This window comes from Panulirus ornatus, chromosome 4, assembly GCF_036320965.1.
Source record: "Panulirus ornatus isolate Po-2019 chromosome 4, ASM3632096v1, whole genome shotgun sequence".
Taxonomy (NCBI): Eukaryota; Metazoa; Arthropoda; class Malacostraca; order Decapoda; family Palinuridae; genus Panulirus; species Panulirus ornatus.
In genome coordinates, this window is record NC_092227.1 from 131,421 (window position 1) to 393,920 (window position 262,500).

General features: G+C 40.5%; 1 protein-coding gene across 1 annotated transcript; it reads left to right on the forward strand.

Moving 5' to 3' along the window:
* The first annotated feature begins 9,119 nt into the window (after positions 1 to 9,119).
* Positions 9,120 to 137,488, forward strand: LOC139764928 (zwei Ig domain protein zig-8-like). Its single transcript, XM_071692009.1, has 8 exons — positions 9,120 to 9,477; positions 92,070 to 92,141; positions 103,462 to 103,631; positions 110,341 to 110,442; positions 119,810 to 119,918; positions 120,141 to 120,295; positions 130,120 to 130,249; positions 134,917 to 137,488. The coding sequence occupies exons 1-8, from the start codon at positions 9,414 to 9,416 to the stop codon at positions 135,015 to 135,017; spliced, it is 903 nt and encodes a 300-aa protein (XP_071548110.1). The 5' UTR covers positions 9,120 to 9,413; the 3' UTR covers positions 135,018 to 137,488.
* Positions 137,489 to 262,500: the final 125,012 nt, after the last annotated feature.

Genomic DNA, 262,500 nt, shown 5'->3' on the forward strand with positions numbered 1-262,500 from the left:
CATGGGTTATTCAGCGTTATAAATGGAAATGGTGAAGAGCTTTTATAGTTATATACTGAAAAAGAGACTGGCGATTGGGAATACTTGGTTGACAGTCTCGGATATACACAAGTATACGTATGCAGCAGGAGAGATGGTGAACAGGCATTGATAGAATATATATTAAATGTACAGTAGTGTAAAAGAAAGATTTTTTATGTAAATGCAGTGGAAGGGGCAGCTGGTGGGGTGTCTGATTACTATCTTGTGGAAACGAGGGTGAAGATTTGTCGAGGCTTTCGAAAAAAAGGAAACATTGTCGGGGAGAAGAGAGTGGTGAAAGCAAGTGAGCTCAAGCGAGCTTAGAGAGCAGACCTTTATGAAGAAATACCAGGAGTAATTTAGTGTAGAATGGCAAAAGGTTAGAGTAAATGAAGTAAGGGGAATAGGTTAGAAATGGGAGGTATTTAGGGAAGTAGTGATGGCATGTGCATAGGATGAATGTGGTATGTGAAAGGTGGGAGGTGGGTAGATTAGAAAGGGTTGTGAGTGATGGGATGGAGAAGTAGAGTTACTAGCGAAAGAGAAAAGAGAAGCGTTTGGATGGTACTAACAGGGAAGGAGTACATATGATTGGGAGATGTGTAAGGGAAAGCGGTAGGAGGTCAAGAGGAAGGTGTAACGTTTGAAAAAGAGGATATATATGAGATAGGGGATAGGGGACAAAGAATACTTCCCACGTATTCCCTGCGTGTCGTAAAAGGCGACTAAAAGGGGAGGGAGCGGGGGGCTGGAAATCCTCCCCTCTCGTTTTTTTTTTTTTTAATTTTCCAAAAGAAGGAACAGAGAATTGGGCCAGGTAAGGGTATTCCCTCAAAGGCCCAGTCCTCTGTTCTTAACGCTACCTCGCTAATGCGGGAAATGGCGAACAGTTTGAAAGAAAAGGGTGAGAGAGTATCATTAAACTTTTGGGAGAACATAAAGATGTTTTGAAAGGAGGTAAATGAACAGTACCTACACCTCATCTATGGCCAGTACTTACTCCTTATATATGACCAGTACATACACCTTATATATAGCCAGTACCTACACCTCATCTATGGCCAGTACCTACACCTCATCTATGGCCAGTACCTACACCTCATCTATGGCCAGTACCTACACCTCATCTATGGCCAGTACCTACACCTCATCTATGGCCAGTACCTACACCTCATCTATGGCCAGTACCTACACCTCATCTATGGCCAGTACCTACACCTCATCTATGGCCAGTACCTACACCTCATCTATGGCCAGTACCTACACCTCATCTATGGCCAGTACCTACACCTCATCTATGGCCAGTACCTACACCTCATCTATGGCCAGTACCTACACCTCATCTATGGCCAGTACCTACACCTCATCTATGGCCAGTACCTACACCTCATCTATGGCCAGTACCTACACCTCATCTATGGCCAGTACCTACACCTCATCTATGGCCAGTACCTACACCTCATCTATGGCCAGTACCTACACCTCATCTATGGCCAGTACCTACACCTCATCTATGGCCAGTACCTACACCTTATCTATGGTGAGTACCTACACCTCATCTATGGCCAGTACCTACACCTCATCTATGGCCAGTACCTACACCTTATCTATGTCCCGTACCTACAGGGCCAGTACCTAAACCTCATCTATGGCCTGTAACCTACACCTCATCTATGGCCTGTAACCTACACCTCATCTATGGCCAGTACCTACACCTCATCTATGGCCAGTACCTACACCTCATCTATGGCCAGTACCTACACCTCATCTATGGCCAGTACCTACACCTCATCTATGGCCAGTACCTACACCTCATCTATGGCCAGTACCTACACCTCATCTATGGCCAGTACCTACACCTCATCTATGGCCAGTACCTACACCTCATCTATGGCCAGTACCTACACCTCATCTATGGCCAGTACCTACACCTCATCTATGGCCAGTACCTACACCTCATCTATGGCCAGTACCTACACCTCATCTATGGCCAGTACCTACACCTCATCTATGGCCAGTACCTACACCTCATCTATGGCCAGTACCTACACCTCATCTATGGCCAGTACCTACACCTCATCTATGGCCAGTACCTACACCTCATCTATGGCCAGTACCTACACCTCATCTATGGCCAGTACCTACACCTCATCTATGGCCAGTACCTACACCTCATCTATGGCCAGTACCTACACCTCATCTATGGCCAGTACCTACACCTCATCTATGGCCAGTACCTACACCTCATCTATGGCCAGTACCTACACCTCATCTATGGCCAGTACCTACACCTCATCTATGGCCAGTACCTACACCTCATCTATGGCCAGTACCTACACCTCATCTATGGCCAGTACCTACACCTCATCTATGGCCAGTACCTACACCTCATCTATGGCCAGTACCTACACCTCATCTATGGCCAGTACCTACACCTCATCTATGGCCAGTACCTACACCTCATCTATGGCCAGTACCTACACCTCATCTATGGCCAGTACCTACACCTCATCTATGGCCAGTACCTACACCTCATCTATGGCCAGTACCTACACCTCATCTATGGCCAGTACCTACACCTCATCTATGGCCAGTACCTACACCTCATCTATGGCCAGTACCTACACCTCATCTATGGCCAGTACCTACACCTCATCTATGGCCAGTACCTACACCTCATCTATGGCCAGTACCTACACCTCATCTATGGCCAGTACCTACACCTCATCTATGGCCAGTACCTACACCTCATCTATGGCCAGTACCTACACCTCATCTATGGCCAGTACCTACACCTCATCTATGGCCAGTACCTACACCTCATCTATGGCCAGTACCTACACCTCATCTATGGCCAGTACCTACACCTCATCTATGGCCAGTACCTACACCTCATCTATGGCCAGTACCTACACCTCATCTATGGCCAGTACCTACACCTCATCTATGGCCAGTACCTACACCTCATCTATGGCCAGTACCTACACCTCATCTATGGCCAGTACCTACACCTCATCTATGGCCAGTACCTACACCTCATCTATGGCCAGTACCTACACCTCATCTATGGCCAGTACCTACACCTCATCTATGGCCAGTACCTACACCTCATCTATGGCCAGTACCTACACCTCATCTATGGCCAGTACCTACACCTCATCTATGGCCAGTACCTACACCTCATCTATGGCCAGTACCTACACCTCATCTATGGCCAGTACCTACACCTCATCTATGGCCAGTACCTACACCTCATCTATGGCCAGTACCTACACCTCATCTATGGCCAGTACCTACACCTCATCTATGGCCAGTACCTACACCTCATCTATGGCCAGTACCTACACCTCATCTATGGCCAGTACCTACACCTCATCTATGGCCAGTACCTACACCTCATCTATGGCCAGTACCTACACCTCATCTATGGCCAGTACCTACACCTCATCTATGGCCAGTACCTACACCTCATCTATGGCCAGTACCTACACCTCATCTATGGCCAGTACCTACACCTCATCTATGGCCAGTACCTACACCTCATCTATGGCCAGTACCTACACCTCATCTATGGCCAGTACCTACACCTCATCTATGGCCAGTACCTACACCTCATCTATGGCCAGTACCTACACCTCATCTATGGCCAGTACCTACACCTCATCTATGGCCAGTACCTACACCTCATCTATGGCCTGTAACTACACCTCATCTATGGCCAGTACCTACACCTCATCTATGGCCAGTACCTACACCTCATCTATGGCCAGTACCTACACCTCATCTATGGCCAGTACCTACACCTCATCTATGGCCAGTACCTACACCTCATCTATGGCCAGTACCTACACCTCATCTATGGCCAGTACCTACACCTCATCTATGGCCAGTACCTACACCTCATCTATGGCCAGTACCTACACCTCATCTATGGCCAGTACCTACACCTCATCTATGGCCAGTACCTACACCTCATCTATGGCCAGTACCTACACCTCATCTATGGCCAGTACCTACACCTCATCTATGGCCAGTACCTACACCTCATCTATGGCCAGTACCTACACCTCATCTATGGCCAGTACCTACACCTCATCTATGGCCAGTACCTACACCTCATCTATGGCCAGTACCTACACCTCATCTATGGCCAGTACCTACACCTCATCTATGGCCAGTACCTACACCTCATCTATGGCCAGTACCTACACCTCATCTATGGCCAGTACCTACACCTCATCTATGGCCAGTACCTACACCTCATCTATGGCCAGTACCTACACCTCATCTATGGCCAGTACCTACACCTCATCTATGGCCAGTACCTACACCTCATCTATGGCCTGTAACCTACACCTCATCTATGGCCCGTAACCTACACCTCATCTATGGCCAGTACCTACACCTCATCTATGGCCAGTACCTACACCTCATCTATGGCCAGTACCTACACCTCATCTATGGCCAGTACCTACACCTCATCTATGGCCAGTACCTACACCTCATCTATGGCCAGTACCTACACCTCATCTATGGCCAGTACCTACACCTCATCTATGGCCAGTACCTACACCTCATCTATGGCCAGTACCTACACCTCATCTATGGCCAGTACCTACACCTCATCTATGGCCAGTACCTACACCTCATCTATGGCCAGTACCTACACCTCATCTATGGCCAGTACCTACACCTCATCTATGGCCAGTACCTACACCTCATCTATGGCCAGTACCTACACCTCATCTATGGCCAGTACCTACACCTCATCTATGGCCAGTACCTACACCTCATCTATGGCCAGTACCTACACCTCATCTATGGCCAGTACCTACACCTCATCTATGGCCAGTACCTACACCTCATCTATGGCCAGTACCTACACCTCATCTATGGCCAGTACCTACACCTCATCTATGGCCAGTACCTACACCTCATCTATGGCCAGTACCTACACCTCATCTATGGCCAGTACCTACACCTCATCTATGGCCAGTACCTACACCTCATCTATGGCCAGTACCTACACCTCATCTATGGCCAGTACCTACACCTCATCTATGGCCAGTACCTACACCTCATCTATGGCCAGTACCTACACCTCATCTATGGCCAGTACCTACACCTCATCTATGGCCAGTACCTACACCTCATCTATGGCCAGTACCTACACCTCATCTATGGCCAGTACCTACACCTCATCTATGGCCAGTACCTACACCTCATCTATGGCCAGTACCTACACCTCATCTATGGCCAGTACCTACACCTCATCTATGGCCAGTACCTACACCTCATCTATGGCCAGTACCTACACCTCATCTATGGCCAGTACCTACACCTCATCTATGGCCAGTACCTACACCTCATCTATGGCCAGTACCTACACCTCATCTATGGCCAGTACCTACACCTCATCTATGGCCAGTACCTACACCTCATCTATGGCCAGTACCTACACCTCATCTATGGCCAGTACCTACACCTCATCTATGGCCAGTACCTACACCTCATCTATGGCCAGTACCTACACCTCATCTATGGCCAGTACCTACACCTCATCTATGGCCAGTACCTACACCTCATCTATGGCCAGTACCTACACCTCATCTATGGCCAGTACCTACACCTCATCTATGGCCAGTACCTACACCTCATCTATGGCCAGTACCTACACCTCATCTATGGCCAGTACCTACACCTCATCTATGGCCAGTACCTACACCTCATCTATGGCCAGTACCTACACCTCATCTATGGCCAGTACCTACACCTCATCTATGGCCAGTACCTACACCTCATCTATGGCCAGTACCTACACCTCATCTATGGCCAGTACCTACACCTCATCTATGGCCAGTACCTACACCTCATCTATGGCCAGTACCTACACCTCATCTATGGCCAGTACCTACACCTCATCTATGGCCAGTACCTACACCTCATCTATGGCCAGTACCTACACCTCATCTATGGCCAGTACCTACACCTCATCTATGGCCAGTACCTACACCTCATCTATGGCCAGTACCTACACCTCATCTATGGCCAGTACCTACACCTCATCTATGGCCAGTACCTACACCTCATCTATGGCCAGTACCTACACCTCATCTATGGCCAGTACCTACACCTCATCTATGGCCAGTACCTACACCTCATCTATGGCCAGTACCTACACCTCATCTATGGCCAGTACCTACACCTCATCTATGGCCAGTACCTACACCTCATCTATGGCCAGTACCTACACCTCATCTATGGCCAGTACCTACACCTCATCTATGGCCAGTACCTACACCTCATCTATGGCCAGTACCTACACCTCATCTATGGCCAGTACCTACACCTCATCTATGGCCAGTACCTACACCTCATCTATGGCCAATACCTACAGGGCCAGTACCTACACCTTATCTATGGTGAGTACCTACACCTCATCTATGGCCAGTACCTACACCTCATCTATGGCCAGTACCTACACCTCATCTATGGCCAGTACCTACACCTCATCTATGGCCAGTACCTACACCTCATCTATGGCCAGTACCTACACCTCATCTATGGCCAGTACCTACACCTCATCTATGGCCAGTACCTACACCTCATCTATGGCCAGTACCTACACCTCATCTATGGCCAGTACCTACACCTCATCTATGGCCAGTACCTACACCTCATCTATGGCCAGTACCTACACCTCATCTATGGCCAGTACCTACACCTCATCTATGGCCAGTACCTACACCTCATCTATGGCCAGTACCTACACCTTATCTATGGCCAGTACCTACACCTCATCTATGGCCAGTAACCTACACCTCATCTATGGCCTGTAACCTACACCTCATCTATGGCCCGTAACCTACACCTCATCTATGGCCCGTAACCTTCACCTCATCTATGGCCAGTACTACACCTCATCTGTGCCTACACGTCATCTATGACCAGTACTTACTCCTTATATATGACCAGTACCTACACCTTATATATAGCCAGTACCTACACCTCATCTATGGCCAGTACCTACACCTTATCTATGGCCAGTAGCTACACCTTATCAATGACCAGTATCTGCACCTCATCTATGGCCAGTACTTACACCTTATCTATGGTGAGTACCTACACCTCATCTATGCCTATACCTAATCTATGGCTAGTACCTACACCTCATCTATGACCAGCACCTGCACCTCATCTATGGCCAGCACCTACACCTCATATATGCCTACACCTCATCTATGACCAATTCATACACCTTCTCTATGGTCAGTACCTACACATCATCAATGGCCAGTACCTACAACTCATCTATAGCCAGCTCCTACATCTCAGCTATAGCCAGTAGCTGTACCTCAGTTATGACCAGTACCTATGCCTCAGCTATGACTAATACTTACACCTTAGCTATGGTCATTATCTGTACATCAGCTATAGCCAGTAACTACACGTCAGCTATATTCAATACCTACAACTCAGCTTTGACCACTACGTACACTTCGTCTATAGCCAGCACCTACACCTCAACTATATGACCAGTAGCTACACCTCAGAAATAACCAATATCTACACATCATAATTTTCAATGGAGCTATCTGTTTTAGGTTCATATATCTATGAACAGAAGATTATTGAAACGTAGTTTCAAGGCATCCAGGCAGCCACTACTGCTGCCTGTAATTGTAGTGTATGCATTATGATGAATATTAAACAGCTTGTTGATGTCTGTTCTAGTGTACGAACGCCTCTTTGAAAACACAAAAACAGAAAGAAGTGGATACAGACAATGATGTTGCTTGAGTTTGGCTACTTGAAGTATAAGACACCGATAAACACTTTCGGATTTTAAGATATCTGTATTCACTCTAGGGAAGTGTCTAGTGCTGGATAAGTATGGATGTTTGTAAAGCCTAAACGACAAATATATTGAGTCATCTATATTATTGTAAAAGGGTAATTATTTTGTCAAAAGTCCAAAAAGTAAGGTTAATAGCAGTTTGCCAGGTTAAACCATCGTGCTCTATCTAAAAGATACTTTCTTGAACTACAGGGCAGTACAGCGTATGTGAGGAGTCATTAAATGAATGTAGAAAGATAATACAAACAACAGATAACTTTAGATGAGCATCTTAGGGATTTTCATGCAATACATGATGTCACAGTGATTGATACGGTGACACAATATACTGATTATATAGGAACACTATTGGCCATGCTTCATGCAGTCAGATCTAAAATTCGATATCATCCTGGTATTTCTAATGTTGCGGGGTACGATGTTCCAGAACAGAAGGGCTTGGTTTGCTGTGGACCATTGCAAGTAAGAGGTTTTCATATTTGTTTTATGAAGTGTTTCCCAGTTAGAATTTGAGTAATCTAGCAAGTAGTTTACTGTCGTGGATATAAAGAAGTGGTGATGCAGGCCGTTGTCATGTGTAGTGTCTCACCTGTGAAATAAGGTAATGGCAGATGATTACATTTTGGAATGTCTTATCCTTTAGCGGGTAACATGTACAAGGTAGTCATCTGGAGTGCCTCATCGGGGACGGTACATGTGGTAATCATTTGGAGTACCTTACCTGTTGTGAAGTAAGAGGTAATCATCTGGAATAAAACACCTGTGATGTAAAGTCGTGCCGTATTTGTAAAGTAGTGTCAATGGACGAAATGTTAATATACTATAACTTGAATGTAAGAAAGTTGCTTTACCTCTAAAGTATGGAGGTGCAGACGAGACACCCTCACTCCCTAATATCTGAGAGAGGAGCGGAGGTGCAGCACCTTTCTACCTCACCTGTGGGATAGGACAAGAGGTGAGTCACCGTTAGTGCTAATTGCGCTTCATTTCTTATTCGGTTATTCTTCTTCACGATGATGCGGATGAATGACCTTTACTGTCTTATCTGTGAGGTCGAGAGGCAGGGGTGAGTCGACATTTTTACCTCAACTTCGACATATGATCTAGAGGTTGAGTCAACATTTGGGCCTCACCTGTGGGTGATGACCTGGTCGGTGCGCCTGCCTGCTCACTGAGACCCGCCAGCCTCAAGCTCCCGGCCTGGAAGTGAGCGCTCCGCCAGTGTCAGTCCAGACGTCACTGGGGTAGGATGTGGCCGGCCCGCTCACAGAACCAACCTCTCCAGTAGCACCGAGTGGAATAGCAGTGTTTCGCCTCTAGCCTCATTCTTTGTACCCAACTAAAAGATGTTTTATGAATCAAAGATAATAGCTGAGTTTCATGTGAAGCTTTAAGAGAAAAATGATGTGGAAATAGAATTGTACGTTTACTCTTTGCAGTGAGCTTGAGTTTCAGTGTGGTAGCAAAGAGTATGTAGCTCAGGCAAAGACGTAGTGTTCATCATTATAGGCAACAGTTGCTGTTCAAGCCGAAGATGAAATCCCTAACCGTGATTCTTGTCGACGCCATTCTTGTGGCTTCCTTCATCGAGGACTCAGGTAGGTGCCGGTGCCTGTGGTTGCCTTTTTGCCTCTTTCAATATATATTTGCTTGAGCGAGGTTATCGAGATGACTGGAATATCTCTTGAGCTCTTCGAGGACACTGAAAATCGGTGATCCACCGGAAAAAGTTTATTTACAAGTTACAGAGAAAGGTAAGCAGATCGACACACCCATCATCTTCAACATAAAGGATCAAGTATAGAGACGCTTCGTACCACACAAACCAACGTATAGATTGACGGGGGTGTATGCTGGGTATGCCTGACAGCGATTCTATTAGAATTAACGTAAACCTTATTGGTACAATGTAATGCCAGTAGTGTCCCATTTTGACTTAACGCCAACATGGCCTCTACGCACTAACTTCTGTCATAGTCTCTTCATGAGTAGTAAAAAGATGAGGGTTCCTGGAGCCAATCCGTACTGTATATTTCTTTAGGATCATAGTCATGAACAAAATCAGCGGATACATCACACCACATCACCTGAAATTTCTATCAGCAATTCGCAAAATATTTCCATAGTTTGTTTGACTGCATTGGATCCTGAGTTAAAGTACACATACGGAGAGCTTTCTTATAAGTCGGTGCTTTAATGAGACTTTAGCTAAACTAGGAAAAAAGAAATCAGTTACAAGGTTAAAAGCCTCACCAATTTCACAGCGTCTGTTGGTCTTTTAGAGTGTCCAGCACTACAAATTTCCCATCCATGATACTGAAGATGCTGATGTATCAATAATAGCCATACTCTTGAGATCAAGTCCACCTCTCCTGCTAATTGCCTTTTCTTCCACACTACAGTCAGGACTTAGTTCCAGGGTAAGAAATTCAAACAAGAGAGAGTAAACAGCTTGTTCAAAGTCTAGAATCAGTACTGTACATTGTTAATGGATCGAACCAACTTCTATTGACTTGATTAAATCTTAAAATTATTTACATCTCGACATGACAACAAAGTACCGTCCGGCGTCTACCAAACTAGACAACACTCACTGTGTTGTTAGTGTGCTAGACGCCAGACGGTATTTTGTTGTGATGTTGAGATGTAAATAACTTTATTAAGTATTGGCACCTGATGAGGTGGATTGTCTCCACGAAACATGTCGTGCCACATGTATAGAAAAAAATTACATGTTAAATAAGATTATATAAACTCCTACTGAATTGCGATTTCACCTTAATATCTTTCATCACTGACTAGTCCGTGTGTGTGCATGTGTGTGTGTATGTGTGTGTGTGTGTGTGTGTGTGTGTGTGTGTGTGTGTGTGTGTGTGTGTGTGTGTGTGTGTGTGAATGAATTTGTTTTTGCAGGTTTCAGTTACGGAGGAGTCCTAATCAAGGCCAAACATTAAGAGGAAAGTACAAAAGGAGAGGGAATATCTAAGAGTTTATGGGGAGCGGGATAATGTGCCGATATCATCAAAATGACAGGTTGTAGATGTTAGAAAATACTTGTGACTTACGGAAACAAACAAGAGAGTAAGAACGAGAGTGTATTAGAGGAGTGGTAGGTAGCTAGGAGTAGTGTACCCTGCTTCAAAAGAGATTTAAGACTAGCCTGGAGGCTTAGTTTTAAAGAGAAAGTAAAACCGCCATATCCGACACGTAGGTTGTACCATAGCAGTCCTTTAACATTCTTAACTCAGGATGTTTGTATTGCTCTGCGGTTATTCATTCAACACATTTCCCACGATTGTCATTTTAGAACTCTCAATTCGGGAAGATTGATCATACCTTGGAAATATTCTACCTCTGTTTTAATCTCACTCCATGGTAAATATAATGTTAACAAGGACTTTAAGTTCTGTATGTCATTGCGTTTCTTAAGTTATTCTTTCTTGGCAAGACATTAGTGACCTCACATGTTCGAAAGTCTTGAAGTTTCGTAGCACATGTTTCCTTCCCATAATGATACTGTATGATATATCTAGAGAAAACAGCCTTAGCCCAGTGATTGCCAGTGGGTCTGGAGGAAACACCCGTAGTTCAGTGGTTGTAGGTGAGTCTGGATGAAACAGCTGTAGTTCAGTGGTTGTAGGTGAGTCTGGATGAAACAGCCATAGTTCAGTGGTTGTAGGTGGGTCTGGAGGAAACAGCCATAGTTCAGCGGTTGTAGGTGGGTCTAGTGGAAACAGCTGTGGTTCACTTACAACCACTACAGTGTCGTCGCACACTCATTCCAATATTGCTCTGGGTTATTGAATGTGGTCTGATGATCATAGGTTGTGGTAGTGTTATCTTTTTGGAGGTGGTCGCTGCTAGGGTAGGTCGTTACGGATAATAATAATGATAATAGTAATAATGATAATGATAATAATAGAAAATTAATGATAATGATGAAAATAACAATAATAATGATAATGATAATAATGATAATGATAATAATAATGATAATGATAATAATGATAATAATTATAATAATTGTAATAATGATAATAATAACAATAATAATATTTTTTTCCTTTTTTTTTCCAAAAGAAGGGACAGAGAAGGGGGCCAGGTGAGGATATTCCCTCAAAGGCCCAGTCCTCTATTCTTAACGCTACCTCGCTAATGCGGGAAATGGCGAATAATCTGAAAGAAAAAAAGAATAGTAATGATAATAAATCATTATTATTCTTATTGTAATTATCGTTATCATCATTATCATTACTATCATTATCATTATTATCATTATTATTATTATCTTTATTATTATTATTATTATTATTATGATTACCGATGTTTTTATTATCAATATCATCATTATCATTATAATATCATTATCATTATTGTTATCATTATTATTATTATCATTATCATTATTATTATTGTTATTATTATTATTATTATTATTATTATTATTATTATTATTATTATTATTATTATTATTACTATTATTGTTATTATTATCATCATTATTATTATTATTATTATTATTATTATTATTATTATTATTATTATTATTATTATTATTATTTCTATTATTATTATTATTATTATTATTATTATTATTATTATTATTATTATTATTATTATGATTATGATGAATATTATTATTATCATTATCATTATCATTATTATTATTATTGTTATAATTTTGATTATCATTAATATTCTTATCACTACCATTATTACATTCAACTTTTAATTAGCTATATCCAAAGGCTGAAAATGTGAGGGAAAACTGCATACAACTACACACAGGGATGGGGCTATAGAAAGGTGGTGAGTTAAGGTCTTCAAAGATGCAGAGATGGAAATAGATGTACAAGTTGCTCATGATGACAATGTTTGGGATGGACTTTTCTTAGCCTGTACCAGCCCGGATATACTAGTGTGAGGCAGAACTACAAGTCGGGAATGGACAGTCTTTGGTGACAGCAGGAGACTGTGGCGGAACACTGCAATAGATTCCTTCCAAACTGTCAGATGAAGTCCAAGTGATGGTTGGAGAGATTTGGGATGACCAGTATGTTTAGCATTTCTTGCTTAATAGGTTATATATGGGATAGAAGATGATTCTAGTGTGTCGGTGTCTGTAACGAATGGTTCTTGTTGTCTGGTTCCCACGGAGGAACACCAGGCGGGGGAAGTATATGCAAGTTTGGGAAGAATGTAAGTTGGAAAGAAGAGATGTTCGTCAGTTCAGGTGCAAGGTGGTCGTGCCCGAATGGTGGCTCATTGGTGGTAGTCTTTGCTGGAATTCACTGTAGGCAGTGTAGTAGTAAAGGATGGTCGTAGTTGTGTCGTGCTTGTAGTCGTCGTGATCACAGTTTGATTGATCGGCCGGTGACTTGCCAGCCCTTGTGAAGCTCGCTGGTCATGTCGCTTGTGTTTGCCTCATCCTTTTGATCAGTAATGGCATATCGTTGTTGATTCTGATCCTTATCAGTTGTTTCGCAGGAGGGAAGTATTAGAAGGAGGACGGTGAGTATAGGTCATCATATCTGAAGGCTTGATGTCAGCTTTTCGAGTCAACCATCAAGCTTGATACAATTTACGACTTTGGTTTGAGATCCATTATTCATCGTTCCCACGTTTAGATTATGAATCTTGTTAGCTATATTGCAAGAATTTCAATGATTTCTAAATTTTCATTACATATTCATTTTTAAGGTTAAGACATATGGGGTCTATATTGATAGCATATCAAAAAAATCAAAAAGTTGTGAATAGATCAGGCAACTGTGTTGCTTTTATGAGCACTTTTACGTTTGCTGAATTTTACTTCTCGGTAGATTAATGTATCTCGCTGAGCTCAATATCATGCTAAACTTGGCGTCTTACTTACTATCTTCCTGGCAAAAACGGGAACTTGCGACCTGACAAATACATTAAGTGATATATTGCATTTGCCTACAGCCACTGCACTTGAAGCACTGCGTTGAATATTTGAAAAATTTATTTAGAAATAATCTTAATTTCAGATTTTAGTTAAATTGTAACAGTTTTCTTTAGTGAATTAAGTGACAGAATACCGTTTACAATCAAAAGAAAACGTACATAGAAGTAAAGAAAAGAAACCATTACTCCTGAAATAGCAGACGAAGCAGGTGAGATTTGATTTTATTGTTTCTAACGCACGCGTCACCAATTTTCTACACAGTTTAACATGAAAAGCGGTTCCATGTTAAGGATCCTATGTCTTGATTAGCACTTCAGACACCGAAACGTGGTGTTGAATGTTTAATTTGCTGGAGGCAGATGTGGCAGAATTACATACAATATAGGTTCTCAAATTGACAAGAACTTACACGTATGTGGCACATCTGCGTGGATGGCAACCTACTGTATAGCCAAGTCAAGCAGACACCTCACACCATAATATTCCCTTCCTAGGTCCGAAGAAGGGGCGATGTGAGCGCGATTAGAAGTTTGATCATTGACACGGTACGAAGGAAAGTGGCAAGTGATGTGACACTGGACACTTAACAGTGAAAGCGGAGGGGTAACAAAACACTGCTTATGACAATGGACTGAGGAACTAGATGTGACAGTGATATGGGTAAACTGTGAGATGTATGTATGTTGATATAAAAAGAAACCACGCTCAGAAAAATACACGAAAATATGGTTTTGAGTGGATGCTTATTAACTGACTTGAAAGTGACTGTTACTACTAGAACCTACTTGATGGGTGCGGTTGACTGGGTATGAGAACATGTAATAAGAAAGCGTGAGAAACAGGAACAGGAAACGCTGTTCAAGAAACTAGAAAGTCCATAGTGTGTAACTGTGAAGACTTAGAACTTGCAACGGTGTGCTCGAGGCGACCTGAATTCACATACCATCACAGCAAGAAATTAGAACTCACACATCAGTGACTGCAGATGGTCATGTAACGGTAATCACAGAGGTTAATGGGACAGGAGACTGAAATGAGATTTTTATGTGGCCAATGCTTTCAGAAACGCCATGAAAATTATATGAGAGAAAATATCTATCATGAAGGTAAGATGATATATATTTGTCATAAAGGCAAGCTGAAATACCTGTTATAAAAGTAAACTGTTGTGCATTTGTGATAAGGCTAACTTAGGTATTTATCATGAATGTAAACTGGTGTATATTTGTCGTGAAGGAAAGCTGAGGTATCCGTCATATAGGTAACCTGATGTAACGGTTGTACTGCATGTATGTTAAATCATGATATACCTGGGAGTTATCTGTGTACATGTTCTTGACCTGTTCAAGTCTGCATAGTAAAAAAGAAATGGAATAAAATGTAAGAACGAAAGTGAATATCTGTGTTGGTAGAGTATCTTGACTATGCGTGCCATACCACACGTTACCAATGGTTCCTGTGTGGTAGGTAAATGAGCTTTGCAGAGGACAGAAGACATTAGACTCTAATGTCCCTTGCGATTAAGAGTACATTCTTCTGAAACACTTCGTGGCTTGTTTCTTTTCAAACGTCCATCTCAAGTTACAATTTCTGATATCCCGTTAAGTGATATTCCTCAGATCTTTTCATTAACCAGGGTTTCTTTTTTCTTATAACAGACGCATTGGATGTTTAGCTAAGGTCACAGGTGATTTCGAAAAAGAAAAAAAAATGATAATTGTGGATTTTGAACTTTTCAAGACTTTATAATAAACCTTCCTAATCTGCTCTGGGAATCATTTCGCATTTCTGATGCAGTTTGTGTGACCTCCGTCATAAGAAAACATTCTAGAGAATCTCCCGAGCCGCTTGCGGACGCGTCCATAACGGCACCATCTTTTGCGTATACGTCCAGGATTCTCCCCTCTAACTGTAAATATGGCCGTGATTCTCTTCGCTATCTGTGGATGCCTCATGAATCTCTCTGCTGTTTGTTGATGTGGCCATGAATCTGTTGTCTGTGGATGTGACCAAAACTCTTCCCGTCTTCTGAAGGTATAGTCATGATTCTTCCTGCTTACTGTGGATACTAGCATGACTTTCCCCACCAGTCTACGGAAACAACCATGATTCTCCCCATCAACTGCGCATACAGCCATGATTACCACGTTACCTTCGGATACGACCATCTGACACAGCTGTCGCTTATCCTAGCCTCTCCTTCCCTTTCTCACTACACACCCACTTCTCTCCCTTGCCATGTCGTCACCACTAACATCTGACACCAGAGAAATAATGTTTCATCATAGAGTTTTTGATTGCAACGGCAAAGCGCACTGCCCACACGATGAAAATCACCTGTTTTAACCAGCTCTTAAATCTTCCTGCTAGATGCACTTATGTCTTACCTGTTTTCCACCTAAAGAGTTGGATGGAGAGTCTGCACAGCGGTACCGACTTCCTTGTCTTTTGGCAACCTGACTGAGTGCTGGTGGCGGTTGGAACCCGTAGAAAGTAGCCGCAAACTTTGGGTTCTAAGGATTGGACGAGTGAAAAAGGAACGTTTTGTGGACGTATCTAACGGGTAGCCATTGATCAGTGTACCCAGACAACTACAAGTGACAGGAAGTGTCCACAGATAGACAAGCCAAGAGTGCCCACCTGCACCTTCTGAACCATGTGTCAAGGTCGTCCCACGGACTTTCTTGGTGTATTAGATGTGACACACGTCTCTTAAGAGAGAGCGAGCTTTAGTATTCATAAATCACAAGAAATAATAAGTGAAAATTAATTGCCTGTTTTTCCGGCAGGTGCTATTTCCTCATTATCATAGTAAACATTTTCCTTACTCTTGTCTGTTTCCTCTGCTTATTCACACTCGGCTGGCTTGCTTCTGTATATTTCATGCTTATATATCTTGATGATGATCTCTTTGTCCGTCTCTCTTTCTTTGTTCTGTCCGTCTGTCTCTAAGTTCATATGTGTGTGTGTGTGTGTGTGTGTGTGTGTGTGTGTGTGTGTGTGTGTGTGTGTTTCTTTGTTTGTTTGTTATCAGGTATATGTTTGTGTGTCTGTCAGTTTTTCTGTTTTTATCCTTATCATTGGTAATTTGTTTGCCAGTCTGGTTGTGCATATTTTTCTGTCTGTATGTTTCCGTCTTTCCATATATTTAAATAGAGACTACTTTGATTCTTACTAGGAAAAGTACGAAAAACTGTTTATCAACACATTACTGAAGATGCATGAATCTTTCATGCAAGGAAAGAGAATCAATACTACAGTTCTCGATTTAACTGACACAATTGACGAAGCAAACTACATGTTACCAGGAAAAGTAACGAAACAAACATCACAGGTAAGATAGGATGACGGATTCACTAAATAACAGAAAAGACAAGTACCAAAGAAACAATGTCAGATGGAAATGTTACATATCATGTGTGCTAAAAGGAAAGGTAGGAGCCATAAGCCTTCTTTATTGTGATACAGACATTGACAGGTGTAAACAGCGCTGCGTTGATGACGCCTGCAGTCATCAAAATAATACATTTGATGATGAAAAAGTGACAAAAAAAAAGAAAAAATGCAATTATCTAATAACGGGCAAAAGTGATCCTGATTGGACTTAATGAAGGTTTGTTTGAGCAGACAAGTAATGGAAGAAAACAATACATTGTGACGTCATATGAATTTTCAAAACGGAAAATGACAGAAAGTGAAATTATGTCCAGTGACATAGTCATCATGAACAAGAAACAAAAATTTAAAGAACATGTTGAGAAGATTGCATTATCGAGTAAGGAAAGTAATGAGTGGCATGGAATATGTCACACCAAGAGCACATCAAAAGATAATATCAAGGGTCCTGCAAAAAAAAGAAACTATTCTGTGTATTACCGAACTACCATGAAGAATAAGAAGCATGCATAAGCAAATCCTCAGATACTTCACCATGATCCATACACCGACATACACCATACACCGACCAATCAACAACACAGTCTTCCCCTTTCTTAATAAATTCAACTGCAATAGCATCGACTCACGCCGCCTTGCCGCATTTCATCTTCCGCAAAGTTTTCATCACCTCTTCTCTCCACATCAAACTAATCCCCATGACTTTCACACCCCGACCAAAACACCCAACAACTCCCACTCTATCATCAAAAACATTTGATAATTCTTCAAAATATTCACTCCATCTGCTCATTTCATCACTACCTGCGACCACTTCCCCTTTTGCCTTTTCTACATTATTTACTTCCTTCTATAACATCTTTTTACTTTCTCTAAAGTCTAATGGTACTTTCTCATCCCAATTATCATCTGCTCTCTTTTCACCCTTATATCTTCCTCTTGGTCTCCTGCCACTTTCTCTTATGCATCTTTCAATCATTTGCACTCCTTCCTGTAAACACCACCCGAACACCTCTCTTTTTTCTTTTATTAGCAGCTTCACTTCTTCATTCCACAACTCACTACCCTTTCTGCTCTGTTCACCTCCCACCTTTCGCATGTCACCTGCATCTCTTTCACATGCCATCACTGCTTCCCTAAATACCTCCCATACCTCATTCACTCCCCTCACTTCATTTGCTCTCACCAACACTCAACCTCTGCTGGTATTTCTTCACACAAGTCTCGGTTCGAAGCTCACTTTAATCTCACCGCTTTCTTCTCCCCGATTTTGTTTCCTCTTTTTCAAAAACCTTTACAAATCTTCACCCCCGCCTTTGCAAAATAGTGGTCAGACATCTCACCAGCTGCCCCTTTCAGCACATTTACAACTAAAAGTCTCATCTGAGCGCCAAAGCAAATGAAGACGATGAACCAATCAGAAAACAAAGAAGAGACGATAAAACACAAACAATAAAGGCAACAAACACCTATGGAACATTGGTTAAAGCAATTCTATTCTTGCTTCTAGCAGTGATGATGAAGCGGAAGAGACACATGCAGCAAGGTAGAGTGCAATGGAAGATAGTGAGAAGCATCACAAAGACAAGAGATGCCGATATCCTTGGTGTCCCCCAAGCAGTATCCCTAGTGAGCAGCTAGTCATTGGTGCTGGGTTTATCTATGAGGCAAAACGTAAGCGACTTTTAGAAGAAAAGGCAGAGACGCTTTTGTTTTGGAAGAAAAACTTGCTTATCTTGAACTTTAGACATTGAATGACTAAGTGATGAAAGAATAGCCGTAAATAGATAAGCAGTTAACCACTTTCAGAAGGGTAGAGTAGGTTGGGGAAAGTGGTTACTGTGATGCACGACGAGTTAGATCCCCGTCCCACATGCTGGTAACACAAAACTTGTATAGCTAAAACTCGTCATAACTAAGAAACTGCAATCACACAGAACTTTGTAACGAAAGTAGCTGCCATTTGGAAACGATTTATGTAATATAACGAATGAATAATTCTTAATCTATCAAAACACAGCAGAATATCCTAAAACATTCGCGTCCACATCCGCCAGGATGTCATGGTCTGAAATTTGCATCCGCATCCGCAAAATACATAAGCATGATATCCGCATACGTATCCGCGTCCACGGATATCTGAATTCAGACATCCGATACATCTCTAGTCTGGAGGAAGCTCTGGCTCGGAGAACGTCGATGTAAGCCTTCCAATCAGCCTGGAAACAGATATCTATGTTTTTCTTACTTTGCTAAAGGAGTATGTTGAGAGGCTCTGGAAACGCTTTCAGGAATGTTGGCAGTAGTAAGTGTGCTCGATACTCAGGCAGTCTTTTGAAGAGTGCCGTAAAACTGAGCTCTAGATATCATTGCATATCAATAGTAACTATTTACTCAGCAAGAGGGATGGAATGGTAACTCCTCCAGGGCCGACGCATGGGAAGGGGAGTTACCCCTTTATGTAAAGGTACCGGAAGGACATTTAATAATCAGGTTCCTCTCCTGGCTGCCATTTCTTTTGCGTTAATAAAACTTTGTGCTCTATATTTCTTCGGCCGTCTGGCAGGTTTCACTAGCTTTCCTGTATCGAGGGTGCTTTAGAGCAGTCAACTCGTACTTCCCAGCCTTGGGTGTTGGTTTATTTCTTAACAAAGGTTCATCAAAATGCATCTAGTGTGTGTGTGTGTGTGTGTGTGTGTGAGAGAGAGAGAGAGAGAGAGAGAGAGAGAGAGAGAGAGAGAGAGAGAGAGAGAGAGAGAGAGAGAGAGAGAGAGAGAGAGAGAGAGAGAGAGAGGCATAGGTATATTCAGATACATATGAATAAGATGACAATATATCAATAACGCTGACAAATTACATGGTAAAATTGTTTACAGATGGCATGACTTCTCCCTTCCTTATATTTCTTTCACATAGCTGGAAATCATACCCTAATGAAGCGCTTGTTTGTACATTTGTCTCGGTTCTCATCCGCGTATGGGAAGGCAGATCAAGACGAAACATTAATTATGTCATGTACAAAGGTTAAGAAGGAGAATAGCGAAAAGAAGATATCTTTTTCTGATGGAGCTGGCGTGTATATACTTCAGTATGTATCTATGTATTAATATAAAGAAAACAGCTCGGGTGGGATGTGGGTGGTGTGGTGTAGTGCTGGTGGTTGAGAGAGGATTTTTTTTTTCTTTTTTTTAAGGGAAGGGGTGGAGGGTGGTGGGCAGGGGAGTATTCAGTTTGATGGGATGAGGCGAGGACGGCCTGGGTGTCCACGGCCTACAACTTGTAGTTTTAATTGGTGAAACAAATTTCTTTGAGGGGTATAGAGGTCTAATTCCATTCTGTTGTAAGAACATACCTTGTGTAAATGGTTGTCAAGGATTTGAAAATGATATGTGTCGTCATCCCTACATATATTGACATACCCTAATTCATAAGAAATCTTGACAGTAGAAGAAATCAGGAATGCCAGTGAACCAGCAATGCACTGAACATTAACCCAGATTTGCTCAAACAAAAGAATAAATCACCAGATTTCCTTCATATACATGGATGGCTATGATCACTTCAAAACTTGGTCAGAGATTATTTGTATCATGTCACCATAAAATAAAAGATATGGACAGAATCTAACTGCACGTTCTGAAGATCTGTTTTAGTTGTAATTGTAAACATTTCTAGTGACAAGCCAGATGAACATCGAACATCCAAATATGATAAAGGATTCTGAAGGGCAAACTGAAAACGATCAAAATGTGTCCCAGTTTTTCTTTTGAAATGTAAATAAACTTGACACATGATTTCTTATTTTTTAGACGTTCTCCATCACAACCCCCACAATTCTATAACTGACTCTTTAGGTGTCGCGGGCCATCACTTGTTCTAACGGTAGTCATAACACTGTATAGGGCTTATATAGCGATTAGAATACATACAATATTCATACCACCACTAGTAGCTCAAACATTGCTCATAGACTACCAATAATTACTTATACATACTGACAATACCACCACTGGCTTATAAAGCTCTCAAAAGTTTGGAAAGGTTCATACAATGTTTTACAAACGTGCTTTATGCAGTGTCCACAATGTAAGTGATTCAAAAGACGTTGAAAACAACAACTATGGATCAACTAATTCTCACACCACCACCAATGGCTCACAAAGTTCTCAAAAACCATTACTAACTTTCACTGCTTTAACATCACAGCTCATATGGCGCTAGGTACATTACTATCGCCTCATACTTTCCTCAAAAAAATACTTCAGTCTCAAGCAATACTCATAAAACCACCAAATACTCAAACATATTCTTGTTATATTGCCTTATCTAATACAAGGCCCATAGACCTCTAGTATTCCATGAAAGCATACAACTCAACAAGATTTGCACACGGCTCTCAATAGTATATTTCAGCAGCTTTTACAGTCGTCGTAGCATCATTACTAACTCAAACATTATTCCTAGCGCCACTAGTCCGTACAATGGTTAAGGCTTATGGTTTATGGTGTAGCGGTTAACGTTCGTAACCGTAGCTAATTCACAGGCTCCACAGTGCTGGGCGCACAGGTTCCGGCATGTGGTCCACAATCAACCCAGCGGTTCATCCACCCCTAGGGAATGGTCGATAGGATGGGTACCTGGCTCAGGCATTACCCCAACTCTTTCATGGAAGTTGGGGAGTGGTGAGGGCTGTGAACCTTCCTTTAACGAGCCCTTCTTATCAAACTGTCATCCCACAAAATTTGGTTGGGTAAAGATATGTATCATAATCATATTGCCCTGTAAGATGTTCTTAATGTTTGAAGAGACTGAAACACATAGAACTGTCACCGTGCAATAAAAGTATATGAGGACTGTTGCGCCAACAATTATAGGGCACGGAGCTGGTCGAGGAGTTCAGAGGGATCCAGACACTCCCAGTTGGCAGCTGGTCTTCGCTTCTATTTCTCTTGTTTCTAGTGAGGTTTTTATCTACTGCGTCACCATCTGTATGTCTACTGCAGGCGACTTGATATAGATATATATGCATGTGAATATTTACATACATTTGATCTTTATGAACATTCTAGACTTACAGGATATGAATATTCATGCAAAGATGTATTTCACAAGAGAGCACGGACGATCTATGCAGGGTTAGTTTGTCCCATGTCAACTCGCTTACTTCACATATAATCAGACTAATGGGGAACATGAGCATAGCACAGGACTGCCTGATGCAAGCTGGCCCGTACATAGATAAGAGGATTAGAGTCTCGCAAACGACTGTATTTCAATGAAGAAAATCCTTAAGTAAACGGGGAGGGATATTTCGTACTTACAGCAGACTTAGCAGGCGGTCTGGGAGAAATGAAGCGCTTTTTCAGGTCAACTTAGACGGCTGTTCACGTTACAGGTCACTCGGGACAGTTACTCTTCGTTACACATCATTATAAATGGACAGTCTCCATTACAGGCTGCCCGCAAGGAGGGTTACTAGCCGTCTGGGAGTTATAAACCCCATTCTAGGCCGACTGATGCAATAAAGCCTATTCTCAGCCACCTGACTGTTATTCACGAGGATAGGCTGGACACCTTCAGGAAAATATTCCCCCTCATGACTAAGGCGCTGGAGTCATTTAGTGTGCTAACTGTTCCTTCTTTTACGTGCGATTTATTGTTTGAATTTCTATGATATGCAAGACATTCAGCATAGAGGAAGTTCTACTTGATGACTTCATTTGTCATTTGTATTTGGATATGGGGTCATTTTTCCTTTTATACACACATCAGGGGAAATGTCAGGATAGGTTCTCATCAAAAACGTCGCTACATATAATCCCTAAAATATACAAATATTTGGATGGTATTGCAGTGGAATTTATTAAAAAAGGGGGTGATTGTATCGTTGACTGGTTGATAAGGTTATCTAATTTATATATGATTCATGGTGAGGTGCCTGAGGATTGGCGAAATGCGTGCATAGTGCCATTGTACAAAGGCAAAGGGGTTAAGAGTGAGTGCTCAAATTACAGAGGTATAAGTTTGCTGAGTATTCCTGGTAAATTATATGGGAGGGTATTGACTGAGAGGGTGAAGGCATGTACAGAGCATCAGATTGGGGAAGAGCAGTGTGGTTTCAGAAGTGGTAGAGGATGTGTGGATCAGGTGTTTGCTTTGAAGAATGTATGTGAGAAATACTTAGAAAAGCAAATGGATTTGTATGTAGCATTTATGGATCTGGAGAAGGCATATGATAGAGTTGATAGGGATGCTCTGTGGAAGGTATTAAGAATATATGGTGTGGGAGGCAAGTTGTTAGAAGCAGTGAAAAGTTTTTATCGAGTATGTAAGGCATGTGTAGGAAGAGAGGAAAGTGATTGGTTCTCAGTGAATGTAGGTTTGCGGCAGGGGTGTGTGATGTCTCCATGGTTGTTTAATTTGTTTATGGATGGGGTTGTTAGGGAGTTGAATGCAAGAGTTTTGAAAAGAGGGGCAAGTATGAAGTCTGTTGTGTATGAGAGAGCTTGGGAAGTGAGTCAGTTGTTGTTCGCTGATGATACAGCGCTGGTGGCTGATTCATGTGAGAAACTGCAGAAGCTGGTGACTGAGTTTGGTAAAGTGTGTGAAAGAAGAAAGTTAAGAGTAAATGTGAATAAGAGCAAGGTAATTACGTACAGTAGGGTTGAGGGTCAAGTCAATTGGGAGGTAAGTTTGAATGGAGAAAAACTGGAGGAAGTAAAGTGTTTTAGATATCTGGTAGTGGATCTGTCAGCGGATGGAACCATGGAAGCGGAAGTGGATCATAGGGTGGGGGAGGGGGCGAAAATCCTGGGAGCCTTGAAGAATGTTTGGAAGTCGAGAACATTATCTCGGAAAGCAAAAATGGGTATGTTTGAAGGAATAGTGGTTCCAACAATGTTGTATGGTTGCGAGGCGTGGACTATGGATAGAGTTGTGCGCAGGAGGATGGATGTGCTGGAAATGAGATGTTTGAGGACAATGTGTGGTGTGAGGTGGTTTGATCGAGTAAGTAACGTAAGGGTAAGAGAGATGTGTGGAAATAAAAAGAGCGTAGTTGAGAGAGCAGAAGAGGGTGTTTTGAAATGATTTGGGCACATGGAGAGAATGAGTGAGGAAAGATTGACCAAGAGGATATATGTGTCGGAGGTGGAGGGAACGAGGAGAAGTGGGAGACCAAATTGGAGGTGGAAAGATGGAGTAAAAAAGATTTTGTGTGATCGGGGCCTGAGCATGCAGGAGGGTGAAAGGAGGGCAAGGAATAGAGTGAATTGGATCGATGTGGTATACCGGGGTTGACGTGCTGTCAGTGGATTGAATCAGAGCATGTGAAGCGTCTGGGGTAAAGCATGGAAAGCTGTGTGGGTATGTATATTTGCGTGTGTGGACGTATGTATATACATGTGTATGGGGGTGGGTTGGGCCACTTCTTTCGTCTGTTTCCTTCCGCTACCTCGCAAACGCGGGAGACAGCGACAAAGCAAAAAAAAAAAATATACATATATATATATATATATATATATATATATATATATATACATATATATATATATATATATATATATATATATATATATATATATATATATATATATATATATATATATATATATATATATATATATATATATATATATATATAGACATATATATATACTTCTTTTTTCTTTCTTTCAAACTTTTCGCCATTTCCCGCGCAAGCGAGGTAGCGTTAAGAACAGAGGACTGGGCCCTTGAGGAAATGTCCTCACCGGGCCCCCTTCTCTGTTCCTGTGTCAGCTTCTCCTCACTATCGTCTCCGTATGTCCAAACCGTGTGAACACGACCTTCTCAGTTCACATGATCACACCTCTCCCTTATCAAGTAATTTCTCATTCGATGAACTCTACACCAAGGAAGCCCAAAAGCTAATCAATCATCTGAAGTATTGAATTGAGAAGAACATGATACACATTCATGGTAAAAAAATGTTCTCTTAACAAAGGAAAAAAGTACCATTTTGATGCCGAATCATCTACAAAAAATTACTCAAGAAAAATAGGAAAGACATAAATGATTATGAAATATTTCCTGGACACTGATGCATGAAATTGCTGTGTACTGGGGATGTGATACTGGCAAAGTACATATTTCCTGTGCACCATTATGAACCTTGCACAGTGGCTTTCTTTGGACATGCAGCCATTAGCGAGAGAGAGAGAGAGAGAGAGAGAGAGAGAGAGAGAGAGAGAGAGAGAGAGAGAGAGAGAGAGAGAGAGAGAGAGAGATGAGGGGCAGATGTATGGTGGTTTTCCTTTTTGCATGTGGGTGATTTTCTGTAAACTTGTCTTTGGTGCCTTGTTTATATACCCCCTTCAGAAAACGGGGGGAGGGGGGGAGCTCTGCATGTATTTTTGCTGTATATTTTGTTTTTTGAAGAATGCTCACTAAGCTAAGCTAAACCTCGTTTATTGTGTACATTGATGGATGATTAAAGCCTCCCTGAGTGTTTTGACTCGAGGGCACGAAGGGTGTTTTTTTTTCGTTCTATAATCGAGACCTCTGAGTTTTCTGTAGTGTAGTTAGTATCAGCTGTCTTTCTCTGCCTTACTCTCTTGCCTACTTCTCTTAGGAATGAGTCTACTGGTTTCATCTTTAATCTTTCGTGCTGTTTTACGGCATTTTCATTGAAGGGGTATTTTTCTTTTGTGACGAATCGTAGGGCCTCTGTAACTTCAGCATGCGTGATCTGGAGGCGAGGAACTTTGGCATAGGTGAGTAGGTTAGGACAGGTATTCTCAGCCCTAAGTAGGTTACATTTTTTGGATTTTTGCAAAGTGCTAGAATCCTTAAAGACTATCAGGCCGTTTTTCTTGTGCGGATCTCATGTTGTTATGATCTATTACGTCACGAAACCCCTTGATGTTAGTGTGTGATGCAAGACCCTGCAACTCCTCTGGCGTACTATATGTAGCTACATCGTTGGGTTTTATTTTGCCTAGCACCCCTATTAAAAAGAAATGCCTATTCTTATCTTCCTGTCGTTTCGAATTTGGTCTGTCTGCTTTTTGGAGTAAGTTGTTTGAGATTACAAATTGAGTGGCTTCACTGGCACAGATGTCTATGCTCATGGTTCCAGTAGGTGGGGAAATGTTAGCTATGTAATTTATGTAGCGTTAGTGACTAAGAACTGCCCTGGGGAATCCCGAGTACTCAGGTATGCCTGATTGTAAAAGTTTATATTGTAGGCGTTTGTCTACACTTGTCAAAGGCTTTGCTTATATCTGTTTCTATCACAGTAAAATGTATCCTTGTCCTTTGGAAATAGCTTGATTTTTCTGCTGCAATCGCGAATACTGAGGTGGTGATTTTTGCCTCTCCGGAAGCAGTATTGATTAAGGATATAGAGGTTGTTGTTTTCAGGTTGTCTTCTTAAACAAAGGTTCATACGGCTTTTAAAATATCAAATACGAAACCATATTCCATTCAGTATTAAAGCTTTGTTTTTTTGCCATGACAAAAATTTTGATTATGTTGCTTTACTTACATTCTGATTATTTTGGGTACAAAAATACCATCGTTTGGCCCAAAAGTCAACCAACTGATTAGCTCCAGATATTATTCTTCATTATAGTGGTTTATAGAATATTACAAGACAGGATCATATCGGACATTATACACACGCAAGAGCAGTAAAGTTAGTAAGTCAGGCGAGCAACCTTGCGACCTCCATCTCTCCTTCTTGCTGCTCTACCAAGCTGCTTCTCCCTCACCTAGAACCATAATAGCTTCCCTCCTGAGGTGCAGTTCCTTTACTCTGAGCCACACAAGCCTTTCTTTTGAGGTGCAAGCTCCTTCCACCCGAGCCACACCAGTTTTCCTCCTGAGTCTTTGATCCTTCACTCCAGGCCACATCTTTCCCACCTTCCCCTGAGGAGTTGCGTCTTTCCGCCAGGATACGCATACTTGTCTGCCTTAGTCACAGTTCTGTACTACGTGGTCACAGTTAACTTGCTTCTTGATAACACCTTCCATCCTCCAAGGCCATGCTTCCCTCGCTCATGCTTTACACCTCGCTCCCATATTTGCCACAATATTCTTTTCTTTTTTTGTGTTTTCCTAACAATGCCATCCAACTTCCTTGAACACCTTTTCTTCTGCTATGCCACACTTTCCCTGTTCTGTGCCACACTTTCTCCTTTCCAGAAACGCACCTTATTTTCTCATGTGCCACGCCTTCCTCTCTTCCTTGACTAATTTTCCTCCATCTTAGATTACATCTATTCTCATCCTTTGTCATACTTCTTTCTTTTACAATCCTTTTACCCAGAATCCTGTGCCACACCTTATCTCCTATTCATCCACATCTTTCTGAAGATTATGTAAAACCTGTCAGCCTGCTCAACTAAACTCCCATTTTCTTCGTACACACCCTCTTCTGTCTTCGGTACACAAAATCCTTACTCCACACACTTTTCTTAGCTTTCGACATACTTACCTTCTCCTTGAGAAAGATGATTATTCTTCAGATAACAAACCTGCTTTTCGACAGTACATACCTTCCGTCACGACCACCTCCTTCCCCTTTGTGCTATACTCCTCTTGATCGCTTTGTCCATCCGTCATGAGCCACAGCTTCCCTCTGAGTCCACACCTCCCTCTCTTGTGTGCCACACTGTCTCCATCAGGAGTCACGCCACTCATCACCATAGTATCTGCCTGGCTGGACACTGGGGATCCAAAATTATGAAGAGCTTCTCCGGTCGCTTGTCTGGGCATCGTCAGTTCATCTCCGGCTCGCTGTACCAGGCGACGTCTGGGGTGCTCATCATCACCATAAAGCTGGACAATAGCCGTGGAACAGAAGATTATAGCAATCTCCTGTCTCGCGTTCATCCTGATGACTCGAGTGTGTATAACACCAAAAACATTAAAAACGATTGTGTAAACTTCTATTCCGTACTGAGAGGTGATTTCCATGGCAGAAACAAGCGTGTGATTTGCAAATAACGGCACTCTCTTTTAGTACATTTTAGTACATGGTAATGATAATCCCCACCCCCAGGCGGAGGTATGAGGTTATGGAATGATATAGGCCACTGCAAGTGCACTGTTTGGGGCAAGGAAGTGTGAGACGAGGGACACACGTCACTCACCCTCGAGGGTCGGTATGAAGGTAAACATTAGCAATGCTCGTTATCGATGTATAATATGAGACTAATGAGTAACAACACTCAATCTGAGTAGATGGCGTGGGGCTACGGGGTGACAACACTCGTTTTAATGAGGGCTAGGGAGGGATAACTTTTGTTTTTATTGTATGATTTGAGGGGACGATGTAAGGCTAGGGAGTGACGACTCTCGTTCTAACGGGATAGTGTACAGACAAGTAGTGACAGCGGTCGTCTCATGAGGGTAAGTGTAATACAGGAGTGAATTCACTTGTTCTAGGAGGGTGGTGTTTGGCTTAGGAAGAAAAATACTTGTTCGTAGACGAATTACATGAAGATAACTGCTTCATCAGTAGTAGTGCTTTCATTCAGTGTGCAGTGGCGCTCAAGACATTATGTTTGTAAACAATGATTAAGAACTACATCTAAGATAATTACTTGAAGAAATTCCTTCCTGTACATGTTATCAATACAATGAGCACGACTTGTCCCAGAGTAGTAGGAGTATTAATACCTTTTCGTTATATCTCCAATTTGCAAGTTTGTACAAAGAGCGATCATTGCATGGTTAGGCATGTGTCACTTGTTTCACAGTCAGCCTTGTGCTGTCGGGCCAATGAAAGTCCTGAATTAGTTACGGTCAAGCGTGGTCATGGTTTCTCTGGTCAAATATATTGTATTGTATCGAGCCTGTTGATCATCGCTTCGAGTCAGCCTGCGTACTTGATAGTGAACACAATCTGTGTGTGATGCTAAAGCTGAAGGAGAGTGTTGGAGGTCCTGTTAGTGGAGATGTTCCCACCGAGATCATTCATCAAGCAGATCCAGGGATACTAATTTGATTACAATAACACCAGCATCTATCTCTGTCACTTTCCGTATCATATTTTTTTTATAGATGGACAGATTTAAATGGAATCATGAATTTCCAAGATTTGACGAAAACTTTCAACAGCTGGCATCAAGATGTGACCCGGTGCCCCCTAAATGTGAAGGGAAGTGTCTCCTGCGCCAGTCTTGCTATATGTTTATTACAAAAATGTCTAATTTCAATTTGCGGTGTAGGTGCAATAAACATGACGAAGATGACCCTTTCATATCCTTAGTTACAAAGGATGATTATCATTTTATCATTCTGTAGAGAACATGGAACTACGTGTAGCAGCAAATGACCAGGTAGAATGTCACTGGGAATGATATACAAAGCAGGTAAGATTAAATTTAACACAAACTCGCAGTTTTGTGTGTCCCACGTGGTACTGATTTTAAACATTGACACGAAAAGCGATTTGTCTCGACGAAATCTTGTTATTCTTTGTACTTGGGATACAGCAACGCTGCTTTGCATAATTAATGCCTCTGTCGAAGGTGTTGCAAAATTATATGCAAATACCACAGAGACATGTTAATTGACAAATATGGCAAGCACATTGCATCGTCAGGAAGTAATGTAACTCAGAATATATCAGAGACGGTAAAGATGCCTTCAACCACAGTGACAGCAGTCTGCTTGGTGCAGGTGAAAGGAGGGCTGGTGATACTCTGGGCAGACTGGGTGAGGGGCTGCGTGGATGACTGAGTGACGTGAGCGTTGTGAGGGGCTGTGTGGATGACTGAGTGACGTGAGCGTTGTGGCTGTGTGGATGACTGAATGACGTGAGCGTTGTGAGGGGGTTCGAATGACTGGGTGATGTGCTCGTTGTGAGGAGCTGTGTGGATGACTGGATGATGTGAGCACTGTGAGGGGCTGTGTGGATGAATTGTCGACGTGCTCGTTGTGAGGGGTTGTGTGAAGGACTGGGTAATGTGAGCGTTTTGAGAGACTGTGTGGATGACTGGGTGATGTGAGCGTTGCAAGGGGCTGTGTGGAAGACTGGGTGAAGTGATAGTTTTGAGGAGCTGTGTGCATGACTGGTTGATTTGAGCTTCGTGAGGGGCTGTTTGGATGACCGGGTAATCTGAGCGCCGCGAAGGGTTACGTGGATGACTGATGGATGTTAGCGTCGTGAGGGGCTATGCGGATGACTGGATGATGAGAATATCGTGAAGAGCTGCTTGGATGACTGGGTACTATGAGTGTCGGGAGTGGCTGTGTGGATGACCGGGGTGATGCACAAGTCGTGATGGGGTTATGTGGATGACTAGGTGATGGGTGATAAGAGAGTCACGAATGGTTGTGTGGATGACTGGGTGCTGTGAACCTTGTGAGGATGTTGCATGGCTGAATAGGTAAGGTGCGTTTTGTAAAGGTTTCTTTATGAATAAGACTTTGATGGATAAGTTATGATGATCCGTGAATGATGACTGACAATGAATAAAAAAAAATGCGTATACCAAGATTGATTAAGGAAAAATAGGGTGCGGGGATGAAGGTGGGGAGCCATTAAGAGGCATCACGGAACCGTGGTATCTGGTGACTCATCAATACTTGTCGGACAAAACAGTGAATCAAATTACTGGAAGGTGAATGAGGGCGAATCATGTGATTATTCTCAGTCTTTGACCGTTGCTAATCCCCTGAGGCCAATACAGACGTATGTACGTAATGAGAAAATATGGCTGGAAATACAACGGCTTTACACCTCACTTATATGCGTTGAAATGATCGGACTTCATTCTAGACGGACTAAATCTGAACAGCCGGGATCTGACATGTTTTTATATGTATGATTCTTGGATCATCCTTTTTAGTCCAGGGTGATTGATGGCCTTACTTCTGCAGGGAGAAAGAAGCTAGAATGACAGAGACTTAGACATTGGGCCTCCCCTGTTTGGTTGTGTGTGAATTTCAATCTGATATAGCGTCAGATCCTGCGATTAGAGAAAATTTAAAGCCATGCATACAATGCCTGGGAAATGTAACCTGTGTACGGCTGAACTGTGTCGGATGTCATCAGACGTCATGTGTGCCTGACGCTCGTCAAGCGCCACCAGCAGCGTTTGTGTAGCTGATGTGCGTCAGATGCCACAAGTGGAAAGAGAATGGTAAAGAACAAGCTCCTTTATTCATAGCCTATATACTTAATGTTTTCGTCTTAAGAAACAAAATCAAAGGATGACAAGAAGCTTGCGCAAAAGATGCTTGTGGCATGAAAAGCGTGGGAGGTGGGCAGATTAGAAAGGGTAGTGAGTAGTAGGATGAAGAAATAAGAGTATTAGTGAAAGAGAAGAGAAGGCATTTGGACGATCTTTGCAGGGAAATAATGCAAATGAGTGGGAGATGTATGAAAGAAAGAGGCAGGAGGTCAAGAGAAAGGTGCAAGAGGTGAAAAAGAGGGCAAATGAGAGTTGGGGTGAGAGAGTATCATTAAATTTTAGGGAGAATAAAAAGATGTTTTGGAAGGAGGTAAATAAAGTGCGTAAGACAAGGGAACAAATGAGAACTTCAGTGAAGGGGGCTAATGGGGAGGTGATAACAAGTAGTAGTGACGTGAGAAGGAGATGGAGTGAGTACTTTGAAGGTTTGTTGGATGTGTTTGATGATAGAGAGGCAGATACAGGGTGTTTTGGTTGAGGTGGTGTTCAGAGTGAGAGGGTTAGGGAAAATGATTTAGTAAACAGAAAAGAGGTAGTAAAAGCTTTGCGGAAGATGAAAGCCGGCAAGGCAGCAGGTTTGGATGGTATTGCAGTGGAATTTATTAAAAAAAGGGGTGACTGTATTGTTGACTGGTTGGTAAGGTTATTTAATGTATGTATGACTCATGGTGAGGTGCCTGAGGATTGGCGGAATGCTTGCATAGTGCCATTGTACAAAGGCAAAGGGGATAAAAGTGAGTGCTCAAATTACAGAGGTATAAGTTTGTTGAGTATTCCTCGGAAATTGTATGGGAGGGTATTGATTGAGAGGGTGAAGGCATGTACAGAGTATCAGATTGGGGAAGAGCAGTGTGGTTTCAGAAGTGGTAGAGGATGTGTGGATCAGGTATTTGCTTTGAAGAATGTATGTGAGAAATACTCAGAAAAACAAATGGGTTTGTATGTAACATTTATGGATCTGGAGAAGGCATATGATAGAGTTGATAGAGGTGCTCTGTGGAAAGTATTAAGAATATATGGTGTGGGAGGCAAGTTGTTAGAAGCAGTGAAAAGTTTTTACCGAGGATTTAAGGCGTGTGTACGTGTAGGAAGAGAGGAAAGTGATTGGTTCTCAGTGAATGTACGTTTGCGGCAGGGGTGTGTGATGTCTCCGTAGTTGTTTAATCTGTTTATGGATGGGGTTGTTAGGGAGGTGAATGCAAGAGTTTTGGAAAGAGGGGCAAGTATGCAGTCTGTTGTGGATGACAGAGCTTGGGAAGTGAGTCAGTTGTTGTTCGCTGATGATACAGCGCTGGTGGCTGATTCGTATGAGAAACTGCAGAAGCTGGTGACTGAGTTTGGTAGAGTGTGTGAAAGAAGAAAGCTGAGAGTAAATGTGAATAAGAGCAAGGTTATTACGTACAGTAGGGTTGAGGGACAAGTCAATTGGGAGGTAAGTTTGAATAGAGAAAAACTAGAGGAAGTGAAGTGTTTTAGATATCTGGGAGTGGATCTGGCAGCGGATGGAACCATGGAAGCGGAAGTGAATCATAGGGTGGGGGAGGGGGCGAAAGTTTTGGGAGCGTTGAAGAATATGTGGAAGTGGAGAACATTATCTCGGAAAGCAAAAATGGGTATGTTTGAAGGAATAGGGGTTCCAACAATGTTATATGGTTGTGAGGCGTGGGCTATGGATAGAGTTGTGCGGAGGAGGGTGGATGTGCTGGAAATGAGATGTTTGAGGACAATATGTGGTGTGAGGTGGTTTGATCGAGTAAGTAATGTAAGAGTAAGAGAGAAGTGTGGTAATAAAATGAGTTGGTTGAGAGAGCAGAAGAGGGTGTTTCGAAATGGTTTGGTCACATGGAGAGAATGAGTGAGAAAAGACTGACCAAGAGGATATATGTGTCAGAGGTGGAGGGAACGAGGAGAAGTGGGAGACCAAATTGGAGGCGGAAAGATGGAGTGAAAAAGATTTTGAGTGATCGGGGCCTGAACATGCAGGAGGGTGAAAGGCGTGCAAGGAATAGAGTGATTTGGAACAATGTGATATACCGGGGTCGACGTGCTGTCAATGGATTGAACCAGGGCGTGTGAAGCGTCTGGGGTAAACCATGGAAAGTTCTGTGGGGCGTGGATGTAGAAAGGGAGCTGTGGTTTCGGTGCATTATACATTACAGCTAGAGACTGAATGTGAACGAATGTGGCCCTTTTGTCTTTTCCTAGCGCTACCTTGTGCACATGCGGGGGGGAGGGGGTTGTTATTTCGTTTGTGGCGAGGTGTCGAGGGGAGTGAGTAAAGGTAGACAGTATGAATTATGTACATGTGTATATATGTATATGTCTGTGTGTGTACATATATATATATATATATATATATATATATATATATATATATATATATATATATATATATATATATATATATATATATATATATATATATATATATATATATATATATATATATATATATATATATATATGTATACGTTGAGATATATAGGTGTGTATATTTGCGTGTGGAGACGTGTATGTATATGCATGTGTATGTGGGTGGGTTGGGCCATTCTTTCGTCTGTTTGCTTGCGCTACCTCGCTAACACGGGAGACAGCGAAAAAGTAAAATAGATAAATAAAATCAATAAATGATATATATCTGTTTGTGTGTGTGTGTGTGTGTGTGTGTGTGTGTGTGTGTGTGTGTGTGTGTGTGTGTGTGTGTGTTTGTGTGTGCGTGTGTGAGTGTGTGAGTGTGTGTTAAGTAGAATAAAGTATAAATACAGTTTATTTAATTCAAGCAGCCATTCTGCTGAAAATGCACTTTTGAAGAATTATATAACGTGGTGGTTCTGATAGAAACTAGTTGATTAATCTCATAAGAGCTTAAGATCAAGGTGGAGCTGGACATTTCTATGTCTTGGGTAAGCACATGAGCGAAGTCTATCTCTACAGTACAGAAAAGTTTATAGGGGAAAGTGTAGGGTTTATACATTATACATTATGTGGTCGTTCGTTGAACATATAACGTGATATAAAGTTAAATGTTGGTTGCATTGCAGTAGTATTGTGTTGATATCTAGTATGTATTGGTACACATTGAGTTATGTAAAGTTACATATTGGTTGAACTGCAGTATTACTGTGTTGACGTATATTATATATTTGATGATGAACATTTAAGTTATGTAAAGTTACCTGCTTGTTGAACTGCCGTGCTACTGCGTTGACATTTACTATGTATGTAATGGTGGACATCAAGCGATGAATATTTTCGCATCGGTTGCGTTGATATACATAAAGTAACTATGGGAAAAAAATCTATTTCTTGCTTAGTTGGTACTTGTTCTTGAATTGTTTATGACACAGTTATGGGTATAGGATATTTCATGTAACTGTTAGAGCTTGCTGGTACAAGGTGACTGTGGTGACAGCCGTCTGTCAGGCGATCGCCGCCCCTCCACCCCTCGAGGTGATTAATGGAGTGTCTCTGGTCAGCTGGGTGGGTCACAACTCCAATGGCCTGGGACCTGGCCCTTTGTTTACAATGAAGTGACCGCAGCTCCGACACAGGCCTCTCGAGTGAGTTATCGGTTCACTAGTTCACTGGTAAAGGTATCAAATTCTTATATCTCTTTCACAATCAAATTCATTGGAGACGGACACTTGTGTGAAGATAGTAGTATTTGTGGCACATTCACTTCCTAATTCAGCATCATCTGTGACTTTTGATATCTTACAATAAATTTAGCCCATTATCAGCACCAGTGATATCTTTGGGGTAAACCACGAGTCCCCGATCCTTGTGTCATACCATTTGTTAAGTCTAACCTTTCTGAGATCTGATCATTACTCTCTATTATTTGTATACCGAATACGATAACTTACAATCATATTCAGGTATATGTTTATGTTTGTTGGGCCGGAATGAAAAAACTAAAGGGAAAGGCAAGGATTAAATTATGGGGATCAAAAATGCAACCAAACCAAACCTTAGGTGCATGTTTAAGAGCAAGTTTTACCAATCCTAGCAATTACTCTGTCATCATGACCGGTTTGTTGGGTAGGACGCATTTACAGAGGGATATATAGTCAGGATTAACAAATGTAAGAAAGTTTGCAACTTAATGAGGTATCGCTTGACGGTCTCAAAACAAAACAAAAAACAAAGAATATGTGACGCTCACGCCACTAGCGTACCTAAGGAGGGTAAGTTTCAAGTGTAACGTTTAGATCAACGTTCTCACTCTCGAATCGAACGCTGCACACCGCCACCCACAAGAGTCAATGTCGTCAATTGCAAATTTGATACCATCCCCTGAGAGGTGATGATGTCTTTTCTTTGTCATACGCCATCCATTCCGTACTAGTGAGTGTTCTTACTCCTAAGCCGCATACCATATCCACGAGAACCTCCTCTCTCCAACAAGTATATACAGATATAACTTATGCTTGTCATGTTCTCTATAATTGAAATATCAGGACTAAGGCAAGTAAGAACACCTTCCCTTGGAACTACAGACACAACATAAGGAGGAAACCTTTGCGGTAGCAGCTATTTGATGGGCGAGTTAGGGGGTTAGGGGTAGGGGGGATGAACTGTTTCATGGCTGTTGTCCAGCTTTATGGTGATGATGAGCACCCCAGACGTCGCCTGGTACCGCGAGCCGGAGATGAATTGACGATGCCCAGACAAGCGACCGGAGGAGCTCTTCATAGCGATGGATCCCCAGTTTCCAGCCAGGCGGATATTATGGTGATGAGTGGCATAGCTTGTGATGGAGATAGTCTGCCAGATGGTGCAGGAAGGTGTGGCAGAAGACGGGAGACGGTGTGGTACAGGGTGAAGGAAGATGTGACACAGGAGAGAGCAAAGGAATGGTACAAAACAAATAATGGATTGGCACAGGATGGAGGAAGGTGTGACGCTGGCCGTAGGGAAGGCGTGGTAAAGGAAAAGAGGTGTAAAATAGGATATAAGAAGGTGTGGCAGAGGTGTGTCATAATACGGAGGAACAGACAAGCAGTGTCTGAATAGGAAGAATGCTTGGGCCTGATGGAGGGAGGTGTAGGCTTGAATCTAGTAACTTTCAGTTGTAATATATTTATATATGATAAATTCATATATAATTTATATATAATAAATAAATGAATAAAATGGTTTGGGCACATGGAGAGAATGAGTGAGGAAAGATTGACCAAGAGGATATATGTGTCAGAGGTGGAAGGAACGAGGAGAAGGGGGAGACCAAATTGGAGGTGGAAAGATGGAGTGAAAAAGGTTTTGAGTGATCGGGGCTTGAACATGCAGGAGGGTGAGAGGCGTGCAAAGAATCGAGTGAATTGGATCGATGTGGTATACCGGGGTCGACGTGCTGTCAATGGATTGAATGAGGGCATGTGAAGCGTGTGGGGTAAACCTTGGAAAGTTCTGTGGGGCCTGGATGTGGAAAGAGAGCTGTGGTTTCAGGCATTATTACATGACAGCTAGAGACTGAGTGTGAACGTATGGGGCCTTTGTTGTCTTTTCCTAGCGTTACCTCGCACACATAAGGGGGAGGGGGATGTTATTCCATGTGTGGCGAGGTTCCGATGGGAATAAATAAGGGCAGACAGTATTATTATGTACATGTGTATATATGTATATGTCTGTGTGTGTATATATAGGTGTATATTGAGATTTATAGGTATGTATATTTGCGTGTGTGGACGTGTATGTATATACATGTGTATGGAGGTGGGTTGGGCCACTTCTTTCGTCTGTTTCCTTGCGCTACCTCGCAAACGTGGGAGACAGCGACAAAGCAAAATAAATATAAATAAATAAATAAATAAATAAATATATATATATATGTTGGGGTGAAGAGGGTGGTGAGAGTAAGTGAGCTTGGGAAGGAGACTTGTGTGAGGAAGTACCAGGAGAGACTGAGTACAGAATGGAAAAAGGTGAGAACAATGGAAGTAAGGGGAGTGGGGGAGGAATGGGATGTATTTAGGGAATCAGTAATGGATTGCGCAAAAGATGCTTGTGGCATGAGAAGAGTGGGAGGTGGGTTGATTAGAAAGGGTAGTGAGTGGTGGGATGAAGAAGTAAGAGTATTAGTGAAAGAGAAGAGAGAGGCATTTGGACGATTTTTGCAGGGAAAAAATGAAATTGAGTGGGAGACGTATAAAAGAAAGAGACAGGAGGTCAAGAGAAAGGTGAAAGAGGTGAAAAAAAGGGCAAATGAGAGTTGGGGTGAGAGAGTATCATTAAATTTTAGGGAGAATAAAAAGATGTTCTGGAAGGAGGTAAATAAAGTGCGTAAGACAAGGGAGCAAATGGGAACTTCAGTGAAGGGCGCAAATGGGGAGGTGATAACAAGTAGTGGTGATGTGAGAAGGAGATGGAGTGAGTATTTTGAAGGTTTGTTGAATGTGTTTGATGATAGAGTGGCAGATATAGGGTGTTTTGGTCGAGGTGGTGTGCAAAGTGCGAGGGTTAGGGAAAATGAGTTGGTAAACAGAGAAGAGGTAGTAAAAGCTTTGCGGAAGATGAAAGCCGGCAAGGCAGCAGGTTTGGATGGTATTGCAGTGGAATTTATTAAAAAAGGGGGTGACTGTATTGTTGACTGGTTGGTAAGGTTATTTAATGTATGTATGACTCATGGTGAGGTGCCTGAGGATTGGCGGAATGCGTGCATAGTGCCATTGTACAAAGGCAAAGGGGATAAGAGTGAGTGCTCAAATTACAGAGGTATAAGTTTGTTGAGTATTCCTGGCAAATTATATGGGAGGGTATTGATTGAGAGGGTGAAGGCATGTACAGAGCATCAGATTGGGGAAGAGCAGTGCGGTTTCAGAAGTGGTAGAGGATGTGTGGATCAGGTGTTTGCTTTGAAGAATGTATGTGAGAAATACTTAGAATCGCAAATGGATTTGTATGTAGCATTTATGGATCTGGAGAAGGCATATGATAGAGTTGATAGAGATGCTCTGTGGAAGGTATTAAGAATATATGGTGTGGGAGGCAAGTTGTTAGAAGCAGTGAAAAGTTTTTATCGAGGATGTAAGGCATGTGTACGTGTAGGAAGAGAGGAAAGTGATTGGTTCTCAGTGAATGTAGGTTTGCGGCAGGGGTGTGTGATGTCTCCATGGTTGTTTAATTTGTTTATGGATGGGGTTGTTAGGGAGGTGAATGCAAGAGTTTTGAAAAGAGGGGCAAGTATGAAGTCTGTTGGGGATGAGAGAGCTTGGGAAGTGAGTCAGTTGTTGTTCGCTGATGATACTGCGCTGGTGGCTGATTCATGTGAGAAACTGCAGAAGCTGGTGACTGAGTTTGGTAAAGTGTGTGAAAGAAGAAAGTTAAGAGTAAATGTGAATAAGAGCAAGGTTATTAGGTACAGTAGGGTTGAGGGTCAAGTCAATTGCGAGGTGAGTTTGAATGGAGAAAAACTGGAGGAAGTGAAGTGTTTTAGATATCTGGGAGTGGATCTGTCAGCGGATGGAACCATGGAAGCGGAAGTGGATCATAGGGTGGGGGAGGGGGCGAAAATTCTGGGAGCCTTGAAGAATGTTTGGAAGTCGAGAACATTATCTCGGAAAGCAAAAATGGGTATGTTTGAAGGAATAGTGGTTCCAACAATGTTGTATGGTTGCGAGGCGTGGACTATGGATAGAGTTGTGCGCAGGAGGATGGATGTGCTGGAAATGAGATGTCTGAGGACAATGTGTGGTGTGAGGTGGTTTGATCGAGTAAGTAACGTAAGGGTAAGAGAGATGTGTGGAAATAAAAAGAGCGTGGTTGAGAGAGCAGAAGAGGGTGTTTTGAAATGGTTTGGTCACATGGAGAGAATGAGTGAGGAAAGATTGACCAAGATGATATATGTGTCGGAGGTGGAGGGAACGAGGAGAAGAGGGAGACCAAATTGGAGGTGGAAAGATGGAGTGAAAAAGATTTTGTGTGATCGGGGCCTGAACATGCAGGAGGGTGAAAGGAGGGCAAAGAATAGAGTGAATTGGAGCGATATGGTATACCGGGGTTGACGTGCTGTCAGTGGATTGAATCAAGGCATGTGTATGGAGGTGGGTTGGGCCATTTCTTTCGTCTGTTTCCTTGCGCTACCTCGCAAACGCGGGAGACAGCGACAAAGCAAAAAAAAAAAAAAAAAAATATATATATATATATATATATATATATATATATATATATATATATATATATATATATATATATATATATTCATTCATTTATTTATTATACTTTGTCGCTGTCTCCCGCGTTAGTGAGTTAGCGCAAGGAAACAGACGAAAGCATTAATGGCCCAACCCACCCATATACACATGTATATACATGCACGTCCACATACGCGCATATACATACCTATACATTTCAACGTATTCATATATATACATATAGAAACATATACATATATAAACATGCACATGATTCATACATGCTGCCTTTATTCATTCCCGTCCCCACCCCGCCACACATGAAATAGCATCCTCCCTTCCTCCGCAAGGAAGCGCTAGGAAAGGACAAAGGCCAAAGTCTCTAGCTGTCATGTGTAATGCACCGAAACCACAGCTCCCTTTCCACAGCCAGGCCCCATAAAACTTTCCATGGTTTACCCCAAACGCTTCACTTGCCCTGGTTCAATCCATTGACAGCACGTCGACCCCGTTATACCAAATCGTTCCAATTCACTCCATTCCTTGCGCGCCATTCACCCTCCTGTATGTTCAGGCCCCCATCTCTCAAAATCTTTTTCACTCCATCTTTCCACCTCCAATTTGGTCTCCCACTTCTTCTCGTTTCCTCCACCTCTGACACATATATCCTTTGTCAATCTTTCCTCACTCACTTATTCCATGTGACGAAACCATTTCAATACAACCTCTTCTGCTCTCTCAACCACACTATTTTTATTACCACACATCACTCTCACAAAGAATACTTCCCACGTATTCCCTGCGTGTCGTAAAAGGCGACTAAAAGGGGAGGGAGCGGGGGGCTGGAAATCCTCCCCTCTCTTTTTTTTTTTTTTTTTTTTTCCAAAAGAAGGAACAGAGAATTGGGCCAGGTGAGGGTATTCCCTCAAAGGCCCAGTCCTCTGTTCTTAACGCTACCTCGCTAATGCGGGAAATGGCGAACAGTTTGAAAGAAAAGAAAATATATATATATATATATATATATATATATATATATATATATATATATATATATATATATATATATATATATATATATTATTTTTTATATTTTTTATTATACTTTGTCGCTGTCTCCCGCGTTTGCGAGGTAGCGCAAGGAAACAGACGAAAGAAATGGCCCAACCCCCCCCCCCATACATATGTATATACATACGTCCACACACGCAAATATACATACCTACACAGCTTTCCATGGTTTACCCCAGACGCTTCACATGCCTTGCTTCAATCCACTGACAGCACGTCAACCCCGGTATACCACATCGCTCCAATTCACTCTATTCCTTGCCCTCCTTTCACCCTCCTGCATGTTCAGGCCCCGATCACACAAAATCTTTTTCACTCCATCTTTCCACCTCCAATTTGGTCTCCCTCTTCTCCTTGTTTCCTCCACCTCCGACACATATATCCTCTTGGTCAATCTTTCCTCACTCATCCTCTCCATGTGCCCAAACCACTTCAAAACACCCTCTTCTGCTCTCTCAACCACGCTCTTTTTATTTCCACACATCTCTCTTACCCTTACGTTACTCACTCGATCAAACCACCTCACACCACACATTGTCCTCAAACATCTCATTTCCAGCACATCCATCCTCCTGCGCACAACTCTATCCATAGCCCACGCCTCGCAACAATACAACATTGTTGGAACCACTATTCCTTCAAACATACCCATTTTTGCTTTCCGAGATAATGTTCTCGACTTCCACACATTCTTCAAGGCCCCCAGGATTTTCGCCCCCTCCCCCACCCTATGATCCACTTCCGCTTCCATGGTTCCATCCGCTGCCAGATCCACTCCCAGATATCTAAAACACTTCACTTCCTCCAGTTTTTCTCCATTCAAACTCACCTCCCAATTGACTTGACCCTCAACCCTACTGTACCTAATAACCTTGCTCTTATTTACATTTACTCTTAACTTTCTTCTTCCACACACTTTTCCAAACTCAGTCACCAGCTTCTGCAGTTTCTCACATGAATCAGCCACCAGCGCTGTATCATCAGCGAACAACAACTGACTCACTTCCCAAGCTCTCTCATCCCCAACAGACTTCATACTTGCCCCTCTTTCCAAAACTCTTGCATTCACCTCCCTAACAACCCCATCCATAAACAAATTAAACAACCATGGAGACATCACACACCCCTGCCGTAAACCTACATTCACTGAGAACCAATCATTTTCCTCTCTTCCTACACGTACACATGCCTTACATCCTCGATAAAAACTTTATATATATATATATATTTATATTCATTTATTTTGCTTTGTCGCTGTCTCCCGCGTTAGCGAGGTAGCGCAAGGAAACAGACGAAAGAATGGCCCAACCCGCCCAAATACACATGTATATAAATACATGTCCACACACGCACAATATACATACCTATACATTTCAATGTACACATATATATACACACACAGACATATACATATATACACATGGACACAATTCATACTGTCTGCCTTTATTTGTTCCCATCGCCACCTCGCCACACATGGAATACCAACCCCCTCCCCCCTCATGTGTGCGAGGTAGCGCTAGGAAAAACACCAAAGGCCCCATTCGTTCACACTCAGTCTCTAGCTGTCATGTAATAATGCACCGAAACCACAGCTCCCTTTCCACATCCAGGCCCCACACACTTTGCATGGTTTACCCCAGACGCTTCACATGCCCTGGTTCAATCCATTGACAGCACGTCGACCCCGGTATACCACATCGTTCCAATTCACTCTATTCCTTGCACGCCTTTCACCCTCCTGCATGTTCAGGCCCCGATCACTCAAAATCTTTTTCACTCCATCTTTCCACCTCCAATTTGGTCTCCCACTTCTCCTCGTTCCCTCCACCTCCGACACATATATCCTCTTGGTCAATCTTTCCTCACTCATTCTCTCCATGTGACCAAACCATTTCAAAACACCCTCTTCTGCTCTCTCAACCACACTCTTTTTATTTCTACACATCTCTCTCACCCTTACATTACTTACTCGATCAAACCACCGCACACCACATATTGTCCTCAAACATCTCATTTCCAGCACATCCACCCTCCTGCGCACAACTCTATCCATAGCCCACGCCTCGCAACCATACAACATTGTTGGAACCACTATTCCTTCAAACATACCCATTTTTGCTTTCCGAGATAATGTTCTCGACTTCCAAACATTCTTCAAGACTCCCAGAATTTTCGCCCCCTTCCCCACCCTATGATTCACTTCCGTTTCCATGGTTCCGTCCGCTGCCAGATCCACTCCCAGATATCTAAAACACTTCACTTCCTCCAGCTTTTCTCCATTCAAACTTACCTCCCAATTGACTTGACCCTCAACCCTACTGTACCTAATAACCTTGCTCTTATTCTCATTTACTCTTAACTTTCTTCTTTCACACACTTTACCAAACTCAGTCACCAGCTTCTGCAGTTTCTTACATGAATCAGCCACCAGCGCTGTATCATCAGCGAACAACAACTGACTCACTTCCCAAGCTCTCTCATCCACAACATACTGCATACTTGCCCCTCTTTCCAAAACTCTTACATTCACCTCCCTAACAACCCCATCCATAAACAAATTAAACAACCATGGAGACATCACACACCCCTGCAGCAAACCTACATTCACTGAGAACCAATCACTTTCCTCTCTTCCTATTATATATATATATATATATATATATATATATATATATATATATATATATATATATATATATATATATATATATATATATATATATATATATATATATATATATATATATATATATATATATATATATATATATATATATATATATATATATATATATATATATATATATATATATATATATATATATATATATATATATATATATATATATATATATATATATATATATATATATATATATATATATATATATATATATATATATATATATATATATATATATATATATATATATATATATATATATATATATATATATATATATATATATATAATATTTATATTCATTTATTTTGCTTTGTCCCTGTCTCCCGCTTTAGCGAGGTAGCGCAAGGAAACAGACGAAAGAAATGGCCAAACCCACCCACATACACATGTATATACATACGCGTTCACACACGCAAATATACATACCTATGCATCTTAACGTTTTTTTTTTTTTTTTTTTTGACTTTGTCGCTGTCTCCCGCGTTTGCGAGGTAGCGCAAGGAAACATACGAAAGAAATGGCCCAACCCCCCCCCCCCCCATACACATGTACATACACACGTCCACACACGCAAATATACATACCTACACAGCTTTCCATGGTTTACCCCAGACGCTTCACATGCCTTGATTCACTCCACTGACAGCACGTCAACCCCTGTATACCACATCGCTCCAATTCACTCTATTCCTTGCCCTCCTTTCACCCTCCTGCATGTTCAGGCCCCGATCACACAAAATCTTTTTCACTCCATCTTTCCACCTCCAATTTGGTCTCCCTCTTCTCCTCGTTCCCTCCACCTCCGACACATATATCCTCTTGGTCAATCTTTCCTCACTCATTCTCTCCATGTGCCCAAACCATTTCAAAACACCCTCTTCTGCTCTCTCAACCACGCTCTTTTTATTTCCACACATCTCTCTTACCCTTACGTTACTTACTCGATCAAACCACCTCACACCACACATTGTCCTCAAACATCTCATTTCCAGCACATCCATCCTCCTGCGCACAACTCTATCCATAGCCCACGCCTCGCAACCATACAACATTGTTGGAACCACTATTCCTTCAAACATACCCATTTTTGCTTTCCGAGATAATGTTCTCGACTTCCACACATTTTTCAAGGCTCCCAAAATTTTCGCCCCCTCCCCCACCCTATGATCCACTTCCGCTTCCATGGTTCCATCCGCTGACAGATCCACTCCCAGATATCTAAAACACTTCACTTCCTCCAGTTTTTCTCCATTCAAACTCACCTCCCAATTGACTTGACCCTCAACCCTACTGTACCTAATAACCTTGCTCTTATTCACATTTACTCTTAACTTTCTTCTTCCACACACTTTACCAAACTCAGTCACCAGCTTCTGCAGTTTCTCACATGAATCAGCCACCAGCGCTGTATCATCAGCGAACAACAACTGACTCACTTCCCAAGCTCTCTCATCCCCAACAGACTTCATACTTGCCCCTCTTTCCAGGACTCTTGCATTTACCTCCCTAACAACCCCATCCATAAACAAATTAAACAACCATGGAGACATCACACACCCCTGCCGCAAACCTACATTCACTGAGAACCAATCACTTTCCTCTCTTCCTACACGTACACATGCCTTACATCCTCGATAAAAACTTTTCACTGCTTCTAACAACTTGCCTCCCACACCATATATTCTTAATACCTTCCACAGAGCATCTCTATCAACTCTATCATATGCCTTCTCCAGATCCATAAATGCTACATACAAATCCATTTGCTTTTCTAAGTATTTCTCACATACATTCTTCAAAGCAAACACCTGATCCACACATCCTCTACCACTTCTGAAACCGCACTGCTCTTCCCCAATCTGATGCTCTGTACATGCCTTCACCCTCTCAATCAATACCCTCCCATATAATTTACCAGGAATACTCAACAAACTTATACCTCTGTAATTTGAGCACTCACTCTTATCCCCTTTGCCTTTGTACAATGGCACTATGCACGCATTCCGCCAATCCTCAGGCACCTCACCATGAGTCATTTTTTTTTTTTTTTTTTTTTATACTTTGTCGCTGTCTCCCGCGTTTGCGAGGTAGCGCAAGGAAACAGACGAAAGAAATGGCCCAACCCCCCCCCCCATACACATGTACATACACACGTCCACACACGCAAATATACATACCTACACAGCCTTCCATGGTTTACCCCAGACGCTTCACATGCCTTGCTTCAATCCACTGACAGCACGTCAACCCCTGTATACCACATGACTCCAATTCACTCTATTTCTTGCCCTCCTTTCACCCTCCTGCATGTTCAGGCCCCGATCACACAAAATCCTTTTCACTCCATCTTTCCACCTCCAATTTGGTCTCCCTCTTCTCCTCGTTCCCTCCACCTCCGACACATATATCCTCTTGGTCAATCTCTCCTCACTCATTCTCTCCATGTGCCCAAACCATTTCAAAACACCCTCTTCTGCTCTCTCAACCACGCTCTTTTTATTTCCACACATCTCTCTTACCCTTACGTTACTTACTCGATCAAACCACCTCACACCACACATTGTCCTCAAACATCTCATTTCCAGCACATCCATCCTCCTGCGCACATCTCTATCCATAGCCCACGCCTCGCAACCATACAACATTGTTGGAACCACTATTCCCTCAAACATACCCATTTTTGCTTTCCGAGATAATGTTCTCGACTTCCACACATTTTTCAAGGCTCCCAAAATTTTCGCCCCCTCCCCCACCCTATGATCCACTTCCGCTTCCATGGTTCCATCCGCTGACAGATCCACTCCCAGATATCTAAAACACTTCACTTCCTCCAGTTTTTCTCCATTCAAACTCACCTCCCAATTGACTTGACCCTCACCCCTACTGTACCTAATAACCTTGCTCTTATTCACATTTACTCTCAACTTTCTTCTTCCACACACTTTACCAAACTCAGTCACCAGCTTCTGCAGTTTCTCACATGAATCAGCCACCAGCGCTGTATCATCAGCGAACAACAACTGACTCACTTCCCAAGCTCTCTCATCCCCAACAGACTTCATACTTGCCCCTCTTTCCAGGACTCTTGCATTTACCTCCCTTACAACCCCATCCATAAACAAATTAAACAACCATGGAGACATCACACACCCCTGCCGCAAACCTACATTCACTGAGAACCAATCACTTTCCTCTCTTCCTACACGTACACATGCCTTACATGGTACACATGTAAGGCATGTGTACCATGAGTCATACATACATTAAATAACCTTACCAACCAGTCAACAATACAGTCACCCCTTTTTTAATAAATTCCACTGCAATACCATCAAACCTGCTGCCTTGCCGGCTTTCATCTTCCGCAAAGCTTTTACTACTCTTCTCTGTTTACCAAATCATTTTCCCTAACCCTCTCACTTTGCACACCACCTTCGACCAAAACACCCTATACTGCCACTCTGTCATCAGGACACATTCAACAAACCTTCAAAATACTCATTCCATCTCCTTCTCACATCACCACTACTTGTTATCACCTCCCCATTTACGCCCTTCACTGAAGTTCCCATTGTGCTACCTGCTTACGCACCCTATTTATTCCTTCCAGAACATCTTTTTTATTCTACCTAAAATTTACTGATAGTCTCTCACCCCAACTCTCATTTGCCCTTTTTTTCACCTCTTGCACCTTTTCTCTTGGACCTCCTGTCTCTTTCTTTTATACTTCTCCACTCAATTTCATTTTTTCCTGCAAAAATCGTCGAATGCCTCTCTCTTCTCTTTCACTAATACTCTTTACTTCTTCATCCCACCACTCACTTACCCTTTCTAAACAGCCCACCTCCCACTCTTCTCATGCCACAAGCATCTTTTGCGCAATCCATTACTGATTCCCTAAAATACATCCCATTCTCCCCCACCCCCTTACTTCCATTGTTCTCACCTTTTTCCATTCTGTACACCAGTCTCTCCTGGTACTTACCCACACAGGTCTCCTTCCCAAGCTCATTACTCTCACCACCTTCTTCACCCCAACATTCACTCCTCTTTTCTGAAAACCCATACTAATCTTCACCTTAGCCTCACACAAGATAATGATCAGACATCCCTCCAGTTGCACCTCTCAGCACATTAACATCCAAATAGTCTCTCTTTCGCAAGCTGTCATTACACGTAATCCAATAACGCTCTCTGGCCATCTCTCCTACTTACAATAAGTATACTTATGTATATCTCGCTTTTTAAAACCAGGTATTCCCAATCATCAGTTCCTTTTTCAGCACATAAATCTACAAGCTCTTCACATTTCCATTTGCAACACTGAACACCCCATGCATACCAATTATTCCCTCAATGCCACATTTACTCACCTTTGCATTCAAATCACCCATCACTATAACCCGGTCTCGTGCATCAAAACCGCTAACACACTATTCAGCTGCTCCCAAAACACTTGCCTCTCATGATCTTTTCTCTCATGCCCAGGTGCATTATGCACCAATAATCACCCACTCTCTCCATCAACTTTCAATTTTACCCATATTAATCGAGAATTTACTTTCTTACATTCTATCCATACTCCCACCAACTCTTAACGTATACATATATATACACACACCGACATATACATACATCACATGTAATACTTTCATACTGTCTGCTTATTAATTCCATCGTCACCCCACCACACATGAAATAACAACCTCCTCTCCCCCTCATGTTTACCAAATGGCGTCTTTGCTACGTCTCTTCGTTGTGTATCAGCTGACTTATTTTCATTTTTTTTGTATCTCCCCCTGATCATGTGATTATTACACGAAAATGCTCTTGGGAACTTATCATATTTCATTTCCACGTGTACCCATAGGAATATACTTGATCACGCGCTAAATTGTGAACCATGGAAGCGGAAGTGGATCATAAGGTGGGGGGGGGGGCGAAAATTCTGGGAGCCTTGAAGAATGTGTGGAAGTCGAGAACATTATCTCGGAAAGCAAAAATGGGTATGTTTGAAGGAATAGTGGTTCCAACAATGTTTATGGTTGCGAGGCGTGGGCTATGGATAGAGTTGTGCGCAGGAGGATGGATGTGCTGGAAATGAGATGTTTGAGGACAATGTGTGGTGTGAGGTGGTAAGAGAGGGTAAGAGAGAGTGTGAAATAAAAAGAGCGTGGTTGAGAGAGCAGAAGAGGTTGTTTTGAAATGGTTTGTCACAGGAGAGAATGAGTGAGGCAAGATGACCAAGATGAATATATGTGTCGGAGGTGGAGGGAACGAAGAAGAGGGAGACCAAATTGGAGTGGAAAGATGGAGTGAAAAAGATTTTGTGTGATCGGGCCTGAACCATGCCGAGGGTGAAAGGAGGGCAAAAGAAAGAGTGCATTGGACGATATGGTATACCCGGGTTGCTGCTTGTCAGTGGACTGAATCGAAGGCATGTGTAAGGAGGTGGTTGGGCCATACTTTCGTCCTGTTTCCTGCGCACCTCGCAACGCGGGAACAGCGACAAAGCAAAAAAAAAACAAAAAAAATATATATAAATAAATAAATATATATATAGTATATATATAGTTATATAATTAATATATATATATTATAAATTCATTCAGTTATTTATTATACTTTTGTCCCTGTCTCCCGCGTCAGTGAGTTTAAGCGCAAGGAAACAGACGAAAGCATTAATGGCCCAACCCCCCCCCATATCACACATGTTATATACATGCACTCCACATACGCGCATATACATACCTATACATTTCAACGTAATTCATAATATACATATAAAACATATACATATATTTTAAAAACATGTACAAGAATCATACATGCTGGCCTTTTATTCATTCCCGTCCCCACCCCGCCCAACATGAAATAGCATCCTCGCCCTTCCCCGCAAGAGCGCTAGGAAGGACCAAAGGCAAAGCTCTAGCTGTCATGTGTAATGCTCCCGAAACACAGCTCCCTTCCACAGCCGGCCCCATAAAACACTTCCATGTTTACTACCCAAACTCTTCACTGCCCTGGTTCAATCCATTGACAGCACGTCGACCCCGTATATAATAAACCAAATCGTCCAATTCACTCCCTTCCCTTGCGCGCCATACACCCTCCTGTAAGTTCAGAGCCCCCATCTCATCAAATCTTTTTCACTCCATCTTTCCACCTCCAATTTGGTCTCCCACTTCTTCTCGTTTCCTCCACCTCTGACACATATACCTTTGTCAATCTTTCCTCACTCACTTATTCCATGTGACGAACCCATATACAATACACCTCTTCTGCCCTCTCAATCCACACTATTTTATATTACCACACAACCACTCTCACAAAGAATACTTCCCACGTATTCCCTGCGTTCGTAAAAAGGCGACTAAAAGGTAGGGAGCGGGGGCTGGAAATCCCTCCCCTCTCTTTTTTTTTTTTTTTTTTTTTTTCCAAAAGAATGAACAGAGAATTGGCCAGGTGAGTGGTATTCCCCTCAAAGCCAGTCCTCTGTTCTTAACGCTACCTCGCTAATGCGGGAAATGGCGACAGTTTGAAAGAAAAGAAAATATAAATATATATACAATAATATATATATAATATATATAATATAATATTATATATATATATATATATATATATATAGTAATATATATATTTATTTTTTTATATTTTTTTTATAAGACTTTGTCGCTGTCTCCCGCCGTTTTTGCGAGGTAGCGAAAGTGAAACAGACGAAAGAAATGGCCCAACACCCCCCTCCCAAAACATATGTATATACATACGTCCACACAACGCAAATATACATACCTACACAGCTTCATGGTTTACCTCCAGACGCTTCACATCCTTGCTTCAATCCACTGACAGCACGTCCAAACCCCGGTATAGCACATCGCTCCATTTCAACTCTATTCCTTGCCTCCTTTCACCCTCCTGCAGTTTCAGCCGCCCCGATCACAACAAAATCTTTTTCACTCCATCTTTCACCTCCAATTTGGGTCCTCCCTCTTCTCCTTTTTCCATCCCCGTCCTACACATATATCCTCTTGGTCAATCTTTCCTCACTCATCCTCTCCATGTGCCCAAACCACTTCAAAACACCCTCTTCTGCTCTCTCAACCACGCTCTTTTTATTTCCACACATCCTCTTACCCTTACGTTACTCACTCGATCAAACCACCTCACACCACACATTGTCCTCAAACATCTCATTTCCAGCACATCCATCCTCCTGCGCACAACTCTATCCATAGCCCACGCCTCGCAACAATACAACATTGTTGGAACCACTATTCCTTCAAACATACCCATTTTTGCTTTCCGAGATAATGTTTCTCGACTTCCACACATTCTTCAAGGCCCCCAGGATTTTCGCCCCCTCCCCACCCTATGATCCACTTCCGCTTCCATGGTTCCATCCGCTGCCAGATCCACTCCCAGATATCTAAAACACTTCACTTCCTCCAGTTTTTCTCCATTCAAACTCACCTCCCAATTGACTTGACCCTCAACCCTACTGTACCTAATAACCTTGCTCTTATTTACATTTACTCTTAACTTTCTTCTTCCACACACTTTTCCAAACTCAGTCACCAGCTTCTGCAGTTTCTCACATGAATCAGCCACCAGCGCTGTATCATCAGCGAACAACAACTGACTCACTTCCCAAGCTCTCTCATCCCCAACAGACTTCATACTTGCCCCTCTTTCCAAAACTCTTGCATTCACCTCCCTAACAACCCCATCCATAAACAAATTAAACAACCATGGAGACATCACACACCCCTGCCGAAACCTACATTCACTGAGAACCAATCTTTTTTCCTCTCTTCCTACACTACACATGCCTTACATCCTCGATAAAAACTTTATATAATATATATATATTTATATTCATTTATTTTGCTTTGTCGCTGTCTCCCGCGTTAGCGAGGTACGCGCAAGGAAACAGACGAAAGAAGGCCCAACCCCGCCCAAATACACATGTATATAAATACATGTCCCACACACGCACAATATACATACCTATACATTTCAATGTACACATATATATACACACACAGACATATACATATATACACATGGACACAAATTCATACTGTCTGCCTTTATTTGTTCCCATCGCCACCTCGCCACACATGGAATACCAACCCCCTCCCCCCTCATGTGTGCGAGGTAGCGCTAGGAAAAACACCAAAGGCCCCATTCGTTCACACTCAGTCTCTAGCTGTCATGTAATAATGCACCGAAACCACAGCTCCCTTTCCACATCCAGGCCCCACACACTTTGCATGGTTTACCCCAGACGCTTCACATGCCCTGGTTCAATCCATTGACAGCACGTCGACCCCGTATACCACATCGTTCCAATTCACTCTATTCCTTGCACGCCTTTCCACCCTCCTGCATGTTCAGGCCCCGATCACACAAAATCTTTTTCACTCCATCTTTCCACCTCCAATTTGGTCTCCCTCTTCTCCTCGTTCCCTCCACCTCCGACACATATATCCTCTTGGTCAATCTTTCCTCACTCATTCTCTCCATGTGCCCAAACCATTTCAAAACACCCTCTTCTGCTCTCTCAACCACGCTCTTTTTATTTCCACACATCTCTCTTACCCTTACGTTACTTACTCGATCAAACCACCTCACACCACACATTGTCCTCAAACATCTCATTTCCAGCACATCCATCCTCCTGCGCACAACTCTATCCATAGCCCACGCCTCGCAACCATACAACATTGTTGGAACCACTATTCCTTCAAACATACCCATTTTTGCTTTCCGAGATAATGTTCTCGACTTCCACACATTTTTCAAGGCTCCCAAAATTTTCGCCCCCTCCCCCACCCTATGATCCACTTCCGCTTCCATGGTTCCATCCGCTGACAGATCCACTCCCAGATATCTAAAACACTTCACTTCCTCCAGTTTTTCTCCATTCAAACTCACCTCCCAATTGACTTGACCCTCAACCCTACTGCACCTAATAACCTTGCTCTTATTCACATTTACTCTTAACTTTCTTCTTCCACACACTTTACCAAACTCAGTCACCAGCTTCTGCAGTTTCTCACATGAATCAGCCACCAGCGCTGTATCATCAGCGAACAACAACTGACTCACTTCCCAAGCTCTCTCATCCCCAACAGACTTCATACTTGCCCCTCTTTCCAGGACTCTTGCATTTACCTCCCTAACAACCCCATCCATAAACAAATTAAACAACCATGGAGACATCACACACCCCTGCCGCAAACCTACATTCACTGAGAACCAATCACTTTCCTCTCTTCCTACACGTACACATGCCTTACATCCTCGATAAAAACTTTTCACTGCTTCTAACAACTTGCCTCCCACACCATATATTCTTAATATCTTCCACAGAGCATCTCTATCAACTCTATCATATGCCTTCTCCAGATCCATAAATGCTACATACAAATCCATTTGCTTTTCTAAGTATTTCTCACATACATTCTTCAAAGCAAACACCTGATCCACACATCCTCTACCACTTCTGAAACCGCACTGCTCTTCCCCAATCTGATGCTCTGTACATGCCTTCACCCTCTCAATCAATACCCTCCCATATAATTTACCAGGAATACTCAACAAACTTATACCTCTGTAATTTGAGCACTCACTCTTATCCCCTTTGCCTTTGTACAATGGCACTATGCACGCATTCCGCCAATCCTCAGGCACCTCACCATGAGTCATACATACATTAAATAACCTTACCAACCAGTCAACAATACAGTCACCCCCTTTTTTAATAAATTCCACTGCAATACCATCCAAACCTGCTGCCTTGCCGGCTTTCATCTTCCGCAAAGCTTTTACTACCTCTTCTCTGTTTACCAAATCATTTTCCCTAACCCTCTCACTTTGCACACCACCTCGACCAAAACACCCTATATCTGCCACTCTGTCATCAGACACATTCAACAAACCTTCAAAATACTCATTCCATCTCCTTCTCACATCACCACTACTTGTTATCACCTCCCCATTTACGCCCTTCACTGAAGTTCCCATTTGCTCCCTTGTCTTACGCACCCTATTTATCTCCTTCCAGAACATCTTTTTATTCTACCTAAAATTTACTGATAGTCTCTCACCCCAACTCTCATTTGCCCTTTTTTTCACCTCTTGCACCTTTCTCTTGACCTCCTGTCTCTTTCTTTTATACTTCTCCCACTCAATTTCATTTTTTCCCTGCAAAAATCGTCGAAATGCCTCTCTCTTCTCTTTCACTAATACTCTTACTTCTTCATCCCACCACTCACTACCCTTTCTAAACAGCCCACCTCCCACTCTTCTCATGCCACAAGCATCTTTTGCGCAATCCATTACTGATTCCCTAAATACATCCCATTCCTCCCCCACTCCCCTTACTTCCATTGTTCTCACCTTTTTCCATTCTGTACACAGTCTCTCCTGGTACTTCCCCACACAGGTCTCCTTCCCAAGCTCACTTACTCTCACCACCTTCTTCACCCCAACATTCACTCCTCTTTTCTGAAAACCCATACTAATCTTCACCTTAGCCTCCACAAGATAATGATCAGACATCCCTCCAGTTGCACCTCTCAGCACATTAACATCCAAAAGTCTCTCTTTCGCACGCCTGTCAATTAACACGTAATCCAATAACGCTCTCTGGCCATCTCTCCTACTTACATAAGTATACTTATGTATATCTCGCTTTTTAAACCAGGTATTCCCAATCATCAGTCCTTTTTCAGCACATAAATCTACAAGCTCTTCACCATTTCCATTTACAACACTGAACACCCCATGCATACCAATTATTCCCTCAACTGCCACATTACTCACCTTTGCATTCAAATCACCCATCACTATAACCCGGTCTCGTGCATCAAAACCGCTAACACACTCATTCAGCTGCTCCCAAAACACTTGCCTCTCATGATCTTTCTTCTCATGCCCAGGTGCATATGCACCAATAATCACCCACCTCTCTCCATCAACTTTCAATTTTACCCATATTAATCGAGAATTTACTTTCTTACATTCTATCACATACTCCCACAACTCTTAACGTATACATATATATACACACACCGACATATACATACATACACATGTACATACTTCATACTGTCTGCCTTTATTAATTCCCATCGTCACCCCACCACACATGAAATAACAACCTCCTCCCCCCTCATGTTTACCAAATGGCGTCCTTGCTACGTCTCTTCGTTGTGTATCAGCTGACTTATTTTCATTTTTTTGTATCTCCCCTGATCATGTGATTATTACACGAAAATGCTCTTGGGAACTTATCATATTTCATTTCCACGTGTACCCATAGGAATATACTTGATCACGCGCTAAATTGTGAACCATGGAAGCGGAAGTGGATCATAAGGTGGGGGAGGGGGCGAAAATTCTGGGAGCCTTGAAGAATGTGTGGAAGTCGAGAACATTATCTCGGAAAGCAAAAATGGGTATGTTTGAAGGAATAGTGGTTCCAACAATGTTGTATGGTTGCGAGGCGTGGGCTATGGATAGAGTTGTGCGCAGGAGGATGGATGTGCTGGAAATGAGATGTTTGAGGACAATGTGTGGTGTGAGGTGGTAAGAGAGGGTAAGAGAGACGTGTGGAAATAAAAAGAGCGTGGTTGAGAGAGCAGAAGAGGGTGTTTTGAAATGGTTTGGGCACAAGGAGAGAATGAGTGAGGAAAGATTGACCAAGAGGATATATGTGTCGGAGTTGGAGGGAACGAGGAGAAGAGGGAGACCAAATTGGAGGTGGAAAGATGGAGTGAAAAAGATTTCGTGTGATCGGGGCCTGAACATGCAGGAGGGTGTAAGGAGGGCAAGGAATAGAGTGAATTGGAGCGATGTGGTATACCGGGGTTGACGTGCTGTCAGTGGATTGAATCAAGGCATGTGAAGCGTCTGGGGTAAACCATGGAAAGCTGTGTAGGTATGTATATTTGCGTGTGTAGACGTATGTATATACATGTGTATGGGGGTGGGTTGGGCCATTTCTTTCGTCTGTTTCCTTGCGCTACCTCGCAAACGCGGGAGACAGCGGCAAAAAAAAAAAAAGATATATATATATATATATATATATATATATATATATATATATATATATATATATATTCATGTATTGATATTCATGATACTTATTCGCCGTCTCCCGGGTTAGCGAGGTTCTGCAAGGAAGCAGACGAGGAATGACCCAACCCACCCACATACACATGTATATACATAAACGCTCAAACACGCACATATACATACCTATACATTTTAACGTATACATACACATAGATACACAGACATACATATATACACAAGTACATATTCATACTTGCTGCCTTCATCCATTCTCGTCGCCACTCCGCCACACGTGAAATAGCATCCCCCCCACGAGGTTGCGCTAGGAAAAGACAAAAAAGGCCAAATTCTTTCACACTCAGTCTCTAGTTGTCATGTGTAATGCACCGAAACTGCAGCTCCCTTTCCCCATCCAGGCCCCACAGAACTTTCCATGGTTTACCTCAGACGCTTCACATGCCCTGGTTCAATCCAACTATCGACCTGGACTACTCCCATCTCAGTAGGATACTTGGATTACGTCTAAATTGACGTACCATCTTCACACAAGATTGTCTACTTCCAGTGAATCTAACTGTGAAAAATACATGTATTAGAAAACTGTATCAGTGACTCAGTGAACTAACGACTCAGTGACTCAGTGAACTAACGACTCAGTACGAGTCTCTTAAGATGCCTGTGTTGGAGCTGCAGTCGCTTTATGACACTGATAGGACCTCCGGCGTTAAGACCAGTGAAGTAGTGAACCAGCGACTCAGATTCTCAGATTCTCATCGAAGCTTCATCATGATAGTGACATCATCATGCTATCCTTGTTACCAAAACTAACCTCCACTAATGATGTTTATCCTCACAATCACCTTGTACCAACCGGAGTTCGTTGAGATAGATTGATACAAGTACAGCCCTATACCTACTACTGTAAACTTCATTAACAATTCATGCAAAAGTGTACAGCTAAGAGAGGAAATAGCTTGGTTTTCCCATAGTTATGTGTATGTCAACTATTGTATTACTGTAAAACAGCATACGTAAAAATATTCTACACAATGTTCACTATCAGATATATAATGTCACCAAATTATTACTGCAGTTCATTCAATATGTAACATCATGTGACTTAATTTTCAACTAACCATCACATATTAAAAATATATAAAACATATAATTCCTTGTGAAAGTTCTACTACTCATGTGCTTATGCAAACGTTGAAGTAGCCAGCTCCACCTTGGCCTTTAGGTCTAATGTGACTGACTTACTAGTTACTATCATAACTCTCAGTTCCGATATTTCTCACCAGTAAAATTTTAGCCATATGGTTGCCATCATTCATCCACTGTGTTAAATCATGTTGCAGACATGTACGCACACATAGCGACTAAAACAAACTTTAAAACGTTACAACATGTAGATGAGATCAATAAATTAAGCTACAAAAAATAGAAATATTAGAACATGTCAACAAATTACTGAGTGCAATGAAAAAATCAAATAAAATTTCCACCAATTTTCATTCACTCTCCATTAAAGTTCTGAAGGATAAATAGCAATAGATTAATAGAAGTACACAATCTACCAGGAGATATTTTGACTTAAGAAAAGATTTTCACAACCCTATATTTCCATTTCTACGCGTCATCATGGTACCTTAATGCACTGTGCCATGCAAGTATACAATGAAAAGCAATTCTGATACAAAATAATCTCGCATCTCTACATAAATGACAAAGGAAAGTACTAGTATGGAATCTCAGGTTGCAAATATCGAAAGCCATAATTTTCGTCAAAGAAAATTCGCCAGAGATCATCATCATGTCTCATTTCTAACTATCTTTAGCAGAACTGGTCTTAAAACACCTCCGATATTTCACATTTTCCTATCAAGCAGATCTCGGGGGCTAGCCAGCTAATTCACACGGCCTTGTGAAGTTCGTTCTCCCGTGCTCTTATCAGTCAGGCGGAAGGTCAACAGTCGAGGCTAAAAATTGCCCTCCTCTCTTGACTTAGATATTCTCTGAGTGTATCAGAAAATGCAAAGATTATATATATATATATATATATATATATATATATATATATATGTATATATATATATATCTTTTCTTTCATACTGTTCGCCATTTCCCGCGTTAGCGAGGTAGCGTTAAGAACAGAGGACTGGGCCTTTGAGGGAATATCCTCACCTGGCCCCCTTCTCTGTTCCTTCTTTTCGAAAATTAAAAAACAAAAAACGAGAGGGGAGGATTTCCAGCCACCCGCTCCCTCCCCTTTTAGTCTCCTTCTACGACACGCAGGGAATACGTGGGAAGTATTCTTTCTCCCCTATTCCCAGGGATAATATATATATATATATATATATATATATATATATATATATATATATATATATATATATATATATATATATATATATATATATATTCTTTTTCTTTTTCTTTTAAACTATTCGCCATTTCCCGCGTTAGCGAGGTAGCGTTAAGAACAGAGGACTGGGCCTTTTTTGGAATATCCTCACCTGGCCCCCTTCTCTGTTCCTTCTTTTGGAAAATTAACAAAAAAAAACGAGAGGGGAGGATTTCCAGCCCCCCGCTCCCTCCCCTTTTAGTCGCCTTCTACGACACGCAGAGAATGCGTGGGAAGTATTCTTAATCCCCTATCCCCAGGGATAATATATATATATATATATATATATATATATATATATATATATATATATATATATATTTATTTTTTTTCTGCTTTGTCGCTGTCTCCCGCGTTTGCGAGGTAGCGCAAGGAAACAGACGAAAGAAATGGCCCAACCCACCCCAATACACATGTATATACATACGTCCACACACGCAAATATACATACCTACACAGCTTTCCATGGTTTACCCCAGACGCTTCACATGCCTTGATTCAATCCACTGACAGCACGTCAACCCCGGTATACCACATCGCTCCAGTTCACTCTATTCCTTGCCCTCCTTTCACCCTCCTGCATGTTCAGGCCCCAATCACACAAAATCTTTTTCACCCCATCTTTCCACCTCCAATTTGGTCTCCCTCTTCTCCTCGTTCCCTCCACCTCCGACACATATATCCTCTTGGTCAATCTTTCCTCACTCATTCTCTCCATGTGCCCAAACCATTTCAAAACACCCTCTTCTGCTCTCTCAACCACGCTCTTTTTATTTCCACACATCTCTCTTACCCTTACGTTACTTACTCGATCAAACCACCTCACACCACACATTGTCCTCAAACATCTCATTTCCAGCACATCCATCCTCCTGCGCACAACTCTATCCATAGCCCACGCCTCGCAACCATACAACATTGTTGGAACCACTATTCCTTCAAACATACCCATTTTTGCTTTCCGAGATAATGTTCTCGACTTCCACACATTCTTCAAGGCTCCCAGAATTATCGCCCCCTCCCCCACCCTATGGTCCACTTCCGCTTCCATGTTTCCATCCGCTGCCAGATCCACTCCCAGATATCTAAAACACTTCACTTCCTCCAGTTTTTCTCCATTCAAACTCACCTCCCAATTGACTTGACCCTCAACCCTACTGTACCTAATAACCTTGCTCTTATTCACATTTACTCTTAACTTTCTTCCTTCACACACTTTACCAAACTCAGTCACCAGCTTCTGCAGTTTCTCACATGAATCAGCCACCAGCGCTGCATCATCAGCGAACAACTGACTCACTTCCCAAGCTCTCTCATCCCCAACAGACTTCATACTTGCCCCTCTTTCCAAAACTCTTGCATTCACCTCCCTAACAACCCCATCCATAAACAAATTAAACAACCATGGAGACATCACACACCCCTGCCGCAAACCTACATTCAGTGAGAACCAATCACTTTCCTCTCTTCCTACACGTACACATGCCTTACATCCTCGATAAAAACTTTTCACTGCTTCTAACAACTTGCCTCCCACACCATATATATATATATATATATATATATATATATATATATATATATATATATATATATATATATATATATATATATATATATATATATATATATATATATATATATATATATATATATAATATAATATAATACATATTCCTATGAGTCCAAGGGGAAAATGAAACACGGTAAGTTCCCAAGTGCACTTTCGTGTAATAATTACATCATCAGGGGAGACACAAGAGAGAAATATAACAGTCAGTTGTCATACAACAACGTGCGTGTGTGTGTGTGTGTGTGTGTGTGTGTGTGTGTGTGTGTGTGTTTAACTTGGTACTTTTCCCGCTGCTGTGCTTGTGGCAGTAGTAACCTGCTTGCTCGCAGCTGTTGACGACCTGTTTGTAGTGTCCTGCTGATGTTTGTGACAAACTCTATACTGACCAGTAAGTGTTAGTAGAGACCTCTTTCTTCTTCCTTCTTTACGTTGCTGACGACCCTTTAGCATTGGCCTGGGAGAATAAGTGGAGAGCTCTATCTATCTGCCTCCTTGTGTTACTATCAACCTGTCGCTACTTGCCATTGAATGTTAGTGGCGAACTGTGTTTACAATAATCTCTCTTTGTTAGTGGCGACCCATCCATCTGCTTTCTCGTATGTGTTATCAGCGACCAGTCTGTACTTGTCCGTGTATCTCACTTATTTGTTGACCTGTCTGTATCTCTGATTGTTTATCCGTCTGTGATCACCTGTATCTTAAAGTTCATCCGCCCGTACTGATCTGCGTCTCTTAGTGTTGATCCGTCTGTAATGACCTGTGTCTTTGGTGCTGATCCATCTGTACTGACCTGTGTTTCTTAGTGTTGGCCCGTCTAAGCTGGCCTGTCTTTAAGTGATGATCCGACTGCGCTGACATATGTCTTTCAATGTTGGCCCGTCTGTCCCTGCCTATCTATGTGAGCGTAGAACCGTCTTGTGCTAATTTGTCTGTTCGTGTTAACCCGTCAGTACTTGCTTCTATTTGTGTCAGTGGCAACGCGCATGACCAGTAAGGGTAACTAGTGAATAATCAGTACTAACTAACCTGTGTTTATCACTCGCGACCCGTCACCACTAACCTTTATGGTAATTTGTATGGCATATGTTGTGGCAGTGGTGACCCATCTCTACAGACCTGTGTTGTGGCATTGGTGACCCCTCTTTACTGACCTGTGTTGTGACACTGATGACCCGTCTCTGCTCTCACTTGTGTTGCAGCACTGTTGACCTGTCTTTACTGAACTGTGTTGTGGCACGGGTGACCTGTCTCTGCTCGCTTGTGTTGTGGCACTGGTAACTTGTCTTTGTTGGTATATGCACGGTAGTTACTGTTCGTGACAACTGGCCTGTGTGTGCTGCTGGTGAGTGCTCGTCATGGACTGTGAATGCGAGCGGCAATCAGCCTTTACTGGCTTCTAGAGTCACGAAATCCTGGAACAGTCTATCCACGTCCTTTGTTTTCGATATTGAGGGTAAGTTTGTTGTCGGACTTTCATTATCTCATACTTTTTAATTGTATATTTCCACATTCATATATCCAGTTTTATCAAACTTCCAGCGACATCATGAATCCTGTGTGTAAGATACAGGGTTCTGCTTAAGATCACCATTGTGTCTTTACCACATCCTCATCACCATTGTCTCATCGTTCGAACAACGAGGGCACCATAACTGTACTGATACCGTCATCTAATCACTACAGTGACAATTGCTGCAGTGACTTGTCTGATCAGCAAGATTACTAAGTCTGTGTTTAAATATGCACCAGTGAAGAGTGATCTGTTAAACATGAGATATGCTCCGGGAACATGACACTTTTTAGACAACACATGATAAAATCATAATGCACTAGGCAACATACACCAGGCAGAGCAACACACAGTACAACACGCAACACGCCAGTAGAATGATCGCGTGAGTGGCTCCCTGACACCCACCAGAATACCAACACAAACACAGCTTTAGTTATTCTCAGGGAACTATTTCCTGTCCAGGAAATGTTCAACTTCCTTGTCGGTCCGGATCACCCTCTGCTGGTCTGTGACACTTCCTTTTGATTTCTGACATTCCTTGTCGGTCTGTGAATCTCCTTGTTGGTATATGATGAATCTCGTTGGTCTGTGACTCTCGTTGTTGGTCTGTGGTACCCTTTCTTGGCCTGTGACTCTTCTTGTTTTCCTCTGGTGAATCTCGTTGGTCTGTGAATCTCTTAGTCGGTCTGTGGTGCCCTCGTTTCTCTGTAACTTTCCTTGTTGATCTGTGCTTCCCCTCGTTGGTCTATGAATCTCCTTATTGGTCTGCGGTTCTCATCGTTGATCTATTATTCTCCTAGTTAATCTGTGCTGCTCCTCGTTGATTCTCCGTGTTGGTCTGCGACTCTGTTACCTTGTGGTGCCTTTTGTTGGTCTGTGACATTCTTTGCTTATCCCTTGTTGGTCTGTGAGTTTCCTTGTATGTCTACAGTGCTCCTCGACATAGCTTCCTCAATAAACTCAATCTGGGACAGGATATCTCCGTGGGATACACAAAATCTTGTTAAGTTTAATGCCTCCAAGACCCAATGTCTTTCCATCTCTCTATCGAAAACTCACAACTTTCGTCTCTTCTTTGAAGGTTCTGTAATTCCACCTCTTGACTCAGTGAATATACTTGGTATGTAACATCCACTCTTTCTTGGAAACCCCACATTACGGGAATATTTATGTCTACCTCTAAAAACTGGATGTCCTGTTAAGATGATACTTCTCCTCTGAACAGTTGCTCCGTTTATACAAGGGATTGATTCGTCCTTGTATCGAGTACTGCTCTCACATTTGGGTTGGTTCTAACTCTGCATCCATACTTGTTAGACTTGAGTCGAAAGCGATCCGACTTATAGACTCTCCTTGGGCAACTTCCAAACTTGACCCCTTCGCCCCACGACACAAGCTGGTTCTCTTTCACTCTTCCATGGGCATTACTTTGGTTTTTGCTCCAGAGAGCTGAGTGCTTTTGTGACCCTACCACTAGCTAAACCATGCAATACTCGGCAAGCTGCTGCGTCACATGATTATTGTGTGGCCATCGGCGACTCAAGGGTGGACTGTTTTGATACCTGCTTCTTTTCCTATAAGTCAAAGCTTTGGAACTCTCTACCTTCTACCTTTTCATGTCTTTCTCAATAACTATGGCCTGGCGCATTTCAAAAGGCAGGTCTCTCAATTCCTCATAAATTTGTAAATTATATTTTTTTTTTATTATACTTTGTCGCTGTTTCCCGCGTTTGCGAGGTAGCGCAAGGAAACAGACGAAAGAAATGGCCCACCCCCCCCCCCCCCATACACATGTATATACATACGTCCACACACGCAAATATACATACCTACACAGCTTTCCATGGTTTACCCCAGACGCTTCACATGCCTTGATTCAATCCACTGACAGCACGTCAACCCCGGTATACCACATCGCTCCAATTCACTCTATTCCTTGCCCTCCTTTCACCCTCCTGCATGTTCAGGCCCCGACCACACAAAATCTTTTTCACTCCATCTCTCCACCTCCAATTTGGTCTCCCTCTTCTCCTCGTTCCCTCCACCTCCGACACATATATCCTCTTGGTCAATCTTTCCTCACTCATTCTCTCCATGTGCCCATACCATTTCAAAACACCCTCTTCTGCTCTCTCAACCACGCTCTTTTTATTTCCACACATCTCTCTTACCCTTACGTTACTTACTCGATCAAACCACCTCACACCACACATTGTCCTCAAACATCTCATTTCCAGCACATCCATCCTCCTGCGCACAACTCTATCCATAGCCCACGCCTCGCAACCATACAACATTGTTGGGACCACTATTCCTTCAAACATACCCATTTTTGCTTTCCGAGATAATGTTCTCGACTTCCACACATTCTTCAAGGCTCCCAGAATTTTCGCCCCCTCCCCCACCCTATGATCCACTTCCGCTTCCATGGTTCCATCCGCTGCCAGATCCACTCCCAGATATCTAAAACACTTCACTTCCTCCAGTTTTTCTCCATTCAAACTCACCTCCCAATTGACTTGACCCTCAACCCTACTGTACCTAATAACCTTGCTCTTATTCACATTTACTCTTAACTTTCTTCTTTCACACACTTTACCAAACTTAGTCACCAGCTTCTGCAGTTTCTCACATGAATCAGCCACCAGCGCTGTATCATCAGCGAACAACAACTGACTCACTTCCCAAGCTCTCTCATCCCCAACAGACTTCATACTTGCCCCTCTTTCCAAAACTCTTGCTTTCACCTCCCTAACAACCCCATCCATAAACAAATTAAACAACCATGGAGACATCACACACCCCTGCCGCAAACCCACATTCACTGAGAACCAATCACTTTCCTCTCTTCCTACACGTACACATGCCTTACATCCTCGATAAAAACTTTTCACTGCTTCTAACAACTTGCCTCCCACACCATATATTCTTAATACCTTCCACAGAGCATCTCTATCAACTCTATCATATGCCTTCTCCAGATCCATAAATGATACATACAAATCCATTTGCTTTTCTAAGTATTTCTCACACACATTCTTCAAAGCAAACACCTGATCCACACATCCTCTACCACTTCTGAAACCACACTGCTCTTCCCCAATCTGATGCTCTGTACATGCCTTCACCCTCTCAATCAATACCCTCCATATAATTTACCAGGAATACTCAACAAACTTATACCTCTGTAATTTGAGCACTCACTCTTATCCCCTTTGCCTTTGTACAATGGAACTATGCACGCATTCCGCCAATCCTCAGGCACCTCACCATGAGTCATACATACATTAAATAACCTTACCAACCAGTCACTAATACAGTCACCCCCTTTTTTTAATAAATTCCACTGCAATACCATCCAAACCTGCTGCCTTGCCGGCTTTCATCTTCCGCAAAGCTTTTACTACCTCTTCTCTGTTTACCAAATCATTTTCCCTAACCCTCTCACTTTGCACACCACCTCGACCAAAACACCCTATATCTGCCACTCTATCATCAAACACATTCAACAAACCTTCAAAATACTCACTCCATCTCCTTCTCACATCACCACTACTTGTTATCACCTCCCCATTTGCACCCTTAACTGAAGTTCCCATTTGCTCCCTTGTCTTACGCACTTTATTTACCTCCTTCCAGAACATCTTTTTATTCTACCTAAAATTTAATGATACTCTCTCACCCCAACTCTCATTTGCCCTTTTTTTCACCTCTTGCACCTTTCTCTTGACCTCCTGTCTCTTTCTTTTATACATCTCCCACTCAATTGCATTTTTTCCCTGCAAATATCGTCCAAATGCCTCTCTCTTCTCTTTCACTAATACTCTTACTTCTTCATCCCACCACTCACTACCCTTTCTAATCAACCCACCTCCCACTCTTCTCATGCCACAAGCATCTTTTGCGCAATCCATCACTGATTCCCTAAATACATCCCATTCCTCCCCCACTCCCCTTACTTCCATTGTTCTCACCTTTTTCCATTCTGTACTCAGTCTCTCCTGATACTTCCTCACACAAGTCTCCTTCCCAAGCTCACTTATTCTCACCACCCTCTTCACCCCAACATTCACTCTTCTTTTCTGAAAACCCATACAAATCTTCACCTTAGCCTCCACAAGATAATGATCAGACATCCCTCCAGTTGCACCTCTCAGCACATTAACATCCAAAAGTCTCTCTTTCGCGCGCCTGACAATTAACACGTAATCCAATAACGCTCTCTGGCCATCTCTCCTACTTACATAAGTATACTTATGTATATCTCGCTTTTTAAACCAGGTATTCCCAATCATCAGTCCTTTTTCAGCACATAATTCTACAAGCTCTTCACCATTTCCATTTACAACACTGAACACCCCATGTATACCAATTATTCCCTCAACTGCCACATTACTCACCTTTGCATTCAAATCACCCATCACTATAACCCGGTCTCGTGCATCAAAACCACTAACACACTCATTCAGCTGCTCCCAAAACACTTGCCTCTCATGATCTTTCTTCTCATGCCCAGGTGCATATGCACCAATAATCACCCATCTCTCTCCATCAACTTTCAGTTTTACCCATATCAATCGAGAATTTACTTTCTTACATTCTATCACATACTCCCACAACTCCTGTTTCAGGAGTATTGCTACTCCTTCCCTTGCTCTTGTCCTCTCATTAACCCCTGACTTTACTCCCAAGACATTCCCAAACCACTCTTCCCCTTTACCCTTGAGCTTCGTTTCACTCAGAGCCAAAACATCCAGGTTCCTTTCCTCAAACATACTACCTATCTCTCCTTTTTTCACATCTTGGTTACATCCACACACATTTAGGCACCCCAATCTGAGCCTTCGAGGAGGATGAGCACTCCCCGCGTGACTCCTTCTTCTGTTTCCCATTTTAGAAAGTTAAAAAAATACAAGGAGGGGAGGATTTCTGGCCCCCCGCTCCCGTCCCCTCTAGTCGCTTTCTACGACACGCGAGGAATGCGTGGGAAGTATTCTTTCACCCCTATCCCCAGGGATAATATATATATATATATATATATATATATATATATATATATATATATATATATATATATATATATATATATATATATATATATATATATACACACACACATACACACACACATACATATATATACATATGAAAAATGTAAGAAACAATTTAGAAAACTGAAACTTCTAGCTTGAAATGAAATGAAAAAATGAATGTCACATAATGGTTCAACCTCTGGCTATGGAAAAAGGAAATGTATAATTTATTTACACAAACGTCAATAGTAGTCAATATATATATATATATATATATATATATATATATATATATATATATATATATATATATATATATATATATATATATATATATATATATATATATATATATATATGGACTGATAGGTAAATAGGTAGACAAATAGATAGGACGGGAAGTAAGTTACTATACTGCGCAGCAAAATCATTTCAGTCTTGTTTCTATACAGATGATGATTAGGATGTGCATCTCGAAGACTTCTGATCAGCTTTCTCTCCGCATGCTAAATGCACGACTCCTGCAAAATGAAAACTTATCACCCTCATCGTTATCGTTATTTGTGTTAGCTATGTTTTGATGCTGAGCCTTAGAAGACCTTCTCAAACTGCTGCTCCGATATTCATTCATTACGTAACTTTTACTTTCCAGCGACTCAAGGTTTACGGTACCTATTGTCTAGGTCATGAGTTCCTTCACCGTGTTAGACCTCAGTCCAGACAGTTGCTATAGCATTCGATTAGAACACAACTCGTGGAATGTTCTCGTTTGGTCAATATTGTTCATTCCAGACGAGGCTGACAGACCAGTCAATAGTGCCCGGAGTGAGGTGGAGGCGGAGGAAGAACCCTTGTAATTCTTGGCGGGAATCGCGTTTAGTCTGTATGGGATATCAAGTGTAAAAGAAATTGAAGCTTAAAGTAGGGAGAGAGACTTGTGACCGGCCAACTGGTGAACACCTGCTGCAGGCGGACCGGGTGGCAGGCAAGTGTACGATTAATGGTTTCGTACGAAATTAATTAAGGGAAAGGAGTGTGCCACCGTAGATCTGAAATAGACAAATTATGGTCCATTAATTCTGCGAGAGAAGAGAACGACAATATGAAGCAGTGTCAGATGGCTCCAGAATCATACAAATGTAAGTAGAGTGAAGCAAAGTGACTCCAATGATTTTTTTATGAAGCCCTAAGAAAAAGACTTCATATACGACTCTTCCCCATTCTATTATTCGCATCTCATTTTCATTTTTGAAATAGACGCCTGCGCCTAGAAAAATATATATGCAAGATACACTAGTTTAGAAACCAGAGAAGGTATTGTAGTTTGAGATTTATTTCCTAATAAAAATTACTCCGCTAACAAAAGTGAAAATGGAAAATGAAAATATCAGAATTCAAAATAATCATCAGATTTTCTGCTGGCAAGTCATGGGGTTGTGCTAGTCTTCTCTCCCTCTCCCCAGGTACATTGTACCACACACCTCCACATCTCACCTCCAGTGAACTGCACACAGCACCCTAAATCTCCTAGATATGCATGGTATTGTTGCAACAGGCAAACAACCTACATGCATAACGGTGAGGCAAAGGAAATGTGAGCACATCGATCTCTGACTGTCGCGAGGCCACACACAGTGGTTTACTAGCATTTCACAAATACATAGCTCGAGATAAATGTCTTTTGTTGTCTGAAGATTGGTACAAGTAATACGTCCCTAATGCCGGATTCACAAGAAAAAGTAAATATGAGTTTGGTACTTTCTGCCATGAAAGTTTAAATATCTTTTTAACCTAAGGGAAACGCAATCTCTCCTTTGATACTTAATTTTCGCCACATTATTTCAATGACCTTAGAATTTTACATTATTGGCTAAACAAATGGTGTAAAACAAAGTCTAAATCAGACACCAAATACAGAAATATCAGGCACTAGTATTACACTAATCAAAAGTAAAGTTTATATCTTGGTGGGAGAATGACGTCAGATCATGAAATTGTGAAAATTTTTTGTCATGCCATTGTGTTTCTTCATCAACATTGATCCAGAATGGACAGATCTAGATATATATCAGAATCATCTTCCAGCCAGAGTGTGTGTAAAGGTATTAAATCTCAGCTTGGTTAATGCTCACAGTACATTCACGGGACTAAAAGCTTAACTAGTGTATGGTTAGATCTATTGTTATGTAAACATAATAACCTCTTTTATCATACATACATTTCATAAAGGTTGCTTTCACCGCCACTCCTTGAAGTAACCATGTCTTCAAGTTGATTTGATCTTCCCATTCTTTAGTAAACATTGCATGTATGTTATCTTCCCATCTTTCCTTGGTCTACCCATCCATCAATCTTGCTCCATCCGGTGTCCAGTCGAGCGCCATGCCTGGTATTTGATCCGTTTGCATTGTGTCTGTATAAGTCTGCTTCCTCATTTTAGTTTATGTAGCAGTGGCGTAATGCTCAGTTTCTTCCTCACGTTGTCATGACGAGTTCTCTCTTTACATCGTTTGCCTGGTATCAACTGGATCCGGCTATAACGGCTACATCCGGCCTGCTTTCATGTTTCACAGCTAGAATTTAGGACTCAGCGCTACTAGTGTAATCATAAATGAGATATGGAATTGAAATAATACTTTAACTTCTACAGGAACAAGTCTATCTTGCAGTACAAATCTGACTGGCTGCTACCTGCTAAATGTTTGTTTTATCTATTTGTTCTTCATGTACACTCTTTGTTAACGAAATCTTGGGTGTTCAGTAATTCCTGCCGTATGGTTAAATGTTCGTACATTCTACTCTGTCATTAATGTTTGGTGGTATTCATGCAATCTTTTCATTATCACTTCAGTATCTTTCCACATTTTTGTCGGTATTATTTGATTCACCCTCATGTTATCATTACAGTATCTTTATCATTTGTCTGTTAGCAACCATGTATTCTACACTGTACCATTTATGCAGATTTTTTTCTATTCATATAACGGCTACCTGGCTCCTAAAAAGTTTCTTCCATCTTGATACTGCACATCGTAGGTCATAGTCTTGACAGTTCCCTCTGCCATGAATGGTCATGATAAACTAACAGTTTCACAGACTTCTGTTTGTACTTTCTATTCCTATGTGTTATACTTATTTTCCTTAGACTTGGGCTGTAGGTGCTTAGGTACATTCTACAACGCATTTTATTAACTACCTTCTCGGCATTAAATTGAACACCTTTTTAGATAGAAAAAAGCTATATCTATATAAGGTTGGTGGACTTCGACAGGTTCTCTAGTGTTTGATGCAAAACAAAAACCTTTCATCCTCCATTACTTCTCTGTAATACCACGTCACACATTCATCCAGCTGAGGCTGTATGTGTAATGGCTCTTCCTCCACGTATCTTTTTACTAATTATAATTTGGTCTTATGGTTACCGAGTTATACTATTATGCAGTTTTTACCTATTTTTAACATTCATACCCTTAACTATGATTTTCTTTATTTCTATTCTATTTCACAGAGCTTTACTTTCATAGGTATCTAGGAAATTAAAGAAAATTAATATCATGCTATAGTGAGAATGTATAAAGATGTATCTTATTACTGATGATAGGATCAGTTTTTCAACATCTTTATCAGTTCTATTATGTCATCAAGTTCACCCACACTCATCTCCTTTTCTAAGAAATTTGCCAATTTTCACTCTATTGGCCATGTCATTATCATCATCATTATCATCATCATCATCATCGTTGTGGAGCAAAACAGGATTTCTTGTGGTTCCTCTATACCAAGTTCATCAATTTAGGTCTACTACTAATGCCCATGGCTAAGAAAGATGTTAACTATTCCCTCTGACTTTCTATTGTGTTTTCCTAATTTGTAGGGAGAATCATTATTCCACTGTCGCTATCCCACTGATGCCTGAAACTGCTATAACAGTACAAAAATAAGAAGAAATATATGTTCATATCATAATCATAATACATCATACTATATATATATATATATATATATATATATATATATATATATATATATATATATATATATATATATATATATATATATATATATATATATAAATATATATATATATATATATATATATATATTTATATATATATATATATTTTTTATTTTTTTTATTTTTGCTTTGTCGCTGTCTCCCGCGTTTGCGAGGTAGCGCAAGGAAACAGACGAAAGAAATGGCCCAACCCACCCCAATACACATGTATATACATACCTCCACACACGCAAATATACATACCTACACAGCTTTCCATGGTTTACCCCAGACGCTTCACATGCCTTGATTCAATCCACTGACAGCACGTCAACCCCGGTATACCACATCGATCCAATTCACTCTGTTCCTTGCCCTCCTTTCACCCTCCTGCATGTTCAGGCCCCGATCACACAAAATCTTTTTCACTCCATCTTTCCACCTCCAATTTGGTCTCCCACTTCTCCTCGTTCCTTCCACCTTCGACACATATATCCTCTTGGTCAATCTTTCCTCACTCATTCTCTCCATGTGCCCAAACCATTTCAAAACACCCTCTTCTGCTCTCTAAACCACGTTCTTTTTATTTCCACACATCTCTCTTACCCTTACGTTACTTACTCGATCAAACCACCTCACACCACACATTGTCCTCAAACATCTCGTTTCCAGCACATCCATCCTCCTGCGCACAACTCTATCCATAGCCCACGCCTCGCAACCATACAACATTGTTGGAACCACTATTCCTTCAAACATACCCATTTTTGCTTTCCGAGATAATGTTCTCGACTTCCACACATTCTTCAAGGCTCCCAGAATTTTCGTCCCCTCCCCCACCCTATGATCCACTTCTGCTTCCATGGTTCCATCCGCTGCCAGATCCACTCCCAGATATCTAAAACACTTCACTTCCTCCAGTTTTTCTCCATTCAAACTCACCTCCCAATTGACTTGACCCTCAACCCTACTGTACCTAATAACCTTGCTCTTATTCACATTTACTCTTAACTTTCTTCTTTCACACACTTTACCAAACTCAGTCACCAGCTTCTGCAGTTTCTCACATGAATCAGCCACCAGCGCTGTATCATCAGCGAACAACAACTGACTCACTTCCCAAGCTCTCTCATCCCCAACAGACTTCATACTTGCCCCTCTTTCCAAAACTCTTGCATTCACCTCCCTAACAACCCCATCCATAAACAAATTAAACAACCATGGAGACATCACACACCCCTGCCGCAAACCTACATTCACTGAGAACCAATCACTTTCCTCTCTTCCTACACGTACACATGCCTTACATCCTCGATATAAGCTTTTCACTGCTTCTAACAACTTGCCTCCCACACCATTTATTCTTAATACCTTCCACAGAGCATCTCTATCAACTCTATCATATGCCTTCTCCAGATCCATAAATGCTCCATACAAATCCATTTGCTTTTCTAAGTATTTCTCACACACATTCTTCAAAGCAAACACCTGATCCACACATCCTCTACCACTTCTGAAACCACACTGCTCTTCCCCAATCTGATGCTCTGTACATGCCTTCACCCTCTCAATCAATATCCTCCCATATAATTTACCAGGAATACTCAACAAACTTATACCTCTGTAATTTGAGCACTCACTCTTATCCCCTTTGCCTTTGTACAATGGCACTATGCACGCATTCCGCCAATCCTCAGGCACCTCACCATGAGTCATACATACATTAAATAACCTTACCAACCAGTCAACAATACAGTCACCCCCTTTTTTAATAAATTCCACTGCAATACCATCCAAACCTGCTGCCTTGCCGGCTTTCATCTTCCGCAAAGCTTTTACTACCTCTTCTCTGTTTACCAAATCATTTTCCCCAACCCTCTCACTTTGCACACCACCTCGACCAAAACACCCTATATCTGCCACTCTATCATCAAACACATTCAACAAACCTTCAAAATACTCACTCCATCTCCTTCTCACATCACCACTACTTGTTATCACCTCCCCATTTGCGCCCTTCACTGAAGTTCCCATTTGCTCCCTTGTCTTACGCACTTTATTTACCTCCTTCCAGAACATCTTTTTATTCTCCCTAAAATTTAATGATACTCTCTCACCGCAACTCTCATTTGCCCTTTTTTTCACCTCTTGCACCTTTCTCTTGACCTCCTGTCTCTTTCTTTTATATATCTCTCACTCAATTTCATTTTTTCCCTGCAAAAATCGTCAAAATGCCTCTCTCTTCTCTTTCACTAATACTCTTACTTTTTCATCCCACCACTCACTACCCTTTCTAATCAACCCACCTCCCACTCTTCTCATGCCACAAGCATCTTTTGCGCAATCCATCACTGATTCCCTAAATACATCCCATTCCTCCCCCACTCCCCTTACTTCCATTGTTCTCACCTTTTTCCATTCTGTACTCAGTCTCTCCTGGTACTTCCTCACACAAGTCTCCTTCCCAAGCTCACTTACTCTCACCACCCTCTTCACCCCAACATATATATATGTATATATATATATATATTTTATTTTCATACTATTCGCCATTTCCCGCGTTAGCGAGGTGGCGTTAAGAACAGAGGACTGGGCCTTTGAGGGAATAAATATGTATATATATATATATATATGTTGATAGAGTATGGATTATGTACATGTGTATATATATATATATATATATATATATATATATATATATATATATATATATATATATATATATATATATATATATATATATATATATATATATATATATATATATATATGTTTGTGTGTGTATTTATATATGTGTACATTGAGATGTATAGGTATGTATATTTGCGTGTGTGGACGTGTATGTATATACATGTGTATGGGGGTGGGTTGGGCCATTTCTGTCGTCTGTTTCCTTGCGCTACCTCGCAAATGGGAGAGACAGCGACAAAGCAAAATGAATATAGATAAATAAATTGATATATATATATATATATATATATATATATATATATATATATATATATATATATATATATATATATATATATATATGTATATACATAGTATTCCTGGAAAATTATATGGGAGGGTATTGAGTGAGAGGGTCAAGGTATGTGCAGACAATCAGATTGGGGAAGAGCAGTGTGGTTTCAGAAGTTGTAGAGGATGTGTGGCTCAGATGTTTGCTTTAAAGAATGTATGTAAGAAATACTTAGACAAACAAATGGATTTTTATGTAGCATGCATAGATCTGTAGAAGGCATATGATAGAGTTGATAGAGATGCTTTGTGGAAGGTATTAAAAGTATATGGTGTAGGACGTAAGTTGCTAGAAGCAGTGAAAAGCTTTTATCGAGGATATAAGGCATGTGTACGAGTGCGAAGAGAGGAAAGTGGCTGGTTCCCAGTGAATGTCGGTTTACAGGAGGGGCGTGTGATGTCTCCATGGTTGTTTAATTTGTTTATGGATGGGGTTGTTAGAGAAGTGAATACAAGGGTTTTGGAAAGAGGGGCAAGCATGCAGTCTGTTGTGGATGAGAAAGCTTGGGAAGTGAGTCAGTTGTTGTTCGCTGATGAGACAGCGTTGGTGGCTGATTCATGTGAGAAACTGCAGAAGGTGGTTACTGAGTTTGGTAAAGTGTGTGAAAGAAGAAAGTTGAGAGTAAATGTGAATAAGAGCAAGGTTATTAGGTACAGTAGGGTTGAGGGTCAAGTCAACTGGGAGGTAAGTTTGAATGGAGAAAAACTGGAGGAAGTGAAGTGTTTTAGATATCTAGGAGTGGATTTGGCAGCGGATGGAACCATGGAAGCGGAAGTGAATCATAGGATTGGGGAAGGGGCGAAAGTTCTGGTAGCGTTGAAGAATGTGTGGAAGTCGAGAACATTATCGCGGAAAACAAAAATGGGTATGTTTGAAGGAATAGTGGTTCCAACAATGTTATATGTTTGCGAGGCGTGAGCTATGGATAGAGTTGTGCGCAGGAGGGTGGATGTGCTGGAAATGAGATGTTTGAGGACAATATGTGGTGTGAGGTGGTTTGGTCGAGTAAGTAATGTAAGGGTAAGAGAGATGTGTGGTAATAAAAAGAGTGTGGTTGAGAGAGCAGAAGAGGGTGTTTTGAAATGGTTTGGTCACATGGAGAGAATGAGTGAGGAAAGATTGACAAAGAGGATATATGTATCAGATATGGAGGGAACGAGGAGAAGTGGGAGACCAAATTGGAGGTGGAAAGATAGAGTGAAAAAGATTTTGAGTGATCGGGGCCTGAACATGCAGAAGGGTGAAAGGCGTGCAAGGAATAGAGTGAACTGGATCGATGTGTCATACCGGGGTCGACGTGCTGTCAATGGATTGAACCAGGGCATGTGAAGCGTCTGAGGTAAACCATGGAAAGTTCTGTGGGGCCTGGATGGGGAAAGGGAGCTGTGGTTTCGGTGCATTATTACATGACAGCTAGAGACTGAGTATGAACGAATGTGGCCTTTGTTGTCTTTTCCTAGCACCACCTCGCGCACATGCGGGGGGAGGGGGTTGTTATTTCATGTGTGGCGGGGTGGCGATGGGAATGAATAAAGGCAGACACTATGAATTATGTACATGTGTATATATGTATATGTCTGTGTGTGTATATATATGTATACGTTGAGATTTATAGGTATGTATATGTGCGTGGGTGGACGTGTATGTATATACATGTGTATGTGGGTGGGTTGAGCCATTCTTTCGTCTGTTTCCTTGCGCTACCTCGCTAGCGCGGGAGACAGTGACAAAGCAAAATAATAAATAAAAATAGATAAATATATATATATATATATATATATATATATATATATATATATATATATATATATATATATATATATGCATAAATATATATATATATATATATATATATATATATATATATATATATATATATATATATATATATATATATATATATTTATATATATATATATATATATATATATATATATATATATATATATATATTTATCTATTTTTATTTGGATTTGTATGTAGCATTTATGGATCTGGAGAAGGCATATGATAGAGTTGATAGAGATGCTCTGTGGAAGGTATTAAGAATATATGGTGTGGGAGGCAAGTTGTTAGAAGCAGTGAAAAGTTTTTATCGAGGATGTAAGGCATGTGTACGTGTAGGAAGAGAGGAAAGTGATTGGTTCTCAGTGAATGTAGGTTTGCGGCAGGGGTGTGTGATGTCTCCATGGTTGTTTAATTTGTTTATGGATGGGGTTGTTAGGGAGGTAAATGCAAGAGTCCTGGAAAGAGGGGCAAGTATGAAGTCTGTTGGGGATGAGAGAGCTTGGGAAGTGAGTCAGTTGTTGTTCGCTGATGATACAGCGCTGGTGGCTGATTCATGTGAGAAACTGCAGAAGCTGGTGACTGAGTTTGGTAAAGTGTGTGGAAGAAGAAAGTTAAGAGTAAATGTGAATAAGAGCAAGGTTATTAGGTACAGTAGGGTTGAGGGTCAAGTCAATTGGGAGGTGAGTTTGAATGGAGAAAAACTGGAGGAAGTGAAGTGTTTTAGATATCTGGGAGTGGATCTGTCAGCGGATGGAACCATGGAAGCGGAAGTGGATCATAGGGTGGGGGAGGGGGCGAAAATTTTGGGAGCCTTGAAAAATGTGTGGAAGTCGAGAACATTATCTCTGAAAGCAAAAATGGGTATGTTTGAAGGAATAGTGGTTCCAACAATGTTGTATGGTTGCGAGGCGTGGGCTATGGATAGAGTTGTGCGCAGGAGGATGGATGTGCTGGAAATGACATGTTTGAGGACAATGTGTGGTGTGAGGTGGTTTGATCGAGTAAGTAACGTAAGGGTAAGAGAGATGTGTGGAAATAAAAAGAGCGTGGTTGAGAGAGCAGAAGAGGGTGTTTTGAAATGGTTTGGGCACATGGAGAGAATGAGTGAGGAAAGATTGACCAAGAGGATATATATGTCGGAGGTGGAGGGAACGAGGAGAAGAGGGAGACCAAATTGGAGGTGGAAAGATGGAGTGAAAAAGATTTTGTGTGATCGGGGCCTGAACATGCAGGAGGGTGTAAGGAGGGCAAGGAATAGAGTGAATTGGAGCGATGTGGTATACAGGGGTTGACGTGCTGTCAGTGGAGTGAATCAAGGCATGTGAAGCGTCTGGGGTAAACCATGGAAAGCTGTGTAGGTATGTATATTTGCGTGTGTGGACGTGTGTATGTACATGTGTATGGGGGGGGGGGGTTGGGCCATTTCTTTCGTCTGTTTCCTTGCGCTACCTCGCAAACGCGGGAGACAGCGACAAAGTATAAAAAAAAAAAAAAAAAAAAAATATATATATATATATATATATATATATTTATATATATATATATATATATATATATATATATATATATATATATATATATATATATATATATATATATATATATATATATATATGAGAGAGAGAGAGAGAGAGAGAGAGAGAGAGAGAGAGAGAGAGAGAGAGAGAGAGAGAGAGAGAGAGAGAGAGAGAGAGAGAGAGAGAGAGAGAGAGAGAAAGAGAGAGAGAGATGCTGTACAGACTATTTCAGAGCTCTAAACTTAATTTAGAGTATCACTCACAACCGGAAATTCTAGTGCATAATTGCACTACCATCAATGATGCTGCAGTTTCTGATTATTAACAAACACTGATGGAAGAAGCGGCACAACAGGGACCTGTGGCTGTACTGGCAAGAACAGCTAACAGAAAGTGGGATTAGGGAAAATTCATGGAAAATTAATAGAAGGTCTTGGCTTGAGGGAAGTAAAGGTTGATGGGGTGTGGGGAAAAAAGGAAATTGTTAGTCAAGGACACACAAAATGTAGTGGGCTAAAGCAAGCAAAGAGTGGTGGATTAAGGTGAGCAACGAGTGGTGGTCTAATGCAAACAAAGGGGTAGGATTAAGCAAACAAAAGCTGGTAGTCTCAGCCAAACAAAAGAGGGGTAGCTAAGACAAGTGAAGGGTGATACGCTAATGAAGATAAACATGAAGGGCTGACTCAAACTGTCAGTGGGATTAGGTAAAAAAAGGGTAATGGGTTAAGATAAACACGTAAACAAGTGTGCTGGGTTTACAGAGTGTGGTGGAGCAGGGTAAACACAAGGTAGTGTAATGAAGGAAGTAAAGCAATAGAGTTGTACAAATAAAAAAAAATCAAATATTCTTTTATAAAGATTATCTTGAGGAGGAAATGGAAAGAGCAAATCGCACAAAAGCGTCAGGGGTGGCACATGTTTCATAGTTCGATAAGATGATAAGTTGAGTAATAATGGAAGGAGAGAAGAATATGATTTTTTGTGTTAGGCTTATTCGATATGATTTTCAAATTCATAAACAAGAAATGATATTACTCAGGTTTTTCATGACGCTTATTTTTCAACGTTTGCATTTTCATTTCTGATATGCGGTGCGAATGCATTATGAGCGAATTACAGAGGCATCATCAACAGCTGTAGTAATGGCTCTTATGCGACTCGAAAACACTAAGACATTTGGACAGTAGACACCATTAGTTTGATTATTAGAACTTTAAATGATCTAATGGGTTTGTTATACCATGACATCCAGGCAGGTTTCTCTTTTTAACTATCAATCATACCAACATATTTGTTAGTATGATAGATTCTCTAGCGAAAATCATCTCTTTATCATCCCTCACCTGTCTCTTTTTGAAGGCAAGTGTTCAGCTACATCGAAACCTGATTTTTTCTCTGTTTCTCCTCTTTCATTTCTTCGATCACTCTCCAGCTGACCACTACGCTAACCTTCACTGGCTGACCACTCTCTCGCCTGGCCATTGGTATCTCAAGCTCCAAGCAACTAAAGAAACTGATCCATGGTATAATGAGCTAATTGGTGAAGAAAAGACCTTCACTGATATAAAGATGGAGGTAATAAAGAGGAGAAGAAAATGGCAATCTTTGGTTTGTCATTAGAGCGAGTGTCCAGCCATGTTTTTGGATTTGGTGGGTAGAGAAACGGCCGTGAATGAATGTTCGGTACCAGTCATAGCTCTCACTTCCGTCCACACTGACACTTTTTGCGTCTATATTAGAGTGTTCTGGCCTCCTATACACATGGAATGTTTTGGTCTTCCTCACATACAGAGTTTCCTAGCCATCCGTACACACGGTGTACTCTGGCCAACATTACGTAGTGAGTGCACTGACTACCCTACGTACGGAATGGTCTGGCTATCCCTACACCTGGAGCGTTCCGTTCTTGAGCGATTGAAGTATCCCTCCGCATCATTACTTACTATCATGCTCGCTATGGAGGGAGAGACTGCCAGGTACGTTTTCATTACGCCCCTGATAAACCTAAGTGCATTCAAACTTATGAAATGTATCTTCACTTTAAACTTAATCAATGTTTCTTCCTTTTACCTTTGACAAAAACATCTTCACTACACCGTCAACACCATTGGTGTCTGACTTGAACTTTGCGCTCTAGTCATATATTAGGATTAGGGTGAAAATTGTTGGAAAAATATAAGACTAGAAACGCTAATATTTGCTGGCAAACAAACATATTTTCCTTAGCACTATCACTCAGCACCATGTTCACTATGAAGGGAGATACTGTCAAATGCCTCTTCCATAAACCCTCAATAAGCCTAGATTCTTTTAATCCAGTACAAAGCCATCTTCCTTTTACTCGCGACAATCACATCTTCACTACGTCCGCAATGCTCTTTACGGCATGAAGCAACATCGCTACACACTCGACATCATCGGCTTTTCATCTGACCCATGAGGGTCAGGTCTAAGGCCATCTCACCACACCCTCATCTTCACTCTGACCTTGATACCCCTGTCCAACCCAACCTCGATAAAAACTTTTCACTGCTTCTAACAACTTGCCTCCCGCACCATATATTCTTAATACCTTCCACAGAGCATCTCTATCAACTCTATCATATGCCTTTTCCAGATTCATAAATGCTACATACAAATCCATTTGCTTTTCTAAGTATTTCTCACATACATTTTTCAAAGCAAACACCTGATTCACCTGATCCTCTACCACTTCTGAAACAACACTGCTCTTCCCCAATCTGATGCTCTGTACATGCCTTCACCCTCTCAATCAATACCCTCCATATAATTTACCAGGAATACTCAACAAACTTATACCTCTGTAATTTGAGCACTCACCTTTGTCCCCTTTGCCTTTGTACAATGGCACTATGCAAGCATTCCGCCAATCCTCAGGCACCTCACCATGAATCATACATTCATGAAATAACCTTACCAACCAGTCAACTATGCAGTCACCCCCTTTTTTTACTAGATTCCACTGCAATGCCATCCTAACCCGCTGCCTTGACGGCTTTCATCTTCCGCAAAGCTTTTACTACCTCTTCTCTGTTTACCAAATCAACCACCCTAAACCTCTCGCTTTGCACACCATCTCGACCAAAACACCCTATATATGCCACTCTATCAGCAAACACATTCAACAAACCTTCAAAAGACTCACTCCATCTCCTCACATCACCACTACTTGTCATCACCTCCCCATTAGCTCCCTTCACTGAAGTTCCCATTTGTTCTCTTGTCTTACGCACTTTATTTACCTCCTTCCAAAACTTCTTTTTATTCTACCTTAAATTTAATGGTACTCTCTCACCCCAACTCTCATTTGCCCTCTTTTTCACCTCTTGCACCCTCCTCTTGACCTACTGCCTCTTTCTTTTACACATCTCCTAGTCATTTGAATTATTTCCCTGCAAAAAATCGTCGAAATGCCTCTCTCTTCTCTTTCAGTAATGATCTTACTTCTTCATCCCACCACTCATTACCCTTTCTAATCTGCCCACCTCCTACACTTCTCATGCCACAACCATCTTTTGCGCAAGGCATCACTGCTTCCTTAAATACTTCCCATTCCTCCCCCACTCCCCTTACCTCCTTTGTTCTCACCTTTTTCCATTCTGTACTCAGTCTCTCCTGGTACTTCCTCACACAAGTCTCCTTCCCAAGTTCACTCTCACCACTCTCTTCACCCCAACAATGCTCTCTTCTTTTCTGAAAACCTCTACAAATCTTCACCTTCGCCTCCACAAGATAATGATCAGACATCCCTCCAGTTGCACCTCTCAGCACATTAACATCCAAAAGTCTCTCTTTCGAGCGCTTATCAATTAACACGTAATCCAATAACGCTCTCTGGCCATCTCTCCTACTTACATACGTATAGTTATGTATATCTCACTTTTTAAACCAGGTATTCCCGATCATAAATCTACACGCTCTTCACCATTTCTATTTACAACACTGAACACTCGATGTGTACCAATTAATCCCTCAACTGCCACATTACTCACCTTTGCATTCAAATCACCCATCACTATAACCCGGTCTCGTGCATCAAAACCACTAACACACTCATTCAGCTGCTCCCAAAACACTTGCCTCTCATGATTTCTTCTCATGCCCAAGTGCATATGCACCAATAATCACCCATCTCTCTCCATCCACTTTCAGTTTTACCCATATGAATCTAGAGTTTACTTTCTTACACTCTATCACATACTCCCACCACTCCTGTTTCAGGGGTAGTGCTACTCCTTCCCTTGCTCTTGTCCTCTCACTAACCCCTGACTTTACTCCCAAGACATTCCCAAACCACTCTTCCCCTTTACCCTTGAGCTTCGTTTAACTCAAAGCCAAAACATCCAGGTTCCTTTCCTCAAACATACTACCTATCTCTCCTTTTTTCTCATCTTGGTTACATCCACACACATTTAGACACCCCAATCTGAGCCTTCGAGGAGGATGAGCACTCCCCGCGTGACTCCTTCTTCTGTTTCCCCTTTTAGAAAGTTTTACTACCTCTTCTCTGTTTACCAAATCATTTTCCCTAACCTTCTCACTTTGCACACCACCTCGACCAAAACACCCAATATCTGCCACTCTGTCATCAAACACATTCAACAAACCTTCAAAATATTCACTCCATCTCCTTCTCACATCACCACTACTTGTTATCTCCTCCCCATTAGCCCCCTTCACTGAAGTTCCCATTTGTTCCCTTGTCTTACGCACTTTATTTACCTCCTTCCAAAACATCTTTTTATTCTCCCTTAGATTTAATGATACTCTCTCACCCCAACTCTCATTTGCCCTCTTTTTCACCTCTTGCACCTTTCTCTTGACCTCCTGCCGCTTTCTTTTATACATCTCCCACTCATTTGCAGAGAGAGAGAGAGAGAGAGAGAGAGAGAGAGAGAGAGAGAGAGAGAGAGAGAGAGAGAGAGAGAGAGAGAGAGAGAAGAATTCCACAGAGGTACATAGATAGTCAGAATACACCCACTTAGGGCCCAAAGAAGGTGATCTGGCTTTAACACGAAAAAATTAGGAATGGAGTCCCCTTAAAAGCAGTAGAAAGAAAGGACTGCAAAGCAAAGGCTCTGTCCTCACCTTCCACTCCCTGCGGTAGAAACCAGACGGAAAACAAGTAGAAAAGATATCTTGCAGGATCGAATTGCCTCAAGGAAATATTGATGAGTCATAAGTTAGAATGAGCATGAATATGTCATGCGTTCTATCTCCAACGACTTGTATTCCTTCACTTTTTGTTATAATGGCAATAGGAAGGATAAACTAGTGCTGCAGCCTCTCGACTGACCATGCCTATATCATTCCTGATGTTGAAGAATGACACAATGATTCTCATTAAGTCTCTCAAAGCAGGTGACAAGGGATACTCATTGTTGGTATATTACCGCAGCAGTACCTGGGAAATATCAGTAGTTGAGAGGGTAACATGATATACCGTTACGTTATAATGACACTAAATGAATCATTCAGCACCGTAGAGTGACAAGTGATGATCATACCTAAATTTGAAGATATTAAGGGTGTTGATCTGAACAACATTTTCTAGGAGCTTATTCCATGCATCAATAATGTCGTGGGTAAAGCGATATTTCGTACAGTCAGTCCATTTCTCTGGTCGATAATGCTGGCGCTACTGTAAATGAAAACTATTGATTTGCCCCAGAAGTGCCTCTTGCTTAGGGAGTCAAATTTAATCCTTGCAGTCTCTCCTCATATGGTGTGTTACACAAGGAAGGTATCAATTTAGTTGATCGTCGCTACACTGCTCCCAATCTAAGAATATCCTTGCTTAAGTGGGAGCCCAAAACTGCACTGCATATTCTATGTGTGGTCTAACTAGACTTATTATAGTGGCAATATGATATCTTTGCTTTTGCACATAAATTTTCTGTTAATAATCCTAACATCCTATTTGCTTTCTTGGCAGCTTTATTGCAGTGCTCTGAGAATTTGAAGGTACTGGATACAGTGACTCTTGGATCTCTCACTCTAAGAGTGTCCTTTATAGTGTTGCCCATCAGTTCATGATTGATTTTTTTGTTAAAGTTTCCTACTTGTAACAACTGACTGACGTTAAATGGCATTTGCCATATACTAGATCATTCAGCGATCTTATGTCGATCCTCTTATATCTTAGCCTATCTTCAATTTGTATGGCATTGCGGATCTTTGTGTCATTTGCAATATTGCACTAGGTTATTCAGCCCTACATCTGTATCGTTAATCCATATGATGAAAGGTATAGGCCAATTATCGGGTGACCACGGTGATGATTCACCTTCACTACGACTCTACATCTCATCACGTAACCAGGTGTCTATCCAATTTCCTATGCAACTAGTAATCCCCAGGGCTCAGACTTTCTGCATCAAAATAACATGGGGAACTTTATCAAATGGTTTCTGGAAGTCCAGAAATATTATATCTATTGCTTTTGTCTTGTCGTGGGTATTGAAAAAATTATGATGAAATTCAAGGAGGCTTGTAAGTCATGATCTGCGTGTTCTAAAACCATGTTGTGTATTATTGATCAGGCTGTGTTGTTCCAGATAGGCTACGAGAGAGAGAGAGAGAGAGAGAGAGAGAGAGAGAGAGAGAGAGAGAGAGAGAGAGAGAGAGAGAGAGAGAGAGAGAGAGAGAGAGAGAGGAGAGAGAGAGAGAGCAAACAAGCTGTTGACGAGAAGCTTGGAAACTCAAGCTACACAGGGAAATATAATTCCTCGTAGAAAGAGTGATGTGATATGAAGAAAACTGAGAAGAGATGTCACAGATGTAACAGGAGAAGACAGAGGCGAGGAATAAAACAGAGATAAAGTTGTGTTACAGTAGCAAGGATCTGAGCGGTCAGTGTTGGGGCATGACAGGGACGTTGTCTGCGTGCTCAGCACTTGGTTGGTGAGAAAGGGTTATTCATGGGAGCACAGAGGAATTTGTGTGATATGGGAAGATTGAGGAACGGAAGCAGATATCATAGTATTGTCAGTATTGAAATAATGATTGGGAATTGCAAACATTTTTCCAGCCAGGATCAGAGGTTATGGAATTTCAATCGTGTTAAACTGAAAATATTAATCATGTGTACCTTTCATTGATTTTAGAGTCTGGGCTCTGAACGCAAGACTCGTTTTTGGGTACAAGTAACGAACATCATACAATTCTCCGACTGATCTGGTCGTTTGGAGCCACAGCCTTAAACCTATGTATGCAGTACAACCAGTGTGATCAGGTACATTTGTAGATGTTCTTCCATTAGTTGGTAGTGACGAAGAATTTTGAGAAATCGTAGTTTCTGTTGTTTTCTCCAATGTATTCGTTACATATTTTCCATTTTAGTTCTATTGTATCATAAGGTCTTCAATTACTGCCATGCCAATATAATATATTCAGAGTACAGTTTGGGGAGATGTCTTGCAAGATATGACATTCACTCATTCATCAATCTGTGCTCCAGATAGAATGAGTTACAGTTGTTTGCATTAGTTCTGGATTTAGACAGTTTCTTTGGGTTCTGGGTGATCTCAACTTTTCTTACTGAAAAACCTTGCACACCTTGAAAACTGAAGGTAATACAAGAATATTCTCGACGGGAGAGTTTCGCCTACCTCGTATTGAAGGTTCATATAGTCCTTCTGAACACATTTGAGGTGACAAATTTTGTTTTGTTTTGCTCAGCTAAAGTATGGCCATCAGAATCATGTACCGTCATGTCTCTTGCTTTCCTACTACACAAAGCATTCATCTTTTTTCATTTATCTCTATATTTGCAAGTAATGTTCTGTACGAGTTTTCTGTTTCTTCCTTTTCTCTAAAAGGTTAGAGTTGTGGATTACCTTCATTAACTAGTACGTTCTCACTGTTTATGAGCAAACTGTATCAATGTAAAGAGTAGAAAAAAAGGTTGTTTTTAGTGAATATGACCGCATGTTTCGCGTTGTGCCTGTGAGAGAGAAGGGAATGGGTGTGTTAGTGAGAGGAAAATAAAGGAGTATGCTAGTGAGAGGAGGTAAGGAATATACTAAATAAAGACGTGAGAATATGCTGATTAAAGAGTTAGAAAGGAATATCCTGTTAAAAGACAGATAATGAAGTATGTTGGTGGGAGTGAGGGATTATGATGATTAAGGAGGCTTGACGGGGTATGCTAGAGAGGTAGGTATGATCAAGTATGCTTGTGAGTTTCGGGGGGGGGGGGGTGAAGGGGTGACGGGGTATGCTAGTGAGAGGTTTTGCACATTACCCTTAGTGTGTACTAAGTGGTAACATGCACATACTTTACCCCCAGTGTGTACTAGGGTGGTAATAAATGGTAACGTGTTCATTATCCTTAGTCTATAGTAGTGGTAACGTGTACGTACATTACCCTCAGTGTATACTAAGAGGTAACGTGTACATTACCCTCACTGTATACTAAATATACAACTCCTGTTTCAGGAGTAGTGCTACTCCTTCCTTTGCTCTTGTCCTCTCACTAACCCCTGACTCTCCTCCCAAGACATTCCCAAACCACTCTTCCCCTTTACCCTTATGCTTCCTTTCACTCAGAGCCAAAACATCCAGGTTCCTTTCCTCAAACATACTGCATATCTCTCCTTTTTTCTCATCTTGGTTATATACTAAGTGGTAATGTGTATGTACATTATCTTCAGTGTATACTAAGTGGTAACGTGTATGTGCATTATCTTCAGTGTATACTAAGTGGTAACGTGTACGTGCATTATCTTCAATGTATACTAAGTGGTAACGTGTACGTGCATTATTCTCAGTGTATATTAAGTGGTAACGTGCAGGCTATCCACAGTGTATACTAAGTAGTAAATGAAACCTTTTAATTTTTGTAAATCTGATTTATGGATCTTAGGACGTCTTAGCTGGCAAAAGCAGAAAAATGAACATTTAATTAAAAGTTTCAAAAAGTATGTTCCCTCCACCGCTGTGGTTTATGGTCTGGTGCTGCATCGCGAGAGTTAAAGTTGTGAGGCGATCGAGAGCTTCAGTTCAGGTCACTCAGGACATACGCGAGGTCATTCGAAAGTCACTGAGTGGTAAAGGTGTTATAGCATTTCACTGTGATGATAGGCAGCATCTTAATGAGTGATACTAACCCTTTAGCCAGTTTTGATGATAATGTCCAGAGAACTTTAACGCAGCTGGAGATCTCAAATATCCCCATCATCTGTGCAACGTCAACAACCGTGCCAAACTAACATATGCACCTGTGGACCGTCGGCATATGAGAATGTACTTAAACCTGAACATTTTATCCCTCACATTCTCGTCACCTTTCTGTGTAGCGCATATGTGTATGTTTTGGTTTCTAATCTCCTGTCTGTGGCAAAACTGAAAAGAATTTGTAATATTCCACAGACACATTTTTTGCAATATACTTTCAGATGGTCATCAATGACTAGCATATATAAAGCGATATTGTTCCATAGGTGGGCTGGTGATCTATATCCAGTACAGATACTTTAGTTCAGAAATTTCATCAAAACTTCCGCCTATATGTTGCTAGCATTGAAAAACACCCATACACTGTTTTGTCAAATTTGAATTCTTGTACAGATACGCTCAGCATGTGGGTGAGCAAGTACCAGCTTCTTTAGTGATGATAATCATTGTCGGATGGAAGATTGTCACCTTTCATAACTTGTTCCATCTCTCGTTATCTCCTCTACGTAAGAGCTTGGTAACTTAGAGGTATGAATTCTCCATTGACGATCAGACATTGCAATTAAATGCTTTTTCATCTTATCATTTAAACGGTATGTACTAATTAATGACAGGATAGTCCAGAGGAAATCACTTAGAGTTAAAGGAGCTAATCTTATGCAGCCAAAATGATGTTAGGAGTCAGTTACATTTTTATGGTTAAGCCGGCGGAGGGTAGAAGCTCCTTTTATCACCCGGGCCCAGCTGGCGGCGGCACCAGACATCGTTTCCAATGCTTCAGTATTATTGCTCGGTCACTTATCGATTTCTTTTTGTCATTTTTCTTTGCGTGGCTCAGACGTGTGTCCACTTCCTTATCCACTAGGTATTGATTCAGCAGATATCAGAAAACAGCTTCGAGACAAAATATTGTATAGGAAATTATTGAGGGAAAGCATACCTTTTGGTTATTCAAAAGTATCCCAGACAGTTTCAAAGAATTATCTTCAACCAGTTTCAAAATATTAGGCAAAGCTAATGCTCGGTATCTTGACGTGACTAACAGTTATCAACTCTTGACTTGTCTTGACAAGGTGAAGTCGTCATGGTGCAACCAATTCACGTTTGCTGCCGCTTTTCAGTGATTCGGGTTCTGTTACTCACTTTTGCATATATTACTTGCTACTAAGTACAACAGCGACATCGCCTGCTGACTGCCCTTAAGTTTGGACGAATTACCATCCTAAGAAATGATGACACTTCAAGGGCTCCTCGAGACGATATACGATGCTGTGGATGACACTTCCAGCAGGTTGCTGTCTTTCCCGTGGTCTCTCTAGATACGTTACTTTTTAAGGGTTGATGTCTCTCTTAGGACTTTTCAAGATACATATTCACTTCGGAGTTGACGCCCCTCCTGGGATTCCACAAGATACATGACCATCTTCAGGTTCACGTCTCTCCCAGCTCTCCTCAAGATACATTACCCTTCTGAAGACAACACCTTTTCCAGGACTCCTAAAAAGGTTTAACCTTTCTCAAGTTCTGGCTTATCTCGAATCCTTCGAGACAGTTAACTATCCTTTTGAAGGGGACTCTCCTAGAATCCTTCCAACTTACGAGGGAAATACGAAGAAATACAAAGGTGTTCGAACAGCAGCAGACAACTGTGTTCTTTCGAGGTTGTTTGTAATAGAAGGTATCAAAAATTCACGGGTTAATGTAGTAAGATTAGAAAACGTACTGATACTTCAAAGAGGATAACCTTCAAATTGTCACTGTGACTATGGAGCGCAAATAATGAAAGTCGGAGACATGAAGCAAAGTATTTATAAAGTCTATTTTCAAATATGTTCATTGTACTGTTTTTAATCACTCTACTTGACAGATCGTTTGCCCACGAGTGTGTATCCATTCCTACGAATATAATCAGACGAATCAAGTCTCAAGTAACTTGATAGATCGTGATTGGCAAAATCTTTCATAATCTAAAATACTAGTAGTAGATCAACTCTAAACCTTGTTTTCTAAGATAGATATCCAAGTTATCTAATCTGATCGCGTAGAATTTGTTTCTCAATCCTGGAATCTAATTCCTAGCTCAATGCTGTACTCTCTCCATTCTGTCTAAAAGAAAAATATTCAAGATGTGGACGAACCAATGAATTGTAAAGTGTAAGGATGATTTCCATGGTCTTAAATTGGAAGGCCCGACCCATGAATCCAAGAATTTTGTTCGCTCTTTTCACTGCTTCTGTGCGCTGCTTACTTGGCTTTAGGTAGCCAGAGATTTTTACACCCAAGTCTTTTTCCTTATTTTCCTTTTGCAGTTCAACAAAATTTATACTGTAGCTTGCCTTTTCGTTTTTACTACTGATATGTAAACCTTTGCACTTACTGATATTTTGATACTAAGATTTATTGCCACTTATGAGCCAAGTTTATCATTTTGTCTATGTCAGTTTGAAGCTGAAGACAACCAAGCTCATTTGCAGATTTATTTCGCAGCTTTGTATCATCATTGAGTTATATCTTGCAATGCAACCCATTATCAGTATCATTAAAATGCAAGAAAAAGAGAACCGGTCCCAAGACTTGTCCTTGTGGCACCCCACTTACTACGTCTAACCATTCTGAGGACTGACCGTTAATCACTCCCTTTGTTTATTGCCAGTCAACCAATTTCCTCTCCACTGAAGCACAACCCCATTAATGCCATGAGACAATTTTTTTAGTAACTTTTGATGCGGAATCTCATCCAAAGCTTTTTTAAAAATCTAGATAAATAACAGCAACTGCTTTCCTTTCATCATACATGTTTGATATATCATAGAAGAAATCAAACATATTTGTCAGATATGAGCGATTTCGTCGAAAACCATGCAGAGAATCATTTATCAAACGTCGCCATCTAAATGATTTACAAATCTCTCTTGAATGATGGTTTCATGAGTTTTCCAGCTACACTCGTTAAGCTAATGTCTCGATGTTACATTGGTAGACATCTATTCACCTGGAACTTTCCTCTAGGAAGTAATTTATTGAAAATAGCAGTCAAGGGTTTAACTTTCTCATTTTTTTTTGTCTCATGTTCTCGGATAAAACTGAAGGTATGTCTTCGGCTTTTATGTAAATTTTTTGAAGGACGTTCCCTTCCCCTATTAACGAAATTGGATTCGAAACATTGGTTGTATCTTCGATCATAAATATTTTTGCTATGGCTTCGTTGTCTTTAAGCAAATTCCCCTTTCCGTAACTAATTGATCTATTGACTGAGTAACGATTTTCTTGCTTCTAACATAACTGTAAAACTGTGAAATTCCTTAGGGTTTATTTACACATCACAATACTTTGTTGTATGATTTTCTTAATTTCTCTACGCAGATTTTCATAACTTCTTCCTTCATTGTTGTTATGAATTCTCTGAGATTCTTATGAGTTTCTCTCTTAGACAACAGGTACTTTATTATTTCGCCGTTCTACCACATTGGCTTCGTTTTAAAAATAGACCTTTCCACTACTCATTGGCTCGTGTGTTGGTTGTTCTGAAGCTTTTCCAAGCTACGTTTATGTAATTTTCATTGACCATATCATGCCAGATTTGCCTAGCAAAAGCAATGCAAAGAGCATTAAGATTTGCACGTTCAAAATCGGGTAAATTTCGCAATTGTCATAGTGACGAGCATTTAATGTAGTGTTGAAAGCTACCTTAAAAGTAATTTGTCGGTGGTCACTTATACCAAACTTTTCTCCTCTAACTTCAGCATTATTAAGGAGATACTCATTTCTAGGTAAAAGACCCTCATTCATAGTAATGATAACCAAATTAACATTTAGTGTCACGAGAACTGAAAGGTCTGACACTGTGACCTGGATGGCTGTTATTCGGTAGTCATGCTCTACATTTACCTTCAGCCGTCTCGACATCTGTAGTCAGAAGCATTACTAGTCTGACGGGCTAAGTAATACTGCTACTAAGGTAAATATTGAATCGGAGAGTTTTGATATGATATTAGATCAGATACTTATCTACAAACACTTTCATTCAGAGGAACTGTCGTCCAGTTGGTACTGTCAACTTACGAGAGCGTTGCTTGTCAGTCTTCTTTGTGTCAAGTAGTGTAGGTACAATCCCCTCTCCTCACCTACAGACTTGTCTTTATGATCAAAACAACCTTGTGATGGGAAGTGTCACTGTGCCCCACAGGTTTACAAGTAACTAAGTAACCAGGCTGGCCAGTCAATGCTACATTCCCTGTAAGTGAGTTGCTGGCTAAAGGTATTGATATCACTATGATAACTGTTCTGGTGGAGAAGCAGAGAGATTGCATTTCCTCAATGCATCCAGGACTTTACCCCTCCCCCTCACCTATCTTTCATCTCCCATAGTTTTGTTGGCTCCCATATCAACTCCCAGGTATCTGAAATATTCAACTTCCTTCAAGTTCTCTCCATACAAACTCACACCCAAATCGAACTGTTTCTCATCCCTGCTAAGCTGCACTTGATTCACCTACTACGCCCCCTTATCCTCAACAGACTTCAAACCCACATCTCTCTAACAAAATATAATCGCATTTGCCTCTCTCATCATCCCATCTATAAACAGATTAAACAGCCATTGTGACATCATGGATCCTTATACAGACCCAGCTTCACCTGGAACACCTTGCTCCTTTCCCTCCTTACCCGCACACAGACTTGTGTGCTTGTGTGCCCCCACTACTAGCTGAACCAAGAAATACCCGGAAGCTGCTGTGTCACATCATTACTGTGTGGCCGTAGGCAACTCAAAGGGGATCGTTTGGATAACTGTTTCTTTCCCTACATGTCGAAGCTTTGGAACTCGCTACCTTCTTATGTCTTTCCCAATAACTATGACCTGCCGCACATTTTCAGAGAGGTTTTCCACTTTCTTCAAATTCGTAAATATCTTCCTTTGTCTGTTCTTATTCCCTTTCATAATCCTCTCTATATTCTAATTAAGGCCAAACCTTGATGTGGACTTTTGTCAGTAACTGGATCCTTCAACGTAAAAAGCAAATCTTAGAAACTCCTCACCGCTTTCAGTAGCTTTCCTCCTATACCATATACCCTTATCGTATTCGAGATAGCGTCTCTGTCAACACTATCATTTGCTTTCTCTGGATCCATTAATCTGATATGTTCAACCTTCTCTTTTTCTTAATATTTCTCAAAGAAATTCTTTAAGATAACCCTTGAATCACACATCCTTTGCCGCTCTTGTCTGATGCTCTCTGCATGATGCCAACTTTTCCATCACCGTTTTCCCTTGCAACATACCAGACACATTCATCACCATACAGATATTGTAACTCATGACTAACCAATCAACGACACTGTGACCCTTTATTTTGAGAAATTCAACCGCTATCCTATACACTCTAGCCACTTTGCCATACTTTAACTTTCATTACCTATGACTTTCTCTACATTTTTCTCTTCTCACCAAACTATTTGCCATGACTCTCGCTCTGCTAACCTCCGTGTCCCAAACAACCCAATTTTGCCACCTGTCATCTAACACGTTCGTCTGAACGTCGAAAAAATCTTTTTCTTTTCACCTCTTCCTCATTTGTTACTAATCTCTTGCTTGTTCTTCTCACTGATGCTCCCATTTGTTCTTTTGTCTTCCACATATCATTCACCTCCGGAAATATTTCTTTATTTTCCCTGAACTTTGCTTATACACTCTTAAACATCTCCCATTTCCCTCCCAAACAATGATAATAGCAATACTAATACTAGTACTAGTAATGATAATGATGACAACAATGATGATAATAATATTAATGATAATATCAATGATAATGATATTAATAATAATAATAATAATAATGATAATAATAATGATAATAATGATAATAATGATAATGATAATAGTAATAATAATCATTAATGATAATGATAATGATGATAATGATGATAATAATAATAATAATGATAATAATAATAATAATAATAATAATAATAATAATAATAATAATAATAATTATGATAAAAATGATAATAATGATAGTAATGATAACAATAATAGCAATAATAATGATAATGATAATAGTAATAATGATAACGATATTAATGATACAATAAAGAACTGTAATAGCATTGATAATAATGATATGTTTATGTTCACTGCTGCCATAGGATGAAAAGAATTACCAAGTTAAACATGGGCTGCCTAGAAAGGAATGTTAACAGTCTTTGAATAAACAGAGGTGGAGGCTTTTCATACAGTCTGGTGATGGGTATTGATACTCTCTCTCTCTCTCTCTCTCTCTCTCTCTCTCTCTCTCTCTCTCTCTCTCTCTCTCTCTCTCTCTCTCTCTCTCTCTCTCTCTCTCTCTCTCTCTCTCTCTCTCTCTCTCTCTCTCTCTCTCTCTCTATTACACACACACACACACTACAGACGAAGATATAGATGATGTGGAAGTTGTTTGATCGCTTCGCCTTACATCGCATATCAGCCCATCTACCAACATTCTGTCTACACTCGCTCTCCCCAGCCCTTCCGCCGGAAACCATTCTCCCAGGTCCTTACATTGACGGTCATTCTCCCTGGCCCTTATGCCGACAATCACTCTCCTTGGACCTGTTTCCCGTCATCCCACACCATTCATTCCTTCCTCTTCTAACATATCTAATATTCTCCCCACAGTGACGGCTGGGAAACGAGCTGACTGGCCTCGGAAGGTGAAAGGGCCCTTGGAAACACACAGGTTCAACACAGGTCAGTCAATATAATGTCATTTGTTGTTCTGATTATCAATAATACATTGTACCAAATTATCAAAGGTGTATATGTTAATTTCGATATTTATGCAGGTACCGCAATATATACGCTCATGTCTCCCATACACCTCTACGAACTTCCAGGATGATGAGATCAGTACTGCGAAAGAGTTTTCATTTTTTTCTTTTGTGCATCTGGTACCCAGAGAGTTCACTTGAAGACAAAATAAAAGTTGCATAGTGTTTGTGTGGGGAAAAATGGGACCCTTGAACGTGAGTTGAGGGTTGGAACGAGAGGCAGAAATCTGTCTCAGTCTGTCAGCAATATATAAGACAGAAAAAAAATCTACTTTTTAGATTGGTTTATGGATTGTGAGGGTCCTGGATGGCCAGTGTTGGGAGGGTTAAAGTTGAGTAATATTTTGTGAGAGTAGTCTGGATGTGATAGGTCTGCGTAAGACAAAATGGAAAGGGAAGGATGAAAAGGAAAGATGTAATATCTGAACGGTGTGGTCTTTCACATAGTAAAGGAGAACAGATTGGGTGAAAAAGATTTGACTGTGTCTTTGTGAAGAGTAAATGGAAACTCTGGAAAGATTCATTTTTATTTCCAGGAAACTATGGGTTATGTTTATGACAGGGACGATAAGAATAACCCAGATTATGACATATGTGCCAAGAGTGATCAGTGATCAGTGTAGCTCAGTGATGGTGGGAAAATCAACTCTCTAGAAGGTACGACTAAGGCAAGACCGAGGAGGAATAATATTGATAGGTTTTGCTGTGATATCTGATTTACGAGGAAAATATGATAGTGGAGAGAAGCGACATAGTTTGTCTACAGAAAACAATCTATGGACATTATGCAGCACATCACTATCCAGAAATATATTAATGCAAATGTAAGAGCACTGTAGTGCAGACAATAGATGATAGGTGGTCCCTGGATATTTCTTTTATAGAAAGTATAGTGAAAGAAAAGAGATACATCGTAAGGGATTGAAAGAAATGGGGAAAACTATGGTGAGGTCGCAAATGGAAGTAACACAAGAGAATAACAGATAAAAACATTTAGGCGACAGACTTGAATATATGTGATGGAGATTATAGCACGTTCAACAGTAAGTAGGAAAAATTCACGGACGTTATTGAACGTATACCAGTCTATATCTGTAGGATGCGAAGAAAAAAGATCTATATGAGGAAAGTGGGAGGAGCGGAGTAGGATGAGATGAAAATGGAATTAGACTGCATACTAGATGATGATACAACAGGCAAGTATTAAGTAAAAACTCAGAATTTTACGAGATCACACCCACACACACACACACACACACACACACACACACACACACACACACACACATATATATATATATATACATATATATATATATATATATATATATATATATATATATATATATATATATATATATATATATATATATATATATATATATTGTTTTATTTATCTATTATACTTTGTCGCTGTCTCCCGCGTTAGCGAGGTAGCGCAAGGAAACAGACGAAAGAATGGCCAAACCCATCCACATACACAAGTATATACATACACATCCACTCACGCACATATACATTCCTATACATCTCAACGTATACATATATATATACACACAGACATATACATATATACAAATGTACATAATTCATACTGTCTGCCTTTATCCATTCTCGTCGCCACCCCGCCACACATGAAATGAAAACCCCCTCCCCCCGCCTGTGAGCGAGGTATCGCTAGGAAAAGACAACAAAGGCCACATTCGTTCACACTCAGTCTCTAGCTGTCTTGTATAATGCACTGAAACCACAGCTCCCTTTCCATATCCAGGTCCCACAAAACTTTCCATGGTTTACCCCAGACGCTTGACATGCCCTGGTTCAATCCATTGACAGCACGTCGACCCCGGTATACCACATCGTTCCAATTCACTCTATTTCTTGCACGCCTTTCACCCTCCTGCATGCACAGGCCCCGATCACTCAAAATCTTTTTCACTCTATCTTTTCACCTCCAATTTGGTCTCCCACTTCTCCTCGTTCCCTCCACCTCTGACGCATATATCCTCTTTGTCAATCTTTCCTCACTCATTCTCTCTATGTGACCAAACCATTTCAAAACACCCTCTTCTGCTCTCTCAACCACACTCTTTCTATTACCACACATCTCTCTTACCCTTTCATTACTTACTCGATCAAAACACCTCACACCACCAATTATCCTCAAACATCTCATTTCCAGCACATCCACCCTCCTGCGCACAACTCTATCTATAGCCCACGCCTCGCACCCATACAACATTGTTGGAACCACTATTCCTTCAAACATACCCATTTTTGCTTTCCAAGATAACGTTCTCGACTTCCACACATTTTTCAACGCTCCCAGAACTTTCGCCCCTTCCCACCCTATGATTCACTTCCGCTTCCATGGTTCCATCCGCTGCCAATATCCACTCCCAGATATCTAAAACACTTCACTTCCTCCAGTGTTTCTCCATTCAAACTTACCTCCCAGTTGACTTGTCCCTCAACCCTACGGTACCTAATAACCTTGCTTTTATTCACATTTACTCTCAAATTTCTTCTTTCACACACTTTACCAAACTCGGTCAACAGCTTCTGCAGTTTCTCACCCGAATGAGCCACCAGAGCTGTACCATCAGCGAACAACAACTGACTCACTTCCCAAGCTCTTTCATCCACAACAGACTGCATACTTGCCCCTCTTTCCAAAACTCTTGCATTCACCTCCCTAACAACCCCATCCACAAACAGATTAAACAACCATGGAGACATCACGCACCCCCTACCGCAAACCTATATACATACATATATATATATATATATATATATATATATATATATATATATATATATATATATATATATATATATATATATATATATCATACAAACCTCCAAAAGTCAGGATCGAACCCGGGACCCCTGTGCAAGAGGCAGGAATGCTAACCGCTAGGCTATGGGCCTGGCTAATAGGAAACAACTATTCGAATACTAAGTACTCGAATACCTTCGTCTTACATACATATATATATATATATATATATATATATATATATATATATATATATGTATATGATCATACTTATCCGTGATGATAGCATGAAGGTGAAATCGCACTTCAGTAGTAGTTCATACAATTTTATTTATCATGTAATTTTTCTATACATGTGGCACATGTTTCGTGGAAACAGTCCACCTCATTTGTTGTCAATACTTAACAAAGTAATTTAGATCCCAATATCATACTTGATTCCCGCCGTCGAACACCAGTCTTTCTAGGTCAAGCACTGTTTACTTATCTGGTTGTAACCCTTGTAAGGGAGAGTGATTAAGGAGGGTCAGATGGCGGGGGTTGACCTTTGTAGCTGTCATGAACAACATTTTTATGTTTTCGTGTTTTGTCAATTCTATCATAACATTATGGGTTATACTAGAGTAGGCTTTAGAATTACATGGGGACAAATTAAAGTTCTTAGTATTAGCGTTTATGTGGATGACATCGTTGTATGAGTGACACAGAGGAGGAACTGCAGGATAATGCGTGAGAAACTAGAAGGACGTATGAGAACGGACGGAGTAGTGACAATGACTCAAAAAACTAAGGGTGCCGCTGTTGATAATAGAGATCCTGATATGAGGCGCGATTCAGAGGTGAGTGGTTTGGAGAGAGTTAGAGACTGCAAATATTTGGAGATTATGTGTACAAAAATGACAAAATGAATGAAGATATATCAGTAAATGTGCTGAGAGGTAAGCAAGCGGCGAATGTTTCGTGCTAAATCATATGTAAGAATGTGAATTTTCTAGAGAGAATAAGCTTTTAGAATGAACACTTCAATCTCCACTGATCTGTGAGAAGGACACATTGATGTAGGGAAATATTTTCTCTGACTTGCAATAAATATAAGACGCTAACGCGAGTTAGAGATGAGGATTTTAGAATAATATGGAACAGGTAGAGGAGTGGCTGTTAAGATCATTAAAGATGGTGTCTTGAAAGGTATGGTAAAGTGGAAAGCTTAGGTTTTGAATGGATAGTGTGGACGTTGTGTATGAAAAAGATAAGGGGGATGAGGCTGAGCAAGGGTAAGGTGGAAAGATGAGAGTAAGGAAGCATGCAGATAAAAGATTTGTTTACGTGCATGAGATCGTGGAGATGGGAAAGTCTTCTTTGAGTCTATGTCTATTTGCTGGGAACGATACTGTAGGTATGAACAAGGAAGTTAATGAATGATGTCCTTATGTTTACTTGCAACCTGAACAATAAGGATAATAAGCAGAGCGTTTCAATCCTAAAGTTTGAATCCTTTAAAGGATACATGAACGAGATTTTCCTTCAAATATACTAATCTTTCTTCCATTACGTTCACTGAGCATTTTTCCCCTGGCTACTGATGGAATTTTTTCACTTTCACTGATTACCCAGTGATCGTAACGAGCCTTGACCTCGTAAGTTCCCTAATGACCGTAGAAGCAGGTACTTAAACACTTTTGAGGAGGAATTACTTGCAAGGGATGAAGCGTTACTACTGAGTGTTACCGGTTATGGGACATCACAACTGAGAGCCATCTTCATATATGGTGACTGTAATCATTCCTCGATAATGATACACTACAAACTACTATAACTGCTTTATAGCTGGTGGCGATGAGCAGGAGGAGACATAGAGGGTAAATGAGAGTTATGGTGTGCGAGTATCGGTAAACCAGGAAGAATAAGATATTTTGGAAGGAGGTTGTCAGTTTGCGAGAAAAAAGAGAGCAAATGAGAACATCGATAAAGGGACAAATGAGGAAACGGTAACAGGCTATGATGAAGCGAGGAAGAAATGGAGTGAGTATTTTGAAGGATTGTTGAATGCGTTTTATATTGGGTATCAGTTGTAGGTGGCACGTAAAGTGAGACAGTTGTGGAGAGTAGTCTGGTGAAAAGGGAACAGGTAGTGAAAGCCTTGTGTGAGATAAAATGCGGCAAGGCGGCTGGAGTGGATCGTGCTGGAGTTGAATTTCATAAGAAAGGGATGATAGTGTTGTTGATAGGTTTGATACGATTTTTATTGTGTGTATGGATCAAGGTGAATTGTCTAATGATTGATGGAAAGCCTGTATAATGCCATTATATAGAGGTATAAGTTCCTTGAGTGCACCTAGTAAGTTGTATGGGGAAGTGGTAACTAAAAGGGTGAAGATATTTACAGAGCATCAGATTGGGGAGGGACAGCGTGGTTTCAGAAGTGGTTCAGAATGTATGTATCAGGTGATTGCTTAAGAGGATGTGTGCGAGAAATACTCAGAGAAAGAGAAGAGTTTGTATGTGGCATTTACGAATCTATAGAAAGCATATGATAAGACGGATAGAGATACCTTGTGGAAGGTCTTAGGAATATAGGGTGAGGGAGGAAAGCTGCTAGAAACAGTGAGAAGTTTTTATCAAAGGTGTACGAGTGTGAAGAGAGGAGAGTGAATAGTTAGAAGTTGTGGTTGGTCTGCGGCAGTGGGGTGTGTTGTCACCATGGTAGTTTAATTCGTTTATGGATGAGGTAGAGAGGAAGGTAAATGCATGAGCCTTGGAGAGAGGGACAATTAAGCAGTGTGTGGAGGATGATTGTGCCTGGGAAGTGAGTCAGTTGTTGTTTGCTGATGACACAGCAACAGTGACAAATTTGAGTGAGAAACTGCAGAGTTGGTGGATCAGTTTGGAAGGGTGTGTGAAATGAGGAAGTTGAAAGTAAATTTGAATAAAAGCAAAGTTATTAGGTTTAGCAGGGTAGAGGGACAGGTAACTCAGGATGCTAGTTTGAATTGAAAAAGTTTGAAAGAAGAGAAATGTTTTAGAAGTATCATGGCAGCAAATAGAACTATGAAATTGGAAGGAGTCATAGGATGACTGAGGGGGCGAAGATTCAAAGAACACTGAAGTATGTGTAGGGAAAAAGGTCGTTATCAGTCTGGGCGAATATGAGTGCATATGCTTGAAGGTATGGTCGCAACAATGTTTTATGAATGCGAGGCATGGGATATAGATGACGAAATGAGAAAGAGGGTGGATGTGTTGGAAATGAAATGTTTGAAAATGATATATGGTTTGACGTGATTCTATCGAGTAAGTAATAAAAGTGTAAGAGAGATGTGGGGTAATAAAAAGAGTGTGGTTGAGAGATCGGAAGAGGGTGTGTTGAAATGGTTTGAACATATGAAGAGAATAAGTGAGCAGAGGTTGACTATAAGGATATACGTCTGAAGCAGAAGGGAAAAGGAGAAGGTGGAGACCAAATTCGAGATGGAAGAATGGAGTAAATAATAACTCAAATGATCGAAGCTTGATCATGCAGGGGGATGAATAGCGCGCATAGGATGGAGCGGCTTTGATCGATGTGGTATACAGGGGGTAGAGTGCTGTCAATGAACTAAACCAGGACATGCGCAGCAGTCGCAGCAAATCATGGAAAGCTGTATGTGGCCTGGTTATGGATATGGGACTGTGATTTCGGTGTATTGCACGTGACAGCTAGAGAATGGGAATTGAGCGAATGCGGCCTTTTTTGTGTTTCTGGCACTACCTCACTATCTAGGAAAAAGACTGACAAGTATATATATATATATATATATATATATATATATATATATATATTATCCCTGGGGATGGGGGAGAAAAAATACTTCCCACGTATTCCCTGCGTGTCGTAGAAGGCGACTAAAAGGGGAGGGAGCGGGGGGCTGGAAATCCTCCCCTCTCAATTTTTTTTTAATTTTCCAAAAGAAGGAACAGAGAAGGGGGCCAGGTGAGGATATTGCCTCAATGGCCCAGTCCTCCGTTCTTAACGCTACCTCGCTAACGCGGGAAATGGCGAATAGTTTGAAATATATATATATATATATATATATATATATATATATATATATATATATATATATATATATATTTTTTTTTTTGTCGCTGTCTCCCATGTTTTCGAGGTAGCGCAAGGAAACAGACGAAAGAAATGGCCCAACCCACCCCCATATACATGTATATACATACGTCCACACACGCAAATATACATACCTACACAGCTTTCCATGGTTTACCCCAGACGCTTCACATGCCTTGATTCAATCCACTGACAGCACGTCAACCCCGGTATACCACATCACTCCAATTCACTCTATTCCTTGCCCTCCTTTCACCCTCCTGCATGTTCAGGCCCCGATCACACAAAATCTTTTTCACTCCATCTTTCCCCTCCAATTTGGTCTCCCTCTTCTCCTCGTTCCCTCCACCTCCGACACATATATCCTCTTGGTCAATCTTTCTTCACTCATTCTCTCCATGTGCCCAAACCATTTCAAAACACCCTCTTCTGCTCTCTCAACCACGCTCTTTTTATTTCCACACATCTCTCTTACCCTTACGTTACTTACTCAATCAAACCACCTCACACCACACATTGTCCTCAAACATCTCATTTCCAGCACATCCATCCTCCTGCGCACAACTCTATCCATAGCCCACGCCTCGCAACCATACAACATTGTTGGAACCACTATTCCTTCAAACATACCCATTTTTGCTTTCCGAGATAATGTTCTCGACTTCCACACATTCTTCAAGGCTCCCAGAATTTTCGCCCCCTCCCCCACCCTATGATCCACTTCCGCTTCCATGGTTCCATCCGCTGCCAGATCCACTCCCAGATATCTAAAACACTTCACTTCCTCCAGTTTTTCTCCATACAAACTCACCTCCCAATTGACTTGACCCTCAACCCTACTGTACCTAATAACCTTGCTCTTATTCACATTTACTCTTAACTTTCTTCTTCCACACACTTTACCAAACTCAGTCACCAGCTTCTGCAGTTTCTCACATGAATCAGCCACCAGCGCTGTATCATCAGCGAACAACAACTGACTCACTTCCCAAGCTCTCTCATCCCCAACAGACTTCATACTTGCCCCTCTTTCCAAAACTCTTGCATTCACCTCCCTAACAACCCCATCCATAAACAAATTAAACAACCATGGAGACATCACACACCCCTGCCGCAAACCTACATTCACTGAGAACCAATCACTTTCCTTTCTTCCTACACGTACACATGCCATTTCCCGCGTTAGCGAGGTAGCGTTAAGAACGGAGGACTGGGCCTTTGAGGGAATATCCTCACCTGGCCCCTTCTATTTCATTTAATCGCCGAGGTACTTAATCAGCGAGGTAGCGCAAGGAAATAGACGAGGAATGGCCCATCCCATCCGCGTACACATGTATATACATAAACGCCCATACACGCATATATATACATACATATACATTTCAACGTATACATACATATATATACACAGACATACATATATACGCATGTACATATTCATACTTGCTGCCTTCATCCATATACGTCGCCACCCTACACACACGTTTTCCTTTTCCAAACTTCACGGAAATTAATGAAATCTGTATTCAGAAAAAACGGAAAGTACACATTAGTTTTGTACTTTCTTTTTATAGGAGAATCACATGAGCGTAAGTTACAAAAAATTTAACAAATTATCTTCTGTAGGGAGCCTCGTTAGGGATTAACAACAGGGAACAATAATGAGGGGAAAGATTAGGGAGAAACAAACACTAAGGGTTGCCCACTAATGGGATGTAACTCCTACCTCATTCATTGGGCGACCCAGGTGTTCGTTCCCCAGAATAGCAATTCAGGTTCTTATGTGAAGTTAGAGAAAAATAAACAGCTACGACGCACTGCACTAACGCAGAGAAATATAGTTCAATGATTTTGGAGCGAGAGCATCACCCAAACGGGTTTGGTGATAGATAATACTGTAACTGGAAATCAATCATTTGACGAAAGTTATGTTGCAAATGAAGTTAATGAGGACCTGCTGGCGTGTCGTGCCCAGCTGTGACAATGTGGATATTTTGATGTTCTTTGCGCAACATTGAACAAATTAAGACCTTCTGACGTGTCCAGCCCCAATGTGGACTTAGAGTTGTAGACAACTACCCGAATGCGACAGGATCAATAAGAGAGTTCCCTGTGGTCACATCCGATCAACTCTGTCACCTCATATCCAGACTTGAACTTTCCTCAGGTTATTGTAATACGAGCGACAACGTTTAAGATTAAGGAAAAAGGGGAAGAATATGACGAACTATGGGCAAAAACAATAAAAAAGAAGGAAAATGAGATAAAATGGAGGAGTAAGCCTGCCCATGGGAAGTGGACGTCCGGCATCTCTCGCCCTGCAGGACTGAGGGCTGAGGACACCACCGCCGCTGCAAAGGTTTATTTCGACTAAAGGTATTTGTGGCTTTGTACGTTGGCAACCTGCTTGCAGCAGCTAACGTTCTGTGTTCACTGGAATGTTAAAAGAAATATGAAAGAAATGTAGATGAACAAAGGAATACAAAGGAATTCAAACAGCAACAGACCATTGGGTCCTTTTGAGTCTGTTTGTGATAGTGGACGATATCAGAAAATGACAGATTAGTGAGGTAAAAGTTCGAAGGTATACAGATAATTCAGAGAGAATAACCTGCAAATTATCATTGTGTCTATGGAAGCACGAATAATGAAAGTCGGGGACATGATTCGAAGTATTTATGAAATGCATTCTTAAACGTATCTACAGTACTGCTTTCAATCACTCTATTTGGCAAATCGCTCCATATATTAACAATCCTGTTGAAGTGAAAGTACTTCACTTCATTCGAGGTAAATCTTTTGCCCATGAGTTTGTATCCATTGCTACAAATAGATACAGACGAATCAAGTCTTAGGTAACTTGATAGATCAAGATTATCAAAGCCTTTGATCATTTTGAATACTTGTATTAGATCACCTCCTAAGGCAAGGATGTTAGAAATAGGGTGATGAATTATTTTTTTCGCAAATAAGAAAATAGTATATATGCCTGTGGGTAATGTAGATCAAGAAAAAGTACAAAGTTAGATAGATTCAAGTCGTATAATCTCATCCCACAGGATTTGTTTCTCAGCTTGGGAATCATCTTTGCAGCTTGACGTTGTACTGTCTCCATTCTACTTTTTTTTTTTAAGGTAGAGTGACCAAAACTGAACACAATATGGAAGATGTGGACAAACCGAAGAATTAGAAATAGTAAGAATTATGCCCCTGGACTTAGATTTGAAGATTCTATCTATGAAACTAAGAGTTTTGCTCGCTCTCTTTACTGTTTCTGTGCACTGCTTACTTGGTTTTAGGTCACCAAAAATTATTACCAATTTTTTTCCTTATTTACCGTTTCCGTTCAACAGAATTCATAACGTAGCTTGCCTTTTAGTTTGCATTTCTCGATATCAAAATTCATTTGCCACTGTTCAGCCCAGTTTACTCATTTTTTCTGTCACTTTTTAAGTTGTAGACGTTCACGTTCCATTGCAGATTTATTTCTCAGCTTTATATAATCAACGAATTTTGATATCATGCAATGCAGCCCATCATGAATGTCATTAATATATAAGTGAAAGAGAGCCAGTCCTAAGACTGATCCTTGTGCTACTAGTATTGCTACGTCTAACCATTCCGAGGTTGACCATTAATCACTGCTTTTTGTTTACGGCCAATTAACCAATTTCCTATCCACTGAACTACACCTCAATCAATGATAATCCTTCCCACCGGTGTTCACTTTTGTGGCAAATGAATAATTACTACTTTATGCTTTGTCGTCAGGGATATCGTGCAGTTGCTCCTACTTGCTTGGTAAATTCATGGATATGAAAAGCAAAGAGCCATTTACAGGGTTTACAGGGCAGCATATATTGATACAAGAAAATCACATTCTCTGGCGGAAATGCTCGTATATCAAAAGAGTATGACTGTGTTATTCTCAGCAGTAAATTTAGAACCGTTATTTTTGCACATATCTATTTCATTACGCATATAAGCGTGTGAGTTCTTGAGCTTCTATCCACGTCATCTGTATATCCTTACAAACTCGTTTTCTTCACAACAAACCCATGTTCTAAACCACAGACATCATCGTAACATCCCGAACGAAATCTCTTTTTCTTCTCCCTTGCACCAGCTCACACTCTGTCACCCTTTTCATATCTCCCCTGTACCATCCCACATGCCACCTCCTCTTCTATATTTCCCCTGAACCATCTTACTGTGTGCCTTTCCTTCCAAATCTCGCCTGCGCCATCTCATATTCTACCTCTCCTTTTATATCTCCCCTGCACCTTCCCACATCAAACTTCCTCTTCCATCTCAACCCTACAGCATACGACACTAAAGCCTGGCTCTCATCCTTACCTGCAGGGACGTGGACGCCAGACCCGAACCTCCTGCTTGGTGAGTATGAGGAGGAGACCCCCGTCCGTGACACCAACGCCTACTTCATGACCTCTAATAACACCGTCATCACTGTGCAGGTCGGCACTACTGCCGCCCTCCGCTGCCAGGTTTTCGACGTAGCCGAGCACGAGACAGTAAGTTGCCTGCAACTCTAGAAAACAAATCAGTCAGTGTTTTTGACATTATGTTATAGATTTGCTTTTCTGCTTGATTTTAGCAGACTCTATCAGTGCACGTAAGGCCAGTTTGTTACTCTGTTATTCACGTCTTTTTCTCCCCTCTGGGACTTTTAGGACGTAATCAATTAGTATTTTTGTCCATCATTACGAGAAAAGATATGTCCCTGATAATTGTCACTTTGCAATAAGAGCAGCGATCCCCTCATTATCGCAACAGTAGGTGTTCATCCAACACTGTAAACAGAAAATCTACTTGTCAGATAGATTATAGGCGTAAGGTTTTTCTCATTACTTGCTTGACGTTACTAGTAATAGCATGACCTGGAGACATGTTTATAACAGATTTTATAAAGGAAAAAGTTCTGCCGGTTATGTCTGAGCGTTACTGAATATAAAGAATGAAAAGTTCTTACGAATGATGAGGGAATACAGCCCCTTGACATCTGGAAGAACAGATGGTAATAGCCCCTAAGTGTATCAGTTAACAACTGCAAAAAATCGGAAATGTTGAAGACTATTTTGGCGACTCTTGCTTAATTCCTACCCATGTTCACGACACAGAAAAAACTTTCCTCTTTGGACACTGGCTAAATAAGAAATACATCAGTAAGTAGTCCAAGACGCATCAGTGTTCAATCATATTAGCAAGAAATATTGATAATTTTAAATGTAAAAACAAATGATAAGATAAAAAACAATAAGTGACCCTAATGTTGCCTGTAGCACAATGGATGGGAGACCTATTATGACAACGTTGTACATCGACCGAGCTATTAAAAGCTCTGATGAGGCGGTACAATTAGAGTAATTTCTCAAAGTCATCTCAATACTTAGGAACATCGAGCGTTTGCCCTATTAAAGATAAAGCTCTTGTGAAGATATTGGAGCAAATGTAGTCTCAGTTACCTTGAAGTCTTTTTAAATAAACATGGAATTTGATTCTGTGTGCTGGGTCAGACTTCTTCCATGGTCGTAATGTGTCACTTTGGAAAACATCTTATTTCAATCAGGGCATTCTGCCTCTCCATGAACCGGTTACAGCTTGCGGATTAGAAAGAAATATGTATGTGAGACTAATTTATGACGTTGTCACTGTGATTAACGAAATATAGAAAACACTCTGTAGACAGCGAGGTATAAGGTTCTAATTATTCATGTGATCAGCTTTGAAAAGTGAGCATTAGTCAGTGATGTTCTCATTGTAGCCCTCCAGGACGACCGGGAGGACGAGAGACCTGTGATAGTCACCTGGGAGGCTGGTGCCAGTGAGGCAGGTTGTCTGGGAAGAGGAGTGGTGTGTCCAGTGGTAGTCACCTGGGATACTGAGCCAGGGTGTCTGGGAGGAGGAATGTCTAGTGGACAATAGTCACCTGGGATACTGAGCCAAGGTGGGTAGTTTTACCCTTCGGGGCAACACAAAAAATGTCAAGGCAAAATAATTAATCACTGCTCCTGAGTCTAGGGTGAGCAGATGAAGTCGTCGGTGGATCGTTATTCGTCATTTGGTGAGAAGCCTTATTATCAACCGGAAACAAAGAAATATGCAGTTTTTTTCGTCCCTCGGTTGTTTTCAGTGATTTTTTTGGTCTGTGTCTCGAACTATTGATATTTGATCCATGATCAGCGTCATGCGAGTGATTGATGAAAATATTCAGATATTTTTGCAATCATAGTTTTAGAAAATGAGATATATTAGTAAGTATTCTCTGAGGAATAGTTACTTACAGGTCAGTACATTCTTTTCGTTTATCAAAATTGGACTTATAAAGTGAAAATGTAACACTGATATTTCTTTATGATAGCCAAGATGTGCTGTTGACTATCAGAAACTCAGATGTAAGAGTGTCAGTCTTTGGCGGTAGGTCATCTACCATATACATTGCCTTGTGTTATGATCACGGTGACCTTGTGTTATGATCACAGCGGCCTCGTGTTATAATGATTGTAACCCGTGGCAAGAAACAGCCCAAATATTCCTACCAATCTACTGAACTATTCCACCGCGATGTCTTAGAATAGTATGCCTGCCCGTGTGTGTTAGCCTAGCTGTCTCTGGCCAGTTGAAGCCGTTTTGAAAAACTCATACGTGAATATGTTAGAGGGACGATACAGGATATTCACCTCCCCGCCCTCTCCTCCTTGAGCCGCCTCTTACGACAAGCATGAGGTATGTGAGTAAAATTATTTCTTCCCCACCTTCAGGAATATCCTCGGTCGTTGTGGTTGTGTTAGCACAGACTGAATCAGTAGCCGAGGGAAGATTGTCTTCTAAGTGAGATGACGCATATCACAAGATGACTGAGTACTTTGCAGGAGAAAGATATCTCCCACCACCCCTGCGTGTTTAGGTGTAGCTTAATCTGTTATGCAACTGCTCGATATTATCATTACTAACTATCCTCTGTGCTAGTGAATATGTGAGTGTCATCGTTGTCATCAAGTCAAGAGGAAATCATCAAAGTCGCTAACAAGCATCAGATTAGCTATTCTATCTCATGAACCTTCTGAATATCACTTGGAGGATGGAGAACATTGATTCAGTCAGTGTCGCAGTCCCTCCTCTCTTCATTCCCAAATGGTCTCACACCCTGAACGATTTCTAATACGACACTCTTCATAGTACAGTCTACTCTAGACGATCCTCCGTAGAGTTTCTACTCTTGCGGCTTCACAGAGTCTAAAAGTGAGGTACTACCTTGGTCAGGATTATTCGCTGGATAGGAAAACTAGGGAGCAGAAACTGGTAACCATTTTTCTTTAACACAAATCAAGAGGGGGAGGCCATTCAGCCCTTCCTTTCATTGTTCATAAGGAGGCAAAAAAGAAGAGCTGCAGAATAGGTATGTTTGGTTTCATTTTAGGTGATGTTCGTCCTGGCCAGAGGATCCCTTTACTTAGGGCCGGGATTTTCAGCCAGGCATAAGGGGGCAGACCAGAGAGGGAACGAACCCAGCCATTCAATCATTTCACAAAATGCGAGTGGAGGCACCGCTTGTAGCACCGGTGAGGAGACCACCTCATTTTTATCTTACATCTGCATCGTACCCACCGCCTCTAGCACACGTCAATGACTCAGCAGTCGTCGGCGCATCAACTGGTCATTGCTGACTTATCGATGTTGGCCCACTAACCTCTCTTTGAGGAGTGCATCACCAACCAGGCAGGAAGTAGATTCCCTGAGAGTTTCAACACTACCCTGCACATCCTCAGTACATTTCCCCTTAGATTTGTTCCTTTATTGTAGATAAACAAATCACTGTTTTTATCAAACCCTCACCATGCTCTTCATAACTCTCTTCCGGAGTCGTCGATCTCCTCAGTACCTGTGATATATTTAGTTCTTTAAATAGATTTATTGGGCTCTTGGCCACACGACGTGCGTACTTTAGACATCTTTAGATTACGACGTATCCCGAATCTCAGCTTCGTCATACCCTGTCTCCATTTGGGTGATGGATCAATCCACTATTGGAGCAGGAGAGCACTCTTGCTTAGCCAGCAGTTACCGGACTTTGGAAGGTCGCTTTGTGCTAACAGCATGTACGTGTTTTCGTGAAGTCCATAGTAATGTTCGAGAGATAGCTTCTGGTGTAGCCTTCATGTGGTGTCTTCCTCTTCACCACCTTTTGAATTGGTTAAATGATAATGATCGTTTATTAGAGTACCCCCATCTCAACGTATATAGTAAGATGACGAAGGACTGACTCTAATCCAAAACTAACATTTTTCTGGACTTAAAGAGAAACTTTAATGAATCATAAGACTATAAAAAGTGATACTTTATATAACTTATCTGAGACACAGCGGGACGCGAACACTCCCCGCAGCACACTGGTGTCCTTTCAGTGAAAACACTCATACTAAGCAAGACACACAGCAACCTGAGCCACACAACGCTACTGTACAATACAACCTTTGCAACTGCATCAGCTGATGAATAATATATACATGAGCAGTGTTACTATAACTTTTGATAAGTGCGACACAGTTACTCATGACATACAACGGCAAGACAACGTAATCGCCAGACGTGGTACTGTGGAGTATACGTCCACATGCCATTAATAAACTGGGAACAGAGTTGAAGTTGTAAGCAGTTGTCATAGATAACTAACTGAAACTAGCCAAGACTGTGACGCCTCGAGTACCATGTGGTCGACCATCCCCCATCGCTATCGCAGACGACCCCACCTCCTTCCTCACCTCGACCATTCATGTGTCTTGGTTGTTAAAACTGATGCCTACTTCCTTCCGGTCAGTTATCCTGTTCACCAGGTAATGTGAAGAAATTAAGGAACTGCCATGTATGAGTTTAGTATAAAGAGCGCTTCTGGCTGGTTGTACTATGTGTGAATTTTTTATCGTCAAGGTTTCTGATAACTGGGAAGTCTAGGGCTTCCAAAGCAAAGCAAAGTTTATTCAAGACAAATTTGAAAATCGTAGTTGAAAGATATCAGCAATGCTAGTTGCAGACAGAAGTAATGATGCAAAAAAATTCTCTGGTAAAAGCAATCTTGCATAAGATGATCGTAGAAGTGACTGACTCAGACAGCCAGGGGCAACAAAATTAAGTTTATTGCGATGCCGGAGGGTCCATCGAAAATCGGCAACAGTGCCAATATACGAAGATCAGTCGAAATCTGGCAGCAGTGTTCGTAGGTAATCACTTACATCCCGCATGATAATGTCAACACATTTCCGCCCCCCACCGACTACATCACGCTAGGAGGATCTCTTCAAATATCGTCCTCAGAATATTATTTTAAGTTTTACTCACTTCACCGCTGGATATGCTATTTGCCATGACCGCAGGAAGTTGAAAGGAAATGTTCATCCATGAAGATCTTCGCTCAAGTTCTGCTGAAATTCAGTGATAGCAGAGGAAAGCACAAAACGGTACCAGAAAATAAACATTTCTTATTGATTAACAATGGTCGTGCGGCAGTTCTAATTGCCTGAGGTGGATGTTAGTTTGGTGGTCGAAGGGACGTTCTCTCACTCTCGCTATCCTCCAGGCCCAATACCGCCGGGATCACTTTCCAGTTGTACCTAGTCCCATTCCATTCCCTTGGAAGATGTCTGTGAAAATGTGCTGGTCACTTCAGAATTCGGCATACTAAGCATTTACAAAACGGCTGCAATGACTCCATGGATATGGAGGACCATCAATCCGAGGCAGACGTCGTCTTCCTCAGGAGGATGACGGACACGATCAGCAACAAGATCCGGTGGATATCACCACCAGTCGCCAGCTTGACTGCCTGTGTCAGCCACTCACGTCGCATGAGGTACACTGTTTGGCATCGCTACTGTGAGCACTTATGCCCAAGTGCAGACATACGTTTCATCCTTTATATAACCTAAATGACTTCAATTTCTTACATTTATAAAAAGGGAAATCTTAACAGTAGTCAGAGTGAAACTTTTTCTTTTATACATCTTGCTGTTTAGTTTCACTGTAATAAGAATGACAGAATATGACCCTAGCGATGTTTAGAAAATTCCACTAGTGTTCTTGTTGGACAAGAATCAAACACTGTTAATGCATATGCAAGATTTCGGCCCCCTACGAAATGAAACAACGCTCAGGAAATTGTATATCGTCATTCAACTAAAGATAGAAATATCATTGTCAAGCATTATTCACTCAGCTTTCATAATTTCCACATCAGTCTAGGCATGTACAAATCAGCTCCTAAAAAAAAGAATACAACTGTCAACATTACAAGTTTCCGAGGTAATCCATCCTAACCTGACACTTGCTTTTGATCACCCAACCATTGTCTCTAGTCACCCAACGCCCCCTTGATGATCACATTTATTACTTAACCTCACCAACTGAGGCGTGCAAGGAATAAAGTGAATTGGAACGATGTGGTATACCGGGGTCGACATGCTGTCAGTGGACTGAACTAGGGCATGTGAGATGTATGGGGTAAACCATGGAAAGGTCTATGGAGCCTGAATGTGGATGGGGAGTTGTAGTTTCGGTGCATTACACATGACAGCTGGAGTCTATGTGAACGAATATGGCCATTTTTGTTTTTTTTCCTGGCGATACCTCGCTGAAGCAAGGGGTGGCGATTCTGTTTCCTGTGGGGCATGGTGGTGCCGGGAATGGATGAAGGTATATATATATGTATATGGCTGTGTATAAGTATGTATATGTATGTATATGTGTATATGTATATGCATATGTATGTATATGTACGTGTATGTGCGTGTATGTATATATGTGTGTATGTGAGTGGATGGGTCTTTCTTCCTCCTCAAGATCTAGCGTTTTCCTGTTCCTTCCGGAGCCAGTGGACCAGGCAGCCAGCCAAGCATCATTCAGCCAGGAAGGTAGCCAGCCAGCCAAGACCTCCACCTGACCTGCTACCAAGAGTCATGTCCTTCTTGCTTCCTCCTCCATTTTCTCAGGTCTTCCCCTTCCACTCCGACATATCGGGAGACCATACTTATATGATATGATGCGATTATAGTGCCTTGTTAGACAATACTGAGTGTTTAGTCATAAAAGGCAATGATCCTGTATTACGTGTTGTGTTATATCTATCGCTAGGCGTCTTGTTTCACTTAGTGTATGTGTTGGCAGGTGTAACGTTTCATTTGTAGCATGTGTTGCCAGGTGTTATGTTTCATGTGCTGCATGTGTCGGCAGGTGTCTTGGATCAGGCGGCGTGACCACCACCTCATCACGGTCGGAGCCAACACCTACTCCAACGACGAACGCTTCCAGGTCACCTACTCTGAGAAGACTCAAGTACGTCGCCCCATCAGCCGTGTCCTCTTAGTTACTCTACCTACATTTGAGATTACTGAAGTTTGTGTATACAGTATAATGGAGGTCATACAATGTAATAGAACACACTTCTTTGTAGCTCGAAGCTCTCTGATGAGACTATATTGTTCATCAACTGACGTACATCTGGCCTCGTTACTCACTCATGGTATAACCTTATGCACACGGAACGTCACCTGTAGCCAGCCTGTAATTTTGTCGGTTGACGAAACAGAGAACAGTGTCGTTAAAGAACTCACTTCCAAGGAACCCATACTGTCCCTGCTACTGTCTGCAGCGGGGCCTTGAAGTTGCAAGAGTGCATGGATGAATGAAATCCTGTAGTTACGTATTGAAACAATATAAACCTCTCTCTCTCTCTCTCTCTCTCTCTCTCTCTCTCTCTCTCTCTCTCTCTCTCTCTCTCTCTCTCTCTATATATATATATATATATATATATATATATATATATATATATATATTCCCTGCGTGTCGTAGAAGGCGACTAAAAGGGAAGGGAGCGGGGGGCTGGAAATCCTCTCCTCTCTTTTTTTTTTTTTTTTTTCCAAAAGAAGGAACAGAGAAGGGGGTCAGGTGAGGATATTCCCTCAAAGACCCAGTCCTCTGTTCTTAACGCTACCTCGCTATCGCGGGAAATGGCGTATAGTATGAAAGAAAGATATATATATATATACATATATATATATATATATATATATATATATATATATATATATATATATATATATATATATATATATATATATATATATATATATATATATATATTTGTATATATATTTGTATATATATATATATATATATATATATATATATATATATATATATATATATATATATATATATATATATATATATATATATATATATATATTGCTTTGTCGCTGTATCCCGCGTTTGCGAGGCAGCGCAAGGAAACAGACGAAAGAAATAGCCCAACACACCCCCATACACATGTATATACATACACGTCCACACACAGCACATATACATACCTATACATCTCAATGTATACATATATATACACACACAGACATATACATATATACCCATGTACATAATTCATACTGTTGGACTTTATTCATTCCCATCGCCGCTCCGCGACACATGAAATAACAAAACCCTCCCCACTCATGTATGCGAGGTAGCGCTAGGAAAAGACAACAAAGGCCACATTCGTTCACACTCAGTCTCTGGCTGTCATGTAATAATGCACCGAAAACACAGCTCCCTTTCCACATCCAGGCCCCACAGAACTTTCCATCGTTTACCCCAGACGCTTCACATGCCCTGGTTCAATCCATTGACAGCACGTCGACCCCGGTATACCACATCGTTCCAATTCACTCTATTCATTGCACGCCTTTCACCCTCCTGCATGTTCAAGCCCCGATCACTCAAAATCTTTTTCACTCCATCTTTCCACCTCCAATTTGGTCTCCCACTTCTCGTTCCCTCCACCTCTGACACATATATCCTCTTGGTCAATCTTTCCTCACTCATTCTCTCCATGCGACTAAACCATTTGAAAGCACCGTCTTCTGCTCTCTCAACCACACTCTTTTTATTACCACACATCTCTCTTACCCTATAATAACTTACTCAATCAACCACCTCACACCACATATTGTCCTCAAACATCTCATTTCCAGCACATCCACCCTCCTGCGCACAACTCTATCCATAGCCCACGCCTCGCAACCATACAACATTGTTGGAACCACTATTCCTTCAAACTTACCCATTTTTGCTCTCCGAGATAATGTTCTCCACTTCCACACATTCTTCAAGGCTCCCAGAATTTTCGCCCCCTTCCCCACCCTATGATTCGCTTCCGCTTCTATGGTTCCATCCGCTGTGAAATCCACTCCCAGATATCTAAAACACTTCACTTCCTCCAGTTTTTCTCCATTCAAACTTACCTCCCAATTGACTTGACCCTCAACCCTACTGTACCTAATAACCTTACTCTTCTTCACATTTACTCTCAACTTTCTTCTTTCACACACTTTACCAAACTCAGTCACTAGCTTCTGCAGTTTCTCACATGAATCAGCCACCAGCGCTGTATCATCAGCGAACAACAACTGACTCACCTCCCAAGTTCTCTCATCCACAACAGACTGCATACTTGCCCCTCTTTCCAAAACTCTTGCATTCACCTCCCTAACAACCTCAACCATAAACAAATTAAACAACCATGGAGACATCACACACCCTTGCCGCAAACCTACATTAACTGAGAACCAATCACTTTCTTCTCTTCCTACACGTAAACATGCCTTACATCCTCGATAAAAACTTTTCACTGCTTCTAACAACTTGCCTCCCACACCATATATTCTTAATACCTTCCACAGAACATCTCTATCAACTCTATCATATGCCTTCTCCAGATCCATAAATGATACATATAAATCCATTTGCTTTTCTAAGTATTTCTCACACACATTCTTCAAAGCAAACACCTGATCCACACATCCTCTACCACTTCTGAAACCACACTGCTCTTCCCCAATCTGATGCTCTGTACATGCCTTCACCCTCTCAATCAATACCCTCCCATATGATTTCCCAGGAATACTCAACAAACTTATACCTCTGTAATTTGAGCACTCACTCTTATCCACTTTGCCTTTGTAAAATGGCACTATGCACGCATTCCGCCAATCCTCAGGCACCTCACGATGAATCATACGTACATTAAATAACCTTACCAACCAGTCAACAATACAATCACCCCCTTTTTTAATAAATTCCACTGCAATACCACCCAAACCCGCTGCCTTGCCGGCTTTCATCCTCCGCAAAGCTTTTACTACCTCCTCTCTGTTTACCAAATCATTTTCCCTAACCCTTTCACTTTGCACACCACCTCGACCAAAACACCCTATATCTACCACTCTATCATCAAACACATTCAACAAACCTTCAAAATACTCACTCCATCTCCTTCTCACATCACCACTCCTTGTTATCACCTCCCCATTAGCCCCCTTCACTGAAGTTCCCATTTGTTCCCTTGTCTTACGCACTTTATTTACCTCCTTCCAAAACATCTTTTTATTCTCCCTAAAATTTAATGATACTCTCTCACCCCAACTCTCATTTGCCCTCTTTTTCACCTCTTGCACCTTTCTCTTGACCTCCTGCCTCTTTCTTTTATACATCTCCCACTCATTTGCATTATTTTCCTGCAAATATCGTCTAAATGCCTCTTTCTTCTCTTTCACCAACAATCCCACTTCTTCATCCCACCACTCACTACCCTTTCCAATCTGCCCACCTCCCACGCTTCTCATTCCACAAGCATCTTTTGCGCAAGCCATCGCTGCTTCCCTAAATACATCCCATTCCTCTCCCACTCCCCTTACGTCCTTTGTTCTCACCTTTTTCCACTCTGCCCTCAGTCCCTCCTGGTACTTCCTCACACAAGTCTCCTTCCAAGCTCACTTACTCTCACCACTCTCTTCACCCCAACATTCTCTCTTCTTTTCTGAAAACCTCTACAAATCTTCACCTTCGCCTCCACAGAATAATGATCGGACATCAATCCAGTTGCACCTCTCAGCGCATTAACATCCAAAAGTCTCTCTTTCGCGCGCCTATCAATTAACACGTAATCCAATAACGCTCTCTGGCCATCTCTCCTACTTACATACGTATACTTATGTATATCTCTCTTTTTAAACCAGGTATTCCCAATCACCAGTCCTTTTTTAGCACATAAATCTACAAGCTCTACACCATTTCCATTTACAACACTGAACACCTCATGTATACCAATTATTCCCTCAACTGCCACATTACTCACCTTTGCATTCAAATCACCCATCACTATAACCCGGTCGCGTGCATCAAAACCACTAACACACTCATTCAGCTGCTCCCAAAACACTTGTCCCTCATGATTTTTCTTCTCATGCCCAGGTGCATATGCACCAGTAATCACCCATCTCTCTCCATCAACTTTCAATTTTACCCATATGAATCTAGAAATTACTTTCTTACACTCTATCACATACTCCCACCACTCCTGTTTCAGGAGTAGTTCTACTCCTTCCCTTGCTCTTGTCCTTTCACTAACCCCTGACTTACTCCCAAGACATTACCAAACCACTCTTCCCCTTTACCCTTGAGTTCGTTTCACTCAGAGCCAAAACATCCAGTTCCTTTCCTCAAACATACTACCTATCTCTCCTTTTTTCTCATCTTGGTTACATCTACACACATTTAGACACCCCAATCTGAGCCTTCGCGGAGGATGAGCACTCCCCGCGTGACTCCTTCTGTTTCCCTTTTAGAAAGTTAAAAAGATATATGCCCAAGGAGGTGTGGAAGATTTTCTAGCCATCCAACAGGTCATACTCCCACATTTATCCACTTCTACGACACTGAGTAATGATAGAAGTATTACTATTACCCCCTATCCAGATAATATATTATATATATAATATATATATATATATATAATATTATATATATAATATTATAATAATATATTTATTTATTTTTTATTATACTTTGTCGCTGTCTCCCGCGTTTGCGAGGTAGCGCAAGGAAACAGACGAACGAAATGGCCCAACCCCCCCCATACACATGTATATACATACGTCCACACACGCAAATATACATACCTACACAGCTTTCCATCGTTTACCCCAGACGCTTCACATGCCCTGGTTCAATCCATTGACAGCACGTCGACCCCGGTATACCACATCGTTCCAATTCACTCTATTCATTGCACGCCTTTCACCCTCCTGCATGTTCAAGCCCCGATCACTCAAAATCTTTTTCACTCCATCTTTCCACCTCCAATTTGGTCTCCCACTTCTCGTTCCCTCCACCTCTGACACATATATCCTCTTGGTCAATCTTTCCTCACTCATTCTCTCCATGCGACTAAACCATTTGAAAGCACCGTCTTCTGCTCTCTCAACCACACTCTTTTTATTACCACACATCTCTCTTACCCTATAATACCTTACTCAATCAACCACCTCACACCACATATTGTCCTCAAACATCTCATTTCCAGCACATCCACCCTCCTGCGCACAACTCTATCCATAGCCCACGCCTCGCAACCATACAACATTGTTGGAACCACTATTCCTTCAAACATACCCATTTTTGCTCTCCGAGATAATGTTCTCCACTTCCACACATTCTTCAAGGCTCCCAGAATTTTCGCCCCCTTCCCCACCCTATGATTCGCTTCCGCTTCTATGGTTCCATCCGCTGTGAAATCCACTCCCAGATATCTAAAACACTTCACTTCCTCCAGTTTTTCTCCATTCAAACTTACCTCCCAATTGACTTGACCCTCAACCCTACTGTACCTAATAACCTTACTCTTCTTCACATTTACTCTCAACTTTCTTCTTTCACACACTTTACCAAACTCAGTCACTAGCTTCTGCAGTTTCTCACATGAATCAGCCACCAGCGCTGTATCATCAGCGAACAACAACTGACTCACCTCCCAAGTTCTCTCATCCACAACAGACTGCATACTTGCCCCTCTTTCCAAAACTCTTGCATTCACCTCCCTAACAACCTCAACCATAAACAAATTAAACAACCATGGAGACATCACACACCCTTGCCGCAAACCTACATTAACTGAGAACCAATCACTTTCTTCTCTTCCTACACGTAAACATGCCTTACATCCTCGATAAAAACTTTTCACTGCTTCTAACAACTTGCCTCCCACACCATATATTCTTAATACCTTCCACAGAACATCTCTATCAACTCTATCATATGCCTCTCCAGATCCATAAATGATACATATAAATCCATTTGCTTTTCTAAGTATTTCTCACACACATTCTTCAAAGCAAACACCTGATCCACACATCCTCTACCACTTCTGAAACCACACTGCTCTTCCCCAATCTGATGCTCTGTACATGCCTTCACCCTCTCAATCAATACCCTCCCATATGATTTCCCAGGAATACTCAACAAACTTATACCTCTGTAATTTGAGCACTCACTCTTATCCACTTTGCCTTTGTAAAATGGCACTATGCACGCATTCCGCCAATCCTCAGGCACCTCACGATGAATCATACGTACATTAAATAACCTTACCAACCAGTCAACAATACAATCACCCCCTTTTTTAATAAATTCCACTGCAATACCACCCAAACCCGCTGCCTTGCCGGCTTTCATCCTCCGCAAAGCTTTTACTACCTCCTCTCTGTTTACCAAATCATTTTCCCTAACCCTTTCACTTTGCACACCACCTCGACCAAAACACCCTATATCTACCACTCTATCATCAAACACATTCAACAAACCTTCAAAATACTCACTCCATCTCCTTCTCACATCACCACTCCTTGTTATCACCTCCCCATTAGCCCCCTTCACTGAAGTTCCCATTTGTTCCCTTGTCTTACGCACTTTATTTACCTCCTTCCAAAACATCTTTTTATTCTCCCTAAAATTTAATGATACTCTCTCACCCCAACTCTCATTTGCCCTCTTTTTCACCTCTTGCACCTTTCTCTTGACCTCCTGCCTCTTTCTTTTATACATCTCCCACTCATTTGCATTATTTTCCTGCAAATATCGTCTAAATGCCTCTTTCTTCTCTTTCACCAACAATCCCACTTCTTCATCCCACCACTCACTACCCTTTCCAATCTGCCCACCTCCCACGCTTCTCATTCCACAAGCATCTTTTGCGCAAGCCATCGCTGCTTCCCTAAATACATCCCATTCCTCTCCCACTCCCCTTACGTCCTTTGTTCTCACCTTTTTCCACTCTGCCCTCAGTCCCTCCTGGTACTTCCTCACACAAGTCTCCTTCCCAAGCTCACTTACTCTCACCACTCTCTTCACCCCAACATTCTCTCTTCTTTTCTGAAAACCTCTACAAATCTTCACCTTCGCCTCCACAGAATAATGATCGGACATCAATCCAGTTGCACCTCTCAGCGCATTAACATCCAAAAGTCTCTCTTTCGCGCGCCTATCAATTAACACGTAATCCAATAACGCTCTCTGGCCATCTCTCCTACTTACATACGTATACTTATGTATATCTCTCTTTTTAAACCAGGTATTCCCAATCACCAGTCCTTTTTTAGCACATAAATCTACAAGCTCTACACCATTTCCATTTACAACACTGAACACCTCATGTATACCAATTATTCCCTCAACTGCCACATTACTCACCTTTGCATTCAAATCACCCATCACTATAACCCGGTCGCGTGCATCAAAACCACTAACACACTCATTCAGCTGCTCCCAAAACACTTGTCCCTCATGATTTTTCTTCTCATGCCCAGGTGCATATGCACCAGTAATCACCCATCTCTCTCCATCAACTTTCAATTTTACCCATATGAATCTAGAAATTACTTTCTTACACTCTATCACATACTCCCACCACTCCTGTTTCAGGAGTAGTTCTACTCCTTCCCTTGCTCTTGTCCTTTCACTAACCCCTGACTTACTCCCAAGACATTACCAAACCACTCTTCCCCTTTACCCTTGAGTTTCGTTTCACTCAGAGCCAAAACATCCAGGTTCCTTTCCTCAAACATACTACCTATCTCTCCTTTTTTCTCATCTTGGTTACATCTACACACATTTAGACACCCCAATCTGAGCCTTCGCGGAGGATGAGCACTCCCCGCGTGACTCCTTCTGTTTCCCTTTTAGAAAGTTAAAATACAAGGAGGGGAGGGTTTCTAGCCCCCCGGTCTCGTCCCCTTTAGTCGCCTTCTACGACACGTGAGGAATGCGTAGGAAGTATTCTTTCTCCCCTATCCCCAGGGATAATATATATATATATATATATATATATATATATATATATATATATATATATATATATATATATATATATATATATATATATATATATATATATATATATATATTTTATATTTTTATTATACTTTGTCGCTGTCTCCCGCGTTTGCGAGGTAGCGCAAGGAAACAGACGAACGAAATGGCCCAACCCCCCCCATACACATGTATATACATACGTCCACACACGCAAATATACATACCTACACAGCTTTCCATGGCTTACCCCAGACGCTTCACATGCCTTGATTCAATCCACTGACAGCACGTCAACCCCGGTATACCACATCGCTCCAATTCACTCTATTCCTTGCCCTCCTTTCACCCTCCTGCATGTTCAGGCCCCGATCACACAAAATCTTTTTCACTCCATCTTTCCACCTCCAATTTGGTCTCCCTCTTCTCCTTGTTCCCTCCACCTCCGACACATATATCCTCTTGGTCAATCTTTCCTCACTCATCCTCTCCATGTGCCCAAACCACTTCAAAACACCCTCTTCTGCTCTCTCAACCACGCTCTTTTTATTTCCACACATCTCTCTTACCCTTACGTTACTCACTCGATCAAACCACCTCACACCACACATTGTCCTCAAACATCTCATTTCCAGCACATCCATCCTCCTGCGCACAACTCTATCCATAGCCCACGCCTCGCAACCATACAACATTTTTGGAACCACTATTCCTTCAAACATACCCATTTTTGCTTTCCGAGATAATGTTCTCGACTTCCACACATTCTTCAAGGCCCCCAGAATTTTCGCCCCCTCCCCCACCCTATGATCCACTTCCGCTTCCATGGTTCCATCCGCTGCCAGATCCACTCCCAGATATCTAAAACACTTCACTTCCTCCAGTTTTTCTCCATTCAAACTCACCTCCCAATTGACTTGACCCTCAACCCTACTGTACCTAATAACCTTGCTCTTATTCACATTTACTCTTAACTTTCTTCTTCCACACACTTTACCAAACTCAGTCACCAGCTTCTGCAGTTTCTCACATATATATATATATATATATATATATATATATATATATATATATATATATATATATATATATATATATATATTTACTACTCTGTACTACAGAGAGAGTTTCAGACTCGTGTTGCCTCGTCCTTTAACCTTGCATGTATACCATGTATCAACACTTATTGTACACACATAGATATACACCAGCTTGTAACAAGGAGACATTCACAGGCCCCAAAGAAGAGGAGGGACAACTGTTGTGGTTGTGAACTGGCTGCCTTGTCCGGGAATAGAACCTGAGCTGTAGTGACGTAGCTCGCAAAGTTTGACACTGGACTGTGGAGGCTCGTAATGCGTGTGTTCGTATGGCTGTATGGATGACGGATGGGAAGTGTGGGAATCTTTTACCAGAATCCTCAGGCTTCCTTCTTTGTAACATTCTTATTGTAATATACATACCATGTCCTTTGTTACTGCCGTTCGTTCACGGTTACTGCCCCCAGGACTGGACGCTGCACGTACGGTATGCCCAGCCGCACGACGCTGGGGTGTATGAGTGCCAGCTGTCGGCCCACCCGCCCATAGGCGTCATCACCACGCTCAAGGTCATCGGTTAGTGCGAGAGAGACGGGAGGCTGGAAGTGATTATTTCCTAACTTTGTTATACTTATAAGTAGCCTTAAACGTTGATAGCTAAGTGACTGTCATATTTACGGTTACATTGTGTGTGTGTGTGTGTGTGTGTGTGTGTGTGTGTGTGTGTGTGTGTGTGTGTGTATGCGTCAGTTTGTGTGTGTGTCTTACTAACAGTCGGTGTGCTTGTCCATCTTTTAGAGGCGGTAGCGGAGATCGCCGGCGGACCCGAGCGATACGTCCAGATCGGCAGCTCCGTCCAGCTCACCTGCACCATCAAGCACTTCACGGAGCCACCCACATACGTCTTCTGGTACCACGCAGAACGCATGGTCAACTACGACTTCAACTCTCGGGTAAGTTGCCAACCAACCGTGAGGGTTCCTCCTCAGGCTGCCACAGAAGCCATGGATATCCTGGGCCATGATAATAGTCATGACTGTGCCTTGAGCTGGTTGCTTCTCGGAACATGATTGTTCCCTGGGCTGTCACAGTGGTCTTGGTTGTTCCTTTAAGTGTTATGGTAGTCATGGTTGTTCCATGTTGTTCCAACAGTTGCAGTACAGTTAAGGAAGCAAGCTTCCCTTAGATTGCTACTGGATCTTCTGGATGTTTCTCACGCAAAAGCACTTACCTGGTTTTCTAAAAAGCTTAGATAAGTTAATTCAGCAGAATGCTCACTTTAGTAACCAGGGTATGGGCTGTCGAGCCCCCCTGGGAAGTCACTTCCGCCTTTGGACACGATGGTACAACCCTTGAGAAAAATGATACTTCTTTCAGAAATGATGTCATTGTTTTTGTCCTGACCCTGAAGGATATGGTAAAGGTCGAATCATTCAAGAGACGCGATGTCGTGCTTATAAATCGTACCGTTTTGCCTAGGGTGAAGCAATGGAGTTCCAGCCTCAAATATGGCCTCTGAGGTTGCTTAACATATACCTGCTCTGGCAACATAATTGCTCGGTAACGCTAATACAGTCTCAAACTATCCATAGCTGTCAGTTGGCGATGACTGCCATACTCTAGCTCACATATCATTGTACAAACCCTTACATATAATACCATCGCCTCCAATCTCAGACTACTAGACTCTCACATATCAGACTACCAGAACTTCACATATCTTGCCACCAACCCCTTACATATCAGACTATCATCGCCTCAAATCTCAGACAACTAAACCCTAAATATACTACCAGGCCTTTACATATCAGAGTACCAGACACTTACATATCAGATTACCAACTCTTCACATATCAAAGTACCAGCCTCTCACGTATCATATTACCAGCCTCTCACATGGCATAATACCAGCCCTTCATATATCAGACTACAAGACAATAAGATATCATACTACCAGCTCCCCATGTATCATATAACCAGTCCCACACATGCCATTCTGTTAACCCCTCGTATATCAGAGTCCAAGACCCTTACATATCATGGTACCAATCCCTTATATATCGTGCTTCCAGCCCAACAAATCTGATACCGCCTCTCCTTCGCATATCATACTAACAATCTCTCACATGTGGTACTACTATCTCCTCACGTATACTAGCAACCTCTCACATATCATATGCCATACTAATAACTTCTCACGTACACCTGACAACAGTAATTATCATTTACGAGGTGTGGGTGACGGTCTTTCCCCCAACAATAATAACTAGGCCAGAAATTTCGGACCGTGGTGACGCTTCTCCTGCAACCCATATTTGTTCTCCTTCTCAGGACCCAGACAATGGACTCGACCAGATCATATCTCAAAGTCGCTCCAATGGGGTCGTACGTTCCAGCCGAGGATGTCCTTCTTCCCTTTGTTCTCAGTTTCTTGAGCTTTCCATTGTTGGTGTTATGTCTTCTCTGAACCCCTTGTTATGTCCATGTCCATCGTGGATATTCTCTTCATGAAGCAGATCAGTGATATGGGTGACAATTGTTGAACAGTCTCTCTCATTTTCTTTCTTTAGGGGAACATAGTATGCTATTAACACTTTTTCTTCTGCAACTAGTCTTTCTATGTAATAACATATCCTCCGGTTCACATTAGCTTTTCATTTTTATCTCTGGTGTTCTGTTGTGCTCTGTATGGGGTTATTAGGGAGGATTGCAGAGGAATCTTTCTGTTTTATAAGCATGTTTCTCTTGAGCGATGATACTCACGTGGAGCTTCTGGGTCCTGTCTTCTAAGCACAATATTAATGACTGGAAGACCACCTCGGCCCCTGGTCTTGGACCAAGCTAGCAACCCCATACACTTCATACTGTTGTTGATGTTGGTTTGATGGTGGTAGTGGTGGTGGTTGCTTTTGCTTTGGCCTTTCGTAAAACAGTAAAAGTAAAAGATGAGTGTGAGTAGGAAGGATTTAATATTAACTTAGCATGTGTACCTACGTTACACAAGGGACCAGTTTATATTTCAACTGTACGCATATGAGTGTAAATAACATTCTAGTTCAGATCATTCTTAGCGTAATATCTTGAGTGATATATCGTAAAGGCTGAACCAGTAACAGCGCATAAAGAACTTCAGGAATCAAACTAGTTACTGACTCGATCAAAAAATTAGTAAAATAGAATATAATTTTCATCTTACATCTGTTCATAGGTACCTCAGTGAGAGTGCTTCAGACTGTGGTGTTTTAAGTGTTGTCTTAGGTGGCGTACTTCGTAGATGACCAATCCTTAATGTGCTGGATATATAAGAGCATTGGATTTACATGGTGCGGGAAACGCTACAAACTCACTCATGCCATAGACTGGGCCTTTATACGTTATAAAAATTTCCCCTCTCAACACCTTGTGTTACGAATATGTCGAGAACCATTGAATTCTAGTCCCTTAGGTTATGAAATATCTGGCAATAAAAGAGATTTCAAGATGCAAAGGAAGGAGCGTATATCTACTCTGACTTAATGTTAGGTGTTCCATCAGTGAGGAAGTACTTGTGTCGTGCTTACTGATGTATAAGACGACTGTCCCTTGTCTGTGTTCCACACAGACTCCAGCTATTGGTAGTCCTGGAGCACCCTGGTCTTATCTCGTTATTTGATTAATGCTTAACTTGCCGCAGAACATAGTGGAAAGTTAGTCTGATGACTTCTACTTTCTTTTTCCTCTCTCCAGCGCTTTAAGCTTGTGTTTATTGACTGGAAAGGCATGTTCACGGAGCACAGCCAGAAGCTCTTACTACAACTGGCCTATGACACTCCTACTTTAGCTGTTGTCGATGATTTGTCTGTGACGCATACGCAGGTGTACCATTGTCACTCTGAACTCTGTATCTTCACTTGGGGTTTTGTATTGGTTAATCTTGCGCCAGTACTGACCACAAATTTGATGTAACTGTGATTCATCTGTTGTCTCGGAGTCATCAGCATGTAAGACTCACTAAAGAATTCTGAGACAGAGGACTACTCCAATGAAGCAATGGTTAAATGAACTTAAGTTGATGGATTTTTCTTGTTCTTTATCCATTAAGTTTGGAAAGTGAAATCTCATTCACGATATTTACGTATACGGAACGTAGCACCAGTGGCAGCATATATAATTACTCAGTGAACACATTCTATATTTTGTTATCGTCTTTGACAAAAATTCTACTTACATGTATTAATAATAAAGCATACATTTCTGTTTCATTTCCTCCATTACCTCACTAAGCATCTTTTACCTTGAACATTAACGCGTATGGAAAAAAAATCGAACCTGTTAAGTTAGAGGTGGTATCCAAGACCCCATTATTTCCAGAATCACGTTTTCCTGTCTGCATGTTTTGTCAATTCTTTCTTACAAAATCCTTAGAAAAAATGAATATTCAACATCTTATTGTAGCTATTGTAACATAAACAAACATAAGCACACACACACACACACACACACACACACACACACACACACACACATAGTTGATTTGGTAGCGGATGGAACCATGAAAACAGAAGTGAGTCACAGGATGGGGGAAGGGGCTTAAGTTCTGGGAGCGTTGAAAAATGTGTGGTAGGCGAGAACATTATCTCCGAAAGCAAAAATGGGTATTTTTGAAGGAATAGTGGTTCCAACAATGTTGCATAGTTGCGAGGCGTAGAGTATAGATATGGTTGTGCGGAGGAGGGTGGATGTGTTGGAAATGAGATGTTTGAGGACAATATGTGGTGTGAGGTGGTTTGATCAAGTAATGAAAGGGTAAGAGAGATGTGTGGTAATAAAGAGAGTGTAGTTGAGAGAGCAGAAGAGGGTGTATCGAAATGGTTTGGTCATATGGAGAGAATGAGTGAGGAAAGATTGACAAAGAGGATATATGTGTCAGAGGCGTAGGGAACGAGGAGAAGTGGGAGACCACATTGGAGGTGGAAGGATGGAGGGAAAAAGATTTTGAACGATCGACGCCTAAGCATGCAGGAGGGTGAAAGGCGTGCAAGGTATAGAAAGAATTGAAACGATGTAGTATACCAAGGTAGACTTGCTGGTAATGGATTGAACCAGGACATGTGAAGCGTCTGGGGAAAACCATGGAAAGTTTTGTGGGGCCTGGATGTGGAAAGGGAGCTGTGGTTTTGGTATATTATACATGACAGCTAGAGACTGAGTGTGAACGAATGTGGCCATCGTTGTCTTTTCCTAGCGTTACCTCGCGCACATGCTTGGGGAGGGGGTTGTTATTTCATGTGTGGAGGGGTGACGATGGAAATGAATAAAGGCAGACAGTATGAATTATGTACATATGTATATATGCATATGTCTCTGTGTGTATATATATGTATACGTTGAGATGTATAAGTATGTATATTTGAGTCTGTGGACGTGTATGTATATACATGTGTATGTGGGTGGGTTGGGCCATTCTCACGTCTGATTCCTTGCGCTACCTCGCTAACGCGAGGTTGTTTAATTTGTTTATGGATGGGGTTGTTAGGGAGGTAAATGCAAGAGTTTTGGAAAGAGGGGCAAGTATGAAGTCTGTTGGGGATGAGAGAGCTTGGGAAGTGAGTCAGTTGTTGTTCGCTGATGATACAGCGCTGGTGGCTGATTCATGTGAGAAACTGCAGAAGCTGGTGACTGAGTTTGGTAAAGTGTGTGGAAGAAGAAAGTTAAGAGTAAATGTGAATAAGAGCAAGGTTATTAGGTGCAGTAGGGTTGAGGGTCAAGTCAATTGGGAGGTGAGTTTGAATGGAGAAAAACTGGAGGAAGTGAAGTGTTTTAGATATCTGGGAGTGGATCTGGCAGCGGATGGAACCATGGAAGCGGAAGTGGATCATAGGGTGGGGGAGGGGGCGAAAATTCTGGGGGCCTTGAAGAATGTGTGGAAGTCGAGAACATTATCTCGGAAAGCAAAAATGGGTATGTTTGAAGGAATAGTGGTTCCAACAATGTTGTATGGTTGCGAGGCGTGGGCTATGGATAGAGTTGTGCGCAGGAGGATGGATGTGCTGGAAATGAGATGTTTGAGGACAATGTGTGGTGTGAGGTGGTTTGATCGAGTGAGTAACGTAAGGGTAAGAGAGATGTGTGGAAATAAAAAGAGCGTGGTTGAGAGAGCAGAAGAGGGTGTTTTGAAGTGGTTTGGGCACATGGAGAGGATGAGTGAGGAAAGATTGACCAAGAGGATATATGTGTCGGAGGTGGAGGGAGCAAGGAGAAGAGGGAGACCAAATTGGAGGTGGAAGGATGGAGTGAAAAAGATTTTGTGTGATCGGGGCCTGAACATGCAGGAGGGTGAAAGGAGGGCAAGGAATAGAGTGAATTGGAGCGATGTGGTATACCGGGGTTGACGCGCTGTCAGTGGATTGAATCAAGGCATGTGAAGCGTCTGGGGTAAACCATGGAAAGCTGTGTAGGTATGTATATTTGCGTGTGTGGACGTATGTATATACATGTGTATGGGGGGGGGGGGGCCATTTCTTTCGTCTGTTTCCTTGCGCTACCTCGCAAACGCGGGAGACAGCGACAAAGTATAAAAAAAAAAAAATATATATATATATATATATATATATATATATATATATATATATATATATATATATATATATATATATATATATATATATATATATATATATATATATATATATATATATATATATATATATTGGAAAGGATCACAATTTTGCGCGTGATCAAGATATTCCTATGAGTCCAAATTAAACAACCATGGAGACATCACACACCCCTGCCGCATACCTACATTCACTGAGAACCAATCACTTTCCTCTCTTCCAAAACGTACACATGCCTTACATCCTCGATAAAAACTTTTCACTGCTTCTAACAACTAGCCTCCCACACCATATATTCTCAATACCTTCCACAGAGCAGCTCTATCAACTCTATCATATGCATTCTCAAGATCCATAAATGCTACATACAAATCTATTTGCTTTTCTAAGTATTTATCACATACATTCTTCAAAGCAAACACCTGATCCACACATCCTCTACCACTTCTGAAACCACACTGCTCTTCCCCAATCTGATGCTCTGTACATGCCTTCACCCTCTCAATCAATACCCTCCCATATAATTTACCAGGGATACTCAATAACTTATATCTTTGTAATTTGAGCACTCACCTTTGCCCCCTTTGCCTTTGTACAATGGCACTATGCAAGCATTCCGCCAATCCTCAGGCACCTCACCATGAATTATATATACGTTAAATAACCTTACCAACCAGTCAACAACACAGACACCCCCTTTTTTTTTTATAAATTCCACTGCAATACCATCCAAACCCGCTGCCTTGCCGGCTTTCATCTTCCGCAAAGCTTTTACTATTTCTTCTCTGTTTACTAAATCATTTTCCCTAACCCTCTCACTTTGCACACCACCTCGACCAAAACACCCTATCTATGCCACTCTATCATCAAACATTCAACTAAACTTCAGAATTCTCACTCCACCTCCTTCTCACATCACCACTAATTGTTATCACCTCCCCATATGCCCCCTTCACTGAAGTTCCCATTTGTTCCCTTGTCTTACGCACTTTATTTACCTCCTTCCAAAACATCTTTTTATTCTCCCTAAAATTTGATGATACTCTCTCACCCCAACTCCCATTTGCCCTCTTTTTCACCTCTTGCACCTTTCTCTTGACCTCCTGCCTCATTTGCATTATTTCCCTGCAAAAATCGTCCAAATGCCTCTCTCTTCTCTTTCACTAATAATCTTACTTCTTCATCCCACCACTCACTACCCTTTCTTGTCTGCCCACCTCCCACGCTTTTCATGCCACAAGCATCTTTTGCGCAAGCCATCACTGTTTCCCTCAATGCATCCCATTCCTCCCCAACTCCCCTTACCTCCTTTGGTCTCACCTTTCTCCATTCTGTACTCAGTCTCTCCTGGTACTTTCTCACACAAGTCTCCTTCCCAAGCTCACTTACTCTCACCACTCTCTTCACCCCAACATTCTCTCTTCTTTTCTGAAAACCTCTACAAATCTTCACCTTCGCATCCACAAGATAATGATCAGACATCCCTCCAGTTGCACCTCTCAGCACATTAACATCCAAAAGTCTCTCTTTCGCGCGCCTATCAATTAACACGTAATCCAATAACGCTCTCTGGCCATCTCTCCTACTTACATACGTATACTTATGTATATCTCTCTTTTTAAACCAGGTATTCCCAATCACCAGTCCTTTTTCAGCACATAAATCTACAAGCTCTTCACCATTTCCATTTACAACACTGAACACTCCATGTATACCAATTATTTCCTCAACTGCCACATTAGTCACCTTTGCATACAAATCACCATCACTAAAACCCGGTCTCGTGCATCAAAACCACTAACACACACATTCAGCTGCTCCCAAAACACTTGCCTCTCATGATCTTTCTTCTCATGCCCAGGTGCATATGCACCAATAATCACCCATCTCTCTCCATCAACTTTCAGTTTAACCATATCAATCTAGAAATTGCTTTCTTACACTCTATCGCATACTCCCACCACTCCTGTTTCTGGAGTAATGCTACTCCTTCCCTTGCTCTTGTCATCTCACTAACCCCTGACTTTACTCCCAAGACATTCCCAAACCACTCTTCCCCTTTACCCTTGAGCTTCGTTTCACTCAGAGCCAAAACATCTAGGTTCCTCTCCTCAAACATACTACCTATCTCTCCTTTTTCTCATCTTGGTTACATCCACACACATTTAGACACCCCAATCTGAGCCTTAGAGGAGGATGAGCACTCACCACGTGACTCCTTCTTCTGTTTCCCTTATATATATATATATATATATATATATATATATATATATATATATATATATATATATATATATATATATATATATATATATATATATATATATATATATATATATATATATATATATATATATATATATATATATATATATATATATATATATATATATATATATATATATATATATATATATATAAGGGTATATATGTGTGTCTGTGTGTGTATTTATATGTGTGCATTGAGATGTATAGGTATGTATATTTGCGTGTGTGGACGTGTATGTATATGCATGTGTATGGGGTGGGTTGGGCCATTTCTTTCGTCTTTTTCCTTGCGTATATATATATATATATATATATATATATATATATATATATATATATATATATATATATATATATATATATATATATATATATATATATATATATATATATATATATATATATATTTTTTTTTTTTTTTTTTTTTTTTTTTTATACTTTGTCGCTCTCCCGCGTTTGCGAGGTAGCGCAAGGAAACAGACGAAAGAAATGGCCCAACCCCCCCCATACACATGTACATACACACGTCCACACACGCAAATATACATACCTACACAGCTTTCCATGGTTTACCCCGGACGCTTCACATGCCTTGATTCAATCCACTGACAGCACGTCAACCCCTGTATACCACATCGCTCCAATTCACTCTATTCCTTGCCCTCCTTTCACCCTCCTGCATGTTCAGGCCCCGATCACACAAAATCCTTTTCACTCCATCTTTCCACCTCCAATTTGGTCTCCCTCTTCTCCTCGTTCCCTCCACCTCCGACACATATATCCTCTTGGTCAATCTTTCCTCACTCATTCTCTCCATGTGCCCAAACCATTTCAAAACACCCTCTTCTGCTCTCTCAACCACGCTCTTTTTATTTCCACACATCTCTCTTACCCTTACGTTACTCACTCGATCAAACCACCTCACACCACACATTGTCCTCAAACATCTCATTTCCAGCACATCCATCCTCCTGCGCACAACTCTATCCATAGCCCACGCCTCGCAACCATACAACATTGTTGGAACTACTATTCCTTCAAACATACCCATTTTTGCTTTCCGGGATAATGTTCTCGACTTCCACACATTTTTCAAGGCTCCCAAAATTTTCGCCCCCTCCCCCACCCTATGCTCCACTTCCGCTTCCATGGTTCCATCCGCTGACAGATCCACTCCCAGATATCTAAAACACTTCACTTCCTCCAGTTTTTCTCCATTCAAACTCACCTCCCAATTGACTTGACCCTCAACCCTACTGTACCTAATAACCTTGCTCTTATTCACATTTACTCTTAACTTTCTTCTTCCACACACTTTACCAAACTCCGTCACCAGCTTCTGCAGTTTCTCACATGAATCCGCCACCAGCGCTGTATCATCAGCGAACAACAACTGACTCACGGGGAAAATGAAACACGAAAAGTTCCCAAGTGTACTTTCGTGTAATAATCATATCATCAGGGGAGACACAAGAGAGAAATATAATAGTCAATTGATATACATCGAAGAGACGAAGCTAAGACGCCATTTGGTAAACATGTGATTGTCCAAAACATGGTATGTTGTGGACAATCACATGTTTACCAAATGGCGTCCTAGCTTCGTCTCTTCGATGTATATCAACTGACTGTTATATTTCTCTCTTGTGTCTCCCCTGATGATGTGATTATTACACGAAAGTGCACTTGGGAACTTTTCGTGTTTCATTTCCCCCGTGGACTCTTAGGAATATCTTGATAACGCGCAAAATTGTGATCATTTCCAATATATACATGTATATATATATATATATATATATATATATATATATATATATATATATATATATGTATACGTGTGTGTGTGTGTGTGTGTGTGCGCGAATGAGAGTGTACACGTCTGTGTGTGTACTAGCACGTGTGTCTACCTGCAGATAACCGTGGTGAACCGCCTGGGAGAGAGCGAATTGAGGATCTCTCAAGTGACGAAGGCAGACAGCGGTAACTACACTTGCCAGCCTTCCAATGCCCGCACAGCTTCTGTCTCCCTCCACATCATCACCGGTAAGCTGCATAATCTGGTACTTGTGTTCGCTGTGCATCTCTACCACTTATCATCATGATTCTTTACAGTCTAACACATTCATTTGTTACCTCTGTGACTGTCACAGTACTACAGTGTTCATCTTTATCACATAGTAAATTCATCCATTAGCTATTTCCATAGTGTATTCGTTCTTGATGAATAGTATTTAGAAATATAATATTTATTCCGCCATCATTCTTAAACCTTTATGATATTTCATCTCTTGTTGATTGTTATTGGTTTCAAATAGGTTATATCAATTAATTTCTTTTTTAAGCAGTTATACTATGATTGTAGCTAGTACTCTCAAGGTCTGTGGTGTCTCGTTATGCATAGAAAGCTGTGGTTTCGATGCATTCCACATAACAGCTTAAGAATGAATGTAAACGGATGCAGCCTTTCTTTTGTTTCTGGTGCTACCTTGCTGATGCGAAGTATATATATATATATATATATATATATATATATATATATATATATATATATATATATATATATATATATATATATATATATATATATATATATTTTTTTTTTTTTCTCTCTTTTTTTTTTTGCTTTGTCGCTGTCTCCCGCGTTTGCGAGGTAGCGCAAGGAAACAGACGAAAGAAATGGCCCAACCCACCCCCATACACATGTATATACATACACGTCCACACACGCAAATATATATACCTACACAGCTTTCCATGGTTTACCCCAGACGATTCGCATGCCCTGATTCAATCCACTGACAGCACGTCAACCCCAATATACCACATCGATCCAAATCACTCTATTCCTTGCCCTCTTTTCACCCTCCTGCATGTTCAGGCCCCGATCACACAAAATCTTTTTCACTCCATCTTTCCACCGCCAATTTGGTCTCCCATTTCTCCTCGTTCCCTCCACCTCCGACACATATATCCTCTTGGTCAATCTTTCTTCACTCATTCTCTCCATGTGCCCAAACCATTTCAATACACCCTCTTCTGCTCTCTCAACCACGCTCTTTTTATTTCCACACATCTCTCTTACCCTTACGTTACTTACTCGATCAAACCACCTCACACCACACATTGTCCTCAAACATCTCATTTCCAGCACATCCACCCTCCTGCGCACAACTCTATCCATAGCCCACGCCTAGCAACCATCCAACATTGTTGGAACTACTATTCCTTCAAACATACCCATTTTTGCTTTCCGAGACAATGTTCTCGACTTCCACACACTCTTCAAGGCTCCCAGGATTTTCGCCCCCTCCCCCACCCTATGATCCACTTCCGCTTCCATGGTTCCATCCGTTGCCAGATCCACTCCCAGATATCTAAAACACTTTACTTCCTCCAGTTTTTCTCCATTCAAACTTACCTCCCAATTGCCTTGACCCTCAACCCTACTGTACCTAATAACCTTGCTCTTATTCACATTTACTCTTAACTTTCCTCTTTCACACTTTACCAAACTCAGTCACCACCTTCTGCAGTTTCTCACATGAATCAGCCACCAGCGCTGTATCATCAGCGAACAACAACTGACTCACTTCCCAAGCTCTCTCATCCTCAACAGACTTCATACTTGCCCCTCTTTCCAAAACTCTTGCATTCACCTCCCTAACAACCCCATCCATAAACAAATTAAACAACCATGGAGACACCACACACCCCTGCCGCAAACCTACATTCACTGAGAACCAATCACTTTCCTCTCTTCCTACACGTACACATGCCTTACATCCTCGATAAAAACTTTTCACTGCTTCTAACAACTTGCCTCCCACACCATATATTCTTAATACCTTCCACAGAGCATCTCTATCAACTCTATCTTATACCTTCTCCAGATCCATAAATGCTACATACAAATCCATTTGCTTTTCTAAGTATTTCTCACATACATTCTTCAAAGCAAACACCTGATCCACACATCCTCTACCACTTCTGAAACCACACTGCTCTTCCCCAATCTGATGCTCTGTACATGCCTTCACCCTCTCAATCAATACCCTCCCATATAATTTACCAGGAATACTCAACAAACTTATACCTCTGTAATTTGAGCGCTCACTCTTATCCCCTTTGCCTTTGTACAATGGCACTATGCATGTATTCCGCCAATCTTCAGGCACCTCACCATAAGTCATACATACATTAAATAACCTTACCAACCAGTCAATAATACAGTCACCCCCTTTTTTAATAAATTCCACTGCAATACCATCCAAACCTGCTGCCTTGCCGGCTTTCATCTTCCGCAAAGCTTTTACTAACTCTTCTCTGTTTACCAAATCATTTTCCCTAACCCTCTCACTTTGCACACCACCACGACCAAAACACCCGATATCTGCGACTCTATCATCAAACACATTCAACAAACCTTCAAAATACTCACTCCATCTCCTTCTCACATCACCACTACTTGTTATCACCTCCCCATTTGCGCCCTTCACTGAAATATATATATATATATATATATATATATATATATATATATATATATATATATATATATATATATATATATATATATATATATATATATATATATATATATATGTATATATATATATATATATATATATATATATATATATATATATATATATATATATATATATATATATATATATATATATATATATATATATATATATATATATATATATATACATATATATATAAAAGGAAGGTGATTGGTTCTCAGTGAATGTAGGTTTGCGGCAGGGGTGTGTGATGTCTCCATGGTTGTTTAATTTGTTTATGGATGGGGTTGTTAGGGAGGTGAATGCAAGAGTTTTGGAAAGAGGGGCAAGTATGAAGTCTATTGGGGATGAGAGAGCTTGGGAAGTGAGTCAGTAGTTGTTCGCTGATGATACAGCGCTGGTGGCTGATTCATGTGAAAAACTGCAGAAGCTGGTGACTGAGTTTGGTAAAGTGTGTGGAAGAAGAAAGTTAAGAGTAAATGTGAATAAGAGCAAGGTTATTAGGTACAGTAGGGTTGAGGGTCGAGTCAATTAGGAGGTGAGTCTGAATGGAGAAAAACTGGAGGAAGTGAAGTGTTTTAGATATCTGGGAGTGGATCTGGCAGCGGATGGAACCATGGAAGCGGAAGTGGATCATAGGGTGGGGGAGGGGGCGAAAATTCTGGGAGCCTTGAAGAATGTGTGGAAGTCGAGAACATTATCTCGGAAAGCAAAAATGGGTATGTTTGAAGGAATAGTTGTTCCAACAATGTTGTATGGTTGCTAGGCGTGGGCTATGGATAGAGTTGTGCGCAGGAGGATGGATGTGCTGGAAATGAGATGTTTGAGGACAATGTGTGGTGTGAGGTGGTTTGATCGAGTAAGTAACGTAAGGGTAAGAGAGATGTGTGGAAATAAAAAGAGCGTGGTTGAGAGAGCAGAAGAGGGTGTTTTGAAATGGTTTGGGCACATGAAGAGAATGAGTGAGGAAAGATTGACCAAGAGGATATATGTGTCGGAGGTGGAGGGAACGAGGAGAAGAGGAAGACCAAATTGGAGGTGGAAGGATGGAGTGAAAAAGATTTTGTGTGATCGGGGCCTGAACATGCAGGAGGGTGAAAGGAGGGCAAGGAATAGAGTGAATTGGATCGAAGTGGTATACCGGGGTTGACGTGCTGTCAGCGGATTGAATCAAGGCATGTGAAGCGTCTGGGGTAAACCATGGAAAGTTGTGTAGGTATGTATATTTGCGTGTGTGGACGTATGTATATACATGCACATATACATACCTATACATTTCACCGTATACATACATATACATACACAGACATATACATATATACACATGTACAATTTCATACATGCTCGCTTCATCCATTCCTGCCAACACCCTGCCACACATGAAATGATACCCCCCCCCCGCGTGCGCGCGAGGTAGCGCCTGGAAACGACAACAAAGGCTACATTCGTTCACACTCTTCTCTAGCTGTCATGTGTAATGCACTGAAACCACAGCTACCTTTCCACACCCAGGTTCCACAAAACTTTCCATGGTTTACCCCAGACGCTTCACATACCCTGGTTCAATCCATTGACAGCACGTCGACCCCGCTATACCACATCGTTCCAATTCACTCTATTCCTTGCACGCCTTTCACCCTCCTGTATGTCCAAGCTCCGATCGCTCAAAATCTTTTTCACTCCATCCTTCCACCTCCAATTTGGTCTCCCACTTCTCGTTCCCTCCACCTCTGACACATATATCCTCTTTGTCAATCTTTCCCCAATCATTCTCTCCACCCTATTATGCTCTCTCAACCACACCCTTGTTATTACCACACATCTCTCTTATCCTTTCATTACTTACTCGATCAAACCACCTCACACCACATATTGTCCTCAAACATCTCATTTCCAACACCTCCACCCACCTCTGCACTACCCTATCTATCGCCCATGCCTTGCAACCATATAACACATTGGAACCACTATTCCTTCAAACATACCTATTTTTGCTCTCCGAGATGACGTTCTCGCCTTCCAGAACCTTTGCCCCCTCCCCCACCCTGTGACTCACATATCTTCCTATGAGTCCACGCATTAGTTATACATCAATATGTAAACCATTTCACATAACTTATTGATGAGCTATTTTCCTTCACATGTCACAAACAGAAACTAACCTGACATTCTATCCAACAGGTGAGACTCCGGCCGCCATGCAGCGGGCCAGTGCTACCGAAGTCCAATACCGCCTAAGTATGGCGCTAATATTCTCCCTTGTGGCACTCGTCGCCTTGTAGGTACTGTAAATGCCATTCTATACGGACTGGAATAGCCACGAAATGCTTGTACCATTTACTCAGTTTTTTTGTTTTCGTGAGGCATTTCGATATTACAATAAGGACAGACACCATTTCTCCGATGACCTGGCCCATTAAGGTGGATAACAACTGCTACCATGTTCCCCACTGGACATAGACATGATAAAGCCATCAACAGTACCTACTTAAGGATGAAGAGGAGAGAGTGAGGTGACAAGACATTTGTTGGACGAAATGACGTTGTTCCACTTGGTGGAGCGGCCTCCCCAATAGGTTTGGCTGACGGTATTATTTCCACGTTACATAACTGTGGGGGGAAAATTCCCTTGAATATGAATAGTTTTATACTTGAGGGATATGTTTTGAGGGCATATAGATGAATTGTTAATGGTGGTTGAACTACAAAACTGCCTCAACAGGTGTAAAGGGTTGTGTATCAGAGAACCAGCAGTTGTGGAATGGTTCCTAAGGTTGGTGTACGTTGCCAATGATCTTATGTATATACGTCCTTGTCCGAAGCTGCCTCTGCTACTGATGTCTTGCTATGTGGGAGTATCAAGATGGTATTGTCTTGCCATAAAGAAGTATCAAGATAGTGTCTTGCCATGAAGGAGTATCAAAATGGTGCTGTCTTGCTGTACGGCAATGTAAAGATAATGATATCTTGCCATATGAGCGGCAAGTGGTGTCGGCGAAGTTACGCAGCCTCTTGTCAGTGTAAAGTTCTAGAGACAAAGTTAGTAACAACGCACATAGTGCTGACAGCCAGGGTGTAGCAGAACTGGTAAGTGTTAAGTGCCCGTGGGGGAGCTATCGTGGTAACAGTGCTATATGTATGTGACAATATCTCAGTCTACTGGAGGCGAGAAACATGGTATGGAAGATGCTTATAGTCAGCTGTATGTCTGAGGAACAGCGCCACTCTTGCCTCCCAAGGACCGTAACTCAAGGGCTGCAGGTACTAGCGAAGATAATAACCTGTACTAACATAATACAGAAATAATGTTTTCAGGAAAACATGTCTTACAAAGTACGCGTTACACTCCGCGGTAACGAAGCACTAGCGGTAATCCAGCCCCGTAAGAGAGTGAATGTATGGACTGAGAGCGATCTTCTGCAGGTGTAACTGATCATTTCTCTGGTCATATATTTATCTGCGCATAAACATTACATATTTGTAAGCTTTTTATTTTTCAGGAAATTACGTATGAATTTAAGGAAAATGTTTGCTGTTACAAGAAGTGTAACAATTTTGGTTACTGACAAATGTTTGTTTGATAAAAAACACATCCTTTCCTTTATGAGGGCTAAGAAATCTAGTTATATAGGAGCTGTTCATGTGCAATTTCTAATTATGATCCTTCGTACATGAAATTCAAATCGATTACACACACACATACATGACCATCCCAACTTTAGAATCATGTGCTATAAAGGGATATACATATATACATGCAAATGAATATATGACTATATAGTATAAGACGGAAAGTTAGATTACCTCGTATAGCAAAGTTGTATAATGAGACAGTACTCACCAGCTTCAGCTATGATATTCTCATGCCGGTTCCAAACAACTGAAGTGGATCTACATGTTTCACTTTCACACTCTCTCATGACAAGTCACAGACTAAGTGTGGAATGCCAACATCCTCCAAACATTGTGTCATTATATCTGCCAGAGGCCATGACCACTGAGCTCCACGTTGTTTCATGATGCCAGCCATCTACCATAATCTGAGTGCCACGAATGTCTGCACCTTCTCTTGTGACGCCAGTCACAATCTAAGAGTGGACATCATGATAATCTACAGACTTCCTTATGATAGCGATATAAAACATGAATGGAATGCTTCTGATCATTCTACATTGTTCATGACAGCTGTTAAAATCCATGATTTTAGTGCCATGAAACTTTGCGATTATAGTCTCATGACAACTGTTGCAGGTGGTAGCTGCATGGCTTAAAAGGCTCCCCATGTGGAACGTATTGTGATATAAGGCAGCTAAAGGCGCTCCACTTATGATATGTGGCAGTCTTCATGAGAGCTATGAGAGGATCAGTCATGAGCTGACAGTCATCATGAGATAATGAAGAAAAGCTATACGTCCTCCGTGTTTCACACTCGATAAGATCTTCCTCATGATCGTGACCTCCTCCTAGTCTTAACTGAGTGAAGTGAGGATTACATCTGCCACCCCTCCTCATGATGGTGCGCGATCGAAACACACTACTGACTATCATTATTCGTGTATATATCAGTTTTCCACTGCAAAGTCTCGTCGGGTATTTGTTTATGTGTCTATGTCCTCAATAGTTTGCAGAATAGCACATTCCTGATGTCATTCTGATGTGCACATCCGTGCCAGTCCTGGGTTCTTGAAGCGCTCTCTTCGTCAACGTTTCCCTTCAAAAGAATTCTGTTCTTTCTGATATTTTTCCTGAACTTGGTTTCCTTTCCTATATATATATATATATATATATATATATATATATATATATATATATATATATATATATATATATATATATATATATATATATATATATATATATATATATATATATATATATATATATATATATATATATATATATATATATATATGTATATATATATATATATATATATATATATATATATATATATATATATATATATATATATATATATATATATATATATATATATACATATATATTGAAAAGGATCACAATCTGGTGCGTGATCAAGATATTTCTATGAGTCCACGGGGAAAACGAAACACGATAAGTTCCGAAGTGCACTTTCGTGTAATAATCACATCATCAGGGGAGACACAAGAGAGAAATAAAAGTCAGTTGATATACATCGAAGAGACGAAGCTAGGACGCCATTTGGTAAATATTTGATTGTCCAATCACATGTTTACCAAATGGCGTCCTAGCTTCGTCTCTTCGGTGTATATCATCTGACTTATATTTCTCTCTTGTGTCTCCCCTGATGATTAGATTATTACTCAAAAATGCACTTCGGAACTTATCGTGTTTCCTTTTCCCCGTGGACTCATAGGAATATATATATATATATATATATATATATATATATATATATATATATATATATATATATATATATATATATATATATATATATATATATATGTATATATAACATATATATATATATATATATATATATATATATATATATATATATATATATATATATATATATATATATATATATATTCTTTTTTTTTTTTTTTTTTGCTTTGTCGCTGTCTCCCGCGTTTGCGAGGTAGCGCAAGGAAACAGACGAAAGAAATGGCCCAACCCACCCCCATACACATGTATATACATACGTCCACACACGCAAATATACATACCTACACAGCTTTCCATGGTTTACCCCAGACGCTTCACATGCCCTGATTCAATCCACTGACAGCACGTCAACCCCGGTATACCACATCGCTCCAATTCTCTCTATTCCTTGCCCTCCTTTCACCCTCCTGCATGTTCAGGCCCCGATCACACAAAATCTTTTTCACTCCATCTTTCCACCTCCAATTTGGTCTCCCTCTTCTCCTCGTTCATATAACTCCAACGCGGAGTTATATGAATACGAATAAAGTGTATATGAACGCGCACCTTCATAGAACATACAAAGCTCAATCAGCCAGGATCGAACCTGGGACCCCTTGTGCAAGAGGCAGGCATGCTAACCGCTAGGCTAAGGGACTGTATAATAGGAAACAACTATTCGAAATACTAAGTACTCGAATACCCTTCGTCTCACTATGGTGAGCAACGGGGTCTATCGGTTGTTTCCGAACAGAAGGTGCGCGTTCATATACACTTTATTCGTATTCATATAACTCCGCGTTGTACAGTCAGGTTCGGTAAAACGCTCTCAGCTGGCTATGTGTTCTGTTCGGAAACAACCGATAGACCCCGTTGCTCACCATAGTGAGACGAAGGGTATTCGAGTACTTAGTATTTCGAATAGTTGTTTCCTATTATAGAGTCCCTTAGCCTAGCGGTTAGCATGCCTGCCTCTTGCACAAGGGGTCCCAGGTTCGACCCTGGCTGATGGAGCTTTGTATGTTCTATGGAGGCGCGCGTTCATATACACTTTATTCGTATATATATATATATATATATATATATATATATATATATATATATATATATATATATAATACTTGTGGCATGACAAGCGTGGGAGGTGGACAGATTAGAAAGGGTAGTGAGTGGTGGGATGAAGAAGTAAGATTATTAGTGAAAGAGAAGAGAGAGGCATTTGGACGATTTTTGCAGGGAAATAATGCAAATGAGTGGGATATATATAAAAGAAAGAGGCAGGAGGTCAAGAGAAAGGTGCAAGAGGTGAAAAAGAGGGCAAATGAGAGTTGGGGTGAGAGAGTGTCATTAAATTTTAGGGAGAATAAAGAGATGTTTTGGAAGGAGGTAAATAAAGTGCGTAAGACAAGGGAACAAATGGGAACTTCAGTAAAGGGGGCTAATGGTGAGGTGATAACAAGTACTGGTGATGTGAGAAGGAGATGGAGTGAGTATTCTGAAGGTTTGCCGAATGTGTTTGATGATAGAGCGGCAGATATAGGGTGTTTTGGTCGAGGTGGTGTGCAAAATGAGAGGGTTAGGGAAAATGATTTGGTAAACAGAGAAGAGGTAGTAAAAGCTTTGCGGAAGATGAAAGCCGTCAAGGCAGCGGGTTTGGATGGTATTGCAGTGGAATTTATTAAAAAAGGGGGTGACTGTATTGTTGACTGGTTGGTAAGGTTATTTAATGTATGTATGATTCATGGTGAGGTGCCTGAGGATTGGCGGATGCTTGCATAGTGCCATTGTACAAAGGCAAAGGGGATAAGAGTGAGTGCGCAAATTATAGAGGTATAAGTTTGTTGAGTATTCCTGGTAAATTATATGGGAGGGTATTGATTGAGAGGGTGAAGGCATGTACAGAGCATCAGATTGGGGAAGAGCAGTGTGGTTTCAGAAGTGGTAGAGGATGTGTGGATCAGGTGTTTGCTTTGAAGAATGTATGTGAGAAATACTTAGAAAAGCAAATGGATTTGTATGTAGCATTTATGGATCTGGAGAAGGCATATGATAGAGTTGATAGAGATGCTCTGTGGAAGGTATTAAGAATATATGGTGTGGGAGGAAAGTTGTTAGAAGCAGTGAAAAGTTTTTATCGAGGATGTAAGGCATGTGTGCGTGTAGGAAGAGAGGAAAGTGATTGGTTCTCAGTGATTGTAGGTTTGCGGCAGGGGTGTGTGATGTCTCCATGGTTGTTTAATTTGTTTATGGATGGGGTTGTTAGGGAGGTAAATGCAAGAGTTTTCGAAAGAGGGGCAAGTATGAAGTCTGTTGGGGATGAGAGAGCTTGGGAAGTGAGTCAGTTGTTGTTCGCTGATGATACAGCGCTGGTGGCTGATTCATGTGAGAAACTGCAGAAGCTGATGACTGAGTTTGGAAAAGTGTGTGGAAGAAGAAAGTTAAGAGTAAATGTGAATAAGAGCAAGGTTATTAGGTACAGTAGGGTTGAGGGTCAAGTCAATTGGGAGGTGAGTTTGAATGGAGAAAAACTGGAGGAAGTGAAGTGTTTTAGATATCTGGGAGTGGATCTGGCAGCGGATGGAACCATGGAAGCGGAAGTGGATCATAGGGTGGGGGAGGGGGCGAAAATCCTGGGGGCCTTGAAGAATGTGTGGAAGTCGAGAACATTATCTCGGAAAGCAAAAATGGGTATGTTTGAAGGAATAGTGGTTCCAACAATGTTGTATGGTTGCGAGGCGTGGGCTATGGATAGAGTTGTGCGCAGGAGGATGGATGTGCTGGAAATGAGATGTTTGAGGACAATGTGTGGTGTGAGGTGGTTTGATCGAGTGAGTAACGTAAGGGTAAGAGAGATGTGTGGAAATAAAAAGAGCGTGGTTGAGAGAGCAGAAGAGGGTGTTTTGAAGTGGTTTGGGCACATGGAGAGGATGAGTGAGGAAAGATTGACCAAGAGGATATATGTGTCGTAGGTGGAGGGAACAAGGAGAAGAGGGAGACCAAATTGGAGGTGGAAAGATGGAGTGAAAAAGATTTTGTGTGATCGGGGCCTGAACATGCAGGAGGGTGAAAGGAGGGCAAGGAATAGAGTGAATTGGAGCGATGTGGTATACCGGGGTTGACGTGCTGTCAGTGGATTGAAGCAAGGCATGTGAAGCGTCTGGGGTAAACCATGGAAAGCTGTGTAGGTATGTATATTTGCGTGTGTGGACGTATGTATTTACATGTGTATGGGGGGGGGGTTGGGCCATTTCTTTCGTCTGTTTCCTTGCGCTACCTCGCAAACGCGGGAGACAGCGACAAAGTATAATAAAACATATAAAAATAATAATATATATATATATATATATATATATATATATATATATATATATATATATATATATATATATATATATATATATATTTATATATATATATATATATATATATATATATATATATATATATATATATATATATATATATATATATATATATATATATATATAAACATATATATATATATATATTGTTGGAAAGGATCACAATTTTGCGCGTGATCAAGATATTCCTATGAGTCCACGGGGAAAATGACAATCACATGTTTACCAAATGGCGTCCTAGCTTAGTCTCTTCGATGTATATCAACTGACTGTTATATTCCTCTCTTGTGTCTCCCCTGATGATGTGATTATTACACGAAAGTGCACTTGGGAACTTTTCGTGTTTCATTTTCCCCGTGGACTCATAGGAATATATATATATATATATATATATATATATATATATATATATATATATATATATATATATATATATATATATATATATATATATATATGTATATTACCTTAATCCAACAAATATTACCTTGAGTCACTTGGCATCTCCTTAAACCATCTGTTATCCCTTTAATCGACTTGGCATTATCTATAGCCACCTGATTTTACCTTGAGGCACCTGACATTCCCTTGAGCCGGCTGATATCCCGTTGAGCCACTTGTTACATATTTAACCATCTGGCATTTCCCTAAGCCACCTGACATTACCCTGAGCCACCTGACATTACCGTACCTTACGATACCTGACCGTGTCATGTACTTCTCACGCTGTGGTGACGTCATGACCAATGTATACACAGTGTCTAGAAGTCAATTCTATAAACAGTAGATGATATCTAAGTTACTGCAACTGTTGTCAGTTATCTTTATATCTTATTCATGGGCTTTCCTGGTGATTTCTAGCTCTATTGTGGATGTACTATCTCGGTCCACGTGCGAATTTTGTCCCTGTACATTTATGAAAATGAAATATATATCATAATGTGTGAATTTGACTAATGGAGTTATGATTTTTGAGAAATTGTTAATAGTATTGATCAAATATTGAAATTTGCAAAGAAAGTAAAACTGATAATATTAAGGTACTGGTTGTACCCGATGACAAAGGGCTTTTTCAAGGTGATATAGATAGATGTAAATATTTGGAAATGACCTACAATGAGCAGTGCCCCCTATGTTTGGATCTGTCTCATCTGTTGTAACTCTTGAGAAAACCTCATCACGCCAGGAACTGGTGGATGGCACTAATAACTGTCTTGAAGAAAAAATTCTCTTACAACCTAATGTGTGGTGGTGGTGTCTCCTCTCTATCATGATCCAAAAGAGGGCTTTTAAAAGTGTGATCTGGTGTATGGCATTATCTGTTCTCTGTCATGAGCCGATGTGAGGCGTTGTCTTCTCTTGGTCATATCTCAGAAAGAAGCTCCCTTACTTGAAAATTTGGTGTGCAAATGGCTCAAGAAAAAAGTTTCACGTGTCATGACTCGGTGGATGATGTTATCTCCTCTTTGTCATTAATATGTAATATTTTTTATGAAATATTGTGATGGAGGGAGGGGAAGAATAGCCCTCTCCCTGTTATCAGTTAGAGAGAACATTGTCCACATCATGACTAAGAGAATGACATTCTTCCTTGTGTTATGTTGTCACGGATAACACTTTTATACACTGCATTGTATAAAGGAGAATCAGATGGATGGCATTTGCCTCCTTCCATGATCTATAAAATGGCACTCTCCTTTTTTTGAGACAAGAAGATCTTTCCACGAAATTCATTGGTGAACGTTCCTGTCTTTTAGCTCTCACGACTAAGACGTCATATTCCCATGCCATGACTCATTGGAAGACACAGCCTCATGACCTGATGGAAGACATTGTCTCATGACCCAAGAAGATGCCCTTTTTATGATCTGGCGGAAGATATAGTCTTTTGTTTCTCATGACATTGCAAATGAGTTCCACGTCTTATCCGCTGAAGTCTTTACCTCAGATAGTAATCAGAGAAAACTCATTATTGTGGATCGTTCAGTGTTATGTTTATATTTTTCTCCAAATCTACAAACACGTATGTAACTCGTTTTTCACGTTTTACATTCCAACATTCTAGCAGTATATATATGTATGTGTGTTCGTGTATACATAAATATATATATATATATATATATATATATATATATATATATATATATATATATATATATATGTGTGTGTGTGTGTGTGTGTGTGTGTGTACGTATATCCTCCCCTTTCGTTTTTTAATCTTCCAAAAGAGGAACAGAGAAGGGGGCCAAGTGAGGATATTCCCTCAAAGGCTCAATCTTCTGTTCTTAACGCTACGTCGCTAACGCGGGAAATGGCGAATAGTATAAAAAAAGAAACAAAAAAAAGAATATATATATATATATATATATATATATATATATATATATATATATATATATATATATATATATATATATATATATATACATAGGAAAAGATCACAATTTTGCGCGTGATCAAGTATATTCCTATGAGTCCACGGGGAATATGAAACACGATAAGTTCCCAAGTGCACTTTCGTGTAATAATCACATCAGGGGAGACACAAGAGAGAAATATAAGTCAGTTGATATACATCGAAGAGACGTAGCTGGGACGCCATTTGGTATACATGTGATTGTCCAAGGGAGATGACGAGCGTATCATAAACTTCTCATGTGGACGAGAAAGTAAATTGTTTACAAATTTCATCAACAATAAAGTTATCCAATTTGTATAGACCATCACTAATATCAAGAATATAATTCTTTGTGTATTTAGTAATAGAAGTTTCAATGATATTTCTCTTCGTGCTGAAGTATTAAGTAATCTTTGTATGGAATTTTTTGAAACAAATTTGCTAAAGGATATTTTACCTTCTAATGCAATTTGGTTTAGGTATGCAGATGATGTTCTCTGTGCTTGGTCAAAAAATATGAATTTACAGATATTTCTCCCCTTACTTAACAATTTAGTACCTTCCATCAAATTTACTATAGAAAATGAAATTAATGGTATGTTACCATTTTTAGATGGCATGATCCACAGGCAAGGAAACAAGTTTAAGTTTAGCATTTACAGAAAACCTACCAATGTATGTTCATACATCCATTATTAGTCATCTCAACATGACAGTTAGATTATCATCATTTCAATCTATGTTCCTCAGGACATTACGTATTTGCAGTCCAGGTATATTGATGAAGAGTTTTAGAAGATATATTCTACTGGATCTAAGTTAAAGTGTAAATCCCCTAAGTTAGCAAAGAAATCATTTTATAGAATTGAGCCCAAACCTCCATTGACACCAAGAATCTTTTAGTTCTCCCTTTTAATAATAATTTTACTTTACTTCCCATGTTGGTTAAATCCTTTAATGGAAATGTTGCCTTCAGCAACAGTAATTCTATAAAGAATATCTTAATCAGGAACTCACCAGAAAATTCTCCTAGGTGCATCTATAAAGTGCCATGTAGAAATTGTGATAAGTTTTATGTTGGGTAGACTGGTAAGGACCTCTCTGTTAGACTTAAGCAACATAGATATTGTATAAGAACAGGACAAGAATCAAATGCCTCGTTTAATCACGTTAAAAACTATGATCATTTTATTGACTGGAGTAATGCCATCTCAGTTATCAACTCTAACTCTAGTACTATGAGAAATATCATTGAATCTTCTATTATTAGATACACAAAGAATTATAATCATAATATTTCTGATGGTCTATACAAATTGGATAACGATATGTTGATAGAATTTTTAAACAATCCGCCTTCGTGGACACATAATAAGTTTATGATACGCTTGTTGTCTGTCTTGGACAATCGCATGTTTACCAAATGGCTTCCTAGCTATGTCTCTTCGTTGTATATCAACTGACTGTTATATTTCTCTCTTATGTCTTCCCTGATGATGTGAGTATTACACGAAAGTGCACTTGGGAACTTATCGCGTTTCATTTTCCCGTTGGACTCATAGGAATATATATATATATATATATATATATATATATATATATATATATATATATATATATATATATATATATATATATATATATATATATATATATATATATATATATATATATATATATATATATATATATATATATATATATATATATATATATATATATATATATATATATATATATATATATATATATATATATATATATATATATATATATATATATATATATATATATATATATATATATATATATATATATATATATATATATATATATATATATATATATATATATATATATATATATATATATATATATATATATATATATATATATATATATATATATATATATATATATATATATATATATATATATATATATATAGATATATATATATGTATATATATATATATATATATATATATATATATATATATATATATATATATATATATATATATATATATATATATATATATATGTATATATACAAATATATATATAAAGTTGCTACAGGTAGTAAGAAAATTTTCCGGAAGGGTAAGGCAAGGGGCGATCTGGAAAGAAAGAGGGTTTGTGCTCGGTGTAATGTCACCCCAGCTATTTAATTTGTTCTCTAACTTGATAGTGTGGTAGGCCAATGCTTAGATTTTGAAGAGAGTGGCGGGTCTAATGTACGCTAAGGATGGTGGTCGCAAGATGTAAATTTCTTGCTTTTTACAAATACTCAAGGAGGTAGTGATAAGTGCGTAGAAGGATAATTTTGAGAATAGATATCAAATGGTACAGGAAGGGGATGGGGAAATGAGACTAGATGGGTTAAAATTTGTAAGTTCACACGCCCCTGACTCACGCGGGGATTAAATTCATGGATACCCAACTTTTTCCAGTGAGTATTGCTCTCATTCGGATGAAAATGGGTCAATTCAATTTCATTTCCACTGAAAATGGAATGTCGCCTTCAGTCAGCAGAGAATGGGACTCTCTTACCCTTACGTTACTTACTCGATCAAACCACCTCACATCACACATTGTCCTCAAACATCTCATTTCCAGCACATCCTTCCTCTGCGCACAACTCTATCCATAGCCCACGCCTCGCAAACCATACAACATTGTTGGAACCGCTATTCCTTCAAACATACCCATTTTTGCTTTCCGAGATAATGTTCTCGACTTCCACACATTCTTCAAGGCTCCCAGGATTTTCGCTCCCTCCCCCACCCTATGATTCACTTCCGCTTCCACGGTCCATCCGCTGCAAGATCCACTCCCAGATATCTGAAACACTTTACTTCCTCCAGTTTTTCTCCATTCAAACTTACCTCCCAATTGACTTGACCCTCAACCCTACTGTACCTAAAAACCTTGCTCTTATTCACATTTACTCTTAACTTTCTTCTTTCACACACTTTACCAAACTCAGTCACCAGCTTCTGCAGTTTCTCACATGAATCAGCCACCAGCGCTGTATCATCAGCGAACAACAACTGACTCACTTCCAAGCTCTCTCATCCACAACAGACTTCATACTTGTCACTCTTTCCAAAACTCTTGCATTCACCTCCCTAACAACCCCATCCATAAACAAATTAAACAACCATAGAGACATCACACAACCCTGCCGCAAACCTACATTCACTGAGAACCAATCACTTTCCTCTCTTCCTACACGTACACATGCCTAACATCCTCGATAAAATCTTTTCACTGCTTCTAACAACCTGCCTCCCCACCATATATTCTTAATACCTTCCAGAAAGCATTCTCTACCAACTCTATCATATGCCTTCTCCAGATCCATAAATGCTACATACAAATCCATTTGCTTTTCTAAGTATTTCTCACATACATTCTTCAAAGCAAACACCTGATCCACACATCTCTACCACTTCTGAAATCACACTGCTCTTCCCCAATCTGATGCTCTGTACATGCCTTCACCCTCTCAATCAATACCCTCCCATATAACTTACCAGGAATACTCAACAAACTTATACCTCTGTAATTTGAGCACTCACTCTTATCCCCTTTGCCTTTGTACAATGGCACTATGCACGCATTCCGCCAATCCTCATGCACCTCACCATGAGTCATTACATACATGGAGTAACAAAGGATTAGACTTTCATCCACAAATGCTCTAACGTGAAGACATATGATATATGTAAACTTTTCTTTAACTTGACAGTTAGGGTAAAACTGAGCCTTAGGAAACTCACTAAAATCAACACCAAACCTTAGATGTGCGCTGTTGCCAGCTTATGTTATACTCGACCAACTGAGTAAATTTCGGGGTTAAATCAGTTCCTTGCCCCTGACTCACGCGGGGATTAAATTCATGGATACCCAACTTTTTCCAGTGAGTATTGCTCTCATTCGGATGAAAATGGGTCAATTCATATTTTCATTCCACTGAAAATGGAATGTCGCCTTCAGTCAGCAGAGAATGGGACTCTCTTACCCTTACGTTACTTACTCGATCAAACCACCTCACATCACACATTGTCCTCAAACATCTCATTTCCAGGCACATCTATTCCTCCTGCGCACAACTCTATCCATAGCCCACGCCTCGCAAACCATACAACATTGTTGGAACCGCTATTCCTTCAAACATACCCATTTTTGCTTTCCGAGATAATGTTCTCGACTTCCACACATTCTTCAAGGCTCCCAGGATTTTCGCTCCCTCCCCCACCCTATGATTCACTTCCGCTTCCACGGTTCCATCCGCTGCAAGATCCACTCCCAGATATCTGAAACACTTTACTTCCTCCAGTTTTTCTCCATTCAAACTTACCTCCCAATTGACTTGACCCTCAACCCTACTGTACCTAAAAACCTTGCTCTTATTCACATTCACTCTCAACATTCTTCTTTCACACACTTTACCAAACTCAGTCATCAGCTTCTGCAGTTTCTCACATGAATCAGCCACCAGCGCTGTATCATTAGCGAACAACAACTGACTCACTTCCCAAGCTCTATCATCCACAACAGACTGCATACTTGCCCCTCTTTCCAAAACTCTTGCATTCACCTCCCTAACAACCCCATCCATAAACAAATTAAACAACCATAGAGACATCACACAACCCTGCCGCAAACCTACATTCACTGAGAACCAATCACTTTCCTCTCTTCCTACACGTACACATGCCTTACATCCTCGATAAAATCTTTTCACTGCTTCTAACAACCTGCCTCCCCCACCATATATTCTTAATACCTTCCAGAAAGCATCTCTACCAACTCTATCATATGCCTTCTCCAGATACATAAATGATACATACAAATCCATTTGCTTTTCTACGTATTTCTCACATACATTCTTCAAAACAAACACCTGATCCACACATCCTCTACCACTTCTGAAACCACACAGCTCTTCCCCAATCTGATGCTCTGTACATGCCTTCATCCTCTCAATCAATACCCTCCCATATAACTTACCAGGAATACTCAACAAACTTATACCTCTGTAATTTGAGCACTCACTCTTATCCCCTTTGCCTTTGTACAATGGCACTATGCACGCATTCCGCCAATCCTCATACACCTCACCATGAGTCATACATACATCAAATAACCTTACCAACCAGTCAACAATACAGTCACCCCCTTTTTTAATAAATTCCACTGTAATACCATCCAAACCTGCTGTCTTTCAGGGTTTCATCTTCCGCAAAGCTTTTACGACCTCTTCTCTGTTTACCAAATCATTTTCCCTAACCCTCTCACTTTGCACACCACCTCGACCAAAACACCCTATATCTGCCACTCTATCATCAAACACATTCAACAAACCTTCAAAATACTCACTCCATCTCCTTCTCACATCACCACTACTTGTTATCACCTCCCTATTTGCGCCCTTCACTGAAGTTCCCATTTGCTCACTTGTCTTACGCACTTTATTTTACCTCCTTCCAGAACATCTTTTTATTCTCCCTAAAATTTAATGATACTCTCTCACCCCAACTCTCATTTGCCCTCTTGTTCACCTCTTGCACCTTTCTCTTGACCTCCTGTCTCTTTCTTTTATACATCTCCCACTCAATTGCATTTTTTCCCTGCAAAAAATCGTCCAAATGCCTCTCTCTTCTCTTTCACTAATAATCTTACTACTTCATCCACCACTCACTACCCTTTCTAATTAACCCACCTCCCTCTCTTCTCATGCCACATAATATATATATATTATTATATATATATTATTATATATATTATATTTATATATATATTCTATATATATATATAATATTATATATATATATAATATTATATATATATAATAGTTGCTACAGGTAGTAAGAAAATTTTCCGGAAGGGTAAGCAAGGGGCTATCTGGAAAGAAAGAGGGTTTGTGCTCGGTGTTGTAATGTCACCCCAGCTATTTAATTTGTTCTCTAACTTGATAGTGTGGTAGGCCAATGCTTAGATTTTGAAGAGAGTGGCGGGTCTAATGTACGCTAAGGATGGTGGTCGCAAGATGTAAATTTCTTGCTTTTTACAAATACTCAAGGAGGTAGTGATAAGTGCGTAGAAGGATAATTTTGAGAATAGATATCAAATGGTACAGGAAGGGGATGGGGAAATGAGACTAGATGGGTTAAAATTTGTAAGTTCACACGAGCAGGACCCGCAGGATATGGAGTGCTTTAGGCACCTGAATGTGGATGCAACAACAGATGGAAGTTTTTCGCTGGAAGGCAGGGCTAAGGTCTTGGTTTCATAGACGTAGATGTGGGGGAAAAGCTATGTGGCTGTCAGAGCAAAGATGGGTATTTTGATGGTACAGTAGTCCCAAGAGTGTTGTATGGGTGTCTTTATCCTTGAAAGGAAATGAAAGGAACAAGGCAGATACGTGGAGAACGAAGTGCCTGAGTGCTGTGAGGCAGGTTCATCGTGTAAGGAATGAGAGCGTCAGAAAAAGGTGTGGTGGAAAGTGCAGGCAGACTGAGCAAACCAAGTAGAATGTGCTGAAATTGTGCGCCATATGGAGAAGGTAAGAGAAAGAAAGGCTTACTATTTCGATCTATATGTTAACAGTGGAGGAAACAAGCAGGATGAACAAAAAAAGGTGAGAAGATTGGGTAATAGAGACTTTATATAAGTCATAGGTTTTCATGAGGGAGAGAGGTGTGGATTGAATGGAAAGAATGGAATCGATATGGTGTATGGGGGCGACGAGATATCAGTGAGCTGATCCCGAGCACATGATGCGATCAAGGTTAATCACGGAGTAATTTACACACCTTAACTGTGGGACGCAGCTCTGGTTAAGTAGCCTACACATGGCAGTTAGAGTGGATGTGTACAAATGAAGCCATTGTCCGTTGTTCCAGATGCTACCTCGCAAAATCGGAGAATGCAACGTGGTCTATATATATATATATTATTATATATATATTATTATATTATATATATTATATAATATATATATTATATATTATATATTTATATTATATATATTTATATATTTATATATTTATATATATTATATATTTATATATTATATATATATTATATATCTATATATATATATATATCTATATATATATATATCTATATATATATATATATGTTATATATATATATAGTATATATATATATTATATATATATATATTTATATATATATATATATTTATAATATATATATATATTATCTATATATATATATATATATATATATATATATATATATATATATATATATATATATATATATGTATATATATATATATATATATATATATATATATATATGTATATATATATATATATATATATATATATATATATATATATATATATATATATATATATATATATATATATATATATATATATATATATATATATATGTAAGTTTGCGGCAGGGGTGTGTGATGTCTCCATGGTTGTTTAATTTGTTTATGGATGGGGTTGTTAGGGAGGTGAATGCAAGAGTTTTGGAAAGAGGGGCAAGTATGAAGTCTGTTGGGGATGAGAGAGCTTGGGAAGTGAGTCAGTTGTTGTTCGCTGATGATACAGCGCTGGTGGCTGATTCATGTGAGAAACTGCAGAAGCTGGTGACTGAGTTTGGTAAAGTGTGTGAAAGAAGAAAGTTAAGAGTAAATGTGAATAAGAGCAAGGTTATTAGGTACAGTAGGGTTGAGGGTCAATTCAATTGGGAGGTGAGTTTGAATGGAGAAAAACTGGAGGAAGTAAAGTGTTTCAGATATCTGGGAGTGGATCTGGCAGCGGATGGAACCATGGAAGCGGAAGTGGATCGTAGGGTGGGGGAGGGAGCGAAAATCCTGGGAGCCTTGAAGAATGTGTGGAAGTCGAGAACATTATCTCGGAAAGCAAAAATGGGTATGTTTGAAGGAATAGTGGTTCCAACAATGTTGTATGGTTGCGAGGCGTGGGCTATGGATAGAGTTGTGCGCAGGAGGATGGATGTGCTGGAAATGAGATGTTTGAGGACAATGTGTGGTGTGAGGTGGTTTGATCGAGTAAGTAACGTAAGGGTAAGAGAGATGTGTGGAAATAAAAAGAGCGTGGTTGAGAGAGCAGAAGAGGGTGTTTTGAAATGGTTTGGTCACATGGAGAGAATGAGTGAGGAAAGATTGACCAAGAGGATATATGTGTCGGAGGTGGAGGGAACGAGGAGAAGAGGGAGACCAAATTGGAGGTGGAAAGATGGAGTGAAAATGATTTTGTGTGATCGGGGCCTGAACATGCAGGAGGGTGAAAGGAGGGCAAGGAATAGAGTGAATTGGAGCGATGTGGTATACCGGGGTTGACGTGCTGTCAGTGGATTGAATCAAGGCATGTGAAGCGTCTGGGGTGAACCATGGAAAGCTGTGTAGGTATGTATATTTGCGTGTGTGGACGTATGTATATACATGTGTATGGGGTGGGTTGGGCCATTTCTTTCGTCTGTTTCCTTGCGCTACCTCGCAAACGCGGGAGACAGCGACAAAGCAAAAAAAAAAAAAAAGAAAAAGAAAAAATATATATATATATATATATATATATATATATATATATATATATATATATATATATATATATATATATATATATATATATATAAAGAAACTCACTCATTCTCCCCACATGCCCAGATTATTTCATCGCACCATCTTCTGCTCTCTCAAACTCACACACACACATAGACATTTCAAAAGAAGAAACAGAGGAAGGAGGCACACGAGGACTATTACACTATGGCCTATTTGTTTGTTTATGGTGCTACCTTGCTGACACAGGAAATCGTGAGCAAGCATAAAGAATATGAAAAACTTATGCGCGTTAAAAGCGATTGTTTTCCACATAGATATTTCTACCATATGTAAATGTGATCTTATGGCAGATTCATCGCTAATTCTGACGCGCTGCTAATGTCTGTCATGCAATATATCAGAATACAGGAAAAAATTATCAATTCTGATTCATTTTTTGTTGATAAACAGAGCAAGTCTACCCCAAAGGAAACTGGCTGGATACTCTTCCCATTTGCCAGCCAGAGGGACTAGGGATGAAGAATACAATTCCCACAAAGGAAGCATGACTATATCCACGTGATGTGCTCCATGATATGCGAAAGAAAATGTTGACTATCAAAGAAATAGATGTATAGACGAACATATGTTTACTTTACTTATATAAACAACGTTTGATCCTGATAGACATAGAGAATTAATCTATCAAACATAAATCATTACTACGGCCGATCATAGGTGTAACAAACAGAGCTTCACTACACACTGTATTCATATGCGAGTCATTACATACATGAGTAACCAAAGGATTAGACTTTCATCCACAAATGCTCTAACGTTGAAGACATATGATATATGTAAACTTTTCTTAACTTGACAGTTAGGGTAAAACTGAGCCTTAGGAAACTCACTAAAATCAACACCAAACCTTAGATGTGCGCTGTTGCCAGCTTATGTTATACTCGACCAACTGAGTAAATTTCGGGGTTAAATCAGTTCCTTCACGCCCCTGACTCACGCGGGGATTAAATTCATGGATACCCAACTTTTTCCAGTGAGTATTGCTCTCATTCGGATGAAAATGGGTCAATTCAATTTCATTCCACTGAAAATGGAATGTCGCCTTCAGTCAGCAGAGAATGGGACTCTCTTACCCTTACGTTACTTACTCGATCAAACCACCTCACATCACACATTGTCCTCAAACATCTCATTTCCAGCACATCCATCCTCCTGCGCACAACTCTATCCATAGCCCACGCCTCGCAACCATACAACATTGTTGGAACCGCTATTCCTTCAAACATACCCATTTTTGCTTTCCGAGATAATGTTCTCGACTTCCACACATTCTTCAAGGCTCCCAGGATTTTCGCTCCCTCCCCCACCCTACGATCCACTTCCGCTTCCATGGTTCCATCCGCTGCCAGATCCACTCCCAGATATCTGAAACACTTTACTTCCTCCAGTTTTTCTCCATTCAAACTTACCTCCCAATTGACTTGACCCTCAACCCTACTGTACCTAATAACCTTTGCTCTTATTCACATTTACTCTTAACTTTCTTCTTTCACACACTTTACCAAACTCAGTCACCAGCTTCTGCAGTTTCTCACATGAATCAGCCACCAGCGCTGTATCATCAGCGAACAACAACTGACTCACTTCCCAAGCTCTCTCATCCACAACAGACTTCATACTTGTCCCTCTTTCCAAAACTCTTGCATTCACCTCCCTAACAACCCCATCCATAAACAAATTAAACAACCATGGAGACATCACACACCCCTGTCGCAAACCTACATTCACTGAGAACCAATCACTTTCCTCTCTTCCTACACGTACACATGCCTTACATCCTCGATAAAATCTTTTCACTACTTCTAACAACTTTCCTCCCACACCATATATTCTTAATACCTTCCACAGAGCATCTCTATCAACTCTATCATATGCCTTCTCCAGATCCATAAATGCTACATACAAATCCATTTGCTTTTCTAAGTATTTCTCACATACATTCTTCAAAGCAAACACCTGATCCACACATCCTCTACCACTTCTGAAATCACACTGCTCTTCCCCAATCTGATGCTCTGTACATGCCTTCACCCTCTCAATCAATACCCTCCCATATAATTTACCAGGAATACTCAACAAACTTATACCTCTGTAGTTTGAGCACTCACTCTTATCCCCTTTGCCTTTGTACAATGGCACTATGCACGCATTCCGCCAATCCTCATGCACCTCACCATGAGTCATACATACATTAAATAACCTTACCAACCAGTCAATAAAACAGTCACCCCCTTTTTTAATAAATTCCACTGCAATACCATCCAAACCTGCTGCCTTGCCAGCTTTCATCTTCCGCAAAGCTTGTACGACCTCTTCTCTGTTTACCAAATCATTTTCCCTAACCCTCTCACTTTGCACACCACCTCGAGCAAAACACCTTATATCTGCCACTCTATCATCAAACACATTCAACAAACCTTCAAAATACTCACTCCATCTCCTTCTCACATCACCACTACTTGTTATCACCTCCCTATTTGCGCCCTTCACTGAAGTTCCCATTTGCTCACTTGTCTTACGCACTTTATTTACCTCCTTCCAGAACATCTTTTTATTCTCCCTAAAATTTAATGATACTTTCTCACCCCAACTCTCATGTGCCCTCTTTTTCACCTGTTGCACCTTTCTCTTGACCTCCTGTCTCTTTCTTTTATACATCTCCCACTCAATTGCATTTTTTCCCTGCAAAAATTGTCCAAATGCCTCTCTCTTCTCTTTCACTAATAATCTTACTTCTTCATCCCACCACTCACTACCCTTTCTAATTAACCCACCTCCCTCTCTTCTCATGCCACATACATATATATATATATATATATATATATATATATATATATATATATATATATATATATATATATATATATATATATATATATATATATATATATATATATATATATATATATATATATATATATATATAAATATATATATATATATATATATATATATATATATATATATATATATATATATATATATATATATATATATATATATATATGTATATATATATATATATATATATATATATATATATATATATATATATATATATATATATCCCTGGGGATAGGGGAGAAAGAATACTTCCCACGTATTCCCTGCGTGTCGTAGAAGGCGACTAAAAGGGAAGGGAGCGGGGGGCTGGAAATCTTCCCCTCTCATTTTTTTTTTCCGAAGGAAGGAACAGAGAAGGGGGCCAGGTGAGGATATTCCCTCAGAGGCCCAGTCCTCTGTTCTTAACGCTACCTCGGTGAGGCAGGAAATGGCGAATAGTATGAAAGAAAGAAAAAAAAAAATATATATATATATATATATATATATATATATATAGTTATATATATAAATCCTTATGCATATTGAACGATTTGAATAGCTCACTGTCCCAAGCAGGAAGAGGTCGCCTTACAATCATCGTCCACACTGGTTGGTAAACTGTTCTTCCTCAAGAACATCTTTCAAAGTCTCGAATATTGTGGCAGGAGGGAGAGTAACTGCTGTTCAGAGCCAGGAAGTGGCACTTGTAGCCGGAAGTTGCCAGAGTTTACAACTCTTGGGGAGTGCGGTGGTGTGGCTGCTGGGAGCACCAGTGAGGCTGTCAGAGGCCGGATAGTTGATGGATTTTGTCAAGTATCCACAAATCTGACACGTTAGTGCTGAGCTTTGGAGCTTAATGTTCGTGGAGATCCACTAACGGTCTTTTCCCTTTTGATCTGATGAAAATGATGACAAAAGCACTAATAATGGTAATATCAATGACTGTTATTGATATCATCAATGGAACGATAATAATAATAAGAAAAAATAGATAATAATAAAAAGACTGATAATGATAATAATGATAATTGTTATCATTATCATTATCATTACATTATTACCATTACTATTATCATCATTATTATTATTGTTATCACTATCATTGTTATTATTATTGTTATCATTATCATTATTATCATTATCATCATTGATCGAGTAAGTAATGAAAGGGTAGAAGAAATGTGTAGAAATAAAGAGTGTGGTTGAGAGAGCAGAAGAGGGTGTATTAAAATGGTTTGGTCACATGGAGAGAATGAGTGAGGAAAGATTGACAAAGAGGACATATGTGTCAGAGGTGGAGGGAACGAGGGGAAGTGGGAGACCTAATTGGAGATGGAGGGATGAAGTGAAAAAGATTCTCATCGATCGGGGCCTGAACATACAGGAGGGTGAGAGGCATGCAAGAAATAGAGGGAATTAGAACGATGTGGTGTACCGGGGTCGACGTGCTGTCAGTGGACTGAAACAGGCCATGTGAAACGTCAAGAGCAAACCATGGAAAAGTCTGTGGGGCCTGGATGTGGATAGGGAGTTGTGGTTTCGGTGCATTACACGTTACAGCTAGAGACTGAACGTGAACAAATGTGGCCTTTTTTTTGGTCTGTTTTCTTGGCGCTGCCTCGCTGAAGCAGTGGGTAGCGATGCTGTATCCTATACGGCGGGATAGCGCCAGGAATGGATGAAGGCAAACAAGTATGACCATGCACATGTCTTTATATGTATACGTCTGTGTATGTGTATATATATATATATATATGTATGATATGTATATATGTTGATGTGCTTATTTGTGTGCCAGACTGATTGTCCACTATATCGTTCATTTGATTTCAGCACCAACAACAGACATGACACTTGGGATTAAGGACACAGTGAGAGAGAGAAAAGAAAGTGATGGGATGATAATAGAGAGAATTAGCTTGTTTAACAGCGTCGGGAATGGTTTTGTCTTGTAGTGAACAACAGTTTACTGCCACGACTCTACACATGTATGCTTCACTTCTGCCAGTCAACCATTCAATGTACTTAGAGTTAACGTTTTCGATAGAGTACGACGGAGAGATATCATAAAAAGCAATAGAGAGTAAATTAGACATAAATATCCACAGTACCTGCCACGCGACCAACTAATTTTCCACGTTGGGTCACATCAAAAGGATCCTTTTTCGTTCCGCAGCGATGTCATGATATGCACTCTGGCCACCGTAACCCTGGCATGAATGATTAATGTTTCTGTTGCAAGAGTAGCAGAATTATGCACAAATGCCTAAAGGACGTAAAGTCCTACACGTACATCAAACAGAAATTTAAAAAGGTGTATGATTTTAAGAGGTAATGTCCAAGTACCCCTCCCCCCTCTCCCGGTTGTAGCAGCAATTGGTATTTACACATACAACAAGAAATAGCAAACAGTTTGCTGCTGTACTAAAAGTAATGCATAGCAAAACATACCAGAGTTTTCTAGAGTGCTTTTAACTGCCTTGAAAATATCGTACTTTAGGTTTTCCAGATTTATTCCATTTGGTAAATCGAATTGAATTAGGGTAAGTTAAGTACCTGTGGTTGATAATATAGGAGAATGGGGCAAAGAATGACAATGGCAGTTTGACTGATATACACGTGAATAAAAGACTCAGCACAATACAAGTAGCGAGGGAGAAAATAAAGACAAGCAATTATATATAATGATATCATGTTAAATAAGTAGCAATATGGCTTCACCATTTGCACAACTGTCTGGCGAGAGGTAAATCTATGAAACCGGCAGAACACCGAGGAAAATCTGCAAAGTATATTTAAAGCTGAATAATGCATGAAAGTGAGTGTGGGTGGGTACGGGGAGGCAATGTCCGGGACTAATGGAACAAAAACAAATGAAGGGGCTAAAAATGAAGAGAAAAATACGGGAAAAAAAGAACGCAGCGCTGAGGGTAAATAAATAATCTCATTATTCTGCCATTCTAGCCTACATGGCTTTGAATATGGCATATTCTTGCACGTGCAATGTTGTCTGCTGTTATAAGAAAATAAGAAAAAAGAATGCACAGAGAGACACGTGTGTAGGTACAAAGAGTGAGATCAGATATCCCTTTGTTAAGATAGATTGCAGAATGAAGAGAATAAAGTCCAGAGCATCACAAACCAAGGAATATCAAAACAACAGTTGCAGGGGATAACGTTCCCCACCTTAACGTATGTCCGACTGTGGAAATTCCTTCAAAGGTGGTGTTGCTTCAAGCCTCCCGCTTACATGAGTGCTTGTATCTGAACAGCTCTGAAGGTGTAGACTGTCACAGTCTGGGTGGAAAGTCTAACCTTGATCACTCAGACTCTTGTGAAAAATGATAGTTTTCCAGAGTTGGCAAAGTACACGCCAGCATATTGTATAAATTAGTAGCCAGGATAATATCTTCAGCACGAGTAAAATTGTGATCCTTTCCAATATATATATATATATATATATATATATATATATATATATATATATATATATCATCCCTGGGGTTAGGGGAGAAAGAATACTTCCCACGTATTAACTGTGTGTAGTAGAAGGCGACTAAAAGTGGAGGGAGTGGGGGGGCTGGAAATCCTCCCCTCTCGTTTTTAATTTTCCAAAAGATGGAACAGAGAAGGGAGCCAAGTGAGGATATTTCCTCAAAAGCTCAGTCCTCTGTTCTTAACACTACCTCGCAGATTCGGGAAATGGTGAATAGTATAAGATACACACACACACACACACACATATATATATATATATATATATATATATATATATATATATATATATATATATATATATATATATATATATATATATATACTGCATTTGGACTCTCACTTCCATCTAACAACCAAACCTCCAACACCAAGGATCGAACCCGGGACCTTATACATGGTAAGCAGGAGCGCTATCGCTAGCCTAGCAGTAGCGCTCCTGCTTACCATGTATAAAGTCCCGGGTTCAATCCTAACCGTTGGAGGTTTGCGTGATGTAAATCTATGAGTAGATTACTGTCTTTCATGTGCTAATATTTCTGTCTCTGCCAAATGCATAGCGGGGGTAGTTATTTGAGGAAATGGAACATTTATCCCCTTTTCCTCCAAGGCGACCTCTTCTTCCAGTACAAGATTCACTCTTCCTCTTCTGATGCCATTCAGTCAAGGTATCAGGAGTACTGGGTTTGGAAAACTCTTCTTCCGTCGTCTCCCATTCAGCATTTATCATTGCCCGTTATCACTGTAAGTACGTTATCTGCGAGGCAAAGCGTTCCTTAATCAAAAGAAGTGCTATAACCTCTCCTCATCTTCCATTGATAGGTCTTTCTGGTCTTTAGCTAATGGCATCGCTACCACCTTTTGTCGCTCCACTTTTCCTCCACTTTTCTGTTCTGACGATGCTGTAGCTATGTCTCCTATAGGCAAAGCAACTCTTGTTCTTGACTCTCCTCTAACTCTACCTTACATGATTCTTACATTCCTTCAACCCCTGATGCGCCTATAGCCTTGCCCGTAATCTCTTTTCAAACTGTCCGAAAACAGTTTTTCTCTCTGGACTCAAGTAAGACTGATGGACCTGATGGTATCCATCCCTCTGTACTGAAAGAAGGCTTCTGAACTTGAACTCACGGTTGTCGTCTGCTTCGTTTCTATCCTTTCCTTCTTCTTTGATTAACGCGTTGGAACATCACAACTTTAGGAAGGGTGACTGTTCTAACCCTTCTAACTATTGTCCTGATGCTTTGACATCTACCATTTCCAGAGTCTTTGAATCCCTCCTCAAGTCTCCAATCCTCAGACACCTTCAATCCCACAGTCTTGTGTCTGATCACTTTAAGGTGAGATCCAATGGTAATATTCTTTCCTACCTTACTAATGTTTGATAATCATTCCTGAAAGATTTTGGGCTGTCTTATGTAGTTGCCTGTTATATATATAAGGCATTTGACAGGGTATGCCATCGGGGCCTCATCTCTTAGCCCCCCTCTTTTGGCTTCCCTCCCTCACTTTGTTCCCTCATATCTAGCTTCCTCTCTGGCCAAATCAACTCCGTAGTTATTGATAATCAGCCTCTCCCTATTCCCCCTTAAACAGAGGTGTCCCCTCAAGGTTCAGTTCTATCTCGTACAAATTTTCTCTTTATCAACGATTTCCTTTCCTACACAAATAACCAAATGTACTCATATGCTGACGACTCAACACAACATTCCTCCGCAGCCTTCTGCTCTGCTCTTTCCTCTCTCACTCGACATGCATCTCGTATCGACACAACTTCCTAAATATACCCGGACATGGACAGGATATCTCAGCGGAGAAGACGAAATCACGGTAAGTTCAATGCCTCCAAGACCTGGTTGCTGACCATCTCTCTATCGAAGATCCCTCACAAATTTCTCCTTTCCTTCATCGGTTCTGTAATTCCGCCTCTCAATGAATATATTCTCTGTTACTGTAACATCCTATCGATCTTGGAAACCCCACACTGCAAAGATAGCAAATTCTGCCTATAAGAAACTAGGAATCCTGTTTGTTTCATCTGTATGAACACTTTTTTACTCCCTGTGTAGACCCCTTCTCTGCTCCCTGTGTGTACAACTGTGTGTCCCTTGTGTGGACCCTCTGTCTGCTCCCTCTACGTGGATCCCCTGTCTACTCCCTCTGTGTGGGCCCCCTATCTGCTTCCTGTGTGTGGATCCCCTGTCTGCTCCCTCTGTGTAGACCATGTGTCTAGTCCCTTTGTCGGCTGCCTTTGTGTGAGCACTTTGTCTGTTACTTCTGTGTAGACTCCCTGTCTGCTTCTTCTGCATGGGCCTTCTGTCCGCTGCCTCTGTGTGGACCCACTGTCTGCTCTCTCTGTGTAGGCCATCTGGTTACTCCATATGTGGACTCTTGCTGCTCCCTGTCAAACACTATTGCTTCTGTCCTGAACCGAACAGAGGCCCAGGGAGCTGAATTTCTGAAAGTGACTGTGATCAGGATTCATATACGTTGATCTTTATTTTGGCGTGTAATGTTACATATACGCATATGCATATCTCTTCTATTCCTCTTAACCTTGACACTAACCTTTTTCATATAGCCAGCATGTTACCCATGTTACCATGTTACCATGGCCACAATAGCAGGTACTGCTGTGGTTTGGTTATCTCAATATTCTTTTTTTTCCCCTCTCTTTCGTGTTGCGTTCTAGTTTTAACCTGTTTCATTGCTAGTTTCTCTCTCTCTCTCTCTCTCTCTCTCTCTCTCTCTACTTCACCGAAAACTTCCTGCCGTACAGAATGTTTTTTAGGGAAGCAAGTAATCACATAGGTTTAATCATTTCTTCATATTTAGTATGAGAATCTTAATGGTTTTTAAGTCTCTCAGTAGAACAGTAGTTTCATCTATGGACCACATTATTCCATTTTCCCGACAAAATTTTGTTTTTATGACAGTACTGCCATATTGTTCGTTCTTGTTACGTTTAGAGAATAAGGTGTGAACAGAGTGAATTGGAATTTCAGTAAACAGATTCACTGTCATTTTGTTAGCTCCAGTACGGCCAGATTAACATCCTCCACTTTGCAAGAGGACGAATACTTCAGTGCTCTGACCATAAGTAGCTCAGCAGAATGTAGTCAGGGCACCTTTACAAAATACTTTTAGCGTTAACAGAAAATAAAGAATCCTCAAGCTGACGGCATATCCATCCACTTTTCTTCCATTACAGAGGACTTTTAACGGGTAAGAAAAATAGGCTCAACATTGCGTCACTTTCATGTTCCAAATGTCTTATAGGTGAATGAAAAGTTTGGAGTCGGCAGATGTACAGCATCAGCTGGAGAAAGATGGTAATGATAGAGCCTGGAGGAATGTTGGTGCTAAATATGAAGGCTCAGGAAGTAGTTACACATGAGTATTCATTCATATTTCACGTTCGACAGATACAGAGTATGCAAGCATGAGTTGTGCATGTTGCCATAGCTGGAGGACGTCGCTCCAGCCCGACCCTGGCCGAGAAACAATTCTTCAGCCGTTACTGTCAGCAGGAGAGTTGTTCTCTCTGTCATGACCCACGCTTACCTGTCCCGGAACCTGGCAAGGAACACCTGTCTCACCTGAACGATATATCAGAGAGAGAGAGAGAGAGAGAGAGAGAGAGAGAGAGAGAGAGAGAGAGAGAGAGAGAGAGAGAGAGAGAGAGAGAGAGAGAGAGAGAGAGAGAGAGAGAGAGAGCCAGAATTCTGACAATCGTGAACAGATCTATCTCCTTCCCTCATCCTTCTTGCCTCTCTCAATCATCTTGCTTTCCTCATCTATCTTGCCTCCCTCATCTAATCTGGTTTTCCATCCCTCTTCCTTCCCTCATTTATCTTGCTTCCACTTATATCTCACTCTCCTGCCTCAACCATATTGGGTTTCTCATCTTTGTTTCTTTATATTCTTCTCAATTTTCCTACTTTATCCAATCTTTTCTGCCTCCCACATCTATGTTGCCTCCACATGTTCTTGCCTTCCCTTAGCTATCTAGCCCTTCCGTCGAATTTGCCTCCCCTCATGTATCTTGCCTCCCTTCATCTAATCTGTCTCCCCTCATCTATCGTGCCTCCTTTCACCTATCTTGCCTCTCTTCGCCTATCTTCCCTTTCCTCGTCTATCTTTCTTCCCTTCAAGTATCTTGCCTCCCCTCGTTTAACCTACTTCCTGTAATCTACCTGACAACAAAGTAATCGCGTTGATTCCCGAAGTTCTGACAAAGACTCTGGAATTAACAGTTTTTCTCTTGACTTTACAACATCAGAATGACGGCTTAGATAAGCCTGGTACATGCCTGCCAAGGTTCAGTTCGACTGTCCCATTGATGAAGAAATAGAATCAGACTTTATCAGCGGGAAAGGAAACGAAGAAAAAGAAGAAATGAAAAAAAATCGAAACCTAAAAAGTATATCCTTCCTCGGTGGAAAACAAAAATATTTCCGGTACGAAGTTTTCTTTTTCTTTTCTCCCAGGAGATGCACGCCAGGATTTGGGCGCTTTATAGGCTAGACGTCAAGTGGTACTGTAATGTGCCAAAGTCTCTCTTTAGTCATCCTTCATCTTGAAATTTTCATGTAAATCTAATTTTTCCAGATATATAACATTAACCCATGATGTATATTTTTGGATATACTATCATCTATATTCACTATATTCATTGTATCAACGCTGGCAGTATGTGTGATTTGATTGATTATAAACAGTTTTCTGTTCCCCTTCCATAAAACCTCTTTCGTATAGAAACTTTTGCTTATCCTCAACGTGTATGGCAGGAGGGAATGTGAGGGGACCCTTTACTCACTCTTAGTATAAAGTTAGTGGGAATGATAACCACTGCCACGGACTGCCTATCATAGGCACTACACACAATTAGTTATGTGCGGTCTTAAGTCCTTAGGCTGCTCAGCGGCACTCTGGCAATATAACACTTGTTGACTTAAGAAGTTCTATCATTTATATAACACAAGGAAGGTATTCATACTGACGTGGCAAATATATAGTCTGTCGTGAAGAGGTGTGCACAGCACTGTTGTCTTGTTACATTCTTACATGTGGTAATATTGCGACCAGACCGAGTGCCGGAGACCAGCTTCTTCTCCATGTTTCACCGACTTTTCGCATTATGAGGATTTAGATGTTTACGGTACCCTAAAGCTGATATGATATAAAAATGTTTACAAGAATCTTTCGTGCACGAAGGATACAGGGCTCAGAGGAAGGCTGGAGGATGTGGTAGCTACAGGTCAACTTAGGAGGAGCTTGGAGAGCCTAATTGGTGCAGGTCAGCACCTCCAACTCTGGTAGGCTACAAAGCTGAACTTTTATACGTCACTAACTCCGGTGTCAGGCTTCAGAGCCTGGCTACTACAAGTTGGTGCCTCCCACCGTGTTACACCTGGCAGCTGAACCGCTGCGGGTCTGAGGCTCCAACCTTGGTAACGGTGTCACACGTGGAGATTATAACACTCCTGACCATGCAGCTGGCCTGTTATGCAAGTTTGTGAAGCTCTAGATAAGCTGGCACAGCTTTAAAAACTATAAACTGCCTCAGAAGTTGGCAAAATGCTGATGATGATAGCAAAGTAGGATTGTATAGATGGCGTGGTCATGGATATCTGAAAGAGCTCAAGACAAAACGATTGAACAGAGAAGAATTTGACTTCCGAAATACCCTCTCTCTCTCTCTCTCTCTCTCTCTCTCTCTCTCTCTCTCTCTCTCTCTCTCTCTCTCTCCACATAACCAGAGAGCGTGAGGGTCCACAGTGGAGAACAGTGGCGCACCAGTCCAGTATACAATGATGCGTGACAACAACAGTGATGGGGGGAGGCAGAGCCCCCGCCCGGTGCCACACTCAGCCCTCCACAAGACCTTCCTATTGATCCTGTCATCCAGGTGTGGATGATCTCTCTGACTAACGATATGGAAACTCAGATGAAAACTGATATTAGTTCATGTCTTAACGAGCTTCATTTGTGAAACTGCAGCAAATAACACCTTGGAGGTCAGTCGGGTAAGACCCAACAACGCCGGGGAGGTTCATCTGGCGCTTATAACCCTTGCGTTGTCCCTTAGCTTCATTACCGCTAAAGAAAATGAGAAGGTTTTGTTTTGCTTCCCAGGAAACCCTGCAACAATAACAGTGTTATCACATTCTCATACTGCAACGCATTCCCGTAATGAGATAAACCATTGTACTTGCCACTCAGGAGCAATGGTATGATACTGGCACCATATTTCTGCCTTCTTTCACACAACGCTTTCATTTACCTCACCTGTTGATCGCCCTAGCTGTTCAGGGACGTGTAATCTGATGTGTCATTTCACTTTGCCAATATCCAAAGCATTACAAGTATGCACTTGTGCTAGTAAACATTAAACGCTTGTAACTCTCCCAGAATAGAGTCCATTAATATTAACCTGAGGATTAGATTCGCGTAACAAAGTCTTTGTCGCCAACAGAAACATCTTAGATCGGAAGTTAGTTGTTGCTGACCAGTTCATAAATGATACTAGAAATACACAGAAAGGATTTCAATTACAAATGTTGACAATTATATTCATCCCTTCAAAATGACCTTGAATAAACCTATGGTAATGGGAACCTTCCCACAGGATTCAGAAATAAATTTTCGTAATGGAATCAGATGCGCTCAGGTCATAATCAGACCAGAGCGTACTCCACATCATCTCGAACAACACAAATTGCACATAACTGATCGACTAACTCAAGCTGGTAATCTACTGCAAGAATATGAAGACACAAAATTTACCCACGAACAACAACCTCACCACAATGACAATTCAAGCCTGAATTACCACATTATGAACATATCTACTTCTGGTAATGGAGACCACAAACTTCTAAGGGTCACTACATCATACTGTTACAGAACATCTCCATGCATCATTAATGTCTCCTCAGAGCTGCACGTGAGCAGCTAACATAGAATGAACTTAACAAGACAAGAGATGTTAGATACAGTAGGAAACTTTGATATATTAGAGACATCAACGTCTTCGAACGAATTTTCATTCATGTTTTGCAACAAACCATCAACATCCAAAGCATTAGAGAATATCCTGTGCTTCATGAAAATCTATATGTTTATTTATCTATTCATGAAATCTATACATGGTCATCAATGGATATATGTGCCTATCTATCCACCACTTTATCTCCGTTTATCTATCTGTTTACCTGTCTGTCTCTCCAATTATCAATCTGCCTATCTGTCTATCTATTTCCCTATCTATGTAGGTATCGGTTATGTACTGATGATCATTTCATGCTCGTAAACGTAATATGTTCCACATCACAAGAAGTCAAATCATGGCGTTTCCAAAGTCTTGGATAAGATTTACCAGATGGCATGGCGGGCGGCGGCCTGGGTGATATGTTTTGAAGACAGACGCTTGGGAGAGCTAGTAGGCAGTGAATGAAGAAAAGGGATTATTATGCAACGATTGTCCAGAAAGGGACGGCACTAGTGCTGTCCGGAATAGGTAAGTAATGATGGGAAAAGGGGGATCGGCAGATATTGTGAGGGAATGATATATTGACGGCATGAACTAGTAACAAGAAAAACTGTTAGAAATTCCAGGTGACAGAACTGGTGGAACCATTTCTTTCACTGTTAGGCGACGGGTTATCGTACGGCTGGACTGGCTGGTGTGTTTCGTGAATGATGCAAAATTCTGTCATATCAAGGCGATGGTCTGTGGGACATGAAACTTTTTTAACGTTGCAACATCAGGAGAGGTGAAGGAGGATGTAACCGTGAATCTGGATCATGTAGTCTTCTAGTGACCTCGGTCACTATGCTCGTCCTGAGATATTTCTTATTTATTCTACCCTCAGAAAGACCCTTGAGAATATAACTCTCATTCAAGCACTGACCACTTACATCAAACAAAATGTTTTTGTTAACCAAATTGTTCTTGTCTGAAAATTTCTATTGGATCTGTAAAAGGCTGCATCAATATCTACCCAACTTACGCTACTGTTTTTATGGACTGAATTGCAGTCTGTAAGTAAAAGCTCATGATAAGAACTCTTATCAATGATACCTCAATAATGGAATCTGCATTTTATAATCGAATTATTCTATATAAAATAGTGTCCTGTAAAGCAATGCAGTCCATCCTCTGAGACTCTTGTTTTGGATACATTTTATGTATATGGTGTGGGATGACTGTTTCGTGCGTACGAGAATTAGGCAGGAGGTCGGTGAGGGGAATAGAAGTGCCTCAAAAGTTTTTTGATACACAGGAGAGGGGAGAGAGTGCTGCTGAGTATTCAAAGACCGAACTGTTGGAAGGAAGCAAGCACTGAGGGAGATAAGAGTTGAAAGGAAAACTGTGGGGTGACAGGAGGGAATGTGCGTTGAAAATGACAAGCGAGAAGCCTGAAAGTCTCCGTAGGGTCATTAAAAACTTGCTGTTGAAACACTGCAAAGGAAGAGTCAAGGTCTATAAATGTCAAAGCGAAACATTCAGTGAAAAGTGTTAGAGGTGGAAAAATGAAACACGTGTGTCAGGAGTGAGCATATAGGTTATAGGTGAATTGGTAAATCTCCGAGGCAATATGACTTATACGGCACCACGAGAAGAAGCGGTAATATTAGGACTATTCACAGAGAGATAATTATCATTGAAGCTTCATGAAATGTTTGGGGACCTCTCAAACATACCATACGATTGTCTATAAGCAAGCACATGCGATACATTCATACAATATTTACAATATCATTCATGGTAAATATTCAAACAAAGTATTTTTCATCGACATCCACATGATGCTTTTTCTCATTTTTTTCTGATAATGACCAAAGGATTAACTTTCAAGGCACAGGAAACGCGTCATCTTGAGAGTTTTCGAGACTACAGATAACACGAACATTGCGATTGTTGTCATAATCCGTGTAGGTGACTGACATTTACTCTTCCTGTTTATTACAGTCGATCTTTAGACGGTCCCAGACTCCATTCGTTCAAACTTACAACTTTTCTTTCCTTCATGTGGAGATCCCTCGGTGTCAGTGTTGGGGTTCAAACGTTTGGCTTATCATTTTGGCGCGGTCTTCCAACATTACTCTTTCCTTCGTTCCTCCTTTCGCACTATTGTTTTCATCTGTGAACTGAGCTACCTAATCTCATGATTTTCTAAATCATTGGCATCATGATGAGCAGCAACCTGTGTCATAGCTTTGCTCTCTTTCTCCACATGTTAGCTTGAACAGTTAAACAATTCATCACTTATTACTATTGAAATGCCGTAATAACAGCCAGCCTGATGGCCTTTTTATTGAGACAGTTCCTCTTTCCTCCTTATCTGCAGTATATATTACAGTGCAGTTCAAAAGATCGTGAACTGTACCGTCTCTCTTTGAGTCGATAGCCTCATATGAGTAAGTCCATGCGACAACCCTCAGGAAAGCTGCTGGAGCGATCGCAGCAAGTCGGGCTGCTTGATTTTCTTCGAGTTTCAACCAGAGGCTGACATGTAAACAGCCAGGGATCCCTTTGGTGTGCTGCTCAACAGACCTGAGTATGGAGATGATATGGCTATCTTGACTGTTGAGGTTTCTTTCTTTACTCATCTGACATTTGAAGGTAAGGTCTCTTTTCAAGGGTATATCGGAGACATAAAGCTCAACTTCAGTTCCAGCTTTGCAAGCGTCAACTTTATGATAATTGAGTTCAAAGAACAACAGTAAAGAATTACATGATAGCAAGTAAAACTGATGGTGATAATATTAGATGACTGAATTCAGAAACAGTTTAAGAACTGTAATGTGACATATCCTTTAACAGATATTCAGGACACATCCTAGCAATGTAGAAAGGTACTGACTCACAGCCTGGCGGTGCAAGAAGTCACTGACTCACCTTGGCAGTATAGAAAGGCACTGACTCACGCCCAGGCAGTTTAGGAAGGCACTGACTGATACCCTGACATTGCAAAAAGGTACTAACTCACAAGCTGGTGGTGCAAGAATGCATAAACTCACCCTGGCAATGCGGAAAGGCACTGACTAACACTCTAGCAGTGCGGAAAAGCACTGATTCACACTTTGTTATTGTAGACCGAGGCAGAAGCTCAGGGTGTTTGCTCACGTTTCATAACCCGTGGCAGTGAAAATGATTTTCCTTTCATAATATATTCTACTACAAATATGAACAAGAATAAATATCGCCGGAAATAAAGTTAATGAGCTTGATTACACACGAACATTTGTGCACACGCATACAGACAGAATGTAACCCTCGTTGGAGTTAGACGTGTGTCAGGGTCGCTCAGTCGCCAGAGGTCAACTGTCGATCTGAATAACCTCCCGTCCTTCCACCACCACCACCCAAGCTGGATATTTGGATTACTCCTGCCTGGATCTACCATCTTCACACAAGAATGTCTTCTCCTAAATCTATATCAGATAACTTTACCAGTGGGCTAGTGAAGCAGTGATTTAGTGAGCATCTCGAAAAGCCTGTGTCGGAGCGGCGTTCGTCTGGTGTTAACGCCATACTCTCCGACCCTTCGCCCAGTGATCATATGACCGAGCGGCTCAGTGGAGCTTTCCTTGAGTGTTATAAGAAACGAGGGTGAGGCCAACCAGAGTAAACACCATGAAACTGACAGATACCAGCGCCATCAGGTCCTCACCATACCACCTCTGTCACCGAGAACTCTTCTCCTAACCTCCACTGACCGACATCTGTCACCACATTCGCCTTGTACCAACCATTATTCTAACAGATAGATACAAATATAGTCATGTACCTAATATTGTGAACACCCTAAACTATTTATGAATAAGTAAGTGCACAGCTAAACAACCAAATAGCCCAGTTTTCTCTTGGTTATTTGTATATCAGCTTATCAGCTACTAAATATTTGTAACTCAACCAACACGGAACTGCTTACCATATGATATTCAACATCAAATACATACTGTACATTAAATACAATATCACTGCAATCTAACCAATGTGTAGCTTTCACACTTAATATTCAAGTAATCATCATTAAATGTGTTATGTACAAACCACACAATTTGCTTATGTAGAAATATCCAGCCCCACCTTGACCTTAAGATCTCATGTGATTAATCAACAACTTATTACTATCATGACCCACCACTTCTGTAATACCATGTCCCGCCACTTTTGTAATATTATGACCCACCACTTCTGTAATATTTCAACCGTATATTATGAATTTCAACCGTATATTATGAATTTCAACCATATAGTATGAATTTCAACCGTATAGTATGAATTCAATGATCTGTTCTTCATCTATTTCTGTCTAGATACACACACACACACACACACATACACACACATACACACACACACACACACACACACACACACACACACACACACACACACACACACACACAAGACAGTTCAGACTTCTCATTCTGTACTGCAGTCTCAGTACAGCAGACAGTTTCATTACCATCATTACGTGACGATATAGCCATAAGAATTTAGATCACCTTCCCCAGTGTGTGGCTATGGAGCTGGACATTGGATGGGTTAAAGTTCATGCTCCAACGTTCAGGAAACTTAGTGTCTCCTTACTGAGAGACAGCGTCAGTAGAAAGTTATGTTTCTCAGCTGTAAACAATTACCTAATCAAATCATACGATTTTCCTTTCATATCTTGTTTTCCTTGCTTTTTTTACCAGATGATACTTATTCGATTTTTGCCAACATTGTTGAGAATTCTGCCGTTACTCTGTGGACGATAGTTGATGCAGTATCCACAGTGACACCATCCGGCACATTTTACCAAAGATAAAATGACTGCAGCGTTTCTTTGTTCGTATGCTATAATTCTCTAATGCCTTAAAACTGACGTGACTGAAACTTGTGCTTTTGTGTAGATGTAGCAACAATCTAGATGTAGCGACAACAAGGTCTCTGTGAACATTTGTGAGTAATGTCTTGTGACTGTTGTATTGTCTGTATCTTTCTCAACGCCGATAAGCTTTGGAGCTCTTTACATCTTATGTCTTCCTTAGCGACCGCATTCTGTCTCTATTCAAAAGAAAGTGTTTCACATCTTGCTAGATCTTAAAGTAATTTTCCTCATTTACTTTACCTTCTCTCTCTCTCTCTTTAACCCCATTCACATATACTGTGCTGATGCACCACATCCCGCCAGGTCTAGCACTCCTGACCCGTTACATCCCTTGGTCCAGACTTGACCTACACCACCAAAGTTAATCTGTATCGTAGAAAGCAGTTAAATCCTGAGATATTCTTGTATCTCTGAAACCACTAAGGTAGCTGTAACCATCAGACAGAGGCTTACGCCCCTTTACACCTATAATTAGTGGCGGGAGAACGATGAGGTAGCAGGTGTCTGGTCAGACTCCTGATGGTACAGGCGGCGGTCAGGGTAGCAAGGCATAGGAATTCTTGCACAGGTAAATGGTTGATAGCTCAATATCGCCTGTCATATGGGGAGCGTAGGCTAGGGGAAAAGCTATCAAGACTAAAGAGTTCGAAAAGATGAGCTATGAAACAAATGAGTTGACTGCGAAGAATGTGAAGCAGAATGTGATATGGAAGAGAGAGAGAGAGAGAGAGAGAGAGAGAGAGAGAGAGAGAGAGAGAGAGAGAGAGAGAGAGAGAGAGAGAGAGAGAGAGAGAGAGAGAGAGAGAGAAGGGGGGGAATGAAACTGTAAGTCCTCCTCTTGGGAACGATTGTCAAACATTCAGAAAGCATCTCTCCAATTAACAAGTTTCGCGGAACAGCAAACAGTGAGCAAGACCACGATGGGTTTGCTGAAGTTGGTCACCTGAGATTATTAAAACTTTCTTCTGAGAAATGTATTTGACTCAGAGATTTTTATTCGTATGCTTGATATTTCTCTCTTTGATATTTGGAATTCTTTTGTGACTGATTCACTCCATCTCACATTCGGTCTGTAAAGACAAGAGAAGTACAGTTCTACGACCAGTCTTGAACTTGTAACAAGGATAGTACGACCAATCTAAACTTAGGTGGATCATTTGTGTTCAAGAATTCTTGGTCTGAAGTATAGCGGACTACTGAAAACTTGCATAACCCAGGGGAGGTAAGCCAGGGTAAAATAAGCCAGGGGTTAATGACCTTTGACAAATTAAAGAAGTTAGAGTTTGGCTTTCCTTTCAGTTGACATCTAAGTCAACAATGTTTAATTAGTTAAAGCAGATCTGGGGGCGAGAGAAGCAATGGCTCCTAATTCCTGTTGCTTGTTTGCTTGTAACTTCATCATGAGACGCTATCATTTCCGTGTTTATATTATCTGTTCGGACCCCCGATATCCTATGTATGTGTACATGATGAACTTGTGTGTAATTACTTTTTTGTACTGTACGAGAGGGAGTTGTACGCTCCTAAGGTTCCATCTCTTGATCTGCTTTTGTCATACAAATCCATAACTCGGTTCATTCCATTCCTCCACGACTCTTATGCTTTAAAAGTACTTCTTTACATCTTTTCTAACAAGTTTTTTTGCGTGGTTTGATGTACTGATTTCTGATATTTAAAGTTATTACTGATTACGAGGACTCGTCCCCCTCCTCCTCCTCCTCCTCCTCCTCTTATTCTTCTCACCCTTGCTATCATGTATCCATCTGTCCGGACAGGTTTAGGTCATATCTTATCACTTCGGTAAGTTTTGTCTCCACTTCTCCAACAATGCTGGGTTTACTTTCATGGAGTCAGTTCTTGAACTCCAGAATTTTCCACTATCATATGAATCACTTTCAGTCTGACATTCCCACCACTGACCTCTCTGTGGTACTGGCTGGGCTGTTCTGCTCGTTAGCCTCATTTGCAGTCCCACAGTTTTTGCTTCTTTGCATATTACTTCGTTCTTGGCCTTCTTAATTGCCTCCCGGCTGCGTGACCTTAAACTAAACGTAATCAATACTGGTCGTTCCCTTAAGTCTTCACTATGCTTGTGTGTGTGTGTGTGTGTGTGTGTGTGTGTGTGTGTGTGTGTGTGTGTGTATGTGTGTGTGTGTTACTGTATAGGAGAGAGCAAGAGAGAGAGAGAGAGAGAGAGAGAGAGAGAGAGAGAGAGAGAGAGAGAGAGAGAGAGAGAGAGAGAGAGAGAGAGAGAGAGAGAGAGAGAGAGAGAGAGATTGTGATCAAATAATCTCAAACATGGCCAAAATTTCCACAGAAAACCCTTAGAAATATCTGTCATCGTGTTATGTTTGAAAGAGACAAACTTGTACGAGAGATGTTGACAACTGAGAAGTATCTACGACCAAAACTTCTAATGTCACACACACACACCATGATATACTACATGATGTGCAACGATGCAGTGGGAAGCTAAAATCTTTTTGCTGACTGCAATTTAGGATATAAGTAAGATTACTGTCTCCTTAATTCAGGTTTCACAGGAAGAGCAAAAATCTTGTGGTTAAAATTTTCTGCGATGAACGTTAAAAGACAATCAGAATAATTCAGAGGAAAAGTTATGCCCAAGGAAACATCATTCCCTTTTCTACGGACAATTATTGCTTTTAGTTCTCGTTACTACATCTTGTCTGCGATAACACCATAAACCTTCAAAATTTCGTCAGAGGAGAAAGTTCTAAATAAACCTGAACATTGTAGGAGGTCAGAGACAGATATCTCTGATATTCCTAGCGTTTCTCCCCACCGAAAAGTACCAAGCTGTACACGACACTTGTACGTAAATATGTAATGCAACTGCAGCGCTTTACGTAAATATGCACAACATATGTTCACATACATAAATTTTCCTCTTGTTTTAACTACAAGTTATCAAGTCTCTACGGTAACATACAAATGAACATGGGTGTAATTACATTTGACTATAAACTCATTCAACGATGAGGACAATATGTGGTGTGAGGTGGTTTGATCGAGTAAGTAATGAAAGGGTAAGAGAGATGTGTGGTAGTAAAAAGAGTGTGGTTGAGAGAGCAGAAGATGATGTGAATGGTTTGGACACATGGAGAGAATGAGTGAGAAAAGATTGACAAAGAGGATGAATGTGTCAGAGGTGGAGGGAAGAAGGAGAAGTGGGAGACCAAATTGGAGGTGGAAGGATGGATCGAAAAAGATTTTGAGCAATCGTGGCCGGAACATACTGAAGGCGAGAGGTGTGCAAGGAATGGAGGTCTGTGGGGCTTGGTATGCATAGAGTGAAAAGCGATTATACTGTCCTTGGTGAAAGAGTCGAAACTGATGATACAAATACCAGACTTTGTCGGAAAACCTTTTGATAATTATATCATAAAGCTGGTTCGATGATGCGTTAAACAGATCAATCTTGAATAAAGAAAGGATGCTTATTATCAAAAGTGACGCGCAGTGTATCGCACATATATGTACAAATAACGTGTCTATTAATGACGATTTGGAATTTAGATCTCAGAAGGAATTTTCTATTAGGTAGACGAGTTAGATACACCATCCATCTTAAACAGAAAAATACTTAATGTTAGTGCAAAGCTGACTCAATAAAAGTGGGAGGAATGTCTGACTACATGACAGTAATGATTGTTAAAGGAAATTCAGAGAAAACAGACGATACCAGAATGGTAGTATCTGGTGAAAATTATAGGACACAATATCTCTACAGGCGTCAACTATTGTGAAGGATCATACGAGATATATCTTCATCAGATCAAGTAAACTGTCAAGACTGAGGGATTGGAAAGACGTGATGTTTAATGCTGTTAGTGTTTTAAAGTATCACAAGGAAAGATTCATCTTCATTTGAAAGATCCAAAGATGTAATTCCAAAAATGGTAGTGTTTCATGATATCTTCGGAAAGTAACGTCATCTAAAAAGATTTTAATGTGACTTTCGAGATTCGGGAATAGAGTTGGTTACCAAATCAACACCTGGTCTTCTGGGAGTCTCTATGAAAAGCTTGCCTTAATAGTTATATGTCTTCAATAATACCAGGAGTAGTGTCACTTCTGATAATGTAAACTCATTAGTTTTAATCTTTGGCAGCTCAGAACAGTAGGCCAGAATGTGTTTTAAGGTCCCATCAGCGTGACTAGACTGGGAAACACTAAGTGACAAAGCATGCATCACGATCTTGCCCCTCGACATATAACTTCAGGAATGAGAATGCTGTACCAAGGCGGCTGTTTCCACCCAGACCACGTTTGGCCCTTTAACTGCTGAGTCTTGTATCAAGGTCACGGGGATTAATGTGGTTTAATCATCAAAAACAGTGTTGGGATTTCCTTTTGAAGCTGTCTGAATTTATTCTAAATTACCACGCGAGTTTCTTCCTAGTGATGTTACCAATACATATATATATATATATATATATATATATATATATATATATATATATATATATATATATATATATATATATATATATATATATATATATATATATATATATATATATATATATATATATATATACGTATATATATATATATATATATATATATATATATATATATATATATATATATATATATATATATATATATATATATATATATATATATATATATATATATATATATATATATATATATATATATATATATATATATATACGTATATATATATATATATATATATATATATATATATATATATATATATATATATATATATATATATATATATATATATATATATATATATATATATATATATACATATACATATATATATATATATATATATATATATATATATATATATATATATATATATATATATATATATATATATATATATCCCTGGGGATAGGGGAGAAAGAATACTTCCCACGTATTCCCTGCATGTCGTTTCTAGAAGGCGACTAAAAGGGAAGGGAGCGGGGGGCTGGAAATCTTCCCCACTCGTTTTTTTTTTTTTTCCAAGGGAAGGAACAGAGAAGGGGGCCGGGTGAAGATATTCCCTCAGAGGCCCAGTCCTCTGTTCTTAACGCTACCTCGCTGAGGCGGGAAATGGCGAAGAGTATAAAAAAAAAAAGATATATATATATATATATATATATATATATATATATATATATATATATATATATATATATATATATATATATATATATATATATATATATATATATATATATATATATATATATATATATATGGTTTATTCATGTTTACATGATCAGTTTGATGTTGATGTTCAGCTCTGTGTCCTGCCGAAAAGCGAGTGAGAAGCCTTAAAATCTTCGTCTTTCCACTGGTTCCAGGTATATGCTGCTGCTCCCTGGGCGAATATTAGGGAATATTTTCTCTAGTGTGAGAACTTTTCCCTCCTGGAATTGAAAGCGCAGTGGGATGGTGAAAAATGTTGTGAAACTCATTTAAATATTCTTATTTTGCGACTAAACGATACTGGATCGCATATAGATGGAATATTATTGTCACTCCCACTTTCAGGTTTATGCAAAGAAGTTTGTTATTTTTCATATCAAAAGTTTCGTTGAAGGAAATGCTTTTAGATTTTTAGTTATCGGGGCCTTAACATGCAGGAGGGTGAAAGGCGGGCAAGGAATAGAGTGAATTGGATCGATGTGGTATATCGGGGTTGACGTGCTGTCAGTGGATTGAATCAGGGCATGTGAAGCGTCTGGGGTAAACCATGGAAAGTTGTGTGGGGCCTGGATGTGGAAAGGAAGCTGTGGTTTCGGGCATTATTGCATGACAGCTAGAGACTGAGTGTGAACGAATGGGGCCTTTGTTGTCTTTTGCTAGCGCTACCTCGCACACATGAGGGGGGAGGGGGATGGTATTCCATGTGTGGCGAGGTGGCGATGGGAATGAATAAAGGCAGACAGTGTGAACTGTGTGCATGGGTATATATGTATGTGTCTGTGTGTGTATATATATGTGTACATTGAGATGTATAGGTATGTATATTTGCGTGTGTGGACGTGTATGTATATACATTTGTCTGGGGGTGGGTCGGGCCATTTCTTTCGTCTGTTTCCTTGTGCTACCTCGCAAACGCGGGAGACAGCGACAAAGCAAAATAAAATAATAGATATAATAAAATTAAATATATATATATATATATATATATATATATATATATATATATATATATATATATATATATATATATATATATATATATATATATATATATATATATATATATATATATATATATATATATATATATATATATATATATTCACCTTAGCCTCCACAAGATAATGATCAGACATCCCTCCAGTTGCACCTCTCAACACATTAACATCCAAAAGTCTCTCTTTCGCACGCCTGTCAATTAACACGTAATCCAATAACGCTCTCTGGCCATCTCTCCTACTTACATAAGTATACTTATGTATATCTCGCTTTTTAAACCAGGCATTCCCAATCATCAGTCCTTTTTCAGCACATAAATCTACAAGCTCTTCACCATTTCCATTTACAACACTGAACACCCCATGTATACCAATTATTCCCTCAACTGCCACGTTACTCACCTTTGCATTCAAATCACCCATCACTATAACCCGGTCTCGTGCATCAAAACCACTAACACACTCATTCAGCAGCTCCCAAAACACTTGCCTCTCATGATCTTTCTTCTCATGCCCAGGTGCATATGCACCAATAATCACCCACCTCTCTCCATCAACTTTCAGTTTTACCCATATTAATCGAGAATTTACTTTCTTACACTCTATCACATACTCCCACAACTCCTGTTTCAGGAGTATTGCTACTCCTTCCCTTGCTCTTGTCCTCTCACTAACCCCTGACTTTACTCCCCAGACATTCCCAAACCACTCTTCCCCTTTACCCTTGAGCTTCGTTTCACTCAGAGCCAAAACATCCAGGTTCCTTTCCTCAAACATACTACCTATCTCTCCTTTTTTCACATGTTTGTTACATCCACACACATTTAGGCACCCCACTCTGAGCCTTCGAGGAGGATGAGCACTCCCCGCGTGACTCCTTCTTCTGTTTCCCATTTTAGAAAGTTAATACAAAAGTTAATAATAAGAACAGAGGACTGGGCCTTAGAGGGAATATCCTCACCTGGCCCCCTTCTCTGTTCCTTCTTTTGGAAAATTGAAAAAAAAAAAAAATGAGAGGGGAGGATTTCCAGCCCCCCGCTCCCTTCCCTTTTAGTCGCCTTCTACGACACGCAGGGAATACTTGGGAAGTATTCTTTCTCCCCTATCCTCAGGGATAATATATATATATATATATATATATATATATATATATATATATATATATATATATATATATATATATATATATATATATATATATATATATATATATATATATATATATATATATATATATATATATATATATATATATATATATATATATATATATATATATATATATATATATATATATATATATATATATATATATATATATATATATATATATATATATATATATATATATATATATATATATATATATATATATATATATATATATATATATATATATATATATATACGTATATATATATATATATATATATATATATATATATATACATATATATATATATATATATATATATATATATATATATATATATATATATATATATATATATATATATATATATATATATATATATATATATATATATATATATATATATATGGGAATGATTAAAGGCAGACAGTGTGAGTTGTGTGCATGTGTATATATGTATGTGTCTGTGTGTGTATATATATATATGCACATTGAGATGTATGGGTATGTATATTTGCGTGTGTGGACGTGTATGTATATACATGTGTATGGGGGTGGGTTGAGCCATTTCTTTCGTCTGTTTCCTTGCGCTACCTCGCAAACGCGGGAGGCAGCTACAAAGCAAAATAATAATAATAATAATAATAATATATATATATATATATATATATATATATATATATATATATATATATATATATATATATATATATATATATATATATATATATATATATATATATATATATATATATATATATATATATATATATATATATATATATATTTCAGTAAACTCTCATATGTTTATAAACGGAGAGGAAATCTCTCCACACATATTGTCTTTGTTAATGATGGCTGACGTGACAATGTAACTTAAGCTCCCATCACAGACGTCTCGTCATGTAGATGGATCATCGCTGAACCTGTTCTTATTTGACGTCCTATATTTTCTGAAACGTGAACCCTGAAGGTAATTTTCAATCAAGTTTTATGTTCCTCAAGTGATTTTTAACGTCGAGACGTGTTCTCCTGCAGGTTTCTGACCAAAATAATATCTTAAAGTACACACCCTGCACTTCCTAAATGTTGCAAAAGTTGCTTTCAGAACTCGTTCCCTTCACAATTCTTGGACTGCAACTCTTCGGGAAGATCAGAAACCATTTTCCTAAATCTTCCTCAATCCTCACAATCTTCCTCCTGCGACCTCTGGTAATCTTCCAATCCTAGACAAATATATTTCTGCATTCTGGCAACTGCGTATACCATTAATTTTGGCTCTAACATGAATATCCTATACGTTACATATTTACATATATCCTCTTGCCATACTTCATAGAAATCTTTAGAATAAAGAAACTACCATTTCCTTCTATCTACGAGTTTTTCCTCCTGTAATGATCAGCCGTCCATGACGTAATAAGCCATAGGGAATATGCGAGACGACCTTTGAATTGAAGTCTGGAGCAACATAATGATTTAAACTATTTACAAGACAAATCAAAGTTGACAAAGTTTTTGATCTCGTTTAACGACTCAGATAAGTAGGTCTCTTAACTCTGAACAAAGTTCGTTGACAAACCTTTAGGACCAATTCACCATCAACATAACCAAATATATTTTAAAAGGAAGTCCAAAATTATTGACATCTGTCAAGAATCCAAGTAAACATTTGTCAATTACTTGCATAATAATTTTCCAAGAATATATATATATATATATATATATATATATATATATATATATATATATATATATATATATATATATATATATATACATATATATATATATATCATACAAACCTCCAACAGCCAGGATCGAACCCGAGACCCTTGTGCCGCAGGCAAGGATGCTACCGCAAGGCTATGGGCCTGGCTAATAGGAAATAACTATTCGAATACTAAATACTCGATTACCCTTCGTCTCACATTGGTGAACAACGGGGTCTACACCGGTTATTTCCCAACAGGCGCACATAGCCAGCAGATAGCATTTTACTGAACCTAGCTGTACAACGCGGAGGTCTATGCATACGAATAAACTGCATATGAACGCGCCTGATCGGAAATAACCGGTGTAGACCCCGTTGCTCACCAGTGTGAGACGAAGGGTATTCGAGTACTTAGTATTCGAAGTTATTTCCTATTATCCAGGCCCATAGCCTAGCGGTTAGCATTCTTGCCTCTTGCACAGGGATCCCGGGTTCGATCCTGGCTGTTGGAGGTTTGTATGTTCTATGAAGGTGCGCGTTCATATGCACTTTATTCGTGTATATATATATATATATATACTTCTCTTATAATTGTTATCGGATATCTTTTGTGTCATTTTTTTTCCATTCAATTGCATTTCTAGTTTATCTATTAACAATGAGTGTTTGAGGGTTCTAATCTGTTTTGTGCAGAAATACAGATGCTATATTTCAGGGATGATAAACTAATAATGAACCTTCGTTGAATTGTGGCAGAAATTTCTCTTCAGCTTGACGGCAAGACGTACAATGTACAGAAGATTCAACAAATATAAAGATAGATAAATTCGTTAGTTCGTAGGGAAATTCAAACGGATAGAATCCAGCAATGATGAAGCAGGATCTGGTCGTCCATATACTTGTGTCGGAAATAGTGGACTCGAAAACAGAAACTAGTGAAAAGAGTCATGGATTATATATCAGTCTACAAACCAAACCAGAACACAGCATATACTGATCAAGCTCTTCACAACATTTTGAATTTTACTGCGCGAAAGAAAAAAATATCACATCCAGTTTTGTGCAGCTTAAACGAAGAGGATTATGCCAAATGAGAGTGTTAACTAACTCGGCCAAACAAACTGAGATGGAAGATTAAATGGATCACATGATGAAGCCACTGTCCACGTCTGTGGGACCAGGAATCAACACAACTGCTGCAGTCAAGCAAGTATGAAGCCAATTAAGTTCTGTGACGATAGAGAGTTTCTAAAGTGAGCATCTGGATAGAAGGAAAATTATGAATATTTAAGAACCCTTTTCTTTCGCAAGAGCTACAGCAGTTGGCCTTATTCATCTTGACAGGCTTCAGTCATTCTTAGAGCACCAATTTCTCTCACATAGAATTCTCCATAAGTATATGCTTCATGAAAATGGTATTCGGCCATTATGCAAGCATTGCTCAAACTTACCTTAATGAGTATTTTCCAGCCTACTGGATTGGGTTTTATGAAAACAGGACGTAAGCGGCAAGGTCCCTGGATCAGACGTGTTGAGATTTCTTTCCATCCAGTTTTATAGAGTGATGTCATTATGAACCAAATACTTTCAGAAATACTGATAAATACCTTTTGAAATGTAAGTAACAGGTTATACATACGCAGAGCCGCTGCTGGTGCCCGTGTCAGCGTCATTGCCTATGTTTCAAATGCAGTTATACGCATAAGTAATGACGCATACTTGCTTATGTAGTTGTTCTTTTTTCCTTAGAATAGATAACAACCTCTCGAGCATCTTACATTATATCAAAATAATCGGATAATGATTGAGCCTTGTTTTACACAAGTACACAAAAAAATTTCACAGAATATTAGGGGAAAACTGCACCATTCACGCCATCACGGATCTCTTATCCTTGAGTTACAGTGCGGCACCTCACCTGCATAGAACCCATCCGAAGTGGTTCAGTCTACTGCAGGACCAGCTTTGTCCCAGCCACTGTGATCGCCAGGGATAACCATCTTGATCCCCCTCCACTCCCGCCCATGTTTGTGTAAAGACTCTCAGCTTAACTCCTTCTCCCCTTGTTAAAGTCTTTACTACATATTTATACATGTACTTTTCTCTCTCTTATGTTTTTACCTGCATTCTATTTTGCAAACCATTAAACAGTAATAATGATAATAAGAATGACTATAGTGCTATTATTATTGCTATTTTCATTGATCATTATCATTATTGTGTTTTCTAAGCAATGATTATAATAATTACAATAGTAATAGTAATAATAATAATGATAATGATAATAATAATGAAAATGATGATAACAATAATGAAAATGATAATGATGATAATAATAATAATAATGATTAATAATCATAATAATAATAATAATAATAATAATAATAATAATAATAATTCTCTGTTCCTTCTTTTGGAAAATTAAAAAAAAAAAAGAAAAAAAAATTCCCTCAAAGGCCCAGTCCTCTGTTCTTAACGCTACCTCGCTAATACGGGAAATGGCGAATAGTTTGAAAGAAAAAGAAAGAAAGAATAATAATAATAATAATAATAATAATGATAATAATAATAATAATAATAATAATAATAATGATAATAATGATGATTATAATAATGATAATGATAATAATGATAATAATAAGAGTAATAATAATAGTAATAATTGTAATGATTATAATAATAACAATAATAATAATAATAATAATAATAATAATAATAATGTTAATAATAATAATAATAATAATAATACCAATTATGATAATAATAATAATAATATAATGATAATGGTAATAATAATAATGATAATCATTTATTTATCATTATCATTATTGTCATTTTTATCAGAATTAGTAGTAGTAGCAGCCATAGTAATAGTTGTAATAGTAGCCATAGTGATAGTAGTATTATTAAAATAGATTGTTACAGCTAGGGGTAATGCATAATGACTGTATACAGTCTGAGGATGATGTCTCTATTGTGGTGAATCTTTAGTATGAACAACAACCATCAAGTATCAGATACACGATATAAGATTTGGTAACATAGAATACAGCCATATAGAACGAGGCAGTCCATGCAGGCACAGGGCACACCAACGTCTATCATTCGTCATGCTGTCTACGAAACCAAACCCTGCTGTCACCTTGTTTCAGTGTGTTACTGTACTCCATCTGCAAACGGTTACACCGTGGATGAGAGGTAACCTCAGGAGAGTCTGTATAACTGTCGATAGAAGAAAAGGAGAAGAGTTCGGTTGAAGACGTTCCTAAAAGGGAGTCCATCATTTACCTGTTCCTGCATGGAGTGCAGACATGATAATTCATAAACCTAAAAAGTGAGTTCTTGCGATTGTATAATGATGATACTTTCGCTTTACGCTCTCTGGTTCACATTCATCCTTTCCTGTAAAATTTCCGTCATCACATTATCTCTGAGCTAAATTTTATTCCTTGACAACCATATGACTGCCTGCTGATGCATCTGGAAGAGCGGAGGATGAGGAGCAGCAATCTGTTGTACTATCAGTCTATATAGAATAGAAATGTAAGATACTATCACTATCCTCCGGCAAAAGCCATCTTAATATAACATTAGGTTTTATGCTACATGAATCTCCTACATGCAGGATATCTTATGGCCCGCTGCCCTAGTAGGTTTTTTCTTAAGGGCAGCTGAATTAAGGGGAAGTAAGTAAGGGGAGGAAAGTATGGAAAAGGATGTATGGTGAAGGGTGAACTTTGAATATTTCATTTTTCCTGGGGGTGGTTCGTTGACTGTGAAGTGGTTTGGGTAGAATGGATCTGGTGCTGTTGCAAAAAACTGTGTCCTGAACATGTTGTGATCACCTGTATTGGAATAATTGTACATATCTTTCCCTGAAGTATGTACCGACACAAGCACAGTAACACGCACTTTAGTATTTCTTAAGGATTAGTATCCCTGGGAATAGCGCCAGCATCAACTGTTACAATATATCTCGATATCACAGTCGCTCTCTAAAGTCTTCATCCTTCACCATGTTTAGGGAGTTTATGAAAAATGTATTACACAAAACGAATGGAATTATTGATGTGATATATGGTTCTCAATCAGCTTTCTTTCATATAATCTATGTTGCCTTCCACCCACTTAACCTAGACTCGTGTTGCTAGCGAAGAAGGGAAGACATTTCACATCTCTGAGGACCACACCATAATACAGCAACAGCTTTATTTTCCTTCCCTATTAGAATGCACATGGTTACTAGTACGACCTAAAAGATTTTTCATATTTCCAGTGCACCACAGTCGACACGCTTCGTACTCGCTACAACGACTTCCGAACCACCATCCTAAATGATGTCACCACTAATCATTCTATGTGCAACAACTTGGGAAATAGATATGAGTAAATCATGTGCTGAAACGATTGTATAAGTTGAGTTTACGGCTGCCAGAAGGAAATAGCCATTGTAATTGTTTAGCGTTTGCGCTGGGTTGTGATATATTCCACCACGGCAAATGATTCATTGAGACCGACTGAACTTGGAGCCATACACACGAGATCTCTGCCTGCGAGGACAGCATGTGCCATGGGTCATGATCTGCTCCGCGATGGATGTCAAGTGTACGATATGACGGTACCCTCTCCAGACAGACGTCACATGACGAGCCTAGAGTCAATGCTCAGGTAAGGACATTGATGAAATAATGACAGGAAGTGTTCTAAGGAAGTTTTTGGCAACACTAGAGTCTGTATGGAAATCCTAGACTATAATGATTTTAGGAGAAAAGTTCAAGGAAACCGAGACTGTTTACGAAGCAGACATTCCAAAGTCATGATAACATATTTGGTAAATAAATTCCTTGCTAAAATATTTGTCTTTCAGGAATGATGATGGCTGAGATACATCAAAGGCTTCAGAAACTCATTTTATTGTATGTCTACACCAGACACCCACGGGTAATAGAAGAACAGATTACAGGTTTGTCTCTATCTGCCATAACGCTAAATTAATGGAAGGAAGGTTTGCCATTGGTCTTAGAAAACGCTCATTTGATATAGTATTCTCACCTGACACACTGTACAAGATATTTTACCTACGTGTTGACTAAATCAATTATTACTGTGAGGGAATATGATATAGATATAAGATTTCATTATGATTTAAGAGAGAAGTTGACCTTTGAAATGAAAGGTACTGTCAGTATACATACCCGCCAATCTGATCGTTGAAAAAGAGAGTCTGTAGAGTGTACAACCTATTGTAGTTAAAAAGGATAAGTAGCTATATGGTAACTTGCAGCTATATGATAAGTTTGCCAGATAAATCAAGTCTGAGACACAAAAGCAACAGAATTCACGTATTCCTTGCAACAAAGGACCTGGCTGTCTCAGAAGGGAATACATGAATCTTTAACTGACTTTCATTTCCTTTGTCTTCTCTAGCCTTAGTGCTGGTGGGCCGAGTCATCACACAAGCTTTACGACTTATACATTTGGAAAGCAGCTGCCAGTTTCCTCTGTATTTTATGGTACTATGCTGATTCAGCCATTTTCCTTGTAGGTGGAATATTTTGCTCTGTACTTCAAAGTGGATCATGTCACACCTTATACGTGAGACCAGACAAGTTAGACTTGAGCGCCCGACACTGATTGACCCAGAGATGTATACTGCTGTGTGTTCTGGTGAGGAAGTGGTAGGAAACTATAAACAGCTTATATTTACTTCATCTTCACCATCTCAAGTGTAGAGCGTCTCCACTCCATGTGCAACACTGAGTAAATGAATACATAGGTTACTGTAGAGTAAATCAAAAAGCACATGCTATTGCTCTGAAGAATTCCTCCATGACATCGCTGTTCATATGTTCATCCAGATGCCTCACCGTGCAACATAATGAACATTGAGGAACGGCTGTACCACTCCACTGCCGTCTGGAGGAGCTGAATATTACTAGTGGCGGTGCCTGGCCAGACGAGAGCAGCATATATTACCAGTGAGGTCCTCCACTCCCACATCAGCAGATGCACATGAGAATATTTGCGAAACTTGACGTTGGAGATCAAACTTGTTTGGTAAGATACTGGCTCTTGGGAGATCTGTTACTGTGATACACCAACTTCTTGGTCTGCTGTCCTTCTTCCAATGTCCTATATACATAGCGGATATACAGCAACACAATCTTTCCTTTAACATTACACACTTTATTGTAGTATTGCGTGCACTGTCACGCTATGTCCATTTACAATATAATCAACGTAGGTTTTATATTTCACATCAACATGTAGTGCTATTCATATTACATGGCGCTGGAAAAATATTTTGTGGTACTGCGATATATCGGTTACACTCAGTGTTATATTTGGTCATAGATAAAAACCATCAAGCCTCTCTTTATTCATACTTAACAGTGCATAGAAAATACCCAAGTAACGTAACCGCTCACGGCACATGCCATGTATCTTAGGCGATAAAAACTCACAAAATTGGATATTAAACTGCAGGAAAATCTCTACAAAATCAACGAATTTCAGACGATACTTTAACTTGGATTTGATAGGCTATATCTTTACACACTCATCATCAATAAATTCTGGACTGCAAATACGTAATGCCCTAAGGAACATAGACTGAAATGATGATAATCTATCAATGTCATGTTGAGCTGAGTAATGATTAGTATATGAGCATACATTGGTAAGATTTTTATATGTGCTAAACTTAAACTTGTTTCCAATCCTATGGATCATGCAATTTAGAAATGGCAACGTACCATTATTCTTAATTTCTACAATAAAATTGATGGAAGGTACTAAATTGTCAAGTAAAGGGAGAAATATTTGTAGATTTTCATTTGTTGACTAAACACAAAGGACATCATCTACATACCTATACCACTTTGCATTAGAAGCTAAGATATCCTTTAGGAACCTTGTTTCAAAGAATTCCATGTAAAGATTAGTTAATACAGATGAAAGAGGATTACCCATTGCCATACCAAATTTTTTAGCATAATGTACTCCATTAAATTGAAATACACAGTCTTTCATGCACAATTTTATCAATTCGATAAAAACAGACTTTGAAACAGGTAAATGAATATTTTCTAAGGGTTCAATAAATTCATTGCAGCCTTGGAAATATTCATTTCCTGTATCAAAGTCATTTTTTATTGAATTGATAAAACTGTGGACTTCAGTTTAATGGAAATATCACTTTCGCTCATGGCTGGCATTGTTGCGGACTGATGATGGCTGGGCAGACAAAAGGAAGCGGATAATTAGTAGCATTTGGCTACAGGAGTATGATGGATCCTCATTATTCTACCATACGGAGGACTTGGCTCAAATTACGTTATTCGCATGAAGCTTATTCTGACGCAGCAAGTTATAATCGAGATCATCAGTTTCCTGTAACTCTAGTTCAACATTAATGAATGCTAGAGGAGATTTCCTATACATCCTGAGAGCTAAGGTTAGTAGCCAATATCCACTGATTGACCAGAAAAGCAACCCATCTCTAGTTAGTGCTGGAAACAGTAGCTCGTTTCTCCTGAGAGCCAGGATAGATCCCTATCTAGTTTGAGTGCTCAAGACAGCGGCCCATCCCTCTTGAGTGTCGGAAGCGATCTCTTTCATGAGTTTCATAGAGAGTAGCTCGTGTTCTTTCCAGGGACAATAATCTGTCCCTTCTTCATGACAGAGTAATATTCCTTCTCCTCTGACTGTAGAAGAAAGTAGCTCATTCCTCCTAAGCGCAAAATAAACGACTTCTGTCTCATCTGAGTATCAGAATAATTAACTCATCCTTCCATGTTATCGGATTTAATATCCAGTCCCTTCTGAATGTTCGATAAAGTGTCCAGTCCCTCCCGTGTTCAAGACACAGTAACCCAACCCAACAAGAGGCTGGAAGCACAGGCCCATTCCGTTGGAGCAACAGTGACAGCAGCCTCATCGTTCTTGAGTGCTGCAGGGATCGTAAACCCGTCTCCTCTGATTGTCTGCCTCAAAGTTTCTCCCCAAACTCATCAGTGCAAGAGAAAGTAGACTCAACCACCCGCAAGTATTGAGGATAGCAGCTCCTGACTCAACCGTTACGCTCGAGCGATGAAGACGTAACAAAACATTTCAAATAGTTATCTTATCTCTAAGAGTGTCGGTTAAGGATCTGCGAGTCGTTCTTCAACTTCATCTGGTTGATGTGAGACCTCACCTCAATTAATCTATATAATTTTAGCCATATTACTATATAACAAGGACACACATCCACTTGAGAACCTCCAGAGAAAAAAAATCAATAGATACCGACCGTCAGAAATCTCCGACCATCAGAAATATTTCTTACGAAGAGAGATTAAGAAGATTTAATCTGCATTCTCTTGACAGGGGCTGAGTGGAGGACGATTGGATCGAGGTGTTCAGATGGATGAAGGGTTTGACTAAGGGATACACAGAATACTATTAAAACAAAGTAATCAAAAGAGAATTTAAAACAACAGTTATACGTTAGATGAATAACAGGATTGAGAAAAAGAAGGAAGGCATTAATTAAGAAAAAGCTTATATGATTGCAATATAAATTGCCTAATTTACTATCAACACAGAGGCAAATCGCATAGATGGTTAGCGGCAGTGATCAGACAAATTCCCGAGCAGGTGTAAAAGCTGTACCTCAAAAGTAACGGCGGATGGAACGGTAAATCAGATTCGGAAGCAAACACGATACACTATACCAAAAATTCTGTATTATTCTGACATAATATTCTTGATAGCCATATTATACTTACGAATAAGCAGACCCATTAACAACATGCTACCAGAGTTGGAGTTATGATGCGGCAGGGATGTGTGATGTTCCCATGGTTGTTTAATTGTTTATGGATAGGGTTGTTAGGGAGGTAAATGCAAGAACTTTGGAGAGAGGGGCAAGTATGCAGTCTGTTAGAGACGAGAGGGCTTGGGAAGTGAGTCAGTTGTTATTCGTCGATGATACACATGTATATACATACACGTCCACACACGCAAATATACATACCTATACATCTCAATGTACACATATATATACACACACAGACTTATACATATATACACATGTGCTTAATTCATACTGTCTACCTTTATTTATTCCCATCGCCACCTCGCCACACATGGAATAACATCCCCCTCCCCGCTCATGTGTGCTAGGTAGCGCTAGGAAAAGACAACAAAGGCCCCATTCGTTCACACGAATATATATATATATATATATATATATATATATATATATATATATATATATATATATATATATATATATATATATATATATATATATATATATATATATATTATATATATATATATATTATATATATATATATATATATATATATATATATATATATATATATATATATATATATATATATATATATATATATATACATATATATATACATAAATATATATATATATATATATATATATATATATATATATATATATATATATATATATATATATATATATATATATATATTTTATTTATTTGTTATACTTTGTCGCTGTCTCCCGCGTTTGCGAGGTAGCGCAAGGAAACAGACGAAAGAAATGGCCCAACCACCCCCCCCATACACATGTATATACATACGTCCACACACGCAAATATACATACCTACACAGCTTTCCATGGTTTACCCCAGACGCTTCACATGCCTTGATTCAATCCACTGACAGCACGTCAACCCCGGTATACCACATCGCTCCAATTCACTCTATTCCTTGCCCTCCTTTCACCCTCCTGCATGTTCAGGCCCCGATCACACAAAATCTTTTTCACTCCATCTTTCCACCTCCAATTTGGTCTCCCTCTTCTCCTTGTTCCCTCCACCTCCGACACATATATCCTCTTGGTCAATCTTTCCTCACTCATCCTCTCCATGTGCCCAAACCACTTCAAAACACCCTCTTCTGCTCTCTCAACCACGCTCTTTTTATTTCCACACATCTCTCTTACCCTTACGTTACTCACTCGATCAAACCACCTCACACCACACATTGTCCTCAAACATCTCATTTCCAGCACATCCATCCTCCTGCGCACAACTCTATCCATAGCCCACGACTCGCAACCATACAACATTGTTGGAACCACTATTCCTTCAAACATACCCATTTTTGCTTTCCGAGATAATGTTCTCGACTTCCACACATTCTTCAAGGCCCCCAGAATTTTCGCCCCCTCCCCCACCCTATGATCCACTTCCGCTTACATGGTTCCATCCGCTGCCAGATCCACTCCCAGATATCTAAAACACTTCACTTCCTCCAGTTTTTCTCCATTCAAACTCACCTCCCAATTGACTTGACCCTCAACCCTACTGTACCTAATAACCTTGCTTTTATTCACATTTACTCTTAACTTTCTTCTTCCAGACACTTTTCCAAACTCAGTCACCAGCTTCTGCAGTTTCTCACATGAATCAGCCACCAGCGCTGTATCGTCAGCGAACAACAACTGACTCACTTCCCAAGCTCTCTCATCCCCAACAGACTTCATACTTGCCCCTCTTTCCAAAACTCTTGCATTTACCTCCCTAACAAACCCATCCATAAACAAATTAAACAACCATGGAGACATCACACACCCCTGCCGCAAACCTACATTCACTGAGAACCAATCACTTTCCTCTCTTCCTACACGTACACATGCCTTACATCCTCGATAAAAACTTTTCACTGCTTCTAACAACTCTCCTCCCACACCATATATTCTTAATACCTTCCACAGAGCATCTCTATCAACTCTATCATATGCCTTCTCCAGATCCATAAATGCTACATACAAATCCATTTGCTTTTCTAAGTATTTCTCACATACATTCTTCAAAGCAAACACTTGATCCACACATTCTCTACCACTTCTGAAACCACACTGCTCTTCCCCAATCTGATGCTCTGTACATGCCTTCACCCTCTCAATCAATACCCTCCCATATAATTTACCAGGAATACTCAACAAACTTATATATATATATATATATATATATTTTTTTTTTCTATACTTTGTCGCTGTCTCCCGCGTTTGCGAGGTAGCGCAAGGAAACAGACGAAAGAAATGGCCCAACCCCCCCCCCCCCATATACATGTATATACATACGTCCACACACGCAAATATACATACCTACACAGTTTTCCATGGTTTACCCCAGACGCTTCACATGCCTTGATTCAATCCACTGACAGCACGTCAACCCCGGTATACCACATCGCTCCAATTCACTCTATTCCTTGCCCTCCTTTCACCCTCATGCATGTTCAGGCCCCGATCACACAAAATCTTTTTCACTCCATCTTTCCACCTCCAATTTGGTCTCCCTCTTCTCCTTGCTCCCTCCACCTCCGACACATATATCCTCTTGGTCAATCTTTCCTTACTCATCCTCTCCATGTGCCCAAACCACTTCAAAACACCCTCTTCTGCTCTCTCAACCACGCTCTTTTTATTTCCACACATCTCTCTTACCCTTACGTTACTCACTCGATCAAACCACCTCACACCACACATTGTCCTCAAACATCTCATTTCCAGCACATCCATCCTCCTGCGCACAACTCTATCCATAGCCCACGCCTCGCAACCATACAACATTGTTGGAACCACTATTCCTTCAAACATACCCATTTTTGCTTTCCGAGATAATGTTCTCGACTTCCAAACATTCTTCAAGGCCCCCAGAATTTTCGCCCCCTCCCCCACCCTATGATCCACTTCCGCTTCCATGGTTCCATCCGCTGCCAGATCCACTCCCAGATATCTAAAACACTTCACTTCCTCCAGTTTTTCTCCATGCCTTATCGAGGATGTAAGGCATGTGTACGTGTAGGAAGAGAGGAAAGTGATTGGTTCTCAGTGAATGTAGGTTTGCGGCAGGGTTGTGTGAAGTCTCCATGGTTGTTTAATTTGTTTATGGATGGGGTTGTTAGGGAGGTGAATGCAAGAGTTTTGGAAAAAGGGGCAAGTATGAAGTCTGTTGGGGATGAGAGAGCTTGGGAAGTGAGTCAGTTGTTGTTCGCTGATGATACAGTGCTGGTGGCTGATTCATGTGAGAAACTGCAGAAGCTGGTGACTGAGTTTGGTAAAGTGTGTGAAAGAAGAAAGTTAAGAGTAAATGTGAATAAGAGCAAGGTTATTAGGTACAGTAGGGTTGAGGGTCAAGTCAATTGGGAGGTAAGTTTGAATGGAGAAAAACTGGAGGAAGTAAAGTGTTTTAGATATCTGGGAGTGGATCTGGCAGCGGATGAAAACATGGAAGCGGAAGTGGATCATAGGGTGGGGGAGGGGGCGAAAATTCTGGGAGCCTTGAAGAACGTGTGGAAGTCGAGAACATTATCTCGGAAAGCAAAAATGGGTATGTTTGAAGGAATAGTGGTTCCAACAATGTTGTATGGTTGCGAGGTGTGGGCTATGGATAGAGTTGTGCGCAGGAGGATGGATGTGCTGGAAATGAGATGTTTGAGGACAATGTGTGGTGTGAGGTGGTTTGATCGAGTAAGTAACGTAAGGGTAAGAGAGATGTGTGGAAATAAAAAGAGCGTGGTTGAGAGAGCAGAAGAGGGTGTTTTGGAATGGTTAGGGCACATGGAGAGAATGGGTGAGGAAAGGTTGACCAAGAGGATATATGTGTCGGAGGTGGAGGGAACAAGGAGAAGTGGGAGACCAAACTGGAGGTGGAAAGATTGAGTGAAAAAGATTTTGTGTGATCGGGGCCTGAACATGCAGGAGGGTGAAAGGAGGGCAAGGAATAGAGTGAATTGGAGCGATGTGGTATACCGGGGTTGACGTGCTGTCAGTGGATTGAATCAGGGCATGTGAAGCGTCTGGGGTATACCATGGAAAGCTGTGTAGGTATGTATATTTTGCGTGTGTGGACGTATGTATATACATGTGTATATGTGTATGGGGGGGGTGGGTTGGGCCATTTGTTTCGTCTGATTCCTTGCGCTACCTCACAAACGCGGGAGACAGCGACAAAGCAAAAAAAAAAAATATATATATATATATATATATATATATATATATATATATATATATATATATATGTATATATATATATATATATATTGACGTGCTGTCAGTGGATTGAATCAGGGCATGTGAAGCGTCTGGGGTAAACCATGGAATGTTCTCTGGGGCCTGGATGTGGAAAGGGAGCTGTGGTTTCGGGCATTATTGCATGACAGCTAGAGTCTGAGTGTGAACGAATGGGGCCTTTGTTGTCTTTTCCTAGCGCTACCTCGCACACATGAGGGGGGAGGGGGATGGTATTCCATGTGTGGCGAGGTGGCGATAGGAATGAATAAAGGCTGACAGTGTGAATTGTGTGCATGGGTATATATAATGTGTCTGTGGGTGTATATATATGTGTACATTGAGATGTATAGGTATGTATATTTGCGTGTGTGGACGTGTATGTATATACATGTGTATGGGGGTGGGTTGGGCCATTTCTTTTGTCTGTTTCCTTGCGCTACCTCGCAAACGCTGGAGACAGCGACAAAGCAAAATAAAAAAAAATAATATATATATATATATATATATATATATATATATATATATATATATATATATATATATATATATATTCTTTTTTTTTTTTTTTTGCTTTGTCGCTGTCTCCCGCGTTTGCGAGGTAGCGCAAGGAAACAGACGAAAGAAATGGCCCAACCCACCCCCATACACATGTATATACATACGTCCACACACGCAAATATACATACCTACACAGCTTTCCATGGTTTACCCCAGACGCTTCACATGCCCTGATTCAATCCACTGACAGCACGTCAACCCCGGTATACCACATCGATCCAATTCACTCTATTCCTTGCCCTCCTTTCACCCTCCTGCATGTTCAGGCCCCGATCACACAAAATCTTTGTCACTCCATCTTTCCACCTCCAATTTGGTCTCCCTCTTCTCCTCGTTCCGGAACCTCCACCTCCGACACATATATCCTCTTGGTCAATCTTTCCTCACTCATTCTCTCCATGTGCCCAAACCATTTCAAAACACCCTCTTCTGCTCTCTCAACCACGCTCTTTTTATATCCACAAATCTCTCTTACCCTTACGTTACTTACTCGATCAAACCACCTCACACCACACATTGTCCTCAAACATCTCATTTCCAGCACATCCATCCTCCTGCGCACCACTCTATCCATAGCCCACGCCTCGCAACCATACAACATTGTTGGAACCACTATTCCTTCAAGCATACTCATTTTTGCTTTCCGAGATAATGTTCTCGACTTTCACACATTCTTCAAGGCTCCCAGAATTTTCGCCCCCTCCCCCATCCTATGATCCACTTCCGCTTCCATGGTTCCATCCGCTGCCAGATCTACTCCCAGATATCTATAACACTTTACTTCCTCCAGTTTTTCTCCATTCAAACTCACCTCCCAATTGACTTGACCCTCAACCCTACTGTACCTAATAACCTTGCTCTTATTCACATCTACTCTTAACTTTCTTCTTTCACACACTTTACCAAACTCAGTCAGACCACCTCGACTAAAACATTTTATATCTGCCACTCTATCATCAAACACATTCAACAAACCTTCAAAATACACACTCCATCTCCTTCTCACATCACCACTACTTGTTATCACCTCCCCATTTGCGCCCTTCACTGAAGTTCCCATTTGCTCCCTTGTCTTACGCACTTTATTTACCTCCTTCCAGAACATCTTTTTATTCTCCCTGAAATTTAATGATACTCTCTCACCCCAACTCTCATTTGCCCTTTTTTTCACCTCTTGCACCTTTCTCTTGACCTCCTGTCTCTTTCTTTTATACATCTCCCACTCAATTGCATTTTTTCCCTGCAAAAATCGTCCAAATGCCTCTCTCTTCTCTTTCACTAATACTCTTACTTCTTCATCCCACCACTCACTACCCTTTCTAATCAACCCATCTCCCACTCTTCTCATGCCACAAGCATCTTTTGCGCAATCCATCACTGATTCCCTAAATACATCCCATTCCTCCCCCACTCCCCCCACTTCCATTGTTCTCACCTTTTTCCATTCTGTACTCAGTCTCTCCTGGTACTTCCTCACACAAGTCTCCTTCCCAAACTCACTTACTCTCACCACCCTCTTCACCCCAACATTCACTCTTCTTTTTTGAAAACCCATACAAATCTTCACCTTAGCCTCCACAAGATAATGATCAGACATCCCTCCAGTTGCACCTCTCAGCACATTAACATCCAAAAGTCTCTCTTTCGCGCGCCTGTCAATTAACACGTAATCCAATAACGCTCTCTGGCCATCTCTCCTACTTACATAAGTATACTTATGTATATCTCGCTTTTTAAACCAGGTATTCCCAATCATCAGTCCTTTTTCAGCACATAAATCTACAAGCTCTTCACCATTTCCATTTACAACACTGAACACCCCATGTACACCAATTATTCCCTCAACTGCCATATTACTCAACTTTGCATTCAAATCACCCATCACTATAACCCGGTCTCGTGCATCAAAACCACTAACACACTCATTCAGCTGCTCCCAAAACACTTGCCTCTCATGATCTTTCTTCTCATGCCCAGGTGCATATGCACCAATAATCACCCATCTCTCTCCATCAACTTTCAGTTTTACCCATATTAATCGAGAATTTACTTTCTTACATTCTATCACATACTCCCACAACTCCTGTTTCAGGAGTATTGCTACTCCTTCCCTTGCTCTTGTCTTCTCACTAACCCCTGACTTTACACCCAAGACCTTCCCAAACCACTCTTCCCCTTTACCCTTGAGCTTCGTTTCACTCAGAGCCAAAACATCCAGGTTCCTTTCCTCAAACATACTACCTATCTCTCCTTTTTTCACATCTTGGTTACATCCACACACATTTAGGCACCCCACTCTGAGCCTTCGAGAAGGATGAGCACTCCCCGCGTGACTCCTTCTTCTGTTTCCCATTTTAGAAAGTTAAAAAAGTACAAGGAGGGGAGGATTTCTGGCCCCCCGCTCCCGTCCCCTCTAGTCGCTTTCTACGACACGCGAGGAATGCGTGGGAAGTATTCTTTCACCTCTATCCCCAGGGATAATATATATATATATATATATATATATATATATATATATATATATATATATATATATATATATATATATATATATATATATATATATATATATATATATATATATATATATATATATATACATACACACACATACACACACATACGCACATATACACAGAGAGCCATGAGGAGTTACATACGGGGTCTCCCAGAGAGAGGAAGTCTGGAAGTCTGCTTAGTGAGCGCTCAGGTAGCTGGCCACGTCCACCAGGAACCGAGGACCTGACCCGGCCAGGCGTGGAGGGGAGGCGCGGGAGAGCAGTTGAGTGCCTGGACTGTGGCAAGAAATGATGTGGTCACCTCAGGACTGGGTCTTCGCGTCCTCTGCCCAGTGGGACTCTAATGTCATCTTTAAGTTGTGTTTCGCAAGGAGCAAGTCAGTTCTACCCTGGCCCACCAGTGATGCTACTACGTTTGTGAATCAAGAACCATTGCAACACAAACCTCGCCAGGTGGTAGAGTGTCCCGCAGTGTATCGAGACAGACTTCCCCAGAACTTTTTTAAAGGGGAAGTAAATGTTTATAGTTGTGTTACTGGAGTGATAGTTTTCATATATGGTGCTTTGACAAGAAAATAGTGAAATTGGAAAAAAATGTAGCTTAGACATTGAAGCTTATTGATACAGTGGTTAAATTGATGAGAACTGCTATTGACGTTTGTGTAAATAAATTATACATTTCCTTTTTCCATAGCCAGAGGTTGAACCAGTATGTGACATTCTTTTTTCATTTCATTTCAAGCTAGAAGTTTCAGTTTTCTAAATTGTTTCTTACATTTTTCATATGTATATATATGTATGTGTGTGTGTGTGTATATATATATATATATATATATATATATATATATATATATATATATATATATATATATATATATATATATATATATATATATACATATATATATATATATATATATATATATTATCCCTGGGGATAGGGGAGAAAGAATACTTCCCACGTATTCCCTGCGTGTCGTAGGCGACTAAAAGGGGAGGGAGCGGGGGGGCTGGAAATCCTCCCCTCTCACTTTTTTTTTTTTTTTTTAATTTTCCAAAAGAGGGAACAGAGAAGGGGCCCAGGTGAGGATATTCCCTCAAGGGCCCAGTCCTCTGTTCTCAACGCTACCTCGCTAATGCGGGAAATGGCGAATAGTATGAAAGAAAGAAAAAGAAATATAAATATATATATATATATATATATATATATATATATATATATATATATATATATATATATATATATATATATATATATATATATATATATATATGGTATTCCATATGTGGCGAGGTGGCGATGGGAATGAATAAAGGCAGACAGTGTGAATTGTGTGCATGGGTATATATGTATGTGTATGTGTGTGTATATATATGTGTACATTGAGATGTATAGGTATGTATTTTTGCGTGTGTGGACGTGTATGTATATACATGTGTATAGGGGTTGGTTGGGCCATTTCTTTCGTCTGTTTCCTTGCGCTACCTCGCAAACGCGGGAGACAGCGACAAAGCAAAATGAGTAAATAAATATATATATATATATATATATATATATATATATATATATATATATATATATATATATATATATATATATATATGTATGCATATATATATACATAGTGGTTCCAACAATGTTGTATGGTTGCGCGGCGTGGGCTATGGATAGAGTTGTGCGCAGGAGGGTGGATGTGCTGGAAATGAGATGTTTGAGGACAATATGTGGTTTGAGGTGGTTTGATCGAGTAAATAATAATAGGGTAATAGACATGTGTGGTAATAAAAAGATTTTGGTTGAGAGAGCATAAGAGGGTGTTTTGAAATGGTTTGGTCACATGGAGAGAATGAGCAAGGAAAGATTGACCAAGAGGATATATGTGTCAGAGATGGAAGGAACCAGGAGAAGTGGGAGACCAAATTGGAGGTGGAAAGATGGAGTGAAAAAGATTTTCAGTGATCGGGGCCTGAACATGCAGGAGGGTGAAAGGTGTGCAAGGAATAGAGTGAATTGGAACGATGTGGTATACCGGGGTCGACGTGCTGTCAATGGATTGAACCAGGGCATGTGAAGCGTCTGGGGTAAACCATGGAAAGTTGTGTGGGGCCTGAATGTGGAAAGGGAGCTGTGGTTTCGGGCATTATTACATGACAGCTAGAGACTGAGTGTGATCGAATGTGGCCTTTGTTGTCTTTTCCTAGCGCTACCTCGCTCACTTGTGGGGGGAGGGTGTTGTTATTCCACATGTGGCGGGGTGGCGATGGGAATGAATAAAGGCAGACTATGAATTATGTACATGGGTATATATGTATATGTCTTTGTGTGTATATATATGTATACATTGAGATGTATAGGTATGTATATGTGCTGTGTGTGGACGTGTATGTATAAACATGTGTATGTGGGTGGGTTGGGCCATTCTTTCGTCTGTTTCCTTGCGCTACCTCGCTAACGCGGGAGACAGCGACAAAGCAAATTAATGATAATAATAATATTAATTATTTTTATTTTCTTTTTATTATACTTTGTCGCTGTCTCCCGCGTTTGCGAGGTAGCGCAAGGAAACAGACGAAAGAAATGGCCCAACCCCCCCCCCCCATATACATGTATATACATACGTCCACACACGCAAATATACATACCTACACAGCTTTCCATGGTTTACCCCAGACGCTTCACATGCCTTGATTCAATCCACTGACAGCACGTCAACCCCGGTATACCACATCGCTCCAATTCACTCTATTCCTTGCCCTCCTTTCACCCTCCTGCATGTTCAGGCCCCGATCACACAAAATCTTTTTCACTCCATCTTTCCACCTCCAATTTGGTCTCCCTCTTCTCCTCGTTCCCTCCACCTCCGACACATATATCCTCTTGGTCCATCTTTCCTCACTCATTCTCTCCATGTGCCCAAACCACTTCAAAACACCCTCTTCTGCTCTCTCAACCACGCTCTTTTTATTTCCACACATCTCTCTTACCCTTACGTTACTCACTCGATCAAACCACCTCACACCACACATTGTCCGCAAACATCTCATTTCCAGCACATCCATCCTCCTGCGCACAACTCTATCCATAGCCCACGCCTCGCAACCATACAACATTGTTGGAACCACTATTCCTTCAAACATACCCATTTTTGCTTTCCGAGATAATGTTCTCGACTTCCACACATTCTTCAAGGCTCCCAGAATTTTCGCCCCCTACCCCACCCTATGATCCACTTCCGCTTCCATGGTTCCATCCGCTGACAGATCCACTCCCAGATATCTAAAACACTTCACTTCCTCCAGTTTTTCTCCATTCAAACTCACCTCCCAATTGACTTGACCCTCAACCCTACTGTACCTAATAACCTTGCTCTTATTCACATTTACTCTTAACTTTCTTCTTCCACACACTTTACCAAACTCAGTCACCAGCTTCTGCAGTTTCTCACATGAATCAGCCACCAGCGCTGTATCATCAGCGAACAACAACTGACTCACTTCCTAAGCTCTCTCATCCCCAACAGACTTCATACTTGCCCCTCTTTCCAGACTCTTGCATTTACCTCCTTACAACCCCATCCATAAACAAATTAAACAACCATGGAGACATCACACACCCCTGCCGCAAACCTACATTCACTGAGAACCAATCACTTTCCTCTCTTCCTACACGTACACATGCCTTACATCCTCGATAAAAACTTTTCACTGCTTCTAACAACTTGCCTCCCACACCATATATTCTTAATACCTTCCACAGAGCATCTCTATCAACTCTATCATATGCCTTCTCCAGATCCATAAATGCTACATACAAATCCATTTGCTTTTCTAAGTATTTCTCACATACATTCTTCAAAGCAAACACCTGATCCACACATCCTCTACCACTTCTGAAACCACACTGCTCTTCCCCAATCTGATGCTCTGTACATGCCTTCACCCTCTCAATCAATACCCTCCCATATAATTTACCAGGAATACTCAACAAACTTATACCTCTGTAATTTGAGCACTCACTCTTATCCCCTTTGCCTTTGTACAATGGCACTATGCACGCATTCCGCCAATCCTCAGGCACCTCACCATGAGTCATACATACATTAAATAACCTTACCAATATTAATAATTATAATATATAAATTTTTTTTTCTTTTTTTTCCAAGATAAGGAAAAGAGAATTGGGCCAGGTGAGGATATTCCCTCAAAGGCCCAGTCCTCTGTTCTTAACGCTACCTCGCTAACGTGGGAAATGGCGAATAGTATGAAAAAAAAAATATATATATATATATCTATATCTATATATATATATATATATATATATATATATATATATATATATATATATATATATATATATATATATATATATATATATATATATATATATATATATATATATACGTATCACCAGTCCTTTTTCAGCAAATAAATCTACAAGCTCTACATCATTTCCATTTACAACACTGAACACCCCATGTATACCAATCATTCCCTCAACTGCCACATTATTCACCTTTCCATTCAAATCACCCATCACTATAAACCGGTCTCGTGCATCAAAACTACTAACACACTCATTCAGCTGCTCCCAAAACACTTGCCTATAATGATCTTTCTTCTCATGCCCAGGTGCATATGCACCAATAATCACCCATCTTTCTCCATCAACTTTCTGTTTTAACCATATCAATCAAGAGTTTACTTTCTTACACTCTATCACATACTCCCACCACTCCTGTTTCAGGAGTAGTGCTACTCCTTCCCTTGCTCTTGTCCTCTAACTAACTCCTGACTTTACTCCCAAGACATTCCCAAACCACTCTTCCCCAGTTCCTTTCCTCAAACATACTACCTAGCTCTCCTTTTTTCTAATCTTGGTTACATCCACACACATTTAGACACCCCAATCTGAGCCTTCGAGGAGGATGAGCACTCCCCGCGTGACTCCTTCTTCTGCTTCCCCTTTTAGAAAGTCAAAATCCAAGGAGGGGAGGGTTTCTAGCCCTCCGCTCCCGTCCTCTTTAGTCGCCTTCTACCACAACTGAGGATGCGTGGGAAGTATTCTTTCTCACTTATCACCAGGGATAGGGGAAAAATACCTGGTTTAAAAAGAGAATTATACATAAGTATACGTATGTAAGTAGGAGAGATGGCCAGAGACCGCTATTGTACGTGTTAATTGATAGGCGCGCGAAAGAGAGACTTTTGGATGTTAATGTGCTGAGAGGTGCAACTAGAGGGATGTCTCATCACTATCTTGTGGAGGCGAAGGTGAAGATTTGTAGAGGTTTTCAGAAAAGAAGAGAGAATGTTGGGATGAATAGAGTGGTGAGAGTAAGTGAGCTTGAGAAGCAGACTTGTGTGAGGAAGTACCAGGAGGTACTGAGTGCAGAGTGGAAAAAGGTCAGAACAAAGGAGGTAAGGGGAGTGGAGGAGGAATGGGATGTATTTTGGGAAGCAGTGATGGCTTGCGCGAAAGATGCTTTTGGCATGAGAAGTGTGGAAGGTGGACAGATTAGAAAGGGTAGTGAGTGGTAGGATGAAGAAGTAAGATTATTAGTGAAAGAGAAGAGAGGGGCATTTGGACGATTTCTGCAGGGAAATAATGCAAATGAGTGGGAGATGTATAAAAGAAAGAGGCAGGAGGTCAAGAGGTGGAAAAGAGGGCAAATGAGAGTTCGGATGAGAGAGTATCATTAAATCTTAGGGAGAATGAAAACATGATTTGGAAGGAGGTAAATAAAGTGTGTAAGACAAGGAAACAAATGGGAACTTCAGTGAAGGGGGCTAATGGGGAAGTGATGACAAGTAGTGGTGATGTGAGAAGGAGATGGAGTAAGTATTTTGAAGGTTTGTTGAACGTGTTTGATGATAGAGTGGCAGATATAGGGTGTTTTGGTCGAGGTGGTGTGCAAAGTGAGAGGGTTAGGGAAAATGATTTGGTAAACAGAAAAGAGGTAGTAAAAGCTTTGCAGAAGATGAAAGCCTGCAAGGCAGCGGATTTGGATGGTATTGCAGTGGAATTTATTAAAAAAGGGGGTGACCGTATTGTTGACTGGTTGGTAAGATTATTTAACGTATTTATGATTCACGGTGAGGTGCCTGAGCATTGGCGGATGCTTGCATAGTGCCATTGTACAAAGGCAAAGGGGATAAGAGTGAGTGCTCAAATTACAGAGGTATAAGTTTGTTGAGTATTCCTGGTAAATTATATGGGAGAGTATTGATTGAGAGGGTGAAGGCTTGTACAGAGCATCAGATTGGGGAAGAGCAGTGTGGTTTCAGAAATGGTAGAGGATATGTGGATCAGGTGTTTGCTTTGAAGAATGTATGTGAGAAATACTTAGAAAATCAAATGGATTTGTATGTAGCATTTATGAATCCGTTGAAGGCATACGATAGAGTTGATAGAGATGCTCTGTGGAAGGTATTAAGAATATATGGTGTGGGAGGCAAGTCGTTAGAAGCAGTGCAAAGTTTTTATCGAGGATGTAAGGCGTGTGTACGGGTAGGAAGAGAGGAAAGTGATTGGTTCTCAGTGAATGTAGGTTTGCGACAGGGGTGTGTGATGTCTCTATGGTTGTTTAATTTGTTTATGGATGGGGTTGTTAGGGAGGTGAATGCAAGAGTTTTGGAAAGAGGGTCAAGTATGCAGCCTGTTGTGGATGAGAGAGCTTGGGAAGTGAGTCACTTGTTGTTCGCTGATGATACAGCGCTGGTGGCTGATTTATTTGTTTTGCTTTGTCGCTGTCTCCCGCGTTTGCGAGGTAGCGCAAGGAAACAGACGAAAAAAATGGCCCAACCCACCCCCATACACATGTATATACATACACGTCCACACACGCAAATATACATACCTATACATCTCAATATACACATATATATACACACACAGACACATACATATATACCCATGCACACAATTCACACTGTCTGCCTTTATTCATCCCCATCGCCACCTCGCCACACATGGAATACCATCCCCCTCCCCCCTCATGTGTGCGAGGTAGCGCTAGGAAAAGACAACAAAGGCCCCATTCGTTCACATTCAGTCTCTAGCTGTCATGCAATAATGCCCGAAACCACAGCTCCCTTTCCAAATCCAGGCCCCACACAAATCTCCATGGTTTACCCCAGACGCTTAACATGCGCCGATTCAATCTACTGACAGCACGTCAATATACACACACATATATATATATATATATATATATATATATATATATATATATATATATATATATATATATATATATATATATATATATATTTTTTTTTTTGTCGCTGTCTCCCGCGTTTGCGAGGTAGCGCAAGGAAACAGACGAAAGAAATGGCCCAACCCACCCCCATACACATGTATATACATACGTCCACACACGCAAATATACATACCTACACAGCTTTCCATGGTTTACCCCAGACGCTTCACATGCCCTGATTCAATCCACTGACAGCACGTCAACCCCGGTATACCACATCGCTCCAATTCACTCTATTCCTTGCCCTCCTTTCACCCTCTTGCATGTTCAGGCCCCGATCACACAAAATCTTTTTCACTCCATCTTTCCACCTCCAATTTGGTCTCCCTCTTCTCCTCGTTCCCTCCACCTCCGACACATATATCCTCTTGGTCAATCTTTCCTCACTCTTTCTCTCCATGTGCCCAAACCATTTCAAAACACCCTCTTCTGCTCTCTCAACCAAGCTCTTTTTATTTCCACACATCTCTCTTACCCTTACGTTACTTACTCGATCAAACCACCTCACACCACACATTGTCCTCAAACATCTCATTTCCAGCACATCTATCCTCCTGCGCACCACTCTATCCATAGCCCACGCCTCGCAACCATACAACATTGTTGGAACCACTATTCCTTCAAACATACCCATTTTTGCTTTCCGAGATAATGTTCTCGACTTCCACACATTCTTCAAGGCTCCTAGAATTTTCGCCCCCTCCCCCACCCTATGATCCACTTCCGCTTCCATGGTTCCATCCGCTGCCAGATCCACTCCCAGATATCTAAAACACTTCACTTCCTCCAGTTTTTCTCCATTCAAACTCACCTCCCAATTGACTTGACCCTCAACCCTACTGTACCTAATAACCTTGCTCTTATTCACATTTACTCTTAACTTTCTTCTTTCACACACTTTACCAAACTCAGTCACCAGCTTCTGCAGTTTCTCACATGAATCAGCCATCAGCGCTGTACCATCAGCGAACAACAACTGACTCACTTCCCAAGCTCTCTCATCCCCAACAGACTTCATACTTGCCCCTCTTTCCAAGACTCTTGCATTCACCTCCCTAACAACCCCATCCATAAACAAATTAAACAACCATGGAGACATCACACACCCCTGCCGCAAACCTACATTCACTGAGAACCAATCACTTTCCTCTCTTCCTACACGTACACATGCCTTACATCCTCGATATATATATATATATATATATATATATATATATATATATATATATATATATATATATATATATGTGTGTGTGTGTGTGTGTGTGTGTGTGTGTGTGTGTGTGCACAAAATGTGAGCAAGTGAGCAGGCTTCGGTTAGAATAAAGAAAAGGTTCTTTTTCTTCTTGTGCCACGTGTCATACTTCACTTTAGGTTCTCACAACACTACATAGACCTGGTGGTAAAGTTCTCAAAGTTCCTCTCTAATACCTCCCAAGTGCATGTCTCTCCGGGCACTACCGCCTAACTTTGACCAGTCAAACAATAGGCTGGAGCAAGATGTGGTAGTTTGTTTCACTGTCTGTGGAAACTTTCTAAACATATGTCCAGACTTAGCATTTTTCGTGTTTGAATCAACATCTAAAAGTAAATGTGGACAGTTTCTCCACCCTAGAGGTTAGTTCTATGGAAACCCGTGTAACAGCTCTGACTACTGAGGATGATTATATAAAAACAATTCCGATTATAAAGGTGGCTATAAATCCCTGTTCAGTATGGTTTTCTGAATATGTGATGGTAGATGAGATCGGGATGGTAGATGATAGTTGTGGTAGAGATGGAGAAAGAGTGGGTGTCGTGTGTCACCAGCAGCTACTCAATAAAACTAGAATTGGTCAGAACGAAAATTAGTGAAGTGAAGCTTACGAGGGAAAGTCAAAAGTGATAATATACCTGTACCGGAAACCTAAGTGAAACACAGAAAGAAAACAGAGAGTAAGAAGGTTCTGCCTCTGCGAGGAGGCATGACCCACTCGCGGTGACCTCCCGTGATACAATCTAGCCGAGTCCATTGTCCGAGTCCTGAAGAGCAGAACAAATATAGGCTGCACGAGAAGCACCACCAATGAACGAGATATATGGCTTAGTAAACGTCGCTGGGAAGAAAACACTTGTTCCCACATTGTCCAAGGGTAACGGAAATTAGACAAACTAAGCGCAGTTTACGTAATAGCGTTACACAGATACACAGACTGCATAGACCTGAGGTCCAGGCACTACTTCGAAAAACAATGCAGGCCCCTGAAAAGCAGTAGAAGAAAAGGATAATACAATAAAGGCTCTCTAGCCACCTTCCATTCCCTCTGGCAACAAGTCGGACTTAGAGTGTTGTCAGGTATACTTCCGATGTTGTACTGGGATATATTAGAAGCTGGTAATATGATATGCAAGGGACTTGGATAATGAACTATATGGGTGCTGGCTGTATGATGTACAATTGACTAAGTTAGTAATATGATGCTTGAAAGACTGGAAGGATGATATATAAATGGCGAGTAGCATGCTAAATGATGTTAGTGGTTAGAGGTTGATTATAAAGTTAGGCAAAGTGCTGCCAATATGTTGTTCAACAAGATGATAATAAACTGTTCAGCACTTGTAATATCTGAAGGATTGAGAAGTATAGTGTGAGAGGAGTTGAGGGCCTTGTTTTTACGATCGTAGGTATGAGGAAGATAAGAATATGATCAGGAGTGTAATTGTGGTTAAGAAGCCTAAGAATGATTCTTTCAAAGAGTGTCGAAAATATTAAGAACATATATAACAACATTTCAACAGTTTATCATCGTAAGAGATATTCCAAAGAAAAAGATTCAGCAAGGTATCTTACTTAGCTACAAACATCCAAGACAGCATGAATAATCAAATAATCATGTGCATCTATAAAGTGCCATGTAGAAACTGTGATAAGTTTTATGGTGAGCAGACTGGTAAGGATCTTTCTGCTAGACTTAAGCAACATAGATACAGTATAAGAACGAGACAAGAATCAAATGCCTTGTTTAATCACGTTAATAACTATGATCATTGTACTGACTGGAGTAATGCCGTCTCAGTCATTAACTCTAACTCCAGTATCAAGGGAAATATCATTGAATCTTCTATTTTCAGATACGCAAAGAATTATGATCTTAATATTTGTGATGGTCTATACAAATTGGAAAACATTATTGTTGATAAAATTTGTAAACAATTCACCTTGTTCACATGATAAGTTTATGATACGCTCGATGTCTGTCTTGGACAACCGCATGTTTACCAAATGGAGTCCTAGCTACGTCTCTTCGTTGTATATCAACTGACTGATATTTCTCTCTTGTGTCTCCCATGATGATATGATTATTACACGAAAGTGCACTTGGGAACTTATCGTGTTTCATTTTTCCTGTGGACTCATAGGAATATATTTATTTTAATTACATTTATTTTGCTTTGTCGCTGTCTCCCGCGTTTGCGAGGTAGCGCAAGGAAACAGACGAAAGAAATGACCCAACCCACCCCTATACACATGTATATACATACACGTCCACACACGCAAATATACATACCTATACATCTCAAAGTACGCATATATATACACACACAGACACATACATATATACCCATGCACACAATTCACACTGTCTGCCTTTATTCATTCCCATCGCCACCTCGCCACACATGGAATACCATCCCCCTCCCCCCTCAAGTGTGCGAGGTAGCGCTAGCAAAAGACAACAAAGGCCACATTCGTTCACACTCAGTCTCTAGCTGTCATGCAATAATGCCCGAAACCACAGCTCCCTTTCCACATTCAGGCCCCACACAACTTTCCATGGTTTACCCCAGACGCTTCACATGCCCTGATTCAATCCACTGACAGCACGTCAACCCCGGTATACCACATCGATCCAATTCACTCTATTCCTTGCCCGCCTTTCACCCTCCTGCATGTTCAGGCCCCGATCACTCAAAATCTTTTTCACTCCATCTTTCCACCTCCAATTTGGTCTCCCACTTCTCCTCGTTCCCTGCACCTCCGACACATATATCCTCTTGGTCAATCTTTCCTCACTCATTCTCTCCATGTGCCCAAACCATTTCAAAACACCCTCTTTTGCTCTCTCAACCACGCTCTTTTTATTTCCACACAGCTCTCTTACCCTTACATTACTTACTCGATCAAACCACCTCACACCACACATTGTCCTCAAACATCTTATTTCCAGCACATCCACCCTCCTGCGCAAAACTCTATCCATAGCCCACGCCTCGCAACCATACAACATTGTTGGAACCACTATTCCTTCAAACATACCCATTTTTGCTTTCCGAGATAATGTTCTCGACTTCCAAACATTCTTCAAGGCTCCCAGAATATATATATATATATATATATATATATATATATATATATATATATATATATATATATATATATATATATATATATATATATATATATATATATATATATGTTCATATTCTTTTCATACTATTCGCTATTTCCCGCGATAGCGAGGTAGCGTTAAGAACAGAGGACTGGGCCTTTGAGGGAATATCCTCACCTGGACCTCTTCTCTGTTCCTTCTTTTGGAAAAAAAAAAAAAAAAAAAAAAAAAACGAGAGGGGAGGATTTCCAGCCCCCCGCTCCCTTCCCTTTTAGTCGCCTTCTACGACACGCAGGGAATACGTGGGAAGTATTCTTTCTCCCCTATCCCCAGGGATATATATATATATATATATATATATATATATATATATATATATATATATATATATATATATATATATATATCTTTCATACTATTTGCCATTTCCTGCGTTAGCAAGGTAGCGTTAAGAACAGAGGACTGGGCCTCTGAGGGAACATCCTCACCTGGACCCGTTCTCTGCTCCTTCTTTTGGAAAATTAAAAAAAAATCGAGAGGGGAGGATTTCCAGCCCCCCGCTCCCTCCCCTTTTAGTCGCCTTCTACGACACGCAGGGAATACGTGGGAAGTATTCTTTCTCCCCTATCCCCAGGGATAGGGGAGAATATATATATATATATATATATATATATATATATATATATATATATATATATATATATATATATATATATATATATATATATATATATATATATATATATATATATTGCTACTTTCTATGGTTCCACAAAGAGAAAGACCAGCCCTTGACGAGAGAGGCATTTAAAGATTGAATTTATGTATACAATATTTCTCACTCGAGGCTCCGACAACGGTTTCAAGGTTCCTTCCGCACTGGTTCACCGCCCTAAAGCAGGAACATAAAGTCCAGACTCCACGTCATGTACTCTAAACAATACCAAGTTCCCAAGAAGTTTTAGATTTTTTTGCTTTTTCCTGTATCTCTATTCCCACAGGGTTCAGGTAAGATAAAGAGAAGTTACGCTGCAGTATGGTTAACACCTAACAAGAACCACAGAGTTATTCGCAGTGACACAAAGTGAGCGTGTTTTCTACACTACAAAACCATTACCTAGACATTTACTCATACAAAATTGGTTTACATTATATTTCTATTTTCTGTTTCACCGTTGCGTACAACTCACTTTTATTCCGTATGATCCACAGTGTTTCTCTAATCATCCTTCCTCAAATACCCGTAGTCATTGATATCTTACCGAATCTGTCAAAAATTTTCTCCAATTTGCTTTTAGTGGTAGTGGACAAAACTATCAACAAATTTCTTATGGCTATGCCACTATGTGCCCCTTGTTTTCCATGGATTCATATTCATCTGCCACAGGCTCTTGAGAATTGTACCATCATTTGTCTGATATTCTCATGGTTGTACCATCATCTGCCACTGTTTGTCCAAGGTATTCTTCTGTTTCTGATAATCTTAACCTTAGAACAACGTTTTTGCATTCTCCATGGTTAACTTCCGTCAGTCACATCTCTCTTAGTATCATCACTACAGTATGTCTAACTCGTTTTAACTCAGGCAACAAGATATGGTCTCTGGTAAACAGTAATCAAGCCTCTATAATCCTGTTCCATCAAGGCTTAACTGTAACTCAAAAAGGTTCCATCTCTTATCCAACCTGGGTATCAAACTATACATAGAAACCCTAATCTAAAACGGCGTCATGACGTGACACTGGTATACTTTTCACGTTTATTTCTAGTTTAACAACTCTCTCACTCATACCACCGTCTATTCTCACACAAGTTCCATTTCCAATGTAAAAAGCAAAAATAAACGTAAATACGCCAATCCTTTACACACATTATACAAATTAGAAATCCCATTAACCCCTATTAGTCAAAACTCTAGCTGGTTTTCTATGAGTCCATTAATGCTACATTGAATTGGCTCTCTATCCCGAGAGATTTCTCAACACCATCCTAAGGAAATCTTTTTGGTCAACCCTTCATCTTCTTTTCCCTACCCTTCGTTGTTGAAACTTCAAGAGGGATGTATAATCCATTCTATACGAGCAGTCACTTACTCCCTTCACCTTTGTGAAGGACATTAGTCGCTGCCTTCATTCATATATTTGCTATAAGATTACTTTTTTCTTTGTCATACAAAAGTTTCATATGAGTCAAGATGCCCAGTTCCCACAACTCTTCGTCATCTCACTCATCATCCATCCACATCTAGTGATCGTTGACGTATTTTTGGTCTCCTGACCTTCTCTAGTAATATACGTCTCTCCTCCTTACCTCTGTTGCACTCTGGAACTTCAGGACCAGTTAACCCAGTATGTAGCTAAGTCATTGATATCATTACCCTGACAACTCTATTTACTTTTGAAACTCCAGTGAGCTTAGCCTCTCACTCCACCATACTAGTATCTTCTAATCCCCTTATTACGGTCGCAAACTTGTTTCTTGCATTTATTTCTTTCCCTCAAAAGTAATGCAGTTTTCTCAGCCATCCTAAACTTCCTCTTCCTTGCCATTGTACGGTACGCACGCAACACCAGAGATCTGTTCCTTTGACTTTGCAACTTACATCAAAATTCACTTACATTCGGTCAGTCATACGTGCCACTTCATTTCTTTAATCCCAAGCCCAAAATCATTTCTAGTATAACCATCGAGGCCACCAACAGACCAAAAACTTTTTACTCCGTACTGAGCAAACTTTCCAATTCCCTTTGTGTCTGTTTACGATGCACGAAACAAATCTAATATACCTTCCTAAAAGCATACAAATCTTCCATGTGTTTACAGTCCTCGTTCATTCTTCCTGTATTCCCCTCAGCTGTGTGAATATACAAACCTTCTCATGAGCTGTTATAGGCAGGCTGCCTACATCAGGAACCACATATGAATATTCAATGAAGAGGGTCTAAATATTCGCTGGTAAGATATTCCCATATATTTTGTCTGTCATCGCTTTGCTCTAATCTCTCCTTTTTCACAAGGCTCTCTTTTCCATCATCTAATACTAGCCTTTGTCCTCCTAGCATAGCAGCCGGCACAAGTTTTAGGTCTGAACGTGAGACGAGTCGATAAGTGGCTCTGAACATCAGAGACTCTCACTGACCTTGTGGCATCCGGGTCTTTGTCCTCAACCTTTTGTCCACAGTCAGGCGGGACGCATCAAAAAGATTCTCGTCGGACTTCACACTCACCGACCCCCCTCGTGATTTTATTGAATTTCTACTTTGTGGATTTTTATTCCTTATCTTACTTTATCAAGCTCCCTCTACAAGCCTTTATGCAACATATTCTGTTGCATTGGCAAGTTAACCATGTAAGCAGTATTCACTTTTCTTTTTCTCCTAACATGAAGAGTCTGATAGATTTTCCGTAACAGACAGTGTTCAGGTCAGCTCCAAGGGGACTGCATGAGGCATTACTGTACAATGGAAGCAGACGTCACGGTCCAGCAGATTATTGTTTTTTGTTTTCTTATCCAACGTCTCAGAATATCTACCTCATGGTACAGTTAGGTTCGGTAAAATGCTATCTGCTGGCTCTGTGAGCCTGATGGGAAATGACCGGTGTAGACCCCGTTGCTCACCAGCATGAGACGAAGGGTATTCGAGTACTTCGTATTCGAATAGTCATTTTCCAATTAAGGGCGATCATAGCCTAGCAGTAGCGCTCCCGCCTGTTCCACGAGGGTCCTGGGTTCGATCCTAGCTGTTGGAGGTTTGTATGATATATATATATATATATATATATATATATATATATATATATATATATATATATATATATATATATATATATATATATTTTGCTTTGTCACTGTCTCCCGCGTTTGCGAGGTAGCGCAAGGAAACAGACGAAAGAAATGGCCCAACCCACCCCATACACATGTATATACATACGTCCACACACGCAAATATACATACCTACACAGCTTTCCATGGTTTACCCCAGACGCTTCAAATGCCCTGATTCAATCCACTGACAGCACGCCAACCCCGGTATACCACATCGCTCCAATTCACTCTATTCCTTGCCCTCATTTCACCCTCCTGCATGTTCAGGCCCCGATCACACAAAATCTTTGTCACTCCATCTTTCCACCTCCAATTTGGTCTACCACTTCTCCTCGTTCCCTCCACCTCCGACACATATATTCTCTTGGTCAATCTTTCCTCACTCATTCTCTCCATGTGCCCAAACCATTTCAAAACACCCTCTTTTGCTCTCTCAACCACGCTCTTTTTATTTCCACAAATCTCTCTTACCCTTACGTTACTTACTCGATAAAACCACCTCACACCACACATTGTCCTCAAACATCTCATTTCCAGCACATCCATCCTCCTACGCACAACTCTATCCATAGCCCACGCCTCGCAACCACACAACATTGTTGGAACCAATATTCCTTCAAACATACCCATTTTTGCTTTCCGAGATAATGTTCTCGACTTCCACACATTCTTCAAGGCTCCCAGGATTTTCGCTCCCTCCCCCACCATACGATCCACTTCCGCTTCCATGGTTCCATCCGCTGCCAGATCCACTCCCAGATATCTAAAAGACTTTACTTCCTCCAGTTTTGCTCCATTCAAACTTACCTCCCAATTGACTTGACCCTCAACCCTACTGTACCTAATAACCTTGCTCTTATTCACATTTACTCTTAACTTTCTTCTTTCACACACTTTACCAAACTCAGTCACCAGCTTCTGCAGTTTCTCACATGAATCAGCCACCAGCGCTGTATCATCAGCGAACAACAACTGACTCACTTCCCAAGCTCTCTCATCCCCAACAGACTTCATACTTGCCCCTCTTTCCAAAACTCTTGCATTTACCTCCCTAACAACCCCATCCATAAACAAATTAAACAACCATGGAGACATCACACACCCCTGCCGCAAACCTACATCCACTGAGAACCAATCACTTTCCTCTCTTCCTACATATATATATATATATATATATATATATATATATATATATATATATATATATATATATATATATATATATATTTTTTTTTTTTTTTTATTATACTTTGTCGCTGTCTCCCGCGTTTGCGTGGTAGCGCAAGGAAACAGACGAAAGAAATGGCCCAACCCACCCCCATACACATGTATATACATACGTCCACACACGCAAATATACATACCTACACAGCTTTCCATGGTTTACCCCAGACGCTTCACATGCCTTGATTCAATCCACTGACAGCACGTCAACCCCGGTATACCACATCGCTCCAATTCACTCTATTCCTTGCCCTCCTTTCACCCTCCTGCATGTTCAGGCCCCGATCACACAAAACCTTTTTCACTCCATTTTCCACCTCCAATTTGGTCTCCCTCTTCTCCTCGTTCCCTCCACCTCCGACACATATATTTTCTTGGTCAATCTTTCCTCACTCATTCTCTCCATGAGCCCGAACCATTTCAAAACACCCTCTTCTGCTCTCTCAACCACGCTCTTTTTATTTCCACACATCTCTCTTACCCTTACGTTACTTACTCGATCAAACCACCTCACACCACATATTGTCCTCAAACATCTCATTTCCAGTACATCCATCCTCCTGAGCACAACTCTATCCATAGCCCACGTCTCGCAACCATACAACATTGTTGGAACCACTATTCCTTCAAACATACCCATTTTTGCTTTCCGAGATAATGTTCTCGACTACCACACATTCTTCAAGGATCCCAGAATTTTCGCCCCCTCCCCCACCCTATGATCCACTTCCGCTTACATGGTTCCATCCGCTGCCAGATCCACTCACAGATATCTAAAACACTTCACTTCCTCCAGTTTTTCTCCATTCAAACTCACCTCCCAATTGACTTGACCCTCAACCTTACTGTACCTAATAACCTTGCTCTTATTCACATTTACTCTTAACTTTCTTCTTTCACACACTTTACCAAACTCAGTCACCAGCTTCTGCAGTTTCTCACATGAATCAGCCACCAGCGCTGTATCATCAGCGATCAACAACTGACTCACTTCCCAAGCTGTCTCATCCCCAACAGACTTCATACTTGCCCCTCTTTCCAAAACTCTTGCATTCACCTCCCTAACAACCCCATCCATAAACAAATTAAACAACCATGGAGACATCACACACCCTGGCCGCAAACCTACATTCACTGAGAACCAATCACTTTCCTCTCTTCCTACACGTACACATGCCTTACATCCTCGATAAAACCTTTTCACTGCTTCTAACAACTAGCCTCCCACACCATATATTCGTAATACCTTCCACAGAGCATCTCTATCAACTCTATCATATGCCTTCTCCAGATCCATAAATGCTACATACAAATCCATTTGCTTTTCTAAGTATTTCTCACATACATTCTTCAAAGCAAACACCTGATCCACACATCCTCTACCACTTCTGAAACCACACTGCTCTTCCCCAATCTGATGCTCTGTATATGCCTTCACCCTCTCAATCAATATCCTCCCATATGATTTACCAGGAATACTCAACAAACTTATACCTCTGTAATTTGAGCACTCACTCTTATCCCCTTTGCCTTTGTACAATGGCACTATGCACGCATTCCGCCAATCCTCAGGCACCTCACCATGAATCATACATACATTAAATAACCTTACCAACCAGTCAACAATACAGTCACCCCCTTTTTTAATAAATTCCACTGCAATACCATCCAAACCTGCTGCCTTGCCGGCTTTCATCTGCCGCAAAGCTTTTACTACCTCTTCTCTGTTTACCAAATCATCTTCCCTAACACTCTCACTTTGCACACCACCTCGACCAAAACACCCTATATCTGCCACTCTATCATCAAACACATTCAACAAACCTTCAAAATACTCACTCCATCTCCTTCTCTCATCATCACTACTTGTCATCACCTCCCCATTTGCGCCCTTCACTGAAGTTCCCATTTGCTCCCTTGTCTTACCCACTTTATTTACCTCCTTCCAGAACATCTTTTTATTCTCCCTAAGATTTAATGATACTCTCTCACCCCAACTCTCATTTGCCCTTTTTTTCACCTCTTGCACCTTTCTCTTGACCTCCTGTCTCTTCCTTTTATACATCTCCCACTCAATTTCATTTTTTCCCTGCAAAAATCGTCCAAATGCCTCTCTCTTCTCTTTCAATAATACTCTTACTTCTTCATCCCTCCACTCACTACCCTTTCTAATCAACCCATCTCCCACTCTTCTCATGGGAAACAGAAGAAGGAGTCACGCGGGGAGTGCTCATCCTCCTCGAAGGCTCAGATTGGGGTGCCTAAATGTGTGTGGATGTAACCAAGATGTGAAAAAAGGAGAGATAGGTAGTATGTTTGAGGAAAGGAACCTGGATGTTTTGGCTCTGAGTGAAACGAAGCTCAAGGGTAAAGGGGAAGAGTGGTTTGGGAATGTCTTGGGAGTAAAGTCAGGGGTTAGTGAGAAGACAAGAGCAAGGGAAGGAGTAGCAATACTCCTGAAACAGGAGTTGTGGGAGTATGTGATAGAATGTAAGAAAGTAAATTCTCGATTAATATGGGTAAAACTGAAAGTTGATGGAGAGAGAAGGGTGATTATTGGTGCATATGCACCTGGGCATGAGAAGAAAGATCATGAGAGGCAAGTGTTTTGGGAGCAGCTGAATGAGTGTGTTAGTGGTTTTGATGCACGAGACCGGGTTATAGTGATGGGTGATTTGAATGCAAAGGTGAGTAATGTGGCAGTTGAGGGAATAATTGGCATACATGGGGTGTTCAGTGTTGTAAATGGAAATGGTGAAGAGCTTGTAGATTTATGTGCTGAAAAAGGACTGATGATTGGGAATACCTGGTTTAAAAAGTGAGATATACATAAGTATACTTATGTAAGTAGGAGAGATGGCCAGAGAGCGTTATTGGATTACGTGTTAATTGACAGGCGCGCGAAAGACAGACTTTTGGATGTTAATGTGCTGAGAGGTGCAACTGGAGGGATGTCTGATCATTATCTTGTGGAGGCTAAGGTGAAGATTTGTATGGGTTTTCAGAAAAGAAGAGTGAATGTTGAGGTGAAGAGGGTGGTGAGAGTAAGTGAGCTTGGGAAGGAGACTTGTGTGAGGAAGTACCAGGAGAGACTGAGTACAGAATGGAAAAAGGTGAGAACAATGGAAGTAAGGGGAGTGGGGGAGGAATGGGATGTATTTAGGGAATCAGTGATGGATTGCGCAAAAGATGCTTGTGGCAATATATATATGTATATATATATATATATATATATATTCGTATTCCCTGCGTGTCGTAGAAGGCGACTAAAAGGGGAGGGAGCGGGGGGCTGGAAATCCTCCCCTCTCGTTTTTTTTTAATTTTCCAAAAGAGGGAACAGAGAATTGGGCCAGGTGAGGGTATTCCCTGAAAGGCCCAGTCCTCTGTTCTTAACGCTACCTCGCTAATGCGGGAAATGGCGAATAGTTTGAAAGAAAGAAAGATATATATATATATAATTATATATGTATATATATATATATATATATATATATATATATATATATATATATATATATATATATATATATATATATATATATATATATATATATATATATATATATATATATATATATATATATATATATATATATTCCTATGAGTCCACGGGGAAAATGAAACACGAAAAGTTCCCAAGTGCACTTTCGTGTAATAATCACATCATCAGGGGAGACAAAAGACAGAAATATAACAGTCAGTTGATATACATTGAAGAGACGAAGCTAGGACGCCATTTGGTAGACATGTGATTGTCCAAAACATACACTGAGCGTTCATAAACTCAAAATCTTTTTCACTCCATCTTTCCACCTCCAATTTGGTCTCCCACTTCTCCTCATTCCCTCCACCTCTGACACCTATATCCTCTTGGTCAACCTTTCCTCGCTCATTCTCTCCATGTGACCAAACCATTTCAAAACACCCTCTTCTGCTCTCTCAATCACACTCTTTTTATTTCCACACACTTCTCTTACCCTTAATTTACTTACTTGATCAAAGCACCTCACACCACATATTGTCCTCAAACATCTCATTTCCAGCACATCCACCCTCCTGCGCACAACTCTATCCATAGCCCATGCCTCGCAGCCATACACCATTGGTGGAACCACTATTCCTTGAAACATACCCATTTTTGCTTTCCGAGATAATGTTCTCGACTTCCAAACATTCTGCAAGGCTCCCAGGATTTTCGCCCCCGTCCCCCACCCTATGATTCACTTCCGCTTCCATGGTTCCATCCGCTGCCAGATCCACTCCCAGATATCTAAAACACTTTACTTCCTCCAGTTTTTCTCCATTCAAACTCACCTCCCAGTTGACTTGACCCTCAACCCTACTGTACCTAATAACCTTGCTCTTATTCACATTTACTCTTAACTTTCTTCTTTCACACACTTTACCAAACTCAGTCACCAGCTTCTGCAGTTTTCACATGAATCAGCCACCAGCGCTGTATCATCAGCGAACAACAACTGACTCACTTCCCAAGCTCTCTCATCCCCAACAGACTTCATACTTGCCCCTCTTTCCAAAACTCTTGCATTCACCTCCCTAACAACCCCATCCATAAACAAATTAAACAACCATGGAGACATCACACACCCTGCCGCAAACCTACATTCACTGAGAACCAATCACTTTCCTCTCTTCCTACACGTACACATGCCTTACATCCTCGATTAAAACTTTTCACTGCTTCTAACAACTAGCCTCCCACACCATATATTCGTAATACCTTCCACAGAGCATCTCTATCAACTCTATCATATGCCTTCTCCAGATCCATAAATGCTACATACAAATCCATTTGCTTTTCTAAGTATTTCTCACATACATTCTTCAAAGCAAACACCTGATCCACACATCCTCTACCACTTCTGAAACCACACTGCTCTTCCCCAATCTGATGCTCTGTATATGCCTTCACCCTCTCAATCAATATCCTCCCATATGATTTACCAGGAATACTCAACAAACTTATACCTCTGTAATTTGAGCACTCACTCTTATCCCCTTTGCCTTTGTACAATGGCACTATGCACGCATTCCGCCAATCCTCAGGCACCTCACCATGAATCATACATACATTAAATAACCTTACCAACCAGTCAACAATACAGTCACCCCCTTTTTTAATAAATTCCACTGCAATACCATCCAAACCTGCTGCCTTGCCGGCTTTCATCTGCCGCAAAGCTTTTACTACCTCTTCTCTGTTTACCAAATCATCTTCCCTAACCCTCTCACTTTGCACACCACCTCGACCAAAACACCCTATATCTGCCACTCTATCATCAAACACATTCAACAAACCTTCAAAATACTCACTCCATCTCCTTCTCTCATCATCACTACTTGTCATCACCTCCCCATTTGCGCCCTTCACTGAAGTTCCCATTTGCTCCCTTGTCTTACCCACTTTATTTACCTCCTTCCAGAACATCTTTTTATTCTCCCTAAGATTTAATGATACTCTCTCACCCCAACTCTCATTTGCCCTTTTTTTCACCTCTTGCACCTTTCTCTTGACCTCCTGTCTCTTCCTTTTATACATCTCCCACTCAATTTCATTTTTTCCCTGCAAAAATCGTCCAAATGCCTCTCTCTTCTCTTTCAATAATACTCTTACTTCTTCATCCCTCCACTCACTACCCTTTCTAATCAACCCATCTCCCACTCTTCTCATGGGAAACAGAAGAAGGAGTCACGCGGGGAGTGCTCATCCTCCTCGAAGGCTCAGATTGGGGTGCCTAAATGTGTGTGGATGTAACCAAGATGTGAAAAAAGGAGAGATAGGTAGTATGTTTGAGGAAAGGAACCTGGATGTTTTGGCTCTGAGTGAAACGAAGCTCAAGGGTAAAGGGGAAGAGTGGTTTGGGAATGTCTTGGGAGTAAAGTCAGGGGTTAGTGAGAAGACAAGAGCAAGGGAAGGAGTAGCAATACTCCTGAAACAGGAGTTGTGGGAGTATGTGATAGAATGTAAGAAAGTAAATTCTCGATTAATATGGGTAAAACTGAAAGTTGATGGAGAGAGAAAGGTGATTATTGGTGCATATGCACCTGGGCATGAGAAGAAAGATCATGAGAGGCAAGTGTTTTGGGAGCAGCTGAATGAGTGTGTTAGTGGTTTTGATGCACGAGACCGGGTTATAGTGATGGGTGATTTGAATGCAAAGGTGAGTAATGTGGCAGTTGAGGGAATAATTGGCATACATGGGGTGTTCAGTGTTGTAAATGGAAATGGTGAAGAGCTTGTAGATTTATGTGCTGAAAAAGGACTGATGATTGGGAATACCTGGTTTAAAAAGTGAGATATACATAAGTATACTTATGTAAGTAGGAGAGATGGCCAGAGAGCGTTATTGGATTACGTGTTAATTGACAGGCGCGCGAAAGACAGACTTTTGGATGTTAATGTGCTGAGAGGTGCAACTGGAGGGATGTCTGATCATTATCTTGTGGAGGCTAAGGTGAAGATTTGTATGGGTTTTCAGAAAAGAAGAGTGAATGTTGAGGTGAAGAGGGTGGTGAGAGTAAGTGAGCTTGGGAAGGAGACTTGTGTGAGGAAGTACCAGGAGAGACTGAGTACAGAATGGAAAAAGGTGAGAACAATGGAAGTAAGGGGAGTGGGGGAGGAATGGGATGTATTTAGGGAATCAGTGATGGATTGCGCAAAAGATGCTTGTGGCAATATATATATGTATATATATATATATATATATATATTCGTATTCCCTGCGTGTCGTAGAAGGCGACTAAAAGGGGAGGGAGCGGGGGGCTGGAAATCCTCCCCTCTCGTTTTTTTTTAATTTTCCAAAAGAGGGAACAGAGAATTGGGCCAGGTGAGGGTATTCCCTGAAAGGCCCAGTCCTCTGTTCTTAACGCTACCTCGCTAATGCGGGAAATGGCGAATAGTTTGAAAGAAAGAAAGATATATATATATATAATTATATATGTATATATATATATATATATATATATATATATATATATATATATATATATATATATATATATATATATATATATATATATATATATATATATATATATATATATATATATATATATATATATATATATATATATATTCCTATGAGTCCACGGGGAAAATGAAACACGAAAAGTTCCCAAGTGCACTTTCGTGTAATAATCACATCATCAGGGGAGACAAAAGACAGAAATATAACAGTCAGTTGATATACATTGAAGAGACGAAGCTAGGACGCCATTTGGTAGACATGTGATTGTCCAAAACATACACTGAGCGTTCATAAACTCAAAATCTTTTTCACTCCATCTTTCCACCTCCAATTTGGTCTCCCACTTCTCCTCATTCCCTCCACCTCTGACACCTATATCCTCTTGGTCAACCTTTCCTCGCTCATTCTCTCCATGTGACCAAACCATTTCAAAACACCCTCTTCTGCTCTCTCAATCACACTCTTTTTATTTCCACACACTTCTCTTACCCTTAATTTACTTACTTGATCAAAGCACCTCACACCACATATTGTCCTCAAACATCTCATTTCCAGCACATCCACCCTCCTGCGCACAACTCTATCCCTAGCCCATGCCTCGCAGCCATACACCATTGGTGGAACCACTGTTCCTTGAAACATACCCATTTTTGCTTTCCGAGATAATGTTCTCGACTTCCAAACATTCTGCAAGGCTCCCAGGATTTTCGCCCCCGTCCCCCACCCTATGATTCACTTCCGCTTCCATGGTTCCATCCGCTGCCAGATCCACGCCCAGATATCTAAAACATTTTACTTCCTCCAGTTTTTCTCCATTCAAACTTACCTCCCAGTTGACTTGACCCTCAACCCTACTGTACCTAATAACCTTGCTCTTATTCACATTTACTCTTAACTTTCTTCTTTCACACACTTTACCAAACTCAGTCACCAGCTTCTGCAGTTTTCACATGAATCAGCCACCAGCGCTGCATCATCAGCGAACAACAACTGACTCACTTCCCAAGCTCTCTCATCCCCAACAGACTTCATACTTGCCCCTCTTTCCAAAACTCTTGCATTCACCTCCCTAACAACCCCATCCATAAACAAATTAAACAACCATGGAGACATTACACACCCCTGCCGCAAACCTACATTCACTGAGAACCAATTACTTTCCTCTCTTCCTACACGTACACGTGCCTTACATCCTCGATTAAAACTTTTCACTGCTTCTAACAACTTGCCTCCCACACCATATATTCTTAATACCTTCCACAGAGCATCTCTATCAACTCTATCATATGCCTTCTCCAGATCCATAAATGCTACATACAAATCCATTTGCTTTTCTAAGTATTTCTCACATACATTCTTCAAAGCAAACACCTGATCCACACATCCTCTACCACTTCTGAAACCACACTGCTCTTCCCCAATCTGATGCTCTGTACATGCCTTCACCCTCTCAATCAATACCTTCCCATATAATTTACCAGGAATACTCAACAAACTTATACCTCTGTAATTTGAGCACTCACTCTTATCCCCTTTGCCTTTGTACAATGGCACTATGCACGCATTCCGCCAATCCTCAGGCACCTCACTATGAGTCATACATACATTGAATAACCTTACCAACCAGTCAATAATACAGTCACCCCCTTTTTTAATAAATTCCACTGCAATACCATCCAAACCTGCTGCCTTGCCGGCTTTCATCTTCCGCAAAGCTTTTACTACCTCTTCTCTGTTTACCAAATCATTTACCCTAACCCTCTCACTTTGCACACCACCTTGACCAAGACACCCTATATCTGCCATTCTATCATCAAACACATTCAACAAACCTTCAAAATACTCACTACATCTCCTTCTCACATCCCCACTACTTGTTATCACCTCCCCATTTGCGCCCTTCACTGAAGTTCCCATTTGCTCCCTTGTCTTACGCACTTTATTTACCTCCTTCCAAAACATCTTTTTATTCTCCCTAAAATTTAATGATACTCTCTCACCCCAACTCTCATTTGCCCTCTTTTTCACCTCTTGCACCTTTCTCTTGACCTCCTGTCTCTTTCTTTTATACGTCTCCCACTCAATTGCATTTTTTCCCTGCAAAAATGGTCCAAATGCCTCTCTCTTCTCTTTCACTAATAATCTTACTTCTTCATCCCACCACTCACTACCCTTTCTAATCAACCCACCTCCCACTCTTCTCATGCCACAAGCATCTTTTGCGCAATCCATCACTGATTCCCTAAATACATCCCATTCCTCCCCCACTCCCCTTACTTCCATTGTTCTCACCTTTTTTCATTCTGTACTCAGTCTCTCCTGGTACTTCCTCACACAAGTCTCCTTCCCAAGCACACTTACTCTCACCACCCTCTTCACCCCAACATTCACTCTTCTTTTCTGGAAACCCATACAAATCTTCACCTTAGCCTCCACAAGATAATGATCAGACATCCCTCCAATACATATATATATATATATATATATATATATATATATATATATATATATATATATATATATATATATATATATATATATATATATATATATATATATGTAAATATATATAATATATATATATATATATATATATATATATATATATATATATATATATATATATATATATATATATATATATATATATATATATATATATATATATATATATATATATATATATATATATATATATATATATATATATATATATATATATATATATATATATATATATATATATATATATATATATGGTAAACAGAGAAGAGGTAGTAAAAGCTTTGCGGAAGATGAAAGCCGGCAAGGCAGCAGGTTTGGATGGTATTGCAGTGGAATTTATTAAAAAAGGGGGTGACTGTATTGTTGACTGGTTGGTAAGGTTATTTAATGTATGTATGACTCATGGTGAGGTGCCTGAGGATTGGCGGAATGCGTGCATAGTGCCATTGTACAAAGGCAAAGAGGATAAGAGTGAGTGCTCAAATTACAGAGGTATAAGTTTGTTGAGTATTCCTGGTAAATTATATGGGAGGGTATTGATTGAGAGGGTGAAGGCATGTACAGAGCATCAGATTGGGGAAGAGCAGTGTGGTTTCAGAAGTGGTAGAGGATGTGTGGATCAGGTGTTTGCTTTGAAGAATGTATGTGAGAAATACTTAGAAAAGCAAATGGATTTGTATGTAGCATTTATGGATCTGGAGAAGGCATATGATAGAGTTGATAGAGATGCTCTGTGGAAGGTATTAAGAATATATGGTGTGGGAGGAAAGTTGTTAGAAGAAGTGAAAAGTTTTTATCGAGGATGTAAGGCATGTGTACGTGTAGGAAGAGAGGAGAGTGATTGGTTCTCGGTGAATGTAGGTTTGCGGCATGGGTGTGTGATGTCTCCATGGTTGTTTAATTTGTTTATGGATGGGGTTGTTAGGGAGGTAAATGCAAGAGTTTTGGAAAGAGGGGCAAGTATGAAGTCTGTTGGGGATGAGAGAGCTTGGGAAGTGAGTCAGTTGTTGTTCGCTGATGATACAGCGCTGGTGGCTGATTCATGTGAGAAACTGCAGAAGCTGGTGACTGAGTTTGGTAAAGTGTGTGGAAGAAGAAAGTTAAGAGCAAATGTGAATAAGAGCAAGGTTATTAGGTACAGTGGGGTTGAGGGTCAAGTCAATTGGGGGGTGAGTTTGAATGGAGAAAAACTGGAGGAAGTGAAGTGTTTTAGATATCTGGGAGTGGATCTGGCAGCGGATGGAACCATGGAAGCGGAAGTGGATTATAGGGTGGGGGAGGGTGCGAAAATTCTGGGGGCCTTGAAGAATGTGTGGAAGTCGAGAACATTATCTCGGAACGCAAAAATGTGTATGTTTGAAGGAATAGTGATTCCAACAATGTTGTATGGTTGCGAGGCGTGGGCTATGGATAGAGTTGAGCGCAGGAGGATGGATGTGCTGGAAATGAGATGTTTGAGGACAATATGTGGTGTGAGGTGGTTTGATCGCGTGAGTAACGTAAGGGTAAGAGAGATGTGTGGAAATAAAAAGAGCGTGGTTGAGAGAGCAGAAGAGGGTGTTTTGAAGTGGTTTGGGCACATGGAGAGAATGAGTGAGGAAAGATTGACCAAGAGGATATATGTGTCGGAGGTGGAGGGAACGAGGAGAAGAGGGAGACCAAACTGGAGGTGGAAAGATGTAGTGAAAAAGATTTTGTGTGATCGGGGCCTGAACATGCAGGAGGGTGAAAGGAGGGCAAGGAATATAGTGAATTGGAGCGATGTGGTATACCGGGGTTGACGTGCTGTCAGTGGATTGAATCAAGGCATGTGATGCGTCTGGGGTAAACCATGGAAAGCTGTGTAGGTATGTATATTTGCGTGTGTGGACGTATGTATATACATGTGTATGGGGGGGTTGGGCCATTTCTTTCGTCTGTTTCCTTGCGCTACCTCGCAAACGCGGGAGACAGCGACAAAGTATAATAAAAAAAAAAAATATAAATATATATATATATATATATATATATATATATATATATATATATATATATATATATATATATATATATATATATATATTTTGTTATTATTATTAGTATTATTTTATATTTTATTTTGCTTTCTCACTTCACAGGTTATAAACAGACATAAGAAAAAACCTGTACCATTTAGAACAAAAACAAATTCCCTGTAAGAAGCTCCGAATGAATCTGTGGCAACTGATATCACTACAAGTTTATCATTGAGTTACTGACTGGCAAATATCCTCTCCTGATGAGGATTGATCAATATAATCTAAACCAAAAAAGGATGACAATTAAATCAATTTTAGAACACAAAGGCTTCTAGATTGCAATGTTCCTTACAACAAAGGGCCCGGCTATCTCACGGCAGAATACATGAATGTTTAACTGAGTTTCATTTGCTTCGTGTGAGCCGGCCGTGCGGCAGTCTGCGTCATGTGGCAGGGTTTACGACTCATACATTTGTAGTATTGGCGCCAGTTTCCTGTCTTTTAGGTATTATGTTGATTCAGTCATTCTAACCGGAAGAGAAATATTACACTTCCGAGCGTAAAGAAAGACGTGTCAGGCCACGCAAGTAAGAACTGACACCAGAGAGACTGGATGCTCCGTGTTGTGCTGTGCTGAGCATGAATATAAAAGTCGTGACCAACGATCATGCATCTCAAATGCCCTACATTTAGTATAAATCCATATCAATCACCGTCTTCTCAGGGGAGTCAACATAGATCTGTGCCATCCATCAGCCAACCATGTCTGAGGAAGCCATCAGTGGCCCCCAAATTGCCTCACAACACCAATGTTCGTATCATGATTCAGTAAACTTATCATGTTAGGTTTCTGTACCCCAGGAGCAGCTGCCCCGCTTGGCTTCCACTTGCACGAGCTGAATATTACTCATAGCTCTCCATGGCCAGACGTGACCCTTACATATTCAAAATTAGGTGCTTGAGTCCCATGAACACAGTTTTACAAGAGAACATTGCAAACTGTAAATTCTTCAACGTCCTTCATCTCTCAGGCAAATAGATGATATGCAGGCTATACTCTATCTACTAAACACATGATATTAAGTGCAATTATACTCGACTGTAATTTTTTATATTTCCTGATAATTCAAATATATCATAACTTGAAAACTCGAAATCAGAAGCATTATCAACCCAGCTGTTCCACTTAATCTTTTACAATATTTGCATTAGATCACATTCCTTCATATGTTGCATCATGTTGATCTGGACCAGCGCATGCAATAAACGCAGTTCAGATATATGCAGTCAAAACAGCTGGCGTGTCTTCAGAAATTCTTGGTAAGCAGAGCCCAGTGGGCTATAACAGCTTAGAGCGACGGAGGTTGTCTGCTGACAGTAAATAGTACACTGATCGTTTTATTAGCTTTGTTTACTAACTGGACACAAAGCACATCAAAAAATATGCAACACACTGAACAGACAGTTTACGATAATAGATATCGTTAAACAAAATGCTTGACACTGCCTCTTCACCCGTAAAATATAAACAAATTTGTACCAAATCATGAGATTGCACGTAATGAAAGTGGAACAAAACAGGAATAGTATAGAACACAGAGCAGCACACATGGATTAATTACATCCAAGGGTAACTGATATCACATGAATACTACAATCACGTCATCGAAAACAAAGATTCGAACGCAGGCGAAAATCTATCTAGCATCATCATCATCATCCTGAATCAAGAAACCATACAGAGATAGATCCGTTTTACCGAAGTCTAACTGGCCATCTTTTTAGTGAAGTCTAGAAAGGAATATTTCTTATTATAAATTTAGAAATCAATGAACTCCTCGTAACATTATTCCTCAGGCAAATGTTCATACATTCATGCATACACATATGTTTCATGTACATGTATGTGTGTCTGCATCTTATGAATATAGGATTATATAAGGATGGCAGTACTTTGATAAGTATGACAGCTGTGGGAAGATAATACCCACATGACTTTTGAAGTCAAAGATAGAAAATTGGCTGCATCTCATGCTCTATCAACTGAACATTCACCTTAGTAATATTTTCATGAGATTAGAGAGTAACTGATGAATACATTATGAGGAACAATCTCTTGGTAAGGTGTAAACATTATGTACGCTGCTACAATAAGTCTGCAGACTTCCTTACTGTACAGTAAGATGCTTTGGGCACATTCAGACCATTGATCATTCAGCTGAGGTCCACATATTGCTGCACTATAACATCTGTAATCATCATCACACCAACAGTCAAGAGCTAGAGCGCAAATCGCTCCTATATTTCGTGGACCTCCGTGGTGTAGCGCTTCTGATTGTGACGATTCACGGGCCGCCCAGCATGGGCTCGAATCCTGGTCGCGACAGTCGATCCGCAGTCCACCCAGCTCTTCATCCTCCCTTACGGGCTGTTGAATAATTTCAGTACCTGGATTTCACATATATGTATAACATTAATCAGGTGGCCTTGATAAGGGAATTCAGTTGCCAGTGCCGTCTCAGTCAAAATAAAAAAAGCATATACAACCTTTAATGATCTCAATAACTTTATTGTTCTACATTTGCTTGCATATCATTTCCTATCTATGCCCCTACTTCATGTTGTTTTTATGAACTTATCTCTACTGATTGTTTATGTCTTTTCTATATCTGCATCATACGTCACAACAACAAGAAAAGCAAAGAAAAGACAGTAGCAGGTACAAGTGGGCCACTCTTACCTCCCCGGCTGACCACCCGCTTACCTTCCTGGGTAAGCACGTGATCGGCTTTCCTGCATGACCACCAAGTGCATTGTGTACTCTAACCTGCCAGTTATATATCACATAGATTTATGAGATAGCAAAAGCAAAAGACATATTTTTTTGGTATCAGTTCTAAAGAAAAGAATCTTTTGTATTACTGGAGAAAATAGAGGGAATCTGGAAAAAGATGTTGGTTATTAAAGTCCGGTTTGGCATTTTGCCGACGGTTTCCAGCCACGATTTTGAGTTCACTTAATGATGAGAGAACTAAAGGCAAATGTAAGATACTTTTGTAAGACAAAATTTTTTCTTGAGCTTTACTTGAATATTTGTATTGCGCGTATAGAGTGTATTGCTTATCCCTACAAATATTATTGAAATGCATTTCGGTCAGAAGATAAGCAAACATACCACAGGCACGACAACCAAAGATCTTGTAAATGAAAATCAATGAAAAAAAAGAAATCTGACGTGATACAGCACTACATAAACAAATATATTTTAACGTAAGTTGAAAATAAAAACTGTTAATAGTTCAGCTTGATTTTGTCTCGTTGGTGCTGTATTATGTTAATTTTGTCAGGTGTAACGGGTCACCTGAGCAATGTTGATGTAGGCGCTGTGTTTGTAGGGACAAGAGAGTATTCCCATATTAATCATTAGTTTCGAACGGCATGAAGTGCCTTTGTCAAGCAAACGTCACTAGAGCTGTATCCTTGAGTAACGTACTTTTTCTGAGAGGTAAGTCGAAGGAAATGAGAAACTACAGAAAAATATGGACAGCAATAACGTCCGGCGTCCTTCCCTTTCAGCAGGTATGTTTCGACCCTTGTGCTGCTGACTCACTTCTTCGTTTATACAAAAGAATGATTGGTCAACGTCTCACCTGTAACCATTAAACTTCTGCTTCATGACAGATATGGAGACGACAAATTTCTCATAGATGATTACTCAAAAATCGCAATTACTTTTAACTTTGTGTACTAAAAGGCTCTAATCGTGAGTACAAATATAGGCCATAAGTTCAGAATGATATCTCAACAATTGGCATAGAAATAAATTCTAATTTATTTTTTACAAAATGATATACAGAAACTCAGCAATACTAATCTCGGTTGATGTATACATTAACATCAGCCTTAAACACATACCTTATTGATTGCCTTCCTTTAAGGGTGCAAAAGTATTTCAAACTGCCAACTGAGTTGGAATTCATTTGAAAACTTCTGTGCAGTAATGGATTTCCTGAAGTTATCATTAATAAATACATCAGAAAAACTTTTCGACAAACTTATCCATCCAACTACACCCTCAACAGCGACAGTTTCAAAGAATGTTGAATTTTTTGTTGTTGTTTAATAAGATCCATCAGTCCCTCAATAAGAAAACTGCGTATTAGGATTCTGAAGGAATTATATCCCATACTATCAGTAAGGATGATTTTTACAAGAGGGGAAACTTAGAATTCTTCCACTGTTTCTTTACAATTCAGTGATATCACGTGTATATCTATTTTCAAACCTTTGCTTTTCCACTGGTATACAAGTACCTTCTATCCATATTCTATTTTGTATTTATAGAAGCATATTTAAGGGTAAGATTTCTTTATTCCCCAACATGAAGTATCATTTATAAGAAGGGAGCAACATGTGGCAGCCTGGGAAACATGACTGATCAGTTATGGTCTGTGGAAACTAGTTTGTTGAGGTAGCGTACCGGAAAACATGGTTAGGCTGTGGAAATGTTGACCTCCGATTGGATGTAGAGAGGAAATGGAGAGAGTACGATATTCTTCTGCACTGTGATGTTTCTTGGTGGAATTTACCGTGAAGAAGAGCTTCTGTAACACGAAGTTGATTGATAAAGTTAACGCAATTCATTTTTAGCGCCGAAAACATTTTCCAAATCTGGTGACACCTGACCCTCCCGCTAGGTCTTGCCAGATGGCCTTGAACTTCTTAGGAGTCTATGTGACCATCCTGATTGCCTCGCTTTGGATCGTCCTAAAATATTGTCCATCTTGATCTTAAACTTGCTCAGCCAACCGCAAGGAATAACGAAGTCTTCTATGTTGATTCCTGGAAGCAAGCAATATATTTCTTCACCTGTTCCCTCGAGTGGGCCTGACAGGTCAATATTTCGTTGCCTTTCATCCTTGACTTACAGTAACGGAGTTTCCTTCATCCAGAACTTTTTTTTCATATCATTTCAACTTTCGCCCGACACAATATCTTGAACCATCCTCCTTAACAGTTCTTCCCGCTTCTTCTCCGCCCTCAGTATGCATTCGTGTGGCTCCATGTAATACACCAAACTTGTAACTTACTGTCCAGCCTCCAAACGATACAAAGCAGAAATATTATCCTCTAGTTAGTTCTAAGATTTCATCTGGTCACCAACAGGTCCTGCTATTGTCTTCTTTATGTAAGTGGTGTTTTGTTATTGAGACAATGCTGTTTAGAGAAACACGCTGTTTACATAAGATTAGCAGCAAAAAGTGCATACAAATGCTGCCACTGACGCTGGGCATTGCTGTGAAAATGACAGTGAAATTAGTGGAAATTCTTGTTTACATCTCAGGGTATATCATTAACACAGGTTGTAAGAGTCGCCTGCTCTACTTCGGATGAGAGCCGTAAGTTTTATACTATCAAGTATCATGTAGTTGATGCAGATCATTAAATTAAGGATATCTATATTGCACGACACTTTAGCAGTCCCCCCACCCCCACCCCCCTCTCTCTCTCCCTCTCTCTCTCTCTCTCTCTCTCTCTCTCTCTCTCTCTCTCTCTCTCTCTCTCTCTCTCTCCAGGTATATTCCATAAATAGCACCACCACGGAGACCTGTCTCATCCCGTCAAAGTAGATCTTTATTCAACTCAGTTTTGGTATATTCCCTCATCTTGTTGTGTATCTGGTCGTCCCTTCAGTACATCATCAGTATGTCATGCATACTCTCCTTCCGTCTCCCCGTCAGCCTGCCTGTCTTACTTGCCCATGGTCGCAGTGTCTCCCTTCGTCATAATATGGTTATCACATTTCTTTTCAGCGGTGAGGAAAGATTTAGGCTCCCTGGATTTTTTTAGTTAGTTGTCCTAATATTTGTCTTTAGATGATATCATACTGTCTTCATGTCTTATTTTGAACCGTGTCCATACGATCTAGATTCTGATGCTAACCACACATCATGCAAGTTCTTTTAATTGCATATCAAAATCATCATCTCCCACTAAGTTCCCTTGAGCACTGTACATGAGCTTCCTGTGATTTCATGGTTCCATCAGACTGTCTTGTCACTGGTCGAGCTGTATACTGATTCGTGCTTGCCGTCCGCATGGATGAAGTGTTTGCCCAGTTTTCATAAGGTGTATCTCTCGTCATGGTCCATAACAGCGGAAGTTAGACAATTTGTCAAACACGTGTTGCCAAATGTAATACGGCTCTTTTGTCAAAGCTGACGAAGATTGTCCGTACAGGGGTCAAAGAAGTAACACGTTGAATATAACTGGATTCATCTTCACAAAGATAATACTTACGGTAGTTTCCAAATGCTATCAATCTACCCCTATAATCTGACGTGTCAGTGTACCAGAGGAAGGAAGCTTAAAGTCCTTCGTTCTGATGTCTGACGGAAAAACACATCACAGAAAGATGATTTTGAAAATTCGAGCTTACATGTGCAAACGGTAAAGCAGTATCTTCCCGAAAAGGTCCCATGAATTTTGAAATTATCAATACGAATAGCGTTGTCTCCCTCCCTAAGTGTGGTAAGCGTGAATGTGATACAAATTTCCTAATAATCGTGGTAGTCAATATAACAATATATTACGTCAAATGGCAGGAAATGTCGATATCAGTCGATATATTCCAATATCATGAAAACAGGGCTATCATTGTGAGGCCAGACATATGGACATTTCTCAAAATCCTTCGTCTATGACGTCATATTGTTTTACACAAAAAGTGGTAAAATACTTTATTTACTATGTGCACATCAATAAGCATTCTGAATGATGATATAAGCAAGAACTTTACACCTAACAGAGTCTAACTTTCAGTTAAATATAAGACGTCAGAAACCCACCCGGGAAGAAATTTGATGATTGAGCAAATCTCTCAAAAATCATGAAAACATAACAATGAGAGCTCAGAGAAAAAGCCTAAGTAGCCATATCTCTCCATCAGAGAGAGAGAGAGAGAGAGAGAGAGAGAGAGAGAGAGAGAGAGAGAGAGAGAGAGAGAGAGAGAGAGATTCCTCTCTGTCAACAGCAGTTCCTCCTTTAGTCTTAACACCTCCATCCTGAAAATATTTACGACAAATATTGTTGACCTGCAGCGTAACAAGGGACTTGTGAAAACAATAAAGTCCAAGAAGAAAAGGAACCTGAAGTTCTTTTACAAGAACCTACGACCTCCTTAGCGTGACCACTTGCAATATGATCCGGAGGAGTCCATTGTCTGGGTTATGGGGAAAGCATGTATAGGCTGTGGGGAGAGCACTCCCACGCAACCATATTTACAGCCTAGTTAGCATAGCCGGGAGGAAGAGAGTCGTGACCACACATCCTGATGATACTAGTGCAAGTGTGGCCTCAGCATATAAAGTGGGATCAAGGTATTGTCATGGGCGCCTGAGAGGCTGGTAGTGTGATATGTGATAGGCTAGCAGTATGATGCATGACGAGCTCATGGTATAATACATAATGGCGAGTGGATACATAATGGCATGTATGAAGATTCATGATTTATGGTTAGCATTTCATATAATAGATTGGTAGCAGATACTCGATAAATTGGTAAACTGGTAGTATGCTATATGAAGGACTTGTATGATACATAATGTACTAGTAATATGATGCATAATGGACTTATAGTATGGTGTACAATATACTGGTAGTGTGTGATACATGATAGACTGGTAGTATGGTAGATATCGGATTGGTAGCACGATATATTATATTGGACAAGCAGCATGAGCTAAGTTAGGCACCTGCAGTACGTATGTGATAGGGTTATCATAAAGTGTTTCAAGAGGTAGATATATGTCTATTGAGGTTTTGATAATTCTGTCATGTAAAAAAGTAGCGATATGCTATGTAAAGAGGCGACGGTATACGAGGTAAATGTAAATGTCTGAAGAGGCTCGTTCTTGATGTACTAATGTGATAAGAACCTGATATGAAATGCAAACATACCTCAAGGATGATACAGTAACAGATTCTCTGTGAATGTAAAGGAGATCTGGGAAACGATTCCATGGAAAATATAACTAGCATCAGTATTTAAGAGAAACTCCTTTTCCTATAATGTTTTGTTTTTACTATAGACATTAACAATATGAAGACCTAATCTGGAAAAAATGGTGAAAAGTGGAAGGGGAGATCTGGAATTATTGCTAGGAAAAATAAATGGCAATGGAATTAAAAATTTAACCGGCCAGGCATGTTGTGGGGAGGGTTGCGTTTTGTCTCCAGGATATATTCACAAATGGTAAGTTTGAGTTATTGTAGCTTGTTCGTCCGATGCTGTTGTAATGTGTATCATTTGTGCTCGAGCTGAGGTCCCTACGGTGGGGTCTAATAAACACGCATGGTTCATGTGATCGTCAAAGCCAAATACTGTGGTACTACGTCTCCGTGGTAGTCTATGGGTTAACCACAATTGGCGGCGTTAACTGAACAACCATAATCCATAAACCATGTTCATTCCGAGTCACTGTACCTCTTTGTCTTCGCCAAAAGGACTAACCTAATCATGGACTATATATTAACCCTTTATCTGTCAACAAATGAGGTCGTTGTGTTATTTCCGACTCTGAAAATGAGCCTCAGTCATTGATGCTGTTAAACAAAGCAAGGTGAAAGAAAGATATTTTAAGATGAAATGGCATGGAACTAGAATGGTATAGTATGTGTATCTGGCTGTGATGTAATCGTGCGGTACTCAGCCAGCTGCAGTACCAGTCTAGATATGATTCAATAATGAATATTCTTAGAGCGAATGAATCCAAGATAGCGCCAGGAATAACCTTGCCTTCATAGTATTTCTCTTTTTATCCAATTTTCATTTTCATAATTTTGGATAACTCACAGTGATATTTTTCTGTCTAATGATTAAACAGATTTTTCAAAATTAATCGTTGATCGTCAGAAAGGTTGGGTTTAAAGTAAAAGGAAAATCCAGCACGTGACTGCAATATATTTGAATGCGAAATTTCCTGTTGCTTAAAGATAGTCGTAAACAACCACCTGAAGTGTGACATTTCATGATGAATAGTGAAAGATGTGATTCTGCAAGTTGATAAAGCCTCCATGACCACAAAGGTCATCTAGTAATCAATAATATACTAAACCACACCGATCATGAGCCCATAGTAATGCAGATCAGTGGAAAATCAGACCCTGCGAGCCACATTGCTGTATAGCAACACCCAAAGCCATTACATTAATTCTGAGAGCCTCCTCATGGAGCATCTGAGAGAACCTGGCGTTTGAGATCGTCTGAGCGAGCCAGTCCCATGAGAAAGGCCGGAGCTTGGAATGGAACGCTTTGAGTGACATGACATGTATGACACAGAGGAAACTCCGATGAGGTAAACTTTGCTGAAAATACGCATATATATATATATATATATATATATATATATATATATATATATATATATATATATATATATATATATATATATTCATATTATTATTATGATTATTATCATTATTTTGCTTTGTCGCTGTCTCCCGCGTTTGCGAGGTAGCGCAAGGAAACAGACGAAAGAAATGGCCCAACCCACCTCGGGACACATGTATATACATGCACGTCCACACACGCAAATATACATACCCATATATCTCAATGTACACATATATATACACACACAGACACACACACATATACAAATGCACAAAATTCACACTGTCTGCCTTTATTCATTCCCATCGCCACCTCGCACCTCGCCACACATGGAAGAACATCCCCCTCCCCCCTCATGTGTGCGAGGTAGCGCTAGGAAAAGACAACAAAGGCCCCATTCGTTCACACTCAGTCTCTAGCTGTCATGCAATAATGCCCGAAACCGCAGCTCCCTTTTCACATCCAGGCCCCAGAGAAATTTCCATGGTTTACCCTAGACGCTTCACATGCCCTGATTCAATCCATTGACAGCACGTCGACCCCGGTATACCACATCGATCCAATTCACTCCATTCCTTGCCCGCCTTTCACCCTCCTGCATGTTCAGGCCCCGATCACTGAAAATCTTTTTCACTCCATCTTTCCATCTCCAATTTGGTCTCCCACTTCTCCTCGTTCCCTCCACCCCCGACACATACATCCTCTTGGTCAATCTTTCCTCACTCATTCTCTCCATGTGCCCAAACCATCTCAAGACACCCTCTTCTGCTCTCTAAACCACGCTCTTTTTATTTCCACACATCACTCTTACCCTTACATTACTTACTCGATCAAACCACCTCACACCACATATTGTCCTCAAACATCTCATTTCCAGCACATCCACCCTCCTGCGCACAATTCTATCCATAGCCCACGCCTCGCAACCATGCAACATTGTTGGAACCACTATTCCTTCAAACAAAGCCATTTTTGCTTTCGGAGATAATGTTCTCGACTTCCACACATTCTTCAGGGCTCCCAGGATTCTCGCCCCCTCCCCCACCCTATGATTCACTTCCGCTTCCATGGTTCCATCCGCTGCCAGATCCACGCCCAGATATCTAAAACACTTTACTTCCTCCAGTTTTTCTCCATTCAAACTTACCTCCCAATTGACTTGACCCTCAACCCTACTGTACCTAATAACCTTGCTCTTATTCGGATTTACTCTTAACTTTCTTCTTTCACACACTTTACCAAACTCAGTCACCAGCTTCTGCACTTTCTCACATGAATCAACCACCAGCGCTGTATCATCAGCGAACAACAACTGACTCACTTCCCAAGCTCTCTCATCCCCAACAGACTCCATACTTGCCCCTCTTTCCAAAACTCTTGCATTCACCTCCCTAACAACCCCATCCATAAACAAATTAAACAACCATGGAGACATCACACAGCAGATATAGGATGTTTTGGTCGAGGTGATGTGCAAAGTGAGAGGGTTAGGGAAAATGATTTGGTAAACAGAGAAGAGGTAGTAAAAGCTTTGCGGAAGATGAAAGCCGGCAAGGCAGCAGGTTTGGATGGTATTGCACTGGAATTTATTAAAAAAGGGGTGACTGTATTGTTGACTGGTTGGTAAGATTATTTAATATATGTATGATTCATGGTGAGGTGCCTGAGGATTGGCGGAATGCGTGCATAGTGTCATTGTACAAAAGCAAGGGGGATGAGAGTAAGTGCTCAAATCACAGAGGTATAAGTTTGTTGAGTACTCCTGGGAAATTATATGGGAGGGTATTGATTGAGAGGGTGAAGGCATGTACAGAGCATCAGATTGGGGAAGAGCAGTGTGGTTTCAGATCAAGTGTTTGCTTTGAAAAATGTATGTGAGAAATACTTAGAAAAGCAAATGGATTTGTATGTAGCATTTATGGATCTGGAGAAGGCATATGATAGAGTTGATAGAGATGCGCTGTGGAAGGTATTAAGAACATATGGTGTGGAAGGCAAGTTGTTAAAAGCAGTGAAAAGTTTTTATCGAGGATGTATGGTATGTGTATGTGTAGGAAGAGAGGAAAGTGATTGGTTCTCAGTGAATGTAGGTTTGCGGCAGGGGTGCGTGATGTCTCCATATTGTTTAACTTGTTTATGGATGGGGTTTTTAGGGAGGTGAATGCAAGAGTTTTGGAAAGAGGGGCAAGTATGCAGTCTGTTGTGTATGAGATCTTAGGAAGTGAGTCATTTGTTGTTCGCTGATGATCATCAGCGAACAACAACTGACTCACTTCCCAAGCTCTCTCATCCACAACAGACTGCATACTTGCCCCTCTTTCCAAAACTCTTGCGTTCACCTCCCTAACAAACCCATCCATAAACAAATTAAACAACCATGGAGACATCACACACCCCTGCCGCAAACGTACATTCATTGAGAACCAATCACTTTCCTCTCTTCCTACACGTACACATGCCTTACATCCTCGATAAAAACTTTTCACTGCTTCTGACAACTTGCCTCCCACACCATATATTCTTAATACCTTCCACAGAGCATCTCTATCGACTCAATCATATGCCTTTTCCAGATTCATAAATGCTACATACAAATCCATTTGTTTTTCTAAGTATTTCTCACATACATTCTTCAAAGCAAACACCTGATCCACACATCCTCTACCACTTCTGAAACCACACTGCTCTTCCCCAATCTGATGCTCTGTACATGCCTTCACCCTCTCAATCAATACCCTCCCATATAATTTACCAGGAATACTCAACAAACTTATACCTCTGTAATTTGAGCACTCACTCTTATCCCCTTTGCCTTTGTACAATGGCACTATGCACGCATTCCGCCAGTCCTCAGGCACCTCACCATGAGTCATACATACATTAAATAACCTTACCATCCAGTCAACAATACAGTCACCCCCTATTTTAATAAATTCCACTGCAATACCATCCAAACCTGCTGTCTTGCCGGCTTTCATCTTCCGCAAAATTTTTACTACCTCTTCTTTGTTTACCAAATCATTTTCCCTAACCCTCTCACTTTGCACACCACCTCGACCAAAACACCCTATATCTGCCACTCTATCATCAAACACATTCAACAAAACCTTCAAAATACTCACTCCATCTCCTTCTCACATCACCATTACTTGTTATCACCTCCCCATTTGCGCCCTTCACTGAAGTTCCTATTTGCTCCCTTGTCTTACGCACTTTATTTACCTCCTTCCAAAACATCTTTTTATTCTCCCTAAAATTTAATGATACTCTCTCACCCCCAACTCTTATTTGCCCTCTTTTTCACCTCTTGCACCTTTCTCTTGACCTCCTGTCTCCTTCTTTTATACATCTCCCACTCAATTGCATTTTTTCCCTGCAAAAATCGTCCAAATGCCTCTCTCTTCTCTTTCACTAATAATCTTACTTCTTCATCCCACCACTCACTACCCTTTCTAATCTGCCCACCTCCCACTCTTCTCATGCCAGAAGCATCTTTTGCGCAATCCATCACTGATTCCCTAAATACATCCCATTCCTCCCCCACTCCCCTTACTCCCACTGTTCTCACCTTTTTCCATTCTGTACTCCGTCTCTCCTGGTACTTCCTCACACAAGTCTCCTTCCCAAGCTCACTTACTCTCACCACCCTCTTCACCCCAACATTCACTTTTCTTTTCTGAAAACCCATACAAATCTTCACCTTATCCTCCACAAGATAATGATCAGACATCCCTCCAGTTGCACCTCTCAGCACATTAACACCCAAAAGTCTCTCTTTCGCGCGCCTGGCAATTAACACGTAATCCAATAACGCTCTCTGGCCATCTCTCCTACTTACATACGTATACTTATGTATATCTCGCTTTTTAAACCAGGTATTCCCAATCACCAGTCCTTTTTCAGCACATAAATCTACAAGCTCTTCACCATTTCCATTTACAACACTGAACACCCCATGTATACCAATTATTCCCTCAACTGCCACATTACTCACCTTTGCATTCAAATCACCCATCACTATAACCCGGTCTCGTGCATCAAAACCACTAACACACTCATTCAGCTGCTCCCAAAACACTTGCCTCTCATGATCTTTCTTCTCATGCCCAGGTGCATATGCACCAATAATCACCCATCTCTCTCCATCAACTTTCAGTTTTACCCATATTAATCGAGAATTTGTGCGTTTTCGATAGAGAGATGGGTAGAAATTGGGTCTTGGAGGCATTAAACTTTACAAGATTTTGTCTACCCTACTGAGGTATCTTGTTCATGTCTGAGTTTATTGAGGAAGCTGTGTCAAGACGAGATGTCTTTCCTATGTGTTTACACATGCACACAAATCCCAGCCTAAGGCAAGTACATATATGAATTTTGCAAGATGTGTGTATTTGTGTGTGTGTGCTCAGCAACTTTCATTGAAAGTTAGTTATGCATAAGAAATTATACATTTTACTGCTTTTGAAAAACGTTTTATTAGGAATACGTAAAAACATTACCCATTTCTCCAGTAACAAATATAATCTGTGGAAACTTTATTTTTTGTTTGTAAACAAAATAGATTTAAATTTGGGGAACAGACTTTCTCTTATCATTTACAGACTGATAATGTATCATTCATCTGCTACAAAGCTTCTTATCCCAGTGATCAGAATCAAGATGAAAAAATAGATAACACCTGCAATGGAAAATGGTCAACAGACAGAATAACCAAATATCTATATGTCACACACTTGAACGTTACTCATCATTACTGTATGAAAACTGTTGGTTTGTGTTCTTAGTCAATATTTCTGACGCGTCTTACATAAATTATCGATTACTTTTCTTCCGTAAGTGCATGTTATGAATATCAAAATTTCAAAATTTTGCACATTTCATCTAAGGAATATATCTTAAAAGGCTATGGAAATTAACCATAACGCGTAACATTGTCTTAAGGCCAGGTTATAACGAAATGGTGTTAAACCTATAAATAAAATCATATATCCATGTGGAATGTGTATCTTCATATGTTGTCATGCACAAGTCAGAAAGGTCAATAGAAGGGAGGTATTACGTACAGGAACAAATAACTGAGGATAATGGAAGAGACTAGAATCCATGAATCACCGGGAAATAAAGATAAGCGTTATCTGGTATTCTGTCTGTTGTATGGGGTATCATACAACAAGGGAATGTGCAGGTCACAGTTTATAAAGACAATGATAATATCTGTCTCACCCATATTCTGTTATGATCTTATATCCCCAGGTTCTGACTCTTGGTTCAAACATTGCACCTTGGGATTCACTTCAACACAACGGTCGACCAAACACAGAGAATCAAGACCAGTGGTCCCACTACCTTAAATCTGCCTGGAAACCTTTCAGGAAACAATCCCAGTGTCAACGTGTTGGCTTATCATGTTCTCACTATCTTCAAATAATCATCACATTATGTCTCAGACAGGTATAATCATGGTAGAGTATGGCGAATGATATGGTCCCTAAAGAGACTTCATGCGGTGATTTTCCTTTGATAGAGTAAGAATTTCTTGGGTATAAGAAATGAAAATATTCATCACATCAGAAAGTCAAGCCCTAATGCTCTAATTACTCCGTCTACACAGATGCCGGGGGAGCCTGTGGATCAAACAAGTGAGTTAGCCCCACAAGGCGCAGGATGTCTTCATGCTGGCTAGGAATAATATGATGATGGTGAAGACGCTTGATATGCCAGTAATTTATGTCAACATATCTCAAAAATGTTTACACGCACGTCAGGAAGGTGCCTACTGAGCCATGGTAGGACCTTGGTATTAAAAGGATTCTACCGGATTATAATCAGAGAAATGAAATTACGTATCTGATCTTATCAGGTATCTGCAGTTTAAGCGAACTCTTTATATATCTTTTCCTAGATAACAGGATGACTCTCAATTAACATTTGCTTGGAAACTGCCTTTATCATATAGCTGGCTGGTGTGCACCTACTGAACTCTCACCTTCTTCTTTTTTCGTCTGTTTTCCTCTCTCTCTCTCTCTCTCTCTCTCTCTCTCTCTCTCTCTCTCTCTCTCTCTCTCTCTCTCTCTCTCTCTCTCTCTCTCTCTCTCTGACCTCATCAACTTCAGCGGAACAATAAGAGTCAGGTTACGTACCCAAGACCCTCCTCTCGTGTCCCGGTTGGTCGATCAGGCTAGGAACCAGGTCACCTCCAGCTATCATCAAGTTTATATCAACGTAACAGTTATACTGCAGCGACATCATTCATCCTTACGTATGTATCTCTTACGTTAGGTTGCATATTGTCACGTGTCTAGCTTCCACAATTATAATGAATATAGCCTGTTCTCGTTGAGTCCTCTCCTACAGCAGGGGTGATCAACCTCACTTCACAACCCTGATGCTTTTTTTTCTTTTTTACTTTTCTGACCCTACATCAAATGAGGCCTGATGTCTGATAAAAGTATCTGAAGAAAATTCTTCCTTCTTTCTTTCCGCCAAATTCAATAATTAAGGTTGTCCCTGATTGTAACTATACTTCCGAATGTCTTAGTAATTCTACCATTCACATTACTTATTGTTAAACTTCACTATCAAGATGGCATGTTTTGTCATCTATTCTCCGTTTTCGGAAGTGCATGAAGGTGTGATAACGGGTAAGTGTTAGTGGTACAATAGTAATTCCGAGACTGTAATTAGAGAAACAAGCAAACTTATTCATCGTCTCCGTGTTCACTGTTTCCTGTATATATACGAGATATGGCCGAGCACAAAACAATATAGATGTCCTGACAAGGTACATGTAAAAGCAGAGCAGTTCACTCCTGTGATAATCTAATCAACACATAAAGAAAACATTTTGATAAAACTTAAAACATTTCATGTGTGACGGGGTGGCGGCGAGAATGGATGAAGGCAGCATGTATAAATATGTACATGTGTATATATGTATATGTTTGTGTATGTATGTATATGCATGTATACGTTGAAATGTATAGGTATGTATATGTGCGTGTGTGGGCGTGTATGTATGTACATGTGTATGTGTATTTATCTATTCATTTTGCTTTGTCGCTGACTCCCGCGTTTGCGAGGTACCGCAAGGAAACAGACGAAAGAAATGGCCCAACCCACCCCCATACACATGTATATACATACACGTCCACACACGCAAATATGCATACCCTACACTTCAATGTACACATATGTATACACACACAGACATATACATATATACCCATGCACACAATTCACACTGTCTGCCTTTATTCATTCCCATCGCCACCTCGCCACACATGGAATAACATCCCCTCCCCCTCATGTGTGCGAGGTAGCGCTAGGAAAAAACAAAGGCCCCATTCGTTCACACTCAGTCTCTAGCTGTCATGCAATATTGCCTTAAACCACAGCTTCTGTCAACAATACAGTCACCCCTTTTTTCAATAAATTCCAATGCAATACCATCCAGTACAATCCTCTGGCACCTCACTATGAGCCATACATACATTAAATAACCTTACCAACCTGTCAACAGTACAGTCACCCCCTTTTTCAATAAATTCCAATACAATACCATTCAAACCCGCTGCCTTACCGGCTTTCATCTTCCGCAAAGCTTTTACTACCTCTTCTCTGTTTACCACATCATTCTCCCTAACCCTCTCACTTTGCACACCACCTCGACCAAAACAACCTATAGCTGCCACTCTATCATCAAACATATTCAACAAACCTTCAAAATACTCACTCCATCTCCTTCTCACATCAACACTACTTGTTATCACCTCCCCATTAGCCCCCTTCACTGAAGTTCCCATTTGTTCCCTTGTCTTACGCACTTTATTTACCTCCTTCCAAAACATCTTTTTATTCTCCCTAAAATTTAATGATACTCTCTCATCCCAACTCTCATTGCCCATTTTTTCACCTCTTGCACCTTTCTCTTGTCCTGCCTCTTTCTTTTATACATCTCCCACTCATTTGCATTATATCCCTGCAAAAAACGTCCAAATGCCTCTCTCTTCTCTTTCACTAATAATCTTACTTCTTCATCCCACCACTCACTACACTTTCTAATCTGCCCACCTCTCACTCTTCTCATGCCACAAACACCTTGTGCACAAGCCATCACTGCTTCCCTAAATACATCCCATTCCTCCCCCACTCCCCTTACGTTCTTTGTTCTCACTTTTTTTTCATTCTGTACTCAGTCTCTCCTGGTATTTCCTCACACAGGTCTCCATAATTTTATATATATATATATATATATATATATATATATATATATATATATATATATATATATATATATATATATATATATATATATATATATATATATATATATATATATATATATATATGTATATATATATATATATACACATATATATATATATATATATATATATATATATATATATATATATATATATATATATATATATATATATATATATATATATATATATATATATATATGTATATATATATATATATATATACATATATATATATATATATATATATATATATATATATATATATATATATATATATATATATATATACATATATATATATATTTCATTTTATCATACTTTGTCGCTGTCTCCCGCGTTTGCGAGGTAGCGCAAGGAAACAGACGAAAGAAGTGAAGGCATGTACAAAGCATCAGATTGGGGAAGAGCAGTGTGGTTTCAGAAGCGGTAGAGGATGTGTGGATCAGGTGTTTGCTTTGAAGAATGTATGTGAGAAATACTTAGAAACGCAAATGGATTTATATGTAGCATTTATGGATCTGGAGAGGGCATATGATAGAGTTGATAGAGATGCTATGTGGAAGGTATTAAGAATATATGGTGTGGGAGGCAAGTTGTTAGAAGCAGTGAAAAGTTTTTATCGAGGATGTAAGGCATGTGTACTTGTAGGAAGAGAGGAAAGTGATTGGTTCTCAGTGAATGTAGGTTTGCGGCAGGGGTGTGTGATGTCTCCATGGTTGTTTAATTTGTTTATGGATGGGGTTGTTAGGGAGGTGAATGCAAGAGTTTTGGAAAGAGGGGCAGTTATGAAGTCTGTTGGGGATGAGAGAGCTTGGGAAGTGAGTCAGTTGTTGTTCGTTGATGATACAGCGCTGGTGGCTGATTCATGTGAGAAACTGCAGAAACTGGTGACTGAGTTTGGTAAAGTGTGTGAAAGAAGAAAGTTAAGAGTAAATGTGAATAAGAGCAAGGTAATTAGGTACAGTAGGGTTGAGGGTCAAGTCAATTGGGAGGTAAGTTTGAATGGAGCAAAACTGGAGGAAGTAAAGTGTTTTAGATATCTGAGAGTGGATCTGGCAGCGGATGGAACCATGGAAGCGGAAGTGGATCATAGGGTGGGGGAGGGGGGCGAAAATCCTGGGAGCCTTGAAGAATGTGTGGAAGTCGAGAACATTATCTTGGAAAGCAAAAATGGGTATGTTTGAAGGAATAGTGGTTCCAACAATGTTGTATGGTTGCGAGGCGTGGGCTATGGATAGAGTTGTGCGCAGGAGGATGGATGTGCTGGAAATGAGATGTTTGAGGACAATGTGTGGTGTGAGGTGGTTTGATCGAGTAAGTAACGTAAGGGTAAGAGAGATGTGTGGAAATAAAAAGAGCGTGGTTGAGAGAGCAGAAGAGGGTGTTTTGAAATGGTTTGGGCACATGGAGAGAATGAGTGAGGAAAGATTGACCAAGAGGATATATGTGTCGGAGGTGGAGGGAACGAGGAGAAGTGGGAGACCAAATTGGAGGTGGAAAGATGGAGTTAAAAAGATTCTGAGTGATCGGGACCTGAACATGCAGGAGGGTGAAAGGTGGGCAAGGAAAAGAGTGAATTGGATCGATGTGGTATACCGGGGTAGACGTGCTGTCAATGGATTGAATCAGGGCATGTGAAACGTCTAGGGTAAACCATGGAAAGTTCTGTGGGGCCTGGATGTGGAAAGGGAGCTGTGGTTTCGGGCATTATTACATGACAGCTAGAGACTGAGTGTGAACGAATGGGGCCTTTGTTGTCTTTTCCTAGCGCTACCTCGCACACATGAGGGGGGGGGGGGAGGGGGATGTTATTCCATGTGTGGCGAGGTGGCGATGGGAATGAATAAAGGCAGTGTGAATTGTGTGCATGTGTATATATGCATGTGTCTGTGTGTGTATATATATGTGTACATTGAGATGTATGGGTATGTATATTTCCGTGTGTGGACGTGTGTGTGTGTATACATTGTGTATGGGGGTGGGTTGGGCCATTTCTTTCGTCTGTTTCCTTGCGCTACCTCGCAAACGCGGGAGACAGCGACAAAGCAAAATGAATAAATAAATAAATAGAACCCTATCTATAGCCCACGCCTCGCATCCATATAACATTGTTGGAACCACTATTCCTTTAAACATACCCATTTTTGCTTTCCGAGATGATATTCTCGACTTCCACACATTCTTCAACGCTCCCAGAACTTTCGCCCCCTCCCCATCCTTGTGACTCACTTCCGCTTCCATGGTTCCATCCGCTGCCAGATCCACTTCCACATATCTAAAACACTTCACTTCCTCCAGTTTTTCTCCATTCAAACTCACCTCCCAGTTGACTCATCCCTCAACCCTACTGTACCTAATAACGTTGCTCTTATTCACATTTACTCTTAGCTTTCTTCTTTCACACACTTTACCAAACTCAGTCACCAGCTTCTGCAGTTTCTCACCCGAATCAGCCACTAGCGTTGTATCATCAGCAAACAACAACTGACTCCCTTTCCAAGCCCTCTCATCCACAACAGACAGTATACTTGCCCCTCTTTCCAAAACTCTTGCATTCACCTCCCTAACAACCCCATCCATAAACAAATTAAACAACATGGAGATATCACACACCCCTGCCGCAAACTGACATTCATTGAGAACCAGTCACTCTCCTCTCTTCCTACTCGTAAACATGCCTTACATCCTCGATAAAAACTTCTTCACTGATTCTAGCAACTTGCCTCCCACATTATATACTCTTAATACCTTCCACATAGCATCTCTATCAACGCTATCATATGCCTTCTCCAGATCTATAAATGCTACATACATATCCATTTGTTTTTCTAAGTATTTCTCATATATATATATATATATATATATATATATATATATATATATATATATATATATATATATATATATATATATTGAGAGAGCAGAAGAGGGTGTTTTGAAGTGGTTTGGGCACATGGAGAGAATGAGTGAGGAAAGATTGACCAAGAGGATATATGTGTCGGAGGTGGAGGGAACGAGGAGAAGAGGGAGACCAAATTGGAGGTGGAAAGATGAAGCGATAAAGATTTTGTATGATCGGGGCCTGAACATGCAGGAGGGTGAAAGGAGGGCAAGGAATAGAGTGAATTGGATCGATGTGGTATACCGGGGTTGACGTGCTGTCAGTGGATTGAATCAAGGCATGTGAAGCGTCTGGGGTAAACCATGGAAAGCTGTGTAGGTATGTATATTTGAGTGTGTGGACGTATATATATACATGTGTATGGGGGGGGGGGGGTTGGGCCATTTCTTTCGTCTGTTTCCTTGCGCTACCTCGCAAACGCGGGAGACAGCGACAAAGTATAATAAATAAATGAAAATAAAAAAAAAATATATATATATATATATATATATATATATATATATATATATATATATATATATATATATATATATATTTTCAAAATATATGTATATTTTGAAAATTACAAGTGCGTGTGCGGATGTTTATGTATATACATGTGTATGTGGATGGGTTTGGCCTTTCTTCATCTGTTTCCTTATGCTACCACGCTAATGCGGGAGACAGCGACAAAGTATGATATATAATAATGATATATATATATATATATATATATATATATATATATATATATATATATATATATATATATATATATATATATATATATATATATATATATTTTTTTTTTTTTTTCAATTTTCCAAAAGAAGGAACAGAGAATTGGGCCAGGTGAGGGTATTCCCTCAAAGGCCCAGTCCTCTGTTCTTAATGCTACCTCGCTAATGCGGGAAATGGCGAATAGTTTGAAAGAAAGAAAAGAAATATATATATATATATATATATATATATATATATATAACTGAGATGACGTTGATCCAGTCAGTGCAATGATATTGACATTTAACATCATTAAACAAGGCATTTGATTCTTGTCAAACAGGAAGATCCTTAGTCTGGCCCGTAAAACTTATCACATTTTCTATATGGTTCTCTATAGATGCATCCTGCATACCTTTTTTGGTGAGTTTCTGATTAAGGTATTCAGTGAAGAGGGAGATAATGAAGAACTGACAAAGTAATATCTCGGAACAAAGATGATTGAAAAGCTTTATTATGCCACTGATGCTAACTTCATGTAGTCTCCAGATGGATAGCAAGGTCTAGATTATTATAAACATGATCATTATCATGATTTGTTCTTGAATATAAAGGTATAATTCTAATCTATCTGGTATGTCCAGGATTTGTTAGATGTTTTATGGCATCCATTCTCTGGTATTTATGATTAATAGCGGATGATACGAAGGAAAACATTTTTCATAATTCTAAAGCACATTCCAAACGTAAACGGCAATGATAGAGGTGTTTGCAACTTTTTTTTTATCAAAGCACAATACATTCCTTGTCAGTCTAGTGACTAGCATGTATGTCTACCAGCTCACTAACTTCTGAATTGGTCTTTATTATCATCATATAAAACCCAATATCATGAGCACAATTTCCACGTGATCACTCTATGCTCTCGTCCACACGACAGCCGAGTTCCATGTGGTGTGCCTTGCTGTCATATTATTGTTATCATCTATCATGATTACAAAGTCAACTTGCCTTTCATGCACCAAGACACTCTGCTCACAAGACATTCACTGGTGGGGTCATTTAAGACGTCCGCTGCTTCCCATTGCAAAACTTTATACTCAGTAAATTATGTAAACATTCTACTCGCGCAGAACGCTTATTAAGCTGCTTCAGGACAGGTGCTATGAGACTAATGCAAATGGGTACCTTATGAACTCTGCTGAGCCTTATAGTCGGTCTTCAGGGCAGGTTTGTGACAGCGATTTGATGAAGAGTAAGACGTCCTCGGAGATTTTCAGTTTCTGAAGCTTCATAGGAATGCTGTGTTATAGCCTGTCGAAGGCAAAACTTTAGTTAAACGGAGAATCATAGCTGTGCACCTCTTATGATTCGTAGTCAGTCTTTCTTAATCTCTCTCCCGCTACTAGATTAGCACTGCCTCATGATGTGGGTAAAGACACAGTTCTTCCATATCGTTCAATCAACATTTAACGGTAATTTTCATGAGCCAGGGGGCATCAGTGTACCCTGCTTGTCGCAGATAATTATGTCTGAAATTCTTGGCTAGTTACTTTTGTGGCCATTAAGTCACTCAGAAGGTCAGGGCTCGTTAACATCTCAGACTAATTAGTGAAGACGAGAAAAAGCTATCAACTGCCTCTTCAGAAAGGGACAAAGCTCCGTGGACATAATTGGAAAACAGAGTTAAGAATCTATACAAAGATATTTAGCGGCTCTTACTCAGGTGACAATTTTAAGAGAGATTCTTCCGTTCAATGTAAAGCGAAATATACCAAGACAACATTATGCATGTAGGACTGATCAGTATTGATGCCATCCGTCTCCACGAGTACTTTTACCTTCCAAGACCAACCGTCTTCACTTTCCAACCGTTACTATAGATAGGGTACTTGACTCGCCAGGTTAGGGGGTAATGGGAGGTGCGAAATGATGGGTGAGAGTTCGAAGGACTGACCACCCAACCGTGACTGTGGGTAGTGTATGATATTGGTGAGAGCAAGGAGTGAGCGAATGGTGGCATGGGATGATAGGAGGGAGGGATGGGAAGGGGTATTGTGACAAAGCACTTATACGTATTATGGAGTAATGACAGATTATCAACCGAAGTAAAAAGCAAAGGATAAAGTTTGTATTAAGAGAGAGAGAGAGAGAGAGAGAGAGAGAGAGAGAGAGAGAGAGAGAGAGAGAGAGAGAGAGAGAGAGAGAGAGAGAGAGAGAGAGAGAGAGAGAGAGAGAGAGAGAGAGAGAGAGAGAGAGATTTGAGTGACTGGCGTGGAGGTGTGAGAAAAGAGTATGATAATCACAATTGTATTTTTGTTCTCATTGTTTACAGGTTGTTAGGGAATTTGTTTTCACCCGAGGGTTTTGATATGAATAAATAGCTGTTGCACGTGTCTTTGGTGAAGTTGGTTGTATACAGACAAATGTTTGACTTAAAGATATGCCTTCTCCTGACCTCACTGATTCAGCTGGAGGCTGTGGCAAACATCTGCTGCAGTGGTGAAATGGTTTTCATCCTGTGTTTCAACTTGGCTGAGCGGTGCTTAGTCCAGTGTAAAGCAAAGTCCAGCTGAATGTGGAAAGTTGAATACAGATTTATGCTTTTGCTAACAGGGTCAGATGAAACGCGAGCAACGTCGTTCATCATTCAGAAAAATAATGAGCCCGGAGGAGTGATAGAAATGGTTGATCTTATCTCACTCAGAGTTGATCATGAAGTTAAGGATATGTTTGAGAAGAGTAATGTAGATATGGTGAGAAACCAGTGAGAATAAGAAAAATAAGTGCTATATAGGAGGTGATGGAGAGACGAGAGTATCACAGTGGGTAGAGCGAGGGAAGATGACTGACTATTCATGAGGAGGATGCATATAACAAATGTGAGAGATTATAACCTGATTTCCTCTAGATCACCTTACCTCACTGTGAAGGTAGAAAAAATGTGGGTTCTGGTGCTGGGTGTATAACAGCAAATGACCGGAAGAGTGTATAAAGTGAGACTTTCTGTGTAGTTCCACTGAAGTGTTTCACAGAGTGAGTGTTGGAGATGATTGTTGCAGTGAGTGACGTGACCAAACTGTTTCTAGAGGTTGTTGGTAAAATATCACTACCATGGTTGGGTTGGGCTTCGGAGAGAGAAATGTAGATAGAGTTTCTTGAATCTATGCGCAAAATAGATTTCAAGATCCATTGATACCTTTATCATTGAAAAACCAATCCATACTAACAAATAGTACGAGGTCCATAAAAGATGCATGAATTTCTATATAAAATCGTGGACAGGAGAGTGAAGAAGTAGGTAACCGACACTAGTGACAAGAGGTTTCAGCGAGAATTGTCAGATGGTGTAGTGTGTCGCAGCTGGAGTGAGTGGTGAAGCGGAGAGCGGTGGTGAAGAATTGCGGGTGTGAACAGTGAGGAAGAGAGAGCTAAAGGAGTGAGGACAAAAAGATGTTACGGTGTAAGGGTGAATAACACATAGAATATGGGTGAATGAATATGTACGTCTAAAGAATTAAAGGCAGTACTGTTGTTTTAACAGAGGATTCATGTGAGTGAAAATTGACAGGTTGTAGATAAGAGGAATGACATTGTGGAGTATGAAGGTTCAGAAATGTAATCAGAGAGAGAAGCCAGAAAGGCATCAAGTTATTTTGCAACATGAAGAAATATGATACATTCAGAAAGGAGTAAAAAAGCGCAGAATAAAGACGCAGATGAAAATAACTTTACCATGGAGTAGGATGAAATTTAATGAGGAGATTTCATACTAATTCTATCGTAGACATATTCTGCGCAAGAGCATAACGTCCACCGTATCTGTCAGTAGCATTTGCCATTCCCAAGCAGATCCCAGGGCATCTAGTAACCAAACCAAACGCTGCTTAACTTCTCTTATCGAATAAGAATGGCAGATTGCCATCAGTGACAGAGAAGGATTGTAGGAGATGCAGAGAGTACTCTGAAGAGTTGGTGGACGCCTCTGACATAAAGATATATGATATCTCTGCTGGGTCGAAGTGGTGCTAGAATGCGAAGTAGGGAGCATATCCAAGGTTGAATTAACTATAAGGTAATACCGAAAGGGCTAAGGAAGGAGAAGTATGGAAAGGCACCTTGAGTAGTAACAATATAAAGGTTAGAGTAGCACACAAGCGTTTTCACTAAAAGCGTGTGAGGACATGAAGTGAGTATAGGTTGCAGAAGAACTGCAGAAAATGAATAATGCATATTCGTAAAGCAAAGAATAAATGTTAGAAGAGTGACAAGGTATAAAAGCAAAATGCAAAAGAAAAATAAATGTAGAGATATCAAAACTGAAGTAGAACGGAGGGAGGTGGAGTAGAAAGGGATGTAAGTATGAAAAATTGAGTACTGGGAGGTATGCAAGGATAGAAAGAAGGATGGATGAGACTGGATGCGCCATCAACAGGGTCTTTCCTGATACAGACAGACAGGTAATCTCCTAAGCAGGAGGTGAGTGACGGAGGCAGTAGATTCAGGTAAGAGAATTTTGTGCTGATCTCCTTATACGTATGTCGACCCTTCTCTCTTTTACCATAGCAAATGCCGTTTATATTTATGTGGTATCCATAGTAGACACATATCTGTACGGATGTATATCCATTAGGATACATAGTTACATAATCCCAGTCATTGTCATGAAAACACTTAAAACACTCCTTCTACGGCTTACACAGCAACATTTACTGATACATCTCACACCCAGAATGTGGAACTCATTCCCCCCCCCCCCCCCTCTCTCTCTCTCTCTCCTAGGTCGTCTGTTATTTAGGAAATCTAGACTTGAGCGTCACGTCGACTTATATATCAGGCTCCTGAAGGAGGTGTCCTCGTCCTCCTCCACACAACGACTTGTGAGACCTAAACATCTTGGTCTCTGCGCCGCTGCCAGACACATGTGAACCTCCAGCCAAATATCGGAGAATATTTTCTCCCCAGAGAGAATGTTTTGCCCCCTGAGAGTGGAAGTGAAAAAAGTAAAAAAACTGTGAAACTAAATATACTTTTTTATATTTTTGTTGAAAAGTGATTGACTCAACTGAGGCGTAAATTATAAATAATTCATAGAATTTAACTTTTTACATTACTCTTCGAAAAGCACAGATATATGGGTTTTTTCTTTTGAAGAGTAGAATTGGACAGAAAATATGTACACAACAGTAGATATATATACGAGTTGCTTGATGGACGCATGGCTGAATATAGGTACACATAGACAGATAGGTAGGCAGGTAGTGGAGTGTGTGCGTAAGAGGGAGATACATATGTAGAGAGAGAGAGAGAGAGAGAGAGAGAGAGAGAGAGAGAGAGAGAGAGAGAGAGAGAGAGAGAGAGAGAGAGAGAGTGGGGTAGGGGGGTGAGGAGAAGGATCAAGGAGTAACGTTGAACTGCTGGTCAGGCAGGCGGCAGGACTGGCCCGGAAAATATCCAATTTACCAGAGAGCCGAGAAATGCGCGAAGGAGCCTAGATGGAGGTGTGAGGAAGAATGGCTGGAGGGATGAGGGAGGAGGGATGGAGGAAGGAGGGAGGCGAAGATGAAGGGAGGAGGGATGAAGGAAGGAGGGAAGCGAAGATGAAGGGAGGAGAGATGAAGGAAGGAGGAGGGAGAAGATGAAGGGAGGGGGGATGGAAGGAGGAGGGAGGAGAAGATGAAGGGAGGAGGGAGGAGAAGATGAAGGGAGGAAGGAGGAGAAGATGAAGGTAGGAGGGATAGAAGAAGGAGGGAGGAGAAGATGAAGGAAGGAGGGATGGAGGGATGAGAGAGATAGAAGGGTGAGGAGGAGGGGAGGAGGAGTTAGGGAAGAGGGATGGAAAGGTAAGGGAGGACGACGGATGGATGGTGAGGGGGGAGAGAGGTGAGTGGTGATGGAGGAGAGCTGGAGGCGTGAGGGAGGTAGTGTGAGGGGGAGAAGGAGAGACAAAATACACTTTTTCCCGCCATCGATGTAGAGTCACTAATCAGCTGATTGTGGCTCAACTGCTTCAGTTTAGTGACCAATAAACTCTCTTTACACCAGTTGTTTTCAGCTTGGCATAGTATTGGCAGTTTCCCGTATTGCTCCAGGATTTTCGTTTGCATATTTAGCGATTTTTGGTGTTCTAGATGCTTTTGTGCGAGCTTATTTGAGTGCTTGCTTTCCTATGTTTGTGTGCGTGTTTGTGTGTATGTGTGTGTGTGTGTGTGTGTGTGTGTGTGTGTGTGTGTGTGTGTGTGTGTGTGTGTGTGTGTGTGAGCATCTTTGTAAATATGTGTACGTGTACATGTTGCCTTTTGATATGTGTTTCTGCTTTTGGTTATAAGAATATGTATGTCTGTTTCCTAGGATGTATGTGCACGCTCTGCTAAACTCGGCTCAGCCTCAGCGGCCATCATAGTCAGCATGTTAAGAGGTAAAAGCTGCAGTTAAGGCACGATGATGACTAAAGTTTTCAGTGGTTCTAATGTGTGCTGGGAGGGCGTGTAGTAATGCTAGTTCTTTGAAATGTGTTCAAGGACAAAAATATGAATACACGGGTACATCATACTGGCAAAGTTTACATTAAATGTTGATAATGCAAACTTTGGCCCCCCTGAGGAGCATTTTCGTCCTCATGGGTCAAACTTATCAAAGAATACGGACATTAGGGATAGTGGCAATATAAGTGCAATTTCACAAACGCAATGCTGTGTCTGGATATGATTAATGTGTTTAATGAGAGTTGCAAATATATTCTGGCGAGGAAGTTTATGTCGAGATCTGTACCGTCAAGAATGAAAGGATATGATGGAGGAAAAAGATACTGAGAGAGAGAGAGAGAGAGAGAGAGAGAGAGAGAGAGAGAGAGAGAGAGAGAGAGAGAGAGAGAGAGAGAGAGAGAGAGAGAGAGAGAGAGAGAGAGAGAGAGAGAGAGAGAGAGAGAGAGAGAGAGAGAGAGAGAGAGAGAGAGAGAGAGAGAGAGAGAGAGAGAGAGAGAGAGAGGACGTCATGAATGTCTGCTGTGGAGAGAGGCATAGCTGGCAGTGTTGTATAACAGTGTCAGTGCAGAATGTGTGAAGCACATTTCATATGCTTGAAGGCTGCCCGCTTACTTCACAACACAATAAAGTCAGGCGCCGAAGACAGACAGAGAATCGACAAGCATGACTATGTACAGCTGGAATTGATTTCATTGCTGTGGCAAAAACGATTGGGATAGAGTAAGAACATCATGTCATGCGAGCAAATCACTGGACAGCTCCCGAATTAGTGATTAAGGGATGGGGAGAGACAGGTAGTGCAAAACTTGACAAGAAACGTTGGTATGGAACTTGTTTTCCTTCCAAGTTCACATGAAGAAACTTATGCAGTTCTGTTATTCTAATCACTAACTACCAGCAAGTCCTCAGCTTCAACCGTTCGATTAAATTCTAGGTGAAAACAGTGAACCCAAGCGCTGGTGCTCTTCCCGTGAACTGTGCCAAAGTTACCTCGTAGAGGGTGTATAATTCTAGTCAGGCTACTTCTTCATTTGTCATGAAGAAATCTATTGGTTTGGTTATCTAATACTGGCTTAATATTGGGAGGAATTTAGATGTATCATGTTCCGTACATTAATGGTGATTTTCTTTTTGTCAATTGAACACTAAGATACTAGTGCATTGTATATTTAAAAGAATATATCAAACAACATATGCCGAAGACTTGTGCTACTGTTGTGTATACAAATATGCTTCAAGTTTCTTTATCGTTGAGCATGACAGATGTGACCATTGACTTACACTGTGTCTCTCATGAACTAAATGGCAGTGCTTTAAACTGTAAGTGTCCGTCCATATAACCAGTGCAAAGAATGTTACTTTCCCATGAGCGTTGCCTGAGAACAGACTTCGAAGAATCTTGTCGAGTGATACGTACATCAGTGTCTTGAACACTGTGCTGTAAAGTGTAGTAACTTCCATAAGTGCAGTCATACCTATTTGTACTGCACTGAGAGGGAGTTTCACTCACGAGGGTCTTTGTGTAAGTAGGTGTACAAGTGTGGTTGAGCATGCCAATGTAGTGTGGTAAAGGATATAATTGATATTACTTATTTATGCGATTTGATTTTGTTACATCGTTTTCTATTGGCTCACTTGCGTCATTTGGTGAAGTACTGACAGATTCCTGCCCTCCGGACCCTTTTCTCCCTGCTCCTCCAGATGGTTCCCAGATACTCCCTCGCCAGCTCCACCACGCACTCCTGGCCATCACATCCTGGCGAAAACACCCTCAATGTCGAAAGGGCATTGTTAGGTGATAAATCCACTCCCCAATTTTCCTTCTTCATTCCTCCTATATTGTCGACACAACTTTCTTGTTACAAAATAAAAGAAAATTCCTGAAAACAGCTTACCCAGCAGCCAGCACTTTTACACTACTAGGGAAATAGGTGCACTATTGGCAGCTATGTGTGGAGTTAGATATCTTGTGTCTGGCAATTTCGGCGTGTCAGAAGGCAGACAGGTTGAAGACAAGGATTCCTTTTTGTAGCATAGGTAATAAATCTTAAACATTAGAGATAAAGTAAAAAAATTTTCTCCCTCCCTGAAAGGTGTGGATATGTTATTTCCTAAAAAATCTGTGTATGTTATAGTCAAGTATCAAACATGCATGCTATGAAGTTATCTCTGCAGACATTTCTTGTCACAAGTAAATTTACATAAAGGATACAACAACTACCAACGTAACCAATCAAATGAATTATCCACAAGTAATCCAAGGATGAGATGTACTCCTGGTTAAGAGTGTTCCTATATCATATTGCTTACTTTCGTCGACTTGATTATTTGCTTAGATTTTATCAATTTCCCATTTTTTGCAATGTCATGACGGAGAGAGAGAGAGAGAGAGAGAGAGAGAGAGAGAGAGAGAGAGAGAGAGAGAGAGAGAGAGAGAGAGAGAGAGAGAGAGAGAGAGAGCTGTAGTATTAATAAGGACGTTAATAGTATATGACATGGCTTGAAAAGAATGCGCTAAGTTATGCTCATTATTCAGTAATTAACCTGTAAGGTCAAAACTTTCGGTGAATATTTTCTTCTGATATGAACTTTTGAATGAAAAACTTTCCATTTATCAATAAATAACAGATTCATGATTCCATCTGATTCCTAATCGATTATACGTTAGAAAAATCATCAATTTCTTTCGTTAAAAACTCTAAGTAGCATATTTTGTAAATAAAGTGACTTAAACATTTAAAACATTAAGTCTGAATCTTCACTGACTGGCCCCTGGGCTAGCAAGGCTCTGTTCCCACAGTCCTAACTCACATATGATAAATCTTTTACATTTAACGATGACTGTCGAAGGTAGAGGGTCCAGCGGTGGAAATGAGTGTCAGAATGATATCTGGGGTATCATTGGAAGAGTTACTTTATTGAAAATCAAGGACGAGGAAGTGTAAGAAGCCAACGATAGGTCGGGAGGCAAGAAAGCGGAAAAGCTTGTCTTAGAGATGGAGCTGAGATAACGCAAGGTACGAAACTTTGGAAGAAACGAGAAAGTATAAGGTAGAAGTACTGTTCTGGGAACATATATGGGAATGGGGAAAACTAGTGATCAGGCGGAGGATAAGAGATAGGGAAAACTGAGAGTAAGAAGACAAGAAAGAGGAAGAACAGATATAATAAAAAAAGGAAAAGAAAAAAAAAGCATGTATTAGGGAAAAACCCAAGAGAGTAGGGACTTTGGTGTGCAGGAAAAGAAATAGGAAAGAGGGAAAGAGTCTAGTACCTGGGAGAGGGATGAATCAGTGGCAGAACCAAGTCTTAAGGAGGAAGAAAAGACCAGGGAAGAGGCTTGTTTTTATGAGCAATACAAGATGAGTGAAGTTGCTTTGAGGAAGGCAGGAGGAGGAAAGAGTTCACTGTTAAAGGGAAAGACAAGGAAAGGTAAAAGTCTTAGTCTGGAAAGGAGGATGAGAGCAGAAGTTGGTGCGTGGAGAAGAAGAGAGAGGAAGCTCCTTCCTCTGGGGATGAGATAGAGGACGTGCTTCAGACTGGAGTTTGTGGTGGTAGATGAAGACGTTGGTGAGAGCTTATAATGAGAGAAGGGCGAAAAGGTGAAAGACTTTTTGTGTTGGGTTGACGGGTGACACAGGTGATAAACCTGGGTTGGATTTCAACCATTTTTTCAAGTAATGTATGTGGTGTTCTTGTATTGTTTCCTGATGATACTTTGTGTGCATATTATGGTCTGTCCGTAAGTCTGTGTCCGAACTGTTCCTATTTGTAGCCTTAGTTTTATATGTGTCATGTTTCTTGTATATACCTTTACACGCTACCATGCTCTGGTTCTACTGTTTCCAGCAAACTACCCTCCACGAGTTACCTCACCCTGCTCTCATATGCATCTCTATCTTGTCTTCGTACATATGCCTCTCCGGTCTTGACGTGGTTGCGTTTGTGGGGTACCTTAATAGCGTATCTACTGTATGCCACCCTGGCAACAGCAAGCCGTTCTCTATGAGGTACCTCAGTAATCCTGGACCTAACATACTGCCCTCTGTAGGAGAACGCCACGCACTACCTTTCAAGGTATAACTATACATTTTTCCTTTCCGTAAGTTTACACACTTCCAAATGTTTCGTCTTCATCACACCTCTATGTGTTGTCATTTATATCCAAGAAGAAATCTATGTAAGATGTTCTTCCTTGTTGATATTGATCTGGAAGAATAATCATTATGGAGGACCGGGAGGTTAAAAGGGAAGGGGAAAATAGGAGAGCAAGATTATGTGATGAATTGGGATCGGAACTGTGAAAGTATTTATAACCTTTTTATCTTCGACATTTTGTCTTGGGAGTTAGGCATGTTAGGATTATGTTATCCCCAAAGCATTGATTAATCTGCTTAACTGTTAACTAAGAATGTGACGCGAAATCACATATCAACCAACACAGAGCGGTGATGGTTGTTACCTTTCTCCTTTCTTATACTTTTTTGCCTTCTTTCTGTCTTCCTCTCTGCCTCCTTCCCTCCTACTACCCCTCCTCACTAAGACCACATTCACCGTCACTCACACTGTCAACATTATCTCTCGTATTACTTGGCTTCCTCTCTCCTGTGGGAAAGGAAGAGATGTCAGCTATAGATAAAAGAATCTTGAAGAGTTGTGAGAATCTTCCAAGTCGTCTATCAAGCCTGAGTGACTGTAACGCTAACGGATCCAACTCTTTCCAAAGAGATTATAAACTCCTTTATCCTTATCATGAAACTTGTTTTTCCTTAGGTTATCAGTGCTGCGCAGTACAGTTTACCAATGGTATTAATATTACCATAAAATGATTTCTCCGATGGCCGGAAAGTAATTCTATTGTAGTGTATGGAACTGTATGAACATATTCTAAACTCTTCTAAATTGATATCAAAGAACAGCATTTATTTTTTCTGTGTTAGAGGTACCAGTCACCGAAAAACTACATATCAAAGCCAGGTCTCTAAGGAAATTATAGAGAGGATTATGAAAGGGTAAAAGAAGAGACAGGAAAAAGTACTTACGAGTTTTGGAGGAAATGAAAAACTTTTCATTTGAAATATGCCAGGTCATAGTTACTGGGAAAGACAAGAGAGGTTAGCGAGTTCCAAAGCTTCGAGGTGCAGCGAAAGAAACAGTTATCAAAACGGCCCAACTCTGAGTTGCCAATGGCTACACAATAATCATGTGACGCAGGGAGAGAGAGAGAGAGAGAGAGAGAGAGAGAGAGAGAGAGAGAGAGAGAGAGAGAGAGAGAGAGAGAGAGAGAGAGAGAGAGAGAGAGAGAGAGAGAGAGAGAGAGATCCTGACCAAATATCATTGGATATCAATACCGATATCTTTCCAAAGAATTTTCAGTTCTACAATGAAAGGGTTTCATTATATTATCAAATAGGAGTAAGAAAGTGTGAAATACACAACCACAAACTTTAAGATAATGAGGAGTAAATTGCAGCCAGAAATAACACGAAATAAGAGGTGGTATAGCATTTCAGGAATAGTGTTTGACTGATCTTGTATCTCCTGAAGTATAGTGACCAATGGAAAACGCATCGTGTCGAATAAATATGAAAATATTAAACTGACGATCTGAAAGCGCTTGTAATTCGCTGATGTCAGAAGTAAGCCCTTTGAATTCCTAATGTCGAATATGCCTATCATTTTTTCTTTGATTCATGTAAAATAAAGCCAGACACAAATAATTTACAAAAGAAAATACGTAAACTGGCAAATCATAATTATCTACAGAATACTGAAAACTGGCAGTAAAAAAAAAATTGCACTGCGAGTCCATACAGTTGGGAACATTGCATTGCGAGACAAAACACTTATCCTTGCTCATTAAAAACACTGACATGTACCCATGTACTTTAACCGTCACTTATCATCGTTTTATAAAACTTTATAATCAACTTTCATTTTCTCTGATAACGGTAAACTTTTTTAAGTTGATTTTTATATATTTAGCTATGGATATTATTCCATATATAAATTGGCTGCTTATAATGCAAACAATTCAAAGATATATATATATATATATATATATATATATATATATATATATATATATATATATATATACTTATTTATTTATCTATTCTATTTTGCTTTGTCTCTGTCTCCCGCGTTAGCGAGGTAGCGCAAGGAAACAGATGAAAGAATGGCCCAAACCACCCACATACACATGTATATACATACACGTCCACACACGCAAATATACATACCTATACATCTCAATGTACACATATAAATACACACACAGACATATACATATATACACATGTACATAATTCATACTGTCTGCCTTTATTTATTCCCATCGCCACCTCCCCACACTTGGAATAACAATCCCCTTCCCCCTCATGTATGCGAGGTAGCGCTAGCAAAAGACAACAAATTCCACATTCGTTCACATTCAATCTCTAGCTGTCATGCAATAATGCACCGAAACTACAGCTCCCTTTCCACATCCAGGCCCCACAAAACTTTCCATGGTTTACCCCAGACGCTTCACATGCCCTGGTTCAATCCATTGACAGCACGTCGACCCCGGTATACCATATCGTCGTTCCAATTCACTCTATTCCTTGCACGCCTTTCACTCTCCTGCATGTTCAGGCCCCGATCACTTAAAATCTTTTTCACTCCATCCTTCCACCTCCAATTTGGTCTCCCACTTTTACTCGTTCCCTCCATCTCCAACACATATATCCTCTTGGTCAATCTTTCCTCACTCATTCACTTCATGTGCCCAAACCATTTCAAAACACCCTCTTCTGCTCTCTCAACCACACTCTTTTTATTTCCACACTTCTCTCTTACCCTTACATTACTTACTCGATCAAACCACCTCACACCACATATTGTCCTCAAACATCTCATTTCCAGCACATCCACCCTCCTGCGCACAACTCTATCCATAGCCCACGCCTCGTAACCATACAACATTGTTGGAACCACTATTCCTTCAAACATACCCATTTTTGCTTTCCGAGATAATGTTCTCGACTTCCAAACATTTTTCAAGGCTTCCAGAATTTTCGCCCCCTCCCCCACCCTATGATTCACTTCCGCTTTCATGGTTCCGTCCGCTGCCAGATCCACTCCCAGATATCTAAAACACTTTACTTCCGCCAGTTTTTCTCCATTCAAACTTACCTCTCAATTGACTTGACCCTCAAGCCTACTGTACCTAACAACCTTGCTCTTATTCACATTTACTCTCAGCTTTCTTCTTTCACATACTTTACCAAACTCAGTCACCAGCTTCTGCAGTTTCTCACATGAATCAGCCACCAGCGCTGTATCATCAGCGAACAACAACTGACTCACTTCCCAAGCTCTCTCATCCACAACAGACTGCATACTTGCCCCTCTTTCGAAAACTCTTGCATTCACCTCCCTAACAACCCCATCCATAAACAAATTAAACAACCATGGAGACATCACACACCCCTGCCGCAAACCTACATTCACTGAGAACCAATCACTTTCCTCTCTTCCTACACGTACACATGCCTTACATCCTCGATAAAAACTTTTCACTGCTTCTAACAACTTGCCTCCCACACCATATATTCTTAATACCTTCCACAGAGCATCTCTATCAACTCTATCATATGCCTTCTCCAGATCCATAAATGCTACATACAAATCAATTTGCTTTTCTAAGAATTTCTCACATACATTCTTCAAAGCAAACACATGATCCACACATCCTCTACCACTTATGAAACCACACTTCTCTTCCCCAATCTGATGCTCTCAATCAATACCCTCCCATATAATTTACCAGGAATACGCAACAAACTTATACCTCTGTAACTTGAGCACTCACTCTTATCTCCTTTGCCTTTGTACAATGGCACTATGCAAGCATTCCGCCAATCCTCAGGCACCTCACCATGAATCATACATACATTAAATAGCCCTACAAACCAGTCAACAATACAGTCACCCCCTTTTTTGATAAATTCCACTACAATACCATCCAAACCTGCTGCCTTGCCGGCTTTCATCTTCCGCAAAGCTTTTACTACCTCTTCTATGTTTACGAAATCATTTTCCCTAACCCTCTCACTTTGCATACCACCTCGACCAAAACACCCTATATCTGCCACTCTATCATCAAACACATTCAACAAACCTTCAAAATACTCACTCCATCTCCTTCTCACATCACCACTACTAGTTATCACCTCCCCATTAGCCCCCTTCACTGAAGTTCCCATTTGCTCCCTTGTCTTACGCACTTTATTTACCTCCTTCCAAAACATCTTTTTATTCTCCCTGAAATTTAATGATACTCTCTCACCCCAACTCTCATTTGCCCTCTTTTTCACCTCTTGCAACTTTCTCTGGACCTCCTGTCTCTTTCTTTTAATACCTCTCCCACTCATTTGCATTCATTCCCAGCAAAAATCGTCCAAATGCCTCTCTCTTCTCTTTCACTAATAATCTTACTTCGTCATCTCACCACTCACTACCCTTTCTAATCATCCCACCTCCAACGTTTCTCAAGCCACAAGCATCTTTTGCGCAAGCCATCACTGCTTCCCTAAATACATCCCATTCCTCCCCCACTCCCCTTACCTCCTTTGTTCTCACCTTTTTCCATTCCCTACTCAGTCTCTCCTGGTACTTCCTCACACAAGTTTCCTTCCCAAGCTCACTTACTCTCACCACTCTCTTCACCCCAACATTCTCTCTTCTTTTCTGAAAACCCATACAAATCTTCACCTTCGCCTCCACATGATAATGATCAGACATCCCTCCAGTTGCACCTCTCAGCACATTAACATCCAAAAGTCTCTCTTTCGCGCGCCTATCAATTAACACGTAATCCAATAACGCTCTCATGCCATCTCTCCTACTGTCATACGTATACTTATGTATATCTCTCTTTTTAAACCAGGTATTCCCAATCACCAGTCCTTTTTCAGCACATAAATCTACAAGCTCTTCACCATTTCCATTTGCAACACTGAACACCCCATGTATACCAATTATTCCCTCAACTGCCACATTACTCACCTTTGCATTCAAATCATCCATCACTATAACCCGGTCTTGTGCATCAAAACCGCTAACACACTCATTCAGCTGCTCCCAAAACACTTGCCTCTCATGATCTTTCTTCTCATGCCCAGGTGCATATGCACCAATAATCACCCATCTCTCTCCATCAACTTTCAGCTTTACCCATATCAATCTAGAATTTACTTTCTTACTCTCTATCACATACTCCCACAACTCCTGTTTCAGGAGTAGTGCTACTCCTTCCCTTGCTCTTGTCCCCTCACTAACCCCTGACTTTACTCCCAAGACATTCCCAAACCACTCCTCCCCTTTACCCCTGAGCTTCGTTTCACTCAGAGCCAAAACCTCCAGGTTCCTTTCCTCAAACATACTACCTATCTCTCCTTTTTTCTCATCTTGGTTACATCCACACACATTTCGACACCCCAATCTGAGCCTTCGAGGAGGATGAACACTCCTCGCCTGACTCCTTCTTCTGTTTCCCCGTTTAGAAAGTTAAAATACAAGGAGGGGAGGGTTTCTGGCCCCCCGCTCCCGTCCCCTTTAGTCGCCTTCTGCGACACGTGAGGAATGCGTGGGAAGTATTCTATATATATATATATATATATATATATATATATATATATATATATATATATATATATATATATATATATATATATATATATATATATATATATATATATATTATCCCTGGGGATAGGGGATTAAGAATACTTCCCACGTATTCCCTGCGTGTCGTAGAAGGCGACTAAAAGGGGAGGGAGCGGGGGGGCTGGAAATCCTCCCCTCTCGTTTTATTTTTTAATTTTCCAAGGGAAGGAACAGAGGGGGCCAGGTGTGGATATTCCAAAAAAGGCCCAGTCCTCTGTTCTTGGCGCTACCTCGCTAACGCGGGAAATGGCGAATGGCTTGAAAAGAAAAAAAGAATATATATATATATATATATATATATATATATATATATATATATATATATATATATATATATATATATATATTATTTTTTCCTATTATTTTTATTTTGCTTTGTCGCTGTCTCCCGCGTTTGCGAGGTAGCGCAGGGAAAGAGACGAAAGAAAATGGCCCAACCCACCCCCATACACATGTATATACATACACGTCCACACACGCAAATGTACATACCTATACATCTCAATGCACACATATATATACACACAGACATATACATATATACACATGTACATAATTCATACTGTCTGCCTTTTTTTATTCCCATCGCCACCTCGCCACACATGGAATAACATCCCCCTCCCCCCTCATGTGTGCGAGGTAGCGCTAGGAAAAGACAACAAAGGCCACATTCGTTCACACTCAGTCTCTAGCTGTCATGTAATAATGCACAGAAACCACAGCTCCCTTTCCACATCCAGGCCCCAAAGAACTTTCCATGGTTTACCCCAGACGCTTCACATGCCCTGATTCAATCCATTGACAGCACGTCGACCCCGGTATACCACATCGATCCAATTCACTCCATTCCTTGCCCGCCTTTCACCCTCCTGCATGTTCAGGCCCCGATCACTCAAAATCTTTTTCACTCCATCTTTCCACCTCCAATTTGGTCTCCCAAAGTATGAAGCTAGAG

Bases quoted from the DNA above. Each gene is read 5' to 3' on its own strand.
- LOC139764928 (XM_071692009.1), top strand. From the start codon at position 9,414: ATGAAATCCCTAACCGTGATTCTTGTCGACGCCATTCTTGTGGCTTCC. The intron at 110,443-119,809 runs GTACGTCGCCCC...TACTGCCCCCAG, and splicing joins CCTACTCTGAGAAGACTCAA to GACTGGACGCTGCACGTACG. The intron at 120,296-130,119 runs GTAAGTTGCCAA...GTCTACCTGCAG, and splicing joins ACTACGACTTCAACTCTCGG to ATAACCGTGGTGAACCGCCT.